This window comes from Panulirus ornatus, chromosome 50 (assembly GCF_036320965.1).
Source record: "Panulirus ornatus isolate Po-2019 chromosome 50, ASM3632096v1, whole genome shotgun sequence".
In the NCBI taxonomy this organism is placed as follows: domain Eukaryota; kingdom Metazoa; phylum Arthropoda; class Malacostraca; order Decapoda; family Palinuridae; genus Panulirus; species Panulirus ornatus.
In genome coordinates, this window is record NC_092273.1 from 15400925 (window position 1) to 15621041 (window position 220117).

Genomic DNA, 220117 nt, shown 5'->3' on the forward strand with positions numbered 1-220117 from the left:
TCCATCGCTTGTTGCTGTGCCATCCATTTTCTGCGTCTCTGACTCACAACAATGACGGCCACTCTGCAATTATTATCTTACAGATGAATTAAAAGTACCTTTTGCAACGATATGCACTATTTTGCAATTGATATATCTAAATTATTGGCACCATTAAGAGGAAATGTACGTTGGGCGGCCTAAGAAAGAAAGACTTCTTCCCCTTTCGTCCAACATCTGGCTACAATGTATACCCTCCTGCATCTTGCAGAAAACCCGAGCGTAATTACTTTTCCTTCCAGACCCCCCTGCAATAATGATTAAAATCTCTCATATTATGCTAGAAATGTACAAAAGGTTTAAACCATGCATGCGAAACTGTATGGATCATATATACGGTTTATTTTGTACCCTGTAAAAGTGATGCGGATAGGTTTCAAGACATTGTCTACATTGTGGTACAGAGCTGCGCAAGTGATGCGTGCTGGTTTATTCGACGTCATACTCTATAATGAAACTCAATTAGCGTGAATGTGATAGAATGCAAATGCCTTTTATAGACAATACATCACATATCAAGAATTCCAGGAAACATATATCTAGGATTAATCAACAGACTCCAAAGCCAGCTGGTATGTTCAGCCAAAGATTGGTTCATATATCAGTATAATACTACCTTTAATATGACATGCTTTTCTACCTAAAGATACATACCTACACAGCTTTCCATGGTTTACCCCAGACGCTTCACATGCCTTGATTCAATCCACTGACAGCACGTCAACCCCTGTATACCACATGACTCCAATTCACTCTATTCCTTGCCCTCCTTTCCCCCTCCTGCATGTTCAGGCCCCGATCACACAAAATCTTTTTCACTCCATCTTTCCACCTCCAATTTGGTCTCCCTCTTCTCCTCGTTCCCTCCACCTCCGACACATATATCCTCTTGGTCAATCTCTCCTCACTCATTCTCTCCATGTGCCCAAACCATTTCAAAACACCCTCTTCTGCTCTCTCAACCATGCTCTTTTTATTTCCACACATCTCTCTTACCCTTACGTTACTTACTCGATCAAACCACCTCACACCACACATTGTCCTCAAACATCTCATTTCCAGCACATCCATCCTCCTGCGCACATCTCTATCCATAGCCCACGCCTCGCAACCATACAACATTGTTGGAACCACTATTCCCTCAAACATACCCATTTTCGCTTTCCGAGATAATGTTCTCGACTTCCACACATTTTTCAAGGCTCCCAAAATTTTCGCCCCCTCCCCCACCCTATGATCCACTTCCGCTTCCATGGTTCCATCCGCTGACAGATCCACTCCCAGATATCTAAAACACTTCACTTCCTCCAGTTTTTCTCCATTCAAACTCACCTCCCAATTGACTTGACCCTCACCCCTACTGTACCTAATAACCTTGCTCTTATTCACATTTACTCTCAACTTTCTTCTTCCACACACTTTACCAAACTCAGTCACCAGCTTCTGCAGTTTCTCACATGAATCAGCCACCAGCGCTGTATCATCAGCGAACAACAACTGACTCACTTCCCAAGCTCTCTCATCCCCAACAGACTTCATACTTGCCCCTCTTTCCAGGACTCTTGCATTTACCTCCCTTACAACCCCATCCATAAACAAATTAAACAACCATGGAGACATCACACACCCCTGCCGCAAACCTACATTCACTGAGAACCAATCACTTTCCTCTCTTCCTACACGTACACATGCCTTACATCCTCGATAAAAAACTTTTCACTGCTTCTAACAACTTGCCTCCCACACCATATATTCTTAATACCTTCCACAGAGCATCTCTATCAACTCTATCATATGCCTTCTCCAGATCCATAAATGCTACATACAAATCCATTTGCTTTTCTTTTGCTTTTCTAAGTATTTCTCACATACATTCTTCAAAGCAAACACCTGATCCACACATCCTCTACCACTTCTGAAACCGCACTGCTCTTCCCCAATCTGATGCTCTGTACATGCCTTCACCCTCTCGATCAATACCCTCCCATATAATTTACCAGGAATACTCAACAAACTTATACCTCTGTAATTTGAGCACTCACTCTTATCCCCTTTGCCTTTGTACAATGGCACTATGCACGCATTCCGCCAATCCTCAGGCACCTCACCATGAGTCATACATACATTAAATAACCTTACCAACCAGTCAACAATACAGTCACCCCCTTTTTTAATAAATTCCACTGCAATACCATCCAAACCTGCTGCCTTGCCGGCTTTCATCTTCCGCAAAGCTTTTACTACCTCTTCTCTGTTTACCAAATCATTTTCCCTAACCCTCTCACTTTGCACACCACCTCGACCAAAACACCCTATATCTGCCACTCTGTCATCAGACACATTCAACAAACCTTCAAAATACTCATTCCATCTCCTTCTCACATCACCGCTACTTGTTATCACCTCCCCATTTGCGCCCTTCACTGAAGTTCCCATTTGCTCCCTTGTCTTACGCACCCTATTTACCTCCTTCCAGAACATCTTTTTATTCTCCCTAAAATTTACTGATAGTCTCTCACCCCAACTCTCATTTGCCCTTTTTTTCACCTCTTGCACCTTTCTCTTGACCTCCTGTCTCTTTCTTTTATACTTCTCCCACTCAATTGCATTTTTTTCCCTGCAAAAATCGTCCAAATGCCTCTCTCTTCTCTTTCACTAATACTCTTACTTCTTCATCCCACCACTCACTACCCTTTCTAAACAGCCCACCTCCCACTCTTCTCATGCCACAAGCATCTTTTGCGCAATCCATCACTGATTCCCTAAATACATCCCATTCCTCCCCCACTCCCCTTACTTCCATTGTTCTCACCTTTTTCCATTCTGTACACAGTCTCTCCTGGTACTTCCCCACACAGGTCTCCTTCCCAAGCTCACTTACTCTCACCACCTTCTTCACCCCAACATTCACTCCTCTTTTCTGAAAACCCATACTAATCTTCACCTTAGCCTCCACAAGATAATGATCAGACATCCCTCCAGTTGCACCTCTCAGCACATTAACATCCAAAAGTCTCTCTTTCGCGCGCCTGTCAATTAACACGTAATCCAATAACGCTCTCTGGCCATCTCTCCTACTTACATAAGTATACTTATGTATATCTCGCTTTTTAAACCAGGTATTCCCAATCATCAGTCCTTTTTCAGCACATAAATCTACAAGTTTGTTACATACTCTGGTGTATACCGCAGGTTAGTTTATTCATAGAAATGTAACGAAAGCCACAGATTTGTAAGCTTAAACTGTCGGTGAAACATGTTAATATACCAAGAAACATGAACGCGTAGTAAGAACCAGCACTGCAGTGTATCTGGCCTAAATCGATGACGAGGGAAAAGGCAATATTTTGCTTTAAATTTCACTTTACAGCCCTTGCTATAAAATAGTAAAAGAAAATCCCGAGCATAGCAAATATTTTGTCTCCTGTAGAGAAATGACCATACAATGATAGGCTTGCTTTGCATTATTGAGCAGAACTGTTACTATTCCATATTTTAAACTCAGTAATAACAGGGGCGGCGTCACCTTCTAATGATAGTCGAGCTGCCATAATAAACGCGTTTATTAGACTATGAGTTCATTCTAGTGATAACCGACAATGGTTATCTGATTACTGGCGATCTGCACGTAAACTACAAGGTTATTATTGATCCGCGAAGCACGATCGGGATTGACTTTTTTTTTTTACCTTGTTTCTATAAGCGTTTCATTCACACTAGCTTAGGTTTAGTTTGCTTAGGTTTTTGGTTTTGATCCCAGAGGATATCCCTCTTGCGTGATTCTACTTTTTTTTTCAGCAACTGGTGCAGTGGAGAACAACACGGTTCTATATCTGCTGCTGCCATTAAAAGTCGATATGGTCGATAAGATACTGCTCAACGCACCGCAGCCAACCTACTTGTTGAGGATGATTACCTATAACCATGGTTGGAGTAACTGTAACTGTCATGTAATTTCCACAGCGAAATTGCTCCAACCCTGCCTCCCCGTCGACATTGTCTTTCGCAAAACGTGTTCCTCAAAGCTAACTCTTTTAAGCAACGAGTCTTAAGAAGGGCCGATGTTGGGTGACGGAGGCTCGGCAATTGTCAGGAATTCCTTAATTGCCTCGCTTTTCGTCACGGTGTAGATGCGTCTCACATGAGCCTCACCAAAGTGGTCCTTGTAGATGCATCTCCCTCCGTCTAAGGGATGAGATTAGAACCCGCATCTCCCTCCGTCTGAGGGATGAGATTAGAACCCGCATCTCCCTCCGTCTGAGGATGAGATTAGAACCCGCATCTCCCTCCGTCTGAGGGATGAGATTAGAACCCGCATCTCCCTCCGTCAGAGGGTTGGGTGTCAATAGATGAGATTAGACTCCCCAAATTAGATAAAGGTGGTCATTCTAATGGCGGCTGGCGTGCAAAGATAATGGGAATAATAAACATACTTTTTTGTCTGCGTTACCATCTCAAATTATCCATATAGATATCAAAGCTGAGAAAAGGGTTTTTTTCTTATTTCTTACTTGTGATTTACCAAAGTGACAGTAACTTATTATCATTGTACTTTGAAGTATAGCACAACGTAGACAATAAGCAACATCAGAATTCTACATTTTGTAAATTCCTTTGTTATACATTTACCTATCACTGAGAAAAGATTATCTTTTGAGGGATTGTGCAGTCAGTTCTGGCCATTGGTAATGCACACAGACTCTTTTGACGTAAGTAAATAGGTTTTCATACGTGAATGATGTCATGATTAAACACTCCAAGAGCCATGTCATATATCATGCAGAGAGAAACTGATTGCTTAAATCAAAGCCATCTCTTTCACGCTTTGTATATATATATATATATATATATATATATATATATATATATATATATAGAGAGAGAGAGAGAGAGAGAGAGAGAGAGTGAATGTTGGGGTGAAGAGGGTGGTGAGAGTAAGTGAGCTTGGGAAGGAGACTTGTGTGAGGAAGTACCAGGAGAGACTGAGTACAGAATGGAAAAAGGTGAGAACGATGGAAGTAAGGGGAGTGGGGGAGGAATGGGGTGTATTTAGGGAATCAGTGATGGATTGCGCAAAAGATGCTTGTGGCATGAGAAGCGTGGGAGGTGGGTTGATTAGAAAGGGTAGTGAGTGGTGGGATGAAGAAGTGAGATTATTAGTGAAAGAGAAGAGAGAGGCGTTTGGACGATTTTTGCTGGGAAAAAATGCAATTGAGTGGGAGATGTATAAAAGAAAGGAGGTCAAGAGAAAGGTGCAAGAGGTGAAAAAGAGGGCAAATGAGAGTTGGGGTGAGAGAGTATTATTAAATTTTAGGGAGAATAAAAAGATGTTTTGGAAGAAGGTAAATAAAGTGCGTAAGATAAGGGAGTAAATGGGAACTTCAGTGAAGGGCGCAAATGGGGAGGTGATAACAAGTAGTGGTGATGTGAGAAGGAGATAGAGTGAGTATTTTGAAGGTTTGTTGAATGTGTTTGATGATAAAGTGGCACATATAGGGTGTTTTGGTCGAGGTGGTGTGCAAAGTGAGAGGGTTAGGGAAAATTATTTGGTAAACAGAGAAGAGGTAGTAAAAGCTTTGAGGAAGATGAAAGCCGGCAAGGCAGCAGGTTTGGATGGTATTGCAGTGGAATTTATTAAAAAAGGGGGTGACTATTGTTGACTGGTTGGTAAGGTTATTTAATGTATGTATGACTCATGGTGAGGTGCCTGAGGATTGGCGGAATGCGTGCATAGTGCCATTGTACAAAGGCAAAGGGGATAAGAGTGAGTGCTCAAATTACAGAGGTATAAGTTTGTTGAGTATTCCTGGTAAATCATATGGGAGGGTATTGATTGAGAGGGTGAAGGCATGTACAGAGCATCAGATTGGGGAAGAGCAGTGTGGTTTCAGAAGTGGTAGAGGATGTGTGGATCAGGTGTTTGCTTTGAAGAATGTATGTGAGAAATACTTAGAAAAGCAAATGGATTTGTATGTAGCATTTATGGATCTGGAGAAGGCATATGATAGAGTTGATAGAGATGCTCTGTGGAAGGTATTACGAATATGTGGTGTGGGAGGCAATTTGTTAGAAGCAGTGAAAAGTTTTTATCGAGGATGTAAGGCATATGTACGTGTAGGAAGAGAGGAAAGTGATTGGTTCTCAGTGAATGTAGGTTTGCGGCAGGGGTGTGTGATGTCTCAATGGTTGTTTAATTTGTTTATGGATGGGGTTGTTAGGGAGGTGAATGCAAGAGTTTTGGAAAGAGGGGCAAGTATGAAGTCTGTTGTGGATGAGAGAGCTTGGGAAGTGAGTCAGTTGTTGTTCGCTGATGATACAGCGCTGGTGGCTGATTCATGTGAGAAACTGCAGAAGCTGGTGACTGAGTTTGGTAAAGTGTGTGAAAGAAGAAAGTTAAGAGTAAATGTGAATAAGAGCAAGGTTATTAGGTACAGTAGGGTTGAGGGTCAAGTAAATTGGGAGGTAAGTTTGAATGGAGAAAAACTGGAGGAAGTAAAGTGTTTTAGATATCTGGGAGTGGATCTGGCAGCAGATGGAACCATGGAAGCGGAAGTGAATCATAGGGTGGGGGAGGGGGTAAAAATCCTGGGAGCCTTGAAGAATGTGTGGAAGTCGAGAACATTATCTCGGAAAGCAAAAATGGGTATGTTTGAAGAAATAGTGGTTCCAACAATGTTGTATGGTTGCGAGGCGTGGACTATGGATAGAGTTGTGCGCAGGAGGGTGGATGTGCTGGAAATGAGATGTTTGAGGACAGTGTGTGGTGTGAGGTGGTTTGATCGAGTAAGTAATGTAAGGGTAAGAGAGATGTGTGGAAATAAAAAGAGCATGGTTGAGAGAGCAGAAGAGGGTGTTTTGAAATGGTTTGGGCACATGGAGAGAATGAGTGAGGAAATATTGACCAAGAGGATATATGTGTCGGAGGTGGAGGGAACGAGGAGAAGTGGGAGACCAAATTGGAGGTGGAAAGATGGAGTGAAAAAGATTTTGTGTGATCGGGGCCTGAACATGCAGGAGGGTGAAAGGCGGGCAAGGAATAGAGTGAATTGGTTCGATGTGGTATACCGGGGTTGACGTGCTGTCAGTGGATTTAATCAGGGCATGTGAAGCGCGTGGGGTAAACCATGGAAAGTTGTGTGGGGCCTGGATGTGGAGGGGGAGCTGTAGTTTCGGGCATTATTGCGTGACAGCTGGAGACTGGGTGTGAGCGAATGGGACCTTTGTTGTCTTTTCCTAGTGCCACCTCGCACACATGAGGGGGGAGGGGAATGGTATTCCATGTGTGGCGGGGTGGCGATGGGAATGAATGAAGGCAGACAGTGTGAATTGTGTGCATGGGTATATGTGTGTGTGTCTGTGTGTGTATATGTATGTGTACATTGAGATGTATAGGTATGTATATTTGCGTGTTAGGACGTGTGTGTATATACATTGTGTATGGGGGTGGGTTGGGCCATTTCTTTCGTCTGTTTCCTTGCGCTACCTCGCAAACGCGGGAGACAGCGACAAAGCAAAATAAATAAATAAAATAGAATATATATATATATATATATATATATATATATATATATATATATATGTATATATATATATATATATATATATATATATATATATGTAAATAATTTTTTTTCATTCATACTATTAGCCAATTCCCGCATTAGCGAGGTAGCGTTAAGAACAGAGGACTGGGCCTTTGAGGGAATATCCTCACCTGACCCCCTTCTCTATTCCTTCTTTTGAAAAAAAAAAAAAAGAGAGGGGAGGATTTCCAGCCCCCAGCTCCCTACCCTTTTAGTCGCCTTCTACGACACGCAGGGAATACGTGGGAAGTATTCTTTCTCCCCTATCCCCAGGGATATATATATATATATATGTATATATATATATATATATATATATATATATATATATATATATATATATATATATATATATATATATATATATATAACTGACATATTTGTCTCTCCTGATGATGTGATTATTACACGAAAGTGCACTTGGGAACTTATAGTGTTTCATTTTCCCCGTGGACTCATAGGAATATCTTGATCACGCGTGAGAGGGTAGAGTTCCAAAGCTTCGAGGTGTAGGGAAAGAAACAATGATTAAAACGGCCCACCCGAGTTGCCAACGGCGACACAGCTTGCCGAGTATTTGCGAGGTCTAGCTAGTGGTTGGGGCACACAAGCAGCCAGCTCTCGGTGCTATAACCAAGGTAATAACTAAAGAAGAGGGAGGGTGAACCAACATTGAGGAGTATGGCAAATGGGTCAAGTTTTGATATTATCCTCGGAGAGATTATGAGCCGGGTTGCTTTCGACTCAACTCTGTCGAGTTTGATTGCGGTGCTAGAACCACCCCAGATGTGAAGGCAGTGCCCCATACTAGTTTATCTAGTATTAAATACCCTGCAATTCTAATCTTAGCCAGGGCATTCCTTCCAGAAATAGCAGATTTGTTACCACAGCCACAGCTTGCATTTTTGTATGTGCATCACGGAGCACCTTCAAGTAACATATATTACGAATACATTATATAAGTCAAGAGACCAGTAGATTCCTACGCCCGGAAATATGCACATGTATATATTGTGATTCACGCATTTTTAGTTTTCAATTAATGCGTAAATAGTATGTTAGAGACTGTAATGATTCTTATTTTACCTGTTGTACAGCATATCTAGACGATCAACGGAAAAATACTCCATTGCATTTACTTGCAAAGGACATTTACTAACTTACACATGCTTGGGGAAATCAGCTGGAGGTGAATGCAAGCATTTCATCCACTTCCAGCAAACTAGAATCGACTGTTCTTGAATACGCTTTTATAGAAGATATCTACTAATTGCCTTTTCATTCCTTTTTTCTTTTTTCATTCAAATTGAAATCGATTGGTTGTGATAAGTATCGAAAATAAGGAAAACATGTGCAAGACCGATGAGGGGGTAAAGCGAAAACACTTGTCTTGACTTCAACGTTACGTAATACACTACACGCCTTTTCCTTTATTTGTGTGCTCGTTTCTGTCCTTCTTCAGGACCTTGTTTACAGAAGGTTCGAAGAGAGAGAGAGAGAGAGACTCCAAAAACAATGATGCACTCTTATCAAAGAGAAGGGTGGCTAATAGGGTTGTTTGTCCCGAAACCCGTACTGGCTCTCGACATCCCTGAGCATTTGTGCTATGAAAGTGGTCATTATTTCTGGACTGAAGCCTAGTCCGATACTGGTTACGGCAATCACACTGGGAAGAACCGATAAACTTGTTCTACCGCGAAATGGCGACGCAAAGCTTTAATTAATGATCCTCCACCCTGTCTTGGGAACCCTCACATCAGCAGCATCACAAACTCTGCTTCCCAAGAACTGGAAGTGTTGAGTGCTGTATCTGTGAGCCCGTTCCCCTTGGAACCTCCCTTAAGGGGGTGACCACAGCAGTCTCCATCGCTGGTGAACTCCAGTGCTGCTTCTTTGCCCTGAGTGCCCCATCCTTAACAGGTTACAGTGTTTCCAGAGGCTCCAACTTAATGTTTCTACCGACTACATATAGCTAATGTTTTAACTGAATACTTCAACTTAAAATTCTCAGCTGATGTTCCTATCCAACACTTTTACCCAATGTTTCTACCGAATGCTCCTGTCTAATGTACCTACCCACTACTTCTATCTATTGTTCCTGTCATTTTGCCAAAAGACAGGGATAGTGTTCACCACAGGATAACAGAAGGTCACGAAGAATGAGTTGTCAAGTGTTATGTGTGACAAGGCGAGATCTTTTTTTTCTTTTTTTTTTGTTATTTTACACTGTTTTAAGGGTCCCGTGATTGTTTTTCTGATGAGCAGGTATTTCATGTCCACAAGATTTCATTCACCCTATTATAGAGCGCTGCGTACGTACCTCTATAAGCAAGAGTGAATTCAATAGCCATTCCCCTCATCATATATCCAGGCATCATCTCTAAACATCCCATTCCAAACGCGGTGATGTTGCTGACCTCCCAATGTACTACGGTGGTCACTGATCTCTCGAGCTGTTTGCATGTGTCGCTGCCCCTGGTGATATATGCTCGAAGCACGTATATGGCTCCTGTTTCCCACAGTTTATGTGTAGAGACCAGCTACTCGAGGATTAACGGTTATCATACCTCGTTTATTAGAATAGGTAGCGGTGGGATTTCTTCTTCCACTCATGTTCCCTTCTTTTTACCTTTAAGAATCGGGTCTTAAGACACACTTACGGAGTTCTGATTAAATTCTCCGTTTAGTCTCCCTTCACCAGATATGGCCTTGTCTAAAGGATGCTTTACTTGACCCACAGCGGTCAATATAAAGAAATGTATAGTTGTTTCATTAAAACTTCTATGCCCATGTTCGAATCTTAGACAGTACACCTGGCCCCCTCAGTTAACCCAGCTGTTCATCCTCTTCCTGGATGTTGGTTGATGAAAATGTAGATGGTCGGTATTCAGAGCAGTAGAGTTCATGTATTTCATTGAAATCCTCTCGTTTTCCTAGGCAACATTGCTCCCGATTTTTCCAACGCCCTCCTGTGTTTGTGCTTTTACCTCGTACTTCCTACAATGTCCCTTAAACGCCCACACCATCACAGATACGGTATATCTATATATACTTTGATAAACTCAACCTTCTACGACGAAATCATGGAAAATTCAAAGCAGCCGAGCTAGGGTCGTGCGCGGGTAAGTTTGCTCGCTGGGAGTGTTCGTTACGCAAGTCTTTGCTGGAAGTGTTTGTTGGGTTGAGTCGCTGTTTATCGTCGAGGAAATCGTAAACCAATGACATCTTTCAAGGGATATATATAAAACCGTAAATTTTGCACGTAAGTATGGATTGATATATGCTTTTACCATATGGATTTAGAGGCCACTTCAAAATGATTTTGATTTCATTAATTTTCGGCCATGTAATGAGTGCCACAACAACATCCTGCCAGGGAGGAGCTCCTTATCTGTGTGGGCGGCCGCTACTCTTCATGGTCCACCCTCACATATATCCTTCCGTAGGGCCACATTTTGTCGTATTGCTGGGAACACTGGTGTAGTGCTGTGCGGAAGCTCTGCTTACGTGAGTGGATTAAATATTAGTCCTGTTTCAAGGAGGGAATGAGTATGAGTACTTAAAAGCAGTCGAACTAAGTAAGTATGAGTAATCCGGCTATTATGAAGGGTGGGAGTATGATGAATCCTGCAGTTATGATGGATGTGAGTGTGAGTTATCTGCCTAATAGGGAGGATGCGAATATGTTTAATTAGGCTGTTAAGCTGGGTGTGAGTAATTTGCCTGTTATGGAGGATGCGAATATGAATAATCTGGCTATAATGAAGGGTATGAGTATGAGTACTGTGGTTAGTATGAATGGTACAAGCATGTTTATATGAAGTTATGTTGGATGTGTGTATGAGTAACCTGGCTACTAAGAAGGGTGCTTTTAGGAGTAATGTGGTAGTAATGAATGGATCATATATAAGTGATTTGGTTGTGATGAAGGTTTTAAGTATGCTTGATGTATGAGTATGAGTAATCTGCCAATTAAGAACGATGTTAGTATGAGTAAGTTGGTTATTGTGAAGGGTGCAAAAAATGAGGAATCTGGCTGTTATGAAGGATGCGAGTACAGGTTATTGGTAAATTCCTAGAATGGAGACGCCTCTTTTACATTTCATATCATAGTTTTTCTCTTACGGATTCTTTGTTGATACTGTGCCGAATGATATAAAGTGTGTGCTTTTGATTTGATAGCCTTTGGAAACTATCCTTTGATTGTAACTCATCACTGGTAGGGTCATGGGATGGGGAAAATGTAGGGTTGAATGATGATTATATTATAAAAAATGTGGAAAATAGAGTAATGTACACTTTTAATGCTTAAAGACTACATTCGTGAAGTTCTTGATATTATCATATATTACAGAAATCATGCAGAACTCTTCTTATTTCCACCGTCTTTTTCTTTGGGCGGCAATGTTAATAGTGAGTTCAGATGTTTGTGAAGTTATGAGGTGTTGATGTACAATAGAGACCTCATAAGCATTGATTCAAGTCCTAAAATGATTAGACTTCCAAACTGATTTAGCATATTTGCAAAACTTGGATCAGGTTGGCTTCAAACATTTGAAGGCACAATGGCCTTCAGTAGAATGTATGAATAATAAAGGTAATAGGCATTTCTGCTCTCTACAGGCAAGTTTTCTTGTTTATTACAGCATCGTTTGCATTGCTTATTAACATACAAACTGAATGAAGCTATGTAGAATCTGAACAAACACCAGGTGAATGTTTTTGGTTAGCCATTTGCAGAACACTCACTTTTGTAATGTATATTTGCTATTTGTAAGATATCATCTAGTGTTACAAATGCATTACTTAAATTTAACTGTCCAATGTTGATTTTGATTGTTTTACCCTACAGTATCTCTCTACTTCAAAGCCCAGCTCACTTTATGAAAACTTAAGATTGACAGAGTTTCAAGGACTACATAGAAAACCCCCACATGCTACGTTGCTTCTACTCACTGTAACGATGCATTGTTAAAAGTTTAGTTTATTCCTGTCATCTAAAGAGTGGCATCCATCAACTAGGAATATACCAAGTAATTTGGTTTTGCATGTGTTAGTAATCTGGCTATCTTGATTAGTGCAAATTAGAGTGATATGGTTAATAGGAATAGCATGAAGATGCATAATCCAAGTGTTATGAAGGGTATGAGTATGAAAAAAGCTGACTACTGTCAAAGATACTATAGGCTTTGCGTGAACACATAATTCTACCCTTGTGGTGTAGGGGCATTGGATAATTTATCAGTGTAGCAATGCATTAAAACTAGCTTTAGATAATAAGTAATTTAATTTTGTAATTGTAACAGTAATTAAGAATATTTAGAAAACAGGGTAAAAGTTGCAGAGAATGATATGGAGCAGTGCATTGTACTCTCTAATATTAGATATGTTGATAGTGGTTAAGGTTTTGGATATCATGGAAAACATAGGGCTAATTGATATAAACCAAGGTAAAACATATAACTAATCGGCAGAACCAATGAAAGCTAAACTAAACATCCCTGCAAGCTGTTTTGATATTCTAGATGAAGACTACCAGGCACACCCATGATTAGGTATTGCTCTTACTGCTGACAAATGTCAAGAAGTGGATGACAAACTGAGCAACTTTTCATGCCCAGTATTCCTATGAATAGTCATTCCATGTGGTCTCCATCATCAGATCACTTTAATGTTGGTATGTTTCTGATAAGGGAGGTTCTCATAGGTTCTGTTTATTCATGCTAAGTGTTTAACCAGTAAGTGGCTTGCTACCGGAAGTAGTGCACCCTTGGGCTACTGAAGTCTTAAGAAATTAGTCAGGAGGTAACCGCAGATGTAAAATGAATATTCTGATTTTCATAGTTTGCACCACCATATATGATACATGAGTTATTTTACCTGCTTTCCTGTCCAAATAACCACAGGATATTTAACTGAGGTCATTAGTAAAAAAATGTCAGGTTTTTTGAATATGCCCTGGCTGAATAACCATGGTCTGTTTTACTAGTATGTTTTATTTACCCTGATTTTAATTTGTATTGTATACACCATGTACTATATTACCATGAAGATATTTGTGATTGTACAGTATATGTGTATATTTTTACTTTTTAGATTTGTTTGATTTTACTTATGCATGTTCACAGTATGATTTTCATAGGAGTGATACCTAAAGAGAATTGTGGTCTGTTTTCATTAATGACATTTACCACATGTTGATTAGGTAATAATAATGAAGCACATAGATTTTCATGATTGAACATAGAAAAGCCACATTTGCCCACATCCTTTCTCTAGCTGTCATAAGTTATGCACCAAAACTGCAGCTCTCTATCCACAACCAGGCCCTACAGGTATTTCCATACCTTTCCCTAGGTGCTTCTCATATATATATATGTTTATTCATAGTTATTATACTTTGTCACTGTCTCCCGCATTAGCGAGGTAGCGCAAGGAAACAGACGAAAGAATGGCCCAACCCACCCACATACACGTAAATACATACACGTCCACACACAGCACATATACATACCTATGCATTTCAGCATATATATATATATATATATATATATACATACAGACATATACATATATACTCATGTACATGATTCATACTTACTGCCTTTATTCATTACCATCGCCACCCCGCCACACATGAAATAACACCCCCCTCCCGTGAACACGTGTGAGGTAGCGCTAGGAAAAGACAACAAGGGCCACATTCGTTCACACTAAGGCACTAGGTGTCATGTTTAATGCACCGAAAACCACAGCTCCCTTTCCACATCCATGCCCCACAAAACTTTCCATGGTTTACCCCAGACGCTTCACATGCCCTGATTCAATCCATTGACAGCACGTCGACCCCAGTATACCACATCGTTCCAATTCACTCTATTCCTTGCACGCCTTTCACCCTCCTGCATGTTCAGGCCCCGATCGCTCAAAATCTTTTTCACTCCATCCTTCCATGTCCAGTTTAGGTCTCCCACTTCTCCTCGTTCCCTCCACCCATGACACGTATATCTTCTTGTCAGTCTTTCATCTCATTCTCTCCATGTGGCCAAACCATTTCAATACACCCTCTTCTGCTTTCTCAACCACTCTTTTTATTACCACACATCTCTCTTACCCTTTCATTACTTACTCGATCAAACCACCTCACACCACAGATTGTCCTCAAACATATCATTTCCAACATATCCACCCTCCTCTGCACAACCCTATCTATAGCCCATGCCTCACAACCATATAACATTCTTGGAACCACTATTCCTTCAAACATACCCATTTTTGCTTTCCGAGATAATGTTCTTGCCTTCCACACATTCTTCAACACTCCCAGAACTTTTGCCCTCTCCCACGCTGTGACTCACTTTCACTTCCATGGTTCCATCCGCTGCCAAATCCACTCCCAGATATCTAAAATACTTCTTTTCCTCCAGTTTTTCTCCATTCAAACTTACCTCCCAGTTGACTTGTCCCTCAGCCCTTCTGTACCCAATAACCTTGCTCTTATTCACATTTACTCTCAGCTTTCTTCTTTCACACACTTTACCAAACTCAGTCACCAGCTTCTGCAGTTTCTCACCCGAATCAGCCACTAGCGCTATATCATCAGCGAACAACAACTGACTCACTTCCCAAGCTCTCTCATCCACAACAGACTGCATACTTGCCCCTCTCTCCAAAACTCTTGCATTCACCTCCCTAACAACCCCATCCATAAACAAATTAAACAACCATGAAGACATCATGCACCCTTGCCCTAAACCAACATTCACCGAGAACCAATCACTTTCCTCTCTTCCCACACACACACATGCCTTACATCCTCGATAAAAACTTTTCACTGCTTCTAACAACTTGACTCCCACACAGAGCACCTCTATCAACTCTATCATATGCCTTCTCCAGATCATGGCATAAATGCTAAATACAAATCCATTTGCTTTTCTAAGTATTTCTCACATACATTCTTCAAAGCAAACACCCGATCCACACATCCTCCACCACCTCTGAAACCACACTGCTCTTCCCCAATCTGATGCTGTGCGGTTGAGAGACCAGAAGAGGGTGTATTGAAATGGTTTGGGTACATGGAGAGAATGAGTGAGGAAAGGTTGACAAAAATGATATATGTGTCAAAGGTGGAGGGAACAAGAAGCAGGAGACCAAATTAGAGGTGGAAGGATGGAGTGAAAAGGATTTTGAATGATCAGGGCCTGAACATATGAAGCTGTCAAGGAATAGAGTGAATTGGAATGATGTTGTATACCAGGGTAGTCATGCTGTCAGTGGACTTAACCAGAGCATGTGAAATGCCTGGGGCCTGGATGTGGATAGGGAGCTGTGGTTACAGTGCATTACACACGACAGCTTGAGACTGAGTGTGAACGAATGTGGCCTTTTTTTTGTCTGTTTTCCTGGTGCTACCTCAATGAAGTGGTGGGTAGTGATGCTGTTTCCTGTGGGGCGGGGTGGCGCTGGGAATGAATGAAGGCAAGCAAGTATGAGTATGCAGGGAGGTGAAATTATTGAGTACAGGTGCAAAAATCTCAAAACTTTGGATTAAATTTTGTTGAATATGTAAATTACAGCTGCAGTTTATACTGTAGAATTTTAATTTGGTATTTGGCAAAGGGTAATTGCCCTTGATACTTTTCTTTAATTGTAATATGCTTGCTCAAAGTCTCTTTTGTTCGTAGCAAAGCAATGGCGAAGAACACACTAAGTTCGGAATTTCGTAACATTGATGTGGATCAGTATAATGAAGATAATTTCAAAGATGACGATGGCGAACCACAGAGTCCTCCCACAGGCATTGATGAGTCTACCATTATCTCCTACATAAATTCTGGTGAGGATCCACTTTATTGTTAAGACGTGAATTAAGTATCTCCAAGATTCCTTAGAAATGTTTGAAAGAAGTGAGTCATGTGTATTGATCAGTGTAACAATTTATTAAAAACAGTTCATTGTATATAGAGAACAGTCAGAATAGCCTTTGAAGCATCATGTACATTCAGCAAAACAGAAAACTAATCACACTTGATTTTTCATATTAGAATGGAAACATATTACATGATCATATGAACAGTTTCAGATTATTTATAGAAATTTATTTAACTGAAGGATATGATCAAGATATATATGATCTAAGACAAGAACACAACATAAGGGATCAATTGATATTTGGAATTTTTTATTTTTATCTAAGTTGAATAGCAGGTAGGAACATTAACTGGAAGCCTATGAAAACACTACACTAGAGTTTCCCCTCTGTCAGTGACCTGTTAAGGATGAGGCACTGCAGGCTAAGAAGCAGCACTAGAGTTCACCAGTTATGGAGACATTTGCTGTGGCCACTCCCATAAGGGAGTTCCCAAAGGGAATGGGCATCAGAGATAAAGATTGATAGATAGAGTATGATGAATTACCTTGAATTCAGGGGATGTTGCGAAAAAATAGTAAGGCGTGCATTGAAGGAGTTTGCTTGTTATAAGAATTTTATATCTGCAATCAGTTCTGATTAGATTCCACGCATTTTGAGCCAGTCAGCTTTTGTTTTCATTGTCCCTACTGAGGTTTTCTGCTACATCCAAAAACTACTTTTGAAAATAAAACAAGATAGCATGTGTTGGCCCATAGTAATCAACTTCTCAAAACTGGTGAAGTTCATGGATTCATATTTATTTGTAGTGTTACTTGTCTTAGGTGTAACCTACGAAGTAGCTCTTACACTAAGCCTCTTTTTACATTGGCTAAGCATATGATATGGGTGTATTTCTTTTGTTTATCTTTTTCAGGGCAAAACAAGGTTGTTTCTTTCAATGCTTTCAGTGTGGGAACCTGACTTTCATTCACTTCACATATCCATATGAGGCCTGAGTTTTATTTACATTTCCGTGTAGGTCATGACATAACTCCCAGTATTTTAAGCCATGCACCTTTCATAAGTGTGCAAGTGGAGTTTCTTTTAAAATAAAAGTTTTCATGGGCCACATTACCTTTACTTTATCCACCTGAAATGAGCTTTAATTTAAGGGGTGCTTTTGGTGTTAACAGGAAGGGTAAAGTAATTAGGTGTATATGAGCTTTGAGACAAGAGACAGGAAAAGATGGGTATAATGTCAGAGTATGGAGTGGATGCTTGATGATAGCCTGGTATAGTAAACATAGGACAAGTTAAAGGGAAGTAGAGTGAGAGAAAGACAGCCAGCCTACTGGGAGGGGGAATGTTAGGAATATACTGGGGAGAGGGTCCTGGAAAAAGTGAAGGGGATAGAGTGTGCTAAGGAGGTGTATTTGGACAGAGCAGCCAGTAGACTTTCTGAAGATGTATGATACCTTGTTCTAGTGAAAGTTTGTAGAAGTACATCACACGTGGATGTCATTTTCACTTATGTATTTCAGTTTCATTGACTGCACCTAATATACTCACAGATATACAGTAAACAAAATAAGTTTCTCTGTTGAAGAGCTCATTATCTTGATGAACTTTTGTGGACCCTGGTTAAAAAAAGAAATTGTAGAGTCTCCTTTTACATGGATTACTAATGCTTATTTCAGATAGTGTTAACCACTGGACAAATACCTGTGTCATTTATGATATATCTTTCACTAAATTACAGAAGAGCTATTATCTTGGCTGTTGCTGCTTCCCCTTCTTGAACATTGCTTCTTGTGTGAATAGGGTTTAACTTCTTGGTTGGAGTCAGATGCTAGGAGAGCAATTTGAATGTTGCTTCATCTGCTGCTTGTGTATCTTGTCAGGCTTAAGTGTGTCAAAATTGGAAACTTCCAAAGTGGTGAGACTAAGTTAAGCATAGTATTTAAGTCAGAGAAGTGGGATTATTGCTTGATTAGTTTAATATGCAGGTCCTGATGGTATGTGTTATAGATAGCAGCTCTTTGGTGGTAAGACTTTTTTTCTTGTATAGTTTATAGAGTTGGTTGTTCAATCGTCCTGCTTCACAGGATCAATTAGAAACAAACCCTTTGAGCTCCTATCTACAAAGCTACAAAAAATGTGCCTTATAGTCTTAATTGATTCTTTTGATTATGCTAATGGTTGCTCACTGTAATGTTACTGTTTAGAAAAGGAAGGCATTGCTAAACAAGACAAAATCTTCAGTATAAGTGAGTGAATTGCTTTGTGAATTAATAGCAAATACTTCCAGCCACATTTTCTAGACATCCTTATTTGCATTCTTGCATTGTTAACTTTAGATGCAGTAAAGTGCCATTATACTATGTATGAATCATCTTTAATGCCAAAATTTATTTTTTCATTAATGCCATAATAAACTTTTTAGCCCTTTCATTATGGATGGGACATATACACTCCTAAATGCTTCCTGCAGTACAGCTGGAATGGACATACACCCTGAAACATTTTTGATTTGTTTGCATTAGTTTGAGGGTAGTCTTTAATTGGAAAGAAATGGATGGTAATCTGTATGTTGTTTTCATCAGCTTAATTGGTATTTTACACCATAAAAATAGTTACCATTGCATTGGCAAAGAGGAAAGTAGATGCATGATAAGTGTGTCTTGCCAAATAAAAAGTTTCTAATGCCAATCAGACTTCTAAATTGACCCTGTTAAGTCAACAGAAGTTGTTAATGCTGTATCCTACATAGAGGAGAGTGACAGTGACCATGATGTTGCTTCAGAAGAGCAATATGTACTAAGCTGAGCTAAGTACATATTCAAAGTATGAATAGAAAATAGAGTTGTAGCATAAGTTTTGTATTCTTTATCCATATTTATGAATATTCATATGTGTGTATAAGAGAGAGAGAGAGAGAGAGAGAGAGAGAGAGAGAGAGAGAGAGAGAGAGAGAGAGAGAGAGTTTATAAGTGTTTTTATGAGATAGAAATGGAGTAGGGGAAATAAGTGTAGTATGTTTATGTGTTTGAAGCTGAGAGAGATAATACAAATTTGAGGTATCTATACATTTGGCAGCAAATACAAATATGTAGTGAGAATGTTTTTGATATTGTATCTTATTTCGTAGGTAATCATGCTGATGCTCTTAAACTTTTACTCGCAAATGCTCCTGTTGCATCAAAGGGAAAGAATGAACAAGCAAAGGAGTTGGCTCTAAATATGGTCTTGAAGGTGAGTTTAGTGATGTATATGTTAAACAAATTAGCCATGGTTTAAGAAATGTGACTGATGTTATTCTTTTGGAAACTCATTTTATAGTTATTATATCTCTTTCTTATAATCCACTCAGAAAAATTAAGGCTTTTTTGCCCTTTACAAGATTGTGAGGTTGGGGTTAGGGACCTTAATTCTATGGAATAAGTTCTCAAAGTGCATGTGATCTTAGACAAAATGACATGGCTACACTTGCTTAAGTGTATGAGGAATGAATGGTGAATGTAAATGAACAAAAGTTGTAGATTTTTTTTTTTTATGTGTTAAGCAAATTAGCCATGGTTTAAGAAATGTGACTGATGTTATTCTTTTGGAAACTCATTTTATAGTTATTATATCTCTTTCATATAATCCACTCAAAAAAATTAGGCTTTTTTGCCCTTTACAAGATTGTGAGGTTGGGGTTAGGGACCTTAATTCTATGGAATAAGTTCTCAAAGTGCATGTGATCTTAGACAAAATGACATGGCTACACTTGCTTAAGTGTATGAGGAATAAATGGAGAATGTAAATGGACAAAAGTTGTAGATTTTTTTTTTTTCTTTTTAGTAGCAAGGATAATCTAGATTTTAAAGGTATCATTAAGATAATTAAGAGGCAGTGGAACACTTAACTGTGGTAAGTGTTGTGAAATCAGGCTTGTTTAGAGAGAAATGGCTGTGTAATGAAATATGTTGGAAGTTTGATTAAAGATAACTGATTTGATAAGATGGTTGACTGCAGACATGTAAGAATTAGGAAATTAGTTACAAAATTCAACGAGATAGACTGAAATTATCCTTGCAGTGATTGAGAAGAGGGAGTTCAGGATCCTTTTTAGAGAAAAATTAGTTGAAGAAGTGGGTCTAGGGGAGGACCTTATTGTGATATTTGACATGAACAAATAGGTAAGAGATAGTGTAGGTGGGAAGATAAGCTGCTATGGAGTTATAGGTGACAATGACAACAGAAAAGATGTGATATGAATGTGAATTAGTGTATGATTGTTCAAATGCTTACATTCAGCCAACGGTTGTTCATTGATTTTTTTTTTTTTTTTTTTTTTTTTTATACTTTGTCGCTGTCTCCCGCGTTTGCGAGGTAGCGCAAGGAAACAGACGAAAGAAATGGCCCAACCCCCCCCCCATACACATGTATATACATACGTCCACACACGCAAATATACGTACCTACACAGCTTTCCATGGTTTACCCCAGACGCTTCACTTGCCTTGATTCAATCCACTGACAGCACGTCAACCCCGGTATACCACATCGCTCCAATTCACTCTATTCCTTGCCCTCCTTTCACCCTCCTGCATGTTCAGGCCCGGATCACACAAAATCTTTTTCACTCCATCTTTCCACCTCCAATTTGGTCTCCCTCTTCTCCTCGTTCCCTCCACCTCCGACACATATATCCTCTTGGTCAATCTTTCCTCACTCATCCTCTCCATGTGCCCAAACCACTTCAAAACACCCTCTTCTGCTCTCTCAACCACGCTCTTTTTATTTCCACACATCTCTCTTACCCTTACGTTACTCACTCGATCAAACCACCTCACACCACACATTGTCCTCAAACATCTCATTTCCAGCACATCCATCCTCCTGCGCACAACTCTATCCATAGCCCACGCCTCGCAACCATACAACATTGTTGGAACCACTATTCCTTCAAACATACCCATTTTTGCTTTCCGAGATAATGTTCTCGACTTCCACACATTCTTCAAGGCCCCCAGAATTTTCGCCCCCTCCCCCACCCTATGATCCACTTCCGCTTCCATGGTTCCATCCGCTGCCAGATCCACTTCCAGATATCTAAAACACTTCACTTCCTCCAGTTTTTCTCCATTCAAACTCACCTCCCAATTGACTTGACCCTCAACCCTACTGTACCTAATAACCTTGCTCTTATTCACATTTACTCTTAACTTTCTTCTTCCACACACTTTACCAAACTCAGTCACCAGCTTCTGCAGTTTCTCACATGAATCAGCCACCAGCGCTGTATCATCAGCGAACAACAACTGACTCACTTCCCAAGCTCTCTCATCCCCAACAGACTTCATACTTGCCCCTCTTTCCAAAACTCTTGCATTTACCTCCCTAACAAACCCATATGATATGAGTATGATATAGATCTAGAAAGAATAGGGTAAACAGTAGTGCGATTGACAAATTAAAAAAAGTGGTGGTCAGTGTGTATCATTTGAAGTCACTGATTAGGTTTGGTGGGGTTAATCAGATCATGTAATAAGTATGATCCATCCTTCCATGTGATAGGAGAAGGCCTTTAGGATATCATGAGATAGAAATATAAGATAGTGGCACAGGGAAAGACAATGGGAATTGATGCAAGTGTAAATGTTAAACCTTGGGATAGAATAGGATGATCAGAAATTTAAGTATTTCTCCTGAAAGGAGATGCAATGCTTTCTTATTGCTCATGTTGTCCTGTTCTGTAAGTAAATCAGATTTAATAAACCTTGACTGACATATAGTAAAAGCTGGAACAATAGGATTTCAGTGGATTTCCTGTTACACTACCTCTGGGATTTTTTTTAAGATGTTTTGTTTGAATTTGATATCATAAGGATTTGAACTTTTCAGGTACTGCTGTCAGTTAATAAATCCCAGATGGATCAGATCATCTCATCCTTAGACATGACACAATTGGATGTTTTAATGAAATACATTTATCGTGGGTTTGAAAGACCAACAGAAGGTTCCTCAGCAATTCTTCTCATATGGCATGAAAAAGTATACAATGCTGGAGGTGTAGGTTGCATTGTTAGGGTGTTGACTGACCGGAAAAGAGTCTGAGGCAAAGTTTATGCTAATAACTAATATTTATGTAAGAAGATATTGTATGTCTGTGTTATTCAGGACAATCTGAAATATGTGGATCACTGTGTCAAATGTGTAACCTTTATATTTTGAGGCTTCTGCACAAAGATTATTAATGTAAGTCATGTATTCTCTGTCAACAAAAATTCCAAAAACAGCCCTTTTGTGGGTTTGGTTGTGTATGAATTCATATTTGCAGTTGTAGCTGTATAGGAATATTGTAAGTACTATACCAAAGATTGCAATTAAGAAATTTGTAGCTAAGCATTTTTATTGTTTTAATGAGTTAAGTATTGCGTCCTGGTACAAAGAGAATAAATGATGTGAAAATGCTGGTGTGCAGGATTCCTTCATTGTTTAGTACTTTGTGATGATAGAATTGCCACAGAGTAAATTGAAAGTAGATTTTGTTGTCATCTGTAAGTTTTATTTACATATAGTTACATGAATCACATTTGTCAGAAAGTTTAAATTCGTGATGGAACTAAGATATGATTTGACATTAGAGCATATTATTAGTGAGAAGGAAGATTTCTCTATATTAATGTTAATTTGTAACATCAATACATGGTATGATTGTACATCACATGTGCAAAAGAAAATTCAGATAATTAATAATAGACCAGTGTTCTAATTCATGAATATCCCACCTTATTTAATAGTAATTTGATAGTCATGCAGTTTAGATTTTGTTCATGTTATCTCTTTAAGAATGAGATCATGAGTTTCAGGGCTTACCTGTATGAATTAAATAAATTGGTGTATATTGTGTGAGTTCACCTTAAAATGTGTAGAAGTCAGACAATTATTCCAATTTCTATGTAAGATGAATGGCTTGTATAGAGAAATTTTTCAGAATGACAGTGATGAGAAACTTATTGACATAGAATTGAAGCTTAAATATAAGGCATACATAGTTCTATCATGCTCTAATATATCACTTCTACAGTCTTAATGCCATCATTCTTTCAGGTAATCATTAATGCACAACTCTAAAATGAGGATTGTAGAGTTATGTCATTATCTTTCATATTCCCTCATGGTAGTATGCAGTCTCATTTCTCTCAGTGCATTTCATGGTGAGTGCTGCCTTGATGTAAGTTGTGAAGCTACTGCTTTATACTTAAGTGTAATATTATACTGTTGTTGGTGCCACGGGAAATTTTTGCTCTTTGATGTTCAAGAAAGAACCAAATGTTAGCATAGACAACATATGGAGCATTTGCTTTTCAGGCTGTAAATATGGTTGATCTTATCCAATTATGATGCTGAAGTGTACTAAATGATTTATGATGTTTCTGATCTTCTCTTTTATGATTTTTTTTTCAAAATTGCTGAATAAACTGAGACATGGTAACATTAATCAAGATCTCGGCTGGTATTGTATTCTTCAGATGTTCTGTTATTCATTGTGTGAACTGTTGCCTTTCACAAAATACATTTTATTGTACAATATTGGTTTCATTTTCCTGTTTTGATTTTGTTTAAAGTTATGACTTGGGATATAGAGATAGAAGGCATACTCAGTAACTGGCTCGTCTCTTCTGAGAACTGTGTTTTGCTTTGGAGCATTGATTACTCATGCTACCCATGTTTGGAAATAAGAATTACAGATTGGCCAAACACTTGTGAAATTATTAAATGAAAGTTTAAGGCATGATGCTTATGATCACTTAAGCAGGGACAGGAAACTGATGCTGGATTTTGGTAAAACTCAACTCTGTTGTTTCAGTAAATGAAGAAAAACTGATTCATATGGGCAGCGCTCACTGCCTTAATAAGGACTCACAGCCATATAGCAACCTGCATAGACCTTTGATATCACTGCACATAAATGTAGCACCAAGCTAATGAATGCTGCTATTCAATTCCAGTAGCTGATTGCCATTGTGAGGAGCTACTGACAATCATTTAATGTCACCTTGCAATGCTTTCACATCTGTTTCTGGCATTCGGGATGTCAGATGGATTTCACTCTTTTATTTGCTAGTTTTGCTATTGCACGAATCATAAGTACATTCTTTTTCTTTGAGAACTAATATAACTGGAGACAACACCAGCATCAGCTGCCACAGAATGGCAGCAACCTTGGATTTTGTTTGGATGGGACATGCTATTCTGTCTTGTCTTATGTGTTTTGAAATTTCTTTCATTTTAAGATGGTTTTATACTTTTTAAGTTTATCACACAAATAAAACAGGGAACAAGGAGAAGCAGGAGACCAAATTGGAGGTAGAAGGAAGGAGTGAAAAAGATTTTGAACGATTGAAGCCTGAACATACAGGAGGGTGAAAGGTGTGCAAGGAATAGAGTGAATTGGAACAATGTGGTATACCGGGTTCAACGTCCTGTCAATGGATTGAATCAGGGCATGTGAAGCATCTGGGGTAAACCATGGAAAGGACTGTGGGGCCTGGATGTGGAAAGGGAGTTGTGGTTTCGGTGCATTACACCTGACAGCTAGAGACTGAGTGTGAACAAATATGGCCTTTTTTCTTTTCCTGGCAATACCTTGCTGGAAGGAGGGGAGGGATGCTATTTCATGTGTGGCGGGATGGCAGCAGGAATGGATGAAGGCAGCAAGTATGAATATGGATATGTGTATATATGTATATGTCTGGATATGTAGATGTAAGTATAAGTTGAAATGTATATGTGCGTGTACGGGCGTTTTATACGTGTGTATGTGGGTGAGTTGGGCCATTCCTTGTCTCTCTCCTTGCTGATGTGAGAGACAGCGATTAAGTATGAGAAAGATAAATAAGAGTTTATCAGACAAATAAAACAACAGAATTTCAAATGATCACAATGGAAATTGCCCTCAAATTGTCTGTAGTGAAACAATGTAGACAGTAAATTTAGATTTCAAGGATGCTTATTGGCATAGGCCAATAAATTCAGGATGAGAAGGTCTAGTCATTCCAAACAGGAAATAAAACTTGACAATTTATCACCATGTTCACCCTCTTCCAAACACTTTATCATTCTCCCTAATAATAATCAAAAGCCTTTAACCCCGTCTGTTTCTTCCTTTTTTCAGCTCTTGACCTGCCACTTCCTTGTACTCCAAGTTACTCACACTCTTTCCACCTCCTTGTCCTACAGCTATAGGGAATCGAGTCATTTCTCGATATCAATCAAGACTCCTTTAAAAGTTTCTTGGTCTCTAAATGACTTAGAACACTTGCTTTCACTTTTAGGCTCCTTTAGGCTTTTATCAGTTTTGATATATTATTGTTTGGGTCAAGAAGCTGGTTTTTCCCTCCACAACCAAGGATGTCTGATAAGGGTTCATGATGTAGTGTTAACGGTTCCCTTTTTTCAGGAACCTTCTCATTGGATGAGATATTTATTTATTTTGCTTTGTCACTGTCTCCCACGTTAGCGAGGTAGCGCAAGGAAACAGACGAAAGAAATGGCCCAACCCACCCACATACACATGTATATACATACACATCCACACATGCAAATATACATACCTATACATCTCAATGTACACATATATATATACACACAGACATTTACATATATACACATGTACATAATTCATACTGTCTGCCTTTATTTATTCCCATCGCCACCACACCACTCATGGAATAACAACCCCCTCCCCCCCTCATGTGTACGAGGTAGCGCTAGGAAAAGACAACAAAGGCCCCATTCGTTCACCAGTCTCTAGCTGTCATGTAATAATGCACCGAAACCACAGCTCCCTTTCCACATCCAGGCCCCACTGAACTTTCCATGGTTTACCCCAGATGCTTCACATGCCCTGGTTCAATCCATTGACAGCACGTTGACCCCGGTATACCACATCGTTCCAATTCACTCTATTCCTTGCACGCCTTTCACCCTCCTGCATGTTCAGGCCTTGATAACTCAAAATCTTTTTCACTCCATCTTTCCACCTCCAATTTGGTCTCCCACTTCTCCTCGTTCCCTCCACCTCTGACACATATATCCTCTTGGTCAATCTTTCCTCACTCATTCTCTCCATGTGACCGAACCATTTCAAAATACCCTCTTCTGCTCTCTCAACCACACTCTTTTTATTTCCACACATCTTTCTTACCCTTACATTACCTACTCGATCAAACCACCTCACACCACATATTGTCCTCAAACATCTCATTTCCAGCACATCCACCCTCCTGCGCACAACTCTATCCATAGCCCACACCTCACAGCCATACAACATTGTTGGAAATGAGATACACATGTATATACATACATGTCCACACACGCAAATATACATCTCAATGTACACATATATATACACACACAGACATACATATACATAATTCATACTGTCTGCCTTTCTGGATGAGGTACTTCCTCTTAAATATGGCTGACCTTCCTTGTGTGCCTTTTGAGTATGATGCCATCAGAAAAGGAATGTCCAGAAGGGGGGCCAGTTTTCAGTAATAGTAAATCTCTTTTCCAGCTTTCACCTGTTTTTTCTTTACATCCTTCCTCTTCCATGTGGTATGCAATTAGATGATGGTAAGACTCTCTGCATGTAAGAAATAAAGGTTTCAGTTAGTGAGTTGCATTTATTTTCCATAGGTACTGCTTTCTGATTAACCATTTACTTTCTTTTCCCTTCCCTCCCATCTTTTCTCTGAAAAAATTGTTTGTTTCTAACAATAATGGGCTGGAGACAATGTCAGCAGTGCTCAGTCAGAGGTGGAGGTTATTGGCGTGATGCCACTTCATCTTTTAACTGTGACTTCATATGCCTGGGTGGGTTGCTGTATTTTCGTTTTTTTCATTTTTTGTTATTACCTATTTGTACTGTGTGGGAAGAGTTTCTCACTCTCCGGGCCCCTGCTCTTGAATAATCTATGCTAATATACAAATTTTTGAATTTATGTATGCTGTCTGCATTAACCAAGTCCTCGGTCATATTGCATTCATCCACAACCCTGATACTATAAAAGTACACATTTACATTTTTTAACAAGAATCGTGCTTGATTTCATGTTATGTTCTCTGGCTGCTCTACCCTTACATTCCTTAAAGAACTGTTCACTTTCTATGCCATCAGTCTGCTCTAAAATCTTAAAAGTTTGATCAGGTCACCCTTACTTTTCCCTCTTCTAAGGTGTACAAATTCAAAGCCTTTAGCCCTTCCTGTTGAGTCCTATGAATGGAGCATCCACCAACATGATATGGTTAATGCTGGTTAAAGGAGTTGAATTGTTGGAGTGGTAGAATGGTATTCTCACCCCCTGTTGAGCAAATGCTGGCTCAAATGTTCACAGGACTGATACGGTACAGAAAAAAAATTCATTTTTCAAAGCATTATTTTCTGATTATTTGAAAGACAAAAGTGAACAGGCCATGACAGATGATTCCATAACCAAGGGGTCACATGTTTGAGAAAATAGCCTAGAATTTAATCAATTTAATAACTAAATCTATAAGAGATGAAACAAGATTTTATAGGGCTTTACATACAAAACTTAACATATGTAAGAACTGTTCAGTACATAAGGCAGGCTGTGCTGTTCTGTTATATGCATCCATCCATACATAGATACATACATGCCTAAAAACTAACTAAACAGGTATGTTTTATTGCAATGTTTCATTAACAAATGTATACTTGAGCACAGATAGAAATGAATTTCTACACTTTTTTATATGAAACAAATGAAATAAATAAAGATGAAGAAAGTAGAGATTATTAAGGGATGTTGGGTAATTCTGTAATTTCATTCTAAACTATAGATGGACTACATGGTGTTAAAGGTAAGGCTTGCCTTAGAAACAGCAGCTACTTTCAGTTTTGGTAAGTACAGAGTAGGAAGGAACAAGCAGACAAGCCTACCAGAAAGAGTGGAGGTGGCTCTGGGAGGCAAGAGCCTACCCCATAACTCAGAAACGAAAAATAGAAGGCATGTAATTACAGAGAAAAATAAAGACACAAATGATAGAGCATGGCAGGGAACCTAAGAAACTGGAACAAAGTAGGAAAGAGAGAGAGAGAGAGACATGAAACAAGATTGATTTCTGGGACTGAGGTATACAGACCGAAGGATATTGCTAAGGTTAAGGGATACAGATCAAGGGATATTGCTTAGGCTGAGGGACAGAGACCACTAGATATTGCTGAGGCTTACGGATAGAGACAAAGGGATATTGCTCAGGTGGAGGGATAGAGTCTAAGGGATATTGCTAAGGCTGAGTGATACTGTTGATGGTAAGGGATAGAGAACAGAAGGATGTTGCTGGGGATAAGGGACAAACACCAAGGATATTGCTAAGGATGAAGGATTGAAACCAATAGATGTTGTTAAGGATGAGGGACACAGACCAAGGGATATTGTTGGGGATGAGGGATGTAGACCAAGGGATACTGAAGGGGCTAACTAACAGAGACTGATGGATATTGCAGGGGATGGGTTGTAAAAAAAAAAAAAATGGATACTACTGAGGCGGAAGAATAGAGACCAAGGAATAATGCTAAGGCTGGGATATACTGGTGAAACTGCGGGATAGGGACCAAGGGATATCGCTGGAGCTGAGGGATAGGGACCAAGGAATATTGCTAGGGTTGAGGGATAGGGATCCAGGGATGCAGCTGGGGCTGAGGGATGTGGACCAATGGTCATTGCTGTGGCTGAAGAAGGAAGACGATGAAATTTTTCTGGGGTTGAGAAACTAAAATAAAGGAATTCTTGTAAAACAGAGAGTTATATATGCACTAAAGTTATTTGCAGAAAGTGTTAGGCAGGGAAATTAAATTACCACATATTGACAATGGCACTTATAAAGGCAAAAAATAGCACTCCAAGAAAGGACAAATAATGCTGAAGTGGACGAAATCACGCTGTAACTTAATTGGATTAAACCACAAGTAAGATGGAGAAAAGTGAGATAAACAGGCAGAACCAGTAGAAAGGGGCTATGAGGAAAGGCAAAAAGGATGAGCAAACTCATAAAGGAAGTTGGTATAAGACATAGTTTCCTAAATTAAGGAAACGAAAAGAATATCCTACATTATCAGAAAAGTTAGGGAGTATGCAAACTTTACTTTTAACCGGAGCATGTGATCATGCATGTGATATTTATCTATCATAAAGATTTAAGAGGGTATTTATCAACAAATTGACCTAGTGAGGAGCACAAAGTCTCTCACCGAAAGAAAATGTTTATGATGAAAAAAAACATATAGTTTCTTGACATGAATGCCTCGTAATTAATACTGCAATCTATTTTACTTTTAGCTCTTGAGTTTTTGGTGAAATGAGCCACTTTTATATATCATTTTAAAAGATAATGAGGTATGTCTTATTTCAAGGCTATACAAAACATTTTAAATGTATATTGTCCTTCGCGCAATACTGAATTCATTTATTTTGTTCGTACGTACACCCTTGGGAAGCGAGCGCAGTTCCTTCCGCGGAAAGGTACCGTTAAAGATGGTAAGTTATCGAATATATCACTGAATTTCTTGAACATCCTATGTAGAAACGGCAATATGATGATACTGTTTGTTTAATCTGGTATCCACGGAGATTTTCAGACTGTTACAGGTGGTTGTTTTGTCGTGTATGAAGTTCAGAAAAGCCAAAGAAATCTATCGTGTGTATCTGTTTACATTTCCTATTACAATGGAGGTTGTCCGAGATATGTCATATTACTATTTAATGTTTATGTTTCTGACGTGTGTTGTCTGAGAGGCTATAAAACGTATGTTATGAGGTCTGGATATGTATTTTGAAGATACTTTGCATGTGATATGAGGACCACATCGGAAAGTAAGGCTTTTATATTACTATGATGTCTTTGCTGTAACATGTTAGACTCGTTCTGTACAATAGTGTAATAACTCTAGACTGGAATTCTTGGATAGAGAAATACGATTTATTGATTTTTTTTAGGTTTAAAGATTTCTGATTTTCTTTGGTATGTGCTGTAGGGTCGTTTGTATCGTCGATTTCGAAATGGCAATGAGCTTAGGTGTGGTGGAGGGATGGAGGGGGGTCACACTGCAATCATATGGTTTGGTGTGGAATTATTTGGTCCAAAAGATATGTCTATATTCATATATGTCACCAAGATAGCAGCTGAAGTTTTAAACAGATAAAGTTTTAATATGCTCCTCACATTACACGAGGAATGGAGCGCATTGTCGAAAATTATAATTGGAGAATTCTTAAACATAATTGAACCAGATACCAAATGAGAATATAACGATTAAAGATTTGCTAAGCGTTTTTACTAGTTCCATTTTGGAAGAATTTAGATGTAGCTTCAAATATCGAGCAATTTCATCCCAAACTTGCTGCACCACAGTATGATATTCTTTCCTGGTAACAGTTGACTACAGTTTTATTAGTTATTCTTATGCCAAATCTTAGCGGGACCTAGAAACTCATTACTTATACCAAGTTTATTATCTCCCTCTCTCATTTTCTCGTATTTTGAGTATAGACATCTTAGTGCTTTAGTGAAGATCATCCTATTAACACAACATATTCTCTGTACATATTCGCCAAAGCTCAAACTCTGTACCCAATTTATCATCAAAGTCTAAGAAGGATGAACAGGTGGGTTAGTTGCAGGCTGACTGGCGTACCTAGGATTCAACCTCAATATGGCGTAATACCATGCAGGCCCATGGTTGGTAGCTCTAATCGATACGCCATGGGGGTTTGTAAATGCTGGGAAAGGTTTGGGTTGAAGCAGTCAAACCAGTCATCCTAACCAAACTACCAAAATAGGGGCTTCACCCTCAATCCCCTAACTAGTCTTTCAAAGTTTAATTCTAGCTTACCTTATTGTAATCCGAATAAATTTAGTTATATAGGGGTCTATGGAAAAATAAAAATGGCATCAGTACTGTTGCTGACTTTTGAGCAATCACAATTCTTTTTTGGGAGTAGAGATAATGTACACTGTTATATGTAGAATTATGTAAAGATTAGTTTATGGAATGGTTTTATATCACTTTTATGATATATTAAGACCAGGGAAGGTGTGATTGAAAAGATTGTTTTTTTAATTCTCTCATGGTAAGCATATTAAAGATTGTTTTTTTTAATTCTATTATGGTAAGCACATTATGTGTATATGGTGTATGTCTAAGACATGTATATAACAGGTTGATAGAGAAGGCTATAGTGTAAAACTGCATCACCCATAATAAGCAGTTCCTTGTGTCTCTATCTCTTGTGATGGCTAACAGGCAGCTCTTCATATTTGAAAATTCATTAATTTTACATTTCACTGACATTTTTTGCCCGAAGAATAGCATCAGTGTAGGCAAATGTATAAACAGGCAACATTTTAATCTTGAAGTATATTTTAGACATACTATGTAACATTGCTTTGCAGTGGTGCGAGGGATGTTGAATTTATAAAATGTATGAGTGCTTTTGGGTGATGGCAATGGAGCTGTATAGAGATATAGCATAATTTTTTGAAATTTACATTACATCTCTGGCAAAGGAAGTATATTCACCTCCTAAGACTGATATCTGTGAGGTTATTAGTTTCTCTCTCTCTCTCTCTCTCTCTCTCTCTCTCTCTCTGATTCTCAACTTGTTTGTTGATGAAACTTGTACTGTTTTTTGAGTGCTCTTCCATATGCAATTATTGATTTTTTTCTTGGTTAGCAGAGTGCATTAGGAAATGGCTTTTGGATTATTTTTGTTGGAACACTTGTGAGGGGCATTGATAATTCTGATGGTAAGGAAAGGTTCTGCATGCCTCATACAACTTAAATACTGGATATTTCTAATACATGATAAAACCAAAAGAACATTACTGTCCAAAATATATAAATTTAGATATTTCCATGTTTACATTGTGGTTAAGGTGTTTGATTTGCTGTTAAATTGTATGTCTTTACTCCAGGGTAAGGTGAAGTGCAGTGAACTTCGGACCAAAAAGAAAGATGAACTGCTTAAGCAGTTGGAGGAGCTCAAACAGGAACTTTCAGGCCTTCGTGTAGCAAAGGTCACTGGTGGAGCTGCCTCCAAGTTGTCCAAAATGTAAGTTGTAAAAGTTTATCTTGTTAGTTTTAAACAACTCGGAGTTGTCATTTTTCTTTGTTTCTCTATTGATCGATTTTGGAATACCCTTCTTTACTGACTTGTGATGCTAAATCAGATATTAGGAGCTGGAAAAGATGGCAACTTCAGAGTTGCAGTGAGTGAATATCAGCAAACTTGAGGGAAAATGAGATATTTTGGAAGGAAGGTAATAGTGGGAAGAACATAAGAACAAATGGGAACATCAGTGAAGGGGGCAAATGGGGAAGTGCTCACAAACATTCATGAGGTGGAGAGATGAATTGATTATATTGAAGAATGGTTTGTGTTTGATGATAGGTGGCAGATTGGGTCTGGTAGGTGTGCGAGGTCATGGCAAGAGGTTTGGTGAAGAGAAAAGAGTGGTGAAAGCCTGTTTGAAATGAAATGTGGCAAGGGGGCTGTATTGGTTGGTATTGCAGTTGAATTTCTTAAGAAAGAGGGTGTGTTGTTCATAGGTTAGTTTGGATTTTCACATTTCATGTGTGGTGGGGTGGCAACGGGAATGGATGAAGGCAGCAAGTATGAATATGTACATGTGTATATATGTATTTGTCTGTTTATGTATATGTATGTATACGTTGAATTGTATAGGTAGGTATATGTGTGTATGTGGGTGTGTATGTATGGACATGTAAATGTGGATGGATTGGGCCATTTTGTTTGTTTACTTGCGCTACCTCACTAACACGGGAGGCAGCGACAAAGTATAATGATAAAAAATATTGGAGATATGTGAGCAGTGACTGGTGCTATTAACACACACTTTCATAAATGCACAGTATCTTTAGCAGCAAAGATTTGAGGAGCTTCACGTGCATGGAAATTGGATATGTTGTTAGACTACAAGTAATCAAATACTCTTGTTTTGTATGGGTAAACAGTGGATTCTCACTAATGGTTTTCTGTCAGTCACACTTTAACTAGTATATAGTTTGTTTTATTAAAACTTGTGTCAAACAGAGATACATGGACAGTGAATATAATGCACTTAATGTGCACTTCCATTGACGTGCAATATTCTTCAGCAGCAAGAATGCAAACTGCTATCACTAGCATGGAAGTAGGGTATATTAGTGACTAGGCTATGGAGACCATAATTGAGAAACTGTCCCCTGCTTTTATAATTGACTAATGTAGAAAAGTCATATTTATTGATATGTTGAATGATTTCATTGAAAATCACAAGTGCTTGGTAAGACTTCCATTTATTTTTACTACTACTCTTATATTTTTCTGAATTAGTCGAGTGTTATAGAGTCATGCATTAGGTAAGAACCTACTTATGAAAATCATGTGAAAAAATGAATTTGAAAAATACAGTTTATCCTTTAATAAGTTACATTGTGAATCTAAGGTGGGTTGGAGTTAAATGGTGATTTCTTTCAGGTTCATCAAAAACCTGAAGAATCCTAAATATACCAAAATGACACCATGCATGTCATTCAAATTGCCATGATTGAATAAATGAATAAATATTTGATTTATCTGTTATACTTGATTGCTGTTTCTTGCATCAGTGGGGTAGTGCCAGGAAACAGATGAAGAACTGCCCATTCTCTCATATACACACACACACACATATATACGTGGGACAGCGACAGAGTATAATAGATAATGAAAAAGATATATATATATATATATATATATATATATATATATATATATATATATATATATATATATATATATATATGGATGGTATTGCAGTGGAATTTATTAAAAAAGGGTGACTGTATTGTTGACTGGTTGGTAAGGTTATTTAATGTATGTATGACTCATGGTGAGGTGCCTGAGGATTGGCGGAATGCGTGCATAGTGCCATTGTACAAAGGCAAAGGGGATAAGAGTGAGTGCTCAAATTACAGAGGTATAAGTTTGTTGAGTATTCCTGGTAAATTATATGGGAGGGTATTGATTGAGAGGGTGAAGGCATGTACAGAGCATCAGATTGGGGAAGAGCAGTGTGGTTTAAGAAGCGGTAGAGGATGTGTGGATCAGGTGTTTGCTTTGAAGAATGTATGTGAGAAATACTTAGAAAAGCAAATGGATTTGTATGTAGCATTTATGGATCTGGAGAAGGCATATGATAGAGTTGATAGAGATGCTCTGTGGAAGGTATTAAGAATATATGGTGTGGGAGGCAAGTTGTTAGAAGCAGTGAAAAGTTTTTATCGAGGATGTAAGGCATGTGTACGTGTAGGAAGAGAGGAAAGTGATTGGTTCTCAGTGAATGTAGGTTTGCGGCAGGAGTGTGTGATGTCTCCATGGTTGTTTAATTTGTTTATGGATGGGGTTGTTAGGGAGATGAATGCAAGAGTTTTGGAAAGAGGGGCAAGTATGAAGTCTGTTGGGGATGAGAGAGCTTGGGAAGTGAGTCAGTTGTTGTTCGCTGATGATACAGCGCTGGTGGCTGATTCATGTGAGAAACTGCAGAAGCTGGTGACTGAGTTTGGTAAAGTGTGTGAAAGAAGAAAGTTAAGAGTAAATGTGAATAAGAGCAAGGTAGTTAGGTACAGTAGGGTTGAGGGTCAAGGCAATTGGGAGGTGAGTTTGAATGGAGAAAAACTGGAGGAAGTGAAGTGTTTTAGATATCTGGGAGTGGATCTGGCAGCGGATGGAACCATGGAAGCGGAAGTGAATCATAGGGTGGGGGAGGGGGCGAAAATTCTGGGAGCCTTGAAGAATGTGTGGAAGTCGAGAACATTATCTCGGAAAGCAAAAATGGGTATGTTTGAAGGAATAGTGGTTCCAACAATGTTGTATGGTTGCGAGGCGTGGGCTATGGATAGAGTGGTGCGCAGGAGGATGGATGTGCTGGAAATGAGATGTTTGAGGACAATGTGTGGTGTGAGGTGGTTTGATCGAGTAAGTAACGTAAGGGTAAGAGAGATGTGTGGAAATAAAAAGAGCGTGGTTGAGAGAGCAGAAGAGGGTGTTTTGAAATGGTTTGGGCACATGGAGAGAATGAGTGAGGAAAGATTGACCAAGAGGATATATGTGTCGGAGGTGGAGGGAACGAGGAGAAGAGGGAGACCAAATTGGAGGTGGAAAGATGGAGTGAAGAAGATTTTGTGTGATCGGGGCCTGAACATGCAGGAGGGTGAAAGGAGGGCAAGGAATAGAGTGAATTGGATCGATGTGGTATACCGGGGTTGACGTGCTGTCAGTGGATTGAATCAGGGCATGTGAAGCGTCTGGGGTAAACCATGGAAAGCTGTGTAGGTATGTATATTTGCGTGTGTGGATGTATGTATATACATGTGTATGGGGGTGGGTTGGGCCATTTCTTTCGTCTGTTTCCTTGCGCTACCTTGCAAACGCGGGAGACAGCGACAAAAAAAAAAAATATATATACATATATATATATATATATATGGCAGTTGAGGGAATAATTGGTATACATGGGGTGTTCAGCGTTGTAAATGGAAATGGTGAAGAGCTTGTAGATTTATGTGCTGAAAAAGGACTGGTGATTGGGAATACCTGGTTTAAAAAGCGAGATATACATAAGTATACGTATGTAAGTATTAGAGATGGCCAGAGAGCGTTATTGGATTACGTGTTAATTGACAGGCACGCGAAAGAGAGACTTTTGGATGTTAATGTGCTGAGAGGTGCAACTGGAGGGATGTCTGATCATTATCTTGTGGAGGCTAAGGTGAAGATTTGTATGGGTTTTCAGAAAAGAAGAATGAATGTTGGGGTGAAGAGGGTGGTGAGAGTAAGTGAGCTTGGGAAGGAGAATTGTGTGAGGAAGTACCAGGAGTGACTGAGTACAGAATGGAAAAAGGTGAGAACAGTGGAAGTAAGGGGAGTGGGGGAGGAATGGGATGTATTTAGGGAATCAGTGATGGATTGCGCAAAAGATGCTTGTGGCATGAGAAGAGTGGGAGGTGGGTTGATTAGAAAGGGTAGTGAGTGGTGGGATGAAGAAGTAAGATTATTAGTGAAAGAGAAGAGAGAGGCATTTGGACGATTTTTGCATGGAAAAAATGCAATTGAGTGGGAGATGTATAAAAGAAAGAGACAGGAAGTCAAGAGAAAGGTGCAAGAAGTGAAAAAGAGGGCAAATGAGAGTTGGGGTGAGAGAGTATCATTAAATTTTAGGGAGAATAAAAAGATGTTCTGGAAGGAGGTAAATAAAGTGCGTAAGACAAGGGAGCAAATGGGAACTTCAGTGAAGGGCGCAAATGGGAGATGATAACAAGTAGTGGTGATGTGAGAAGGAGATGGAGTAAGTATTTTGAAGGTTTGTTGAATGTGTTTGATGATAGAGTGGCAGATATAGGGTGTTTTGGTCGAGGTGGTGCGCAGAGTGAGAGGGTTAGGGAAAATGATTTGGTAAACAGAGAAGAGGTAGTGAAAGCTTTGCGGAAGATGAAAGCCGGCAAGGCAGTAGGTTTGCATGGTATTGCAGCGGAATGTATTAAAAAAGGGGGTGACTGTATTATTGACTAGTTGGTAAGGTTATTTAATGTATGTATGACTCATGGTGAGGTGCCTAAGGATTGGCGGAATGCGTGCATAGTGCCATTGTACAAAGGCAAAGGGGATAAGAGTGAGTGCTCAAATTACAGAGGTATAAGTTTGTTGAGTATTCCTGGTAAATTATATGGGAGGGTATTGATTGAGAGGGTGAAGGCATGTACAGAGCATCAGATTGGGGAAGAGCAGTGTGGTTTCAGAAGTGGTAGAGGATGTGTGATCAGGTGTTTGCTTTGAAGAATGTATGTGAGAAATACTTAGAAAAGCAAATGGATTTGTATGTAGCATTTATGGATCTGGAGAAGGCATATGATAGAGTTGATAGAGATGCTCTGTGGAAGGTATTAAGAATATATGGTGTGGGAGGCAAGTTGTTAGAAGCAGTGAAAAGTTTTTATCGAGGATGTAAGGCATGTGTGCGTGTAGGAAGAGAGGAAAGTGATTGGTTCTCAGTGAATGTAGGTTTGCGGCACGGGTGTGTGATGTCTCCATGGTTGTTTAATTTGTTTATGGATGGGGTTGTTAGGGAGGTGAATGCAAGAGTTTTGGAAAGAGGGGCAAGTATGAAGTCTGTTGGGGATGAGAGAGCTTGGGAAGTGAGTCAGTTGTTGTTCGCTGATGATACAGCGCTGGTGGCTGATTCATGTGAGAAACTGCAGAAGCTGGTGATTGAGTTTGGTAAAGTGTGTGAAAGAAGAAAGTTAAGAGTAAATGTGAATAAGAGGAAGGTAATTAGGTACAGTAGGGTTGAGGGTCAAATCAATTGGGAGGTGAGTTTGAATGGAGAAAAACTGGAGGAAGTAAAGTGTTTTAGATATCTGGGAGTGGATCTGGCAGCGGATGGAACCATGGAAGCGGAAGTGAATCATAGGGTGGGGGAGGGGGCGAAAATCCTGGGAGCCTTGAAGAATGTGTGGAAGTTGAGAACATTATCTGGGAAAGCAAAAATGGGTATGTTTGAAGGAATAGTGGTTCCAACAATGTTGTATGGTTGCGAGGTGTGGGCTATGGATAGAGTGGTGCGCAGGAGGATGGATGTGCTGGAAATGAGATGTTTGAGGACAATGTGTGGTGTGAGGTGGTTTGATCGAGTAAGTAACTTAAGGGTAAGAGAGATGTGTGGAAATAAAAAGAGCGTGGTTGAGAGAGCAGAAGAGGGTGTTTTGAAATGGTTTGGGCACATGGAGAGAATGAGTGAGGAAAGATTGACCAAGAGGATATATGTGTCGGAGGTGGAGGGAACGAGGAGAAGTGGGAGACCAAATTGGAGGTGGAAAGATGGAGTGAAAAAGATTTTGTGTGATCGGGGCCTGAACATGCAGGAGGGTGAAAGGAGGGCAAGGAATAGAGTGAATTGGATCGATGTGGTATACCGGGGTTGACGTGCTGTCAGTGGATTGAATCAGGGCATGTGAAGCGTCTGGGGTAAACCATGGAAAGCTGTGTAGGTATGTATATTTGCGTGTGTGGACGTATGTATATACATGTGTATTGGGGGTGGGTTGGGCCATTTCTTTCGTCTGTTTCCTTGCGCTACCTCGCAAACGCGGGAGACAGTGACAAAGCAAAAAATATATATATATATATATATATATATATATATATATATATATATATATATATATATATATATATATGTTTTAATTTTTTTTTTGCTTTGTCGCTGTCTCCCGCGTTTACGAGGTAACGCAAGGAAACAGACGAAAGAAATGGCCCAACCCACCCCCATACACATGTATATACATACATGTCCACACGCGCAAATATACATACCCATACTTCTCAATGTACACATATATATACACACACAGACATACATATATACACATGCACACAATTCACACTGTCTGCCTTTATTCATTCCCATCGCCACCTCGCCACACATGGAATAACATCCCCCTCCCCCCTCTTGTGTTCTAGGTAGTGCTAGGAAAAGACAACAAAGGCCCCATTCGTTCACACTCAGTCTCTAACTGTCATGCAATAATGCCCGAAACCACAGCTCCCTTTCCACACCCAGGCCCCACACAACTTTCCATGGTTTACCCCAGTCCATGGTTTACCCCAGATGCTTCACATGCCCTGATTCACTCCATCTTTCCACCTCCAATTTGGTCTCCCACTTCTTGTTCCCTCCACCTCCGACACATATATCCTCTTGGTCAATCTTTCCTCACTCATTCTCTCCATGTGCCCAAACCATTTCAACACCCTCTTCTGCTCTCTCAACCATGCTCTTTTTATTTCCAGACATCTCTCTTACCCTCACATTACTTACTTGATCAAACCACCTCACACGACACATTGTCCTCAAACATCTCATATCCAGCACATCCACCCTCCTGCACACAACTCTATCCATAGCCCACGCCTCGTAACCATACAACAGTGTTGGAGCCACTATTCCTTCAAACATAGCCATTTTTGCTTTCGGAGATATTGTTCTCGACTTCCACACATTCTTCAAGGCTCCCTGGATTTTCGCCCCCTCCCCCACCCTATGATTCACTTCCACTTCCATGGTTCCATCCGCTACCAGATCCACTCCCAGATATCTAAAACACTTCACTTCCTCCAGTTTTTCTCCATTCAAACTTACCTCCCAATTGACTTGACCCTCAACCCTACTGTACCTAATAACCTTGCTCTTATTCACATTTACTCTTAACTTTCTTCTTTCACACACTACAAAACTCACACACATATATATATATATATATATATATATATATATATATATATATATATATATATATATATATATATATATTTTTTTTCAAACTATTCGCCATTTCCCGCGTTAGCGAGGTAGCGTTAAGAACAGAGGACTGGGCCTTTTTTGGAATATCCTCACCTGGCCCCCTCTGTTCCTTCTTTTGGAAAATTAAAAAAAAAAACAAGAGGGGAGGATTTCCAGCCCCCCGCTCCCTCCCCTTTTAGTCGCCTTCTATGACACGCAGGGAATACGTGGGAAGTATTCTTAATCCCCTATCCCCAGGGATAATATATATATATATATATATATATATATATATATATATATATTATTTTGCTTTGTTGCTGTCTCCCGCGTTTGCGAGGTAGCGCAAGGAAACAGACGAAAGAAATGGCCCAACCCACCCCCATACACATGTATATACATACGTCCACACATGCAACTATACATACCTACACAGCTTTCCATGGTTTACCCCAGACGCTTCACATGCCCTGATTCAATCCACTGACAGCACGTCAACTCCGGTATACCACATCGATCCAATTCACTCTATTCCTTGCCCTCCTTTCACCCTCCTGCATGTTCAGGCCCTGATCACACAAAATCTTTTTCACTCCATCTTTCCACCTCCAATTTGGTCTCCCACTTCTCCTCGTTCCCTCCACCTCCGACGCATATATCCTCTTGGTCAATCTTTCCTCACTCATTCTCTCCATGTGCCCAAACCATTTCAAAACACCCTCTTCTGCTCTCTCAACCACGCTTTTTTTATTTCCACACATCTCTCTTACCCTCACGTTACTTACTCGATCAATCCACCTCACACCACACATTGTCCTCAAACATCTCATTTCCAGCACATCCATCCTCCTGCGCACAACTCTATCTATAGCCCACGCCTCGCAACCATGCAACATTGTTGGAACCACTATTCCTTCAAACATAGCCATTTTTGCTTTCGGAGATAATGTTCTCGACTTCCACACATTTTTCAAGGCTCCCAGGATTTTCGCCCCCTCCCCCACCCTATGATCCACTTCCGCTTCCATGGTTCCATCTGCTGCCAGATCCATTCCCAGATATCTAAAACACTTTACCTCCTCCAGTTTCTCTCCATTCAAACTTACCTCCCAATTGACTTGACCCTCAACCCTACTGTACCTAATAACCTTGCTCTTATTCACATTTACTCTTAACTTTCTTCTTTCTCACACTTTACCAAACTCAGTCACCAGCTTCTGCAGTTTCTCACATGAATCAGCCACCAGCGCTGTATCATCAGCGAACAACAACTGACTCACTTCCCAAGCTCTCTCATCTCCAACAGACTTCATACTTCCCCCTCTTTCCAGAACTCTTGCATTTACCTCCCTAACAACCCCATCATAAACAAATTAAACAACCATGGAGACATCACACACACCTGCCGCAAACCTACATTCACTGAGAACCAATCACTTTCCTTTCTTCCTACACGTACACATGCCTAACATCCTCGATAAAAACTTTTCACTGCTTCTAACAACTTTCCTCCCGCACCATATATTCTTAATACCTTCCACAGGGCATCTCTGTCAACTCTATCATATTTATAGTTGTGTTACTGGAGTGATAGTGTTCATACATGGTGCTTTGACAAGAAAATAGTGAAATTGGAAAAAATGTAGCTTAGACATTGAAGCTTATTGATACAGTGGTTAAATTGATGAGAACTGCTATTGACGTTTGTGTAAATAAATTATACATTTCCCTTTTCCATAGCCAGAGGTTGAACCATTATGTGACATTCATTTTTTCATTTCATTTCAAGCTAGAAGTTTCAGTTTTCTAAATTGTTTCTTACATTTTTCATATGTATATGTATGTGTATATGTGTGTGTGTGTGTGTATGTATATGTATATTTATTATCCCTGGGGATAGGGGTGAAAGAGTGCTTCCACGCGTTCCTCGCGTGTCGTAGAAGGCGACTAGAGGGGACGGGAGCGGAGGAGCCAGAAATCTTCCCCTACTTGTATTTTTTAACTTTCTGAAATGGGAAACAGAAGAAGGAGTCACGTGTGGAGTGCTCATCCTCCTCGAAGGCTCAGACTGGGGTGTCTAAATGTGTGTGGATGTAACCAAGATGTGAAAAAAGGAGAGATAGGTAGTATGTTTGAGGAAAGGAACCTGGATGTTTTGGCTCTGAGTGAAATGAAGCTCAAGGGTAAAGGGGAAGAGTGGTTTGGGAATGTCTTGGGAGTAAAGTCAGGGGTTAGTGAGAGGACAAGAGCAAGGGAAGGAGGAGCAGTACTCCTGAAACAGGAGTTGTGGGAGTATGTGATAGAATGTAAGAAAGTAAATTCTCTATTAATATGGGTAAAACTGAAAGTTGATGGAGAGAGATGGGTGATTATTGGTGCATATGCACCTGGGCATGAGAAGAAAGATCATGAGAGGCAAGTGTTTTGGGAGCAGCTGAATGAGTGTGTTAGTGGTTTTGATGCACGAGACCGGGTTATAGTGATAGGTGATTTGAATGCAAAGGTGAGTAATGTGGCAGTTGAGGGAATAATTGGTATACATGGGGTGTTCAGTGTTGTAAATGGAAATGGTGAAGAGCTTGTAGATTTATGTGCTGAAAAAGGACTGGTGATTGGGAATACCTGGTTTAAAAAGCGAGATATACTTAAGTATACGTATGTAAGTAGGAGAGATGGCCAGAGAGAGTTATTGGATTACGTGTTAATTGACAGGCGCACGAAAGAGAGACTTTTGGATGTTTATGTGCTGAGAGGTGCAACTGGAGGGATGTCTGATCATTATCTTGTGGAGGCTAAGGTGAAGATTTGTATGGGTTTTCAGAAAAGAAGAGTGAATGTTGGGGTGAAGAGGGTGGTGAGAGTAAGTGAGCTTGGGAAGGAGACTTGTGTGAGGAAGTACCAGGAGAGACTGAGTACAGAATGGAAAAAGGTGAGAACAAAGGAGGTAAGGGGAGTGGGGGAGGAATGGGATGTATTTAGGGAATCGGTGATGGATTGCGCAAAAGATGCTTGTGGCATGAGAAGAGTGGGAGGTGGGTTGATTAGAAAGGGTAGTGAGTGGTGGGATGAAGAAGTAAGATTATTAGTGAAAGAGAAGAGAGAGGCATTTGGACGATTTTTGCATGGAAAAAATGCAATTGAGTGGGAGATGTATAAAAGAAAGAGACAGGAGGTCAAGAGAAAGGTGGAAGAGGTGAAAAAGAGGGCAAATGAGAGTTGGGGTGAGAGAGTATCATTAAATTTTAGGGAGAATAAAAAGATGTTCTGGAAGGAGGTAAATAAAGTGCGTAAGACAAGGGAGCAAATGGGAACTTCAGTGAAGGGCGCAAATGGGGAGGAGATAAGAAGTAGTGGTGATGTGAGAAGGAGATGGAGTGAGTATTTTGAAGGTTTGTTGAATGTGTTTGATGATAGAGTGGCAGATATAGGGTGTTTTGGTCGAGGTGGTGTGCAAAGTGAGAGGGTTAGGGAAAATGATTTGGTAAACAGAGAAGAGGTAGTGAAAGCTTTGCGGAAGATGAAAGCCGGCAAGGCAGCAGGTTTGGATGGTATTGCAGTGGAATTTATTAAAAAAAGGGGGTGACTGTATTATTGACTGGTTGGTAAGGTTATTTAATGTATGTATGACTCATGGTGAGGTGCCTGAGGATTGGCAGGAATGCGTGCATAGTGCCATTGTACAAAGGGAAAGGGGATAAGAGTGAGTGCTCAAATTACAGAGGTATAAGTTTGTTGAGTATTCCTGGTAAATTATATGGGAGGGTATTGATTGAGAGGGTGAAGGCATGTACAGAGCATCAGATTGGGGAAGAGCAGTGTGGTTTCAGAAGTGGTAGAGGATGTGTGGATCAGGTGTTTGCTTTGAAGAATGTATGTGAGAAATACTTAGAAAAGCAAATGGATTTGTATGTAGCATTTATGGATCTGGAGAAGGCATATGATAGAGTTGATAGAGATGCTCTGTGGAAGGTATTAAGAATATATGGTGTGGGAGGAAAGTTGTTAGAAGCAGTGAAAAGTTTTTATCGAGGATGTAAGGCATGTGTGCGTGTAGGAAGAGAGGAAAGTGATTGGTTCTCAGTGAATGTAGGTTTGCGGCAGGGGTGTGTGATGTCTCCATGGTTGTTTAATTTGTTTATGGATGGGGTTGTTAGGGAGGTAAATGCAAGAGTTTTGGAAAGAGGGGCAAGTATGAAGTCTGTTGGGGATGAGAGAGCTTGGGAAGTGAGTCAGTTGTTGTTCGCTGATGATACAGCGCTGGTGGCTGATTCATGTGAGAAACTGCAGAAGCTGGTGACTGAGTTTGGTAAAGTGTGTGGAAGAAGAAAGTTAAGAGTAAATGTGAATAAGAGCAAGGTTATTAGGTACAGTAGGGTTGAGGGTCAAGTCAATTGGGAGGTGAGTTTGAATGGAGAAAAACTGGAGGAAGTGAAGTGTTTTAGATATCTGGGAGTGGATCTGGCAGCGGATGGAACCATGGAAGCGGAAGTGGATCATAGGGTGGGGGAGGGGGCGAAAATTCTGTGGGCCTTGAAGAATGTGTGGAAGTCGAGAACATTATCTCGGAAAGCAAAAAATGGGTATGTTTGAAGGAATAGTGGTTCCAACAATGTTGTATAGTTGCGAGGCGTGGGCTATGGATAGAGTTGTGCACAGGAGGATGGATGTGCTGGAAATGAGATGTCTGAGGACAATGTGTGGTGTGAGGTGGTTTGATGAGTAGTAACTTAAGGGTAAGAGAGATGTGTGGAAAAAAAAGAGCGTGGTTGAGAGAGCAGAAGAGGGTGTTTTTGAAATGGTTTGGGCACATGGAGAGATATGAGTGAGGAAAGATTGACCAAGAGGATATATGTGTCGGAGGTGGAGGGAACGAGGAGAAGTGGGAGACCAAATTGGAGGTGGAAAGATGGAGTGAAAAAGATTTTGTGTGATCGGGGCCCTGAACATGCAGGAGGGTGAAAGGAGGGCAAGAATAGAGTGAATTGGAATCGATGTGGTATACGGGGTTGACGTGCTGTCAGTGGATTGAATCAGGCATGTGAAGCGTCTGGGGTAAACATGGAAAGCTGTGTAGGTTGTATATTTTGCGTGTGTGGACGTATGTATATACATGTGTATTGGGGGTGGGTTGGGCCATTTCTTTCGTCTGTTTCCTTGCGCTACCTCGCAAACGCGGGAGACATGACAAACAAAAAATTATTTATATATATATATTTATTATATATATTAATATATATTATATATATATATAATTATATGTTTTAATTTTTTTGCTTTGTCGCTGTTTCCCGCGTTTCGAGGTAAGCAAGGAAACAGACGAAAGAAATGGCCCCAACCCACCCCCATACACATGTATATACATACATGTCCACACGCGCAAAAATATACATACCCATACTTCAATGTACACATATATACACCACAGACTACATATAACACATGCACACAATTCACACTGTTGCCTTTATTCATTTCCCCTCGCCACCTCGGCCACAAAGAATAACATCCCTCCCCCCCTTGTGTTCTAGGTAGTGCTAGGAAAAGACAACAAGGCCCCATTCGTTTACAATCAGTCTCTAACTGTCATGCAATAATCCCGAACCACAGCTCCTTTCCACCCAGCCCCACACAACTTTCCTGGTTACCCCAGTCATGTTACCCCAGATGTTCAATGCCTGATCACTCCATCTTTCCACCTCCAATTTGGTCTCCCCCTTCTTGTTCCCTCCACCTCCGACACTTTTATCCTCTTGGTCAATTTTCCTCATCATTCTCTCCATGTGCCCAAAACCCTTCAACACCCCCTTTGCTTTTCTCAAACCCTGCTCCCTTTTTATTTCCAGACATCTCTCTTACCCCCACAATACTTACTTTATCAAACCACCTCACACCACATTGTCCTCAAACATCTCTATCCAGCACATCCCCCCCTCCTGCCCCCACAACTCTATCCATAGCCCACGCCTCGTACCATACAAAAAGTGTTGGAGCCCTATTCCTTCAAACATGCCATTTTTGCTTTCGGGAGTTATTGTTCTCGACTTCCACACATTCTTCAAGGCCCCCTGGATTTTCGCCCCCTCCCCCCACCCTATATTCACTTCCACTTCCATGGTTCCATCCGCTACCAGATCCACTCCCAGATATCTAAAACACTTCACTTCCTCCAGTTTTTCTCCATTCAAACTTACCTCCCAATTGACTTGACCCTCAACCCTACTTGTACCTAATAACCTTGCTCTTATTCACATTTACTCTTAACTTTCTTCTTCCCACACACTTCAAAAACTCACACTATATATATATATATATATTATATATATAATAATATATATATATATATATATATATATATATACTATATATTTTTTCAAAACTATTCGCCATTTCCCGCGTTAGCGAGGTATGCGTAAGAAACAGAGGACTGGGCCTTTTTTGGAATATCCTCACCTGGCCCCATCTTTTCCCTTCTTTTGGAAAATTAAAAAAAAAAACAAGAGGGTAGGTTTCCAGCCCCCCGCTCCTCCCCTTTTAGTCGCCTTCTATGACACGCAGGGAATACGTGGGAAGTATCTTATCCCCTAATCCAGGGAACTTTATATATATATATATATATATATATAATTTTATATATATATAATATATATTATTTTGCTTTGTGCTGTTCCCGCGTTTGCAAAGGTAGCGCAAGGAAACAGACGAAAGAAATGGCCCAACCCACCCCCATACACATGTATATACATACGTCCACACATGCAAATATACATACCTACACAGCTTTCCATGGTTTACCCCAGACGCTTCACATGCCCTGATTCAATCCACTGACAGCACGTCAACTCCGGTATACCACATCGATCCAATTCACTCTATTCCTTGCCCTCCTTTCACCCTCCTGCATGTTCAGGCCCTGATCACACAAAATCTTTTTCACTCCATCTTTCCACCTCCAATTTGGTCTCCCACTTCTCCTCGTTCCCTCCACCTCCGACGCATATATCCTCTTGGTCAATCTTTCCTCACTCATTCTCTCCATGTGCCCAAACCATTTCAAAACACCCTCTTCTGCTCTCTCAACCACGCTTTTTTTATTTCCACACATCTCTCTTACCCTCACGTTACTTACTCGATCAATCCACCTCACACCACACATTGTCCTCAAACATCTCATTTCCAGCACATCCATCCTCCTGCGCACAACTCTATCTATAGCCCACGCCTCGCAACCATGCAACATTGTTGGAACCACTATTCCTTTCAAAGCCATTTTTGCTTTCGGAGATAATGTTCTCGACTTCCACACATTTTTCAAGGCTCCCAGGATTTTCGCCCCCTCCCCCACCCAATGATCCACTTCCGCTTCCATGGTTCCATCTGCTGCCAGATCCATTCCCAGATATCTAAAACACTTTACCTCCTCCAGTTTCTCTCCATTCAAACTTACCTCCCAATTGACTTGACCCTCAACCCTACTGTACCTAATAACCTTGCTCTTATTCACATTTACTCTTAACTTTCTTCTTTCTCACACTTTACCAAACTCAGTCACCAGCTTCTGCAGTTTCTCACATGAATCAGCCACCAGCGCTGTATCATCAGCGAACAACAACTGACTCACTTCCCAAGCTCTCTCATCTCCAACAGACTTCATACTTCCCCCTCTTTCCAAAACTCTTGCATTTACCTCCCTAACAACCCCATTCATAAACAAATTAAACAACCATGGAGACATCACACACACCTGCCGCAAACCTACATTCACTGAGAACCAATCACTTTCCTTTCTTCCTACACGTACGCATGCCTAACATCCTCGATAAAAACTTTTCACTGCTTCTAACAACTTTCCTCCCGCACCATATATTCTTAATACCTTCCACAGGGCATCTCTGTCAACTCTTATCATATTTATAGTTGTGTTACTGGAGTGATAGTGTTCATACATGGTGCTTTGACAAGAAAATAGTGAAATTGGAAAAAATGTAGCTTAGACATTGAAGCTTATTGATACAGTGGTTAAATTGATGAGAACTGCTATTGACGTTTGTGTAAATAAATTATACATTTCCCTTTTCCATAGCCAGAGGTTGAACCATAATGTGACATTCATTTTTTCATTTCATTTCAAGCTAGAAGTTTCAGTTTTCTAAATTGTTTCTTACATTTTTCATATGTATATGTATGTGTATATGTGTGTGTGTGTGTGTATGTATATGTATATTTATTATCCCTGGGGATAGGGGTGAAAGAGTGCTTCCACGCGTTCCTCGCGTGTCGTAGAAGGCGACTAGAGGGGACGGGAGCGGAGGAGCCAGAAATCTTCCCCTACTTGTATTTTTTAACTTTCTGAAATGGGAAACAGAAGAAGGAGTCACGTGTGGAGTGCTCATCCTCCTCGAAGGCTCAGACTGGGGTGTCTAAATGTGTGTGGATGTAACCAAGATGTGAAAAAAGGAGAGATAGGTAGTATGTTTGAGGAAAGGAACCTGGATGTTTTGGCTCTGAGTGAAATGAAGCTCAAGGGTAAAGGGGAAGAGTGGTTTGGGAATGTCTTGGGAGTAAAGTCAGGGGTTAGTGAGAGGACAAGAGCAAGGGAAGGAGGAGCAGTACTCCTGAAACAGGAGTTGTGGGAGTATGTGATAGAATGTAAGAAAGTAAATTCTCTATTAATATGGGTAAAACTGAAAGTTGATGGAGAGAGATGGGTGATTATTGGTGCATATGCACCTGGGCATGAGAAGAAAGATCATGAGAGGCAAGTGTTTTGGGAGCAGCTGAATGAGTGTGTTAGTGGTTTTGATGCACGAGACCGGGTTATAGTGATAGGTGATTTGAATGCAAAGGTGAGTAATGTGGCAGTTGAGGGAATAATTGGTATACATGGGGTGTTCAGTGTTGTAAATGGAAATGGTGAAGAGCTTGTAGATTTATGTGCTGAAAAAGGACTGGTGATTGGGAATACCTGGTTTAAAAAGCGAGATATACTTAAGTATACGTATGTAAGTAGGAGAGATGGCCAGAGAGAGTTATTGGATTACGTGTTAATTGACAGGCGCACGAAAGAGAGACTTTTGGATGTTTATGTGCTGAGAGGTGCAACTGGAGGGATGTCTGATCATTATCTTGTGGAGGCTAAGGTGAAGATTTGTATGGGTTTTCAGAAAAGAAGAGTGAATGTTGGGGTGAAGAGGGTGGTGAGAGTAAGTGAGCTTGGGAAGGAGACTTGTGTGAGGAAGTACCAGGAGAGACTGAGTACAGAATGGAAAAAGGTGAGAACAAAGGAGGTAAGGGGAGTGGGGGAGGAATGGGATGTATTTAGGGAATCGGTGATGGATTGCGCAAAAGATGCTTGTGGCATGAGAAGAGTGGGAGGTGGGTTGATTAGAAAGGGTAGTGAGTGGTGGGATGAAGAAGTAAGATTATTAGTGAAAGAGAAGAGAGAGGCATTTGGACGATTTTTGCATGGAAAAAATGCAATTGAGTGGGAGATGTATAAAAGAAAGAGACAGGAGGTCAAGAGAAAGGTGGAAGAGGTGAAAAAGAGGGCAAATGAGAGTTGGGGTGAGAGAGTATCATTAAATTTTAGGGAGAATAAAAAGATGTTCTGGAAGGAGGTAAATAAAGTGCGTAAGACAAGGGAGCAAATGGGAACTTCAGTGAAGGGCGCAAATGGGGAGGAGATAAGAAGTAGTGGTGATGTGAGAAGGAGATGGAGTGAGTATTTTGAAGGTTTGTTGAATGTGTTTGATGATAGAGTGGCAGATATAGGGTGTTTTGGTCGAGGTGGTGTGCAAAGTGAGAGGGTTAGGGAAAATGATTTGGTAAACAGAGAAGAGGTAGTGAAAGCTTTGCGGAAGATGAAAGCCGGCAAGGCAGCAGGTTTGGATGGTATTGCAGTGGAATTTATTAAAAAAAGGGGGTGACTGTATTATTGACTGGTTGGTAAGGTTATTTAATGTATGTATGACTCATGGTGAGGTGCCTGAGGATTGGCAGAATGCGTGCATAGTGCCATTGTACAAAGGGAAAGGGGATAAGAGTGAGTGCTCAAATTACAGAGGTATAAGTTTGTTGAGTATTCCTGGTAAATTATATGGGAGGGTATTGATTGAGAGGGTGAAGGCATGTACAGAGCATCAGATTGGGGAAGAGCAGTGTGGTTTCAGAAGTGGTAGAGGATGTGTGGATCAGGTGTTTGCTTTGAAGAATGTATGTGAGAAATACTTAGAAAAGCAAATGGATTTGTATGTAGCATTTATGGATCTGGAGAAGGCATATGATAGAGTTGATAGAGATGCTCTGTGGAAGGTATTAAGAATATATGGTGTGGGAGGAAAGTTGTTAGAAGCAGTGAAAAGTTTTTATCGAGGATGTAAGGCATGTGTGCGTGTAGGAAGAGAGGAAAGTGATTGGTTCTCAGTGAATGTAGGTTTGCGGCAGGGGTGTGTGATGTCTCCATGGTTGTTTAATTTGTTTATGGATGGGGTTGTTAGGGAGGTAAATGCAAGAGTTTTGGAAAGAGGGGCAAGTATGAAGTCTGTTGGGGATGAGAGAGCTTGGGAAGTGAGTCAGTTGTTGTTCGCTGATGATACAGCGCTGGTGGCTGATTCATGTGAGAAACTGCAGAAGCTGGTGACTGAGTTTGGTAAAGTGTGTGGAAGAAGAAAGTTAAGAGTAAATGTGAATAAGAGCAAGGTTATTAGGTACAGTAGGGTTGAGGGTCAAGTCAATTGGGAGGTGAGTTTGAATGGAGAAAAACTGGAGGAAGTGAAGTGTTTTAGATATCTGGGAGTGGATCTGGCAGCGGATGGAACCATGGAAGCGGAAGTGGATCATAGGATGGGGGAGGGGGCGAAAATTCTGTGGGCCTTGAAGAATGTGTGGAAGTCGAGAACATTATCTCGGAAAGCAAAAATGGGTATGTTTGAAGGAATAGTGGTTCCAACAATGTTGTATAGTTGCGAGGCGTGGGCTATGGATAGAGTTGTGCACAGGAGGATGGATGTGCTGGAAATGAGATGTCTGAGGACAATGTGTGGTGTGAGGTGGTTTGATCGAGTGAGTAACGTAAGGGTAAGAGAGATGTGTGGAAATAAAAAGAGCGTGGTTGAGAGAGCAGAAGAGGGTGTTTTGAAGTGGTTTGGGCACATGGAGAGAATGAGTGAGGAAAGATTGACCAAGAGGATATATGTGTCGGAGGTGGAGGGAACGAGGAGAAGAGGGAGACCAAATTGGAGGTGGAAAGATGGAGTGAAAAAGATTTTGTGTGATCGGGGCCTGAACATGCAGGAGGGTGAAAGGAGGGCAAGGAATAGAGTGAATTGGAGTGATGTGGTATACCGGGGTTGACGTGCTGTCAGTAGATTGAATCAAGGCATGTGAAGCCTCTGGGGTAAAGCATGGAAAGCTGTGTAGGTATGTATATTTGCGTGTGTGGACGTATGTATATACATGTGTAGGGGGGGGTTGGGCCATTTCTTTCGTCTGTTTCCTTGCGCTACCTCGCAAACGCGGGAGACATCGACAAAGTATACTAAATATAAATAAATATTATTTATTATTATATTATACTTTGTCGCTGTCTCCTGCATTTGCGAGGTAGCGCAAGGAAACAGACGAAAGAAATGGCCCAAACCCCCCCCCCCCCCCCCATACACATGTATATACATACGTCCACACACGCAAATATACATACCTACACAGCTTTCCATGGTTTACCCCAGACGCTTCACATGCCTTGATTCAATCCACTGACAGCACGTCAACCCCGGTATACCACATCGCTCCAATTCACTCTATTCCTTGCCCTCCTTTCACCCTCCTGCATGTTGAGGCCCCGATCACACAGAATCTTTTTCACTCCATCTTTCCACCTCCAATTTGGTCTCCCTCTTCTCCTCGTTCCCTCCACCTCCGACACATATATCCTCTCGGTCAATCTTTCCTCACTCATTCTCTCCATGTGCCCAAACCACTTCAAAACACCCTCTTCTGCTCTCTCAACCACGCTCTTTTTATTTCCTCACATCTCTCTTACCCTTACGTTACTCACTTGATCAAACCACATCACACCACACATTGTCCTCAAACATCTCATTTCCAGCACATCCATCCTCCTGCGCACAACTCTATCCATAGCCCACGCCTCGCAACCATACAACATTGTTGGAACCACTATTCCTTCAAACATACCCATTTTTGCTTTCCGAGATAATGTTCTCGACTTCCACACATTCTTCAAGGCTCCCAGAAATTTTCGCCCCCTCCCCCACCCTATGATCGACTTCCGCTTCCATGGTTCCATCCGCTGCTAGATCCACTCCCAGATATCTAAAACACTTCACTTCCTCCAGTTTTTCTCCATTCAAACTCACCTCCCAATTGACTTGACCCTCAACCCTACTGTACCTAATAACCTTGCTCTTATTCACATTTACTCTTAACTTTCTTCTTCCTCATACTTTACCAAACTCAGTCACCAGCTTCTGCAGTTTCTCACATGAATCAGCCACCAGCGCTGTATCATCAGCGAACAACAACTGACTCACTTCCCAAGCTGTCTCATCCCCAACAGACTTCATACTTGCCCCTCTATCCAAAACTCTTGCATTTACCTCCCGAACAACCCCATCCATAAACAAATTAAACAACCATGGAGACATCACACACCCCTGCCGCAAACCTACATTCACTGAGAACCAATCACTTTCCTCTCTTCCTACACGCACACATGCCTTACATCCTCGATAAAAACTTTTCACTGCTTCTAACTACTTTCCTCCCACACCATATATTCTTAATACCTTCCACAGAGCATCTCTATCAACTCTATCATATGCCTTCTCCAGATCCATAAATGCTACATACAAATCCATTTGCTTTTCTAAGTATTTCTCACATACATTCTTCAAAGCAAACACCTGATCCACACATCCTCTACCACTTCTGAAACCACACTGCTCTTCCCCAATCTGATGCTCTGTACATGCCTTTACCCTCTCAATCAATACCCTCCCATATAATTTACCAGGAATACTCAACAAACTTTTACCTCTGTAATTTGAGCACTCACTCTTATCCCCTTTGCCTATGTACAATGGCACTATGCACGCATTCCGCCAATCCTCAGGCACCTCACCATGAGTCATACATACATTAAATAACCTTACCAACCAGTCAACAATACAGTCACCCCCTTTTTTAATAAATTCCACTGCAATACCATCCAAACCTGCTGCCTTGCCGGCTTTCATCTTCCGCAAAGCTTTCACTACCTCTTCTCTGTTTACCAAATCATTTTCCCTAACCCTCTCACTTTGCACACCACCTCGACCAAAACACCCTATATCTGCCACTCTATCATCAAACACATTCAACAAACCTTCAAAATACTCACTCCATCTCCTTCTCACATCACCACTACTTGTTATCACCTCCCCATTTGCTCCCTTCACTGAAGTTCCCATTTGCTCCCTTGTCTTACGCACTTTATTTACCTCCTTCCAGAACATCTTTTTATTCTCCCTAAAATTTAATGATACTCTCTCACCCCAACTCTCATTTGCCCTTTTTTTCACCTCTTGCACCTTTCTCTTGACCTCCTGTCTCTTTCTTTTATACATCTCCCACTCAATTGCATTTTTTCCCTGCAAAAATCGTCCAAATGCCTCTCTCTTCTCTTTCACTAATACTCTTACTTCTTCATCCCACCACTCACTACCCTTTCTAATCAACCCACCTCCCACTCTTCTCATGCCACAAGCATCTTTTGCGCAATCCATCACTGATTCCCTAAATACATCCCATTCCTCCCCCACTCCCCTTACTTCCATTGTTCTCACCTTTTTCCATTCTGGTTTAAAAAGCGAGATATACATAAGTATACTTATGTAAGTAGGAGAGATGGCCAGAGAGCGTTATTGGATTACGTGTAAATTGACAGGCATGCAAAAGAGAGACTTTTGGATGTTAATGTGCTGAGAGGTGCAACTGGAGGGATGTCTGATCATTATCTTGTGGAGGCTAAGATGAAGATTTGTATGGGTTTTCAGAAAAGAAGAGTGAATGTTGGGGTGAAGAGGGTGGTGAGAGTAAGTGAGCTTGGGAAGGAGACCTGTGTGAGGAAGTACCAGGAGAGACTGAGTACAGAATATAGGGGATGAAGAATACTTCCCACGTATTCCCTGCGTGTCGTAGAAGGCGACTAAAAGGGAAAGGAGCGGGGGGCTGGAAATCCTCCCCTCTCATTTTTTTTTTTTCTCCAAAAGAAGGAACAGAGAAGAGGGCCAGGTGAGGATATTCCCTCAAAGGCCCAGTCCTCTGTTCTTAACGCTACCTCGCTATCACGGGAAATAGCGAATAGTATGAAAAAAAAAATATATATATATATATATACACACACACATACACGTCAGGGGACTGGGGGAGGAATGGGATGTATTTAGGGAAGCAGTGATGACTTGTGCCAAAGATGCTTGTGGCATGAGAAGTGTGGGAGGTGGGCAGATTAGAAAGGGTAATAAGCGGTGGGATGAAGTAAGATTATTAGTAAAAAAAAAATAGGAGAGATAGGCATTTGGACGATTTTTGTAGGAAAATAATGCAAATGACTGGGAGATGCATAAATGAAAGAGGCAGGAGGTCAAGGGAAAGGTGCAAGAGTTGAAAATGAGGGCAAATGAGAGTTGGGGTGAGAGAGTATCATTAAATTTTAGGGAGAATAAGATGTTTTGGAAGGAGGTAAAGTGCATAAGACAAGGAAACAAATGGGAACCTCAGTGAAGGAGGCTAATGGGGAGGTGATATAAAGTAGTAGCGATGTGAGGAGATGGAGTGAGTATTTTGAAGGTTTGTTGAATGTGTTTGATGATAGAGTGGCAGATATAGGGTGTTTTGGTCAAGGTGGTGTGCAAAGTGAGAGGGTTAGGGAGAATGATTTGGTAAACAGAGAAGAGGTAGTAAAAGCTTTGCAGAAGATGAAAGCCGGTAAGGCAGCAGGTTTGGATGGTATTGTAGTGGAATTTATTAAAAAAGGGGGTGACTATTGTTTACTGGTTGGTAAGGTTATTTAATGTATGTATTACTCATGGTGAGGTGCCTGAGGATTGGTGGAATGCTTGCATAGTGCCATTGTACAAAGGCAAAGGGGATAAAAGTGAGTGCTCAAATTACAGAGGTATAAGTTGTGTAGGTATGTATATTTGCGTGTGTGGACGTATGTATGTACATGTGTATGGGGGTGGGTTGGGCCATTTTTTTCGTCTGTTTCCTTGCGCTACCTTGCAAACACGGGAGACCGACAAAAAAAAAAAAAAAAGTTGAGTATTCCTGGTAAATTATATAGGAGGGTATTGATTGAGAGGGTGAAGGCATGTACAGAGATTGGGGAGGAGCAGTGTCGTTTCAGAAGTGGTAGAGGATGTGTGGATCAGTTGTTTGCTTTGAAGAATGTATGTGAGAAATACTTAGAAAAGCAAATGGATTCGTATGTACTATTTATGGATCTGGAGAAGGCATATGATAGAGTTGATAGAGATGCTCTGTGGAAGGTATTAAGAATATTAGGTGTGGGAGGCAAGTTGTTAGAAGCAGTGAAAAGTTTTTATCGAGGATGTAAGGCATGTGTACGTGTTGGAAGAGAGGAAAGTGATTGGTTCTCAGTGAATGTAGGTTTGCGGCAGGGGTGTGTGATGTCTCCATGGTTGTTTAATTTGTTTATGGATAGGGTTGTTAGGGAGGTGAATGCAAGAGTTTTGGAAAGAGGTGCAAGTATGCTGTCTGTTGTGGATGAGAGAGCTTGGGAAGTGAGTCAGTTGTTGCTCACTGATGATACAGCGCTGGTGGCTGATTCATGTGAGAAACTGCAGAAGCTGGTGACTGAGTTTGGTAGAGTGTGTGAAAGAAGAAAGTTAAGAGTAAATGTGAATAAGAGCAAGGTTATTAGGTACAGTAGGGTTGAGGGACAAGTCAATTGGGAGGTAAGTTTGAATGGAGAAAAACTGGAGGAAGTTAAGTGTTTTAGATATCTGGGAGTGGATTTGGCAGCGGATGGAACCATGGAAGCGGAAGTGAATCATAGGGTGGGGGAGGGGGCAAAAGTTCTGGGAGCATTGAAGAATGTGTGGAAGTTGAAAACATTATCTCGGTTCAACATTATCTCAGAAAGCAAAAATGTGTATGTTTGAAGGAATAGTGGTTCCAGCAATGTTATATGTTTGCGAGGCGTGGGCTGTAGATAGAGTTGTGCGGAGGAGGGTGGATGTGTTGGAAATGAGATGTTTGAGGACAACATGTGGTGTGAGGTGATTTGATCGAGTAAGTAATAGTAGGGTAAGAGAGATGTCTGGTAATAAAAAGAGTGTGGTTGAGAGAGCAGAGGAGGGTGTTTTGAAATGGTTTGGTCACATGGAGAGAATGAGTGAGGAAAGACTGACCAAGAGGATATATGTGTCAGAGGTGGAGGGAATGAGGAGAAGTGGAAGACCAAATTGGAGGTGGAAAGATGGAGCGAAAAAGATTTTGAGTTATCGGCGCCTGAACATGCAGGAAGGTGAAAGGCGTGCAAGGAATAGAGTGAATTGGAACGATGTGGTATACCGGGGTCGATGTGCTGTCAATGGATTGAACCAGGGCATGTGAAGCGTCTAGGTTAAACATGGAAAGTTGTGTGGGGCCTGGATGTGGAAAGGGAGCTGTGGTTTTGTTGCATTATTACATGATGGCTTGAGACCTGAGTGTGAATGAATGGGGCCTTTGTTGTCTTTTCTTAGCGCTACCTTACGCACATGAGGGGGGAGGGGGTTGTTATTTCATGTGTGTGGTGATGGGAATGAATAAAGGCAGACTATGAATTATGTACATGTGTATATATGTATTTGTCTGTGTGTGTATATATATGTATACGTTGAGATGTATAGGTATGTATATTTGTGTGTGTGGACATGTATGTATATACATCTGTATGTGGATGGGTTGGGCCATTCTTTCGTCTGTTTCCTTGCGCTACCTCGTCTGTTTCCTTGCACTACCTCGCTAACATGGGAGACAGCGACAAAGCAAATAATTTATAATATATATATATATATATATATATATATATATATATATATATATATATATATATATATATACACTTGTACATATTCATACTTGCTTTCAACCATTCCCGGCATCACCCTGCCCCACACGAAACAGCTTAGCCACCCCTTGTGTCAGTGAGGTAGTGCTAGGAAAACAGACAATAGAAGGCCTCATTCGGTCACCTCAATCTCTAGCTGCCATGTGTAATGCACCAAAACCACAACTCCCTGTCCATATCCAGGCTCCACAGACCTTTGTTTTAGACATCAAAAATATGTAGTTTAAAATTCTATTTTTCAAATTTGTCACAAGTCAAGGCATATGTGTTTGTAGATAATCAGCTTTTATGTGCAGCCAGTATTTTCTTTTCTGTATTGCTCCATAGTCATTGTGTTGTGCTTTTTTATATATTTTTATTTTACTTTCCTCCAAATGTTTGTTCTTTGAATTGTTTACTGAGGACTGCATAGAATTTTTTTTCTTACCAGTTAAGTCTACTTAGGTATTGTATTGCAGGAAATAATTTTAGGGAGGTGGACTGACTGACTTGAGATGGCAAGTTCTTCCAGGAAATGAAAAGCAACCTTAGGGGTCATCAAGCACATTATGATTGCTTTTCTGCACAGTTGATATGTACTCAGCATTGTATATTGTCTCTGCAAATTGTCATTATAACATTGTCAGATAGAAGGCATATTGAGAATATTTGAATTGTAATGCTTTTAATTGCTGTTGATATTTGGATTGCTCTGAACCTGCATGTCACTTGAACACCTTTCAATTATCCTAACTTGTACTCTTCACTACAATTTAGTTAATTTTAGTATCAAATTTTTCAGATCATGTTCATTATTGTTGTTTAGTCCATTAAGATATTAAATCTCAAAATTATATAAACTATGTATTTCAGCCATGTGGTCCGTAAGTCTATTGCCCGTGTTATGATTGTCATCAATCAGAAGACAAAAGAAAACCTCCGGAAATTTTATAAGGTATGCTTTAAGGGTGAGCTAAGTTTATTTAGGTAGATTAGATATTTTATATATGTATGATCTTCCCAAAAGAATGGGAAGAGTAGTTTTGCTGTGTTATTAGTGTATGCTGGGGAACCAGCTCTAAAGATAAAATTTTTTCCTTTTAAAGTGTAGTCCAATTAAAAGATTAGTAACTAGGGTTGATAGTTAAAGTACAAGTATTTTGTAGGTATACAACCCATGTCTGACTGGAATTTATTATTTTATTAGCGTTATTAGAATTTGGCAAAATGTATTTATTGAGGCTCGAAACATTGACCCATTTTTGCTTGGTTTTGTCAGATCACGGTAATGTAGTGGTAGAATTCACTGACTAGATTTTAGCATATTATCTGATTCTCCCACCGTCTGTTAGTGTGCAATATTTTTTTATATTTTACAGTATTGAGATTTCATGTCTTACTTTTTTGTCACTGGTAACGTCTAGTTGATGGAGTTGATTGTGGTGAAACCTGTCACCTCTGTATCATAGAAAAACATTTTATGTTGCTAGATTGTACAGTGACATGTAAGTGTTCGAACTAAAGTGATCTTAAGATGTAATGTTAATGGGATGAGAAATTTTACTAGAAGGAACCATGTTGGTTTTGATCGATAGGACTGAAATTATTATTATTATTACTATTACTATTTTTAATATATTGATGCTTACGCATGAAGTAATCATTTTACTCTTCTTCTTTAAAGAACAAGAGGTTCAAGCCTCTGGATTTGCGACCAAAGAAGACTCGTGCTATCAGACGTGCCCTAAAGAGTGAGCTGAAAATACTTACTCCCAAGGAGTCCAAGAAGAGGTGGAATTTTCCTAAAAGGAAATATGCTGTCAAGGCTTGAGTAAATCTGACAAAATTTCTTGTTTTGATATACCTGGAAAATTTTAGTTCATGGTGATGGTAAGCATTTGTTCGAAGTAAGTATGTTAGAGACTCTGAGTTTAGAGGTCATATATTAATTGTGGTTGAGCTCGGGCTTAAAGAAAGTGATCAAAGGGCTGAAAGAATGGTGGATGCCTGTTTTATGAAATAAAATTGTTTCCTTTGGCATATGGGAAGGAATGTACCATGATGTTTAATGATAGTGATGCACTGAGTCAGTACTTTGCTGTTGGTATTGTTCCCCACTTTGGCCTTGTTGTACTAGGAACAGATGAAGTCTCATTTGTTCACATCTTTGTCACCAGAGCCTTCTATTCTCAACTAGGTCCCAAATACGTTTCTGTGGCTTCCCCTGGCTGCTGCATATTTCCTGGTTTTCAGCCTATCATGCCCTCTTGTATGTTAAAGCTCTAAGCATCTTTAACTTCAACCTTTGCCTCCTTGGTTTTCTCTTCTGTTTTCTCCACTTTCGACATAAATACCCTAGTTACCCTATCCTCACTCATCCTTTTTTCTTGATATCCAGATCATATCAGAACACTTGCTTAATGTCTCATACATACTTACCTTCCTACCACACTCTAGTACCCTGTTAGTTCTTATTTGATCATCCTTCCTCATCACATAATTTTCTCAAAACATTTCAAGGTTGAATGCATCCACCCACTTCTGTACACTTTTATGTTGAGTCAGTGCCTTGCATCCATATAGAATTTTTGGTACTACTATACCATCACACACACCCACCTTTGCCTTTATTGACAGTGAAAGACTTGGTATGGCAGGAATACAAATGTAATGAATTAAGGAATGGGTGAAATGTGGCATGTGGAAAGAATGCAAGATGGGTAGTTTACAAGGAGACTATAAAGGGGTTGGTGTGAGAGGGAAATCACCTGCGACTTGGTGAAATAAGAGTGAAGGCACTGGAGAGAGAAATGGAAGAATGTATGGAATGGTGCATGTGAGGGAGGGTTAAAGTGGAGACACTTTTGCTGTGGTCACCCTTTTGATGGGAGTTCAAGTTGGAGCAAGTGTCGTTGATATACATAGCCTTTTTCCAAACACTCCTCAGTGTGCTAGGATCATTATCCCTAAAAACACATACACACACACTCTGGTTCACTTCAGCTACAGAGATATGACGCATCCCACTCATTGATCCACTTGGATATACACCCCTCCTTTCTTCATACTTGTACCTCCGTAATTTCAAGGTTCATCATTAGCCCCTCTGCTTTTATATAATGGCACGTTACAAGCATTCGGCCAGTCCCCAAGGACCCCACTTAGAGCCATACATTGATTACAAATTCTGATTAACCAGTCAACAAGTTGTCTTTCATGACAAATTTTTGACACCTCATGATTTCAGCACAAGTTGGTCAGATAAGTTTTACATAATATGAAGAACCTCTGTAGGGGAGATTTCAATGCATGATAAACCTTAAATTATATTCCCATGACCCACCTTGCATTTGTTGCATCTTGGAAACCTTTCACTCACATTCAGCTTGTTCTTCAAAGATTATAATTTTCATTCTCATTCATCGATCTTTCTCATCACATCCTACTCCACCCACTTAAATTTGCACCTCATTGAAAACAAGTGCAAGTGTTCCACTTTCAGCTCTTTTATATAGTGAAAGCTTTGAAGAAATTGCTGCAAATGTATAAGCTGTATAGCCGTATGCAGTAATATTTTACTTAAGATTAAATAGATGAATATCAAAAGTATAAACTCATAAAATATAAAAGGTAATTAATTACACCTTAGTATCAAAGCATTTATTATCCGATTATAATTTTTCAATACGTTATATATTTTGCTTCAGAAAAAATTCATGTAAATTATGACATTATATCAAGTAAAAAAATATTTTTGTGCAATTTGAGCCTACACATTTCATGATGATGATATAATTATTACTAATGTAAGCATTTCCACTGTGGGGAAACTAGAATAAAATATGATTAGCTTTTTAAGGTAAAAAAATATATATTTACTGTTTAATGGGCCCTACGGTTACATTCCTGTAAATTATGACAAAAGTTCTAGACATGAACATGAAAAGCATTAATCACTGTGCCTATTACATACTTCCATAAAATACAAAATTAAAATTTTGGAACTTGTAACCTGGTCACATAAAATGAGCTGCCAACCCAAAGTTCTTCCACAAAATAACACTGTAATTATAGCCCAAGATTAAACTATATGCTCAAATATTTTTTTTCAAAATGTACATAAAAATACAACAGCTAAACCTTCCCTTTGGAGTCATCAAAAGCTGTTCTGTCATTTCTAAACTTAAACTGTTTTGAAGGGTCGGCTAATTAGTCATGAATGAGATGGATTATACATGTATATCCAAAAAGTCAAAACATCACAGTTTTATACACTGCAAGTCATTTTAGAATTTACTTCATTATATGAGCACCTTACTTACACTCAGGGTAACTGCTTAATACCTTAAAATAAAAGAAAGGGATTGTGTAACATTACACACTCATATATTTAACCTGCATATCATTGTGAAACTTTGCCACATCATGTGCATCTTGGAATCAATAAACTTCATCAGCTTTTAAACTAATCTTCATCTACACCTGTGCATCCATTATATTTTTACCATGTTTTAATATTACAGCAATCATAGAATAAATACCATACACCCTTCCTTCATTTTGCATTGAAGGTGCATCCAGAGACAAAGCCACATATAGCAAACTCAGTTTTACCTGGTAAAATGAGGTTTGCATTTAAGGACCCTTGGGCTCATTAATTACACTCCTTTTGTGCATATACAAACAAAATACACACTACCTACTATGAATAAATCGTGTAATAAATGGAAATTGTAACTCCATTATGAACAGCAGGTAGATGGAGGCAACTGTAAAGTGTGACGAGAAAGGGTACCGAATCATTTTATCTCATTACATGTATCCTTGTTCTTTTTTTATGTATAATTTCATAATTTTTTTTACAATTGAGTACTCAATGCATTCTTAGAGAAGTAAAATTAACACCAAGGAAAACAATAAACCTATGAATAGTTCACATTCCCCAAATTAATTTTATAAATATTGAGCACATTTTGATCTCTTACATACTTTGTTTCTTTTGAGCAAGCTGCATGCATAGATACCCGATTACTGGAAAACCATGTACAATAAATACCATGTTATGGCAACCACTAATGTTGAAGCATTTAGTGTGGAAGTGTTGCCATGTATTACTAAGAATGTTTGTTTTCTAGATGACCACTTAGGCTAAGCAGCATTGCAGCTTTTCACTGTACTTTCTTTCAAAACAATGACACCATATCATTACAATTTCCAGTTAAAGAAACTGGCTTCAGAGGAAGACAAAAATGAAATTAGTGAATAAAAAAGATGGCAAATAAAAGACAGAACACCCCCATCAACATATTTTGGTGTTAAGTGACAGAAGAGTGTGTATATATACATATATTTTTTTCATACATATTTGTCATTTCTTAATACCTTCCACAGAGCATCTCTATCAACTCTATCATATGCCTTCTCCAGATCCATAAATGCTACATACAAATCCATTTGCTTTTCTAAGTATTTCTCACATACATTCTTCAAAGCAAACACCTGATCCACACATCCTCTACCACTTCAGAAACCACACTGCTCTTCCCCAATCTGATGCTCTGTGCATGCCTTCACCCTCTCAATCAATACCCTCCCATATAATTTACCAGGAATACTCAACAAACTTATACCTCTGTAATTTGAGCACTCACTCTTATCCCCTTTGCCTTTGTACAATGGCACTATGCACACATTCCGCCAATCCTCAGGCACCTCACCATGAGTCATACATACATTAAATAACCTTACCAACCAGTCAACAATACAGTCACCCCCTTTTTTAATAAATTCCACTGCAATACCATCCAAACCTGCTGCCTTGCCAGCTTTCATCTTCTGCAAAGCTTTTACTACCTCTTCTCTGTTTACCAAATCATTTTCCCCAACCCTCTCACTTTGCACACCACCTCAACCAAAACATCTTATATCTGCCACTCTATCATCAAACACGTGTGGGAGGCAAGTTGTTAGAAGCAGTGAAAAGTTTTTATCGAGGATGTAAGGCATGTGTACGTGTAGGAAGAGAGGAAAGTGATTGGTTCTCAGTGAATGTAGGTTTGCGGCAGGGGTGTGTGATGTCTCCATGGCTGTTTAATTTGTTTATGGATGGGGTTGTTAGGGAGGTGAATGCAAGAGTTTTGGAAAGAGGCAAGTATGAAGTCTGTGGGGGATGAGAGAGCTTGGGAAGTGAGTCAGTTGTTGTTCGCTGATGATACAGCGCTGGTGGCTGATTCATGTGAGAAACTGCAGAAGCTGGTGACTGAGTTTGGTAAAGTGTGTGAAAGAAGAAAGTTAAGAGTAAATGTGAATAAGAGCAAGGTTATTAGGTACAGTAGGGTTGAGGGTCAAGTCAATTGGGAGGTGAGTTTGAATGGAGAAAAACTGGAGGAAGTGAAGTGTTTTAGATATCTGGGAGTGGATCTGGCAGCGGATGGAACCATGGAAGCGGAAGTGGATCATAGGGTGGGGGAGGGGGCGAAAATTCTGGGAGCCTTGAAGAATGTGTGGAAGTCGAGAACATTATCTCTGAAAGCAAAAATGGGTATGTTTGAAGGAATAGTGGTTCCAACAATGTTGTATGGTTGCGAGGCGTGGGCTATGGATAGAGTTGTGCGCAGGAGGATGGATGTGCTGGAAATGAGATGTTTGAGGACAATGTGTGGTGTGAGGTGGTTTGATCGAGTAAGTAACGTAAGGGTAAGAGAGATGTGTGGAAATTAAAAGAGCGTGGTTGAGAGAGCAGAAGAGGGTGTTTTGAAATGGTTCGGGCACATGGAGAGAATGAGTGAGGAAAGATTGACCAAGAGGATATATGTGTCGGAGGTGGAGGGAACGAGGAGAAGAGGGAGACCAAATTGGAGGTGGAAAGATGGAGTGAAAAAGATTTTGTGTAATCGGGGCCTGAACATGCAGGAGGGTGAAAGGAGGGCAAGGAATAGAGTGAATTGGAGCGATGTGGTATACCGGGGTTGACGTGCTGTCAGTGGATTGAATCAAGGCATGTGAAGCGTCTGGGGTAAACCATGGAAAGCTGTGTAGGTATGTATATTTGTGTGTGTGGACGTATGTATATATATGTGTATGGGGGTGGGTTGGGCCATTTCTTTTGTCTGTTTCCTTGCGCTACCTCGCAAACGCGGGAGACAGCGACAAAGAAAAAAAAAAAAAATTGTCATTTCCCTCCTTAGTCCATGATGACATTACGTGGGACTTTGACGAATCCGTGATACTCATACTGAAAAGAAAACAAAAAACATTATCTTAATGTCACATGATTAGTCAGTGTAGCCAATTAGGACAACAATTAAGATACATCTAAGGCCACTTGAAAGCTACAGCCAGACAAACAATTATTCAACCTCGTATGTAAAATAAGACAAAAAATGCAAAATGAAAGGTAAGCATCTTTACATAAGCGTTTTGAATCCTGAGAAATGACATTCCCGTATCTCTAATTGCACCTTGTCACTCGTACATCTAACATATTCTGTATTGGTCTACCTTCTAAATCCATGGAAACTGAAAATGACTAAGGTATTGTTTTCTGTCAAACATTTATCCTCCCATTTAACCATCTATCTTACCCTCTATAAACAAACATAACTATTAAGCAAGCCTGCACATCCTCTGCTACCATTCATCTTAAAAACAGCTTTCCAGTCCTTGGACAACCTGTTACTAGCTAAACTGCATTACCAATGCAAATATTACACATTTTTGGTTGCCATTTAAAGATGGTAAAATACCTTCAAAGATGTGCAGGTTTTTATTCTGTTATACCTATTTTGTCTGTTCCCATCTCAACAAGGTACGCCTTATCCACTATGAGCTGATAGCTGGACCCTAGAAACTTTTAATTAAGGGTGCTGATTGATTAATGCAATACTGAGGAGCATGGTAAATCTACAGCTCTTATTTTAACACACATATATTTGGAATTTACTTGCAATATAAGCAGCCAGTTTAAATATGGAATAATTTCCGAAGTTAAAGAGGTGAAAATTAACTCATAGCTTTATGAAATGAGTGATGCTTGAAGTAAATGCAAGCATGCAGGTGTTTTCAAATCCATACAGATGGCAAATTGCATCATGAGACAAAACACAACCTTATTGACTCATATTGTAAATATTGGTTAAATGAGTCTTCATTATTCTGTTGATTATTATTTGCTAGTTAATGTAAATTTTTGTAAATAATTTATTTATTTGCTTTGTCACTGTCTCCTGCGTTAGCGAGGTAGCGCAAGGAAACAGACGAAAGAATGGCCCAGCCCACCCACATACACACACGCAAATAAACATACCTATACATCTCAACAGCGACAAAGTATAAAAAAAAAAAAAAATATATATATATATATATATATATATACACACAGACATATACATATATACACATGTACATAATTCATACTGTCTGCCTTTATTCATTCCCATCGCCACCCCGCCACACATGAAATAACAACCCCCTCCCCCCGCATGTGTGTGAGGTAGCACTAGGAAAAGACAACAATGGCCACATTCGTTCACACTCGGTCTCTAGCTGTCATGTAATAATGCACTGAAACCACAGCTCCCTTGTATCTGGCTTAATTTGATACGACTCAAAGAAAAAATTGGCAAATTCGACATTACGAGTACAAGGGGCTTCTGGCACCAGTGTATTTCATATTTATCTGCCACAATGCATTTTGCATTGGCCAATATATTTTGGGAGATACAAGATCAATCAAATACTATTCCTGAAATGTTACACTTCCTATTATATCATTTTATTTCTGGCTAAGGAAATATTTGAAAATGATGGGAAACTATAGTGGCGCGTGCCAAAGTCTGCTGACACTGCAACTTAATAACCATTATTTAAAGGTCTGTGGTTGTTTATTTCACACCTTACTCCAATGTGATGAAAACCTTTCATTAGAGAATTGAAAATTCTCTGAAAGATAATCCCTGATGCCCAATGATGATATTTGCCTATGATCTCTCTCGTGTGTGTGTGTTTTATGAATGACATGTAAACTATCACATGGACTTAGATCTAACTTAGATAATAAACCAATGGATACTAATGGCTTTTACTTCTGACTTTAGTAGCATGATGTATGTAGACTCTACAGGTGTTCTGAACAGGTAAGGTACAGCATTTACAGAGCAACTGGATGAGCCAGTGTTATAAGTTAGATTTTCAAGTCTCAATCAGCAGTGATTATGTCTGATAGTCATAAAATATCAAGAAATATTTTATCCTAATTAATTAAGGCAGTTCCTTGATCTGCCTATTATACATAAACCAAAAGATGGCAATAAAAAGTAAGCTAGGCTATTACAGAGGGTGGTGATGGCACCAACCCAGTTACCACCCTCTGGCAAGAGATATTCCTGTAGCAGCTAGTCATTGTTGTCTGGTAACTAAAGTGACCCTACTTCATGCGCACCCTTCACCTGTGTGTGTGTCCACTAACAGCAGCTAAGCTCTGTGTTCACCCAGCTCTCAGACCTGAGTGAACATGGTAGTGTTCGGAACAAATTACTGAGACTTCAAAGGAAAATCCTCACTTCATTCTTTCCGTTTCTATGAGGAAATGAGAAAGGAGTGTAGGATTTCCTGCTCACGGCCCTCGTATTTATTACTGTAAAACTCCAGCTCCCCTTTAATGGGTCTCCTACAACTTTAAGGCTAAACAGCATGCAGGAGCACAGAAATGATACAATTCCTCTGGGGAAAGGGTCCTTAATGATACTCAATGAAGTTGACTTGTCAGTGTCACTCCAGGTGAAGAGGCAGACTTAGCTATTCCCATAATGTGGGGTTTCCAGGAAAGAGTGGATATTACAGTAATACCAAGTATGCTCAAGTCAAGAGGTGGGATTACAGAACTGTCAAAGTGTATACAAGAATTGTGAAGAGTTTTTGATAGAGAGAGGGGTAGAAAATGGGTCTTGGAGGCATTAAACTTCAGATTTTGAGTACCCCAAGTCTGAGTTTACTGAGGAAGCCGAGTCAAAACGAGATGCAGGTGGAGTGAGAGAAGAGGGAGCAGGATTCAAGGATGTGGAGGAATGCAGTGTTGAGTCTTCAGCATATGAATGCACTGAATATTTGTGAAGGAGAGGAAATTGTTGAAAAAAAGGAGAAAAAGTGTAGGGGACAGGACAGAACCTTGAGTGACACTGCTGTTGATGGAGAAAAGGGGGGAGGCCAATCATCAACAACCACAGAAATAAATCAGCAAAGTGGGAGAGGGAAGACAAAAGAGGGGAGCTTAGAGATGAGACCCCGAGATGCCACACCCACCTTTTAGTTGCCTTCTAAATCATGCACGATATATATTGGGCAGCATCTCTTTTCCCTATCCTGAGGGGTAGAAAGATTATTTTAGTCACATGCATTATAATCTATTATTTTGAGAAAAGCTAAAGAACTTCCTAATTCCAGAATTACAATTATCTCATTACTGTCTGGTAAATGACTTACCTTCAACCTGAATTTCATTTGGATGACCATTGCTTAATTGTTTTGATTTACGTATGGAGGATTCATCAACACCATTCACTGATGAACTTGCTATCACACCATTTACTTTACTCTGTAAATGATTAAGTTCTGAATTACCTTTAGTAATAAATCTTAACATACAATTTCATTATAAAGAAGGAATGCTTAACCTCTTCAATGAAGCACCCTAAGCTTCAACTGGAATTCTAATGAAACTTTTTTACTGCCGGTTTCTATTTTTCTTGCTTTTATGTACACCTGTACCTACACCACTCATAAGAAAAACCCAGGTGAAAAAAGTATTGTTTAATTTCTGTCAAGTGGTACACCCATTCTTCCAAACAAAATATCACCAATACTCGACGTACTAACACCCCTAGTGAGAACATTCACTTTTGTCCCTCTTGTTATTCATTATATAATGGCACTATACAGGTATTCTGCCAATCCTCAGGCACCTCACCTCCTGAAAATAAGCCAACCCTTTTCTTAAGATTATCAACTGCAATTCCATCCACTTAGGCTGCTGCATCTTAACCTAGGCTTTCATCATCTCTCTTTTCATCAAACCATTTACCGTTGACTAACTCCACATCCCAAACACCCTTCATTTAACATTCAACAATCCTTCAAAATACTCTCCCCACTTACTCTTCATTTCTTTGCTTGTTACCACTTCCCATCTGCTTTCCTTGACTGATCCACCAATTTGTTCTTTTGTGCTCCTCACTATTCACCTCCTTCCAAAACATCTTCTAATTCTCCCTGAATTTTGCCAATACTCTCTCATTTGCATTCTCTTTCAGCCCCTGCCTTCCTTTTGACATCCTTCCACTTCCTTTGTACATCTCCCATTCTCTTTCAGCCCCTGCCTTCCTTTTGACATCCTTCCACTTCCTTTGTACATCTCCCACTCATCAGCACTCCTTCCCCAAAGATGATGTCCATACACCCCTCTCTTCCCTTTCACTAGCACCCTAACTTCCTCATATCCCACCACTCACTATTCTATCTAAAAAGCTCACATTCCACCTTCTGCATGTTCTCAAACATATATCTGGAATAACAACATAATGAAAATATCTTTGAAGTGCTTGAAAACCATTGCAGGATGACCCTCTTAAAATAACCTTGTAATAACTAGGTCCTATCAAAATAAAAACAATAAACTTTCATATCACTTTACAACATGCAACATCTCAAACTCGGTTCCCTTTATTGCTAATCTTTTCTCTTTCCAGTTTTGGAAAATGCTTTAATCATCCTCTGGTTTTCTTGAGTTCCTTGTACTTCATGCTACAGGGGTGACACAACAACAGATGAGTATCTCTGAGCTGAAAAGGTATGCTAGAATTCAACAAGTAATGGATTAACAGTGGAAGAAAATATCTTTGTGTCCCTTATTCAAACACTGTGTTTGCATATATACTATAATTTTTCCACCAATGCAAGGTAGAGTAAGGAAGAAACAACAGCCTCACTTTCTCACATACATTTTCTAACATTTTCCATCCACAGCCAACACTTTTACCTTTAGAAAACAGTCTAGATAAAATAGGCATACCTCAGCAATATCCATTTCTAACAAGATATTATCTATTTTCTCCACAAGTTCTTTGGCATCATCAAGACTGAAGACAAGTGGGGATTTGAACTTCAGAACATTTCTGTATGGACCATCATTGCTCAACAGCACATATTGTTCCTTTAACCTGAAGGAAAAATGTATGGTACATTATCTGGATAATTCTACTGCATCTCATGCAAAAAGAATTCTCACTTTATGCATCATAATTTCAGTTCTTTTCATTTAAAAGCAAGTCAGTCTTTAACTGCAATTACCAGTAGCAGTCCTCTATCAGTGTTCTACGATCTCATTCAATTGCATTTCTAGCTTGCCTTTGAATATACATTAATTTTTTTTTAAATGTGACTAGCATGACTATACTCACTGAAATTTGGAAGCTTTCTGGATGCTACTATAAGGGCAAATACAAAAATAATGAATGCAACACACAAGCACCATGTATTCAAAATTGAATAGACATTGCACTGGTCCTCACTAATGATTACACAACAATCAATCAACAAAGTAGCACCTTCTGTAAACTCGAGTAACATTTCATTCAAACACTAAGGGGACTTGATAACAAATCATATAGAGTACAACAACCTGTGGAAACCCAGTATCTAATTTTAAGATTTAAAAAAAAAACATTTCATAATCAGAATTCCCCAAATACAGCACTAAAGAAATATAGTAACACCTACAGCTTACACTTTCATGAGATTTCATCTTTATGGCAGATTACTAACATCCTTAATCATCTGAACTATGTACCCAAACATTTTCCTTTAATGTTTTGATACTAAAACATCAAACCAACAACTGAAAATTAGTTTCAAGTTTAGCAGTTGTCTTGATATCCAAGGGTGGAGACAGAACCAAAATAAACTAGGAAGCTGTAAATGATTATGTATAATCAATCTGTGTCTCAATGATCAAAAATATTGACACCTTTAAGAGCAGGACTTAATTTCTGATATGAACAAACTGGGAATTATAAAAAAGTATGTCAAGTCACGGAAACACTTTGGAAGAATACGTACCTCTACTATAAAGTACATATTTATGGCAAAATATGGGTATGATGCACAGTATATAATTTCTAAGTCAGATTTAAATGCAGTTTCGATGCATTATACATGACAGCTAGAGACTGAGTGTGAACAAATGTGGGCCTTTGTTGCCTTTTCCTAGCGCTACCTTGCGCGCGTGTGGGGATAGAGGGGGTGTCATTTCATGTGTGGTGGGGTGGCGACAGGAATGAATATGAGCGGCAAGTATGAATTCTGTGCATGTGTATGTATGTATATGTCTGTGTAGGTATTTATCCCTGGGGATAGGGGATTAAGAGTACTTCCCACGTATTCCCTGCGTGTCGTAGAAGGCGACTAAAAGGGGAGGGAGCGGGGGGCTGGAAATCCTCCCCTCTCATTTTTTTTTTTTTAATTTTCCAAAAGAAGGAACAGAGAATTGGGCCAGGTGAGGGTATTCCCTCAAAGGCCCAGTCCTCTGTTCTTAACGCTACCTCGCTAATGCGGGAAATGGCGAATAGTTTGAAAGAAAAAAGAAAAATGTATTTATATGTATACATTGAAATGTATAGGTATGTATATGCGTGTGTGGACGTGTATGTATATACATGTGTATGTGGGTGGGTTGGGCCATTCTTTCATCTGTTTCCTTGTGCTACCTCGCTAACACGAGAGACAGCGACAAAGTATAATAAAAAAAATAAATATTTACTACAATCCCCAGTATGTGTAAACAATTTTAATATCAGCATTTAGTCCAAAGTTATTTAATAATTCTGTATATACTATCTAAATAAGTATAAATTTTATTGGAAGAAGATTCTTCATATAATATTCCTTTGGTACAGAAAGCATTTTTAACAAGAATATATTCTTGTTCCCTGGGGATAGGGGAGAAAGAATACTTCCCACGTATTCCCTGCGTGTCGTAGAAGGCGACTAAAAGGGAAGGGAGCGGGGGGCTGGACATCCTCCCCTCTCTTTTTTTTTTTTTTTTTTCCAAAGGAAGGAACAGAGAAGGGGGCTTGATGAGGATGTTTCCTTAGAGGCCCAGTCCTCTGTTCTTAACGCTACCTCGCTGACGCGGGAAATAGCGAATAGTATGAGAGAAAGAAAATATTCGATTTAATCCCTATGGGGAGAGGAAAAAAGAATACTACCAAAGTATTCCCTACATGCTGTGGAAGGCAACTAAGGGGAACAGGAGCAGGTGGGTGGAAACCATCCCTTCCTTATTACTTTCCAAAAGAAGTAACAAAGCGAGGAGCCAAATGAGGATTTTTAAGGCCCTGTCATCTGTTTTTGACACTACCTCCCCCATGTGGGAAATGGTGAGCATGTATGGAAAAAATGATAGAAAGTATGATGAATCATTATAAAAATACAAAAAACTATCATATCCTTCCAGTTCAAACAATAATCAGTACCGACCTTTTATTGATGAATGCAGCCTCAGCAGTGGCAGGCTCTCGTGTTTCTCTGTTCTTTACTAAGTCTACTCCCAGAAACATTCCTTGACCACGCACATCACCTGAAATCATTATAGTGCAGCTTATGCTATTGAAGGTGAAAGATACATAAGACCATAAAGTTGTATGGGAGGGTTGTGACAGAGGGTGATGGCACATACAGAACATCAGACTGGGGAAGAGCAGTGTGGTTTCAGAAATGTTTGAGGATATGTGGACCAGATGTTTCCTTTAAAGAATTTGTGCGAGAAATACTAAAAGAAACAGATGGATTTGTATGAGTCATTTACGGATCTGGAGAAATCATATGATAGGGTTGATAGAGATGCCTTGCGGAAGGTACTAAGAATATACAGTATACTGTGTGGGAGAAAAACTGCTAGAAGTTTTTATCATCGGTGTAAGGCATGTGTACGAGTGGAAAGAGAGAAGAGTGAATGGTTCCAAGTGAAGTTTGGTCTGCAGCAGGGATGTGTAATGTTACCATGGTTGTTTAATTTGTTCATGGAAGGGGTGGTGAGTGAGGTAAATGCAATGTACATGGTTGTTTAATTTGTTTATGGATGGGGTGGTGAGTGAGGTAAATGCAAGTCTTGGAGAGATGAGTGAGTATGCAGGGGGATAAGAAGGCCTGGGAAGTGAGTCATTTGCTAACTGATGATACAGCACTGGTGTTAGATTCAAGTGAGAAACTGCAGTAGATGGTGACTGAGCTTGGAAGTGTAAGAAAGGAGGAAGTTGAGAGTAAATGTGAATAAAAGTAAGAATGGAGGAAGTTGAGAGTAAATGAGAATAAAAGCAAAGTTATTAGGTTTAGCAGGGTTGAGGTGCAGGTTAGCTAGAATGTGGGTTTGAATGAAGAAAAGCTGAAGGAAGTGAAGTGTTTTGGATAACTGGGAATAGACATGGCAGCAAATGGAAGCGGAAGTGAATCATAGGGCGGGTAAGGGGCATGAAGGTGTAGTAGTCCCAATGATGTTATATGGAAGAGAGGCATGGGCTATTGATAAGGCCATGCAGAATCTGGTGGATGTGTTGGAAATGAAATATCTGAGGACAATATGTGGTGTAAGGTGGTCTGATCGAGTAAGTAATGAAAGGGTAAGAAAGAGTAATGATAATAAAAGAAAGTGAAGAGAGTGTGCTGAAATGGGCTAGACATATGGAGGGAATGAGAGTATATATGTCAGAAGTGGAGGGAACAAGGAGAATCGAGAGACCAAATTGGAGATGGAAGGATGGAACTGAAAAGATTTTGAGCGATTGGGGCCTGAACATGCAGGAGGGTAAAAGTTGTGCATGGGAGAGTGTACTGGAACAATGCAGTTTACAGTAGTTGACATGCAATCAGTGAACTGAACCAGGGTATGTGTAATGTTTGGAGAGGTCTGTGAAGACCTGGTTGTGGATGGAGCTGTGGTTTTGATGCATTGCACATGACATCTGGAGAATAGACATGAACAGTTGTGGCCTTTCTTTTGGAAATGGTCATCAGGTATGAAGAAAAAACATCTGTATAATTCAAGATAATACAGTGCATGTAACTGGGAAGTATAACTGACATCTTTTTACATTACTGTAAAATAATAATGAAGATACAGCTTTCACAAAGATTATTCCTTACCAATTATGTAATGTTTCTCCTTTAGGCGATTAAATTCTTGTAACAGGTATTTACCAACCAATGTTGCATTCTCCATAAGTTTTTCATCTTCAATTACATCAAGTACAGCATTAGCAATTGCAGCAGACACTGGATTACCACCAAATGTATTGAAGTATTCCATCCCTGTTGCTCCAAAACTTTCAGCTATTTCTCTGTCCATTAAATAAAATACAACATATTATATGCGTATAAACTACTATCATATAATTCAAAAGATCAATTACAAGCTTAAACAAAGAAAGAAATAAACAAAAAAGGAGGATGGGGGAAAGTGTTAAACAGCATTCGTGACAGAAAAGTTATTTGATTCCATATTTCTTTCTATCTATCTATTAATCTATTATCATTCATTCATTCCTAACTTAAAGGGTCAATCAGTAACATGGCACACAAGCTTGCTAAGAAGAATGTTAAAAAAAGTAATATATTAGTGTTAGGGTGGATGATGGAATACTAAGAACAAAAACTTTGAATGCTGGTAATATAAATATGTTCAAAAGGATTGATGTGGTATACCGGGGTCGATGTGCTGTCAATGGATTGAATCAGGGCATGTGAAGCGTCTGGGGTAATCCATGGAAAGTTCTGTGAGGCCTGGATGTGGAAAGGGAGCTGTGGTTGCGGGCATTATTGCATGACAGCTAGAGACTGAGTGTGAATGAATGGGCCTTTGTTGTCTTTTCCTACTGCTACCTCGCACACATGAGGGGGGAGGGGGATGTTATTCCATGTGTGGCGAGGTGGCGACGGGAATGAATAAAGGCAGACAGTGTGAATTGTGTGCATGGGTATATATGTATGTGTCTGTGTGTGTATATATACATGTACATTGAGATGTATGGGTATGTATATTTGCGTGTGTGGACGTGTATGTATATACATGTGTAGGGGGGTGGGTTGGGCCATTTCTTTCGTCTGTTTCCTTGCGCTACCTCGCAAACGCAGGAGACAACGACAAAGCAAAATAAAATAATAAAAAATAAAAGGCTACTTGATATAAAAGAAAGTTCAAGAGATGGGATCCCATGAGTGTAGAAGTCTCTCCCAATACAGAACAGAGATAACTACAAAAATGCAATTACACATTCCCTATTAAGCATAGTGCATTAACAGTGAAACATGATTTTCACTCAGTAAGATGCTTCTTACGTTTTCCACTTTTACACACCAAGGTGGCAATTCATTTAAGACCAGTGTCATTCACACCACTTCCTTACACAAAAAGCTTACACTACATTTGATCCCAAATCTTTCCTCTAACATTTTTTAAATATCCCTAACCCTAATTAGAACTCTCATCAAATCTATCTATCCTTTCCACCACTGCCTTTCCTCCTCTATCTTCAAGTGTCATTCTATAGGACCATACCATCCTATGAGACTTTAATCCATGTGCATTTCTACTGACTTTTCACACCACGTAACATACAATCTCTCCTTGTCATACATAACATGTGACAACACTTAACTAACACAGCTCATTCTTTATAACTAAATTTTCCAGTGGTGAGCACTATATGCAAGCCCTGCCTTTGGCAAAAAGGTAGAAGAAGAAGGAAGAAACATTTAGGCTGGAGCATTAGATATAGGTAGTCCAGAGAAATATAAAGCAGGAACCTCTGCAAACATTGTGCTAGAGTAGCCCTCTGTCAGTGGCCAGTTAAGGATGAGGCAATAAAGGATAAGAAGTGGAACTGGAGTTTACTAGTTATAGAGACTATTGCAGTGGCCATCCTATGAGGTAGTTCCAATTGGGAACAGGCATAAGTGATACACATACAGATAACCTTCTCACATTATAACTAAAGAGCCCAAATTATCCATCTTTATTGCTCTTATTTTTCCTTTATCCGAACATGAACATTTGGGCTTCACAGCACCTGGGCAGGTGCTCTGTGCAAGTTTCTTGCACACTTTATGCTTAATTTTTTCAATTATGGGAGCTTTCACTCCTCTCAACCAATTTTTCCCCTTGCATGACTTTACTTTCAATTTCAGCTCTCCCTTTGCCATCCTTACTAAACATTACTCCTAAATACTTACACTTATCCTTGCCTTCCATGCAAACTGATCTGATAATCTGACCTCCTTCCCTTTCAAAAGCAAGCATCTTACTTTATCTGCATTCACTTACAGCATCCTCTTCCTGTATAGATCATTATGCAGGGCCCTTCATTCTATTAAATTTCCTTTGATAAACTGACAACTGAGTATTACCTACATAAAACAACTGTGGCAGCTTTGTTTTTCCCTGTATGATCACAAAATCAACATCAAGTAGCTGCTTAGATCGACTATCAAAACTTTTCATGATTTTCAATAACTGTTTAAGACCATCTCTTAACCTTCACTTCTATAAGCTAAATAAATCTTAAGTTATTTAGTCAGCTCTCATATAATTTGTTTCTCAGTCTGGGAATCATGTCGGAAGCTTGAAGCTGTACTCAATCCAGTGTGTCTGCTTTTTGTTTCAAGAAAGGTGACCAAAAGTGAACACAGTATTAAAGATATGGATGCATCAATGAATTGTAAAGAGCGAGGTATTTCATGTGAGAATGCCAAAGGAGTGAGTATTGGTCAAGTGCAATGGAATCATTTTGTGTGCAATGATTGATAAATGTGTTGAAACCTTAGTCTCACTTAAAAAATCAATTTAAGCATGGAAAGTGAAATACAGGGGCTTCTCGATTTATGCAACAGATGTGTTTTTGAAAATCGTTGCATAAATCAAAAAATGTAACTAATGAAAATTAGGGGGTTTCATCATCAGTACAAGAGTAGGAAGTATTATACTAATGCAAAACTACAGTATACATGTAACCAGAAAAATTATATAATTACATACTACACAATGAATTATATTAATAAAAACATGCATATACCTACTGCATAATGAATTATATTAATAAAAACAGAAAATAAACTTTGAATCTTGGTGCAGTCTTCTCTTCATGGGAATATAAATACTGCCCAATGAATTATATTAATAAAATCAGAAAATTAACTTTGAATCCTGGTGCAGTATTCTCTTCATGGGAAATGTACATTCCTGAAGCCATTCTCTTCCAAAACAATCCACTCATCTATTTAAAAAATCTGCTGAGGAGAATAATTTCCTCCTCAATAACGGTCAAACAGGTTCCTGGTAACTTTTTGGGAGCACTGTCAGCAGAAGCAGCCTTACCAGACATCTTGATATGGCAATTGTAACATTTCCTAAAATTCAAGAACTGACCAAGACTTGCTTGAAATGTCTTTACTGCCCCTTCTTTCACTGTTAAGTTACCTGGGCAATCTGCATGTACCACAAGTAAGCTGACAGGAATATTCTCAGAAGTTTGGTGTTTGATCCACTTAATCAACATTCAGGAATATGAGTTCTTAGATGCCCTGATAAATGTTCCTCTCTTGGCACCCTCTTAGATATTCTCTCCACAATTACAGTCCATAAAATAGATTCATCAAGTCCAAGGGCAAGCTTAATATTACTCCCTTCTCATAATGTTTGACCACATCCATCTTAGCACCGGTGGTACAAAGAGAACTTAAAAGATGCTTTGGTTGCATAATGCAAAGGGCAAAACACTTTCAATATACAGTATCTTGCAGCACAAAATACTATACCACTCTGGGAATATAGAATGTATCTACAACCTGTGCTTCTCACAGAGCGCAGGCAATGACACAACACCGTGTTGCCTCTCCAATGATGATTTTATCATTCCAAATTTAAGTGTAAATTAAAAAAAAAAAGGTGTAAATGGACCATGCACATTATTCTAAGTAAAGGTTGAGTGTCCCTTATCTGAAACACCTGGACCAGAGTTTCAGATTTTCGATTTTTTTTTCGGATTTTGGAATATTTGCAAATACATTACAAAATATCCTGGGATGGGACCCAAGTCTAAACACAAAATCCATTTATGTTTCATGTACACCTTCAAGGTCTTCATATTCAGCTTTATGCAGTGTTTTTCTATTTCTTATTAACTTATGTTCATCACTTTCAGCATAGAACTTCAACAGTTTATCCTTCAGTTTCTTCATGTCATAGATGGTGGTCATTCCAACACCATACTCTTTTGTAAGATTTTCCACACTTACACCTCAGTCCAGTTTTTCCAACAGCTTGACTTTCTGTGCTATACATAAACATAAAAGCTTCCTCTCTTTCTTATCTCTGTTACCCATATGGGTATCTGCAGCCTGCCCAATGAATTATATTGGATGAGGATCATTCCTTACCCCAATCCCTCTTTCTCCTCCTACCATCTTTGTACCACAGACCAGAGAATAAGTAAGAAACACAGTGAGCAATGCACGTAGATCTGGCAATGATGATGGTTAGTAACAAATTGGCGCCAAGAGCATCAGAACCCAGCATGGGCAAGTGAGGTCAGGTGTGGAGTTTTCCTCTGTAATGTCATGTCACGGCTTAAAAAGTTTCAGATTTCAGATTAGGATGCTCAACCTGTATAGCATAAATTGAAGAGGTACCTGTAGTAATAAGTGCTTATATTACACTGGTAATATAAGGTATATCCCTGGGGATAGGGGAGAAAGAATACTTCACACGTATTCCCTGCATGTCATAGAAGGCGACTAAAAGGGCAGGGAGCGGGGGGCTGGAAATCCTCCCCTCTCGTTATTTTTAATTTTCCAAAAGAAGGAACAGAAGGGCCAGGTGAGGATGATCCCTTAAAGGCTCAGTCCTCTGTTCTTAACGCTACCTCACTGACGCGGGAAATGGCGAATAGTATGAAAGAAAGAATTACACTGGTACTCAATCTTCACTGACATACACGTCATGGGTTAAGAATATATGAGTTAACTGAAAGGATATGTACACTTGTACTCCATGTAAATGAGAGAGGATTTAAAGCTTATACATACACATAAAGATTTCTATTTCATAAATTCTTTTCCCACCTTACTGAGGTAAAATCAGGAACTGTCTCTAACAATAAAATTCACTTTGCTCCTTCCCCTGCCCCTCAAAGTCTCCTACGATACACAACAGATACATGGGGAGTATTCTTTTTTTTCCTTACCCTATGATATTCAGTAGATATATCCACTTACATACTCAAAATTGTAACACAATAAATGAATATCGGAATGAAAAAACAAAAAATTCATCCAAAAGACGAGTTAAATACAAATGGTTTAAGCACATGGTGTTCTGAAGTTTGTATAAAACAACCATACCATGGGACAGGGTAGGAGGAGAAAGAGGGGTTGGGATAAGGAATGATCACCATCCAAATCTGGACATAAAGGGAAACATTAAATTATCATCTAATTAGGCTACTATTAGCAAAGCTGAATTAATTCTGTTCTAAAAATCTCTTAAGATTTCAGTAACTATGAAAAATACAAAAAGTATAAAGAAAAATTACTTTGTGGTTATGACAGCAGATACAGGATGCCCGTTTCCCATTGGTTTTCCAAGAGTGACAATATCTGGCACAATGTCGTCTCCTTGTGTCTGGAAGGCCCACATATGTGTGCCTACACGGCCAAACCCTACTTGCACTTCATCTGCTAAGCATACACCACCTGCAGCTCGAACATGTCTGAAAAAATAATAATGGGAGTTTAGAGGCTTTGTAGGTTTCAGGAAAGGAAAAACTGTCCAAATAGCAATAGAACTTGCTACTAAAAATAGTTCTATGTGCATTTGCTGCAGATATTCAATTAACAAGGCATTCCTCTGATCAATCTACTTAAGACACCCATTCCAACTCAAGAGAAGAGTGAGATGAGTGCCAACTCCTCCAAACAGCTTTTTCACTGTTTCTCAGGGAAGTCTAACTCCCATAAACTTTGCATGTCATTAACAGTGACCTATGGCAGTTAAAAATACAAAATTATCTCATTTTAGCTGTGCTGCACAATGAGAGATAATTATAATTGTCTGCAATATCTACAGTACTTTTTTTGAAAACTGGTCTGACATTCAAATCATGACTCTAATAGAAACTTGTGGGTGTATCATGTAGAAAGACAAGCAAAATTTAGACATTGGAAATTCCACTGGTGTCCTAAAGATGCAAATAGGTGAAGAAATTTTGTAAATCTTTTGGCTAATATCACACTGTACAAAAGTATATTTTGAAATTGAATACAGAAATGACAAAAAGTGAAAATCTAGGTTAAGGTAAAATTCCAATTAAGTTTTGAGCAATAATATTCTTTTATAAACTGCTTTCATTGCTTCCATAGCAGTAAGTGTCTCAAAAGGAAGGGGAACAGATTTCTGTGAATGGTTTATGATTCTGGCAACACTTGGGTGTTCATCCTCCCCTCAATTTTTTTTCATCATGGAGAAGATTTTCTAGATTCATATACACACCATTCTTTTCTCTACATACCGACTTTTTCTTTTTCAGTAATGTAATTCTTTGCCTTAAGGGTACAACAAATTAAATATCAGTGTGAGCAAATATCACACTAATAGTTTTAGATTCTTTACAAATCTTAGAACTCTATTCCACTTCTAACAATGACTTTTGGTTTAGTTGGTTTAGGTTTATTTGGGAGGTATTGTGTTAAGCATGTAAAAATGAGGTTTTTGAAAACAGAACAATTAATTACTTCTGAAGCAGTGTTCCATGAGCATGAGAAACATTCCTTAGGAATTTGCTGGCTATGCCTCTGCGATTCTCAATTTCAGTGATGAGGCAACCAACTACATTCTCCCTTTTTGATACAGCTCAATATCATTCACAGCCAATGCTTGTCAAACAGGTCCACTCTTGGTCAATCAGCAACAGCCATGAGGATGATGTCAGTAACGTGACTCTTAGCAAATACTTGAAGCTCACACATTTTGCAGTCTGGCAACAATCCAAGGTAGCCATAAAAGGCTGGAGAAAAAGCAGTTTTGAAAGAGGATAGGAAAGTTCAGTAGGGTGAGGGAACCAGGGAAATTTGCACTCAGGACACAGCTTCAGGGTATAAAAGGTTTTTTAACTTCCATAGCAGTGTCTCGTAAGGAAGGGGAGCACATTTCTGTAAGAGGTTTATGATTCTGTGAACACTTGAGTGTTCATCCTCCCCTCAATTTTTTTTTTCACAGAGAAGATTTTTCAGATTCATATACACACCATTCTTTTCCATACATAGATACATTTCCTTTTTTGATAATGTAATTCTTTGCCTTAAGGGTACAGCAAATCTAATATCAGTGTGAACACAAAATCACATCAATAGTTTTAGATTCTTTACAAATCTTAGAACTCTATTCCACTTCTAACAATGACTTTTGGTTTGGTTAGTTTATTTGGCTGGTATTGTGTTAAACATATAAAAATGAGGGTTTTGAAAACTGAACAATGAATTACTTCTGAAGCAGTGTTCCATTAGCATGAGAAACATTCCTTAGGAATTTGCTGGCTATGCCTCTGCGATCCTCAATTTCAATGACGAGGCAACCAACTACATTCTCCCTTTTTTATATAACTCAATATCATTCACAGCCAATGCTTGTCAAACAGGTCCACTCTTAGTTAATCAGCAACAGCCATGAGGATGATGTCACTGACGTTCTTAATTTTCCAAAAGAATAGAGAAGGGGGCCAAGTGACGATTCTTTCCTCTAACCCTCAGTCTTCTGTTCTTGACCCTACCTCCCTAATGTGGGGTAAAGGTGTATATGTATATAAAAAAAAAAAGAGAAAATCCACAAAGGTTTGCTATCCACTTCATACCAGTGGTACAGAAAGAGTGGGTCAACAAGTCAAACTGGCCCAGTGAGATAGCAGTTATGTATTCTGGTGGGCTACCTACAGTGGGCTTATTGCAACTACTACTACTTCTACATATTGCTCCTGCCATTTCGCCAAAAGGCAGGGCTAGCTCATTCTGCTCACCTCACAAAAATCTAGAGTTATAAAGACTGAGCTGAGTGAGTTATGTGTTATGTGTGACAAGGAGAGCTTGTATGTTTGTGAACAGAATGCCAGTAGTCTATATGTGGGTGAGGCAGAAAGAAAAGACACAACTGGGTCAGAGAAGTGCAACCTGATAATCAATGAAGTGCTGGCTCTATGCAGCCATCACTAACCCTCCAATACCCAGGCAGGTAACAATGGTAATATACCTCTCTAGTCATTAGCTGCCTACCCACCAGCTACTGCTGAGGCAAACTGCCTTAAATAATAATGCCTTGAAAAATGTGTCAAACTGAAAGCTTCCACTTGGGGCAAGGGAGAAAAAAGGAACAACCAGTTTCCCCACAGAAAGGACCTGACAACTAAATCTCAAAATAAGCCTATTAGGAGGAAAACCTAAACTTTGAGGTATAGGTACTTAAATGTCACTCTCCATAGGCAACAGCACTTCTAGCCTTTTCTGTGGTGACAAAGGCTATTGAGCTCTAACAGAAAGCACGATTCACTTCTAGGATATCAGATTCTTTAGAAAGACATGTATTTCACACCAAACTGGACTGCACTAAGTAGTATGGTAAATGTTATGTAAAAACAATTTTCCTGTATGTATCAGAAAAAAATATACATGTAAAATCCAGAATTCAAGACTGAGGTGGAAGTCCTTCAATCAAAGGATTAAACGGTGGCATATGGCATAACTGAATAGAATCACTGGCAATATGGTGTTGTCCCACTTGGGATTAACAGTGTCATCAATCTCCAGCAAAAAATCAGTTATCTAAGAAGAACCCTTTTTAAAGAAAAAGAAAAGAATGACAGTACTTGCAGTAACTTCCAATCAAGGATAGAGAATCTGTTTAAACTGCACTTATTTCTAAATTGGCTAAAAGCTTATTTATAGGAAACACATGGTTTTAGTGGTAGACATCCACTGAGGATCCATTCCATGTGAGAGAAAACTACCTTTAAAAAACCTTTCCTTGTTGAAAGCTCTATTGACAGTGTCAGATCTGTATACATCATAAGCCAAGACAAAGCATATTTCTTGAAGAAGGAATCTTAGAGATGAGGGCTTCTAATATAGTCAAGCAGAGAACTCTACCTCTAACTTTAACAAGGAAAGCATTGCAAGCATATACCCATCAGTTATCAGACAGCCACAGTACTGTCCTGTGAAATGTATAAAGCCACATCCCAGCTCTGGTTGCTCAGGGTGAATATGTGAATAAAAGCAATGTTATGAGGTTCAGCAGTTGAAAGACACAGAGCAGTTGGAGTGCAAGTTTGAATGGAGAGAACCTACAGGTAGTGGGATGTTTTAGATACCTGGGAGTTGAATTGGCAGTGAATGGAGTAATGGGGCCTGAAGTAAGCCATAGGGTAGGAAAGGGGATAAGGTCCTGAGAACACTAGGGATTGTTTGGAAAGAGATGTCCTTGAGAGAAGAAAAAATGTGATGTATGGATGTGAGGCGAGGACCCTAAATGAAAAGTACGGAAGAGAGTGGATGTGTTAAAAATGAAATATTTATGGACAATGTGGTGGTGTGAAAACAGCTGAATGTTTAAGAAATGGTAGTAAGAGAAGTATGAAGAAGGAGTGTTTCTTAAAATGATTTGGACATATGGACAGGATGACTAAGATGGCACAGCATGTGTTGGAAGTGTAGGGATCATAGAAAAGGGAAAACAAAAATGTGAAAGACAATATGTTTTGGGGGCCTGGACATGAAGGGTGTGAGACATGCAAGGGATAGAATAAACTGGTGTGATATGGTATACAGGATAGGTGACCTGCCATCAGTGGGCAGTACCAATGCATATGAAGCAGTCTGGAGACACTGCAGAAAGGTCTGTAGGGCCCAGTATTGGATGGGGGTTCTTGTTTTGGGAAATTATGCATGACAGCTAAAGATTGTATGTGAGTGAATGAGTCTTTTTCTTTGTTCCTGTTATTATCTCACAAGCATGGGAAAAGGTAAATAAGTTGGAAAAAAATATTAGTAACACTTACTTGTACACCCTGCGAAGGTATCCAGGTGGGTACACAATCTGACCACCACAACTCTGCATAGATTCAGCAAGGAAGATAGATACACCACCACCATTTTCATTGGCCTTATCACAGAGCTGCTTCACTTCATCTGCATACATCTCTGATAACTCCTCCATGGTGTAGTCCACATCAGTATACTTTCCACGGTAAACATCTGCAACAGGGGCCTGCATAAAAATGAATGAGTAATTTTCCTAGAAAATGTGCAAAAGTGATAATTGCCACAGTATATTTCCACACCTAAATCATTCAATAACCTGTCATAGAAAAGTTTTAATTGAGAAATGTTTTCATAATGTACTTAAAACAGACTGCACATGGCACATGCACATTTTTGAGTAAACAAATACCAATGAAAAACCTCAAAATTCTGCATTCACAGATTTCACTGTCTTTATTGCTTGCAGCTTAAACAACACAAAGGAAAAGAAAGATGGCAGGTTGAATGTCTATTAGATTACCAGTAAACTAAAGCAATGAAACAACTGATCACTCCAAATTAAAGATGCACTAATGCACTGAATCTCATAAAGATACTGTTGAAAACTTGAATGTGACACAAACTCTACCGTTATGGTACATAGAATCCTTTTATAAACCAGCATCAACAACATAATTCAATGAAAATGTCAATAACCAGATCACCAAAAATGAGGCTGTCGTTAACAAATGTAACTTATAACTCCTTCATGTAACCTATTCTCTTGACAATGAGTATCCTTCCATTCCAATTCCAACACAGAATAAAATATTTCAATGCAGCATGACACTGAAAACTAACTAATGCTGATTCTGAAACACAGCTGACTCTTGAAAAAGCAATTACTTTATCATCATCTTTGTAGGCAATCAATCAATCTATTACTACCCGCTGCAACACACATTATCTTGAGAAAATATTGTAAAGTAACACATCTGAGCTAAGAAAGAATTTTGATTATAGAATGAGGCTATTCTGAGACTCTAATAATAGCAAAAAACTCATCATCTGATTGTTTGAATTACTCGAAAACTTTCAAGGAAGGACATACTCATAAAAGAAAAAAATTACTAGAGTACCTACTTTTAAGTGCCTAAGACTAGATTTTTCCATGAGGAAGGGTTATCACAGAGTATTCTCTTCGTAAGCTGCATGCTTCATGATACAGTTATCCGATTATGCAATGCAACTGCATAGCTTTCAATTTTAGTTCATTTAGCAATGTTTACAGCAATCTATTTAGTCTTCTACAAGCAGCCTCACAATTCACTCCCTGTAGATTTTGTTGGGAAAAATATTAATGTTTCTAATGTCTCTTCACCTTCCTCGCTTTGGTTTCCTAATTTTCATCATGTGCCTTTTTAGTAAATACCACAAAATTCTTCTAGATTTGATTACTGTAATCATGCAGGGGCACAGCTAAACTGTTAAAACTATGCATGAAATAGGTCAATGGTATCATCTAAACAATCACAGTAAACCCTCAATTTAACAGACCTCGATATAATGGGTTTCGGATTTAACTGACAAATAATATTACAGTACATTAATGATTCATCCCTGGGGATAGGGGAGAAAGAATACTTATAATACATATTTCCTGTGTGTCGTAAAAGGCAACTTAAGGGGGCAGAAGCGGGGGGCTAGACCCCCCTCCTTATATTTAAATTCTTAAAAGGGGAAACAGAAGAAGGAGTCATGTGGGGAGTGCTCATCCTCCTCGAAGGCTCAGATTGGGGTGTCTAAATGTGTGTGGATGTAACCAAGAAAAGAAAAAAGAGAGAGATACGTAGTATGTTTGAGGAAAGGAACCTGGATGTTTTGGCTCTGAGTGAAAAGAAGCTCAAGGGTAAAGGGGAAGAGTGATTTGGGATTGCCTTGGAAGTAAATTTAGGGGTTGGTGAGAGGACAAGAGCAAAGGAAGGAGTAGCACTTCTGAAGTAGTAGTGGGAGTATGTAATAGAATGTAAGATATGGGTAAAACTGAAAGGGGATGGAGAGAGATGGGTGAATATTGGTGCCTATGCACCTGGTCATGAGAAGAAAGATCATGAGAGGCAAGTGTTTTGGGAGCAGCTGAGTGTGTTAGCAGCTTTGATGCACAAGACCAGGTTACACTGATGGGTGATTTGAATGCGAAGGTGAGTAATGTGGCAGTTGAGGGTATAATTGTACATGGGGTGTTCACTGTTGTAAAGGGAAATGGTGAAGAGTTTGTGGATTTGTGTGGTGAAAAAGGACTGCTGATTGGGAATACCTGGTTTAAAAAGATATATACATAAATACACTTATGTGAGTAGGAAAGATGGCCAGAGGGCATTACTGGATTACATGTTAGTTGATAGGCATGTAAAAGAGACTTTTGGATGTTAATGTTCTGAGAGAGGCAGCTGGAGGGGTGTCTGATCACTATCTTGAGGAGGCGAAAGTGAAGATTTGTAGAGGTTTTCAGAAAAGAAGAGAATGTTGGGGAGAAGAGAGTGGTGAGAGTAAGTGAGCTTAGAAAGGAGACCTGTGTGAGGAAGTATCAGGAGAGATTGAATGTAGAATGGCAAAAGGTGAGAGCACATGACATAAGGGGAGTGGGGGAGAAATGGGATGTATTTCGGGAAGCAGTGATGGCTTGCGCAAAAGATGCCTGTGGCATGAGAAAGGCGGGAGGTGGGCAGATTAGAAAGTGTAGTGAGTGGTGGGATGAAGAAATAAGATAAGATTGTCAGTGAAAGAGAAGAGAGAGGCTTTTGAACTATTTTTGCGGGGAAGTAGTGCAAATAACTGGGAGACGTAAGTAGCAAGGTCAAGAGAAAGGTGCAAGAGGTCAAAAAGAGGGCAAATGAGAGTTGGGGTGAGAGAGTATCATTAAATCTTAGGAAGAATAAAAAGATGTTTTGGAAGGAGGTAAATAAAGTGCGTAAGGCAAGAGGGCAAATGAGAACATCGGTGAAGGGGGCAAATGGGGAGGTAATAACAAGTAATGATGAAGTGAGGAGATGGAGTGAGCATTTTGAAGGTTTGTTTAATGTTTCTGATGATAGAGTGGCAGATATAAGGTGTTTTGGTTGAGGTGCTGTGCAAAGTGAGAGGGGTCAGGAAGAATGGTTTGGTAAACAGAGAAGAGGTAGTGAAAGCTTTGCAGAAGATGAAAGCCTGCAAGGAGGCAGGTTTGGATGATATTGCAGTGGAATTTATTAAAAAAGGGGGTGACTGTGTTGTTGATTAATTGGTAAGGATATTCAATGTACGTAAGGATCATGATGAAGTGCCTGAGGATTGGCGGAATGCATGCATAGTGCCATTGTACAAAGGCAAAGGGGATAAAGGTGAGTGTTCAAATTGCACAGAGGTATAAGTTTGTTGAGTATTCCAGGGATATTATATGGGGGGAGTGACTGAGAGGGTAAAGGCATATACAGAGCATCAGATTGGGGAAGAGCAGTGTGGTTTCAGAAGTGGCAGAAGATGTGTGGATCAGGTGTTTGCTTTGAAGAATGTATGTGAGAAATACTTAGAAAAACAGATGGATTTGTATGTAGCATTTATGGACCTGGTGAAGGCATATGATAGGGTTGATAGAGATGCTTTGTGGAAGGTTTTAAGAGTAAATGGTGTTGCTAGAAGCAGTGAATAGTTTTTACCAAGGATGTAAGGCATGTATACGAGTAGGAAGAGAGGAAAGTGATTGGTTCCCAGTGAATGTCGGTTTGCAGCAGGGGTGCATGATGTCTCCATGGTTCTTTAATTTGTTTATGGATGTGGGGGTTAGGGAGGTGAATGCAAGAGTTTTGAAGAGAGGGGCAAGTATGCAGTCTGTTGAGGATGAGAGGGCTTGTTTGCTGATGATACAGCACTGGTGGCTAATTCAGGTAAGAAACCGAAAAAGTTGGTGACTGAGTGTAGTAAAGTGTGAAAGAAGAAAGTTGAGAGTAAATGTGAATAAGAGCAAGATTATTGGTTATTAGGTTTAGTAGGGTTGAGAGGCAAGTTAATTGGGAGGTAAGTTTGAATGGAGAAAAACAGGAGAAAAAGAAGTGTTTTAGATATCTGGGAGTGGACTTAAAAGCAGATGGAACCATGGAAGCGGAGTGAGTCACAGGGTGGGGGAGGGGCGAAGGTTCTGGGAGCATTGAAGAATGTGTGGAAGGTGAGACTGTTATGTTAGAGAGGAAAAATGGGTATACTTGAAGGAACAGTGGTTCCAGCAATGTTATATGGTTGCAAGGCATGGGCTATAGATAGGGTTGTACAGAGGAGGATGGATGAGTTGGAAATGAAATGTCTGAGGACAACATGTGGTATGAGGTGGTTTGATCGAGTAAGTAATGAAAGGGTTAGAGAGATGTGTGGTAATAAAAAGAGTGTGATTGAGAGAGCAGAAGAGGGTGTGTTGAAATGGTTTGGACTCATGGAGAGAATGAGTGAGGAAAGATTGACAAATAGGATATATGGGTCAGAGGTAAAGGGAACGAGGAGAAGCAGGAAACCAAATTGGAGGTAGAAGGAGGGAGTAAAAAAGATTTTGAGCAATCGGGGCCTGAACATACAGGAGGGTGAAAGGCATGCAAGGAATAGAGTGAATTGGAACGATGTCATATACTGGGAACGACGTGTTGTCAATGGATTGAACCAGGGCTAGTGAAGCGTCTGGGGTAAACTGTAGAGGGGTCTGTGGGGCCTGGATATGGAAAGGGAGCTGTGGTTTTGGTGCACTACACATGACAGTTAGAGACCGAGTGTGAATGAATGTGGTCTTATTTTGTCTTTTACTGGCACTACCTTGCTAGAAAGGGGGGGGGATGGTTATATCATGTGTAGCAGGGTGGTGACAGGAATGGATGAAGGCAGCAAGTATGAATATGTACATGTGTATATATTTATATGTCTGTGTATATATATGTATGTATACATTGAAATGAAGATGTATGTATATGTGTGTGTATGGACGTCTATGTATATATTTGTGTATGTGGGTGGGTTGAGCCATTCCTCGTCTCTTTCCTTGTGCCAACTCGCGGATGCGGGAGACAGCTATTAAGTATAGTAAAATAGATAAATATCAATAATCTTAAAAAAATCAAAACATTTCAAATGCTGCAACATGTGCATTTCATATTGCACTTGTTTTTGGTATCATAGTCTGGACTTGCTTTGTTTCGGTCTGAGTCTATGTCAAGCTATAGTGCAGTCAGGTTGTATATATAGAGTGTTTCTGTTATTTCAGAACTGTGACTATCTATTAAACAACTTTGCAATCCTTACAATTCAAAATGGCAAGTGATTGTAAGAGATACAATGAGAGTAGGTAGTCCCTCCTTACTTTATCATAAAAAAGTATCCTTTCACAAGAGACAGGTGTCATCATCATCACCTCTATCTCAAGTCTGACTCCAGCCTCCAACTGCCAACCCCAGCAAGCATTCCCATGCTGCCGGGTGGCCACCATCCAACTATTATACCACACACTAAACCCTACAACCCCTTAAGAGATATTGGTAGTTAAATTTATTTATTTATTTCATTTTTGCTTTGTCGCTGTCTCTCGCATTAGCGAGGTAGCACAAGAAAACAGACGAAAGAATGGCCCAACCCACACACATACACATGTATATACAAACACGTCCACACATGCAAATATACATACCTATACATCTCAACGTATACATATATAAACACACAGACATACATATATACACATGTACATAATTCATACTGTCTGCTTTTATTCATTCCCATCGCCACCTCGCCACACATGAAATAACAACCCTCTCCCCCCTTATGTATGCGACGCAGCGCTAGGAAAGGAAAACAAAGGTCACATTTGTTCACACTCAGTCTCTAGCTGTCATGTAATAATGCACTGAAACCACAGCTCCCTTTCCACATTCAGGCCCCACAGAACTTTCCATGGCCCACCCCAGACGCTTCACATGCCCTGGTTCAATCCATTGACAGCACATCAACCCTGGTATACACATCATTCCAATTCACTCTATTCCTTGCATGCCTTTCACCCTCCTGCATGTTCAGGCCCCGATCACACAAAATCTTTTTCACTCCATCTTTCCACCTCCAATTTGGTCTCCCACTTCTCCTCGTTCCCTCCACCTCCGACACATACATCCTCTTGGTCAATCTTTCCTCACTCATTCTCTCTATGTGACCAAACCATTTCAAAACACCCTCTTCTGCTCTCTCAACCACACTCTTTTTATTTCCACACATCTCTCTTACCCTTACATTACTTACTCGATCAAACCACCTCACACCACATATTGTCCTCAAACATCTCATTTCCAGCACATCCACCCTCCTGCGCACAACTCTATCCATAGCCCACGCCTCGCAACCATATAACATTGTTGGAACCACTATTCCTTCAAACATACCCATTTTTGCTTTCCGAGACAATGTTCTAGACTTCCACACATTCTTCAATGCTCCCAGAATTTTCGCCCCCTCCCCCACCCTATGATTCACTTCTGTTTCCATGGTTCCATCCGCTGCCAAATCCACTCCCAGATATCTAAAACACTTCACTTCCTCCAGTTTTCTTCCAATCAAACTTACCTCCCAATTAACTTGACCCTCAACCCTACTGTACCTAATAACCTTACTCTTATTCACATTTACTCTCAGCTTTCTTCTTTCACACACTTTACCAAACTCAATCACCAGCTTCTGCAGTTTCTCACATGAATCAGTCACCAGCACAGTATCATCAGCGAACAACAACTGACTCACTTCCCAAGCTTTCTCATCCACAGCAGACTGCATACTTGCCCCTCTTTCCAAAACTCTTGCATTCACCTCCCTAACAACCCCATCCATAAACAAATTAAACAACCATGGAGACATCACACACCCCTGCCGCAAACCAACATTCACTGAGAACCAATCACTTTCCTCTCTTCCTACACGTACACATGCCTTACATCCTCAATAAAAACTTTTCACTGCTTCTAACAACTTGCCTCCCACACCATATATTCTCAATACCTTCCACAGAGCGTCTCTATCAACTCTATCATATGCCTTCTCCAGATCCATAAATGCTACATAAAAATCCATCTGCTTTTCTAAGTATTTCTCACATACATTCTTCAATGCAAACACCTGATCCACACATCCTCTGCCACTTCTGAAACCACACTGCTCTTCCCCAATCTGATGCTCTGTACATGCCTTCACCCTCTCAATGAATACCCTCCCATATAATTTACCAGGAATACTCAACAAACTTATACCTCTGTAATTTGAGCACTCACTTTTATCCCCTTTGCCTTTGTACAATGGCACTATGCAAGCATTCTGCCAATCCTCAGGCACCTCACCATGAGTCATACATACATTAAATAACCTTACCAACCAGTGAACAATACATTCACAACCTTTATTCATAAAACCACTGCAATACCGTCCAAACCCGCTGCCTTGCCGGCTTTCATCTTCCGCAAAGCTTTCACTACCTCTTCTCTGTTTACCAAATCATTTTCCCTAACCCTCTCACTTTGCACACCACCTCGACCAAAACACCCTATATCTGCCACTCTATCATCGAACAAATTCAACAAACCTTCAAAATACTCACTCCACCTCCTTCTCACATCACCACTACTTGTTATCACCTCCCCATTAGCCCCCTTTACTGAGGTTCCCATTTGTTCCCTCGTCTTACGCACATTATTTACCTTCTTCCAAAACATCTTTTTATTCTCCCTAAAACTTAATGATACTCTCACACCCCATCTCTCATTTGCCCTCTTTTTCTTCAAAGCAAACATGATCCACACATCCTCTACCACTTCTGAAACCACACTGCTCTTCCCCAATCTGATGCTCCATACATGCCTTCACCTTCTCAATCAATACCCTCTCAAATAATTTACCAGGAATACTCAACAAACTTATACCTCTGTAATTTGAGCACTCACTCTTATCCCCTTTGCCTTCGTACAATGGCACTATACAAGCATTCCGCCAATCCTCAGGCACCTCACCATGAATCATACATACATTAAATAACCTTAGCAACCAGTCAACAATACAGTCACTCCCTTTTTTAATAAATTCCACTGCAATACCATCCAAACCTGCTGCCTTGCCAGCTTTCATCTTTTGCAAAGCTTTTACTACCTCTTCTCTGTTTACCAAATCATTTTCCCTAACCCTCTCACTTTGCACACCACCTCGACCAAAACACCCTATATCTGCCACTCTATCATCAAACACATTCAACAAACCTTCAAAATACTCACTCCATCTCCTTCTCACATCACCACTACTTGTTATCACCTCCCCAATAGCCCCCTTCACTGAAGTTCCCATTTGCTCTCTTGTCTTACACACTTTATTTACCTCCTTCCAAAACATCTTTTTATTCTCTCTAAAATTTAATGATACTCTCTCACCCCAACTCTCATTTGCCCTCTTTTTCACCTCTTGCACCTTTCTCTTGACCTCCTGCCTCTTTCTTTTATACATCTCCCACTCATTTGCATTTTTTCCCTGCAAAAATCGTCCAAATGCCTCTCTCTTCTCTTTCACTAATAATCTTACTTCTTCATCCCACCACTCACTACCCTTTCTAATCAACCCACATCCCACTCTTCTCATGCCACAAGCATCTTTTGCGCAATCCATCACTGCTTCCCTAAATACATCCCATTCCTCCCCCACTCCCCTTACCTCCTTTGTTCTCACCTTTTTCCATTCTGTACTCAGTCTCTCCTGGTACTTCCTCACACAAGTCTCCTTCCCAAGCTCACTTACTCTCACCACTCTCTTCACCCCAACATTCTCTCTTCTTTTCTGAAAACCCATACAAATCTTCACCTTCGCCTCCACAAGATAATGATCAGACATCCCTCCAGTTGCACCTCTCAACACATTAACATCCAAAAGTCTCTCTTTTGCGCGCCTATCAATTAAGACGTGATCCAATAATGCTCTCTGGCCATCTCTCCTACTTACATACGTATACTTATGTATATCTTGCTTTTTAATCCAGGTATTCCCAATCACCAGTCCTTTTTCAGCACATAAATCTACAAGCTCTTCATCATTTCCATTTACAACACTGAACACCCCATGTATACCAATTATTCCCTCAACTGCCACATTACTCACCTTTGCATTCAAATCACCCATCACTATAACCAGGTCTTGTGCATCAAAACCACTAACACACTCATTCAGCTGCTCCCAAAACACTTGCCTCTCATGATCTTTCTTCTTATGCCCAGGTGCATATGCACCAATAATCACCCATCTCTCTCCATCAAGTTTTACCCATATCAATCTAGAATTTACTTTCTTACACTATCACATAATCCCACAACTCCTGTTTCAGGAGTAGTGCTACTCCTTCCCTTGCTCTTGTCCTCTCACTAACCCCTGACTTTACTCCCAAGACATTCCCAAACCACTCTTCCCCTTTACCCTTGAGCTTCGTTTCACTGAGAGCCAAAACATCCAGGTTCCTTTCCTCAAACATACTACCTATCTATCCTTTTTTTCTCATCTTGGTTACATCCACACACATTTAGACACCCCAAACTGAGCCTTCGAGGAGGATGAGCACTCCCCGCGTGACTCCTTCTTCTGTTTCCCCTTTTAGAAAGTCAAAATACGAGGGGAGGGTTTCTGGCCCCCCCACTCCCGTCCCCTTTAGTCGCCTTCTACGACACGTGAGGAATGCGTGGGAAGTATTCTGTTTCCCTTATTAACTCTTCACAGGGGCCACAACAAACATAATCTTGCAAGTGTGCGAGGCGGTGTCTCACACAGTGAAGGCACTGTCGTCTGAGGCTGGGTATTGCCTCAACTGGGATCCGTGAAACCCAGGGGCATAAGTGATGTCAGTTTCACAAAGACAGTCCAGCTTCATTGAGTATTGTCTATGCAGCTTCACCTCCACTACCACACTTGACCTGTCCCACACCTTCGAAGTGACATCTTGCACACAGACAGGGGAGCCCATGGACAGCTGGGGCATTGCAACTGCATCACATGCTGGGCCACCCCTACATGAGAACCAGGCTCTCTGCTGTGGCTCGCTCCCTATTTTGCAGAGTAGTTCTCCATCGCCAGTTTATCAGATAATGTTGCTGGGACACCATCTCGCAACTGTTTTTCTGCTGCAAGCTGTGCGGGTGACTTTTTCCCCTCTCTAAGGAAGTGTTGAGAAAACCCATGTTGCCCCTCAATACCTGTTTGGCTGCCTTTACCATTGCTTTAGCTTGTGCAATGGACTGGGGGAAGTGGGTTGAGATGTGAGCCATGATTCCCCATTTTTTGTGGAAAAAGCATTCATCTCCTGAAGAAGGTGAGCAGCCTTGCAAAAACTTAGAATTTTCCCATGTAGGTTTGAATCTTACTCACTGTGCCATGTAAGAGTTGCAATGAAAGCAGGAAGTCCATCCTCACTTTATCATAAAGAAGTACCCTTTCACATGAGAGGGGTGGCATCATGTCTATCTCATTCTGACTCCTGCCTCCAACTGCTCAGTGAGCTGGGTGCCTGCTGCCTAACTATTGTATCACATTAAATCCTACAGTGACAGAGGAGTTAAAAAGAAAGCTTGTGAACTTAAAAGTGGCACAGAAATAGGTTACACTCGATCTGATGGACTTTCGACATTAACAGACACCCCTAACCTCCTATTAGTCTGTTAAATCAAGGGTTTACTGCATTTGGTTCACCACATGTTTATCAAAAGTAATGCACATTTATGTATACATACACATCTCAATACACAGACACATAATTCAGTGAAAGATGCGGGCAAGAAGCTTTTGTAAAGGAAGCAGTACTTGTGCTGGGGCATAGCCAATTTTCTAAAATTGTATGCACGAGATAAAGCAATGGTAAAAACAAAAAACATTCATCTGGTTCAACACATGGTTATCCTGACTAATGCACACCTATATGTAAATACACATTCCAGCACATTAAGCATAATCTAATCAAAGATGAGGGAGAGATGACCTCTAGTGTCAAACTTCTTAATAACAGCTCTGACATCTATATCAGTATCTCAAAAATTCATCAATAATTTACCTTATCCCCTCTTTTTCTCTTTCATCAACATCTATATTTCAATTATGGCCAAGCCTTGATGTGGACTTTTTGTCCATGACAGGAACCTCCACAGTTGTTGCTATACTGTTATCATCCACAAAGTGTTTCTTATATTTGTTTATTAAGTCAAATTCCACTCTTTACATATTTCTCATTGCTGATACACCTATAAAAGCTTTTAAAATCTTCAGTGCTATCACTTGCACTACTAGTTTCCTACTTTCCTTTGGCTTGCTTAATGCATGTCTTTACCTCGAGAGAGAGAGAGAGAGAGAGAGAGAGAGAGAGAGAGAGAGAGAGAGAGAGAGATTTCTATGAGGGAACATTTTATAAACCAAGAAAAACTTACTGAAAAAGGGGAATACTTTTCTAGATCAAGTTTTGTTTTCCCAGATAGGGCCTACTTGTTTTGCCTTAAAAGAACTATCTAACATGCAAATGATCCTTAGGCTGTGCTGATGGCAGTAAAAAGAAAAAATAACTTTTGGCTTTAATTTTTTTGTAACTCTTGGATATCGTCTTTCATTACATCAACAAAGCAATACATATCAGATACAATGGTAACATAAAATCAGAGATCTGTAAACACTCACAACATGGACCCAGTCTTGCTGTCCCTCACCCCCTGGGTGGTTAAACTTGTATGGCGAGATGTCAATCAAAGAAGTGACATGACCATGGTAAGCACTGTGGAGGAACTATAATTATTGGGGAGAACATGTGTTTGTACATACATATATATAGTATCTATTTTATCTAATTTTACTATGTTGCTGCCTCCCGCATTAGCAAGGTAGCGCAAGGCAACAGATGAAAGAATGGCCCAACCCACCCACATACACATGTATATACATACACATCCAAACACACAAATATACATACCTATACATCTCAACGTATACATACATATATATATATACACACACACAGACAAATACATACATACACATGCACATCATTCATACTGTCTGCCTTTATTCATTCCCATCGCCACCCCGCCGATAATGAAATAACAATCCCCTCCCCCCCCGCATGTGCGCGAGGTAGCACTAGGAAAAGACAACAAAGGCCTCATTCATTCACACTCAGTCTCTAGCTGTCATGTATAATGCACTGAACCCACAGCTCCCTTTCCACATCCAGCCCCACAAAACTTTCCATGGTTTACCCCAGACGCTGCACACGCCCTGGTTCAATCCATTGACAGCACGTCGACCCTGGTATACCACATCATTCCAATTCACTCTATTCCTTGCATGCCCTTCACCCTCCTGCATGTTCAGGCCCCAATTACTCAAAATCTTTTTCACTCCATCTTTCCACCTCCAATTTGGTCTCCCACTTCTCCTCGTTCCCTCCACCTCCGACACATATATCCTCTTGGTCAATCTTTCCTCACTCATTTTATCCATGTGACCAAACCATTTCAAAACACCCTCTTCTACTCTCTCAACCACACTCTTTTTATTACCACACATCTCTCTTACCCTATTATGACTTACTTGATCAAACCACCTCGCACCACATATTGTTCTCAAACATCTCATTTCCAGCACATCCACCCTCTTCAGCACAACTCTATCTATAGCCCACGCCTTGCAACCATACAACATTGTTGGAACCACTATTCCTTCAAACATACCCATTTTTGCTTTCCGAGATAATGTTCTCGACTTCCACACATTCTTCAACGCTCCCAGAACTTTTGCCCCCTCCCCCCACCCTATGATTCACTTCCGCTTCCATGGTTCCATCTGCTCCCAAATCCACTCCCAGATATCTAAAACACTTCACTTCTTCCAGTTGTTCTCCATTCAAACTTACCTCTCACTCCCAATTGACTTGTCCCTCAACCCTACTGTACCTAATAACCTTACTCTTATTCATATTTACTCTCAGCCTTCTTTCACATACTTTACCAAACTCAGTCACCAGCTTCTGCAGTTTCTCACCCGAATCAGCCACCAGCACTGTATCATCAGCGAACAACAACTGACTCACTTCCCAAGCTATCTCATCCACAACAGACTGCATATTTGCCCCTCTTTCCAAAACTCTTGCATTCACCTCCCTAACAACCCCATCCATAAACAAATTAAACAACTGTGGGGACATCACACACCCCTGTCACAAACCAACATTCACTGAGAACCAATCACTTTCCTCTCTTCCTACACGCACACATGCCTTACATCCTTGATAAAAACTTTTCACTGCTTCTAACGACTTGCCCCCCACACCATATATTCTTAATACCTTCCACAGAGCATCTCTACCAACTCTATCATATGCCTTCTCCAGATCCATAAATGCTACATACAAATCCATTTGCTTTTCTAAGTATTTCTCACATACATTCTTCAAAGCAAACACCTGATCCACACATCCTCTACCACTTCTGAAACCACACGACTCCTCCCCAATCTGATGCTCTGTACATGCCTTCACCCTCTCAATCGATACCCTCCCATATAATTTACCAGGAATACTCAACAAACTTATACCTCTGTAATTTGAGCACTCACTTTCATCCCCTTAGCCTTTGTACAATGGCACTATGCAAGCATTCTGCCAATCCTCAGGCACCTTACCATGAGTCATACACACACTAAAGAACCTTACCAAAAAGTCGACAATAGTCACCCCCTTTTTTAATAAATTCCACTGCAATACTATCCAAACCTGCTGCCTTGCCGGCTTTCATCTTTCGCAAGGCTTTTACTACCTCTTCTCTGTTTACCAAAGCATTCTCCCTAACCCTCTCACTTTGCACACCACCTCGACCAAAACACCTTATATCTGCCACTCTATCATCAAACACATTCAACAAACCTTCAAAATACTCACTCCATCTCCTTCTCACATCACCACTGCTTGTTATCACCTCCCCATTAGCCCCCTTCACTGAAGTTCCCATTTGTTCACTTGTCTTAAGCACTTTATTTACCTCCTTCCAAAACATCTTTTTATTCTCCCTAAAATTTAATGATACTCTCTCACCCCAACTCTCATTTGCCCTCTTTTTCACCTCTTGCACCTTTCTCTTGACCTCCTGCCTCTTTCTTTTATACTTCTCCCACTCATTTGCATTATTTCCATGCAAAAAGAGTCCAAATGCCTCTCTCTTCTCTTTCACTAATAATCTTACTTCTTCATCCCATCACTCACTACCCTTTCTAATCTGCCCACCTCCCACGCTTCTCATGCCACAAGCATCTTTTGCGCAAGCTATCACCACTTCCCTAAATACATCCCATTCCTCCCCCACTCCCCTTACCTCCTTTGTTCTCACCTTTTTCCATTTTGTGCTCAGTCTCTCCTGGTACTTCCTCACACAAGTCTCCTTCCCAAGCTCCCTACTCTCACCACTCTCTTCAACCCAACATTCTCTCTTCTTTTCTGAAAAACTCTACAAATCTTCACCTTCGCCTCCACAAGATAATGATCAGACATCCCTCCAGTTGCACCTCTCAGCACATTAACATCCAAAAGTCTCTCTTTCACGTGGCTATCAATTGATATGTAATCCAATAACGCTCCCTGACCATCTTTCCTACTTATATACGTATACTTATGTATATCTCTCTTTTTAAACCAGGTATTTCCAATCACCAGTCCTTTATCAGCACATAAATCTACAAGCTCTTTGCCATTACCATTTACAACACTGAACACCCCATGTACACCAACTATTCCCTCGACTGCCACATTACTCACCTTTGCATTCAAATCACCCATCACTATAACCCGGTCTCGTGCATTAAAACTACTAACACACTCACTCAGCTGCTCCCAAAACACTTGCCCCTCATGATCTTTCTTCTCAAGCCCAGGTGCATATGCACCAATAATCACCCATCTCTCTCCACCAACTTTCAGTTTTACCCATATCAATCTAGAGTTTACTTTCTTACACTCTATCACATACTCCCAACATTCCTGTTTCAGGAGTAGTGCTACTCCTTCCCTTGCTCTTGTTCTCTCACTAACCCCTGACTTTACTCCCAAGACATTCCCAAACCACTCTTCCCCTTTACTGAGCTTCGTTTCACTCAGAGCCAAAACATCCAGGTTCCTTTCCTCAAACATACTACCTATCTCTTCTTTTTTTCTCATCTTGGTTACATCCACACACATTTAGACACCCCAATCTGAGCCTCTGAGGAGGATATGCACTCCTCGTGAGACTCCTTCTTCTGTTTCCCCTTTTAGAAAGTTAAAAATACAAGGAGGGGCGGGTTTCCAGCCCCCTGCTCCCGTCCCCTTTAACTGCCTTCTACGACACGCGAGGAATGTGTGGGAAGTATTCTTTCTCCCCTATCCCCTATATATCAATATTATCATTATACTTTGTCGCTGTCTCCCGCATTAGCAAGGTAGCGCAAGGAAACAGATGAAAGAATGGAGCAACCCACCCACATACACATGTATATACATACACACTGACACAGCACATACACAGACATATACATTTAAACATATACATATATAAACATACACAGACATACACATATACACATGTACATAATCATACTTGCTGCCTTCATCCATTCCCGTCGGAACCCCGCAACACATGAAATGACCCCCCCCCCCACGTGTGAGGTAGCGCTAGGAAAAGACAACAAAGGCCACATTCGTTCACACTCGGTCTCTAGCTGTCACATGTAATGCACTGAAACAATAGCTCCCTTTCCACATCCAGGCCCCACAAAACTTTCCAGGGTTTACCCAAGACGCTTCACATGACCTGGTTCAATCCACTGACAGCAAGTTGACCCCAGTATACCACATCGTTCCAATTCACTCTACTCCTTGCAAGCTTTTCACCCTCCTGCATGTCCAAGCCCCAATCGCTCAAAATCTTTTTCACTCCATCCTTCCACCTCCAATTTGGTTTCCCACTTCTTGTTCCCTTCACCTCTGACACATATATCCTCTTTGTCAATCTTTCCTTACTCATTCTCTTCATGTGACCAAACCATTTCAATACACCCTCTCCTGCTCTCTCAACCACACTCTTTGTATTACCACACATCTATCTTACCCTTTCATTACTTACTTGATCAAACCACCTCACACCACATATTGTCCTCAAACATCTCATTTCCAGCACATCCACCCTCCTCTGCACATCCCTATCTATAGCCCAAGCCTGACACATATATCCTTTGTCAAACTTTCCTCGCTCATTCTCTCCATGAGACCAAACCATTTCAAAACACCCTCTTCTGCTCTCTCAACCTCACTCCTTTTATTACCACACATATCTCTTACTCTTTCATAACTTAATTGATCAAACCACCTCACACCACATATTGTCCTCAAACATCTCATTTCCAGCATATCCACCCTCTTCTGCACAACTCTATCTATAGCCAACGCTTCACAACCATATAACATTGTTAAAACCACTATTCCTTCAAACATACCCATTTTTGCTTTTCAAGATAACATTCTCGACTTCCACACATTTTTCAATGCTCCTAGAACTTTCGCCCCCTCCCCCACCCTATGATTCACTTCCGCTTCCATGGTTCCATCCACTCCCAAATACCTAAAACACTTCACTTCTTCCAGTTTTTCTCCATTCAAACTTACCTCCCAATTGACTTGTCCCTCAACCCTACTGTACCTAATAACCTTACTCTTATTCACATTTACTCTCAGCTTTCTTCTTTCACACACTTTACCACACTCTGTCACCAGCTTTTGCAGTTCCTCACCCAAATCAGTCACCAGCACTGTATCATCAGCAAACAACAACTGACTCACTTCCCAAGCTCTCTCATCCACAACAGACTGCATACTTGCCCCTCTTTCCAAAACTCTTGCATTCACCTCCCTAACAACCCCATCCATAAACAAATTAAACAACCGTGGAGACATTACACACCCCTGCCGCAAACCAACATTCTATGAGAACCAATCACCTTCCTCTCTTCCTACTTGTACACATGCGTTACATCCTTGATAAAAACTTTTCACTGTTTCTAACGACTTACCTCCCACACCATATATTCGTAATACTTCCCACATACACATGTATATACATAAATGCCCACACACACATATACCACCATATACATCCACAGACATATACATATATACACATGTACATATTCTTAATTGCTGCCTTCATCCATTCCTCTTGCCACCCCACCACACATGAAACGGCACCCCTTCCCCCATGTGTGCGCACAAGGTAGTCACCACCCAGCCACACATGAAACTGCACCCCCCTCCCCCCATGCATGCACGTGACGTAGCACCAAGAAAAGACAACAAAGGCCACATTCGTTCACACTCAGTCTCTAGCTGTCATGTGTAATGCACCGAAACCACAGCTCCCTTTCCACACCCAGGGCCCACAAAGCTTTCCATGGTTTACCCCAGATGCTTCGCATGCCCTGGTTCAATCCATTGCTTGCACTGATAAATGCTATACTTAATAACTTTCATAATTTCACATAGAAAATATGCCTAAATCCTTTATGTTCATCTTATTTGTGACGCCCACGACAACCATTAGACTAACAATCTTACTATCATATTCTCTTATCGAACACTACTGCACCTAGACTTATGATAAAAGTTAAAAACCTTAGATTTTTGCAGCTTATCATTCTCCTCCCATACAGATCTAAACACCTTAGCATTCTACTTAACACCCAGTACTTAAGAACTAAGATATTTTCAACTGCATACAACAGCAATCAACCCCATTCCGGTTTCAAGCCATATACATATAAACATGACACAACTTAAGATTAATTACACAACTCTTATGGAATGTCAAATTCAAACTACTCTTCATACCAACAGATACTATCTGAAGCTCTTGACATTATCCAGCAACATTCACTGCACACACCAATTGAAACTTATCAAATCCTTATCAATTAACTTCATGCATTTTCTCATTTATATATGCTGCATATGCTTTCTTCTTTTCTCAATTCCTTTCACCATAATTTGTTCAAGTGCAAAAATCTGGTCTATAAACTTAATTTTTTTCTTAACTTATATTTTTCATAAAGGAGTTTATCAATTTGTTTGACATAATCAATCACAAACTAAACATAAAACCTGCCATCTATGCTAAGAGGAATTCTTCCTTTGTAATTTAACAAAAATCTTTTTTACTCCCTTTAGCTTTTAAAGGAAATAACTTTTTATGGTGTTTTATACATTCTCCATATTCATTTACTCTGGTAAGTTCCACTAATCTGTTCCTCCAAATGAAATTGCCTTCTTTTCCATTCTCTTGGCAAACAAAAGCTTTCTTAATCCTGTCTTTTGAAATATCTTCCTCTTTACGTTATTATACTATCATGCACTGATTAACTACTAACTCTTCCATACCAACAACCACATCTCTTGAATTATTCACCTTAATCAATTCTCTACAATATTTGCAATATATCTTATGAACTTTATCCTATGCCAGATGTAATTTCCCTGACTTTTCAAGTACATCTCTTTCTCTCACACACCTCAGGTTTGCAACAGCTTGACTCCCTTTAAAATAACTTGTTATCCTTTGTTAAAGGTGCATTCATAATTACTTGTAAAATTCTCATGTTTTATTCATATGCATCAACTTTTTCTCTACACCTAAATAATCATAAAAGTTAATCACATCCTTAGATCAAGGTCATTAGACTTTCTATACACACTAATCCATTCCTTTCTTCTATTCCTGACAAAAGAAGAGTGAACTCGGAAATAACTATGATAAGCCACTTCTTATTTAAATATAATCATCTATCTGAATAACTATGATAAGCCACTTCTTATTCAAATATAATCATCTAAAGATATAAAATCAATACTTATCTCATGAAAGTCCTGTTTTATGTTAGACGACTGATTTTTTTTTTTTTTTTTTTTTTTTTGCTTGTCGCTGTCTCCCGCGTTGGTGAGGTAGCGCAAGGAAACAGACGAAAGAAATGGCCCAACCCACCCCCATACACATGTATATACATACGTCCACACACGCAAATATACATACCTACACAGCTTTCCATGGTTTACCCCAGACGCTTCACATGCCCCGATTCAATCCACTGACAGCACGTCAACCCCGGTATACCACATCGCTCCAATTCACTCTATTCCTTGCCCTCCTTTCACCCTCCTGCATGTTCAGGCCCCGATCACACAAAATCTTCTTCACTCCATCTTTCCACCTCCAATTTGGTCTCCCTCTTCTCCTCGTTCCCTCCACCTCCGACACATATATCCTCTTCGTCAATCTTTCCTCACTCATTCTCTCCATGTGCCCAAACCATTTCAAAACACCCTCTTCTGCTCTCTCAACCACGCTCTTTTTATTTCCACACATCTCTCTTACCCTTACGTTACTTACTCGATCAAACCACCTCACACCACACATTGTCCTCAAACATCTCATTTCCAGCACATCCATCCTCCTGCGCACAACTCTATCCATAGCCCACGCCTCGCAACCATACAACATTGTTGGACCCACTATTCCTTCAAACATACCCAGTTTTGCTTTCCGAGATAATGTTCTCGACTTCCACACATTCTTCAAGGCTCCCAGAATTTTCGCCCCCTCCCCCACCCTATGATCCACTTCCGCTTCCATGGTTCCATCCGCTGCCAGATCCACTCCCAGATATCTAAAACACTTTACTTCCTCCAGTTTTTCTCCATTCAAACTCACCTCCCAATTGACTTGACCCTCAACCCTACTGTACCTAATAACCTTGCTCTTATTCCCATTTACTCTTAACTTTCTTCTTTCACACACTTTACCAAACTCAGTCACCAGCTTCTGCAGTTTCTCACATGAATCAGCCACCAGCGCTGTATCATCAGCGAACAACAACTGACTCACTTCCCAAGCTCTCTCATCCCCAACAGACTTCATACTTGCCCCTCTTTCCAAAACTCTTGCATTCACCTCCCTAACAACCCCATCCATGAACAAATTAAAGACGACTGATACTTTCGATATTTTTCTGAACATTCCTTTAGTACAGCATGACTTCATAAAATCACACAAAAAGTATATCTAATGCCTTACAAGCAAACAAGAAAATAAAGAAAGTACATTAAAAAAATCTACATTATGTCTTAAGGCACCAGTGAATGTATAACTCACTTGGATCACCCAACAAATGTTTTAAAAATTTTCATAATCACTTACTGATCTAAGGTGATGACATCCTTGTTCCCTGTGTGCGTGTGAGCTAAACGTAATGCCAAGTCATTAGCTTCACTGCCTGAGTTAACGAAGAAGCACACACTTAGCTTCTTTGGGAAGAGTGATGTTAACCTGATAAATAAAATGAACTTAGAATTGCTACGTTTTGCCAGTTTTCCTAAATCTAATAGTGGTTATTCATAAAAATAGGAAGACCATTATCAAATATATCTAATGTCAGTTCAGAAATATAAACCAAACAGCTTCTCATGGAAGCACTTCTGATGAAAGAGCTTTGGGGCTTTTTAACCCTTATATGCTATGTTCGTTAACTGATGATGACCAGGTTCCCTCCAATATAGCAATATCAATTACTGATGTAATTGCTTTCAGCTTAATTCAAATAGTGTAAATGCCCATTCAAACAAACCTCAACCCCTTGGAATTCAGCTTCAAATTTCATAATTTCCTAATTATTTTCTCAAAATCTTGAAAAATCAGAGACTACGTGTTCTAATACTTCCTAATGCATAGGTCCTTGTGATATGACCAAAAGGTAAAAATGGATTATAAATACTATTGTCATACTTTGCAAACAACTCCAAGATCACATTTTTAGAATTCCTGCAGCTCTGAGGCTGGAATCCATATGGGAACAGGGATAGGTGGAGCCTTTTTCATCCATCGACAATAATTCAGTCTTAGAAGTCATGATTATATATAAACAAGTTACCCCACTAATCCAGATTCACCTTAAAAACTTTCCACTAGAAACCACTCATACTCAAAATTCCTCCATCGCAATTCTTCAGCTACACTAATATAAAAATATCTGCTAAGTGAAAACAATAATATTTTACATAAAATCATCTGCTAAGTGAAAAGAATTATGTTTTCAACTTGGGATCTCTCAAGGAGACAGAGGGTAAGATGAAAGGGATGGGTTAACTATTTCTTTTAGTGTAATCTTGACTGAGATTTGACTTTGTTTAGAGAACTTTGTAATTAGTTGCACTTGGTCAAATTATATTGGTGGCTGACTTCATAAACTAGTCATCTGGAATGGTAAAACCACTCTTATCTTGTTGCTAGGTTCTGAAATGATGCTGGTCTTGTACAAGATTAAGAGTGGCAACATATCAAAAACAGGGAAAGGCATGAAATCATGAGTTTCTGAAGTCTAAAGCAAGCATGGCAACATATAAAGACCAGAAAAATGTATGAAATTATGAGTTCCTAATGCAATCAAATGAAGACATACTGGTTGAGAATTCCTAATCTGAAAATCCAAAATCTGAAATGCTCAAAAATCCAAAACTTTTTGAGTGGCGACATGATTTTACAAGTGGTAAATCCCACTCCTAAACACATCATTTTTTCATTGTATTAAAGGTATTTCATATTTTTCTTTTTAATGTTAAGTACTTGTGTGAATAAGTGTATGAAAATGATCGCTTATCACTTGCATATACATTCAGAGTCAGAAATGAAAGTGATGCCAAAAACAACCACAGACTGTCCTCATGGGTCGCTGAAGTTGCAACACCTTAGCTTTCTGATGGCTCATTATTACACAAACTTTGTTTTATGTGCAAAATCATCAATACTGTACAAATTACTTTCAGGCTATGTGTATAAGGTGTACAGGGAACATAATTGGATTTTGTGTTTAGACTTGGGTCCCATCACAGTATATCTCATTATGTGTATGCAAATATTACAAAATCCGAAAAAATCCAAAATCCGAAACTCTGGTCCCAGGCATTTCAGATGAGGGATACTCAACCTGTATCTGGTTAGCTCACAGTTATATTGAGTTACAAGTTGTAACAATGCTACTTAATTCATTTTATTTGTGTTTACACAAAGCTCTGTTATTTTGCTTAAATACTGAATCTGGCGACAAGAGGCACTTTATGTTGCTGTTGGAATGGAGCGAGAATACAAGATGTACAGAAATGTCTTCTTTTTGATTCATCATGCCTGGTAAACATGAGTGGACAAGAGGCACAGCTATTGTAACATGGTGGTAGTGGGATGTACACATGCATGCCAGTGACAACTATACAGGTGTAGTGAGCTGTTCTGGTGCTACATTGAGATCCAAGTGGAAGACTCCCATCTGGGTCAGCAGTGGTGGTGCCACAGCCTGACTATGAACTGTCTGCTGTTACTCTTGCATTATTGTTTGTGGTGAATGGTAGACATGGGTTCCAGGGACAGTTTTATGAGGAAGAAGTGCCTGGGGACGTCCAAAGCAGTGACGGTGCACCAGGTCATGTGATCTTCATGGCACCACAGCATGTTACCACAGTGAGAATACCCAGTGTTAATGTTTCTCCACCTGCAACCTTAGATTTACAATTGTCCAGTTTGGCTGAGGATTGGTATTTGTGGATTCAACTTTTCAGGAATTACCTGGAACCATAAGGAATGGACCAGAGATCTGAGTCATTTAAATTAAACTTTTTGAAAGTTGAATGGGCATTGATGGCTTCACAGTGTAAAAGTAGATATGTACTAGATGAGGTCACCAACAAATATGAAAAGGTAAGGGTTGTCATACCAAAGCAGTTACAGCCCAAGATAAAGGACATACATGTTGGCGATGTGGGCATTAAAGGGTATTTGTGCAGAACAAGGGAGAGTGTGTACTGGCCTAACATGAATGCTGAAATAAAATCCTTTGTTTAATGTTGTGAGGCTTGTAGGTCTTATGAAATATTCCCTCCAAATGAAACCCTAATGAGTCATGAGCTACCTAATAGACCTTGGAAGAAGATTGGTAAGTATTACTTCATAAATGTATGTTATTTTTCCAACTATTAGAAGACTCATAGAGTGTATGACACTACTGCTAAATCCACTGTTACTAAAATCAAGGCACGCTGTGGTAGATATGATATTCCTGAGGAAATGATAAATGATAATGGTCCTCAAATGATCTCAGAAACAATGTCAAAGTTAACCAATAGATGGGGAATCAGCCATAAGACCATCTCGCCTTGCAACAGCAAAGCAAAATAGCAAGGTTGAGTCTCCTGTTCAAAAAGCTAGGAATATGTTATGAAAGACTGAACACAATGGTGAAGACCAATATCGTGCTCTTCTGAACTTTAGGAACACGCCCACATGAGGCACCAATACAAGCCCCGTTCAAAGAATGATGAGTAGAACAAAAACTATTGTGCCTATTGTAGAAAACTTACTGAAGCCAGACAGTAAAGTTGGAGCAAATAAGGTAGATAAACTGAAGTGTTTCTAGAATAAACAGGCATCTTATTACAATGTTAAAACCCATGACCTCCCTGAATTATGTGAAGGTGATACTGTCAGACTTAAACCAAATAGGCTTGGAGCTAAGAGATGGAAGAAGGAAACTGTAACCAGACAGTTAGATGTAAGGTCAAATGAGGTAGAAACGAAGGAAGGTGGAATACTACAGAGGAATAGGTGTCACATGAGACGTTCATGAGTCTCCAGTAAGAATAATGCATGGTGACCCTGTCACAGATGAAGCTAAGGGTAGACCTAAGCAGAAGGTGGAGTCAGGTGAAGATAAACCAGTGGTGATGCTAATGTGAAAGAAGAAGGCCTTCATGATTATGTTCAGAAACAGGAGTACCATGTCAGTAACCCCAGTAACGAATGACAACGCATTTAAAACTAGGTCAGGGAGGTGTGTCAAGCCTCCTAAGAGGTTCTCTGATTATGTCACATTGTTAGATGTAGCTGTAATTATTTTGTCATTGATTCTTGTATATATTTTGTATGCATGTATTGTCTGAAAAGAAAAAGGATGTAACAATACTAATTAATTCATTTTTGTTGTGTTTTTGCAATGCTAAGCTGCTTTGATTCAGTGCTGAGTTTGGCCACAAGAGTAATGTTGTTGGAATGGAACGAGAATAGATGATGTAGAGAACTCTCTTCTTTTTGATTCATCCTGCCTGGTTATCATGAATGTACAAGAGGCACAGCTATTGTAACACAAGTACTCTTCCATCAATACCTGAAATTACCATTACTTGACCAGAATATCACAAATGAAAATGTAAAAATGAAAAAATGAAAAACGAGACCTTTCTGCATAAAGAACGAGGTTATCATGAAGGAATCGGCTGTTTGTATTGAGGACTGCCATCTGTTGCATGGCTGCTGACACAACGTGAGGATGACAATGGCCAACTGCAATGAGAGAAATATTTAATGTACATTTGTTCCCTAAATATATATCTAACAAAGATAAGACTAACATTACGATATAAGCATTCTTAATTTGTTAATGCCGCATGCATAGGATAAATTTCTTAAAATTCTTCTCTCAATAAACCTGTGTAAGTATGCTTTTACATATGGCAAAAGCTTTTTGCAAAATCATGAAAGTGCTTTCATATATAGCACAAGCTTTTTGCAAATTCATGAAAGGTTACATTAATTTACATGACAGGATGTAAAAATATCAAAATTCAAACATACTAAGTAACCTCCTTTATTGCTTCAGTTAGCTTTCTTTTCCAAGCTTGTGAATCATACATTTTTCAACTTGAATACATATTGTATCTAACCTTACAACTTCAAAGATATTCATATAACAAGAAAAACCTCACTTCAGAAGTATATTTCATCCACTAATGTCACTGATAATGTGTAGGAATTTTAGTTATGCCAGCACAAGATTCCATAGAACACAGCAGTAATGCATAAATGTCAAGGGAGATGCCACTATGCATGTTTTACAGTTCTATAAGACCTAAAACAACAAGACTGATTTCTAACTAATACTGTTCTGGTGTTTGTATGATGAATTTAAATATCAGAATCTGTGATTTATTGAAATTTTTTTTGACAACAAAAGCATAAAAGTTTTCCAAATTTCCAGCTGCATCAGTCAGATGCAGTGTTGTCAAGGTCAAGGGGTTGCTGGCAACACTACCTCTCCTTGTGATAGAAACAGCATACAATGCTTGTACAGTCAGTGTCCATAAAATCAATCTCCACATGATCCAAAAACAGATCATCATCAAATAATCCTGGACCATCTGCCTGGTTCTCTAAACCTAAGTAAAAGTCACTCAATTTTCTTCCTCAAAAACTCAAGAGAAGGTGTTGGTCTTAGTAAAGTTAGAAGGTAAACTAGGGCACCGAGTTAGCACAAGCCCTGATAAGAAACAAACACCCTTTGAAAAGCAGGCTTGGCAATGCTCTTAACCAATTCACTGCAGGGTGATGCACAGCAACATCTAAAACAGCTTACTTTAACTACGGGATGTTGCTAAAGGAACACCCTCTTAAATTTCATGACTGAGGTATTGGCAGGAGGAAAAACGGTGACAGTATTAAAAAATGGCAACGCAAGAAACTGATACCAGACAATGAGCCAATTGCTTTTGAGTGTATGGGTCACTAGCCATCAGAATGATGGACAAGTGGGTACAGTATCCACCTGCTGCCAGACCACCGTTGGCCACTACTAGCTCATCTAAAGCCTGGGAAACAAACACTGGGAAAAAAGTTGATATCCTTGATTCCACGGAGTCTAATGAACTCAATGAGGTGAAAAAAGAAGAAGAAAAAAAGAGAAAAGTTAAACAGAAAATAGTGACAACCCTGACACTGATAATCTAAACACTGCATTCTAAACAATGAAATGAACATAGGAGATCAGTTGACAATGGCTGTCCACTTGATACTGAAAAATGAAATTTTTACAAATGTGCTGAAAATTTTCATCTCAACCTAAGACTTTAGTTAGAGAAGGTAAATAAATAAACAAATAACTTATCATTGCAAATTCTATCAGAATTGCTACATGGAAACAGTGTACAGTATTAATGAAGAAATATTCTTTTTCTTTATTTTTTCTGACAACTATACCTTTCATATGTGAAGTTACTTAGTTACTTATTCTGTATAATACAATTACACTAGGCAGACGACAAGAACTTAGATAAGTAAAAAGTCAACATGTGGTCTGAAATGAATTTCTTGGAGACATCTCTGCATCACTCAAATACAAATCAATGGTATAATGTGTTCACACACATACACAAAAAAAGATATTGGGACAAAATGATCTGTGCTAATGCAAACACTAAAGAACCCACATGAATTAGTATGTAAAAGAAAAAAAAAAGGAAAAACTCAAAGGAATACTCAGGCACCTGGCAATGCTAATAAGAACTTTCCCTTATATACATGCATGAAAGAGTGAGGAGAGGTTGTCAGAAGTGGAGGGGAAAAGAAGGAAAGCACCAAACCAGAGATGGAAAGATGGGAGGGTGGAATGTTTAACTGTAGGTGCATGAAAGGTGTGCACTGTAGGAATTGTGAGTTGGAATAATGAGGTATGCAGGTGGCAATGAGCTGTTAATGGACTAAACAAGGTATATAACGGCCAGGGGAAAACGCAGAAAGGTTTGAAGGGAATGGTTGTGGATGGGGAAGTTTCAATTTCCTCCAAAACTAATTCTTTCTCAGGTTTTCAGTTAACTTCTCCCCTATTCTCATGTTAATTCCCTATCTTTTCAGCACTATCTATTTTCATTTATGGCCTGGTCTTAATGAGTATTCTGGTCCATAACCACATCTTAAAAAAAGAAAAAATATAAGTAATGAATATAGAACACTATCTTTTGATGTTTTCTAAATACTGTGTAAAGAAATTAACTACACAAAAACTACACTTGCTAAACTTACCATGACAGACATTGTTGATACAGTCGAGATATCGCTGTCCATTTTCATCATACATGTATGTTTTTGAGGCTCGAACAATTTTGAGGGGGTCTTCTTTAAAGAAGAGTTTACATGAAGGCCTGTCAAGACAATATAGGTTAACAATGCAGTACTAAAACATATGAACATCCAATGAAAAAGACCAGAAAAAGCCTACCCAATCATTACTGTTCTATGAACACTTACCCAAATGACATCCAACTTATATCTTTCCAAATCTTTAAAAGCCATTACTCTAATCATCTCTCACTGTGTCATGAATTTCTGTTACTTAAAGATTACCAGCATAAACTTGTCTATCAATATTTCTCTTATATACAGGGCAAGTATTTCACAGAAGTACATACTGTGCTTGATTCTTTGTTAAGTGTCTATTCGAGGTACATTTCTAATCACTGACTTAAAGAGATGAAATCTTATCAATTTGCTTGAGCAATTTATCATAAAATGGATGAACGAGTTAAATCTGGGTATTCTTTATCTGATTACAAGTAAACAATAAAAAGCAAGGGTTTTTCAATAGAACCACCATTTCCTCTCTCAATGACCTAACTGCATAGAGATATATGAAGGAGAGAGAAAATATGGAGTTATACAATATGTACAGCGCAATATAATATCTAAAAAACATTATATCCCAGGCTTCAAAATAAGAAATGAACAGTCTAATATGAACCAATTCCCCTCATTTCAGGGGACATGCACCTTTCTTTTCAAATCCAGGGGATAATGCCATACATAATAATATTTGAGAAATGCATGGGATATAGAATGTACCTGGTGCTTACCAAAGACTACAGAGGGGTTGCTATCTTTATGGATATATTTTGGTTCCTATCAGATTGATTCTTACACCTTTAGCTTAAGCTGTATTGTTCTCTGACATAGATGGACAAATTTGTTTTTACAGAACTGGAGTGTACAATGGTATATAGAGTCTGTATGGAAAAAATATAAATGGTGACAATAGTTGCTGATGAATAATAAATTCGTTCCAATACTAAAAGTCATAATGATATGTCTATAATGTACCTGATCTTGAGTCTTCTGGTGATAAATGTATGTAGTGTTACATACAAAATGTGGTACCTAAAATATGGAAGGAGACATTGGCAATTTGACAGCTATTCAGCAATGTCTTCCTTCAGGAGGTGCTGTTTTCAGTAAAAGGTTCAATTCTGATAGTTTCTAATCGCTGCAGAAAGATTGTAAAATTGACAATATGTTGAGTTTCATGATTTCTTTCATTTCTTGCAGCACATTACCTTTTGCCAACCAAAGGAGGAATAACTGGATGACAACATACATCAACCTTTTGATTGTGATTGGAAAAAAAAAAGAAAAAAAAAGCCAAACCTTTTATAGAGGCTAAAAATCATATTTTTCTAAAAAGAAATAATGTAATTCCAATAACAGCAATTGTCCTGTTTCATTTTTCCTTGTGCATATCAGAGGGTGTGTTGAAATGGTTTGGACATAGGGAGAGAATGAGTGAGGAAAGGCTGACAAAGAGGATGTATGTGTCAGAGGTGGAGCAAACAAGGAAAAGCAGGAGATCAAATTGGAAGGGGAAGGATGGAGTGAAAAAGATATTGAGTTATTGGAGCCCGAACATGAATGATAGTGAGATGCATGCAAGGAATAAAGTCGATTGGAACAATGTGGTATACTGGTGTCGACATGCTGTCAATGGACTGAACCAGGGCATGTGAAATGTCTGGAGTAAACCATGGAGAGGTCTGTGGGGCCTGGATGTGAACAGGGAGTTCTGGTTTCGGTGAATTACTGAAAGCAAAAGACCCAAGTGTGAATGAACGTGGCCTTTTCTTGTCTGTTTTCCTGATGCTTCATCACTGATACAGGAGGTGGTGAAGCCGTTTCCTGTGGGGCAGGGTGGGGCCAGGAGTGGATGAAGGTAAGTGAGTATGCATATATACATGTGCATATATATATATGACTGTGTATGTGGCAGAGTAGCGACAGGAATGGATAAGGGCAGCAAGTATGAATATATAAATGTGTATGTATATATTATCCCTGGGGACAGGGGATTAAGAATACTTCCCACGTATTCCCTGCGTGCTGTAGAAGGCAACTAAAAGTGGAGGGAGCGAGGGGGCTGGAAATCCTCCCCTCTCGTTTTTTTTTTTTTTTCCCAAAAGAAGGAACAGAGGGGGGCCAGGTGAGGATATTCCAAAAAAGGCCCAGTCCTCTGTTCTTAACCCTACCTCGCTAACGCGGGAAATGGCGAATAGTTTAAAAGAAAGAAAGAAAAGAAAGTATATATATATATATATATATATATATATATATATATATATATATATATATATATATATATATTTTTTTTTATACTTTGTCGCTGTCTCCCGCGTTTGCGAGGTAGCGCAAGGAAACAGACGAAAGAAATGGCCCAACCCCCCCCATACACATGTATATACATACGTCCACACACGCAAATATACATACCTACACAGCTTTCCATGGTTTACCCCAGACGCTTCACATGCCCTGATTCAATCCACTGACAGCACGTCAGCCCCGGTATACCACATCGCTCCAATTCACTCTGTTCCTTGCCCTCCTTTCACCCTCCTGCATGTTCAGGCCCCGATCACACAAAATCTTTTTCACTCCATCTTTCCACCTCCAATTTGGTCTCCCTCTTCTCCTTGTTCCCTCCACCTCCGACACATATATCCTCTTGGTCAATCTTTCCTCACTCATTCTCTCCATGTGCCCAAACCACTTCAAAACACCCTCTTCTGCTCTCTCAACCACGCTCTTTTTATTTCTACACATCTCTCTTACCCTTACGTTACTCACTCGATCAAACCACCTCACACCACACATTGTCCTCAAACATCTCATTTCCAGCACATCCATCCTCCTGCGCACAACTCTATCCATAGCCCACGCCTCGCAACCATACAACATTGTTGGAACCACTATTCCCTCAAACATACCCATTTTTGCTTTCCGAGATAATGTTCTCGACTTCCACACATTTTTCAAGGCCCCCAGAATTTTCGCCCCCTCCCCCACCCTATGATCCACTTCCGCTTCCATGGTTCCATCCGCTGCCAGATCCACTCCCAGATATCTAAAACACTTCACTTCCTCCAGTTTTTCTCCATTCAAACTCACCTCCCAATTGACTTGACCCTCAACCCTACTGTACCTAATAACCTTGCTCTTATTCACATTTACTCTTAACTTTCTTCTTCCACACACTTTACCAAACTCAGTCACCAGCTTCTGCAGTTTCACACATGAATCAGCCACCAGCGCTGTGTCGTCAGCGAACAACAACTGACTCACTTCCCAAGCTCTCTCATCCCCAACAGACTTCATACTTGCCCCTCTTTCCAAAACTCTTGCATTTACCTCCCTAACAACCCCATCCATAAACAAATTAAACAACCATGGAGACATCACACACCCCTGCCGCAAACCTACATTCACTGAGAACCAATCACTTTCCTCTCTTCCTACACGTACACATGCCTTACATCCTCGATAAATATATATATATATATATATATATATATATTTTTTTTTTTGCCGCTGTCTCCCGCGTCTGCGAGGTAGCGCAAGGAAACAGACGAAAGAAATGGCCCAACCCACCCCCATACCCATGTATATACAAACGTCCACACACGCAAATATACATACCTACACAGCTTTCCATGGTTTACCCCAGACGCTTCACATGCCCTGATTCAATCCACTGACAGCACGTCAACCCCGGTATACCACATCGCTCCAATTCACTCTATTCCTTGCCCTCCTTTCACTCTCCTGCATGTTCAGGCCCCGATCACACAAAATCTTTTTCACTCCATCTGTCCACCTACAATTTGGTCTCCCACTTCTCCTCGTTCCCTCCACCTCCGACACATATATCCTCTTGGTCAATCTTTCCTCACTCATTCTCTCCATGTGCCCAAACCATTTCAAAACACCCTCTTCTGCTCTCTCAACCACGCTCTTTTTATTTCCACACATCTCTCTTACCCTTACGTTACTTACTCGATCAAACCACCTCACACCACACATTGTCCTCAAACATCTCATTTCCAGCACATCCATCCTCCTGCGCACAACTCTATCCATAGCCCACGCCTCGCAACCATACAACATTGTTGGAACCACTATTCCTTCAAACATACCCATTTTTGCTTTCCGAGAAAATGTTCTCGACTTCCACACATTCTTCAAGGCTCCCAGGATTTTTGCCCCCTTCCCCACCCTATGATCCACTTCTGCTTCCATGGTTCCATCCGCTGCCAGATCCACTCCCAGATATCTAAAACACTTTACTTCCTCCAGTTTTTCTCCATTCAAACTTACCTCCCAATTGACTTGACCCTCAACCCTACTGTACCTAATAACCTTGCTCTTTCTTCTTTCACACACTTTACCAAACTCAGTCACCAGCTTCTGCAGTTTCTAACATGAATCAGCCACCAGCGCTGTATCATCCGCGAACAACAACTGACTCACTTCCCAAGCTCTCTCATCCACAACAGACTTGCCCCTCTTTCCAAAACTCTTGCATTCACCTCCCTAACAACCCCATCCATAAACAAATTAAACAACCATGGAGACATCACACACCCCTGCCGCAAACCTACATTCACTGAGAACCAATCACTTTCCTCTCTTCCTACACGTACACATGCCTTACATCCTCAATAAAAACTTTTCACTGCTTCTAACAACTTGCCTTCCACACCATATATTCTTAATACCTTCCACAGAGCATCTCTATCAACTCTATCATATGCCTTCTCCAGATCCATAAATGCTACATACAAATCCATTTGCTTTTCTAAGTATTTCTCACATACATTCTTCAAAGCAAACACCTGATCCAAACATCCTCTACCACTTCTGAAACCACACTGCTCTTCCCCAATCTGATGCTCTGTACATGCCTTCACCCTCTCAATTAATACCCTCCCATATAATTTACCAGGAATACTCAACAAACTTATACCTCTGTAATTTGAGCACTCACTCTTATCCCCTTTGCCTTTGTACAATGGCACTATGCACGCATTTCGCCAATCCTCATGCACCTCACCATAAGTCATACATACATTAAAGAACCTTACCAACCAGTCAACAATACAGTCACCCCCTTTTTTAATAAATTCCACTGCAATACCATCCAAACCTGCTGACTTGCCGGCTTTCATCTTCCGCAAAGCTTTTACTACCTCTTCTCTGTTTACCAAATCATTTTCCCTAACCCTCACACTTTGCACACCACCTCGACCAAAACACCTTATATCTGCCACTCTATCATCAAACACATTCAACAAACCTTCAAAATAATCACTCCATCTCCTTCTCACATCATCACTACTTGTTATCACCTCCCCATTTGCACCCTTCACTGAAGTTCCCATTTGCTCCCTTGTCTTACGCACTTTATTTACCTCCTTCCAGAACATCTTTTTATTCTCCCTAAAATTTAATGATACTCTCTCACCCCAACTCTCATTTGCCCTCTTTTTCACCTCTTGCACCTTTCTCTTGACCTACTGTCTCTTTCTTTTATACATCTCCCACTCAATTGCATTTTATCCCTGCAAAAATCGTCCAAATGCCTCTCTCTTCTCTTTCACTAATAATCTTACTTCTTCATCCCACCACTCACTACCCTTTCTAATCAACCCACCTCCCACTCTTCTCATGCCACAAGCATCTTTTGCGCAATCCATCACTGATTCCCTAAATACATCCCATTCCTCCCCCACTCCCCTTACTTCCATTGTTCTCACCTTTTTCCATTCTGTACTCAGTCTCTCCTGGTACTTCCTCACACAAGTCTCCTTCCCAAGCTCACTTACTCTCACCACCCTCTCACCCCAACATTCACTCTTCTTTTCTGAAAACCCATACAAATCTTTACCTTAGCCTCCACAAGATAATGATCAGGCATCCCTTCAGTTGCACCTCTCAGCACATTAACATCCAAAAGTCTCTCTTTCGCGCGCCTGTCAATTAACACGTAATCCAATAACGCTCTCTGGCCATCTCTCCTACTTACATACGTATACTTATGTATATCTCGCTTTTTAAACCAGGTATTCCCAATCATCAGTCCTTTTTCAGCACATAAATCTACAAGCTCTTCACCATTTCCATTTACAACTGAACACCCCATGTATACCAATTATTCCCTCAACTGCCACATTTCTCACCTTTGCATTCAAATCACCCATCACTATAACCCGGTCTCGTGCATCAAAACCACTAACACACTCATTCAGCTGCTCCCAAAACACTTGCCTCTCATGATCTTTCTTCTCATGCCCAGGTGCATATGCACCAATAATCACCCATCTCTCTCCATCAACTTTCAGTTTTACCCATATTAATCGAGAATTTACTTTCTTACATTCTATCACATACTCCAACAACTCCTGTTTCAGGAGTACTGCTACTCCTTCCCTTGCTCTTGTCCTCTCACTAACCCCTGACTTTACTCCCAAGACATTCCCAAACCACTCTTCCTTTACTCTTGAGCTTCATTTCACTCAGAGACAAAACATCCAGGTTCCTTTCCTCAAACATACTACCTATCTCTTCTTTTTTCACATCTTGGTTACATCCACACACATTTAGACACCCCAGTCTGAGCCTTCGAGGAGGATGAGCACTCCCCGCGTGACTCCTTCTGTTTCCCATTTTAGAAAGTTTAAAAATACAAGGTGGGGAGGATTTCTGGCCCCCCGCTCCCGTCCCCTCTAGTCGCCTTCTACGACACACGAGGAATGCGTGGGAAGTATTCTTTCACCCCATCCCCAGGGATAATATACATATATATATACATTTTTCTTTCTTTTAAACTATTCGCCATTTCCCGCGTTAGTGAGGTAGCGTTAAGAACAGAGGACTGGGCCTTTTTTGGAATATCCTCACCTGGCCCCCTCTGTTCCTTCTTTTGGAAAATTAAAAAAAATAAAACGAGAGGGGAGGATTTCCAGCCCCCGGCTCCCTCCCCTTTTAGTCACCTTCTACGACACGCAGGGAATATGTGGGAAGTATTCTTAATCCCCTATCCCCAGGGATAATATATATACATATATATATATATATATATATATATATATACACATACATACGCACATATACACACATACACACATATACATATATATACATATGAAAAATGTAAGAAATAATTTAGAAAACTGAAACTTCTAGCTTGACATGAAATGAAAAATGAATGTCACATAATGGTTCAACCTCTGGCTATGGAAAAGGGGAAATGTATAATTTATTTACACAAACGTCAATAGTAGTTTTCATCAATTTAACCATTGTATCATACTGCCTGGTCCACTTCTCTTATCATGAAACAGGAATATTGGCTTATGATGTTTCTCAATATATATATATATATATATATATATATATATATATATATATATATATATATATATATATCTTTCTTTCATACTATTCGCCATTTCCCGCGTTAGCAAGGTAGCGTTAAGAACAGAGGACTGGGCCTGAGGGAATATCCTCACCTGGCCTCATTCTCTGTTCCTTCTTTTGGAAAATTTGTCGCTGTCTCCCGCATTTGCGAGGTAGCGCAAGGAAACAGACAAAAGAAATGGCCCAACCCACCCCCATACACATGTATATGCATATGTCCACACACGCAAATATACATACCTACACAGCTTTCCATGGTTTACCCCAGACGCTTCACTTGCCCTGATTCAATCCACTGACAGCACGTCAACCCCGGTATACCACATCGATCCAATTCACTCTATTCCTTGCCCTCCTTTCACCCTCCTGCATGTTCAGGCCCCGATCACACAAAATCTTTTTCACTCCATCTTTCCACCTCCAATTTGGTCTCCCACTTCTCCTCGTTCCCTCCACCTCCGACACATATATCCTCTTGGTCAATCTTTCCTCATTCATTCTCTCCATGTGCCCAAACTATTTCAAAACACTCTCTTCTGCTCTCTCAAGCAAGCTCTTTTTATTTCCACACATCTCTCTTACCCTTACGTTACTTACTTGATCAAACCACCTCACACCACACATTGTCCTCAAACATCTCATTTCCAGCACATCCATCCTCCTGCGCACAACTCTATCCATAGCCCACGCCTCGCAACCATACAACATTGTTGGAACCACTATTCCTTCAAACATACCCATTTTTGCTTTCCGAGATAATGTTCTCGACTTCCACACATTCTTCAAGGCTCCCAGGATTTTAGCCCCCTCCCCCACCCTATGATCCACTTCCGCTTCCATGGTTCCATCCGCTGCCAGATCCACTCCCAGATATCTAAAACACTTTACTTCCTCCAGTTTTGCTCCATTCAAACTTACATCCCAATTGACTTGACCCTCAACCCTACTGTACCTAATAACCTTGCTCTTATTCGCATTTACTCTTAACTTTCTTCTTTCACACACTTTACCAAACTCAGTCACCAGCTTCTGCAGTTTCTCACATGAATCAGCCACCAGCGCTGTATCATCAGCGAACAACAACTGACTCACTTCCCAAGCTCTCTCATCCCCAACAGACTTCATACTTGCCCCTCTTTCCAAAACTATTGCATTTACCTCCCTAACAACCCCATCCATAAACAAATTAAACAACCATGGAGACATCACACACACACACACACATATATATATATATATATATATATATATATATATATATATATATATATATGATGTGGATTTAACCAAGATGTGAAAAAAGGAGAGATAGGTAGTATGTTTGAGGAAAGGAACCTGGATGTTTTGGCTCTGAGTGAAATGAAGCTCAAGGGTAAAGAGGAAGAGTGGTTTGGGAATGTCTTGGGAGTAAAGTCAGGGGTTAGTGAGAGGACAAGAGCAAGGGAAGGAGTAGCACTACTCCTGAAACAGGAGTTGTGGGAGTATGTGATAAAATGTAAGAAAGTAAATTCTCGATTAATATGGGTAAAACTGAAAGTTGATGGAGAGAGATGGGTGATTATTGGTGCATATGCACCTGGGCATGAGAAGAAAGATCATGAGAGGCAAGTGTTTTGGGAGAAGCTGAATGAGTGTGTTAGTGGTTTTGATGCACGAGACCGGGTTATAGTGATGGGTGATTTGAATGCAAAGGTGAGAAATGTGGCAGTTGAGGGAATAATTGGTATACATGGGGTGTTCAGTGTTGTAAATGAAAATGGTGAAGAGCTTGTAGATTTATGTGCTGAAAAAGGACTAGTGATTGGGAATACCTGGTTTAAAATGCGAGGTATACATAAGTATATGTATGTAAGTAGGAGAGATGGCCAGAGAGCGTTATTGGATTACGTGTTAACTGACAGGCGCGCGAAAGAGAGACTTTTGGATGTTAATGTGCTGAGAGGTGCAACTGGAGGGATGTCTGATCATTATCTTGTGGGGGCTAAGGTGAAGATTTGTATGGGTTTTCAGAAAAGAAGAGTGAATGATTATGGTGAAGAGGGTGGTGAGAGTAAGTGAGCTTGGGAAGGAGACTTGTGTGAGGAAGTACCAGGAGAGACTGAGTACAGAATGGAAAACAGTGAGAACAATGGAAGTAAGGGGAGTGGGGGAGGAATGGGATGTATTTAGGGAATCAGTGATGGATTGCGCAAAAGATGCTTGTGGCATGAAAAGAGTGGGAGGTGGGTTGATTAGAAAGGGTAGTGAGTGGTGGGATGAGGAAGTAAGATTATTAGTGAAAGAGAAGAGAGAGGCATTTGGACAATTTTTGCTGGGAAAAAATGCAATTGAGTGGGAGATGTATAAAAGAAAGAGACAGGAGGTCAAGAGAAAGGTGCAAGAGGTGAAAAAGAGGGCAAATGAGAGTTGGGGTGAGAGAGTATCATTAAATTTTAGGGAGAATAAAAAGATGTTCTGGAAGGAGGTAAATAAAGTGCGTAAGACAAGGGAGCAAATGGGAACTTCAGTGAAGGGCACAAATGGGGAGGTGATAACAAGTAGTGGTGATGTGAGAAGGAGATGGAGTGAGTATTTTGAAGGTTTGTTGAATGTGTTTGATGATAGAGTGGCAGATATAGGGTGTTTTGGTCGAGATGGTGTGCAAAGTGAGAGGGTTAGGGAAAATGATTTGGTAAACAGAGAAGAGGTAGTAAAAGCTTTGCGGAAGATGAAAGCCGGCAAGGCAGCAGGTTTGGATGGTATTGCAGTGGAATTTATTAAAAAAAAAGGGGGTGACTGTATTATTGACTGGTTGGTAAGGTTATTTAATGTATGTATGACTCATGGTGAGGTGCCTGAGGATTGGCGGAATGCGTGCATAGTGCCATTGTAGAAAGGCAAAGGGGATAAGAGTGAGTGCTCAAATTACAGAGGTATAAGTTTGTTGAGTATTCCTGGTAAATTATATGGGAGGGTATTGATTGAGAGGGTGAAGACATGTACAGAGCATCAGATTGGGGAAGAGCAGTGTGGTTTCAGAAGTGGTAGAGGATGTGTGGATCAGGTGTTTGCTTTGAAGAATGTATGTGAGAAATACTTAAAAAAGCAAATGGATTTGTATGTAGCATTTATGGATCTGGAGAAGGCATATGATAGAGTTGATAGAGATGCTCTGTGGAAGGTATTAAGAATATATGGTGTGGGAGGCAAGTTGTTAGAGGCAGTGAAAAGTTTTTATCGAGGATGTAAGGCATGTGTACCTGTAGGAAGAGAGGAAACTGATTGGTTCTCAGTGAATGTAGGTTTGCGGCACGGGTGTGTGATGTCTCCATGGTTGTTTAATTTGTTTATGGATGGGGTTGTTAGGGAGGTGAATGCAAGAGTTTTGGAAAGAGGGGCAAGTATGCAGTCTGTTGGGGATGAGAGCTTGGGAAGTGAGTCAGTTGTTGTTCGCTAATGATACAGCGCTGGTGGCTGATTCATGTGAGAAACTGCAGAAGCTGGTGACTGAGTTTGGTAAAGAGTGTGAAAGAAGAAAGTTAAGAGTAAATGTGAATAAGAGCAAGGTTGTTAGGTACAGTAGGGTTGAGGGTCAGGTCAACTGGGAGGTAAGTTTGAATGGAGAAAAACTGGAGGAAGTAAAGTGTTTTAGATATCTGGGAGTGGATCTGGCAGCGGATGGAACCATGGAAGCGGAAGTGGATCACAGGGTGGGGGAGGGGGTGAAAATTCTGGGAGCCTTGAAGAATGTGTGGAAGTCGAGAACATTATCTCGGAAAGCAAAAATGGGTATGTTTGAAGGAATAGTGGTTCCAACAAAGTTGTATGTTTGCCAGGCGTGGGCTATGGATAGAGTTGTGCGCAGGAGGAAGGATGTGCTGGAAATGAGATGTTTGAGGACAATCTGTGGTGTGAGGTGGTTTGATTGAGTAAGTAACGTAAGGGTAAGAGAGATGTGTGGAAATAAAAAGAGCGTGGTTGAGAGAGCAGAAGAGGGTGTTTTGAAATGGTTTGGGCACATGGAGAGAATGAGTGAGGAAAGATTGACCAAGAGGATATATGTGTCGGAGGTGGAGGGAACGAGGAGAAGTGGGAGACCAAATTGGAGGTGGAAAGATGGAGTGAAAAAAGATTTTGTGTGATCGGGGCCTGAACATGCAGGAGGGTGAAAGGAGGGCAAGGAACAGTGTGAATTGGATCGATGTGGTATACCAGGGTTGACGTGCTGTCAGTGGATTGAATCAGGGCATGTGAAGCGTCTGGGGTAAACCATGGAAAGCTGTGTTGGTATGTATATTTGTGTGTGTGGATGTATGTATATACATGTGTATGGGGGTGGGTTGGGCCATTTCTTTCGTCTGTTTCCTTGCGCTACCTTGCAAACGCGGGAGACAGCGAAAAAAAAAAAAAAAAAAAAAAAAAAAAAAAATATATATATATATATATATATATATATATATATATATATATATATATATATATATATATATATATATGAGAGTTGGGGTGAGAGAGTATCATTAAATTTTAGGGAGAATAAAAAGATGTTCTGGAAGGAGGTAAATAAAGTGCGTAAGACAAGGGAGCAAATGGGAACTTCAGTGAAGGGCGCAAATGGGGAGGTGATAACAAGTAGTGGTGATGTGAGAAGGAGATGGAGTGAGTATTTTGAAGGTTTGGTGAATGTGTTTGATGACAGAGTGGCAGATATAGGGTGTTTTGGTCGAGGTGGTGTGCAAAGTGAGAGGGTTAGGGAAAATGATTTGGTATACAGAGAAGAGGTAGTAAAACCTTTGCGGAAGATGAAAGCCGGCAAGGCAGCAGGTTTGGATGGTATTGCAGTGGAATTTATTAAAAAAAGGGGGGTGACTGTATTATTGACTGGTTGGTAAGGTTATTTAATGTATGTATGACTCATGGTGAGGTGCCTGAGGATTGGCGGAATGCATGCATAGTGCCATTGTACAAAGGCAAAGGGGATAAGAGTGAGTGCTCAAATTACAGAGGTATAAGTTTGTTGAGTATTCCTGGTAAATTATATGGGAGGGTATTAATTGAGAGGGTGAAGGCATGTACAGAGCATCAGATTGGGGAAGAGCAGTGTGGTTTCAGAAGTGGTAGAGGATGTGTGGATCAGGTGTTTTCTTTGAAGAATGTATGTGAGAAATACTTAGAAAAGTAAATGGATTTGTATGTAGCATTTATGGATCTGGAGAAGGCATATGATAGAGTTGATAGAGATGCTCTGTGGAAGGTATTAAGAATATATGGTGTGGGAGGCAAGTTGTTAGAAGCAGTGAAAAGTTTTTATCGAGGATGTAAGGCATGTGTATGTGTAGGAAGAGAGGAAAGTGATTGGTTCTCAGTGAATGTAGGTTTGCGGCAGGGGTGTGTGATGTCTCCATGGTTGTTTAATTTGTTTATGGATGGGGTTGTTAGGGAGGTAAATGCAAGAGTTTTGGAAATAGGGGCAAGTATGAAGTCTGTTGGGGATGAGAGAGCTTGGGAAGTGAGTCAGTTGTTGTTCACTGATGATACAGTGCTGGTGGCTGATTCATGTGAGAAACTGCAGAGGCTGGTGACTGAGTTTGGTAAAGTGTGTGAAAGAAGAAAGTTAAGAGTAAATGTGAATAAGAGCAAGGTTATTAGGTACAGTAGAGTTGAGGGTCAAGTCAATTGGGAGGTAAGTTTGAATGGAGAAAAACTGGAGGAAGTAAAGTGTTTTAGATATCTGGGAGTGGATCTGGCAGCAGATGGAACCATGGAAGCGGAAGTGGATCATAGGGTGGGGGAGGGGGCGAAAATTCTGGGAGCCTTGAAGAATGTGTGGAAGTCGAGAACATTATCTCGGAAAGCAAAAATGGATATGTTTGAAGGAATAGTGGTTCCAACAATGTTGTATGGCTGCGAGGCGTGGGCTATGGATAGAGTTGTGCACAGGAGGGTGGATGTGCTGGAAATGAGATGTTTGAGGACAATGTGTGGTGTGAGGTGGTTTGATCGAGTAAGTAATGTAAGGGTAAGAGAGATGTGTGGTAATAAAAAGAGCGTGGTTGAGAGAGGGTGTTTTGAAATGGTTTGGGCACATGGAGAGAATGAGTGAGGAAAGATTGACCAAGAGGATATATGTGTCAGAGGTGGAGGGAACGAGGAGAAGTGGGAGACCAAATTGGAGGTGGAAAGATGGAGTGAAAAAGATTTTGAGTGATCGGGGCCTGAACATGCAGGAGGGTGAAAGGCAGGCAAGGAATAGAGTGAATTGGATCAATGTGGTATACCGGGGTTGATGTGCTGTCAGTGGATTGAATCAGGGCATGTGAAGCGTCTGGGGTAAACCATGGAAAGCTGTGTGGCACCTGGATGTGGAAAGGGAGCTGTGGTTTCGGGCATTATTGCATGACAGCTGGAGACTGAGTGTCAACGAATGTGGCCTTTGTTATCTTTTCCTAGCGCTACCTCGCACACATGAGGGGGGAGGGGGATGGTATTCCATGTGTGGTGAGGTGGCGATGGGAATGAATAAAGGCAGGCAGTGTGAATTGTGTGCATGGGTATATATGTATGTGTCTGTGTGTGTATATGTGTATATTGAGATGTATGGGTGTGTATGTTTGCGTGTATGGATGTGTGTTTATATACATGTGTATGGGGGTGGGCTGGGCCATTTCTTTCTTCTGTTTCCTTGCGCTACCTCGCAAATGCGGGAGACAGCGACAAAGCAAAATAAATAAATAAATATATAGGGATAAGGATAGGGGAGAAAGAATACTTCCCACGTACTCCCTGCGTGTCGTAGAAGTCGACTAAAAGGGGAGGGAGCGGGGGGCTGGAAATCCTCCCCTCATTATTTTTTTTTTTTTTTTAATTTTCCAAAAGAAGGAACAGAGAAGGGGGCCAGGTGAGGATATTCCCTCAAAGGCCCAGTTCTCTGTTCTTAACGGTACCTCGCTAACGTGGGAAATGGCGAATAGTTTGAAATATATATATATATAAATTATATGGGAGGGTATTGATTGAGAGGGTGAAGGCATGTACAGAGCATCAGATTGGGGAAGAGCAGTGTGGTTTCAGAAGTGGTAGAGGATGTGTGGATCAGGTGTTTGCTTTGAAGAATGTATGTGAGAAATACTTAGAAAAGCAAATGGATTTGTATGTAGCATTTATGGATCTGGAGAAGGCATATGATAGAGTTGATAGAGATGCTCTGTGGAAGGTATTAAGAATATATGGTGTGGGAGGAAAGTTGTTAGAAGCAGTGAAAAGTTTTTATCGAGGATGTAAGGCATGTGTACGTGTAGGAAGAGAGGAAAGTGATTGGTTCTCAGTGAATGTAGGTTTGCGGCAGGGGTGTGTGATGTCTCCATGGTTGTTTAATTTGTTTATGGATGGGGTTGTTAGGGAGGTAAATGCAAGAGTTTTGGAAAGAGGGGCAAGTATGAAGTCTGTTGGGGATGAGAGAGCTTGGGAAGTGAGTCAGTTGTTGTTCGCTGATGATACAGCGCTGGTGGCTGATTCATGTGAGAAACTGCAGAAGCTGGTGACTGAGTTTGGAAAAGTGTGTGGAAGAAGAAAGTTAAGAGTAAATGTGAATAAGAGCAAGGTTATTAGGTACAGTAGGGTTGAGGGTCAAGTCAATTGGGAGGTGAGTTTGAATGGAGAAAAACTGGAGGAAGTGAAGTGTTTTAGATATCTGGGAGTGGATCTGGCAGCGGATGGAACCATGGAAGCGGAGGTGGATCATAGGGTGGGGGAGGGGGCGAAAATCCTGGGGGCCTTGAAGAATGTGTGGAAGTCGAGAACATTATCTCGGAAAGCAAAAATGGGTATGTTTGAAGGAATAGTGGTTCCAACAATGTTGTATGGTTGCGAGGCGTGGGCTATGGATAGAGTTGTGCGCAGGTGGATGGATGTGCTGGAAATGAGATGTTTGAGGACAATGTGTGGTGTGAGGTGGTTTGATCGAGTGAGCAACGTAAGGGTAAGAGAGATGTGTGGAAATAAAAAGAGCGTGGTTGAGAGAGCAGAAGAGGGTGTTTTGAAATGGTTTGGTCACATGGAGAGGATGAGTGAGGAAAGATTGACCAAGAGGATATATGTGTCGGAGGTGGAGGGAACAAGGAGAAGAGGGAGACCAAATTGGAGGTGGAAAGATGGAGTGAAAAAGATTTTGTGTGATCGGGGCCTGAACATGCAGGAGGGTGAAAGGAGGGCAAGGAATAGAGTGAATTGGAGCGATGTGGTATACCGGGGTTGACGTGCTGTCAGTGGATTGAATCAAGGCATGTGAAGCGTCTGGGGTAAACCATGGAAAGCTGTGTAGGTATGTATATTTGCGTGTGTGGGCGTATGTATATACATGTGTATGGGGGGGAGGGGCCATTTCTTTCGTCTGTTTCCTTGCGCTACCTCGCAAACGCGGGAGACAGCGACAAAGTATAATAAAATAAAAATAATAATAATAATATATATATATATATATATATATATATATATATATATATGCTTTCATAAATTTTCACATATTTTCCAAACATGGTCTTATATACAAATAAGCATGAAAGTCTCTCCATCTCCTGTGCAAGGTCACACCTACACATCAAAATTGGGGTACAGGTACAAAGGTGTGCAGGGAAGTAGCATGGATTATGGAATATGAGGCATCAGCTTCAGATGCCAATTTGAAGCCATCAAATGCCACTTTTCAAAAGCCTTTACGTACTTCAGGTGCAATAAAGGTTGGAAACACTACATTTTTTTTTCAGTACCTAAAATATAAAATGTGCCTTTGGAAGATCTTAGAAGGACTTAAAGAAGACCTAGGTAGAACCTGACAAGGACTTGAGGACAAAATGAGGAAGGCATGTTCGAAGGTATAGGGAACTCCAAGAAAAGATATGATGAGGATCTAAGAATGTTTTGAGGAAGAACTGGAATGGGCCTTGAGAAAACCTGGGTAGAACCTGGGAAGGACCCAAAGGAGTCCTGTAGACAAACTGCACAAGGTATTTTATAGGACCTGGGGAAGATTTGGAGAAACCCTGCGGAGGGCCTGTTGATGATTTTAGGAAGACATGGGTATGGTTTTTGGCCAAAGTACATTAGTTTTATAGGCCATTCTGATGCCACTAGAAAGAGGCTACCATTTCATTTTCCGGGCAACACTAAGTAACTCTCCAAAACCTTGTAAAAAGCTTTTCTTAAAATCCAGCTAATGCATTTACATAAGAACAACGCATCACAACAATCACACTAAACAATAATGCTCACAACAGCTCTACTCCATGGCACCACAAAGCTAACAATGCTTATTTTGTTTTGGATAATGAAGTTTAGAAAATACAATATGGATAATGGCCGGCGAGAGTTTACATGGTGCACTCAATTTGGGAGATGTCTATTTCAGCTCAGTATTGAGACACCAATTTTAGAAAATGGGTATCATGTTTCAGGTGTTTTCCATAGTTCATCATGATTACAGAAACACATATGAACGATTGATCTACCTTCCTTAAATTTCGTATTAAAAGATATAAAATTCGGCAGATGGTAGTATTAACGGGAAATTGTGGGGATAATCAAAAACACCTGATTGCCATAATCGTCAAGATTAATGTTATCGGCAAAAAACAGCCGAAACAGAAAAATGTCAACATGAGACATTTATTCCCTATTAAGACAATAAATCGAGTGCGGTGGGATGTGAAGTTCTGGAAAATGAGTGGGAAATCAGTGCAGGCGAAACACTTTGACAATTTCATGTTAAAATTCTAAGTTTCAGTTGCCACTTTCTTACTTGGAAGGATCAATTTTACCTCAAATTATTTCCGAAACAAGTGACCTCTAATAATTTCGTGTTTACAACCATGCCAAGAGGTTGGTGCACTATGGACGCATTCCAGCGTACACTCTTAACCTCTTGACCATCTTATCACTAATTTTGAATACAATCTTGAATATTACGCCAAATCTCAGCAGTTTGGGAAGTAAGGTGAATTTTCCATGGGTTATGCTGCATCTCTAAAACGTTTTCCAGGATCAACACGTATAGTAACGAGTGTAAAGCAAGTCGTCAAAAAATACACGTTATACCGTTGTGGTAGTCACCACTTAATAAAAAATTGATACAAAGATCATCATTCCGATAAAAAAAAAAAAAAAAACTTGAGAGTTTACAATATGGGGATAACACACCAAAGGTTTCGAATTGATGCTGCTTTGGAATCGTAATGACCTGGGACGGCTGTTTGTTTGGGCTGTAGGCCTCCTAAAGAGCAGGGTTAAGTCAAGCAACATGAACCAACCAAAAAAGTTACTTAACACTTTTAAGGGTTAAGAATAAAACAAACATACCACGTTACACTTTCACTACGAATGTAGCTCACTGCTCAAGGGTAGAACATGGCGACCCAGGAAATTGCTAGTGCTAAACTGCCTACCAATCAACCAACACAGTATTGCTTATGTGTAATACGTAAATATGGAAATATCATTTACGATACATTCGTTTGTCACTACTACCTACAACATATCGTCAGTAAATACTCCTTATCTTAAGTACTAAATGCATGTCAACATTCCAGGTACGTCGAATTTTTCTCTTGAATGACATCCTGGCTGGAATTAAGAGAGCAGTGGGCTTCGATACAGAGTTTTAAAATGCCTTACTGTCATATCCACCATGATTATCATCATTAATAGTCCAAACACTTTCACACATACTATTTATCAAACTGTCCTTCACGAGCCTGAGGTGTAATATGTTGAAGGATGTTTCCATCCGGTAAAGAAAGTACGTAAGGGTATTAACAGAATGCCTACTCCATTTTTCTTGACACAAAACTCTCGATGTAATTCGAAACTACAAAATATTACCTTCATAAACAAAAGATATGATCAATATGTCTTCTTTGCCCATATAGAAAAAAAATTGAGACATAATTCTACACTATTACGAATTCTTGGAAGATGACGTTAGTGGTGCTGGAATGGTAGAGAGGAAATAGGACTCCTTAGTGTTGCTTTTGTTTAACTTGCAATTTACTTATGACCCTACCCACCTACACTGCATATTCCTATTGCTGAAACAGCGATAATAAGATTTCCGTCAGTAGGCTTGATTCTTCTCATACAGACAGTCTTTAAGTCCCGCATATAAATATTACTGATAAAAAAAAAAAAAAGGCGCTTTAGATTACTTAACCTTCAACGGTATTGGTCGCTCATATCAGGCTCAATTGGTTGTTTGGTCTTCATGCTATTCAGCTGCCAGGGTCATGAAGGCCACCAACGTCAGAAAATTCTTAACACACACTTTGTATAGATGGTTAAGGAACTAACTACCTCTTCAGACCATAAACGCTCTGACTATGTATATACAGTTCAGTTGGGTAGATGGCTGGTCATTTCGGCTTTAGGCCTATCGACTGACATTATGAATGATGCACGTCAACGACGTTGTAACACCTAACCCAATAATCTCGAACACGTTTGTTCACTAATTCTATGACTATAAAAGCTCTCACAGGACGTACGTTATATATATATATATATATATATATATATATATATATATATATATATATATATATATATATATATATATATATTTATTTATTTTACTTTGTCGCTGTCTCCCGCGTTTGCGAGGTAGCGCAAGGAAACAGACGAAAGAAATGGCCCCCCCCCCCATACACATGTATATACATACGTCCACACACGCAAATATACATACCTACACAGCTTTCCATGGTTTACCCCAGACGCTTCACATGCCTTGCTTCAATCTACTGACAGCACGTCAACCCCGGTATACCACATCGCTCCAATTCACTCTATTCCTTGCCATCCTTTCACCCTCCTGCATGTTCAGGCCCCGATCACACAAAATCTTTTTCACTCCATCTTTCCACCTCCAATTTGGTCTCCCTCTTCTCCTTGTTCCCTCCACCTCCGACACATATATCCTCTTGGTCAATCTTTCCTCACTCATCCTCTCCATGTGCCCAAACCACTTCAAAACACCCTCTTCTGCTCTCTCAACCACGCTCTTTTTATTTCCACACATCTCTCTTACCCTTACGTTACTCACTCGATCAAACCACCTCACACCACACATTGTCCTCAAACATCTCATTTCCAGCACATCCATCCTCCTGCGCACAACTCTATCCATAGCCCACGCCTCGCAACCATACAACATTGTTGGAACCACTATATATATATATATATATATATATATATATATATATATGTGTGTGTGTGTGTGTGTGTGTGTGTGATAGGCTCTCTTGAGTCCCCCCCCCCAATTTACTCTTCCTGGCTTCCCCTTCATTCTACACAATAAATTGCTTCTGGCAGCTGTATTTCTTCCACACCTGTGCTTCAAGGTGGTTGATTCCCACCTTTCTAAGGAGGAGAAAGCCCGAATTATCGCCTGGAAGCAAGCAAACGTCGTTGTTACACGTGAAGATTTATTTCTGGGCGGCGCACTGGGCGATCCGAAGCCACGATCAGGTGACGAAGGGCTTCCTGCAACACTCGTGAGCGCCTCGCCTCATTCAAACCACGACCCAAAACATGGACCTGAAAAAACTTCAGGAACCTTGCTAATTCCGCGCTCGGACGCCTGTAGGTGGCAACCAAGGCCAAAGGAGATGTGATAGATGGTAACCAAGGCCAAAGGAGATATGACAGGTGGTAACCAAGGCCAAAGGAGATATGACAGGTGGTAACCAAGGCCAAAGGACATATGACAGGTGGTAACCAAGGCCAAAGGACATATGACAGGTGGTAACCAAGGCCAAAGGAGGTATGACAGGTGGTAACCAAGGCCAAAGGAGGTATGACAGGTGGTAACCAAGGCCAAAGGACATATGACAGGTGGTAACCAAGGCCAAAGGACATATGACAGGTGGTAACCAAGGCCAAAGGAGGTATGACAGGTGGTAACCAAGGCCAAAGGAGATATGACAGGTGGTAACCAAGGCCAAAGGACATATGACAGGTGGTAACCAAGGCCAAAGAAGATATGACAGGTGGTAACCAAGGCCAAAGGAGATATGACAGGTGGTAACCAAGGCCAAAGGACATATGACAGGTGGTAACCAAGGCCAAAGGAGATATGACAGGTGGTAACCAAGGCCAAAGGAATTATGACAAAATACTTTAAATGTATGAGTGACATCGCCTTTGAAAATACATGGGGGGAAGAGAACAGGACGCTGTAGTTCTGCAAACCGTCCAGTCAACAAGTGTCACTTGCTAAAGACTGCGCGAGAGCAACATTTCCTTTTGTCTTGACACTTACCCAAGACTATATACGAAAACAATCTTTTTTTTTTGTTTTGTTTTGTTTTCATGGGTCATGCTTATTATAATTACAACTGATATTCCTGTTTTCCTTCGACTGGAAACTCCTACTTCTCGCTGTACCCAGCTTATAAGTACTGAATAGGCTTATTTGGGGGCCTTCAACTGATTCGAAACTGCCGAACACAGCAGCGACATCTCTACTGTAGGATACAGCAGTAACATTCCCTACTGTCATTGCAAAAGTAACATTCCTACTTGTAATATCCTTCAAAAACTATTTCACTGCAGTATACAGTAACATTTCTTACTGTAGAGTTAAATACAGTATAATGCTAGCGTAGTAGAGCAAATGGCATTACAATCTCGTGGGTGATGGATTACGAATTAGACGGATTAACAACCTCACAGGGGTTTACTGTCCAGCTTCGAGAGGTTAAGAAGGTAAATAAGTTCAAGCCAAGAACCTCAACGAGAATTAACCTAACAACATCAAGCACACAGTAAAATTAAGTTAAAAACTTCACGAAGGTTAATACATAACACCAAATAATTAAAAACCTCACGAAGGCTAATACATAACAGCAAGTAGTTAAAAACCTCAAGGTTAATATATAACATCAAGTAGTTAAAAATCTCAAGAAGGTTAATATATAACACCAAGTAAAAAAACCTCACGAAGGTTAATATATAACAGCAAGTAGTTAAAAACCTCACGAAAGTTAACACATAACATCAAGTAGTTAAAAATCTCACGAAGGTTAATATATAACATCAAGTAGTTAAAAACCTCACGAAGGTTAATATATAACATCAAGTCGTTAAAAACCTCACGAAAGTTAATAACATCAAGTAGTTAAATCAGACGAACAAGCAACCGCATGGGGTGTGGTCTACAGCATTAATTAGTTACACAGTAAAACCAGACTAACTTACAACTTTACGTGTGTTGGCTTACGGCATCCAGGAGTTAAGCAATGCACCTCTGCAAGATGCAACACAGTATGTCTCATGTGTTGGATTATGCAACCACACTGACACATGGTGAACCAACTGCAATTATCGCATTAAACAAGACAGTTACGTTGTGCAATCGTACATGACCTTCAGACAAGACTATTTTGACCTTCGTTCCGCGAGGTCATTATGCACCGTAATATTCTTGACGGTCACACCCAGTGAACTTGCATTTGTTTTCAAACTTGGGGGTCGAGTGCAGACAGTCCATCACGCAGCACAGTGGCACTTAAGACACCAAGGTGCCCCAGATACCGGAAACGTCCGCCATGGGACTCCTGACTCCCGGAACTCTGTCATGCCTCATGGCCACGGCCTCCTTCGGCAGCAGCAACCAAGTTACTCTGGTTCCTGCACCCTCCGGCAGGACTCACGTGAGACAGTGCCGCCGAAAGGTATTATAAATTACAAGAACCTATGGCCACACCCTCCAGCACCGCGCACACACAAAAAAAAGAAAAAAAAAAAGCCCATTAACTCAGGACCTCACCAAAGCTCTTCTGCAGAAGCTCCACGAGACCCGGCACCATGCAGATCTAACACGTAACTTTCCGCAACTACGACATTGCCGAGGAAACTCTGCCATCCTCATCTTACCTTACCCATAACCCTGCACCAAGTGTACTAGCTCATCATCTATGTATTTGCCCAATAAATCACTACATTCTTACTTGTTGCCGTACCCATTCTTTCAGCTCTCAGCACTATAAATGAAGCATCAGGCACTTAAGAACACCAACTGAACCCTCTAGACAAACCTACCCCACGGAGATCGGTTTACAGCATCAAGTAGTTACATAGTAAACCACAATAACCTACAACTTCATGGGGAATAGTTCAAAGCATCAAGCAGTAAGAGAAAGTAACTTGGGGGGGGGGGTATGTTTACGTTATGAAATAAGAAAGTAAACCAGACCAACTTAACAGTTCCTGAGGGCTGGCTTATCATAATCTCAAGGAGGTATACAGTAAACCTCTCACCCCCAACAGATTTAAGCAGTTCCGGCAGTTGTGTGGATGCTCTTGTCATATATTCTGTGCCAGAACTCCCGGCCTTTCCCGACAGTGTTACACTGACCGGTATATTTGATGTGTTCGTGTTTGTGTTGCTGTTTCAATTTTCCACATACATCGTCCCGTCCTCTCTGGTATATTTCGCAAACTTATTTAAATTCTGAAGTGTTATTTAGATCTCCCAAGACCCAATTTCTTTTATTTTCAAATCAAAATTTTTCTACATCCATTTTTAGTTCTACCAGGGGCTTTTAATGATAGGGAAATGCATGGACGTTAGTGGACGGACAAACAAATGAATACATACATACATCCACTTGCACATAAGCATAAATAAACACAAAAGAAAACGAGCACACATCAGGAAAAAATATAATGAATTCAACACACGAAAGTCATTAGCACAGACGAGATAAGACAACAAAAAAATCTCCCCGTAACACATATCATAATCGTGCAGACACACGGATACACAAACACTAAGACACAGGCGGGAACACAGGCAAATATAAACACCCTCTACTGTATTACTATGCCTCAGTCCCTCTTTAGGTTAAGTCCATCATACTTAGCACTAACACCAAACCCTGATCTTTCGTCTCTACATATGCTGTCGCCTCAAAGACACTTGGACTCCTAGCACCTGAATTGAAAAACATTTAAATAAAATTCATTTTTCCCTCACTCACACATGCCTCCCCCGCCTGGTGTTTAAATTCTTCAGTCAACAAGAGTCACTAGAAAAGGTGCAAAAATGGGCTTACAAGGTCATCCCTCAGTGACTCTTGCACCACCAGTCACCGATCAAGAGGCGCTAAACACACCAGAGTTATCCAGACTGTTTCCAGCCCTCAGTTGGACCTCATCTGACAGTTACAAAGAAGCTACTACAGTGCGCCTTCTGTAACACCACTATCAACTGCTACATAAGATCCGTTGTCCTCAGACTGCAATTCCGCTACACAACGACATCGAGACCAATATGAACTCGTTCAGACCGCTACAAAAACAGCTCCAGCCCAACCCCTGTGTTTTATCATCAATTTGTAGTCTCATGTTAACCACCACCCTCTGCTTGGATTAACGGCATTCTAATTAGCGGTGATAACTGTATTAGCACTACTGTTAGTAGTGCTTGTTTCCGAAATTGTTAGCGAAATATGTAGAGGCGCTAAGTTTCTAGCAATAGTCAATCGCTAACCGCTGATTCTTTAAAACCACATACATTCAAATTTGGTTACCAACTTGCACTGGTTCGCAGATTGCAATCTCCATTATAAAAGATGGAAGCAGCTATGAATGTAAGTCTATCATGACATCAGTATGTACAGCGCTAACAGACTACATATTTCCGTTAGTAAGTAAACACAGTTGCCTGTTACAGACCAGAGGCATCTCTGCGTTTTTTGTTTTTTTTTAACGCAAAATCTTCGTCCATATGTCTCTGTCAGTGTGTAACCATCTCCTCTGCCCTATTTGCACACTACCTTTCAAACCCCCCCCAATACATACACCACCAGCACTCACAATTCAATCACCTGCTTCGTTTCATTCACCCACTTCCCCCGACACATGACAGTAATTCCAGTGAGTATGTTTCCCCACACAGATTCTAGTCACAGTCTCTGCTCTTGAAAGATGGAAAAAGGGTACAAGGAACGGGCCACGGCGAAAAACGCGTTTGAAAATATGGCAGATATCAGGGTAATGTACAATTGGAACAAGCTTAGAAAATGTACATGCTGACAGCATACAAACGTTTCAAAAATCTCTCTGACAGCCAAGACCAAGAGAGGAAGCCGAATGAACGGAAAACTTTCTAATCAATCAGCATAAATAGGGAAAAATAGACAGTTTCAAACACACTGAATTCGGACAGACAGACAAGGACAAATATCCTCAGCCAAATTTTCTATCAAGTGTATGTGTGTGTGTGTGTGTGTGTGTGTGTGTGTGTGTGTGCGCGCGCGCGCGCAATCGCATTTCCTTCATCCTCTAACATTTGTACACTAACCAGTGTCTTCATGTGCCACAAGGACTTGACAATTATAAATACGTCTTGCATTCTAAATTCACACACAACGTTAATTAGTCATATTCATATTTTCATTCGTCACATGAAAATTTCTCCCCAGAAAAAAAAGTCGTACCACTGCCATAACAGTAAAAAAAATCAGTGGACATTCAAAATTCATAAAATGAATAGAAAAAATGAAAAAAAAAGAGTAGATCATGAACAGTTAGGCCTACTGATCACAAAAACAGCACCATATATGAAAAAAAAGTTCCACAATTATTTTTCATAAAGTCAAGAAATGAATCTGGTTATATAAAATGCAGCCATAAAGCATTATTTCAGTCTTGGACGTCGCGTGATGCCACAATTGAAACCTATTCGTTGTGGATCCTACTCAGCTGAAGGAAAGGGTAAGAATACAATTCGTATTTCTCTTCATAAGGTACTACAATTCTAATGTTGAACTTGATGAATATAGATTCAGCAACCGCTAGGCATTAACACAAGCGAATTACCTAAATTCCCTCCCCCCCCTCTCTAACATGTTCTAATGTAAGCTACGTTAACTTATATAATTCACTAGGCTTCTATTAACCTAGAAAACGCTAGGGTTGGGTAGGCTTCTATTAACCTAAAAAACGCTAGGGTTGGGGTATCTTTCGGATGATCTAAAGTTACAAGCCTAACGCCGGGGTCAATGACATCCACCACTGTTTGTGAGAGCTGAATAATCATCCTGTTCTAACAGTTTAAAAATTCAGCATAATTAGTAAATCACTGTAAAATACATTCTAAATAAATACTGTATTCGTATTTTGATAAATACACTTCAAGATGGGAAAAATAAATGCATTTCAAGATGGGAAAAAATAAATACATTTCAAGATGGCAAAAAATAAATACATTTCAAGATGGCAAAAATATTATGTTGAATAACAGAGCAATATCATCCCCTCCTTTGATGTCAAAGCTAATGACACCCTGTTCTAACATTCCTAAGCGACTAACCCTAAAATAAAAAGTATGACAACGAATTCAAATTCAACAGTTCCAGTTTAATTAAGTTTCTTATTTCAAAGTTTTCTCTTTTTTTCATGTGATGTTTATCATTTTCCTACTGCTACTGAGGGGCTGATACAGGACATGAAGCTGGTGTAGGCTTTTATCAATGACAGCGCCATTCTATGGGTGCTATTCCTTTGGGTCGGGTGTGTGATGTGAATTTATGTTGCTCTGTATCGTGGAATATGCATACTATAATTATATATATATATATATATATATATATATATATATATATATATATATATATATATATATATATTATCCCTGGGGATAGGGGAGAAAGAATACTTCCCACGTATTCCCTGCGTGTCGTAGAAGGCGACTAAAAGGGGAGGGAGCGGGGGGGCTGGAAATCCTCCCCTCTCTCTTTTTTTTTTTTTTCTTTCCAAAAGAAGGAACAGAGAAGGGGGCCAGGTGAGGATATTCCCCCAAAGGCCCAGTCCTCTGTTCTTAACGCTACCTCGCTAACGCGGGAAATGGCAAATAGTTTAAAAGAAAAAAAAGAATATATATATATATATATATATATATATATATATATATATATATATATATATATATATATATATGACAGCTAGAGATCAAGGGTGAGCGAATGTGGCTTTTTTTGGTCTTCCTAGCGCTACCTCGCTGTAAGTGGGGGGGGGGGGGTTATTTCCTGTGTGGCGGGGTAGCGACGAAATGGATGAAGGCAGCAAGTATGAATATATACATGTGCATATATATGTATGTGTCTGTATGTGTATGTATGTATACGTTGATAAGTATATGTATGTATGTGCGTGTATGGACGTTTATGTATTTATGAGAGAGGTTGGGCCATTCTTCGTCCGTTTTCTTGCGCTACCTCGCTGACGCGGGAAACTGCGGTTAAGTGTGTGTGTGTGTGTGTGTGTGTGTGTGTGTGTGTGTGTGTGTATATATATATATATATATATATATATATATATATATATATATATATATATATATACATATGTGTGTGTGTGTGTGTGTGTGTGTGTGTGCGCGCGCGCGCGCGCGCGAGCGCAATGAGAGCACAATTGCAATACAAAATGCCTTCTAACAGCAAGGATTAGAAGTTCTACCATGTGTGGGAACTGGGTGGATGACCACAGCGGAGTGCCTATCCACCATGCACTCGTTTCATTATCAAAACCTAGAAAGGATAGAATCTCAAACAATACTATAGTATATCAACCTTGATAGCGAAATAAGAATAACTAAAAGTGTAAGTCTAATAAGTTTTAAACAAAGTCTAATGAAATCTCAAAAGCAACAAGTGAAGTAAAATTCGCCTAAAAGGCGGAAAACTACGTAGAATACTTAATATAATTGACTTATCATAAATCAAGAATATATAAAAATATAAAAAAAAATATTCCCACATACGACCTTTGAAAATAAGACAATTTTCAAAGCAAATACATCTTAAACCAAAGACTGGAAGCTCTATCGCTACATCTCCCGTATAACTGTACACTGCCAACGTCAACGATGGCTTTATAACTTAACGGTTGTGATGAAGTCATCCCCCAAAATCTGTGTCCATCTCTCTTCATTCTCCCTTAAATTCCTAATTCTTCTACTTTAAACTAGAATACTTTTTGGGATTGGAATTATAAAGACTTTTTTTTTTTTAATTTCACTGAACTTCAATTTGTATTGCTGGATTAAATATGGACGTATGAATTGAGTTTATTTTAACGTTGGTTCGTTTTTCCTATTAATGTATTCGAAAGAAAATCCGACTTCAAAAAACAATGTTTTAATTTTCGAAAACTGAACTTATTCTTTTAGAAAGTAATTATATCATGGAGTAAACAATGATAAATGGTGGTGGCTTAATGAAAAAATTGCGACATTAATAACGGAGCTAATTTCTTTACGGCAGTTAACTGTTTGTTTACTCATTCCCTCTTCTCTTACAGCCTTTTCCATCACGAAGTATGTCGTTTCTGAGCACAGCTTAGCTCTTGGCTGCAAGTAATTCTATACAGTATTACAAATTTATCTATGAACTTCCTTGGTGCAGAGGTTAGAGCTGCAGACCGTCATTTATACACGGGCCAGCCATGACAGAGCCTGCCAGGGTTCGAATCCTGGTTACGACAATCGCTGCGCTGCCAATCCCAGCTGTTCATCTTCCCTAGTGGCTGGTTGATATTTATTCATTACGTACCTGATATAATCCATTGTTGTACGTGTGCATACATACACAGGAGTAAAGACTCACCAAGATTCAACCTCATACTAACGTCTCGTTACTAATACCCATTCACTCTCACTGTCCATTTATCTCATGTACGCCCAAACACACCCCAGAAGCGTACCCAAAGGGGGCAGGGCGATAAGGCAATCGCGCCTATCCCCCCTCCAGCATTACAATATACTTTAAAAATAATAATAACGAAGGTTCATACACCATAACAATTATTCCATCCCTTTTAATCCCTCGAAAGGAAATAACCTCGTGAGTTTCACCACCTGCCCGAAACACTGACGAAATTTTCAACTGCAAAAGCTCTTCTATTCTATTTTTCATCGTTTAAAAATTCACCGATTATTGCTAATAGAAGTTTTCTATGTAATTCAATACCATAAATACATTTAAAAGGAAAACCGGTCGACATATCCTTTACAAACTTATTTCTGCGCAACAGCTATATTCAATTTGATGAGGATTTGACTAACACTAATACATGAATTCAACATCTTAACATCTCTTTAAAAAAATAGCGCCAAGTTCTTAAAGATGTTTTTCTCATATGCCACTTGTTTTGAACTTTTCATCGTTGTCTTAACGACTTCATAACAAGTCACCCCCCCCCCCCTCCTTTTTGAAAGTTCGTAGTTCGCTCTCCCTTCCCTCAACCAAATGCTGGAAAAGCGCCTCTTACACACCCTTAACCACTTACCTCATGCCAGTAAACACAATGTTACACTCCCCAGGCCAGCCCCCCCCCCCCCCCCCCTTGTACACACACACACACACACGTCGGACGTGATCAGCTGTGTTTACTTGGCACGGGGAGGAAGGTGTTGTGTAACGTGGCAGCACCACAAGAGTGTTGTCAGCTCGATTTAGTTCGCAGTTCGAGCCTTGACCAGCCACTATGGCGCCTGCAACGCAGTTTCTTCTCATGTTTTGTTCGACGACCTCACGTAACATATGCAAAGTTACGTCCAGTCATACCTAACGTCAGAATTGGGGGAAATATTCCTCGAAACGTCGATATAATAAGATTTTTTTATGAGATGAATCAAATATTGTCTACTCAGCCACTGTTAACGGTTTCCTGTGTAGGTTGAAAATGTCAAAAGAGTACACAAGACAAAATTACACACCATTTGGATGTTTAAGGTCACACTGAACAGATTCCGTCAGAATATTTCTTGTCTATTAATAGATTTCACTGGTCGCTATTACTTCATCATTACACCTACACCTTTAACATGTTTTAGTACATTCAAGACAACATCAAACCATGAAAAATCATCTCGAGGTAACTATGTCTTTGTTTCATTGTCTTTGAATTCGTTAAGTCACGTCGGTACACAAGAGAGGTGTACATACTTGCCGTTTAATATTAAATCAAACAAAGACCACGCGTGGCTTGGCACACGGGAGAAGAATGAAGTAGTCCCAACAACGTGTCATCTGAGTTCATACTAGCAGTCAGCCGAGTCAGCTACTAAGTTTGCTCATGGATTTGAAGGTCATCATGTACTGTGGGGCCCAGTTCCTGGTTCAGCCAGTGAGGTCTTGAAGACACACTGGCCGATGTTGCCAAATACCGTTTTTTTTTTTTTATAATTCATCGATACCAACACTCGACATTCCCTGTGTTTGTCTTTAAAGTAAAAAAAAAAAAAAAATCCAATCAACGATAAGCAAATTCTCGTGTTTTTTTCCTGTGACATTTAAACTTTGGCTTCAATTCGTCGTATATTCCTAAAAAATACAATTTCCTCTCTACTAACAACGTTCTAATTGTACACATTACATAGAAGGAAGATCTAATTACACAAACACCGTGAAAAAAAGTAGGTCGTGTAAGTGGTTAAGTGTGAGAGGTTATGACTAATCTTATCCAGCCGTCGTATGTGGCTTTCCATAAGTCCCGGTGTTCAAATCTCCATATCGATAGTTACCTAAGCAAAAGATAACACCACTTGGCAAATCTGACAGTCAGCCCACGGTGTGGAGGACTCTGATTACACACACACACACACACACACATATATATATATATATATATATATATATATATATATATATATATATATATATATATATATATTTTTTTTTTTTATTTTTTTATTATACTTTGTCGCTGTCTCCCGCGTTTGCGAGGTAGCGCAAGGAAACAGACGAAAGAAATGGCCCAACCCCCCCCATACACATGTATATACATACGTCGACACACACAAATATACATACCTACACAGCTTTCCATGGTTTACCCCAGACGCTTCACATGCCTTGATTCAATCCACTGTCAGCACGTCAACCCCGGTATATCACATCGCTCCAATTCACTTTATTCCTTGCCCTCCTTTCACCCTCCTGCATGTTCAGGCCCCGATCACACAAAATCTTTTTCACTCCATCTTTCCACCTCCAATTTGGTCTCCCTCTTCTCCTCGTTCCCTCCACCTCCGACACATATATCCTCTTGGTCAATCTTTCCTCACTCATTCTCTCCATGTGCCCAAACCACTTCAAAACACCCTCTTCTGCTCTCTCAACCACCCTCTTTTTATTTCCACACATCTCTCTTACCCTTACGTTACTTACTCGATCAAACCACCTCACACCACACATTGTCCTCAAACATCTCATTTCCAGCACATCCATCCTCCTGCGCACAACTCTATCCATAGCCCACGCCTCGCAACCATACAACATTGTTGGAACCACTATTCCTTCAAACATACCCATTTTTGCTTTCCGAGATAATGTTCTCGACTTCCACACATTCTTCAAGGCCCCCAGAATTTTCGCCCCCTCCCCCACCCTATGATCCACTTCCGCTTCCATGGTTCCATCCGCTGCCAGATCCACTCCCAGATATCTAAAACACTTCACTTCCTCCAGTTTTTCTCCATTCAAACTCACCTCCCAATTGACTTGACCCTCAACCCTACTGTACCTAATAACCTTGCTCTTATTCACATTTACTCTTAACTTTCTTCTTCCACACACTTTACCAAACTCAGTCACCAGCTTCTGCAGTTTCTCACATGAATCAGCCACCAGCGCTGTATCATCAGCGAACAACAACTGACTCACTTCCCAAGCTCTCTCATCCCCAACAGACTTCATACTTGCCCCTCTTTCCAAAACTCTTGCATTTACCTCCCTAACAACCCCATCCATAAACAAATTAAACAACCATGGAGACATCACACACCCCTGCCGCAAACCTACATTCACTGAGAACCAATCACTTTCCTCTCTTCCTACACGTACACATGCCTTACATCCTCGATAAAAACTTTTCACTGCTTCTAACAACTTTCCTCCCACACCATATATTCTTAATACCTTCCACAGAGCATCTCTATCAACTCTATCATCTGCCTTCTCCAGATCCATAAATGCTACATACAAATCCATTTGCTTTTCTAAGTATTTCTCACATACATTCTTCAAAGCAAACACCTGATCCACACATCCTCTACCACTTCTGAAACCACACTGCTCTTCCCCAATCTGATGCTCTGTACATGCCTTCACCCTCCCAATCAATACCCTCCCATATAATTTACCAGGAATACTCAACAAACTTATACCTCTGTAATTTGAGCACTCACTCTTATCCCCTTTGCCTTTGTACAATGGCACTATGCACGCATTCCGCCAATCCTCAGGCACCTCACCATGAGTCATACATACATTAAATAACCTTACCAACCAGTCAACAATACAGTCACCCCCTTTTTTAATAAATTCCACTGCAATACCATCCAAACCTGCTGCCTTGCCGGCTTTCATCTTCCGCAAAGCTTTCACTACCTCTTCTCTGTTTACCAAATCATTTTCCCTAACCCTCTCACTTTGCACACCACCTCGACCAAAACACCCTATATCTGCCACTCTATCATCATACACACACACACACACACACACACACACACACACACACACACACACATATATATATATATATATATATATATATATATATATATATATATATATATATATATATATATATATATACACGAAGTACCCATCACACATGAAAATGGCAACCCCCCCCCACACGCGCGAGATGGCCCTAGGAAAAGACAACAAAGGCCACATTCATTCACACTCATTCTCTAGCTCTCATGTGTAATGCACCGAAATCAACAGCTTCCTTTCCACCTCCAGGCCCCACAAAACTTTCCATGGTTTACCACAGACGCTTCACATGCCCTGGCTCAATCCATTGACAGCACGTCGAACACGGTATACCACATCGTTCCAATTCACTCTATTCCTTGCCCGCCTTTCACCCTCCTGTATGTTCAGGCCCCGATCGCTAAAAATCTTTTTCACTCCATCCTTCCACTTTCAATTTGGTCTCCCACCTCTCCTCGTTCCCTTCACCTCTGACACATATATCCTCTTCGTCAATCTTTCTTCACTCATTCTCTCCATGCGACCAAACCATTTCAATACACCCTCTTCTGCTCTCTCAACCACAATCTTTTTATAACCACACATATCTCTTACCCTCTCATTACTTACTCGATCAAACCACCTCATACCACATATTGTCCTCAAACATTTCAATTCCAACACATCCACCTTACTCCGCACAACCCTATCTATAGCCCACGCCTCGCAACCATATAACATTGTTGGAACCACTATTCCTTCAAACATAACCATTTCGGCTCTCCGAGATAACAATCTCGTCTTCCACACATTTTTCAACGCTCCTAGATCTGTCACCCCCTCCCCCACCCAGTGACTCACTTTCGCTTCCATGATTCCATCCGCTGCCAAATACACTCCCAGATATCTAAAACACTTTACTTTCTCCAGTTTTTCTCCATTCAAACTTACCCCCCCCCCCTAATTCACTTGTCCCTCAACCCTAATGAACATAACAAGTTTGTTCTTAACATCTACTTTCAATTTTCTTCTTTCACACACTTTATCAAACTCAGTCACCAACTTCTGCAGTTTCTCACCCAAATCAGCCACCACCGCTGTATCATCAGCGAACAACTTACAACTTACTCACTTCCCAAGCCCACTCATCCACAAAAGACTGCACACTTGCCCCTCTCTCCAAAATTCTTGCATTCACTTCCATAACAGCCCCATCCGTAAACAAATTAAAAAGCCACGGAGACATCTCTCCTACTTACATACGTATACTAATGTATATCTCTCTTTTTAAACCAGGTATTCCCAATCACCAGTCCTTTTTCAGCACACAAATCTACAAGCTCTTCATTTCCATTTACAACACTGAACACCCCATGTACACCAATCATACCCTCAACTCACATTACTCATCTTTGCACTCAAATCTTCCATCACTATAACCCGGTCTCGTGCATCAAAGCTGCTAACACACTCATTCAGCTGCTCCCAAAACACTTGTCTCTCATGATCTTTCCTCTCATGCCCAGGTGCATAGACACCAACAAACATCCATCTCTCTCCATCCACTTTCAGTTTTACCCATAACAATCTAGAGTTAACTTTCTTACACTCTATCACATACATCTCTCTCACATCCACTTTCAGTTTTACCCATAACAATCTAGAGTTAACTTTCTTACACTCTTACCACATACTCCCACAACTCCTGCTTCAGGAGTAGTGCTACTCCTTCCTTTGCTCTTGTCCTCTCACCAACCCCTGACTTTACTCCCAAGACATTCCCAGACCACTCTTCCCCTTTACCCTTGAGTTTCGTTTCACTCAGAGCCAGAACATCCAGGTTCCTTTCCTCAAATATACTACCTATCTCTCCTTTTCACTCGTATTGGTTACATCCACACACATTTAGACACCACAATCTGAGCCTTCGAGGAGGATGAGCACTCCACGCATGACTCCTTCTGTTTCTACTTTTAGGAAGTTTAAATATGAGGGGAGGGTTTCTAGACCCCCGCTCCCGTCCCCTTTAGTCGCCTTCTACGACACGCGGGGAGTACGTGGGACGTATTCTTTCTTCCCTATCCCCAAGGATATATATATATATATATATATATATATATATATATATATATATATATATATATATATATATATATATACATACATATATATATATATATATATATATATATATATATATATATATATATATATATATATATATATACACCAGCATATAAAAGGAAAAATAGTAAACTAGGGGGAGGACACAGAACGTTTCCCTTCATAGCGACGAGTTTCGCATTAAATGTACGAGGGCATTTGAGGCTTTACGATATATGTTAAAATGTTAGACAAGTCTCATCCCTATGAATATCAGAGTCTAAGAATGCCAATGAATCGCCTGTCTCAGCTTCAAAAGTGAACTTTACTGCGTCTTCCTTATAACTGAAATTAAGAATAAATTTTCACCTTTATCAATGAGCCATAAACAAAGAACATCACTAACATACCTGTACCATCTGATGTTAGTTTACATGAACCATATAACTTTAAAAGTTAAAAAAAAAAAGGAAAAATGTGTCCCAGAACAATAGGTTAACCTGATTTTGTAATTTTGGAAGGTGAGGTCGTCGAGTGACCTGTGCCCTAATCCCCTTCACCTGCTTCCTTAATTCATCTGCCAGCCCCGCCCAGTGGTGGCTGGTATATTATACTCTGGTTCACTCCATCTGTGCTCATTCCTGACGAACTAATCATTCGAAAGAGCTTGATATCGTATTTTTCGTTTTCTTGTGGTTTACCTGATGTAATATATATATATATATATATATATATATATATATATATATATATATATATATATATATATATATATATATATTATATATATAATCCTCCCCTCTCTTTTTTTTGTTTCTTTTTTAATTTTCCAAAAGAAGGAACAGAGAATTGGGCCAGGTGAGGGTATTCCCTCAAAGGCCCAGTCCTCTGTTCTTAACGCTACCTCGCTAATGCGGGAAATGGCGAATAGTTTGGAAGAAAGAAATATATATATATATATATATATATATATATATATATATATATACACACATAATGTGTGTGTGTGTGTGTGTGTGTGTGTGTGTCTGCGCGCGGAGAGAATGAGTGAAGCTTAGAAGTGGAGGGACGAAAAAGGTGGCGACCAAAGTGGAAATAGAAGGTTGGAACGGAAAAGGTGCTTGAGGCCTGAACATGCAGAAGGGTGTAAAGCATACACGGGAATGAGTGAATTAAAGCAATGGGGTATACAGGGGGCGACGTGCTGTTGGACTGAACCAGGGCATACAAAGCAGCCAGGGAAAAACCAGGGAATGGTCAGCGGGGTTTGGATGTCATTAAAGGGCTTTGGTTTCGATATATTACACATGAAAGCTAGATAGCAAATGAGAACATTGCTTCGTCTTTTCCTGACGTTACCTCGCTAACACAGGAAACGTAAAACAAGTAACAAAGAAAATGATAAAGAAATTGATAAATAATTAAGGATAACCTCAGAGGTACGGGGCATTTACTTACCTCTGCCTACTCAAACAACACCTAGACCCATCTAGACCTCCCTAATACCTTCCACTATCCCCAAAAAGCACGAGAGATGAGGTGACAAAGCAATAAAGAGGAGCGTACTATGGGCGACATATATATATATATATATATATATATATATATATATATATATATATATATATATATATATATATATATTATCCCTGGGGATAGGGGATTAAGAATACTTCCCACGTATTCCTTGCGTGTCGTAGAAGGCGACTAAAAGGGGAGGGAGAGGGGGGCTGGAAATCCTCCCCTCTCTCTTTTTTTTTTTTTAATTTTCCAAAAGAAGGAACAGAGGTGGCCAGGTGAGGATATTCCAAAAAAGGCCCAGTCCTCTGTTCCTAACGCTACCTCGCTAACGCGGGAAATGGCGAATAGTTTAAAAGAAGAAAAGAAAGATATATATATATATATATATATATATATATATATATATATATATATATATATATATATATATATATAAGGAAACCCACAATTTTATATGCGGGAGAATTGCTGTTCCTGCACTTTTAAAGTGGATGCACATTACGTCATTCTAAGATAATAGCTTTAGGTATAGTTATCTATAAAAACGCAGTTACGCCATTTCAAACGGGTCAAAATATTCATAAAATCAAATAAGTATATTTGATAACTGCACAAGCGACTTTACAACGTTATTAAGAATTTCGTCGGCTCTCCGGCTGAAATAAACACGGCATGGAAGGGAAGAAAGGCCTGTGCAGACGTTTGGTCGTAAATTACTTGCTCACTAACTGGATGTGTGTTAAGGTTTAATAGATCTAAGCCTGGCACAGGCCCATGTCAGTGAGAGCCCCATTCTCTGCGTGCCAATACTGAGATAGGACGGGCGGTGTGTGTGTGTGTGTGTATGGGTGCTTTTATCTGAATGTGTGAGTTATATAAGCACCTACATGGGGGTGAAGTCGATTATTTTACGATTACATAAACTACATCTAACGTTTTAACAAGAGAAATTATGCAAATCCAGATGCTAGTCATTTATAATAAACCTACTCCGGTTTATTAGTGATACCCATCACTTAACTGGGTAAGAAGACCCCCTCACTCATCTACTCCCTCCACAAAACTCCCAGCCTATCTGCATACCATTTGCATTGGGTAATCATTCCAATCGTCTATCAGATAAAAACAGGTGCGTAATACTCAGTCATTAATAATTTAGAAAAAATAAACAGTTGCCGCTGTAAGACAATTTGTTTTATTATTATTATTATTATTATCATTATTATTATTATTATTATTATTATTATCATTATTATTATCATAATTATCATTATTATTCTAATGAAGGTAAAAAAAAAATACAATAACTGCAGGCTAAGTAATCATGATCAACTACATATCACCAAAACCGATCCGACTGCGTCAGTAACGAACAAATGTACAAGAAACATTAAATAAAAATGATAGAAAATGACACATACCGCACAAGCCTCGAGAAGGGTGACATCGCCTTGTTGCTTAACAGCGGAAGAATCAAGCTGAGCCCGGCCACTAAGTCATCAAAATCAAGCCTTGTAATTAATGTCCATGAACTATATACTACTGCTTTTTCCCCTAACCTAAAACTGAGATCGTCAGAAACGATAAAAATCACGATTTCTCTAGGCCTGCAAATGAAATGATCAAAATATATTCCTAGTACTATTCTAGACCTAAGAATACAATTATCTGGAACTTTATAATCTAAGTTCAGAAATGAGTCTGTTAGGAACGTAATTTATCAAGTTCTATTCGATACACATTGGACGCATACCTAGACTCAGTGTAACAATAACGACTCATAGAAATATATATATATATATATATATATATATATATATATATATATATATATATATATATATATACACACACTTAAGAAAGCATTAGTGAAATCCCTTGACCTTTTCTCCCTAACACTGGGATCAACAACAGAGGTATGTACGCACCGTTAATGTCACACACAAAATCAATGACTCGTCACTTACCCAATCAGTTTCTCTCTTAGTGCTATAGTTTCTTTCTTAGAAAGTTTTCTCAAGGACATTGTCAACTGAGTGTGTTTTCTTCCTTTACCCGAAGTCTTACAACCACGACGGTTGCACAGAGATGACTGAGCTCGCCTGTCCATCTGCCAGTCCTATTTGTGGGCACATGCGCACCACGCTCTCCATGGTACACGCCCTCCCATTGGTTATCCCCGCGTGCTCGGCTTACCTGCTCTACAAGACGGATGGTGATTGGTCGAAAATTACGGACCACGACACCAGAATCATCTCACGATGAGGCGGGGTTTACGAAAGCATCTTGTTCAACTTCTTCCAAGCAATAGAACAAGGATCGAACATGTTATTATAACAATATACTGACATTTTCTCCGATTTTTCATGATTATTCTTTACAATCGAATATCTATTGAATATACTGTCTGCATTCAACATATCTTCGGTCGTCTTGTTCCATTCAAACGCCACTCTCATACAATAAAAGCGCTTCAACATCTTTGTTAATAAGTACCTGGTTTAATTTCATGCTGTATACTCTGGTTGCTCTCTCTCCCCACAACCTCTCACAGAACTGTTCACTATCTACGTCTTATCGTAAAGGTCAGGTCACCCCTCACTCTTCCACAACATTTATAAACATGTTTCAGTACGTACACATGCGTCTGCATAGTAATCATATAAATATGTATTTGTGAGTGTGTGTGTGTGTGTGTGTGTGTGTGTGTGTGTGTGTGTGTGTGTGTGTGTGTGTGTGTGTGTGTGTGTGCGCGCGCGCGCGCTATTGCATGCATCTGATTAGTATTTGTGATTACTATATGTATGTTACGGGGAAAGAATTCTACGTTTGTGTACATATATGTACACACACACACACACACACACACACAAGCCTAAGCCAAGTACCCATTCATCGACCAACACCTAGGTTAGGTGTAGGTCGACTGCCACACCAAGATTCGAACCCATGATGGTCCGACCCCGGTCTAGGCTGTGCTGACTCATGGTCAGTAACGCCAACCACTACACCACAGAGCCCGTATGTATGTATGCATGTATATGCAAGTAAGCATATACATAGGTATGTCCGCATGTACGTGTATGTATGTATCTGTGTATGTACACATGTTTGTATGTATGAATGTATGTATGTACCCTTGCGTACGATCTACGACAAAAGTGGCCATCCTGGCCAGTACTCGAGGGTTCCAAACCTCCAGCAACCTTGATCGATCTGGTGTGTGAATCATGAGAGAGAGAGAGAGAGAGAGAGAGAGAGAGAGAGAGAGAGAGAGAGAGAGAGAGAGAGAGAGAGAGAGAGAGAGAGAGAGAGAGAGACCTTCCACACGACCCCATTACCATTCCATCAACAGCTGATGGTAAAACATATGCGCCACCACAGTAAACAAACCCACCACACAAACGTGGAGACCCACCACACAAACGTGGCGAGCCACCACACAAACGTGGCGAGCCACCACACAAACGTGGCGAGCCACCACACAAACGTGGCGAGCCACCACACAAACGTGGAGAGCCACCACACAAACGTGGAGAGCCACCACACAAACGTGGCGAGCCACCACACAAACGTGGCCAGCCACCACACAAACGTGGAGAGCCACCACACAAACGTGGCCAGCCACCACACAAACGTGGCCAGCCACCACACAAACGTGGAGAGCCACCACACAAACGTGGAGAGCCACCACACAAACGTGGCCAGCCACCACACAAATTCACGAGGACTTTCAATCAGTCTTGAGGAAAATGAAGATCTCCTGAGATGCGTCACAGTTAATAATCATGGCTGAGTTATCTTCAGCATCGTAAATGTCAAGGTGGAAGGATTCAGTCTGTGTGGGTACAGTGGTCAGTAACTCATTGCGACTACACCACTGGTGGTGGCAGGCAAGCAAGTGACCACATCATGGGTGATGGCAGGCAAGCCTGTTGATCACATCATGGGTGGTGGCAGGCAAGCCTGTGACATCATGGGTGGTGGCAGGCAAGCCTGTGACATCATGGGTGGTGGCAGGCAAGCCTGTTGATCACATGATGGGTGGTGGCAGGCAAGCCTGTTGATCACATCAAGGATGGTGGCAGGCAAGCCTGTGACCACATTATGGGTGGTGGCAAGCAAGCCTGTTGATCACATTATGGGTGGTGGCAGGCAAGCCTGTTGATCACATAATGGGTGGTGGCAGGTAAGTCTGTGACCACATCATGGGTGGTGGCAGGCAGGTTGGCACCACACCCTGGCTGGTGGCAGGCAGACTGGCACCACACCCTAGCTGGTGGCAAGAGGGCTGGCACCACACCCTGGTTGGCTGGTGGCAAGAGGGCTGGCACCACACCCTGGTTGGCTGGTGGCAAGAGGGCTGGCACCACAACCTTGGTTGGTGGCAGGCTTGACTGTACCACACCACGTTGGGTGGCAGGCAGGACTGTACCACACCATGGTGGGTGGGAGACAGGACTGTACCACACCCTGGTTGGTGGCAGGCAGGACTGTACCACGCCCTGGATGGTGGCAGGCAGGACTGTACCACATCCTGGTTGGTGGCAGATAGGACTGCACCACGCCCTAGTTGGTGGCAGGCAGGACTGTACCACACCCTGCTTGGTGGCAGGCAAGACTGTACCACACTCTGGTTGGTGGTAGGTAGGACTGTACCACACACTGATTGGTGGCAGGCAGGACTGTACCACACTCTGGTTGGTGGTAGGTAGGACTGTACCACACCCTGGCTGGTTGTAAGTAGGACTGTACCACACCCTGGCTGGTTATAAGTAGGACTGTACCACACCCTGGCTGGTTGTAAGTAGGACTGTACCACACCCTGGCTGGTTGTAGGTAGGACTGTATCACACCCTGGCTGGTTGTAGGTAGGACTGTACCACACCCTGGCTGGTTGTAGGTAGGACTGTACCACACCCTGGTTGACGTCAACAGGTCACCAGTACATGATCATGTTCCTCCCTACAGCTGTCCTCACCAACTGTGTCTTGTGAGGTGTGGTATGAGGGAGGAGGAGTGAGGTGTGGTATGAGGGAGGAGGAGTGAGGTGTGGTGTGAGGGAGGAGGAGTGAGGTGTGGTGTGAGGGAGGAGGAGTGAGGTGTGGTGTGAGGGAGGAGGAGTGAGATGTGGTGTGAGGGAGGAGGAGTGAGATGTGGTGTGAGGAAGGAGGAGTGAGATGTGGTGTGAGGAAGGAGTGAGGTGTGGTGTGAGGGAGGAGGAGTGAGATGTGGTGTGAGGAAGGAGTGAGGTGTGGTGGGAGGGGGAGGAGGAGGAGTGGTGTGAGGAAGGAGGAGTGAGATGTGGTGGGAGGGGGAGGAGGAGGAGTGGTGTGAGGAAGGAGGAGTGAGATGTGGTGTGAGGAAGGAGGAGTGAGATGTGGTGTGAGGAAGGAGTGAGGTGTGGTGTGAGGGAGGAGGAGTGAGATGTGGTGTGAGGGAGGAGGAGGACGAGGAGGAGGAAAGGGGTGTGGTAACAGGGAGGAGGAGAAGGAGGAGGAGGAGTAGGTTGTGGTATGAGGAAGGACGGGGAGTGAGGTGTGGTGAGAGCAAGGAGGAGGAGGTGTCGTAGTGATGTCTGGTGTAAGGGAGGAGTCGTAGCGAGGTGTGGGGTGAAGGAGGAGTGGTAGTCGTAAGGTGTGGTTTGAGGGAAGTGAAGGAGTGGGCTCACCCCTGTCTCCAGCTCGTTGTATAATGCCATCGATTTGTGTCCACCTTTGTCGTAGTGGGTGGCGGACAAGTGGTGGAGGGTGGTGGCAGACCAAGTCTGGCTGACTGACTGGGTGTAGGGGCGGTGTGGGTGAGTAGGCGTGTATGTACGGCGGTGGTAAATGCTCTGTATAAAACAAATTACTCCCAGCCTGTCAAGTGTTTTTTTCCCCCCACGCCTAGGGAGCAAATGTGGAACGGTTTGGCCAGCAGCGACGAGGGGCGATCCAGCAAGTACACCCTAACCTAACCTAACCTAACTTAACCTATCCTAACCTAACCTAACCTAACCTAACTTAACCTAACCTATCCTAACCTAACCTAACCTAACCTAACTTAACCTAACCTATCCTAACCTAACCTAACCTAACCTATCCTAACCTAACCTATCCTAACCTAACCTATCCTAACCTAACCTAACCTATCCTAACCTATCCTAACCTAACCTAACCTAACTTAACCTAACCTAACTTAACCTAACCTAACCTAACCGAACCAAACCTAACCTAACCTATCCTAACCTAACCTAACCTATCCTAACCTAACCTAACCTAACTTAACTTAACCTAACTTAACTTAACCTAACCTAACCTAACCTAACCTAACCCAACCCGGACGAGAAAAGACAGTCATAACCTAAACCCTTACAGCTCCTCCGCCTTGTGTCCTCCACGACTCCAATTCTTCAGTGACCCTTCTTATATCTAGCTTCTCTGCCTTCACCACAGAGCCAGACTGTGGCCATTAAAGAAAAAAAAAATGGCCGAAATAATTGGCCAGAACAAGGAATCGGCCAAGGATGCCGTCCACCGAGGCGTAAGGTAAGTAAGATGGTTCGAGACGAATCGTGCCACAGTTGCTGACGGGAGGAACCCATGGTGGCGGAGGTGAGGGAGTGAGTTCGATGACCGGAGAGTACAAATGCTTTTTTTTTTTTCTTTCTTTGAAGTCGACGGGAAACATCCGGGAGGAGGAGAAGGGGTGAGGACTGCTGGGAATTAGGTCTGGTAACTGGAGAGTGGGTTGTGCAGATGTGGGTGGAGGATCATGGCAGCGGGCAGTGGAGAGTGGGTTGTGCAGATGTGGGTGGAGGATCATGGCAGCGGGCAGTGGAGAGTGGGTTGTGCAGATGTGGGTGGAGGATCATGGCAGCGGGTAGTGGAGAGTGGGTTGTGCAGATGTGGGTGGAGGATCATGGCAGCGGGCAGTGGAGAGTGGTGGTGGTGGGTGGAGGACCATGAGAGTGGGTAGTGGAGAGTGGTAGTGGTGGGTGGAGGATCATGACAGTGGGTAGTGGAGAGCGGAAGTGGGTGGAGGATCATAGAATGGTAATGGGTGGGGGAGCATGGCAGTGGGTAGTGGAGTGGTAGTGGGTGGAGGATCATGGCAGTGGGTAGTGGAGAATGTTAGTGGGTGGAGGATCATGGCAGTGGGTACTGTAAATTAGTAGTGGGGGATGATCATGGCCATGTGAGGTGGAGTGGTATGGGTGGAGGATCATGGCAATGGGTAGTGATGAGAAGCAGTGAGTGGAGGATCATGGCAGTGGGTAGTGGAGAGTGGTAGTGGGTGAGGGAGCATGGCAGTGGGTAGTGGAGATTAGTGGTGGGTTGTAGATCATGAAAGAGGGTAGTGGAGTGTGGTGGTGGGTGGTGGATCATGAAAGAGGGTAGTGGAGAGTGGGAGTTGGTGGAGGATCATGGCAGAGGGTACTGGAGAGTGGTAATGGGTGGAGGAATATGGCAGTGGGTAGTGGAGAGGTATGGGTGGAGGAGCATGGCATTGGGTAATGGAGAGTGGTGATGGGAGGAGGATCACGGGAGTGGGTAGTGGAAATTGGCAATGGGTGGAGGATCATGGCAGTGGATAGAGAGTGGTAGCGGGTGGAGGATCATAGCAGTGGGTAGTGGAGAGTGTTAGTGGGTGGAGGATCACGGCAGTGGATAGAGGAGAGTGGTTGTGGGTGGAGGATCACGGCAGTGGACAGAGGAGAGTGGTAGCGGGTGGAGGATTAGAGCAGTGGGTAGTGGAGAGTGTTAGTGGGTGGAGGATCACGGTAGTGGATAGAGGAGAGTGGTAGTGGATGGTGGATCACAGCAGTGGGTAGTGGAGTGTTAGTGGGTGGAGGGTCACGGCAGTGGATAGAGGAAAGTGGTAGTGGGTGGAGGATCATAGCAGTGGGTAGTGGTGCTAGTGGGTGGAGGATCATAAAATGGTAATGGGTGCAGGATCATGGCAGTGGGTAGTGGGGAGTGGTAGTGCGTGGTGGATCACGGCAGTGGGTTGTGGAGAGAGGTGTTGGAAGGAGGATCACAGAATGGTAATGGGTGGAGGATTATAGCAGTGGGTAGTGGAGAACGGTAGTGGGTGAGGGATAATGGCAATGGTTAGTGGTGAGTAGTAGTGGGTGGAGGATCATGGCAGTGGGTAGTGGAGAGTAGTAGTGGGTAGAGGATCATGGCAGTGGGTAGTGGAGAGTGGTGGATCATGACAGAGGGAAGTGGAGAGTGGTAGTGAGTGGAGGATCATGGCAGTGGGTAGTGGAGAGTGGTAAAGGGTGGAGGAATATGACAGTGAGTAGTGGAGAGAGGTATGGGTGGAGGAACATGACATTGGGTAGTGGAGAGTGGTGGTGGGTGGAGGATAATGGGAGTGGGTAGTGGAGATTGGCAGTGGGTGGAGGATCATAGAATGGCAATGGGTGGAGGATCATGGCAAAAGGTACTGAAGACTGGAAGTGGGGGATGATCATGGCCGTGGGAGGTGGAGAGTGGCAGTGGGTGGAGGATCACGGCAGTGGATAGAGGAGAATGGTAGCGGGTGGAGGATCATAGCAGTGGGTAGTAGAGTGTTTGTGGGTGGAGAATCATAGCAATGGGTAGTGGAGTGGTAATACGTGGAGGATCACGGCAGTGGGTTGTGGAGAGTGGTGGTGGGTGGATCATAGATGGTAATGGGTGGAGGATCATGGCAGTGGGTAGTGGAGAACGGTAGTGGGTGAAGGATAAAGGCAATGGCTAGTGGGGAATAGCAGTGGGTGGAGGATCATGGCAGTGGGTAGTGGGGAGTGGTAGAGTGGAGGATCATGGTAGAGTAGTGGAGTGGTAATGGATTGAGGATTCTGGCAGTGGGTAGTGTTACTGGGTGGAGGAACATGGCAGTGAACAGTAGAGAATGGTAGTGGGGGATTACGGCCGCGAGGAGTGGAGAGTGGTAGTGGGTGGAGGATCATGGCAGTGGGTAGTGGAGAGTGGTAGTGGGTGAAACATCATGGCAGTGGGTGAAGGAGCATGGAAGTGGGTAGTGGAGAATGGTGGTAGGTGGAGGATCACAGCAGTAGGCAGTGGAGATTGGTGGTGGGTGGAGGATTTATGGCAGTGGGCAGTGGAAAGTGGTAGTGGAGGATGATTGAGGTAGTGGTAGTAAAGGATCATGGCAGCGGGTAGTGGAGAGTGTTTGGGTGGAGAAGCATGGAAGTGGGTAGTGGAGAATGGTGAGCAAGGAGGTGGTAGTGGGTGAAGGATCATAGTAGAGGGTAACAGAGTAGTAGTGGGTGGAGGGTCATGGCAGTGGGCATTGGAGAATGGTAGTGGGTGGAAAAATACGGCAGTAGGAAGTTTTGATTGTTGTGAGTGGAGTAGCATGGCAGTGGGTAGTGGAAAATGGTAGTGGGTAGAGGATCATGGCAGTGGAAGTGGAGACTGGTAGTGGGTGAAATATGGCAGTGGGTGAGAAGTGGTAGTGAGTAGTGGAGAATAGTGGTAGGTGGAGGATCATGACAATGGGTAGTGGAAAGTGGTGGTAGGTGGAGGATCATGGCAATGGGTAGTGGAGAATGGTATTGGGTGAAGGAATATGGAAGTGGGTGATGGACAATGGTAATGGGTGGAGAACACTGCAGTTGGTACTTGAGGGTGTAGTGGGTAGTGGAGAATGGCAATGGGTGGAAGATTATGGCAGTGGGTAGTGGAGATTGGTAAGGGTGGGGTATGGCAGTGGGTAGTGGACAGTGGTAATGGATGGAGGATCATGGCAGTGGGTAGTGGAGAATGGTAGTGAGTGGAGGATCATGGCAGTGGGTAGTGGAGAATGGTAGTGGGTGGAGGATCATAGCAGTGGGTAGTGGAGAGTGGTAGTGGGTGGAGGATCATGTCAGTGGGTAGTGGAGAGTGGTAGTGGTTGAGGATCAAGGCAGTGGGTTGTGGAGAGTGGAAGTGGGTGGAGGAGCATAGCAGTGGGTGGTGGAGTGATACTGGGTAAAGGATCATAGAATTGTAATGGGTGGAGGATCATGGCAGTGGGTAATGAAGAGTGGTAGGGGTGGAGGATCACGGTTGTGGGTAGTGGAGAGTGGTAGTTGGTGAAGGATCATAGAATGGTAATGGGTGGAAGAGCATGGCAGTGGGTAGTGGAGTGGTAGTGGGGGAGGATTACGGCAGTGGGGAGTGGAGAATGGTAGTGGGTGGAGGATCATGCCAGTGGGTAGTGGATAGTGGTAGTGGGTGGAGGATCATGGCAGTGGTTAGCGGCAGTGGATGGATCACAGCAATAGGTAGTGGAGTGTGGTAGTGGATGCAGGATCATAGCACTGGATAGTGGTGGTAGTGGAGAATGGTAGTGGGTGGATGATCAAGGCAGTGGGTAGTGGAAAAATGGTTCTGGGTGGAGGGTCATGGCAGTAGATAATGGAGAGCAGCGGTGGATAGAGGATCACAGCACTTGGATGTGGAGAATAGTAGTGGGTGGAGGAGCATGGCAGTGGGTTGTATTAGTGGATTCATGAGCCTGGTAGTGGGTAGTGGAGAGTGGTAGTGGGTGAGGGAGCATGGCAGTGAGTGGGTGAGCACTGTAGTGAGTGGAGGAGCATGGTAGTGAGTGGAAGAGCACTGTAGTGAGTGGAGGAGCATGGTAGTGGGTAAAGGACATCTTAAGATAACGGGAGATAATGTTTCCCGTGACATCAACTTTATGAATCTCCTCGTAGCCTCACTACCCAAGGATACAACACTTATCTTGCATCACATATATATCTGACGGCGACCTGACCCATGACCCAAACTGACCTAGGCAGGTGAGCAGGTAACTGTTGGGGGACTGAAGTGTGACCTTGTTTTCCCCCCCTAAGTCTCTCAGGTCACTGTCCACAGACCCCGAGCAGGTAGATGACCTTACCTTCACAACGGGAGGTTCAACCGCATCTAGAGACTTCCACTCAAGCAACGGCTCTCTGCATATTTTCCAGAGACCCATTGTAATGACTTCGCCTGTCGCGCCCCACAGCGTTAGCGCCCAACGGTCTGGGTCACGTAACTGGCAGGTACACTGCCGTGCGCCAACCACTTGTGCTCGGTAATTAGTCTCTCAGTCTACCAGTCAATATGCGCAAAAATATCGCCAACCTCGACAATGCCTCCTCCCTCCTGCAGAAGCTCCACGAGACCCAGCGTCTTTGCGCAACCCTCACGGAACACCCGTCTCACCACACATTACATCGCCCACATCAACGCCAGCAGGCAGCGACTCGCAATCGTTTCTCAGGCGCCAACAGGTCGGAACACCTGTCTTACCTCCAGCACACGCACCAGCGCAACAGGCACTATGATTGCAGCATCTCGAGGCTAGTCCCGATGAATGTTGGTTATTTCCCGACAACCTGCCCATTCTTCATTGGAATAAAATTTCATGTGTATAAATATACAAACACGTAGTAGTAGTAGTTGTTGTTGTTGTTGTTGTTGTTGTTGTAACAGTAGTAATGTCAGTAAAACAAGTAAAAAAGTCACAGGACGGGGAGACTTTTCAAACCGACTGAAGCTGGTTACCTGGTTCTTTCGGCTTTAGGCCCATCGACTGTCAGGGTCAAGGCCGACATCGCCTATTCACAACCAAATCGAGATAAAACATCTCCACGCGTTCAACGTAACGTTAAGTCCATGCACGTTCTTGCTTCATTTTTGGCCGCATGCAGACGCAGGGTCGGTTAGTTTAGGGTTTATCAGTTGGCTGGGTTATTATTGTGGGCCGTCAACCTCAAGCCGAGTTCACCAAATCACAAACGTGCAACACCTTCATCAAGTGTTGATAATTCTAACATCACATTCACTCTCACTGTAATATATGGCAATGCAGCAGACTCTTGTTGTTAGTCAGAGTTAAGAACAGTTGTCCCTGGAAATAATGTACAGGTGGACTGGCTATCCGCCTGGTACAGACGACGTCATCCCAGAATGAGTCAAATGAACATATATCATTTCTTGATTGGACTGTCAGGTTTTAGGGAGCTGAACATTTTGTTTACCTATTTTCTTTTGTATCTTTTTTTATTGTTTATCTATTTATAATCAATCTTCATTTTCTATTTATCTTATTTTATCTAATCTTTATTTTATTCTATTTCTTCATTTCATTATTATTATTATTTTATCTATTTATTTATTTTCTTTTGGGGGGAGGGGGGTTGATGTTGCTTTTGGGAGTGCGGTGGCCGATGAGAAAGAGAAAGCTCGGGAACAGAAAGGAAATGGAGAAGAGTTGTAAGTAGTTAAACAACTTTTTTTGGGGGGTTCCCATCTCTCTTCTAACTCCATCTTAGATGACTCCAACATTCCTTCACTCCCTGATGTTCCTTTTACCAATCTTAAGCCCCGTCCCATAACCTCTTTCCGAAATGTCCGAAGCTCGCTTCTTTCTCTAGATACAAGCAAAGACAATTATAGTCCTGATGGCATCTATCCCCGTGTACCAAAAAAGTGTGCTTCTCTACATGTACCTGTGCCTCCTCGTCTGTTGCGTTCCTTTATAAAGCAAAACTTTTCCTTCTTCTTGGAAGCATGCGTTGGTACATCCTATCCCCCAAAAGGGTGACCGTTCTAACCCCTTTAAATAACGTTCTGTGGCTTTGACATTTACCATTTCCAAAGTCTTTGATGAATCCTTCTTCAGCTCCCAGATCCTAAGACACCTTGAATCTCATAGTCTTCTCTCTGATCACCCGTATGACTTACGTGATATTCTTCCCTGTCTTACTAATGCCTGATTATCTTCCCTGAGAGATTCTAGGGAATCCTGTGTAATTGCCATTTATATATACAAAGCTTTTAATAGGATGTGGCATCGGTGTCTCATCGCTAAGCTCCCCTCTTTTGGCTTCCCTCCCTCACTTGTCCCCCCTTCATATCCCGTTTCCTCTAAGTCCAATCTATGTCCGTGGTGGATGGATCAGTCAGTCTCTTCCCCAGCTTTTAAACCCTCCCACGCTCACTTCAAAACTTGACCCGCTAGCCCTACGTCGCAAACTTGGTTCACTTTTCCTTTTATATAGGTATTATCCCAGTTTTTGTTCCCGAGAGCTGGCTGTTTGTGTGCCCCCACTACACTAGCTAGGCCACGCAATACTGGACGAGCTGCTGTCTCACTTGATTATTGTATGGCCGTTGGCAACTCTAGGGAAGGCCGTTATGACGTCTTTTTTTTTTCCCCCTACACCTCAAAGCTTTGAAACTTTCAACTTCTCATGTCTTTCTAATAACTATTGGTATGCACATATTAAAAGGTTTTGCATTTCCTCCAGAATTAGTTAATACTTTCCCTTGTCTCTTTATCCCTTACATTAACCTCTATATTTCAATTAAGGCCTACCTTTGATGTGGATCTTTGTTCAGGACTAAAGCTTATAGAAAAAAGTGCTCCAACTTTTGTTAGATTTCCCTAACACTAAATTTTTAACGATTACTTACACAGGGTATATATATATATATATATATATATATATATATATATATATATATATATATATATGGTCAAGTTATGAAACGAGTTTTTTTATACAAAAGATTCTATTTTCTTACTGTAAAAATCATACTTCTATTCAAACTTTATAAGATATAACAACTCGTATTATACATTGATTGTGCTGCTTAACTTTTTAAACCAATGTGGTTTGACATGAAGAAAGTCGAATAATTGAATATCAAATATCCAAAGATGTGGATGAAACTTTGATTTTATGTCAATAAACAGATATAGACAAAATATATCAATATAAGATTAGATGCTGTTTTCTCATCCCCCAAAGTATAATAATAAACTAATATTTTCATCATAAATTGCGGTCAGGAATCTGACTTATTTATAATCAGTTGGAACCGATCATTTTTCTTCTCGCTACTGTATCTTAAGTTACTTTTGTTAGTAATTCTAAAGTCCGTTTCGTGTGCTTGGTAGCGACTATATGATCAACCATCAATGTTACCCTTTTTGTTTTGCACAATCTAAACTCTTCTGAAAATATGCCGGACCAATTTGGAGTGAATCTTAACAAGTGGGTCAGTTACTGGAGGACTGTCAGTTAATTCTGTCTCTTGTAAAGTGACCAATGGCTTTCCACACAGCCTTGCTAGGTTCTACTTAAACTTCTTGGGTTTACACTAAGTTCGGGAGATATAAGTGAACCATACAGAGCAGCACTCTTAGTAAGGACATGAGCCACATGAATAGAGAGTGTATGTGGTCATAGAATTATCTTTAACGCATGAAAAAGATTTTTCGGTTGGTGGATGTTGCTTACGTTGACGGCCTATAACCCGGGAATGAGAAGTTCCCACTCTATTATTTGAGGCTGTTAGAATTCTAAAGCTTACTGACAGTAGGATAACCACGGGGTTTCAATGTTACATTTCAACAGGGTACACTAAACACAACCACCATTGTTATTATTATCAGCAAGGACATCCTGCGCAGTCAGCCAGGAAGGTTTACACCCAAGCAACACCGACTCAGCTGAAGACTGACTCATCACCAACCACCGCTTCCCAAGCCACCTAATTCGTTTTAGATCATACGCCAATCCCTGGAGTTTGCTTCTTTGAATTTGATATAAGTTAGACTCCAACTGAAGCTGTTACTTTTGTTTTGAACATTAATTGCAAACCCTGGATTTAGTTTCGTCGAACTCAACACGCACGTAGCTAGGCTTCAGCTGAGCCATAAATTCATCTTGGCTTCAGCTGAGCCATGATTCATCGTGGTAAATTTCCGAATCTTTACAATCATCATATAGGGCTTCACATAAATCCGTATCTCGCTTTAAATAATCCTTAAAATCCTAATTTAACTTTGGATTCAGCAAAGCCCATAATTCGTTTTACACGACCCATAAACTTCGTTGGGGGACCAAAATTCGTTTTATATAATCTTCAGATGCTTACACACCTCAGCTGGGACGATAATTCGTTTTTGAGTAAACTTTAAAATCATACAGCTAGTTTGAGGTAAGATTAGCCAGGTCTGTCAAGCGCGAGAACATTAACATCGTACAAAAGATTCGTCCACGATATTACGTTTTCAAATAGTTAGTACTGATGTGACGTCAAGGATACTGATGGATTATCTAAATACTTTGACGAGCAGGGGCAAAGGAAGGCTACATCACGGCCAGGCCTCTGTGGTGTGTTTATTTAGGGCATTAGTGAGTAGTCGAAGCAAGTGGAACGCACCTTTTCAAGAACTTCATCTCAATATTCACAATTAAGGAACGAATGTGTCTCAGACGATTGTCGTGAAATGTCAATCAATTTAATTGAATGTCTTCAATTACCAGTGTGGTAAGGCCCCTAACGTTAAAAAGGCTCCTGGCCTTGCTATCACTGTTGCAAGGCCTTTAAAGAACATTTACAACAACAAAAAAGGTACTTTCTTAGCCTCGTTTATCAACGAGGTTGTAAGTCTGCATTCACAACCTGACAGTAGCGTGTTTTACCTAAAAGAATAAAGTCTTTAACAAATAATAAACAACCAGGTTGTGCTGCAAAAATGAAATAAAAGAAAATCGTAACAGGTACACAGCTGACACTGCTAGACTCTAATTAAATCTGCAGGTGATGCGGTATGAAAACTGTGCAGACAATAGGGGCAGCATCCGCCCCTGGGAGCGCAACAGTTACGACCCTTGACCACGACTTTAGGGTAAGGTTTAAAGGCCTGTAAGCCACCATATTCAAGGATCGTACCCTCCGCACTCAAGGGGGTTATTAACAGTTAGAAATGCCTTGGCAACAGGAACTGTGAAAGCTGTAAATACATGCTATATTTCTGCTAAATTTTCCTCACTCCTGTCAACTACATGATAGAACGGGCTTTTCCCGTAATCACTCGAGTAGCGCATTGTAAAATGGTAAAGAAAAAAAAACATATATATATATATATATATATATATATATATATATATATATATATATATATACTGGAATCTACCGCCATTTGAAGTGCTTTTTCTTGATTACCACTTCACCCATGTTCAAAACATCTTGTTTATCTAATCCATGTTGTGGTTCCCCCTTTTCTAATATCACAAGCCTTTTCAAGATTAAAAATCCCACATAATAAACGCCCCACACATCCCTTCACTTCTGTTACAGCTTTGTTTTATTATGTTAGTAGGAACATAACTGTTGTAAAAATCTTTGGCGGTTGTACTTTCAGATGATAAGGCCTTTTTATCTTATCATTTGTTTGTCATTATCCCGGAGGTAAGAGACGGCAGCGTCGGTACACGAGTTAAGGAACTTCACCAGCCTTCACCTCCTCCCTGTGAGGTTGCCATTGGAAGCCGAGATAGGCTATTGGCAGCAGGGGGAGCATCATCCATCCGGTCCCACCTCAAGTGGTCACCCTACCACAAGGCATACAAGCAGTCGATCACACTCACCACTACGCACGTGGTTCCAACACACACACACACACACACACAAAGACAATCTCTTCTTCGGTAAATTCACAGTTTCGGACCTCTACCTGTATGGTAGTTGTAATTAAGCTTTTCCGATGGTTTTTTGATGTATTTTGCACGATTCTGACCTTCATTTTTACAGAAGATCACATTTTAAGATATCCTTCCCCTACACACATATATCGCAAGAACAACTTTAACCTAACCTAACCTAACCTAACCTAACCTAACCAGGGTTGGATGGCCAACACGGTAATAATTATCCCCTTAAATTTCTGAGAGGACTTTACATATATATATTTCGAAGTTCTTTCCAATAACGAACGCCACAGCGAGAGACTTTACAAAAGCAGGGAAAGAAACTGGGTTTCTGTAACTAAATGTTGTGTGTACGCATGAGCAAGATGCATACAGTATATAATTTTTTTTTCTTTTTAAAAGACAGTGTGATTATGAATGAAAGTTTAACTTCTTAAAGGACGCCGATTTAATTTTAGTGTTGGGTGGTTATCTGGCTTTAGGCTTATAGACTTTCAAAGGGTAATTAAGGTCGTTCACATAATTAGTTATGACCAGCGACTGGATGAATCTAAAACACTTCTTTCGTCTGTTTCCTTGCGCTACCTCGCTTACGCGGGAGACAGCAACAAAGTATGATAGTAAATGAATAAATAAATAAATAAATATATATATATATATATATATATATATATATATATATATATATATATATATATATATATATATATATACACACATACATATCATCCCTGGGGATAGGGGAGAAAGAATACTTCCCACGTATTCCCTGCGTGTCGTAGAAGGCGACTAAAAGGGGAGGGAGCTGGTGGCTGGAAATCCTCCCCTCTCGCTTTTTTTTTTTTTTTTTTTCCAAAAGACGGAACAGAGAAGGGGGCCAGGTGAGGATATTCCCTCAAAGGCCCAGTCCTCTGTTCTCAACGCTACCTCGCTAATGCGGGAAATGGCGAATAGTGTGAAAGAAAGATATATATATATATATATATATATATATATATATATATATATATATATATATATATATATATATATATATCGTTAAACGTCTCTCATTCCAAAGGAGTCTAAATTTTCCTGCTACTGGAGGTAGCGCAGCCTTAAGCATCAGGACCTGGTTAACACCAGGAATCTTTCGGGGATCTTGATCCTGCGGTATTTATAAACAAATATGTAAAACAAAAATCACCTTTACGCCCCCGGGATTCGAACCCGGGCCATTTACTCTTCATCATCTATTTTCTTACACCCCCCCCCCCCTTCCTCCTTCCCCTAAGAAATATAAAAATAAACTGACTACACTTAACCCTGCTCTTCCTTAATATGTTGCAAACTGAAAATGTAATAATGCAAAATAGGCCACCCCCAGTAATGTTCGATAGGCTATTTATGACCAAGTGATGTACCGTCAAACATTCATGCATATGTTACGCTATTAATTACCAAGTGATGTGCGGTCAAACATTCATGCCTGTGTTAGGCCATTAATTACCAAATGATGTACTGTCAAACATTCATGTCTGTGTTAGGCTATTAATTACCAAGTGATGTACTGTGAACATTCATGTCTGTGTTAGGCTATTAATTACCAAATGATGTACTGTAAACATCCGTGTCTGTATTAGGCTATTAACTACCAAGTGATGTACTGTAAACATTCATGTCTGTATTAGGCTATTAATTACCAAGTGATGTACTGTAAACATTCATGTCTGTGTTGGGCTATTAATTACCAAATGATGTACTATCAAACATTCATGTCTGTGTTAGGTTATTTATTACCAAGTGATGTACTGTAAACATTCATGTCTGTGTTAGGCTATTAATTACCAAGTGATGTACTGTAAACATTCATGTCTGTGTTAGGCTATTTATTACCAAGTGATGTACTGTAAACATTCATGTCTGTGTTAGGCTATTAATTACCAAGTGATGTACTGTAAACATTCATGTCTGTGTTGGGCTATTAATTACCAAATGATGTACTATCAAACATTCATGTCTGTGTTGGGCTATTAATTACCAAATGATGTACTATCAAACATTCATGTCTGTGTTGGGCTATTTATTACCAGGTGATGTACTGTAAACATTCATGTCTGTGTTAGGCTATTTATTACCAGGTGATGTACTGTAAACATTCATGTCTGTGTTGGGCTATCTACTACCAAGTGATGTACTGTAAACATTCATGTCTGTGTTGGGCTATTTATTACCAGGTGATGTAAACATTCATGTCTGTGTTAGGCTATTTATTACCAGGTGATGTACTGTAAACATTCATGTCTGTGTTGGGCTATCTATTACCAGGTGATGTACTGTAAACATTCATGTCTGTGTTGGGCTATCTATTACCAAGTGATGTACTATTCATGTCTGTGTTAGGCTATTTATTTCCAGGTGATGTACTGTAAACATTCATGTCTGTGTTGGGCTATCTATTACCAAGTGATGTACTATCAAACATTCATGTCTGTGTTAGGCTATTAATTACCAAGTGATGTACTGTCAAACATTCATGTCTGTGTTAGGCTATTTATTACCAGGTGATGTACTGTAAACATTCATGTCTGTGTTAGGCTATTAATTACCAAGTGATGTACTATCAAACATTCATGTCTGTGTTAGGCTATTTATTACCAGGTGATGTACTGTCAAACATTATCGTTTGCGTCAAGGTCTTGGTGTCATCATCTTATCTACCTCTTTGCTGAGGTACCTTCTTATCTCCTGGCTGAGCACTTCTACACCCTTAATGGAGAGAGAGAGAGAGAGAGAGAGAGAGAGAGAGAGAGAGAGAGAGAGAGAGAGAGAGAGAGAGAGAGAGAGAGAGAGAGAGAGATTGCTGCGTGTTACCCGTTATATCCAGCGAGTTCACAAGTGTGGGCAAAGTTAATCACTCATTACATTCCACACCACACCACTCGCCTCTCTCAGAGATTACCTCCCTGATTGATAACCACTCGTGCCCGTGACTACATCTGACGAGATAAAAGGACCAAATTCATCATGACTTTGGAAAATGTGACACATTTCTGTCTCTAAATATAACGGAAACTCTCGAATTCTGCAGGTTTCTGCAGAGCGACGACAAAATATCGAAATCATGAAAACAATTTTTAATGTTTATGAGAAAAACGTGCGCAAGTTTCTGCCCTACAGCTAGTTAGCTTTAGTAGAAAATACTTAAAAAAAAATATATATATCTAAGAATATTACACGCCTTCCCAAGAGTAAGTAAGGACTTGAATACTAGAACGGTTGACAATAATTCAAGAATTTCCTTGGCATCTCGGCGCGATGTTAGCTTTTTCATTCAAGAATTATTTGAAAAATTCTCTCTCTCTCTCTCTCTCTCTCTCTCTCTCTCTCTCTCTCTCTCTCTCTCTCTCTCTCTCTCTCTCAAATATCGCAATTCACATCATTCTTATCGTTTCTAAATATCATGAAGACTCAAATCAATACCTTTCAGATTTCAAACTTGGGACGTTCAAGCCGCAAATCTCATGTTGAAAACTGGTTGTTCGAGACGCCAAGTGAAGCGGTTTTCAACTCAGTCTTCTCACAAAACCATTATTTCTTCAAATTAAGACAATGTATGCCCCATAGTCTTGCTGATTCCCTTGGTGTGATGTACTTCCATCAGTTCTTGTGGAGACCAAACAGAAACTACAAGCCTATGTGAGCTTAATACGTATTAGTTCATGGTATTGGAATGATGATCCTGTAGATGGAGTTTGTTTTCTTTTCAACCGGCGGTTCCAAAATGACGTACTCGGCCTTAGTGACCTTGGCAGCTGATAGGCCTGAAGTCCAGATAACCAACTAACGAGGGGTACACACGGGCTTTCGTTAAAATGGCGGCCAAAATGAATCTCTTGTAGGCAAACTACTTACAATATGGTCTGTGATGAAAATGAAAACGGGATCGAAAGTTTGGCATTGACTTTGGAATATGTGGATATATCAACTCATCGCCCCTACAAGAAAAGAGTAAACCTAAAAAAATATCTAACAGAACTATACATATAGATGGTTGCCAAGTACATTATAATGTTATGCTCATTCGATGGTGAGGAGTTATCTATCGTCTGAGATATACTGTGTTCAATCTATTGATCACTGTGGCTGTACGGAGGAGTTACGGACGGTCGCTTCGGGGAGAGACTGCCTTGAGGAACGGTATAGACCGGGATTTAATGAACAATTCGTCGGGGGGTTGTAAATCAATGTGCAGTAGCAGCGGGAGATACAGAGTCGCCAGACTTACTGCGGACAATTAGGGGAAATGGCTGTTAATGATTCGTCTGAGGGTACAGCAGCTGCCAGGCGAAGACATCTGACAGCGACGACTCCGTGAGCGACTACTAGTGTGGAGAACCACATCGTCACAGCGATCGTCCAGTTCCCTCTTGCCTTAACACTCAGGGACTGAGGAACCTTGCACGTTCCTACTATAACCCTGGAGAGATGAGATGAGAGAGAGAGAGAGAGAGAGAGAGAGAGAGAGAGAGAGAGAGAGAGAGAGAGAGAGAGAGAGAGAGAGAGAGAGAGAGAGAGAGAGAGATAATACGGCAGATACTGGAAGTTTACCCATCGGGTCAGATGAAGCATCCTTTAAAACTGGTTTCACCAGACTCGCCCATTGCAAGAGACGACACATACACCTTTCCAGCTGCGTACTGACTTGTGAGGCTTGCTGCACCGGGGGAGGGAATGGGATCAGCCATGATCATGTTGCGGAGATAACTCAAAAAAAAAAAACAAAAAAAAAAACCTTCCGTCTCTTCGGTAGTGTTATGTCCGGAGGTGGACAGGGTATTATAGGAACCCAGGAAGGGTAAAAAATGACGGACGAGTGACGGTGTGCAAACCAGGATCTGCAGCACTGGCTGAGGAGGGTGTATGTACACAGCCTGGTGGTATCTACACAGCCTGGTGGTATCTACACAGCCTGATGGTATCTACACAGCCTGGTGGTATCTACACAGCCTGGTGGTATCTACACAGCCTGATGGTATCTACACAGCCTGGTGGTATCTACACAGCCTGGTGGTATCTACACAGCCTGGTGGTATCTACACAGCCTGATGGTATCTACACAGCCTGGTGGTATCTACACAGCCTGGTGGTATCTACACAGTCTGATGGTATCTACACAGCCTGGTGGTATCTACACAGCCTGATGGTATCTACACAGCCTGGTGGTATCTACACAGCCTGATGGTATCTACACAGCCTGATGGTATCTACACAGCCTGGGCGAGCAAGAAAACTGACGCCAGAGAACCCTGGTCTGGGTTCAGCCTTACACCAAGCCCCACGATATGAGGAGACGACTCTGGTGAATCTCTGTCCACACTGCTGGCGCACAACACGCCACCGGAATGGATGCACGTTCGTGGAATGGGCGGCAGGGAGGACGATCGCCAACGGCATTCTACGAAAACCGTACGTTCGCCGCTGGAGGAGTCACGTGTGGCTGCAGTGTCTTGGGCATCACTCGAAAAGTAATGATGACGTCCTTCGGGAGATAAGCGGATGATTAGATTAGGAAGGATATCTCCTCACTGTACTCAGTGCGCTCTGTGACAACGAGGACCCGCCCTACTCCACCCCCGACCACCATCGTACACCATCGAACTCGAGAGACAAGACACAACGACCCAAAAACCCACCCATCCACCACAAAGCTTCCGTCAGAAGCTCCAGAAACTGGACTTCACAACGCTTATATATGTGAACCACGACTACAGGACTGCCCTTCGTGTGGTGATGTTAATGCTGACCTGGAGGACCTGAAAGACAGCAAATCTGGCTTTGTTAAATCAGTGCTTGGTTCCCGTCTCGAACGTACGGCGGGGAGAGGCAGAACGTTCCCCATGTCATGGAGAGAACTTATTAATGAAGAGCGACTGACGAACACCACAGACAACGGCTGGCATGATGCTAGCGCTTATCGCTCCAGCTGATGAGAACAACACAGCGACAACTGTGATGAACCGTTCTCAAGGACCGCAGACACACAGACAGACAGATAGAGTCTTCAAGAGACCATAGACAAACAGACAGACAGATAGAGTTTTCAAGAGACCTCAGACAGACATACAGACAGATAGAGTTTTCAACAGACCATAGACAAACAGACAGACAGATAGAGTTTTCAAGAGACCTCAGACAGACATACAGACAGATAGAGTTTTCAAGAGACCACAGACAGATAGAGTTTTCAACAGACCATAGACAAACAGACAGACAGATAGAGTTTTCAAGAGATCTCAGACAGATAGAGTTTTCAAGAGACCACAGACAAAGAGACAGACAGACAGACAGATAGACAGACACACACACAGTCTTGTTAGATATATGCTGTTGTTGTCGACGACCGAAGTTTGATCAGCAGAACCAAAAAAAAATCTAATCTGGGCCAACGAAGAGATACGTGAGGATGTAACCTTCATGCTGGAGGGATCTGATCATAACTTCATACCTTCCTGAAAGCAACTGGGCAACACGATAGTGATCGTGCTGCCCAGAAGACATCTGGACTGGATGTGGAATTCAATCTGAGTAACACTTGGACAAAGGCTGTTCTACAAGGATAAGCGAGGAGGGGACACACATCAGTTACGAGGCACCTGTGCTCTATCATGTGGGAGGAGGCATTCCCTGACGTTGACGCTGTCTCACAGAACTGCAGGAACGTGTAGCAAATCTATCGTGTAGCTTCTGAGAAGCATAGAACTCTGGCTTCAACCACGCACTGTGTGTGTGTGTGTGTGAGGCCACGTACGAAGACCTGGCTGGCTCAAGCCCTTGAGTGATTAGATATACAGGATCTACTGGAGGCAGTTCGATGGGCAGGTTCTTGCCACGGTGGAGTGTTGACGATCACAGCAGCTACGCTCTCGATGTGGGATTGGAATGGATTATAAAATCTAGGCTTATAAGCCAAACAGTGGAGCATCGAAGGCTACTCAGCGCTCTAAAATTATAGTTTAGAATATTCTACCTTACAAACTCATTCTAACTCAAACGGATGACCAACCGATTCCAGTTCTGACAGGCGACCAAGAAGGGAAGAACGAAAAAGTATAGGAGAGAGAAAATAGCCCAAATGTGTCGGTGTGAGAGGTAGCTCAAGCTTGACCACATGTGTCGGTGTGAGAGCTAGCTCAAGCTTGACCACATGTGTCGGTGTGAGAGCTAGCTCAAGCTTGACCACATGTGTCGGTGTGAGAGGTAGCTCAAGCTTGACCACATGTGTCGGTGTGAGAGGTAGCTCAAGCTTGACCACATGTGTCGGTGTGAGAGGTAGCTCAAGCTTGACCACATGTGTCGGTGTGAGAGCTAGCTCAAGCTTGACCACATGTGTCGGTGTGAGAGGTAGCTCAAGCTTGACCACATGTGTCGGTGTGAGAGCTAGCTCAAGCTTGACCACATGTGTCGGTGTGAGAGCTAGCTCAAGCTTGACCACATGTGTCGGTGTGAGAGCTAGCTCAAGCTTGACCTTTGCAGCTTGGTTAAACCTACATACCAGGGAAAGGAAAATCCCCGCTGCCATAGCTCAAGCCATCACTGCTCCACGCAGACCCCACCACCGCGTTAAGGTCTATGGAGATCGGCGAGTGTGTGTGTGTGTGTGTGTGTGTGTGTGTGTGTGTGTGTGTGTGTGTGTGTGCGTGTGTGTGTGTGTTTGTGACCGTAAATATGTACCGGGACTTCACGGCGAGACATTCTTATCGTCAGCCAAAGATAAAGGGGTTTAACCCAGCACAAGGCACGGCCAGTGTACTCAATGGATCAGCGAGTTATGCAAGGTGTTGAAATGGAACAACGGCACTATATACAGTACGTGGGGGGAGAGAGAGAGAGAGAGAGAGAGAGAGAGAGAGAGAGAGAGAGAGAGAGAGAGAGAGAGAGAGAAGGGGGAGGGGGCTTAAAGTGTCAACATGGGGCCAAGATCCGTCATGCAAGACACCACGAACACTACCCCGTCTCGATGGCGAATCAGTTTCGACTCGTCTGAAACGAAACGCGACGACGAAAAAAAAAAAAAAGAAAGTATATGTTCTTAATGAACAGTTCTACATATTTGGCTCCTCAGATTTCAGAGAGGGGGCTGAAATTTCAGCAGCGCCCGACGGACCGCAGCTGTCCCTAATAGCCACATGGATGTTGCAACTGGTGAAGTTCAAAAAGATCTACAGACACATTAGAAAACAAAGATGAAGTAGCGCAAGATGGGTCAAGGTAACCGAACAAGTGGAAATTCGCTACGGGAAACGGGGTCACAATTTGCCCCATTTGACTCGTAACACTTTGGCGAGGCTACATGAGTGTGTGGTGAACACGTGCTCATGTTACACAAGTGTGTGGTGAACGCATGCTCATGTTACACCAGTGTGTGGTGAACACGTAGTCATGTTATACCAGTGTGTGGTGAACACGTTCTCATGTTACACAAGTGTGTGGTGAATACGTACTCATGTTAAACGAGTGTGTGGTGAACACGTGCTCATGTTACAACAGTGTGTGGTGAACAAGTTCTCATGTTACACAAGTGTGTGGTGAATACGTACTCATGTTAAACGAGTGTGTGGTGAACACGTGCTCATGTTAAACGAGTGTGTGGTGAACACGTGCTCATGTTACACCAGTGTGTGGTGAACACGTGCTCATGTTACACCAGTGTGTGGTGAACACGTGCTCATATTACACCAGAGTGTGGTGAACACGTGCTCATGTTACACCAGAGTGTGGTGAAAACGTGCTCATGTTACACGAGTGTGTGGTGAACACGTGCTTATGTTACACCAGTGTGTGATGAACACGTGCTCATGTTACACGAGTGTGTGGTGAATACGTACTCATGTTACACGAGTGTGTGGTGAACACGTGCTCATGTTACACCAGTGTGTGGTGAACACGTGCTCATGTTACACCAGAGTGTGGTGAACACGTGCTCATGTTACACCAGTGCGTGGTGAACACGTTCTCATGTTACACAAGTGTGTGGTGAACACATGCTCATGTTAAACGAGTGTGTGGTGAACACGTGCTCATGTTACACCAGTGTGTGGTGAACACGTGCTTATGTTACACCAGTGTGTGGTGAACACGTGCTCATGTTACACCAGTGTGTGGTGAACACGTTCTCATGTTAAACAAGTGTGTGGTGAACACATGCTCATGTTGAACGAGTGTGTGGTGAACACGTGCTCATGTTACACCAGTGTGTGGTGAACACGTGCTCATGTTACACCAGTGTGTGGTGAACACGTGCTCATGTTACACCAGTGTGTGGTGAACACGTGCTCATGTTACACCAGTGTGTGGTGAATACGTACTCATGTTACACGAGTGTGGTGAACACGTGCTCATGTTACACCAGTGTGCGGTGAACACGTGCTCACGTGACGAGAACATCACTAAAGCCGACAGAAAAAACCTTTCAACAGTGAGGCTGGCGAATGCTCCACAAAAGAGTGGTGGACGCGTAACAAATTCTCAAGGGTGAAACCTAACCCTGTCAGTTGGGCCCCGTCTCTCTCTCTCTCTCTCTCTCTCTCTCTCTCTCTCTCTCTCTCTCTCTCTCTCTTCGTGCTGATGCACCGGGGGAGGCAATAACACCACGTATCTCCAGTGAGGCACCCCCAACCCCTACGATAATACAGCATGATTCACGGGTCACGAACAACAACTTCTGTGTGCAGGACCAGACCTTTACCGATTTATGCGAACGCCCCTCGCTGGGGTCTGCTTCTGCACACGTCGGTCGAGGAGGCACCAGAGTAAAATGTCATCTTCGACATACATATATATTGACCCCCCAGTTCCACACAGATGTGGTGGCGAGGTCAAGAATACTCAACATGGGTACCAGAGTAAAATGTCATCTTCGACATGTATATATTGAGCCCCCCAGTTCCACACAGGAGGTGTGGCGAGGTCAAGAATACTCAACATGGGTACTAGAGTAAAATGTCATCTTCGACATGTATATACTGACCCCAGTTCCACACAGGAGGTGTGGCGAGGTCAAGAATACTCAACATGGGTACTAGAGTAAAATGTCATCTTCGACATGTATATACTGACCCCAGTTCCACACAGAGGTGTGGCGAGGTCAAGAATACTCAACATGGGTCTAAATCGCAAGGTCACTCACGTCAGGGCAAGGTTCCACCACAGCAGGATATGGTCACCGTTCCAAGACCTACAGTCCTGTCCAGTGGGCTGATGAGGAGGCGATGAAGCCAAGACGTACCCAGTGGCTGTAACCTGGCTACTGACGAAGGACTCCTCCCGCCTCCCTCCCGAGGAAGCATCACCCACAGCGAGAGGCAGTAGTACACTGTGTACCCTCGGTGACGAGTTCGTTGTGCACAGAACATAAATCTTTAATATATCAAACTTGTATAACACTGACTGCATCGCTTTGTTACAAAGTAGAGGGCAGTTAACTAGGTACATGTGAGAAGTAAAGCTGTCTCATCCACAGTGTCATGTTTGGAGTGCCATGTTAGGCGAGGGTCTGGTGCTTGTTTCCTTTGCCAGTCCCTGTACCGAAGTGAGATGCCATTCGACCCAATTTGCCAGCCCCTTTCGAACATCGGCTGACTAACTAATAGGTAATAAATAACCAAACCCCAGAGCTTATAAACTCTGGTGATCCTAGAGTCTTCTATTACCATAGACCACACACCCTCTAACTACGCAGGTCATCCTTGACCACTAAGAACGCAGTAAAGCAGAAGGCATACGATCAGCAAGTCAAAAATAAAGAAACATGAACAAAAGATGACACGAGCCGCTCTCAACACAAAGCCTTGCCTGCTCCCTCTGTGACCGAAAACGTTGCCACATACAAACTGCGAAGCTGAGGATCTTTTAGTCGTCGTCACACACGAACTTCCTAAGACTCCCCACTCACAGTAAACAGACAACAAACTACACAGGTAGATCCACACAGCAACAGAATTCCGACGAATGATAATGAGGCACAAACAGATAGGCTTCTCGGGTGGAGTCGAGAATTCGTATTCCTTCCTAATCATTTCCCTTTCTCATCTTTTCTCTACGCTGTCGTTTCCCTTCCTCATCTTTTCTCTACGCTGTCGTTTCCCTTCCTCATCTTTTCTCTACGCTGTCGTTTCCCTTCCTCATCTTTTCTCTACGCTGTCGTTTCCCTTCCTCGTCTTTTCTCTACGCTGTCGTTTCCCTTCCTCATCTTTTCTCTACGCTGTCGTTTCCCTTCCTCATCTTTTCTCTACACTGTCGTTTCCCTTCCTCATCTTTTCTCTACACTGTCGTTTCCCTTCCTCATCTTTTCTCTACGCTGCCTCTCACTCTTCTTTCTTTCCCTAAATGCGACTAATCCTACGATCCGTTACTTCCAAGTTATAACAACAAGAGGAGGCACTACGTAACTTCACCCAGATGACAAGCAAAGAAGCAACCAGGCGAGGAGGTGCCTTGCTTGACTAGCAATGGAGCATCCGGACTGAGCTACAGGCTCTATTCTCTTTCCTCCTTATATTCTCTTTTTTTTCCTTCTCCCTTTCTCACCGCACACCCAAGAGCTCTCCAACAAACCCCCCCTACCAAGATCAGATCTCTTCATCTCCCCGACACACATTCCTCCAGCCGATAACGAAGAAAGATAATATTCGTAGTGTGATGTCCAGCCATCTGCATCTAGAACGAAGATGAGGGCTAACCCAGGACCAGAGAGAGAGAGAGAGAGAGAGAGAGAGAGAGAGAGAGAGAGAGAGAGAGAGAGAGAGAGAGAGAGAGATGGAAAACTGCTGGAAGCAGCAGCAGCCTCTATCAGCCTTGATCATACTGATAAACGTTAAGTGACACCGTTATAACACCCAAGACGCGGGATGGGATAGATGCCAACATCCCCGTGACGCAGGAAGTCCACCAGAAACTTACAAGAGAGCAGACATGGAACCAATACGTCCCCCCGTGAACTTCTGCTTCACACTAGACGACCCAGTGGGAGCAGTCAGATGAAATTATACAACATAGGGAAGAGAGACGAAAATGGGCAGGGATAGAGTTGTCAATCATTAAACTACCAAATCCAGAGAACAAAATAAGACAAAGATCGTCTTTTGCAGACGTATAAACTCCACGAAAAAAAAGAGGCAAAGGACTTCTCATGTTCTTCCACAGGTGGCCAGAAAAGGGCAGATTTCAGACGGTGGCCACACGGCTCTGAGAGGGGCTAATCATGGAAAACGGGCGTAAACTACAGAGAACTATACCGAACTCCACGAATGATGTGGAGGGAAAGGAACACAGACAGAAAACTCGACAAAGGGAAGCTGAGCAAGAAAAAAAAAAAAAAAAAGAATCTGAAAACCAAAAAGAACTAAAAAAAAAAGGAAAAAGAATCTGAAAACCAAAAAGAACTGAAAAAAGGAAAAAATCTGAAAACCAAAAAGAACTAAAAAAAGGAAAAAAAAATTGAAAACCAAAAAGAACTAAAAAAAGGAAAAAAATCAAAACCAAAAAGAACTAAAAAAAAAAAGGAAAACAAACCTGAAAACCAAAAAGAACTAAAAAAAAAGGAAAAACAAATCTGAAAACCAAAAAGAACTAAAAAAAAAGGAAAAACAAATCTGAAAACCAAAAAGAACTAAAAAAAAAAAAGGAAAAACAAATCTGAAAACCAAAAAGAACTAAAAAAAAGGAAAAAAATCTAAAAACCAAAAAGAACTAAAAAAACAAACAAACAACAAAAAACAATGACATGCAACGTCAATTAGCACAGCTACCCAAAAATAAACACCATAACGATATGCTTACTCCACACACACATACACTTCACAATCTGCTGATGGTTAACCTGTGTAAGATTTTAGAAATACGGACACCCAAACCCAAAAGGCATGTCTGAATTGATGAAGAAATAAATACAACCGTGGAAATCCAAAGGGAAGACGAGATCTCACGCACATAGCCCTCTCAAACGGACATTATTGTTTCGGAGGATCAACAAGATCTGTTATGAACTGGGAGGAAAAGACAATGATCAGAAAATATTAAGAAAATCTGAAACATAGGGAAGCTGTCTGTGCCTTGGCCTGAAAACGCATAAATCTAAATGTATCAGTACACTCTAAATCCACGAGGACAATGACGTTTACATATATATATATATATATATATATATATATATATATATATATATATATATATATATATATATATATATATATATATATATTTTTTTTTTTTTGTCGCTGTCTCCCGCGTTTGCGAGGTAGCGCAAGGAAACAGACGAAAGAAATGGCCCAACCCACCCCCATACACATGTATATACATACGTCCACACACGCAAATACACATACCTACACAGCTTTCCATGGTTTACCCCAGACGCTTCACATGCCTTGATTCAATCCACTGACAGCACGTCAACACCGGTATACCACATCGCTCCAATTCACTCTATTCCTAGCCCTCCTTTCACCCTCCTGCATGTTCAGGCCCCGATCACACAAAATCTTTTTCACTCCATCTTTCCACCTCCAATCTGGTCTCCCTCTTCTCGTTCCCTCCACCTCCGACACATATATCCTCTTGGTCAATCTTTCCTCACTCATTCTCTCCATGTGCCCAAACCATTTCAAAACACCTTCTTCTGCTCTCTCAACCACGCTCTTTTTATTTCCACACATCTCTCTTACCCTTACGTTACTTACTCGATCAAACCACCTCACACCACACATTGTCCTCAAACATCTCATTTCCAGCACATCCATCCTCCTGCGCACAACTCTATCCATAGCCCACGCCTCGCAACCATACAACATTGTTGGAACCACTATTCCTTCAAACATACCCATTTTTGCTTTCCGAGATAATGTTCTCGACTTCCACACATTCTTCAAGGCTCCCAGAATTTTCGCCCCCTCCCCCACCCTATGATCCACTTCCGCTTCCATGGTTCCATCCGCTGCCAGATCCACTCCCAGATATCTAAAACACATCACTTCCTCCAGTTTTTCTCCATTCAAACTCACCTCCCAATTGACTTGACCCTCAACCCTACTGTACCTAATAACCTTGCTCTTATTCACATTTACTCTTAACTTTCTTCTTTCACACACTTTACCAAACTCAGTCACCAGCTTCTGCAGTTTCTCACATGAATCAGCTACCAGCGCTGTATCATCAGCGAACAACAACTGACTCACTTCCCAAGCTCTCTCATCCCCTAACAGACTTCATCCTTGCCCCTCTTTCCAAAACTCTTGCATTCACCTCCCTAACAACCCCATCCATAAACAAATTAAACAACCACGGAGACATCACACACCCCTGCCGCAAACCTACATTCACTGAGAACCAATCACTTATATATATTCAACCAACAGCCTAACTCAAAGATAATTAAAGTAGTCCTTCTGTCAATCAGACGAAGACTCCCTCCCGAAAGGCAGATGTACAAAACCAATGGTTCGACACCCATACAAATCTTATATTTCGACACTGTACTATCTCTTCCAAGAAGGTTTATTCTTGTACCCATTATATCGTTTACCTTGCAATACCCTTAACCCTTTATCACGGCGTGAAAAATGAGCCCTATTTCATAATCTCTAAATTACAAGAAAGGGGAGAATAAAGTAACATGGCTTGGCTGCATGAGATCCCAGATTACCAGCAATTCATCCAGTTCGGTGAGAGAAGCCATAGTCCTCGACGTAACTTGTGGACTATGGGTCAGTTGCCGTCCCTTAAAACCTTGAGCACGTTGGCACGACCCCTTGAGCACGTCGGCACGACCCCTTGAGCACGTCGGCACGACCCCTTGAGCACGTCGGCACGACCCCTTGAGCACGTTAGCACGACCCCTTGAGCACGTTAGCACGACCCCTTGAGCACGTAGGCACGACCCCTTGAGCACGTAGGCATAGTCGTCCCGTCGTATCCAGGAGGTTAATTAAAGTGTTCCCTTCCATTAAGCTGTAGTGGCGCTACCCATACAGCACTACGGGACGTACGTGTAGTTCATAACAAAAAAACATTCCCCCATGACAGCTGTCTTGTTCCAGATAAAGATACAAACACCTGATAATCATTTATGTAAGTGAGGTGTGATCTACAATACGAGTAATAGGTGTGTCCATGAAGCTATCAGACAAGAGGCAATATCTACAGTAAGCTTCCGTCTCATTCTGTGTTACGTTATGGAGCGTGTTACGCTATCCTGAGCTTCGACCTAACTCTCAAGGTGTGTCAATGTCACGTAGAAAGTCCGGCCATTCTATCCTATATTCGCAGCGTCGTGCTGCTAAAGGGGTGGTAATCTGCCACAGGTTTAGCCTAACGGAAACAGCTAATCACCCATCAGATTGTCAGCTCTTTATATAACCCATGCGTTGTACACAAGGCGTTCGTGACCGACTTACGAACACGAAACTGATTTATTTCACGGTTGAATCAACAGAGCAACAAGTCAAGCCTTAATTCACTGAATATGCTGAATATAATATCCAACTTGGCAACGTAAGTTGAGAGTGGTATTTCCCCACACTTCGTGAAAACGTGAAACCCAGAGCCACCACACTCCCTCCATGTCAGGATCTGCTGGTCTGACTAACGTCTTGTCTCACTTAATAAGTAACCTTAGTAATCAGGCTAGAATTGGCATCGTCTCTAAACGTGCACCACATAATCTAATCCCTCTCGCTGTTGTTACCTATCCTCAAACTACTCTTTCACGCCAACCTTCCCCTCATTCTATCAATCATAAGTTCTACTTAACAATAGGATGTCCTACCGTGACCCAAAAGCATTTTTGGATCACTTTTCTTTTATTTCATATTCCTGAGCCAGGCTAGCTAGGCCTGGCGCCTATGGGAACTTTCCGCCAAGTCTAAACTCTTTAAAAAAACATAATCCCAGAGAGATCTCGTAGTTCGTCCCACGGAACCAAATCCGTGTTCCGCAGCCTTAAAGTCTGACTTGTGTATGGACTTGGAGGCTAGCGTGAGGCTACGTAATTCACCGTTGTGACCATGAGAAACCAAGTGACCGTCACGAGACTTCGGGGCGACTTGGGTGGAAGAGAAACAGCGAACACCACAACAAGACCAAGCGGAGATGAATGCGACGCAAGCTGCTGCTAGTACTGTACCCAACTGACTTTATCGTAATGTATTATATATTGTCAAATAAGATAAAGAAAACGATAAAAAGATGTAGAAAACTAGTTTTTCCTGTGCTAGATATCAAAATGCAGTAAGAAACTAATCTTCTTGAGTTATACTAGGCAACGCCTAAGCATATTTTGACGTTAACTAAGCTGTGTCATGCCATAAGCATATTCTTTGCAGGTCTACAAGTGTCATATATGTGCCATGTCATAGTGGCTTTAAGGTGAAGAAGGCAGAGGGATTGAGAGAGACAGCGTTTCCCATAAGTGGCGCCAAGCTATTGTTATTGTTCCAACTTTACAGAATCGCACCTTAATCCCATGCATCATGACAAGTCTTTTTAAAATAAATATGATATAAATGCCTGCTACAAAAGCAACAAATAATAGAAATATAATGTCATATAATGAAAATATAATTTCCATATAAACTGAAATAATTATCATTACATCTTTTCCAAATCAAGAAAAATGAAATAAAATAACACCAAATAAACGTCACATTACTCATAAATGTGCAAAGTACAAAAGATTACTTTTACATCATACGTTCATAGTCTAATAACCTCTTAAGGGGTTGTACTAGTCTACCTCTAGATGTTCTAACCTCACTGGAATCATGCTTACTCCTCTTTGGTGTACCTTCCCCATTTGTGTCCACTGCATCTGTCACTTCTTCCACTTCAGCTCGTCTACTGTTGATTCCTGGTGGCACAGAACCCTCCCCTTTCATGACATACGTCAGTTAGTTCATCATAACCGTTAACTGGCGTGTATTAGAGAACCTGGGCCTTCTGCAACCACTATACCCTTTTCTTTAACTCTTCACTTGTGCTGTCATTGATTCTAACGACATTTTCCTCTTCCAGTGCAGGCAATGTCTGTCATGATAAAGTTTATGCCTATTTTGTGAGTCTTGAAGTAGGTGTCTGATAGTCAGTGGGTCTTGTGTCTCTAGTCGTAACAAGGCTTCAGAGGTGAGGAGTGTGGTTTGTGGTGTTTTCCTACCACACAGTGACTGGGGCTTGCTGTCCCCACAACAGGAGTATTTCTATAATCCAGCACACTTAGATGAGAACCCTTGCCCTTTTTGGCTATCTTCTTCATCAGCCTCTTTAATGTCTGTACTTTTTTTTTCTGCCTGGCCATTACTGTTTGGATAATAGGGGGATGAGGTTGTGTGGTTTAGTCATATGACTTCCAGAATTCTTTAAATTCTGCAGCAGTGAACTATGGACCAGTGTCATTGTGAACAATCCGAGGTATTCCATGCCTAGCACAAAGATACGTACAGCATTTCACAACAGTACTGGAATGAGTATTTCCTAACAAGTCAAACTCAAAATATTTTCTGTAATAATCAACAAGCAACAGGTACCTATTGCCTTTCATCTCAAATAAAATCAGCTCCAAGTTTTGGCAAAGGGAGTTGAGGGACCTCACGAAGCATCATCAATGGTTCCCTTGCTTGGTGGTCACTAATAAGCATTACTGGTGTCACAAGCACTGATCACGTCCTATTAGGTTCAGCTCCCATTCCAGGCCCAGTACACAAGATGTCTCACTCTCCTTAGAGACTATTTCAATACCTTGATGAAGTTTATGAATGTGTTTGAGGACATTACTTCTTAGTTCCTGTAGACACTATAATTCTGTTCATTTTATGCAGCATTCCATCTACATGACTTACCTCATCTCTGTAATTCTAAAAAGAGCATCGATTTCTAATGGGGCGTCTCTTTTACAGTCAGGCCATCCCTCTAATGTGAATTCTTTAAGAGTCTCCAATACTCTATCTTCCTTAGTCCTGTCTTTCAGACCCTTCAAGCTTATACATGTAGTGTCCAGTTGTTCATGAGTTACTAGATTTACTTGAACCTCTATTATCATAATTTTGCACTTCTTCAGCCCAACTGACTCTGCTCAGAGCATCAGCTATATGCGAGTCCTTCCCTTTCCTATAATTTACCTATAAGGAATATTTCTAGCGTCTGAGAAGCATTCTCTGTAACCTAAGAGGAGCAGATGACAAGTACCTCCTAAAAAACACTCTCTAATAGTTTATGATCAGTCCTCTACAACTACTTTACTTCTCCCATGCAGATAAGAATGAAATTTCTCTGCTCCAAAAAAACAATGGTCAACAACTTTCCAATTTGAGCATAATTTCTCTGAGTTTTAGTTAGGAGCTTGGCAGCATAGGCAACAGGGTGATCTTCCTGAAGAATACAAGCCCCTATAACATACCCTGAGGCATTAACAGTCCAGGTTACAGGCTTAGATACAACATAATACCTCAAAACTGCTGCTTCACTGACCATTTGCTCGAGTTTCAGAAAACATTTCTCCTGTGGTTCATCCCATTTAAATTCAGTGTCCTTCTCCAGTAACCTTCTCAGAGGTTCATTTACTTCTGACATATTGGGAACAAACTTTCCCAAGTAGCTGATCATTCCTAGGAATCTAAGTAACTCTTGTTTATCCTTAGGAGCTGGAAAATTACTTATAGTATCTACCTTCTTAGGGTCAGGTCTTAACCCTTCCGCTGTTAATACATAGCCAATGTATTCTACCTGCTCAGTTTTAAGCTTAAGTTTGGCACAGTTCAACTTTACATCTCTTTCCTGTCATCTCTTAAGGACTTTTTCTTGTCTCTCACCATGTTGTGCTTCAGAACTACCATAAACTAACATGTCATCCATCATAATTTCCAATCCCTCAAGATCATCAAACAGTTCATGTACGTACCTCTGGTAGGTATCTGGAGCTGGACTTATTCCAAAGGGGAGGTGTAAGTACCAGTACATACCAAAACAAGTGTTAAATACAAGCAGTTTGGAAGACTCTACATCCAGTCTAATTTGCCAAAATCCCTTGGTGGCATCTAACACGAAAAACACCTTAGCATCTGCGAACCTGGTTGATACTTCCTCAATTGTAGGTAGTGGATAGTACTGCCTCTTCAGGGCCTTATTCAAATCTCTTGGATCTAGGTCATATTCTATTAATTTACTTCCCTTATCCACAATAACCATAATGTTACCCAATCTGCGGGATTACTCCCTCTAATGTTTACACCTTTCTTTTCCATGTCCTGTAATTCACATTTTAATCTGTCTCTCAGATCAACAGGCACTTTACGGGGTGGATGAGCCACTGGGCGTGGGTGGGTTGGGCCATTCTTTCGTCTGTTTCCTTGCGCTACCTCAGCTAGCATCACTCTTGGTCGCCGTTTCCCGCTGTAGCGAGATAACGGCAGGAACAGAAGAAAGGCCACATCCGTTCACATAATTATCTAGCTGTCATGTATAATAATGTACCGAAACCACCCTCCCTATCCACATCCAGGTCCCACAGAATTTTCCACGGCTTAACCCGGACGCTTCACATGCCCTGGTTCGTTCCATTGACCCTAGTAAATCACATCGTTTCAGTTTCACTCTATTCCGTGCACGCTTACACCCTCCTGCATACTCAGGCCCTGATCGCTCACAAACTTTTTTCACTCCATTCTTCCACCTCCAAATTGATCTCCCAGTTCTCCTTGTCCCCCCCCTCCCCCCCACTTCTGATACATATATCCTCTTTGTCAACTTTTCCTCACTCATTTCCTCCATATGTTCAAATCATTTCAGCACACCCTCTTCCGTTCTCTCAATCACACTCTTTGAATTACCACACATCTCTTTAAGCCTTTCATTACTCACTCGATCAAAACAACCTCATCGTGTCCTCAAACATTTCATTTCCTACACATCTTCCCTCCGCACAGCCTTATCTATAGCCATGCGTCACATTCATATCATACTGTTTGGACTATCATACTTCCAAACATAACCACTTTTGCCCTCCCAAATAACCGACTTTTCCCCATTCTTCAGCGCTCCCAGAACCTTCGCCTGCTACCCTATGGTTCCATTCGCTGTTATGTCTACGTAGTCCCAGGTATCTAATACATTTCCCTTGCTCCAATTTTTCTCCATTCAAACTCACACCCCAACTAAACTGTTTCCTAAGCTCAACCTGCTAAATCTAATAACATTGCCATTATTTACAATTACTCTCAACTTTCTCCTTTCACACACTTCCGAACTGTCATCAACTTCTGCAGTTTCTCCCCCGATATAATATATAATCAAACACGGACTTGCGTTAACGCCTAAACATTGATGTCGATATACAACGCTCATATATACATTGGAATTCACAGTGTACACACACACACACACACACACGACCTAAGATATATATATATATATATATATATATATATATATATATATATATATATATATATTTTTTTTTTTTTTTCAAACTATTCGCCATTTCCCGCATCAGCAAGGTAGCGTTAAGAACAGAGGACTGGGCCTCTGAGGGAACATCCTCACCTGGCCCCCTTCTCTGTTCCTTTTTTGGAAAATTAAAAAAAAAAAACAAGAGGGGAGGATTTCCAGCCCCCCGCTCCCTCCCCTTTTAGTCGCCTTCTACGACACGCAGGGAATACGTGGGAAGTATTCTTTCTCCCCTATCCCCAGGGATAATATATATATATATATATATATATATATATATATATATATATATATATATATATATATATATATATATATTTTGGGGGGATGGATTTTTATGTGAAGGGCAAATTATGTACAGGGTACTTCTTTGAAAGTAAATCACACGGGCCGTAAAATGGTATACCTTTTAAAAGACATGATTTACAAATATAACGAAGAGGAAGTAAACTCATAGGACTGGGTATACGAAACTGTGATGGCAGCGTAAACACGCATAAACCTAATAAACATACGACACATAAACACGCATTTCAATTAGCCCAAGAAACATGGGAATTAACATCATGTTTCTACTCCACACATGAAGAACATTCTAGTGTTTCGCAATCTGCCAAGCTAATTATCCCTGCTAAACTACAAGTCTCGCTTTTCTTACGTTATTTCAAGTCTAATGATCACCAGCACGCCACTCTGTTGTTAGGGACCTCCATGATGGGAGGTTAAGGGTCGAATTGCCCTATTCCCACATGACTCAGGGAAAGGACAATTACCCAACCAGAGAGGCTATTACTCCCAGGACCAGTGAGTGGGGAAACTTAAATAGTTGAGAGGGAAATATCCACCCAATTATCTGAAAAGGAAAAATCTGCATACACCTTTAAGCAGCACACACACACACACACACACACACACACACACACACACACACACACACGTGAAAATACACATACAAATCAGCGCTTGGGTTTAAACCACTAGCAATGTCATCCACTTACCACGTTTCGTCAGATTCTAAGCTTAAGCCCCTCTAACTGTACATATTTCATTCATTACGCTGAGATCATCGCTTCTCTGATGAAAACGATAAGCACCGTGGATGAACCTGCTCACAAGATGATAACGACGACCAAATAACAAAGAGAAATAACCAATGATAAAAGGACGGGGATTGTTCAGGAAATGTAGAGAGATGCTGGCAACATACGCAGGGGTTGGGCAGCTGGCCATCATGACCACACCACGTGACTTGTGGTGTGCACAGCATATCCCAACCTCAGTCATGACAATGTGTTCAAATCCCTCGATGAATTCCGTCTTTCAAAAGTGAGGACACATTCCGTACTCTATTATATATATATATATATATATATATATATATATATATATATATATATATATATATATATATATATATATATATATATATAATGACAGATCAGGCTAGAAGATAAGGAGCTTGTGTGTGTGTGTGTGTGTGTGTGGGTGTGTGTGTGTGTGTGTGTGTGTGTGTGTGTGTGTGTGTGTTTGTTTACATTATATACATGCATATACATTAGGCCGACCCCAGCGTGGTCTTCTCGTCAAGGGTATGAACCACCACTCCTCACTCACGCATCGAGACAATTGTAAAATTAGTCAGTCATAAATAAAACTTTAAATTGTATGAATAATGAGAGACAATTAATGTGACAACGAAAATGCATCAAGTGTGGAAAAGTGACAAAGTGAATTAGAGGAGTAATTAGCTAAGGAAACAAATAATTAACTACCTTGGTAAGACAACAAATGGCATCCACATTACATAGAACTGGGACGAGATGAATATCCAACCACCTTGGAGACGGGTGCCAGGCCCGGGGGTGGTTGTTATTAGAACACTAAACATCTACTAGGAATATAATGACACAGGATGTCATTATATATACATATATATATATATATATATATATATATATATATATATATATATATATATATATATATATATATTTTTTTTTTTTTCATACTATTCGCCATTTCCCGCGTTAGCGAGGTAGCGTTAAGAACAGAGGACTGGGCCTTAGAGGGAATATCCTCACCTGGCCCCCTTTGTAAGTAGCATTTATGGATCTGGATAAGGCATATGATAGAGTTGATAGAGATGCTCTGTGGAAGGTATTAAGAATATATGGTGTGGGAGGCAAGTTGTTAGAAGCAGTGAAAAGTTTTTATCGAGGATGTAAGGCATGTGTACGTGTAGGAAGAGAGGAAAGTGATTGGTTCTCAGTGAATGTAGGTTTGCGGCAGGGGTGTGTGATGTCTCCACGGTTGTTTAATTTGTTTATGGATGGGGTTGTTAGGAAGGTGAATGCAAGAGTTTTGGAAAGAGGGGCAAGTATGAAGTCTGTTGTGGATGAGAGAGCTTGGGAAGTGAGTCAGTTGTTGTTCGCTGATGATACAGCGCTGGTGGCTGATTCATGTGAGAAACTGCAGAAGCTGGTGACTGAGTTTGGTAAAGTGTGTGAAAGAAGAAAGTTAAGAGTAAATGTGAATAAGAGCAAGGTTATTAGGTACAGTAGGGTTGAGGGTCAAGTCAATTGGGAGGTAAGTTTGAATGGAGAAAAACTGGAGGAAGTAAAGTGTTTTAGATATCTGGGAGTGGATCTGGCAGCGGATGGAACCATGGAAGCGGAAGTGGATCATAGGGTGGGGGAGGGGGCGAAAATCCTGGGAGCCTTGAAGAATGTGTGGAAGTGGAAAACATTATCTAGGAAAGCAAAAATGGGTATGTTTGAAGGAATAGTGGTTCCAACAATGTTGTATGGTTGCGAGGCGTGGGCTATGGATAGAGTTGTGCGCAGGAGGATGGATGTGCTGGAAATGAGATGTTTGAGGACAATGTGTGGTGTGAGGTGGTTTGATCGAGTAAGTAACGTAAGGGTAAGAGAGATGTGTGGAAATAAAAAGAGCGTGGTTGAGAGAGCAGAAGAGGGTGTTTTGAAATGGTTTGGGCACATGGAGAGAATGAGTGAGGAAAGATTGACCAAGAGGATATATGTGTCGGAGGTGGAGGGAACGAGGAGAAGTGGGAGACCAAATTGGAGGTGGAAAGATGGAGTGAAAAAGATTTTGTGTGATCGGGGCCTGAACATGCAGGAGGGTGAAAGGAGGGCAAGGAATAGAGTGAATTGGATCGATGTGGTATACCGGGGTTGACGTGCTGTCAGTGGATTGAATCAGGGCATGTGAAGCGTCTAGGGTAAACCATGGAAAGATGTGTAGGTATGTATATTTGCGTGTGTGGACGTATGTATATACATGTGTATGGGGGTGGGTTGGGCCATTTCTTTCGTCTGTTTCCTTGCGCTACCTCGCAAACGCGGGAGACAGCGACAAAGCAAAAAAAGAGAAAAGAAAAAAAAAAAAATATATATATATATAATATATATATATATATATATATATATATATATATATATATATATATATATATATATATATATAATGCTTATAGTCGTGGTCGAAGGATATGAAAGAAAATCTTCCTTTCTCAATTACAAATTGTCTCCGGGAAGGTAGAGGCGGAGCGTCAACCCTGCGTGGAGGGAGGGAGGCCTGGGGTTAGGGCTTTCAAAAGGGTTGGCGTGACGAGAGACCAGGGCGGCGGTGTGTGTGTGTGTGTGTGTGTGTGTGACATATTACGATAAGGGTGAGCGAGCTGGCAAAAAAAAAAAACTTAAAGCTCAGCTTTCATTGTCAAGAGGCTATGTGTGAGTGCTCTACATACACCGGTTCTGTTCTAGAAACTCATCAAGTTTTGGTGATACGCGATGATATGAAGCACCGAACTATTCGTGATATTGCAGACGGTGTGTATAACTTTCATGAAGAATGTTCTATAATTCTCCGAGTAGGGGTCTCCAAGGATAGGCTCCGTCCTGCCTTGGGGGGGATAACTCGTTTAAAACTGCTGACTCTCGCAGTTCCCTTATCTATCGCTAACGCACTATATATATATATATATATATATATATATATATATATATATATATATATTTTTTTTTTCCTATGAGTCCACGGGGAAAATGAAACACGATAAGTTCCCAAGTGCACTTTCGTGTAATATTCACATCATCAGGGGAGACACAAGAAATATAAGTCAATTGATATACAACGAAGAGACGTATGTGTGTGTGTGTGTGTGTGTGAGTGTGTGTGTATTGATGAAACAAGTAGATGCTCTAATCAAAGCCATTTCTTCACTGATATAAACAAATATATAACCTGGGCCGCTGCAGGACAAGTGACATCATTCCCCAAAACTTTTAATCTATTTAGGTGGCACACACACACACACACACACACACAAAAGGTAACTTCCCGTTGGATAGGGTCTGGACATGACACCTGGTCATCTACGGTTTGAGAGAGAGAGAGAGAGAGAGAGAGAGAGAGAGAGAGAGAGAGAGAGAGAGAGAGAGAGAGAGAGAGAGAGAGAGAGAGAGGCACAATTCATAACATGGGGGTAAGGTTAGGTTAGCTACGGGGGGAGGGGTGTGTGGGGGTATATGAGGTAAGGGATGAGTCAGGTTCGGGTAACCAGACAAAGGCAGGTCTGGAGGGGTTATAGCCGGCTACACACACACACACACACACACACACACACACACACCGCGCCCTGGTAAACAGATCCACACCTGTGCCGCCCGATGTTCCCACCACCACCAGCACCACCAATAACCGACCATTCGTCTGCCCAATTGCGACACGGCAGCGCAGGTGCAGCCTCATGCCTGCTGTGCCGCTCGCTATCGCCCAGGTGTTGTGATACACACTCCCACACACTCACATCCACACAGAAAAGAGAGAAATGTGGTTCAGTAAGATAGGCCTAAAGGAAAGATCTTCCGGGGACATATTGTGGAGGATATGTATGTGAAGTTACCACAGCCAGCCAACATTTTGACAGGTGTGAGAGAGAGAGCGAGGGACGAGTACAACAACATAAGGAAAAGAGAACAGAAACACTGGAAAGGAAGTAATGAACAAGGCTAAATAATATCATTCAACGTTCTTTTTGTCACCAAATTCATCATGACTAAGTCGTTTAATGGGCATTCAATCTGCCTGATCATATATGGGATTCTGAGGGTAGAGCTGTAAAGGACTATGTTATGTCAAGGTCAAAATGGGAGATAACAGAGCCCCAGCACCAATCAGACGGAATGGTCAGGAGGTCTTGGAAAACACACTTAAATACATAGAAGACGTAAGTGGACTACCGAAGGGTATCGACCCATATCAGGTTTGTGGGGCTGGTGACGTTTCTCCAAATATGTTTAACAACAAAACAATCAAATTTGCTTGTTATGCTGTGTATATAAAGCCTGTAGGAAGCAGTGTCAATGGAAGGGAAGAAGGCAATGTGCCAATATTCCTAAGAAAGGAGTTCGGAAAACCGAGCTGTACTCCATAAAACACTGGAAGAGATAAACAGAAAGCAAACAGATGATTGATTCCAGAGGAGAAACTAACTTGGTGAGAGATAACATGGAAAGTTGGTCATGTGTAATAAAATTCTTAAGACTCGTATGAGAGTGAACTCCGTTTTAGATAGAGACTGCTAGAAAGCTTTTGACACTTCAACACACTGGAGGACAGTGAAAGACATGCTTCTTCAGACAAGAACAAGGAAAATATTTCTTCAATGGATCAAAAATCACATCAAGGAAACGGATCAAAGGACCAAAGCTACTGGAACCACGAAATAGGTCGGAGGCACCAAAGGCGTGCCGAAGGGCCCAGTCCTAAGACCACTATTCTTCTTAATCTTTATAAAATGACTTCTTTTAGAAGTACTGGACTCATACCTGATTGTATTTGCAGATGGTTTTAATGTTATAAAAAGAATAAAACTGACGAGGAAGGCATCAACTTACAAGGGGACCGAGACAAAACTCTAAAAGCTGGGCCGAAGCATTGTTGATGTATCTGAATCCACTCTCCTTGTCTCAAGGCAGAATTCATTTCCCTCCTATTCTTAAGGCATTAAGTAAATGCAAAGTAATGAGGATGGAACACGGTAAAGGACGTCTTCAATACTAGTCCAATCTAGCAGAATATAAGCCGCATGAGCTTGGGACTGTGTTTACATAAAAATCATCTGCCTCGTCAACAAAGGTCATAAACGGCGATCGACACCAAAAAGAACCAAAATTTTCCACCTTTTCGTCAGCCAGACGGGAAGAAAAGCCCTTCGCTCCGACAACTCTCTTGTTATCACTCCTGTCTAACCGTCTGTCCAAGCGAATTGGTCTGGCCTTAACACTAATGAGAGAGAGAGAGAGAGAGAGAGAGAGAGAGAGAGAGAGAGAGAGAGAGAGAGAGAGAGAGAGAGAGAGAGAGAGAGAGAGATTAGCCAGAGCCATACGTCATGAGGATCGAAAACAGACTGCTGGCAACTCACACAACTGTATCCACATACGGGGATCACGAATTGTACAGCGAACTACCCACAGCGAACACTGGGCCAGAACTAGAGTACGCTCTTGGAGGCTGGTTAACGCATGCAATCCAGAAACACAGTAATGATAAAGAAGGTCCAGAGGAGGGGAACAAAGATGGTAGTAAAATCAAGAGAGCTGAGTAATGGTGAGAGGATTAGAGGACATAAATCTACTCGCTAAAGGAGAAGGAAAGAGTAACGGGTGACGATCACAACCTTCAAGATTCTTAACCAAGGAACAGTTCATCGAAAGATGCCAAGTTAAAGCCATAACGAAATAAAAACTGTTATGCCTGGAGATGTGGATATGTCTGAAGACGTGGATGAATGGAATAAAGCCAGTGATGAAACTGCATATTATAATTCCACGAAGTTTTAAGAGCCGTATATAGACAAGAAGAGAAAATTGAAGAGATAACGCCCAACCACGAGAGAAAAACTTCATCTCAGTACCGTACAAATAGGTAATTTACACTTGAGAACAGCAGCAAAGTGGTGGCAACAGACTATGTCCAACCTACAAGCGTCTATCCTATCCCTGCCAACACAGTGCAGCACAGCCTTGGAGCTACAGGGGCCCGCGGACGGAAGGTTCTGGGGTGGTGTGATAATAATGATAATAACTACAGTATCTGGAGTGATGCGAAACACCCCAGAGTCACCCGCTTTGCATGTCTAGGGGAGGAGGAGCACCAAAGGCGAGTAAAACTTTAAGGGAATGAGGACAAATGAGATGAATGTAGAAGGCAGCAGCATCTATAGGGGTATCCGACCAGCCGTCGCCAAGCCTGTGGTTGCCGCTATACATCATACGCGAGGCTTTTTCTTTTCATACATTACGCAAACGGCAACGTAAATAAGGTCGTGATTTCCAACAAAGTAGGTGACTTCCGATGCGTCAAGAAACACGGAGAGGTTGTCACCAAAAGGAGACTAAATAGGAACTGTTTAACGCAAATTGTTAACGCGTTGACCCTCAACTTTCATTCATAGGCAAGTGGGGTTTTTAGTTGTGCCAAATACAGTGTGAAAGTGTATGTCGACAGTCCCAGGATCACGCGGAAATACATAATAATGTGGGTTATTTTAACGGGGAAAATTTGCACTGAAAGTGTATGTCATTTTAGAAGTTTTTGGAACAACTGCAGGAGTTCAAGATTTTTCGGTTGATTATAACTTATCTTTGACAACCTTAATAACCCTGCAGGCTTATACCAATAACATCCAACCAGCAGTGGGCTTTCTTTTTGATATCGTAATCCACATGACATTGATATTTGTTTACTCTAATTACTGGTGAGAGGATAAAGACCGCTGGGTATATCTATGCCATGGAAGAAATGAACACAGCACAAAAGTAGGATGCATAAACGTCTGTTTATGCGTCCTGATACACGGATAGGCTACACTTTCAGCTACAAGAAAACGGTAAACTTTAAGCATTATATTCCAGTGGGTTTAAAATGAATTTGAATTTAGAATCAATAATACCAATATATTTTAAAAATGCATTAACGAGGTAGTTGAAAAAAAAAAGTCTGGACATAACATATTATGAAAATTATGAATGAATTTCTGTGGGTGTGAAGTCAGCAGAAAATGGCAGTGTTGTGGATGGGGACCCTTTCCTGTTGAAAGTATAATTTCAAAAGATGAAAATTCATTACGATTATCAGAAGAATAATGAATACTGACGACGAGGAAGTAGGTTAAACCTTCTGAGATCAAGGGTTGGGGGAAGCCATGGATGAGAGTGACTGTAGAAGTGTGAGACAGGGCCAAGGATGTGTGCGGGGAGGGCAGCTGACGGAAGGCCAGAGAATGGACTGCCCGGGACAGTTCGCTGATGGAAAGGCAGATTCTTAACAAGATAATGGACAAGGAGGAGGGCTATGTCGACTGTAGGAAATGACAGCCAAGTGGACCACTTCTCAACTATGAGAGGCGGTACAAAGCAAGGACTGCAGATGTAAAAAGTCGGTGATTTTTTTTTTTTTTTTGTGATGGTAGAACAGTTGGTCCACAGTCAACCCAGCTCTTCATCCATCCCGAAGGGTTAGTCGATAAAATGGGTACCTGACTCAGGCAAGGGTGAGTGAGTGTGTGTGTGTGTGTGTGTGTGTATATATATATAATATATATATATATATATATATATATATATATATATATATATATATATATATATATATATATATATATTATACTCTCGCTGTCTCCAGCGTTAGCGAGGTAGCGCAAGGAAACAGACGAAAGAATGGCCCAACCCACCCAAATACACATGTATATACATACACGTCCACACACGCACATATACATACCTATACATCTCAACGTATACATATATATACACACACAGACATATACATACATACACATGTACATAATTCATACTGTCTGCCCTTACTCATTCCCGTCGCCACCCCGAAACACATGAAATGAAAACCCCCTCCCCCTGCATGTGCGCGAGGTAGCGCTAGGAAAAGACAACAAAGGCCACATTCGTTCACGCTCAGTCTCTAGCTGTCATGTACAATGCACCGAAAACACAGCTCCCTTTCCATATTCAGGCCCCACAGAACTTTCCATGGTTTACCCCAGACGCTTCACATGCCCTGGTTCTATCCACTGGCAGCACGTCGATCCCTGTATACCACATCGTTCCAATTCACTCTATTCCTAGTACGCCTATCATCCTCTTACATGTTCAGGCCTCGATCACTCAAAATCTTTTTCACTCCATCTTTCCACCTCCAATTTGGTCTCCCACTTCTCTTCGTTCCCTCCACCTCTGACACATATACCCTCTTGGTCAATTTTTCCTCACTCATTCTCTCCATGTGTCCAAATCATTTCAAAACACCCTCTTCTGCTCTCTCACCCACACTCTTTTTACTACCACACATCTCTCTTACCCTTTCATTACTTATTCGATCAAACCACCACACACCACATATTGTCCTCAAACATCTCATTTCTAGCACATCCACCCTCCTCCGCACAACTCTTATCTATACATTGTTGGAACGACTATTCCTTCAAACATACCCATTTTTGCTTTCTAAGATAACGTTCTCGACTTCGACACATTTTTCAACGCTCCCAGAATTTTCGACCCCTCCCCCACCCTATGATCCACTTCCGCTTCTATGGTTCCATCCGCTGCCAAATCCACTCCCAGATATCTAAAACACATCACTTCCTCCAGTTTTTCTCCAATCAAACTTACCTCCCAATTGACTTGACCCTCAACCCTACTGTACCTAATAACCTTGCTCTTATTCACATTAACTATCGGCTTTTTTCTTTCACACACTTTACCAAACTCAGTCACCAGCTTATGCAGTTTCTCACACGAACCAGCCACCAGCGCTGTATCATCAGCGAACAACAACTGACTCACTTCCCAAGTTCTCTCATCCACAACAGACTGCATACTTGCCCCTCTTTCCAAAACTCTTGCATTCACCTCCCTAACAACACCATTCATAAACAAATTAAACAACCTTGGAGACATCACGCACCCCTGCCGCAAACCAACATTCACCAATCACTCTCCTCTCTTCCTACACGTACACATGCCTTACATCCTCGATAAAAACTTTTCACTGCTTCTAACAACTTACCTCCCACACCATATATTCTTAATACCTTCCACAGAGCATCTCTATCAACTCTATCATATGCCTTCTCCAGATCCATAAATGCTACATACAAATCCATTTGTTTTTCTAAGTATTTCTCTCATACATTTTTTCAAAGCAAATACCTGTCCACACATCCTCTACCACTTCTGAAACCACACTGCTCTTCCCCAATCTGATGTTCTGTACATGCCTTCACCCTCTCAATCAATACCCTACCATATAATTTCCCACGAATACTCAACTAACTTATACCTCTGTAATTTGAGCACTCACTCTTTGAACAGTGGCACTATGCAAGCATTCCGCCAGTCCTCAGGCACCTCACCATGAGTCATACATACATTAAATAACCTTACCAACCAGTCAACAATACAGTCACCCCCTTTTTTAATAAATTCCACCGCAATACCATCCAAACCCGCTGCCTTGCCGGCTTTCATCCTCAGCAAAGCTTTTACTACCTCTTCTCTGTTTACCAAATCATTTTCCCTAACCCTCTCACTCTGCACACCACCTCGACCAAAGCACCTTATATCTGCCACTCTATCATCAAACACATTCAACAAACCTTCAAAATACTCATTCCATCTCCTTCTCACATCACCACCACTTGTTATCACCTCCCCTTCACTAATGTTCCCATTTGTTCCCTTGTCTAACGCACTTTATTTACCTCCTTTCAAAACATCTTTTTATTCTCCCTAAAATTTAATGATACTCTCTTACCCCAACTCTCATTTGCCCTCTTTTACGCCTCTTGTACCTTTCTCTTGACCTCCTGCCTCTTTCTTTTATACATCTCCCAGTCATTTGCATTATTTCCCTGCAGAAATCGTCCAAATGCCTCTCTCTTCTCTTTCACTAATAATCTTACTTCTTCATCCCACCAATCACTACCCTGTCTAATCTGCCCACCTCCCATGCTTCTCATGCCACACGCATCTTCTGCACAAGCCATCGCTGCTTCCCTAAAATACATCCCATTCCTCCCCCACTCCCCTTGCGTCCTTTGTTCTCACCTTTTTCCATTCAATACTCAGTCTCTCCTGGTACTTCCTCACACAAGTCTCCTTCCCAAGCTCACTTACTCTCACCACTCTCTTCACCCCAACATTCTTCTTATCTGAAAACCTCTACAAATCTTCACCTTCGCCTCCACAAGATAATGATCAGACATCCCTCCAGTTGCACCTCTCAGCACATTAACATTCAAAAGTCTCTCTTTCGTTCGCCCATCAATTAACACGTAATCCAATAACGCTCTCTGGTCATCTCTCCTACTTACATACGTATACTTATGTATATCTCTCTTTTTAAACCAGGTATTCCCAATCACCAGTCCTTTTTCAGCACATAAATCTACAAGCTCTTCACCATTACCATTTACAACGCTGAACACCCCATGTACACTAATTATTCCCTTAACTGCCACATTACTCACCTTTGCATTCAAATCACCCATCACTATAACCCGGTCTCGTGCATCAAAACTACTAACACACTCAGTCAGTTGCTTCCAAAACACTTGCCTCTCATGATCTTTCTTCTCATGACCAGGTGCATATGCACCAATAATCACCCATCTCTCTCCATCAACTTTCAGTTTTACCCATTTCAGTCTAGAGTTTACTTTCTTGCACTCTAGCACATACTTCCACCACTCCGATTTCAGGAGTAGTGCTACTCCTTCCCTTGCTCTTGTCCTCTCAATAACCCCTGACTTTACTCCCAAGACATTCCCAAACCACTCTTCCCCTTCACCCTTGAGCTTCGTTTCACTCAGAGCCAAAACATCCAGGTTCCTTTCCTCAAACATACTACCTATCTCTTCATTTTTCTCATCTTAGTTACATCCACACACATTTAGACATCCCAATGTGAGCCTTCGAGGATGAGCACCTCCCGCTTGACTTCTATTTCCCCGTTTAGAAAGTTAATATATAATATATATATATATATATATATATATATATATATATATATATATATATATATATATATATATATATATATATATATTTTTTTTTTTTTTTTTTTTTGCTTTGTCGCTGTCTCCCGCGTTTGCGAGGTAGCGCAAGGAAACAGACGAAAGAAATGGTCCAACCCACACCCATACACATGTATATACATACGTCCACACACGCAAATATACATATCTACACAGCTTTCCATGGTTTACCCCAGACGCTTCACATGCCCTGATTCAATCCACTGACAGCACGTCAACCCCGGTATACCACATCGATCCAATTCACTCTATTCTTTGCCCTCCTTTCACCCTCCTGCATGTTCAGGCCCCGATCACACAAAATCTTTTTCACTCCATCTTTCCACCTCCAATTTGGTCTCCCACTTCTCCTCGTTCCCTCCACCTCCGACACATATATCCTCTTGGTCAATCTTTCCTCACTCATTCTCTCCATGTGCCCAAACCATTTCAAAACACCCTCTTCTGCTCTCTCAACCACGCTATTTTTATTTCCACGCATCTCTCTTACCCTTACATTACTTACTCGATCAAACCACCTCACACCACACATTGTCCTTAAACATCTCATTTCCAGCACATCCATCCTCCTGCGCACAACTCTATCCATAGCCCACGCCTCGCAACCATACAACATTGTTGGAACCACTATTCCTTCAAACATACCCATTTGGGCTTTCCGAGATAATGTTCTCGACTTCCACACATTCTTCAAGGCTCCCAGAATTTTCGCCCCCTCCCCCACCCTATGATCCACTTCCGCTTCCATGGTTCCATAAATAAGAGAGACGGGTTGGACAAGGCAAGATCTGATTGTGTGCATGAGTTATCGCTCTGGGGCCATGTCGTTATCGTGCAAAACTAACACAGACGAAGTCAAACAAGTGACCAGATGGTCGCCAGTGCCGTGTCACCCCCTTTTAGGGTAAGGTGCCAATAATGTGTTTACAAAAGACACTGATAAATTCGATTCCAACAGGGCAGCACGAGAGGCGTGGAGAGCAGCTTGTGTGTCCCGTGCGGCATGTGTGAATACTGAGGACGTGCTGTTGGCGTGACTGACTCAACGCTGTTGTAGGAAACGCGAGCACGGACGGACCGAAATGACGTGGAGCCACTGCTTGGCCAGACACACTCACGCCCATAGACCTGGCGACCGTCCAGCTATTAAAAATCCAACGAAGACCATGTGTTACGTAAACACTCGTGTGAACATTCAGCACCAGAGAGCAAGAAGTCCCTTGCAATTGTGAATCAGGATGTTATTTACTATTAGTATTTGTATTAGGATGCTTGCCACATTATTTCTGATACTGTGAATAGCCTTACATATGTAATGTTAAGTAAGCGTCCGCGGACCTATGCATAATGAATGATTATGTTAGTAGTGTTGCAACCAGTTAGGTATTAAGATTCCAGTCAGTGTGTGCGTACGTAGCACATTTAACTGTCAGGTTATGTGTACCCATGTCATTCTATTTACGTACCAAATGTAAGAAGATTATTGGCTTTTCCTTAGCCCACAGGAAAGTGAGTAGTCAAAGTATGCTTGGCAGTCCACTGGCCTAGCTGGGTCATTAATGTCTTAATTAAGGGGTTTTACTTAAACCCTGGCTACGGGCCCCCATGGTAATCTCACTTGAACATCATTAACTATCAAATTATAATCTCTAGCAAGTACTAGTAGCAATAACAACGCATCAAAAGTATTCTTCTATTCTGTCTTGTATCTTTTTCTTTCTTTTTCCATCCCTTACAATTGGTATTGGCTGCCAGGTAGACATACACGATCGGTAGGCTACGGTAAGATGGAGGCTTGTATGATTGTGTTAGCCATTATGTGTGTGTCAACACCAGCAGCGATGGTGTTGGTCAACACGTGGGGTGTGGTGGCGGGGTGACAAGAGGCAGCGGGTGGAGTCAAGCTGACTCAGCACGCTCTCCCACCCATGTGGGAAGCCACGGTGGGGAGTTTGTCACCCGGGCGATAGAGAGTGGGAAGTTAGGAAGATAAGCTGGTTGCCCCACGGTATTTGTGTAGAGGAAACACTGGCCACAGGATGGTACGCTTTGGGCAGCTGCGAGTAAGGATGGGTTGATGGATTTGTATTAGAGGAGAATTAGGGGGGTAGAAATGGAAAGACAGAAGACTGGGAAGGCGAGAGGGTAAGGAAGTGACAGGCGTGTAGGACAAGGTTTGTGGTGTGAGATAGGAATGTTACGGCAGTCTGCTTTGTAGCGTACCGGGTAGTAATGAGCCAGAGGAACGGTCAGTGTGTCTTAGATCTCTCGAAAAATGAGCTGGACATTTGTCGATGGGTCGCAGGGTTTGATAGTATACAGCCGCGACTACATTGTGGAACGAGACTGAGGTGCAGGTGGCGCCATGAGGATGGGTTAGAATGGTACAACTGTCAGCCTGGTATCCCTTCAGTGTGGGCTTGGGACAGGAGAGAGCAGAGTTAGTGCTCAGGCATAAATGCTGTACTGAGGAACCTCGAAAAATGGACCAGACAGTAGGGAAATGTTGGTAGAGAGTTCAGGCAGTCATGGGGGATTAGGAACGAGGGAAGAAGCTGGCTTTAGCACAGCAGGATAGAGAAAGGTCGCAAAGTGGAATTGCGACATTTTCATAAGAGGGGTCGAAAATAATAGGAAAGATGGGTTGGACAAGACAAGATCTGATTGTGTGCATAAGTTATCGTTCAGGGTCATGTCGTTATCGAGCAAAACAAACACAGACGGAGTCAACAAGTGACCAGATGGTCGCCAGTGTTGTCATATCTTTCTAACCTGTATAGTACCCTTGACTTATAGTTGTTATTTGTTATGTTGGGACTATTACATCTTGCAATTAAGAATATATATCATTACTACAGCCACTGTATTGGGGAGGAAAAACATATATGGGCAACCCCAGTGTTGATCGGCGCCCCTGGTCAACAGCGAGGGGCCGACAACCACCGACTGATCCCATATCACATCCCTCCCGCGGGAGAGATAGATAGATAGATAGATAGATAGATAGATAGATAGACAGAGAGAGAGAGAGAGAGAGAGAGAGAGAGAGAGAGAGAGAGAGAGAGAGAGAGAGAGAGAGAGAGAGAAGTCACACATGGGTACTCTTCTAATATTGTTCAGCGAGTAAGGAGCAAAGTATCATACTGTAAGAGTAATGTAGGGAATTTAGTACGTTTAATAACCCGTGGCATGTACCATGAGTACAGCTGTAGGTTATAAAAATCATATTGCACGGGACGTCTTCATAGCAGTTTCCATATAGGATTACGGCATGTGCAAAAATTTATCATTTACGGTGCTCAATGATGTACATACACTTTCACAAAAAAGTTCATTACGAAAATGCATCGAGGGTGGAAAAGTGACAAAGTGAAGCGGAAAATTGACAAAGTGGCACAGCGAAGTAATTAACCAGGGAAACTGAAATGATCGCCTTGGCAATTCAGCGTGATTTCAAGTCACGCAATAAGCAGACGAGACGCAGTTGTGGGTAAGTTCAATACCTTACGTCATGGAAGAAGTTACCCAGTTCGAGTAGGGGCAGTTCGGTACTCTACGAGTTACCCACAGCATTAAACATCCACTAAAAAATCCCAGTAAGCGAAGCAACTTCGATTTGATACAAAAGGTGTCTTTATACAGTGTGCATGGCTCGCCCCCTGTGAGGGTAAGGAGCCAATAATGTGTCTAAAAAAGACACTGATAAATTCGATTCCAACAAGGGCAGCACGAGAGGCGTGGAAAGCAGCTTGTGTGTCCCGTGCGGCATGTGTGAATACTGAGGACGTGCTTCTGGCGTGACTGACTCAACGCTGTTGTAGGAAACGCGAGCACGGACGGACCGACCTGACGTGAAGCCACTGCTTGGCCAGACACACTCACGCCCATAGACCTGGCGACCGTCCAGCTACTAAAAATCCAACGAAGACCATGTGTTACGTACACACTCGTGTGAACATTCAGCACCAGAGAGCAAGAAGTCCCTTGCAATTGTGAATCAGGATGTTATTTACTATTAGTATTTGTATTAGGATGCTTGCCACATTATTTCTGATACTGTGAATAGCCTTACATATGTAATGTTAAGTAAGCGTCCGCGGACCTATGCATAATGAATGATCATGTTAGTAGTGTTGCAACCAGTTAGATATTAAGATTCCAGTCACTGTGTGTTTACGCAATTGTCAGGTTATGTGTACCCATGTCATTCTATTTAGGTATTAAATGTAAGAAGATTATTGGCTTTTCCTTAGCCCACAGGAAAGTGAGCAGTTAAAGTTTGCTTGGCAGTCCATTGGCCTAGTTGAGTTATCTTCGTCTGAATTAGTGTTTTACTTAAACCATGGCTATGGGCCCCCATGGTAATCTCACATGAACATCATCAACTATCAAATAAATATCCCTAGTAAGTAATAGTAGCAATAATAACGCAACGATAGTATTCTTGTATTCTGTCTTGTATTACTATTTTCTATTTTTTCTCTTTAACAACCCATATATATATATATACCCCCGCATACCACATCGTTCTAATTTACTCTATTCCTTGCACGCCTTTCACTCTCCTGTATTTTCAGACCACCCCCCCCCCCTTCTCCTGCTTCAGCGAAATAGTGCCAGGAAAACAGAAAAAAAGGCCACATTCATTCACACTAAGTCTCTTGCTGTCATGTGTAATGCAGCGCAACCAAAGCTCCCTCTCCACATCCAGGCCCCACAGACCTTTCCACGATTTACCCCTAAGCACAGACGAAGACATTTCATGGGAACCTTCAGCTTTATCTGATACAAGTTATCCTCATAGCCTAATGATGTCTCTTCTGGCAAATTCAGTGCTTTCAAAGACCTATTCTTTATCCCATCACGTTGGTGTTAAGGCCGTAATGTCCTCCACTGTGAAAACACTCACATTCAACCATCATTCTCAGTCAGTCTTCCCTCTGAATCCCCTTGCCCGATCAGCCGCTATATGACCAACATACTCCTAATGAATATATGGAAACGTTTTGGATTTCCTTTTACCTCTGTCCATGATATGTGGTATACTGACTCCCGTGGTGTAACAATTTGCGTTCATGACCGTGACGCATTCACGGGCCGCCCATGATCGAGCACATAGGTTCGATTCCTGGTTGCGGCAATCGGTCCACAGTCAACTCAGCTGTTACTCCACCCTTAGCGGTTGGTCGATAAAATGGGTTCCTGACCCAGGCTAGGGCGGAGTGCGAAGTGAGAGGGTCAGGAAGAATAGTTTGCTTAAGAGAGAAGAGGTAGTGAAAGCTTTAAGGAAGATGAAATACGGCAAGGCGGTGGGTTTGTGTGGTATTGCAGATGATTTTATAAAAAAAAAAAAGGGGGTGTCTGTGTTGTTGATTGATTGGTGAAGATATTCAATGTATGTTTGGATCATGGTAAAGTGCCTGAGGATTGGCGGAATGCATACAGAGTGCCATTGTATAATGGCAAAGGAGATAAAGGTGAGTGTTCAAACATAAGTTTCAAGGCATAAGTTTGCTGAGTTTTCCTGGGAAATTATATGGGAGGGTATTGACTGATAGTGTGAAGGCATGTACAGAACATAGGATGTGGTTTCAAAAGTGGTAGAGGATGTGTGGATCAGGTGGTTGCTTTGAAGAATGTGTGAAAAATGCTCAGAAAAACGGATGGATTTGTATGTAGCATTTATGAATCTGGAGAAAGTATATGATAGGGTTGATAGAGAGGCATATGGTGTGGGTGGTAAGTTGCTAGAAAAAGTGAAAAGTTTTTACCAAGGATGTATGGCGTGTGTACGAGTAGGAAGAGAGGAGAGTGATTAGTTCCCAGGGGTTGTGTAATTTGTTTATGGTTGGGGTTGTCAGGGAGGTGAATGCAAGAGGTTTTGGAGAGAGGGGCGAATATGCAGTCTGTTGTCGTTGAGAAGGCCTGGAAATTGAATCAGTTGTTGTTCGCCGATGATACAGCTCTAGTGGCTGATTCGTGTGAGAAACTACAGAAGTTGGTGACTGAGTTTGGAAAAGTGTGAGAAAGGAGAAAGTTGAGAGTAAATGTGAATAAGAGCAAGATTATTAGGTTCAGTTGGGTTGAAGGACAAGTTAATTGGGAGGTAAGTTTGAATGGAGAAAAATTGGAGGTAGTGAAGTGTTTCAGATATCTGGGAGTGGACTTTGCAGCGAATGGAATCATGGAGACGGAAATGAGTTACAGAGAAGGGGAGGGGGCGAAGGTGCTGGGAGTGATGAAGAATGTGTGGAAGGAGAGAACATTATCTTGGAGAGCAAAAATGGGTATGTTTGAGGGAATAGTAGTTCCAACAATGTTATATGGTTGCGAGGCATGAGCTATAGATAGGGTTGAACGGAGGAGGGTGGATGTGTTAGAAATAGAATGTTTGAGGACAATATGTGGAGTGAGGTGGTTCGATTGAGTAAGTAATAAAAGGGTAAGAGAGATGTGTGGTAATAAAAAGAGTATGGTTGAGAGAGCAAAAAGGGTGTGTTGAAATGGTTTGGACATATGGAGAGAATGAGTGAGGAAAGATTGACAAAGAGGATATTTGTGTCAGAGGTAGAGGGAACGAGTCGAAGTGGGAGACCAAACTGGAGGTGGAAGGCTGGAGTGAAAAAAGATTTTGAGCGATCGGGGCCTGAACATACAGGAGGATGATAAGCGTGCAAGGAAAAGAGTGAATTGGAACAATGTGGTATACCGAGGTCGACGTGCTGTGACTGGACTGAACCAGGGCATGTGAAACGTCTGGGGTAAACCATGGAAAGGTCTGTGGGTCCTGGTTGTGGAAAGGGAGCTGTGGTTTCGGTGTATTACACATGACAGCTAGACTGGGTGTGAACGAATGTGGCCTTTTTCGTGTTTTCCTGGCGCTACCTCGCTGAAGCAGGGAGTAGCAATGCTGTTTCCTGTGGGGCGGGGAATCGCCGGGAATATGATGAAGGCAAGCAAGTATGAACACGTACATGTGTATATATGCATATGATTGTGATGTGTATGCATGTATATGTGTGTAATGAGTAGATGGGCCAGTCTTCGTCTGTTTCCTGGCGCTACCTCGCTGACGCGGGAAACGGCAATCAAGTAAAAAAAATAAATATATATTATATATATATATATATATATATATATATATATATATATATATATATATATATATATCCGAGGCTTAAGTGACTCATGGTCAGTAACGCTAATCTGCACCACGGAAGCACATAAAATTTTGAGCAGCAATTAGCTTAACCATAATAGCTGGTGTGGTCTCACGGAATCAGTGTGTAAATACGCACACTGGTTTGGTGTCGTCTACTGTACCATGCACAGACGCTGATCTGAAATATTCATCATTAACAATAGTCTTGATGTCAGTGAAGGTGTCAGCTGTTCTAAAATGTGGGTTATTGATTGCGTACTGTCCTGGAGGATGTCTCTGGCCGCTAGCATTTGCAGTATTATTTTTCTAGGCAAAATAGTCCTCCTACCCTAAAATAAGCGCCTGAGTACGACGGCGCTACTCAAATCTAAAAGCATGTTGGCCTGATGTACTAGGGTCGTGCCGTCGAGCTCAAAGGTCGTACTTTTGCTCACACACTTCGTAGCCAGATGATCAATACTCAAGTTATACTAGTAATTAACTATAATGCTACCAACAGTGGGATCATATAGATACCAACGCTCAAATGCTAAATTGTGGAGAAAGTTGCCCTGCTGCGACATCGTTGGTAGCTGAGCCCTTCCACCAAAAAGCCATGGTTTGAGGTTAGGAATTAATGTCCAAAGGTCGTACCGCCGTGCTTAAGGATTGTCCTACTACGCTCAAGTCGTACACACGTGACGTGTGGTCGTCTCGGTCACACTCAGTCAAATTCATCCTGCGGCTTCCTTGAAACCTCAAGTTACCAGTTAAAACATTTTTCCTTGGCTGTGAAGGACTGACAGAAGTTTCACGTGATGTTTATAGTGGTGCTTAGCTCGCAGGATTTAAGTGTGTGACGCTACCTACAATGATGATGATCGTCACCACAATAACTGGCTGTGTCGCAATCTTCATCAGTTGCTCGCCATTACGAGATATTACGACGCCTAGCCCTCGTGAAGACAATTCTAGAAATGTGAAAAAAAAAAAAAAAAGTCCAGTTTTCTGAATTTTTTTTTTTCTTCCCCACCAGCAAAAGCCATTTAGCTTGACCTTGGGACAAGGGTATCATTAACTACCTGTGAAGGGGTTGCTATGCTACCTGGGCACAAGGGAAAAAAAAGCGAAGACTAGGCTACGAGCGAACATGGGGGGGGGTCTGCGTACATGTCAAATGAAGCCGAGGAGAATTCTTACACGTTTGTAAATTTTAAAGTAATAAAATGACATCTTTAAACTATCTGCATAATAGGTAAACTAAAGAACAGCTTACCTTCGGTAAAACAAAACAATGCAAAAGCTCGCTCTGATTTTGCAGTTTGCCTATCCTTGTAAACTGCCTGTCCTTCTCTTTCAAAAATATAGATCTTCATTTGTATTCATCAGCAACGTTTTTGCTTCTACACATTATAGAGGGTTTTCTCCACCTTTGTCTTACGTCTAACTAGGAATAACAATTGCCAGGCGAGTAATCTGAGCTACATGAAGACTTCCATCTAATGTGTCCTTAGGTTGGGGGGAAAAATTCTAAATTGGGTGTTGTTCTTGGGAACCTATGTTTACCGGCCAACCAACCGTTCTAAGGCTAATAATACTCGGTATTCGTGATGGCCCAAAAGACTTTTATGTTCTCAAACAGCGTTCATAATTTTCTGAGAATATGTTCGTAAATATTCTACCAAGAAACTGAATATACTTTACCAGCTGTTAATCTTACGAATTCCAACGTTATCTGTGACAAAAGTTTTGTCATGAAGTATTACAGAATAGCGTCGAACGTGAGGAACTGTTGTTGATATAAATGAGACGTCCATTCTACCTTAAGCATTCACTTAAAAGGATAAATTTTTTTTTAAAAAGTTTCACATTTAATCTGGTGACGACGCAAACGCAAGCACACAGCTACTATAAAACTGGATATTATGATAATTTCAAAGAAAATAACGTGTTCTAAAATCAGACGTGGAAAGGTATGCAAGGACAAATAGCCATCCTGTTGTTACTCTGGTTACAATATACATTTTTTTTCTGCAACAAACAGTTGTACCAATAACGGTTGTACCTCAGAATTTCAAATACATTTGATGGCTTCACATAAGACTGAATTATTTCAATGTCTATCCGAAATCATTCATCCCGCTTGCCCATGCGAAGTGAACCTTGCTCAGGTGAAAATGTGGCAAGGCAGCGATATGGATTGTATGGCAGCCGATTTCCTTAAGAAAGGGGGTGACTCGTGTTGTTGACTAGTTAGTCAGGATTTTCAATGTATTTATGGTTCATGGTGAGGTGCCTCAGGTTTGGCGGAATGCATGCACAGTGCCGCTGTATAAAGACAGGGGGAGCAAAGGTGAGTGTTCAAATTACAGAGGTAAAAGTCTGGTGAATGTACCTGGCTAAGTTGTTAGGGAGAGTGGCGATTGACAGTGAAGACATGTACAAAATATAAGACTGGGGAAGAGCAGTGTAGTTTCAGAAGTGGAAGAGAATGTTTGGATCAAGTGTTTGCTTTAAAGAATGATATTCTGAAAAACAGAAGGATTTGTATCAGGCATTTATGGATCTGAAGAAAGCACATGACACGGCTAAAAAAGATGCTTTGTGAAGAGCCTACTGGGTTGAGGGGGTGCCAAGGAAATGAGTCAGTTGTTGTTTGCTGAGGATACAGCACTGATGGCTGATTCGAATGAGAAACTGCAGAAGTTAGTGACTCAGTTTGAAAGTGTGAAAGGAGAAATTTATGAGAAAAGGCGAACAAAAACAAAGTTATCACGTTTAACTGGGTTGAGGGACAGGTTATATATATATATATATATATATATATATATATATATATATATATATATATATATATATATATATATATATATATATAAATACATACATATATATATATATATATATATATATATATATATATATATATATATATATATATATATATCTTTTTTTTTAATTTATTTATTTTGCTTTGTCGTTGTCTGCCGCGTTAGCGAGGTAGCGCAAGGTAACAGACGAAAGAATGGCCCAACCCGCCCACATACACATATATATACATACACGTCCACACACGCAAATATACATACCTATACATCTCAATGTACACATATATATACACACACAGACACATATATATATATATATATATATATATATATATATATATATATATATATATATATATATATATATATATGTACATAATTCATACTGTCTGCCTTTATTTGTTCCCATCGCCACCTCGCCACACATGGAATAACAACCCCCTCCCCCCTCATGTGTGCGAAGTAGCGCTAGGAAAAGACACCAAAGGCCCCATTCGTTCACACTCAGTCTCTAGCTGTCATGTATAATGCACCGAAACCACAGCTCCCTTTCCACATCCAGGCCCCACGCAACTTTCCATGGTTTACCCCAGACGCTTCACATGCCTTGGTTCAATCCATTGACTGCACGTTGACCCCGGTATACCACATCGTTCCAATTCACTCTATTCCTTGCACGCCTTTCACCCTCCTGCACGTTCAGGCCCCAATCACTCAAAATCTTTTTCACTCCATCTTTCCACCTCCAATTTGGTCTCCCACTTCTCCTCGTTCCCTCCACCTCTGACACATATATCCTCTTGCTCAATCTTTCCTCACTCATTCTCTCCATGTGACCAAACCATTTCAAAACACCCTCTTCTGCTCTCTCAACCACACTCTTTTTATTTCCACACATCTCTCTTACCCTTACATTACTTACTCGATCAAACCACCTCACACCACACATTGTCCTCAAACATCTCATTTCCAGCATATCCATCCTCCTGCGCACAACTCTATCCATAGCCCACGCCTCGCAACCATACAAAATTGTTGGAACCACTATTCCTTCAAACATACCCATTTTTGCTTTCCGAGATAATGTTCTCAACTTCCACACATTCTTCAAGGCTCCCAGGATTTTCGCCCCCTCCCCCACCCTATGATCCACTTCCGCTTCCATGGTTCCATCCGCTGCCAGATCCACTCCCAGATATCTAAAACACTTTACTTCCTCCAGTTTTTCTCCATTCAAACTTACCTCCCAATTGACTTGACCCTCAACCCTACTGTACCTAATAACCTTGCTCTTATTCACATTTACTCTTAACTTTCTTCTTTCACACACTTTACCAAACTCAGTCACCAGCTTCTGCAGTTTCTCACATGAATCAGCCACCAGCGCTGTATCATCAGCGAACAACAACTGACTCACTTCCCAAGCTCTCTCATCCACAACAGACTTCATACTTGCCCCTCTTTCCAAAACTCTTGCATTCACCTCCCTAACAACCCCATCCATAAACAAATTAAACAACCATGGAGACATCACACACCCCTGCCGCAAACCTACATTCACTGAGAACCAATCACTTTCCTCTCTTCCTACACGTACACATGCCTTACAACCTCGATAAAAACTTTTCACTGCTTCTAACAACTTGCCTCCCACACCATATATTCTTAATACCTTCCACAAAGCATCGCTATCAACTCTATCATATGCCTTCTCTAGATCCATAAATGCTACATACAAATCCATTTGCTTTTCTAAGTATTTCTCACATACATTCTTCAAAGCAAACACCTGATCCACACATCCTCTACCACTTCTGAAACCACAGTGCTCTTCCCCAACCTGATGCTCTGTACATGCCTTCACCCTCTCAATCAATACCCTCCCATATAATTTACCAGGAATACTCAACAGACTTATACCTCTGAAATTTGAGCACTCACTCTTATCCCCTTTGCCTTTGTACAATGGCACTATGCACGCATTCCGCCAATCCTCAGGCACCTCACCATGAGTCATACATACATTAAATAACCTTACCAACCAGTCAATAATACAGTCACCCCCTTTTTTAATAAATTCCACTGCAATACCATCCAAACCATATATATGGTCTCAGTGCATTACCATGACAGGTCGTGTATGGATGCGAGAGGATGTGGCCATCGTGTTTCCTAGCGTTACCTAGCTCACGCAGGGGATGGCGATGCTGTTTCTTGTGGGGAGGGGTGGCGCCGAGAATGGATGAAAGCGAGCAAGTATGAATATGTACATGTGTATAAATGGATATGTACGTGTATGTGCGTATATGTATATATTTGTGTGTGTGGATGTATATTTCTTCGATCGATGGGGCAGACCAGATAAGCAACTACGCTATGACGCGCTGTTAAAAGGCTCCTCCTCCTGGCGTTACCTCGCAAACGGAAAACGGCGATCAAACATTATAAATCAGAGAGGATTGGCAGAATGCATGCATAGCGCTATTGTACACAGGCAAAGGGGATAAAGGTGAGTGTTCAAATTACAGAGGTATAAGTTTGTTGAGTATTCCTTGGAAGGGTATTGATTGAGAGGGTAAAGGCATGCACAGAGCATCAGATTGGGGAACAGCAGCAAGGTTTCAGAAATGGTAGAGGATGCGTAGATCAGGTGTTTGCTTTGAAGAATGTATGTGAGAAATACTTAGAAAAAATGGATTTGTATGTAACATTTATGGATCTGGAGAATGCATATGATAGAGTTGATACAGATGCTCTGTGGAAGGTACTAAGAATATATGGTGTGGGAGGCAAGTTGTTAGAAGCAGTGAAAAGTTTTTTATCGAGGATGTAAGGCATGTGTACGAGTAGGAAGAGAGGAAAGTGACTGCTTCCCAGCGAATGTCGGTGTGCGGCAGGGGCGTGTGATGTCTCCATGGTTGTTTAATTTGTTTATGGATGGGGTTGTTAGGGAGGTGAATGCAAGAGTTTTGGAGAAAGGGGCAAGTATGCAGTCTGTTGTGGATGAGAGGGCTTGGGAAGTGAGTCAGTTGTTGTTCGCTAATGATACAGCGCTGGTGGTTGATTCGGGGGAGAAACTGCAGAAACTGGTGACTGAGTTTGGTAGTAAAGTGTGTGAAAGAAGAAAGCTAAGAGTAAACGTGAATAAGAGTAAGGTTATTAGGTTCAGTAGGGTCGAGGGGAGTTTGAATGGAGATAAATTGGAGGAAGTGAAGTGTTTTAGATATTTGGGAGTGGATTTAGCAGCGGATGGAACCATGGAAGCGGAAGTGAGTCACAAGGTGGGGGAGGGGTCGAAGGTTGTGGGAGCGTTGAAGAATGTGTGGAAGGCGAGAACGTTATCTCTGAGAGCATAAATGGGTATAATTGAAGGAATAGTGGTTCTAACAATGTTATATGGTTACAAGTCGAGGGCTATAGATAGGGCTGTGCGGAGGAGGGTATAAGTGTTGGAAATGAGATGTTTGAGGACAATATGTGGTGTGAGGTGGTTTGATCGAGTAAGGAAAGGGTAAGAGAGATGTGTGGTAATAAAAAAAAGTGCGGTTGAAAGAGCAGAAGAGGGTGTACTGAAATGGTATGGTCACATGCAGAGAATTAGTAAAGATTGACCAAGAGGATATATGTGTCAGAGGTGGAGGGAACGAGAAGTGGGAGACCAAATTGGAGGTGGAAGGATGGAGTGAAAAAGATTTTGAGCGATCGGGGCCAGAACATACAGGAGGGTGAAAGGTGTGCAAGGAATAGTGAGTTGGAACGATGTGGTATACCGCGGTTGTGCTGTCAATGAATTGGACCAGGGCATGTGAAGCATCTGGGGTAAACCATGGAAAGTTCTGTGGGGCCTGGATGTGGAAAGGGAGCCGTGGTTTCGGTGCATTGCACATGACAGCTAGAGACTGAGTGTGAACGAATGTGGCCTTTGTTGTCTTTTCCTAGTGATACCTCTCACGCGCGGGAGGAAGGGGGTGCCATTTTATGTGTGGCGGGGTGGTGACGAGAATGGATGAAGGCACCAAGTATGAGTATGTACTTATTTATATGTATATGTCTGTGTATGTAAACGTTGAAATGTATAAGTATGTGCGTGTGTGGGCGTTTATGTATATACATAAATGTGTATGTGGGTGGGTTGGGCCATTCTTTCGTCTGTTTCCTTCCGCTACCTCGCTAACGCGGGAGACAGCGACAAAGTATAATACAATAATAAATGAATATATACAGAGAGAGAGAGAGAGAGAGAGAGAGAGAGAGAGAGAGAGAGAGAGAGAGAGAGATGGGGTCAGTGGACTGAACCAGGGCATGTGAAGCGTCCGGGGGTGAACCATGAAAAGGTCTGTAAGGCCTGGATATGGATAGGGAGATTTGGTTTCGGTGCATTGCACATGACAGCTCGAGAAATGATGAGCAGATGAAGCCTTTCTTCGTCTGTTAATGGTGCTCCACGTTTACGCAAGAAACGGCGATCAAGTGTGTGCGTGTATATATATATATATATATATATATATATATATATATATATATATATATATATATATATATATATATATAAACCTCCAGCAGCCAGGATCGAAACCGGGACTCCATGCGTGTCGCAGAAGGCGACTTAAAGGGGAAGGAGCGCGGGGGCTGCAAATCCTCCCCTCCCGTCATTTACTTTTCCAAAAACAGGAACAGAGAAGGGGGCCAAGTGAGGATATTCCCTCTAAGGCTCAGTTCTGTTCTTAACGCAAATTCGCTAACGCGGGAAATGGCGAATATGTACGATATATATATATATATATATATATATATATATATATATATATATATATATATCTTTCTTTCAAACTATTCGCCATTTCCCGCATTAGCGAGGTAGCGTTAAGAACTGAGGACTGGGCCTTTGAGGGACTACCCTCACCTGGCCCAATTCTCTGTTCCTTCTTTTGGAAAATTAAAAAAAAAACGAGAGGGGAGGATTTCCAGCCCCCCGCTCCCTCCCCTTTTAGTCGCCTTCTACGACACGCAGGGAATACGTGGTAAGTATTCTTGCTCCCCTATCCCCAGGGATAATATATATATATATATATATATATATATATATATATATATATATATATATAAGAACTCCGACAGTAAGGCAAACATTCATGACTGTGTAGGGGGAGCAGTGTTCCGCCCTTCCTTGGCTACGCCTATGGGAACATCATAGCCAGAGACTATATACGAATACAGTCTCTGATAATAGCAACACATGTGGGAGTATGTTTGGTGCATCTATACCGAACTCGGCGTATTCACTCTGTCCATCATCAGGCGTCAGTCTGTTTATATTAAAAGTCTACGACTTAAATTATAATACGTCGTGATTCTTAAGCCAAAACTATGAACATAAGTGGTTTGATTTTTTCCTGATGTACTGTATAACAAAAACATATCCACTGCATTTCGTACAGTATAAAATTGTTCATATAAATTGTCACATATTACACACGCTGTTTAATAAGTTTTAAGGTAAATCATTTGGTAGTTAGTTCTACGGATGAGAAAGTAAACCTTTTGATGTATAGTTTTGTTTACAACACACAGCATCCATCATTTACGTTGTAAAGTGTACTAATACGCGGTGATGGGTAAAGTGGTTCCGAAACGCTGAGACTGGTTCACGATGCTGGACAAAGTGAGTCCGAAACTTTGAGACTGGTTTACTATGATTGACTTAGTGAGTCCGAAACGTTGAGACTGGTTCACGACGATTGACCGAGTTCGAAGCGTTCAATGACATTGGTTCAATCGAGATAATAGGCTGAATGAATCCGAAATGTTGAAACTGGTTCACGCTGACTGACTTAGTCCGAAACGCTGAGACTGGCTCAGAATGATGGACTTTGCGAGTCCGAAACGTTGATTGTAATAATCACATACCAACCATACATTCACACCTGGCGAAAGGCAATTGCTTTAATCCTGTTCCATAAATTCATTTATAATCTCCCAAGAATCAATTTCTGACAGACTCCCTGTGTTACCCTGGCCATTTTCCGGAGGCTCCTGTAGCCAAAGGATGCGCTACTTTCAGTTGTATGGAAATGTGCACTCCTTTGGAAAGACGTTCTTCGGCAAAAACCAATATATATATATATATATATATATATATATATATATATATATATATATATATATATATATATATATATTCTTTTTTTCTTTTTTTGTCGCTGTCTCCCGCATTTGCGAGGTAGCGCAAGGAAACAGACGAAAGAAATGGCCCAACCCACCCCCATACACAATGTATATACATACACGTCCACACACGCAAATATACATACCTATACATCTAAATGTACACATATATATACACACACAGACACATACATATATACCCATGCACACAATTCACACTGCCTTTATTCATTCCCATCGCCACCTCGCCACACATAGAATACCATCCCCCTCCCCCCTCATGTGTGCGAGGTAGCACTAGGAAAAGACAACAAAGACCCCATTCGTTCACACTCAGTCTCTAGCTGTCATGCAATAATGCCCGAAACCACAGCTCCCTTTCCACATCCAGGCACCACACAACTTTCCATGGTTTACCTCAGACGCTTCACATGCCCTGATTCAATCCACTGACAGCACGTCAACCCCGGTATACCACATCGATCCAATTCACTCTATTCCTTGCCCTCCTTTCACCCTCCTGCATGTTCAGGCCCCGATCACACAAAATCTTTTTCACTCCATCTTTCCACCTCCAATTTGGTCTCCCACTTCTCCTCGTTCCCTCCACCTCCGACACATATATCCTCTTGGTCAATCTTTCCTCACTCATTATTGCTCTCCATGTGCCCAAACCATTTCAAAACACCCTCTTCTGCTCTCTCAACCACGCTCTTTTTATTTCCACACATCTCTCTTACCCTTACATTACTTACTCGATCAAACCACCTCACACCAAACATTGTCCTCAAACATCTCATTTCCAGCACATCCACCCTCCTGCGCACAACTCTATCCATAGCCCACGCCTCGCAACCATACAACATTGTTGGAACCACTATTCCTTCAAACATACCCATTTTTGCTTTCCGAGATAATGTTCTCGACTTCCACACATTCTTCAAGGCTCCCAGGATTTTCGTCCCCTCCCCCACCCTATGATTCACTTCCGCTTCCATGGTTCCATCCGCTGCCAGATCCACTCCCAGATATCTAAAACACTTTACTTCCTCCAGTTTTTCTCCATTCAAACTTACCTCACAATTGACGACCCTCAACCCTACTGTACCTAATAACCTTGCTCTTATTCACATTTACTCTTAACTTTCTTCTTTCACACACTTTACCAAACTCAGTCACCAGCTTCTGCAGTTTCTCACATGAATGAGCCACCAGCGCTATATCAGCGAACAACAACTGACTCACTTCCCAAGCTCTCTCATCCACAACAGACTTCATACTTGCCCCTCTTTCCAAAACTCTTGCATTCACCTCCCTAACAACCCCATCCATAAACAAATTAAACAACCATGGAAACCACACACACACACACACACACACACACATATATATATATATATATATATATATATATATATATATATATATATATATATATATATATTTTGCTTTGTCGCTGTCTCCCGCGTTAGCGAGGTAGCGCAAGGAAACAGACGAAAGAATGGCCCAACCCAACCACATACACATGTATAAACATACACGTCCACACACAGCACATATACATACCTATACATCTCAATGTATACATATATGACACACACAGACATATACATATATATCCATGTACATAATTCATAGTCTGCCTTTATTCATTCCCATCGCCACCCCGCCACACATGTGTGCGAGGTAGCGCTAGGAAACGACAACAAAGGCCCCATTCGTTCACACTCAGTCTCTAGCTGTCATGTAATAATGCACCGAATACACAGCTCCCTTTTCACATCCAGGCACCACACAACTTTCCATGGTTTACCCCAGACGCTTCACATGCCCTGGTTCAATCCATTGACAGCACGTCGACCCCGGTATACCACATAGTTACAATTCACTCTATTCCTTGCACGCCTTTCACCCTCCTGCATGTTTAGGCCCCGATCACTCAAAATCTTTTTTACTCCATCTTTCCACCTCCAATTTGGTCTCCCACTTCTCCTCGTTCCCTTCACCTATAACACATATATCCTCTTGCTCAATCTTTCCTCACTCATTCTCTCCATGTGACCAAACCATTTCAAAATACCCTCTTCTGCTCTCTCAACCACACTCTTTTTATTACCACACATCTCTCTTACACTTACCTTACTTACTCGATCAAACCACCACACACCACATATTGTCCTCAAACATCTCATTTCCAGCACATCCATCCTCCTGCGCACAACTCTATCCATAGCCCACGCCTCGCAACTATACAACATTGTTGGAACCACTATTCCTTCAAACATACCCATCTTTGCTTTCCGAGATAATGTTCTCGACTCCCAAACATTTTTCAAGGCTCCCAGAATTTTTGCCCCCTCCCCCACCCTATGATTCACTTCCGCTTCCATGGTTCCATCCGCTCCCAAATCCACTCCCAGATATCTAAAACACTTCACTTCCTCCAGTTTTTCTCCATTCAAACTCACCTCCCAATTTCCTTGCCTCTCAACCCTACTGTACCTAATAACCTTACTCCTATTCACATTTACTCTCAACTTTCTTCTTTCACACACTTTACCAAACTCAGTCACTAGATTCTGCAGTTTCTCACATGAATCAGCCACCAGCGCTGTATCATCAGCGAACAACAACTGACTCACTTCCTAAGCTCTCTCATCCACAACAGACTGCATACTTGCCCCTCTTTCCAAAACTCTTGCATTCACCTCCCTAACAACCCCATCCATAAGCAAATTAAACAACCATGGAGACATCACACACCCCTGCCGCAAACCTACATTCACTGAGAACCAATCACTTGCCTCTTCCTACACGTACACATGCCATACCTCCTCGATAAAAACTTTTTACTGCTTCTAACAACTTGCCTCCCACACCATATATTCTTAATACCTTCCACAGAGCATCTCTATCAACTCTTAGCATATGCCTTCTCCAGATCCATAAATGCTACATACAAATCCATTTGCTTTTCTAAGTATTTCTCACATACATTCTTCAAAGCAAACACCTGATCCACACATCCTCTACCACTTCTGAAACCACACTGCTCTTCCCCAATCTGATGCTCTGTACATGCCTTCATCCTCTCAATCAATACCCTCCCATATAATTTAACAGGAATACTCAACAAACTTATACCTCTGTAATTCGAGCACTCACACTTATCTCCTTTGCCTTTGTACAATGGCACTATGCAAGCATTCCGCTAATCCTCAGGCACCTCACCATGAATCATACATACATTAAATAACCTTACCAATCAGTCAACAATAGTCACCCCCTTTTTTTAATAGATTCCACTGCAATACCATCCAAACCCGCTGCCTTGCCGGCTTTCATCTTCCGCAAAGCTTTTACTACCTCTTCTCTGTTTACCACATCATTTTCCCTAACCCTCTCACTTTGCACACTACCACGACCAAAAAACCCTATATCTGCCACTCTATCATCAAACACATTCAACAAACCTTCAAAATACTCACTCCATCTCCTCACATCACCACTACTAGTTATCACCTCCCCATTGGCCCCCTTCACTGAAGTCCCCATTTGTTCCCTTGTCTTACGCACTTTATTTACCTCCTTCCAAAACATCTTTTTATTCTCCCTAGAACTTAATGATACTCTCTCCCCCCAACTCTCATTTGCCCTCTTTTTCACCTCTTGCACCTTTCTCTTGACCTCCTGCCTCTTTCTTTTAAACATCTCCCACTCATTTGCATTATTTCCCTGCAAAAATCGTCCAAATGCCTCTCTCTTCTCTTTCACAAATAATCTTACTTCTTCATCCCACCACTCACTACCCTTTCTAATCTGCCCACCTCCCACGCTTCTCATGCCACAAACATCTTTTGCGCAATCCATCACTGCTTCCCTAAATACATCCCATTCCTCCCCCACTCCCCTTACCCCCTTTGTTCTCACCTTTTTCCATTCTGTATTCAGTCTCTCCTGGTACTTCCTCACACAAGTCTCCTTCCCAAGCTCACTTACTCTCACCACTCTCTTCACCCCAACACTCTCTCTTCTTTTCTGAAAACCTCTACAAATCTTCACCTTCGCCTTCACAATCTAATGATCAGACATCCCTCCAGCTGCACTTCTCGGCACATTAACATCCAAAAGTCTCTCTTTCGCGCGCCTATCAATTAACACGTAATCCAATAACGCTCTCTGGCCATCTCTCCTACTTACATACGTATACTTATGCATATCTCTTTTAAACCAGGTATTCCCAAAATATTACCAGTTTGCTATTACCCATTGCAAACGTCTACCCACACTTCGTACAACAGAGTCATAATATTAAATATTTCACTTTTGCACTGTTGGCCATCATCGTCCCTCATCCTGTAATTAAATCCCCAGGAGGGCCTTTACAGTAAACAGTCAGCTGACCTTCGGGAAGTGTGAGGGCGATGTAGGATACCCAATCTGGTGCTGACACCCTTGTCGAGGCAACACCAACAGGATAAGCTACTTGCTGCTGGCCAACCTCACCATTAATCTCTCCCTCCCTGGGGTATGTGTGCATAAACGACGAGGTTTTTTAAAACGAAACGCGAGACATTCAGGGTCGCTAATGTATGACTGCGTATAATTGCTAATGGGATATTAAGGTTACACCGCGCTAAGCCTTAGGTGTTACTTCACTCCTGAGTGTGTATATATGTGGTTCCCTCCCTGTTTGTGGGTTCGCAGTCCTCCTGCCTACACAGCATATCCGCAGCATTGACTCATCTGGATGCTTAATTTCCTACTTAACTCAATCATCCTATTTCCTATCGTTCCTTCCAATGTGGTCTTTCTTAATAACACAATAACACTTTCGTTTAGCATATGTCCAATATGCTCAGAGAAAATGGAAACACCAAAGTGTATATGGATGACCTCCAGTAACGAGGTTAATGGCTAAACTTGCTTGCTCTCAGCAACATAGATGTGGATGGCGGGGGGGGGATGTGACGGTGGACCTTGGGACCCCATACCCGGATCCGGCCTTGGTCCACTGGTTTATTATGGAGGTCACAATTCTGACCACCATCAAGTTGATTATCTTACAAAGAAGAAAACACGGCTACAAACCAATGTTACTTCAGTTAGGCAATGATTTCTACCTCGCCAAAATACGAAAATTATGATCCAGTGCAAGAGTTACAAACAACAAGCTACTAACCCGTGTACGATGGTTGGCAGCGACAGCGTCAACCACCTCGTCCTGTTGTTACTAAAGCCCGCGGGGGTATTGAGGACATTTAACCAAATAGGATGTACAACTTTACAGTTAGGACACTGGGTGTACTTCTATCTGTTGTGCGTTTGTTTTGAATATTAATAAAATGTAAGGCAAACCTAAGTAACAAATGCCATATATATATATATATATATATATATATATATATATATATATATATATATATATATATATATGACGACAAAAGATGGTAAATCGCTAGACACCTTTTTATGGTTTTCTGATATAAAGACGTTTTCAAAGTTTTCTGCGATATCATAACAGAATAATCAATTACTATGGCTTTACTTCTCCGATTCGCCCACATAGTAGGCATTTTACATGTCGGGGTAACATAAGATTGATGAGACCTAATCCTCAAAACAAATTAAAACCAGTCTTTACAGAAAGCTGAACACAAACGATCGTCCACCACACAAAGCCGATTTTAAAAGAACAATCGAACCTAAATAAGAAAATGGCGGATTACTTAGCGATTCATCCCAACTTTTTTATATATACTTTACCCGGGTTAGGCAATGCTAGGTAGATTGTATCAGGTCTACTTAGGATGCAAATTTACCCTACACTAGAAAGACGATGAAGTAAATCAACCGCTGATCGCGAAAATACCCGAAAACAACAGGCTAGGCTACGTTGATTGGATTAGGCTTGTTTAAGGTACAAATCTAACCTACCATAAAAAGACGAAGTGAACCATAAGCTGATCCCGAATAAAATACCCTTAAAATAACAGGCTACCCTTAAAATAACAGGTTCATGACAACAGAAAGAGGTATCCAAGAGAGCAGACACAGCTTTCATATGAGCCAACACTCTCACGTTACTCATTACATAAGAACCGATGTACTTACATTATCATCACAAGGACGTGTAGTTAGTCATGTGATTACAAAACAGATGCACCCAAGCCACATTATATCTTCCAGATGTAGGTAACTGTAAATACTTGAAAATGCGTATAAATATGCGCACTTGGAGGCGGTTCACAAATATACACAACTGAGTCATAAAGCTCAATGCATTCATTCCCGAAGAGTTCTCATCATTCAGTTGGTAAAGAATGTAGCTCTTAGCTTCTCAACTCTGCTTGATTTTTTATATTATTTCATTTATTCGTTTATTTTGAGAGAGAGAGAGAGAGAGAGAGAGAGAGAGAGAGAGAGAGAGAGAGAGAGAGAGAGAGAGAGAGAGAGAGAGAGAGAGAGAGAGACGGAAGCTACATACACCCAAGGCCCAATCACGGCGGTCTGACCTTAACAATTAAATGCAGTCCCCTCAAATATTAAGAAAAGTATGACACAGCAAAGGCTTTCTCGCCTCTCTCTCCAAACCCGCCGGATGGGAAACGGGTAGAAAAATATACCTTGCAAGACTAGTATGCATGAAGGAATTTCATAGGAAAGTCTGAAGTTAGATTGAACGTGATTAGAATATCTCATGCATGCCATCACCAAAAGCATGCATCCCTTCAACTTTTGTTACAAAAGACAATAATAAGGGTTAATCAATTTTGATGTGTTGCAGCTGCATGGCCAAAACGAGATCAGTGGTTGAGGAAGCAGCACAATGTGCCACTACGTTATGAAGACTGGCAAAAGAATTATTTGATACCGGAGAGTGACAGGTGATGATGATGCCCAATTTTAAACATATTAACTGTTATTCTCGAGAGCTTGCTGCTTGTATGCCCCCACCAACAGATAAGACCTAGGCAAGCTGCTACGTAACAATTACAGTGTGGTCGTTGACTATCTCTTTCTCTACATCTCAGAGCTTTGGAACTCTCTATCCCCTTCTTTCCCAATAACTTCAACCTGGCACATCAACAACAGGTTAATCACCTCCCTCAACTCGTAAATACTTTCCCTTGCCTCTTATATTTCCCTTGTATTAACCTAAATATATTTCTAATCAAGGCTGGTCTTGATGGTGACTTTTGTCCATGACTGGAGCCTCCTATTCTAAGTGTTAATAATGATGGAAAAAAATATGCTGTGCAATCCAGATTAACTGATCTCTGCATTTTATTCCATTCGCCCTTGTTGGTAGCACAGGCGCAACCGTAAAGAAATTTTCTAAATTGTTAATGTTGAATCATTTAAGTATTCTAAAACATTCTATCAACTTGCCTCAGAGGTGCCTTGTGCTTTGAGAGAAATACTTCAATTCTCGGTCTGTCCATATGTGGTTTCTTATGAAAGGAAGGAATCAATTGAGTTGCATTTTGCTGCACTGCTAATTAAAGAATATTATTACTTCGGTGGGAAGCCCAGGACCGTAGTGCATATTCGAGGCAGTCTACCTGAACTTAACTATAACGGCAATACTACATGCTTGCTTTTGTATGTCATGTTTCTGCAAATAAGTCTTAAAACCCTATTTGTTCTCTTGGCAGCTTTTTTTTACTAGGCTGAAAGGATTTGAGGTATCCTTAATCATGTGGCCCATCAGTTCATAATCGAATTTTTTCTCGAGATTTTCTAATTGCACCAACTGACATATACTGACCTTAAATGGATTTCGCCATTTCTTGGGTCACTCAACAAATTTATGTAGATCCTCTTGTAATCTTATCTCTATCTACTTATCTAATGTGGCATTACTGATCTTTGAGTCACCCACAAATTGGATACTGTAATTCAGCCTTATAGCTCTGTCATTAATTTATGTGAAAGTATGGGTCCCATGACGAACCCCTATGGGTACTACACTAGTAACAAGTGACCACAGCGTTGATTCACCATTTATTACGACTCTTTGCTTCCTATTAGATACTCAAGCTTCTATCCAGTTTCCTGTGGAACCAGTAATCCCCAGGCCCTTACTTTAAGCATTAATTCATTGTGGCAAATTTTGTCAAGTGCTTTTTGGAAGTCCAAAAATCTAATATCTATTGCCTTAGTTTTTTTGTTTTTAAGGAGTGACCTTTGCCTTCCAAATCCATGCTCTGTATTACTGATCAGAGAGTGTTGCTCAAGCTACAATTTTATCAAATAATTGACTCCGTTAGTTTACATAAAACTGAAGTGTTGCCAGGCATTCCATGGCTTCCCCCTCTGAATATGGGGATAACATGTGCTAGTTTCTAGTCCTGTGGTACTTTTCCATCATGGAGATTTATGAAAAATATAAGTCAATGGTCTAGCAATGTCATGTTTGATGTTTTTAACTACTTGTAAATAGAATATATCAGGACTTGGACTGTTAATAGTGTTCAACTTAATTGTGTTAGTACTTCTCTAACTCTGACAAATTCTAGTATCATATGTGTGCTATTCATTGGTCTGGTGTTTGGCAATGAAGTTTGTTCTGTTATGGGGCACTTGACCACGAATATAATACAGATGAGTAGCGCTTGTTTACCGACTCATTATAAATATGCTTGAAAGTGGAAATAAGTTTTCCTCTGTTCCTGTGATTCACACAGCTAACATGAAGGAACTGTAAGATAACATGAAGCTTCTCTTAGAAAAAATTAAGCATGGGGACTTGAAGTGGAATGTATGTGGTAACCCAAAGGTTGTGGCACTTTTACCCGGAATACAACTTGATTACACAAAGTTCTGTTGTTTCTTCTGAGTGGGACAGTTGGGACAAGAAAAATCATTAGGTAAAGAAAGTGAGACTGAAATGAACATCAATGACTCCACTGAAGAAGAATGCCATCAATCCCCCTCTAATTGATCCTGAGAAAATCTATCTACCTCTTTTGCAAATTAAGATAGGGGTGAAGAACTTCGATGAAGGTATGGATAAAACTGGCCATGGATTCACATATCTGACGAATAAATTTCCTAGAATCAGTGATGCAAAAATCAAGGAGGGTATTTTTGTATGACCAAAAGGGAACTACTGTGAGATGAAAAGTTTGATAAAGAGCTATATGAAGTTGAAAAAACTAC

The 220117-nt window shown here is 41.1% G+C and overlaps 3 protein-coding genes across 10 annotated transcripts; 2 read left to right on the forward strand and 1 right to left on the reverse strand.

Moving 5' to 3' along the window:
• The first annotated feature begins 10753 nt into the window (after positions 1 to 10753).
• Arpc5 (Actin-related protein 2/3 complex, subunit 5) lies at positions 10754 to 24058 on the forward strand. 3 transcript variants are annotated; one of them, XM_071691485.1, is made up of 4 exons: positions 10754 to 10884; positions 16313 to 16464; positions 19628 to 19731; positions 22369 to 24058. In XM_071691485.1, the coding sequence occupies exons 2-4, from the start codon at positions 16320 to 16322 to the stop codon at positions 22579 to 22581; spliced, it is 462 nt and encodes a 153-aa protein (XP_071547586.1). In that variant the 5' UTR covers positions 10754 to 10884; positions 16313 to 16319; the 3' UTR covers positions 22582 to 24058. The 3 variants fall into 3 exon arrangements, with proteins under 3 accessions (XP_071547586.1, XP_071547587.1, XP_071547588.1); XM_071691486.1 differs by lacking the exon at positions 10754 to 10884 and adding an exon at positions 10974 to 11129; XM_071691487.1 differs by lacking the exon at positions 10754 to 10884 and adding an exon at positions 11015 to 11200.
• A 5884-nt stretch (positions 24059 to 29942) lies between these two features.
• RpL35 (Ribosomal protein L35) lies at positions 29943 to 58839 on the forward strand. 2 transcript variants are annotated; one of them, XM_071691490.1, is made up of 4 exons: positions 29943 to 30035; positions 32473 to 32609; positions 57866 to 57947; positions 58677 to 58839. In XM_071691490.1, exons 1-4 carry the CDS (start codon positions 30033 to 30035, stop codon positions 58821 to 58823), a joined length of 369 nt encoding a protein of 122 aa, XP_071547591.1. In that variant the 5' UTR covers positions 29943 to 30032; the 3' UTR covers positions 58824 to 58839. The 2 variants fall into 2 exon arrangements, with proteins under 2 accessions (XP_071547591.1, XP_071547590.1); XM_071691489.1 differs by lacking the exon at positions 29943 to 30035 and having other exon boundaries at positions 32458 to 32609.
• A 1798-nt stretch (positions 58840 to 60637) lies between these two features.
• On the reverse strand, positions 60638 to 167654 carry LOC139764636 (5-phosphohydroxy-L-lysine phospho-lyase-like). Of its 5 annotated transcripts, none has more exons than XR_011716432.1 (13): positions 167517 to 167654; positions 110104 to 110222; positions 107487 to 107592; positions 103408 to 103536; positions 94826 to 94919; positions 83134 to 83342; positions 78625 to 78801; positions 73184 to 73377; positions 71522 to 71621; positions 69057 to 69204; positions 67472 to 67583; positions 67292 to 67351; positions 60638 to 64226 (listed from the first exon to the last, which is right to left on the reverse strand). XR_011716432.1 is itself a non-coding variant. In XM_071691488.1 (12 exons), exons 1-12 carry the CDS (start codon positions 147841 to 147843, stop codon positions 64222 to 64224), a joined length of 1536 nt encoding a protein of 511 aa, XP_071547589.1. In that variant the 5' UTR covers positions 147844 to 147858; the 3' UTR covers positions 60638 to 64221. The 5 variants fall into 5 exon arrangements, 1 of the variants encoding a protein (XP_071547589.1); XR_011716429.1 differs by lacking the exon at positions 167517 to 167654 and adding an exon at positions 147701 to 147858; XR_011716431.1 differs by lacking the exon at positions 167517 to 167654 and adding an exon at positions 133680 to 133702.
• Between the last annotated feature and the right edge of the window lie 52463 nt (positions 167655 to 220117).

Excerpts from the sequence above, each read along its gene's own strand:
- Arpc5 (XM_071691485.1), top strand. The coding sequence starts at position 16,320 with ATGGCGAAGAACACACTAAGTTCGGAATTTCGTAACATTGATGTGGAT. Across the intron at positions 16,465-19,627 it reads TATCTCCTACATAAATTCTG|GTAATCATGCTGATGCTCTT; the intron begins GTGAGGATCCAC and ends CTTATTTCGTAG. Across the intron at positions 19,732-22,368 it reads CTCTAAATATGGTCTTGAAG|GTACTGCTGTCAGTTAATAA; the intron begins GTGAGTTTAGTG and ends TGAACTTTTCAG.
- RpL35 (XM_071691489.1), top strand. The coding sequence starts at position 32,458 with ATGTCTTTACTCCAGGGTAAGGTGAAGTGCAGTGAACTTCGGACCAAA. Across the intron at positions 32,610-57,865 it reads GCCTCCAAGTTGTCCAAAAT|CCATGTGGTCCGTAAGTCTA; the intron begins GTAAGTTGTAAA and ends TATGTATTTCAG. Across the intron at positions 57,948-58,676 it reads ACCTCCGGAAATTTTATAAG|AACAAGAGGTTCAAGCCTCT; the intron begins GTATGCTTTAAG and ends TCTTCTTTAAAG.
- LOC139764636 (XM_071691488.1), bottom strand. The coding sequence starts at position 147,843 with ATGGACAGGCGAGCTCAGTCATCTCTGTGCAACCGTCGTGGTTGTAAG. Across the intron at positions 83,343-94,825 it reads AGCAAGACTGGGTCCATGTT|GCCCCTGTTGCAGATGTTTA; the intron begins GTGAGTGTTTAC and ends ATTTTTATGCAG. Across the intron at positions 67,584-69,056 it reads TAGAAATGGATATTGCTGAG|AGTAAAGTAAATGGTGTGAT; the intron begins GTATGCCTATTT and ends AATCATTTACAG.